Source organism: Mauremys reevesii, linkage group 3 (genome assembly GCF_016161935.1).
Source record: "Mauremys reevesii isolate NIE-2019 linkage group 3, ASM1616193v1, whole genome shotgun sequence".
Taxonomy (NCBI): domain Eukaryota; kingdom Metazoa; phylum Chordata; order Testudines; family Geoemydidae; genus Mauremys; species Mauremys reevesii.
Genome location: NC_052625.1, coordinates 162,856,010 through 163,144,367, shown reverse-complemented (window position 1 = coordinate 163,144,367; position 288,358 = coordinate 162,856,010). Strand labels below are relative to the sequence as shown.

At 41.7% G+C, this 288,358-nt stretch overlaps 1 protein-coding gene across 6 annotated transcripts; it reads right to left on the bottom strand.

Annotated features, from left to right (window-relative positions):
- Positions 1 to 69,584: 69,584 nt before the first annotated feature.
- COL21A1 (collagen type XXI alpha 1 chain) lies at positions 69,585 to 251,429 on the bottom strand. 6 transcript variants are annotated; one of them, XM_039528333.1, is made up of 30 exons: positions 251,299 to 251,429; positions 206,813 to 206,938; positions 204,149 to 204,700; positions 201,268 to 201,436; positions 200,943 to 201,159; positions 198,445 to 198,618; positions 187,513 to 187,590; positions 185,057 to 185,065; positions 181,670 to 181,753; positions 178,043 to 178,105; positions 158,717 to 158,770; positions 158,485 to 158,538; positions 152,442 to 152,495; positions 150,462 to 150,515; positions 149,513 to 149,566; positions 149,379 to 149,432; positions 144,676 to 144,729; positions 111,230 to 111,274; positions 110,344 to 110,397; positions 97,213 to 97,266; positions 95,661 to 95,714; positions 93,401 to 93,472; positions 89,656 to 89,691; positions 88,938 to 88,982; positions 86,536 to 86,568; positions 82,068 to 82,214; positions 81,925 to 81,979; positions 81,348 to 81,548; positions 72,449 to 72,526; positions 69,585 to 71,505 (listed from the first exon to the last, which is right to left on the bottom strand). In XM_039528333.1, the coding sequence occupies exons 2-30, from the start codon at positions 206,898 to 206,900 to the stop codon at positions 71,318 to 71,320; spliced, it is 2,874 nt and encodes a 957-aa protein (XP_039384267.1). In that variant the 5' UTR covers positions 206,901 to 206,938; positions 251,299 to 251,429; the 3' UTR covers positions 69,585 to 71,317. The 6 variants fall into 6 exon arrangements, with proteins under 6 accessions (XP_039384267.1, XP_039384268.1, XP_039384270.1 ...); XM_039528334.1 differs by lacking the exon at positions 89,656 to 89,691; XM_039528336.1 differs by lacking the exon at positions 204,149 to 204,700.
- Between the last annotated feature and the right edge of the window lie 36,929 nt (positions 251,430 to 288,358).

The following is a 288,358-nucleotide window of genomic DNA, read 5'->3' as shown; positions in this document are numbered from 1 at the left end:
AGAGATATCAAAATGGAGGATTTAGACTAAATTGACCAATATCAGACAGGAGATTAGGGTGAAATAAAGTTCAGCAGAGTGGGGCTGAGCTTACTACAAAACACCTGAAGGAAACGGTGAGGAGGAGATCCTCAGCTAGATCCAACTTAAATGACAGGTACATCTGATTGGCTAAGCCGGTATCGCCCCACTGGGGATCTATGCAATAACTGGAATTGAGAAAGCAACCAATCAAAGAAGGCCAAAAATCACATATAAGGCATAGAACTGGCAGGCTTGGGCGTGGGTGTGTGAATGGAGGAGAGCAAGCAGGAGCAAGGTGAGAAGACAGCAGGAGAAGAGCAAGTGCGAGCAGTGGAGGAGGTGGCAGCAGCAGTGCAGAAATTCCTGACAGAACAGAAGCACTCTTAAGATGGTACGGAGAGACTATAAAGAAGAAAAATAAGTATATAATTCCTCTTTAATTATAAGGAATGCATGAGTATGATTGTAAGTAAAGCTGGAAGCCAATGTTTGAATGGACTTGTACCCTACCAACTCTATGACTGATTAAGCATCATTCATAGAATGTTAGTGCTTAATATTCCTTAAGACAGGAGTTCTCAACCTCTCTCTCTCTCTCTCTGAGGCCCTCCTCGACATGCTGTAAAAACTCCAGGTCCAGTGGGGCCTTGGGAATAGGCATAGTTTGACTTCTATTTGGGGGGGCAGGGGCCAGTGGGGCTCGAGCCACCTCTGCATGGCAGGGTCCAAGGAGGGAGTGCCACCTGCCCCTCCCCCGCAACTCACCTCAGCAGGCCACCCAGCCTGTTGTGGGGGGAATAACTGAAACTTATAACTCAAAGGTGCGGGGCTTAGCTCAAAAAGTTTGAAGCCAGGTTAGGGTGTAGGGAGAGGGTAGCTAGAGGCTGTGTGGAGACAGGGGGTAGCTCAAGGTGCAGGCAGGGGTAGCTGGGGCTGTGTGCACACGGGGTGATTGTGAGTGCAGGGGTGGGGTAGCTGAGGCTGTGTGCAGCCAGGGGGTAGCTCAGGGTGCAGGGAGAGGAGTATTAGGGGCTGTGCTGGGAAGACTCCCCTGCAGTCTATGTTCCCAGAGGGGTCTGCCAGCCATAGAGCTGGGTCCAAATTTTGGGGTAACAATGGCACAGGTCTAAAATGGGTCGACCACCTCTGGCTTTCAGAATTAGGAAGTAATGGGAATAGAACCCCTTTCCTCTCACATGAAACAGAACTTTTGCCATGGCTGCCACCCGAAGGAGGGACTGAACTTCTTGTTCCAATAGATGATCATGAGAAGGGTCCATCTGGATCTGATACAGGGGGGATTGCAATGCCAACCTCAAGCGTCTCATGAAAACGAGTGCTTCAATGATCCCAAGCGTCTGTGCCCAGGTTAAGCGGGACCTGACGAGGAGGATGTGGGAGGAGGTCTGTGCCTGAATCTCCTGTTCTTTGTCATGTCTTTGTCTTACCTAGAAGAAGTAGCTGAGAGAAGTAGCAGTCTGTCTGCTGTGGACTGTACTGATTCCTTGACCCTGCTGGTATACAAAGTCCCAGGGATTTCAAGGTTGCTTTCAAGTCCTTGAGAACATGCAGATTAGTGTCTGTTTGCTCTGAGAAGAGTGAAGATCCCTCAAAACAGGATGCCTTGAATAGTCTATTGCACCTTGTGAGGGAGCCCAGAGGACTGCAAGCAAGAGCTCCGGCACATTGATACCACTGTAGCCATTGATCTGGCTGAAGACTTAGCTGCATCTAGGGCAGCCTGAAAGGAGGCAGGAGTTATGATTTTCACCTCCATGATCAGGGAGGAAAACTCCTGTCTGGACTCTTCAGGGAGTAGGTCCTTGGATTTTAACTCCCACATATTAAAATCCTAATGACCCAGCATGGCTTGCAGGTTCGCTATGTGGAGCTGAAGGGCCCCTGTAGAATAAGCTTTCCCATCCAAATAGGTCCAATTTCTTTGTTTCCTTTGCCTTGGGCACAGGAGCTGTCTGTTCCTGGTGATCTCTTTCAATTGCTGCCACTAGAACCAGGGATCCCGGGGGAGGGTGAGAAAAGAGGAATTTGTACACTTTGGCCAGTATGAAATATTTGCACTCTGTGCACTTTGCTGTCAGAGGGAGGGAGGCAGGAGTCTGCCACAAGACCTTTATTGGGTTCATGATGGCTTCACTTAGTGGTAGAGCCACCCTCAAGGGGTCCACTGGTGACAAAATATCCAGGAGACCACGTGCTGCCTCTTTGACCACCTCTGCTTGGACTCCCAAGTTCAAGGCCATCCTTTTTTTACAAGTCCTGGCAATCCTTGTAGGCATCCTGTGGTGGGGAGATCCCTGGTGTTATTAGTGCTTTGTCCAGAGATGAGGATGAGGAAGCTAAAATACAGGCTGAGGAGTCTCTGCTGGTTCCTAAATGTCCGCAGGAGTCTGCTAGGCTTCCTCCCAAGTCTTGGTGACATATTTTGTACCGGAGTCCAGATACATAGCCTCTCTGCACGGTGCCAGGGTGCCTTGACCTCCTAGACAACAGAGTATGAGCATCTGGAGGGGGTGCCCTATATTGGGGTAAACCATCAAAGGTTCCAAAACAGCCATTGAATAGCTGGCAGTCCCCATGGACCCAGTGACCAAATGCCTGAAGGCATCGTGTAAGTCAGGGTCATGGTGGAATATGAATGGTGTGGAGAGCAACAAGATTGGCTGTGCTGAGAAGGGGAATACAAGCTCACCTCAGAGTCCAATGAAGATGGAAAGCTGTGGTGAAGAGACCAGGGTGGTGCTGGACCACTGGGTGCTGGAGAGGGTCACCGAGGTAATAATGGGAGGTATTCCTCTGGACATTGGGCATGGCACCAGGTGAGGTTCTGGTGCTGGCTCCCTGCTACTCGGTGGCACCAAGTCTCGACCCTCCAAGGACCCTGGTACCAATAGGATAAGAAAGTCGCTGGCAGATGCAAAAGCCTCAGGAGTTGACAGCTGGTGCATTTACTCTGAGGCTTCTCCCTTTTGTAGGTGTATGAGGGGCTTGCTGCAGCACTGGAGTTGCAGGCACCTGATGATGTGGTGCCGGGGAGGAAGAGCAGCCTGACGCAGATCTCGCTCTCTCCCCATCTTCTTTCACCCTTGGTACTGGTACTGCTTGTCTTGATGTTTGCAGTGCTTCTTCCTGAGCACCAGAGAAGATGTCCAGTGCCGAGAGTCCTGGGTCAATGGAGAAGCACTCTGCACCAATGTTGAGGTACTTGGTGCCAAGTTCGACAGTGGCTCTGAGGTAGGTCTGTAAGGCTGCCTTCATGAGAGGACCTTCAGTCAAGTGTCTTGGTCCTTCTTGGTCCATGGTTTACATTAAAGACTGGAGAAAAAAAACATCAAGACAAGGATTGCCTGAGCACTGAGGGGTTCCAGCAACCATTACTGGTGGTAAGAAGGAACTGAAGGGGAGTGGGGTCGGCAGGGCCCTTTATAGTGGCGCTATCAGTGTGTGGAACCAGATGGCGCTAGAGCCAACCTGACAGATACTGCTAAGGGAAAAAATAACAACTGTGCTTGATGCATACACACACCTACATTGGCATGGACATGTGCAAGCACTCGAAGAACAACAATTATCTTCTGAGCCAATGTGTCCATATATTATTCCTGACAGAATTCTGTGCCAATTGTTAATAATTCTATTGTTAGTTAACTGTTCCCATTCTCAGTCAATTCCCCCAGGAGCATAAAAACCTGTAGAAGTTTTAAGGCCCCTACATTGCCAGAGTGATGTAAAGCCTTATAAATGACAGTAGGGGAATCAGCTAGGAAGATCTATGCACTTTGGCACAGGGAAAAAAGTGAGAAAGTGGCACAATGGGGTTAGATATTTACTTATCCATTTACCAAAAAAAAAAAAAAAAAGACTTTTGAGGGCAAATAAAACATTTATCAAGCAGTAAATAAAATGTCAGGACAATCAGAACCAAGCACTTCTCAAAGTAGCCAGCTAGGTCCAAGACAATGATTAGCAAAAACTAATGTGTGTGAAAGTCTGAGCAATTTAAAATGACAGTCTACTTTTTTTTTTTTTTTTTTTGGTGTTCTGTAATGTAATTTAAATGAAAATCCAGGATTCTAACTTGATTTCAGGGTATTAGTTACCAAGTATTTGTAACTTATCGTTCATGTGTTTAGGAAATGCTGAACAGTTATTGTGACTTTTTTGTATTGTAGTTTAAATAACTTACTAAAACAATTGAAACTGGTGTGATTATATTGAATTATTTTGACAAATAAAATGTGCAAAATTTTGCATAATTTTTAATTTTTTGGTGCAGAATCCCCCCAGGAGTAATATATAAGAATAATTGATATATGTGGGAGAGGGACTAATAGTGGGTAAAAAAAAGAAAAAATCTGTCAAATATTTCATTGAAATATATTCATGAAATTCATTGAATAAATTTGCTAAATACTTTAATTAATTATTCAGCCAGCTGTGTACTTTGGGTGAAAGATAGGGAAAATATTCAAATAATGTATTTGAAAACTATCATAAAATTGGTTAAATAAACTATTATTCAGCCAGCTCTAACAGATTATTTTTAACAAAGTTTTTCTCAGTTCATTCCAGAAAAATATGTTTTAAAGAGGGACTTTGAAACACAGAGGCTTTTCTTGATGTTTGGCTTTGAGTGACAACAAAGTCCAACAGCTTAGAGAAATGCTGGTCGACAGCCGTATGACAATCTTATTTGAGATGCTGATCATATTATGGGCAAATTTAATAAAAAAAATAAAGTGTTAAGATAATTCTCTAAGGAAACTTACTTCATTTGGGCAGAAAATAGTTTCACCAGTAACCATAGTGAGTTCATATTATTACCATTGTTTTTATAAGTAGTTGCCATGACTTTTTTGATTTTTGGGCTAGAATGGACTTAAAACACAACAGATGGCTACAATTATGCATCTGTAACTTTTTTTCCCCCTAGAATAACTAAACAGAGTACAATAAAATAAACAGATATATTCCAAAAAGACTCTTGCCATTTAGGAGAACCATACATGGTTATTAAAAAAACCCAAACCCTGCCCCTCAATAAGATATGAATGAAGCATAAAAAAAAGATATTAGTTTTGAAAATATAACATAGCCATTCAGTAAGTGATGTGTTCATAAAATTTTATTTTTGGATTAACAGTCTTACAAGCTCTCATTACAATGAAAGTATATTTTATAATTTGGGGCCTGGTACTGCATACCTTTAATCAGGCAAGACTCCCCCACTGCAGTCGATGAGAGTTTTGCCTGAACATGAAATGCTAGCTCAGGCCCTTGATTTTAATTGGTTATCTTTAAGAAAGACAGATTGCATTGTTACATTTATTATTTAGTATAATTAGTGTCAGCTTTAAAGCAGACTTGGAGCAATAGCTCTTCTTTACAAAAAAAAAAAAAACACCAACCAAACAAAAAAACCACACTCAATTATTCAATAACCGCACAGGTCAATTTCTGTGTCAGACAGCCAGATAATTTAGTAGGCAGAAAGGGGGGAGAAAAAGGCAGGGACTAAGCAACAATCAAAGCAATTTCCTACTAACTTATATACAACTTGTATTGACATCAGGTCTACTGGCAAAATCTACTAAAATGCTAAGTACGGTGTGACTCACCTATGTCCTGAATCCATCTTCTTGTATCTAATAATGAATGCAGAGATTACCTTAACAGAGGGTAATTTTAGGGATCTGAATGGTAGCAGTTGTTACAGTAAGAAAAACAGGATGGATCTGATTGGAAATTTCGACTTGGACTTTGAACTTTCTGGTTATGGTATTTTTAAAATACTGTTAGACATGATTTTTAATGTATTTCTTCTATTTAACTTCCCATGCCCTGAAACCATATTTAAAAAACAAAATTTAAAAGACATTCAAAAGTTTCTCAAGGCTGTGTGCAATACGTGCCAAATCCTCATGCCAGTGCTCAGAGAGGATCTGAACTGGACATATGCAGCCTTTATCCCTCCCCTCCTAGGGGTGGAGTCTGCAGGATGATGGGTCCTTAATGACGATATTAGGGAAGGCAATCCCTTAGTTTTTGCGGGTTGGTTTGTTTTTAAAAGACCTCTCACCCTCCATAAAATTCTGTGCACTACAAACAGGTTAAATTGGAGGAAATGAGCTTCTGACATGATGCCTAGTTAACAGTATGTTGGAGAAAGCAAAGCTAGTCTGAAGTAAACAGCTTCTTTACTCCACAGAGCATAAAAGCAGCTCCATCACTTCAGTCCTTCCACACACACAGCTGTTCCAGTCAATCCCTGCACATCTTACTTCTTGGCAATGCTGTAATATGGTTTTCACAGGACAACCACCTTCTTACCTTGCAGTGCCACACTTCCCACCCAACGCAAAGTACTTTCAGAGATCAGAAACCGTGTGAAGCTGTGAGAGGAACAAAGGTGACAAGCACAAGAAATCGGTTACAAAGTGTGATAGAAACCATGTACAAATCACACACCTATTGAAGGACAAGACACAAAACCAACAGAGTAAATAGTGTCCCTAATCAGCAAAGTACTGAAGCACCTGAAGTCCTGTGACTCCAGGCCCAGCTGGGGAAACCAGTAAGTCACAAAAAAGCCAAAAGGGCACTATGAACTTGGGTGGTTTGTTTTGGTGGAGGGAGGTTGTTGGTTGGTTGTTTTAATTAAACTTAGGTATGTGCAATTATTAAGATTGCAAACACAAAGCAAGTTATTGTGAATGCACAGAGGCCAGAACACCCAGCTTTTTACAAAAGGGTACCATGTTTGCTGTAGCATTATAATGAAATCTACAGGAAAATACATGGTAAATTTGAACATACAATAAGTGTTTGTCAGCGTGGCTAATTTGTGTATCACTGACAATTACTTCTCAATAATTATGAAAACTGCAAAATAATATAAAGAAAGGAGAAAGCCAAATATAGCACCAATTTAAAACCAAAAATGCAGATAGTTGTTAAGACTGAGCAAGCTTAATTATGAATAAATATTTAGACTTATGATTTGAAAGTATTACAGTGATTTTTGTGTGTGAGACTATTGCTTGTAGAATGTGGAATCTCATGTACTTCCAAAGGTCATTGTCCATAATCCCTACCCTAACCATTTTCAATCAGGTGGGGTTTTTGTTTGTTTTGTTTTTGAAGTTTGGTTGTTTTTTAAAACTTAATATTCACTTGTTATTTGTTGAACATCTATGGTTGCTGACTCCATTCTGGGAGGTAGTTTTCTCCATTGTCACTGCCATATTGTAACTGGCCAGTCAGATGTTGTACAATCTCTCTGAGCAGTTGAGGACGCCATTTCTGTGGCTCAACAATAAATGGAGGACACCACCAAGTGAGGATGAAAGATTTAACACCACCTCTTTTACACTGTAGCAATGATTTGAACACAATTCAGTGGCACTGCACATCTTCCTCAGCAAAAATATAGATGACATACCTGAAGCCATATACCCTTCAAATGACTGATTTTTTTATATGGATTTGAAACAGGCAGGTCTTGCATTATTCTAACATATAGGAAAATGCCCTTACCAAACTAACGGGGAATGGCCAGATTTCAGAGTTATGTGCACAGAATTTGTGTTTTGACTGCTTGCATCCGAAGAAGTGGGTATTCACCCACGAAAGCTCATGCTGCAAAACATCTGTTAGTCTATAAGGTGCCACAGGATTCTTTGCTGCTTCTACAGAACCAGACTAACACGGCTACCCCTCTGATACCTGTTTTGACTGACTAAAGTATAATACCTGAGCTTCTCTCTCCTACAAGAGTCCTAATGGAGGAGTTTTATGCAACTTGCATAAAACACATTATGGAAAGATTAGTTCGGTTTTAATTTAGCCAACTAAATTGAGTGTTGTTAATGGAAGCAACTCTAAGCTTTACAATTCCCCTAATGAGGTCCAAATTTCTACAAATGCTACCACCTGAGACTACTGTAATGTTTTATTTGGATTTAAATCTTTAAATTGGCAGCATTGCTGTGTCTCCGTGGACATCTATCATTTTAGTTTTATATTCTCCCAGGTGGCTGATCACTAACCCCAGTAACAAGATTCCATTTCACATGGAATAGGGTTCTGTTCTCTACTCCAGGAATATATTGAAATTTGAGCAGACGTGGATGGGATGGTGTTTTTGTTTTGTTCTATCTATCAAGACCAAAGCAACCAGTATGCATTTGATTTATTTGATATGATTTTTGCTAAGCTTCTTTCATTCTTCAGGACAGTTGGAACTAATATCTTTTGCTAACAAAAGAGCAAATTGAGAGTCAAGACTTTTATGGGAGCAGGAAACATTTTTAAGGAAGGGCTGTATTATCTTGAACAGTGACAAAAAGACTATAGGCAAATAGCAACAAAGAATCCTGTGGCACCTTATAGACTAACAGATGTTTTGCAGCATGAGCTTTCGTGGTGAAATACCTTCTTCTTTGATGAGTGTGGGTGAAATTTCCAGACAGGTATATATATAAGAGCAAGAGCAGAGAGAGAGAGGACGAGGTTTAGTTCAAGGGAGGAGGAGAGGATGGTTGTTTGCAGTGGAGGTTGAAAAACCAAAAGGAGAAACTGGTTCTGTAATTGGCAAGCCATTCACAGTCTTTGTTTAATCCTGAGCTGATGGTGTCAAATTTGCAGATGAACTGGAGCTCAGCAGTTTCTCTTTGAAGTCTGGTCCTGAAGTTTTTTTGCTGCAGGATGGCCACCTTAAGATCTGCAACAAACCTCGATGCCAACTCTGCCCACATATCTACACCAGCAACACCATCACAGGACCTAACCAGATCAGCCACACCATCACCGGTTCATTCACCTGCACGTCCACCAATGTAATATATGCCATCATATGCCAGCAATGCCCCTCTGCTATGTACATCGGCCAAACTGGACAGTCTCTAAGGAAAAGGATAAATGGACACAAATCAGATATTAGGAATGGCAATATACAAAAACCTGTAGGAGAACACTTCAACCTCCCTGGCCACACAATAGCAGATCTTAAGGTGGCCATCCTGCAGCAAAAAAACTTCAGGACCAGACTTCAAAGAGAAACTGCTGAGCTCCAGTTCATCTGCAAACTTGACACCATCAGCTCAGGATTAATCAAAGACTGTGAATGGCTTGCCAATTACAGAACCAGTTTCTCCTCCCTTGGTTTTCACACCTCAACTGCTAGAACAGGGCCTCATCCTCCCTGATTGAACTAACCTCGTTATCTCTAGCTTGCTTCTTGCTTGCTTATATATACCTGTCCCTGGAAATTTCCACCACTTGCATCCGAAGAAGTGGGTATTCACCCACGAAAGCTCATGCTGCAAAACGTCTGTTAGTTTATAAGGTGCCACAGGATTCTTTGTTGCTTTTACAGATCCAGACTAACACGGCTACCCCTCTGATATAGGCAAATAAAGCCCCAGTTGACCAAGCTGAATTTTTTTTCCACTGGTTTCTAGCTCAAGTCTTCTCAGGCTGTTTATGTGGTGTGAAAGGCACCAAAATCTGCTTACAACTATATCACTGTCAAAGAGTCTTCCAATGCCCTTATCTTCAGTCATAGAGGAGTCAGTTCTGTAGCCCCCCCATGCATGGAACACCAACTGATCTCAAATGAAATAAAAATCTCATGAGAAGAAACTCTCATAAGAGGTCCATGAACATCCTGAAAACTTTCCTGTGATGGTCAGGGATAGAAGAAATACCATTAGTCGATTTCATCCAGATAATTACTCTCAATTAATTTGTAAATGAAAAAAAAAATCTTTAGGTCCAATACTGTAACCTCTTTCACAGAAAGGAATTCTACTGAAGCCACATGCAACACCTTCAATATCTACATGTATCTCTCAATCCAGTCTGTCTACTTGGATGAAAGACCTATTGTTGATCAGGGTACTGGAGAATTAGATGCATGTTCATGGATCAACTAATCATATTTAGTTCAATTAATCTTTCTCTATAGCCCTCAACTTACATTTTTGTTGCTTTATCTGAGTATCTTCTAATTCATCTCAGAATGTCTGGTACTGCCATGACCAAAAATGTACACAGCAACTCACATCTTTGTATAGAGTAATGATGAAACCAGAATACATCACCTCCAGGATCATGGACATGATGCCTTGCCCAACCAGACAAAATCCCAGTTTCCCTCCCCGCTTCCAGGGGCACTGGAACAATCTGTAGAGTGGGGGTGCTGAGAGCCATTGAACCAAACTGTAAACTCTGTATGTGATGGATACCTAGTTCCAGAACCTATGGACCCACTCTCACTAGATTCCTTGTTACAGTCAACTACTTTTAGGATGACCAGATAGCAAGTGTGAAAAATTGGGACAGGGGTGTGGTAAATAGGTGCCTATATAAGAAAAAGCCCCAAATATCAGGACTGTCCATATAAAAATCAGGACATCTAGTTACCCTAACTCCTTTCCCTCCACCTTGGTTTGACATTTGTCCCCTCTGCATTTGAATTGGATGGCTTCCTCCTGCATGCTGCCCAGGTGCTAGGAGGGGGTCACTGAGAGCAGAGGAGACAGGCCTTGCTTTCAGTTCCAGTGCTCAGAGCCACCCCAGCCCAGAGCAGCTGGGAGTAGCGTCTGAAGGGAAAGTCCAGCTGTGCCCCTGTAGTCCTGGGCTGGACCATGCTCAGGTACTCTGTGGGGATAGCATATGCACAACCTTGTCTCATGGAGCTGTTAGGGGATGCAGCAAGCTTAGTCACTCAGTGGGGATAACACATGTGCTCTGGTCAGCAGTGGGAGCTGTAAACAGATGGAGCACGCTCAGTTGCTCTGTGGGGAATGGTGCATACAGTCTGGGAAGCACTAGACATTGCAAAAGGCAGGAGCATGTTCAGTCAGGATGTAATCTTCAGATATTTTAGCTGCTAGAAGTTTCTACTGAGCATGTGCAAACTGGAATTTTTCAAATGCTTATAATTTGGCCAAATTTGGGTGGATTCTCATAGGGATATCAAAAAGGCACATCCCTAACACAAAGACTACCACATGACAAATCTCATGTCCCTGCTTCAAAGTATGGGGACACTAAAATTGTTCAAAGAAAAGTTTGTTTTAAAACACACACACACACACACACACGGGTGACCAGATGTCCCGATTTTACAGGGACACTCCCGATTTTTGGGTCTTTTGGTTCTCAGAAATGGCTGAACCATTCCAGCTGAAAACTTTCAGAAAAATAATTCAGTCTGACACAGACACCCACAATGTCAAATTTCAGCTCAAATGGTTAAAGTTTGGCAAAAAGTGATAAGCAACTGTAAGCAGGGTCTAAGAATGGGAAGTGTTGGACAACCTTTATAACAGGCCCTGCCCCTAATATGCAATACATACAATAGCCAGGTGGTGGAGTGGGAGTCTAATTACCCAAAAGCACTAAAGTAACTAATGGCTGAAATACTTTTACTACATGAATTCTTTGGAATTGTGGGAGTGAAAACAGCATCTAAATCAAAAAATGCTTGTCATTTTCATAAAGCTCTTCTTTGTAATTAGGCTTGGAAGGATTACATTTTTTAAAATCAGTAAGTCAGTTTCCCTGTACACATACAAACCAACCAACAAACATTTCCATCCATGATTATCACAATGTATAGATAGCATTTTTCTTAATTTGCCTGTTTGAGAACTTATTTGAGTTTAAGGATATTTACTCTGCATATTTTGACGTGATATTGACAGTTTATGTTTTAATGGTTATCAAATTTTAACTTTTGAATCTCCATGTCTGTCATTAAATAATTATTGTCAGACCCTCGCATAGTTACTCACAACTATTAAAGTATAGATTATAAATTTAAAAAAAACTTTAAAAATCATAATTTTGTTCAACTGTGAAAATCTGAATCAATAAAAATTAAAAAGGACTTAAAACAAAACATTGTTACTTGTCAAAATTATTTTAAAAAGAACAACCGTAATTCTGCCAAGCCTCATTATGAGTTATCTTCTTGCCCAAAGTGTCTTCTGCCACCTAGTGGACAGTCTTTTAATATGCGTATTTTTTGCAGCTTTGATAGGTACAATATAAAAAAGGATGCAGGCTGATCTGTATATATTTGAAAGCAGTCTAAATTTCTCCAGAGTCAGTAACAAAAGAGATTCTCTTCTGAAATCCAAATATTTCTGTGGGTAAATTTGTGGGGAGGGAGTTGAAAGCGTGGGGAGATAATAAGGGGAGCTACTTAGTCTCAGAGGTGGATGGGTGTCCCCGGTATTCCCGTCCTCCCAGTGGCTAATGTCCTGTGCTCTCTCCCACTATACCTCACCATACCCCACCCCTGGCAGGTAGCACCCTGCATGCCAATGTCCCCCTGCTCCTCACCCAGGTGTTAGAGTCTCAGAAGTTATTTCTCAGAAATACATGGACACAGAGTACTAAGTACATTTTTAATCATTTCATGCTTGACTAGGTCTCATGCAGAAGTGCATTTTTCATGTGCTGTATCCTCAGACTGACATAATGAAATTCAAGTATTTTGAGATCTGGATGTTCTTTATTAAGTGAAAAATTCTGTACAGCATTTTTACATTCATGCTTCTAATTTGAAAGCTGTCAATACATTTCTAATGTATAAAAGCATAGAAATGTAGGGCAGGAAGGGACCTTGAGAAGTTGTCAAGTCCAGCCCCCTGCTCTGAGACAGAACCAAGTAAACACAGACCATTCCTGCAGGGATCTGTCAAACCTGTTCTTAAAAACCTCCAACAATAGGGATTTCACAACCTCTCTTGGAAGCCTATTACAGAGCTGAACTACCCTTATAGTTAGGAAGTTTTTTGTAATATCTTACCTAAATCTCACTTGCTGCAGATTAAGCCCACTATTTCTTATCCTCTTGACATTTTCCATTAGCTCCTAAAATTGTGTGCTTCTGTTTTCAAAGTGCTGAACTGCATTAAGCAGTAAGTTTACTTCAGATAATATTTACAAGGATCTGGGTTCTGTTTCCATTTCTGCTACAAGTTACCTGTGACACCACAAGCAAGTCACTTAATTTCTCTGCCTCAGTGACTCTGTTTGTAACATTAAGTTGTGATATTACTGCCTTCTAGCATGCTGCAAAAGTGAACTACATAACAGTTGCAAAGTGCATGAGGATTAAAACTAGTCAGCAAAGAGGTGGAAACAGAACTGAAGACATCATAGCTTTTAGCCATGGGCACACTCCTAAGTAAGGAGGCATTTTGGTGAGAGGAAAAAAATGCCTTTTCATTCACTCCTCATGTGCCTTACAAGGATGTAGCGGGGAGGGAAATTATGACTTGCTGTATTTATGATCATGTAATTAAAAACTGTTGTAATTCATACAGACAAGGAAGCAAAGTTAAAGTTGGGTGCTCAATCTGAACTTTCGCAGTCACCTTAACTGTTTCTTAATGTAGGTTTTTAAGCTGAATTTCCTAACCGGGTGGTTTTTGTTTCTTCTGCTTTTCTTGCTGCGTCCCACACAAAGGTGAACATCAGAGTATGTAATAGCCAAAGCTGATGCAGCCTTAAGGAGCCAGAGTTCTATGGAATTATGCCTCATTTAATGTGCACTTTAGAAAAGGCACTAATATGCACGCACTGAGATGCAGCAGAGCCTATCTTCCCCTGGACGTGTTAACCAATCATTCCCAAAATACTGTACATCAACAGAGTCTGACTTTCAAATGCTCAGTTCAATTTTGATTACGTTATAATTTTCTCCAAGACATGCCAAGTCATTTCTCTTTATTGAAGACTATTTTGCTTCCCAATTTCAACTTTCTATTAGTCATTTAATGACTAGAGCTGTTCAAAACATGTCACAAGTTTCACCAATCAGCAGTGACAAGAAACAGAAGTATTCCCCAAGAATTGTAGATACCTAAACTGATGGTGACCACTGCTTTAACTCTAGATTGTAAACTCTTTGAGAAATTGACTGTTTGTACAGCACCTAGCACACAGGGGTCCTGGTCCATGACGAGGGGCCCTCGGTACCAAAGCAATGCATATAATTAATAGTAATATATATGGAGTCTTAAGGCTCCAAGAGAGTCATACTGATCTATGGGAAGATAAAGAATTGGGGTTTAAGGATGAAATTTTGTTAAGTTGTTTTCAATACTTTTAATTAGTATTTAATCACACAAATATATTTTATAATACAGCCCACACCAGATTAAAGCATACGCTCATCACGAATGAGAGTTGTGAACCTTACTTTTTGTGACCATTTTTGTAACCCATTAAGTCACCACAGATAAACATAGAAGTAAGTTTGTAAAACCAAACAAATCTGATGGATAAATGAAACAAATCAATGTTTGTTGTTAGAAGGACCAGAGCCTAACTCAGTAACCCTATGTGTTTGTTCAGACTCCCAAAGAAGAAAAAAGGAGCAGCCTGCTCCTCCAGCATTTGTCTCTCCAGCAGGGGGCAGGACCCAACCCCTGCTGGCGGCCTTGGAGGAGGGGCTACTGTACTTCCCCTCCCCCCATCACTGCCCAGGAGGCTCTGGCTGCAAGGAAAGCCCCCTAATGGCCACATGCAGCCACAGTGGCCCTATTTGAGAAACACTGTTAGAGATGCAGGGCATTCAGCAATAAGAAAAGAAAAATAAATAAAAATAAACCACACACACACACACACACACACACACACACACACACACACACAGGAATCATTGTTTAAAACACAATATAGTTAAATTCTTTTCACCTTATGAGGACAGTTAAATAGGATTCTACATCCTAGAAGTTAGAGATGGTCCAGTTCTGGACCTGGAACTGGTATTCTGGGTTGGGCCTCTCTGCTGAAAGCAGATCCAATCTGGGCTTTTCAGCCAGTTCACATTTTCATTTCAAAACCACTTTAACAGGCATTATGCAGCTCTTCCATTGTATCTAATTAGTACATATTCTTAGCAGGATAAGCTCTAGATGGCCATCAATAAAACATTCCAACAACTACGTTTCATTTACCCAACTCTCTCTTTACTGCAATCATTTATTACTGATACAGCATAATTTGACTGATATCTTACACTGGACAGTCATTTTAATTCAACATCTTGTAACTTCACAATTGCTGACATTCACAAGGGTTCCCTACACCATATCTGACTTTATGGGCTTAAGCCAGTTTACTCTGAGGATCTGTCCCCATATTTTTAAGTGTCACTGTCCAGGATGTGGAGGGACTTGGTTATACTGAAACCCAATTCAATTCCAACCATATCATGCTCTGGCCAATCTAAGCTTCCTAGAAACATGGATCAGGGCATTTACACCAGGCAGGATTCCTTACATTGTCCTCTCAAATCATAGATAACCAAGAGATAGCTACAAAAAAGTTACTTTTTAGCCAAGTAGTTCAGTCACACAGGGATGCTGTTTAGTTTATTATTTAGACTCACAAGTCTTTAGTGTACCCTGATGACAAGACAAACACCGCGAGCTACAAAAGATGTTGGTAAGAGGGTCAAATGGTGGAAGAGACTCTCCTCAGAGACAGTACCCTTCGAATAGTAAAAACAAGAAAAGTTCAACATTTTGTACACCAGGGGGCAATGTATTCTTTAAAATGGCCAACTGAGTTGCATTTTATATGAAAACCTTGTGTTTTGTCTGGAGAAGCTGGCTAACTTTTCAGACAACAGTATGTGCTAAGGTAACTTTGGAAACATTAAAAGCAGCAAAGAGTCTTGTGGCACCTTATAGACTAACAGACGTTTTGGAGCATGAGCTTTCGTGGGTGAATACCCACTTGCATCCGACGAAGTGGGTATTCACCCACGAAAGCTCATGCTCCAAAACGTCTGTTAGTCTATAAGGTGCCACAAGACTCTTTGCTTCTTTTACAGATCCAGACTAACACGGCTACCCCTCTGATATTTGGAAACATTGCCGCTTATTCTTAAATCTAGATCAACCCACAGATATATACTGTAATAGTTACTTAAAGAAGTCAAAGCATTTACTAGAACAGTGCCAGTAACAACTTGAAAACACACAGGCAGGACTGAACTTTTTACAAACCCCTCCTCTATCCCCCCCCACCCGCTGAACCAAGACAAACATCATAATATCAATAGAAGACAACAACTTAACAATAAGTTCCACCTACTGGTGGAAATGCTGCCTGCACTGATCATTACTATATGATAGGAAATGAGGCCAAACCAGAACACCTGATCCATACAGCCTCGACCTTTGGGAAGATCTAGTTTTAGATCTGAACTTCTCAGCACAAGTCCATCTCAGTAGGAGGGATCCTAATATCCCATCAAGCTCTGGAGATCCCGCTCTTAATCTGGATCCATCTCTAGATAGAATATAAAATTCTAGTTGGTTAACTTGCGAACTCTGACTTGTATGGTCTGGCTAAAACGAATCTCCAGACATAGGAATGGTCTAAAACAGAAGTAACATCTCAGCAGAAGGTGAATTAGTCCAATGAGCTTCACTTGGCAGTGATGAATTTAAGGCTTCTCTTTACAGTCAAAATCCTTGTTGCTCAGTTTTCATTTGTACTGATATTTAGTCATAATTTATCAAATCATTTCCCTAATGGCTGATGTTGAAAGCTCTAGTCTCTCTATGAATGTTTCCTTAAGAACCATGTTGATGGTTTGATAGGGCCACATTACCCCCTTTCATGAAAGGGGTAATATTAATCCCTGGAAAATCTTTGCTTTTCCACTGCATATCCACCTGCCAGAGAAAGATGTGCAGCAATGTGTGCAAGGGGAAGGTGGCAAGGCATGCAATGGCATGTGGAAGCCTCCAGCCACACATGTGGAACTTATATCTCTATAAGCATTTCTTAGCCCTTCCTCCGCCAGTGGCAGTACAGCTGAACCATACTGACATTGACAATACAGAACCAGTTACTTGTCTAAAGAACAGGAGTACTTGTGGCACCTTAAAGACTAACAAATTTATTTTAGCATGAGCTTTCATGCATCCGAAGAAGTGAGCTATAGCTCACGAAAGCTCATGCTAAAATAAATTTGTTAGTCTTTAAGGTGCCACAAGTACTCCTGTTCTTTTTGCGGATACAGACTAACACGGTTGCTACTCTGAAACCAGTTACTTGTCTGTCGTCCCTTCGCTTACTAGAAAGCTACAGATGGAAGCCTAGTGCTGAAAGCCAATGTAGTAATGTACGTAAGGTGACCAGAGACCAAGTGTGAAAAATCGGGATGAAGGGGGGGTGTAATAGGAGCTTATATAAGAAAAAGCCCCAAATATCGGGACTGTCCCTATAAAATCGGGACATCTTGACACCCTAAATGTATGTAGTACACTGCCGCATTAGTTAGGCCTATTTCTCACAGAACTCTTATTTTATCCCCAAATAGTGCCTCAGTTTCTCTTAGTCTCAGTCATCTTTAGCTTGGTAAGCGTGACCACAAGAACCACTTCAATGCCAATTGGAAGAGGTTTCAGTCTTCTAGAACACCAACTCTTATCAGGCTTGCCAAATTCACTACACGTAGCACGCAGCTTTCACAATCTTTATCTATAAAGAATGTCTTATAAGTTCTTAAATGAAAACCAGGATCTCACAGATCATTAATATAATTGTGAAATATACATATTGACATTATTTAAGGAGTTAAGTGTATATATAAACTGGAATATATGTTTTAAAGTCAGAATCAAAGTGCTATTGACAAACAGATTTTTGCCGGACAAAAGGATGTATATTCACCTGTCTGCCTCAGTTCAAATGTAAATTAAGCATTGCAAGCCAACATAATGGAAGTCATGTTTGTATACAAAGTCAACACGAGTACATGAAGGCTTCATGGAGTCAGAACACCAGGAAATAAACAACAACAGAGTCATCCTGACTCTGGAGACAAAACAATGAATTTTGGGGGAAATAAGGAAAAGGCAAAAGGACATCTCTTGATCCTTCACTAAGGAAGCAAAAAGAATAGGACTTTCTGCACTCATGAAAGAGGAATCCCAGGCATGTTGGCTGGAGATGTTGGAAGATTGCATTAGGTGAGATTAACAGGCTAAAATCCTCGTATAAAATAGTTTAAGTTTATACTCTAGGAAGCATGTTGTACTTTTTGTTCCCATCGTTATCCTTCTTACTCTCTCTTAAATCTCAGCCTTTGATAACAAACTTATGATTGTTTTCACTATAAATATATCTCAGTGCTGTGATATAGGAGTTGATCCTCAGCTGAATCAAACAAGCAAGTGTGTACACTATCCCTTTTGTGATAGCACACCTGGTAATTTCTGCAAGCATCCAGTGGTTAAGGGCTGGACACTGCCAGGAGAGCTCCAAGGACTTGGTGTGTGCCCATCGGTAATGTGCATAGAGAAAATGAGATCTGCAGAGGACTGGACGGCAATGCTTGTGTTGCCACAGGCTGTTGGTTTCAGGGAGCTGAGCCACAGCAGGCACAAACAAAACTGCTTCATGCTAAAGGCAGGTAGTGGTGAGATTGGAAGGCATCAATGAGTTCACTCCAGATCCCAATGCACATCTGTCCATATCACATGACATCTGTATGACAGCTGAAGACTAGAATAATAGGGTTGCTGCAGGTTAGAAATTAGGTATAAACTGACAATTATATTTATTTTTAATGGGGAAAGCTTACAGAGTGCCTTTACAATGGCAGCTTAAATAAGGATCCTGTCCTCCATATTCAAGAGACTTCCTTTGTTTTTGTTTTTTTCTGCCACTTTTCCACATATCAGCAAACTGAGATCTTCTGCTTCCAGTTCTTTTGCCCCAATAACTTAATATTAAAACTTGAAAAAAAATTGTGCTTATGAACCTAGTTCCAGTGAATTCTGTTCTCCTATTTTACTACTATGGTAGCTAATGCTAATCATTTAGTTGAGCCAATAAACTAAGAGCTTTGGACTTCTTTGTAAAACATAAATGCACTAAACATCAGAAAAATGCATTTTAATACAACAGCCTTATATGTCAGGACAATGGAAACACCATCTCTAAGCCAGTGTACACATACATTCACCATATGGATGGGAGGTTTGGATTGCCCTGAACACTTAGAAATATTTTCCAATAAATTCCCTGTTGTACCATAGTTCTTCATTTTATTTGAAGACTAAATATAAATTTTATTGTGCCTTTCCCTCTGTGCAGCAATTAATAATAATAAAAAAAAGATTTGACCCAATTTTGCCTTCAGTTATGCAATCAAGAACTCCCACTGAAATCAGCTGGAGTTAGCTCTTTTGATGGCAGAGCTAGCCCTATTGTTCATAGATTTTATTATAAATGTGCTAAATATGCATTGTAATGTTTGCATATTTTGCTTTCTGTGTCGTTTCCCATAGCGGGAAAATAACCCCTCATTTTCATTAAATAGCTGTTAAAATATGCATTGAATGTCCTCTAGTGACACCACCAGAGGACCCAAGCACATCAGCCACACCATCAAGGGCTCATTCACCTGCATGTCTACTAATGTTATATGCGCCATCATGTGCCAGCAATGCCCCTCTGCCAGGTACATTGGCCAAACCGGACAGTCCCTACGTAAAAGAATAAATGGACACAAATCAGACATCAGGAATGGTAACATACAAAAGCCAGTAAGTGAACGCTTCAACCTCCCTGGACATTCTATAACAGATTTAAAAGTAACTTCAGAAACAGACTTCAAAGAGAAACAGCAGAACTAAAATTCATTTGCAAATTTAACAACATTAATTTGGGCTTGAATAGGGACCAGGAGTGGCTGGCTCATTATAAAAGCAGCTTTGCCTCTCCTGGAATTGACGCCTCCTCATCTGTTATTGGGAGTGGACTACATCCACCCTGATCGAATTGGCCTGGTCAACACTGGTTCTCCTCCTGTGAGGTACTCCTTCTCTTCATGTGTCATTATATAATGCCTGCATCTTAACTTTCATTCCATGCATCTGAAGAAGTGAGGTTTTTTTACCCACGAAAGCTTATGCCCAAATAAATCTGTTAGTCTTTAAGGCGTCACTGGACTCCTCGTTGTTTTTGTGGATACAGACTAACATGGCTACCCCCTGATACTCTAAAGATTCCTTTGTCCTTAAAAACTTTTTTTCTGGCTCCTATCTCTACACTTTAGTGCAATAGTACCTCCTGAGAAGAAAACATGCAGAGTTTAGGTGAAGGATGTTAAGGAGTTAATAATTAATCCAATATAACACTGCCTTGCCTGTGGTTATTTATGTTTGTGCAAAGAGGATGTAAAATGCAGTGGTGTGGCGGAGTGGAAAATTCTGATTTTGGTAGTATTTGACACTCATTTGCAGAGGTGTGAGAGACTGCTCAGGGTGCAAGGCAGAGTAGAAGTATACCCTACATTGTGTCAGCTGTGCCTTCTAGACAAGGAATTGGTGCTGTCATGTCTTTTATGCTATATTATCCAAAAAAGGGCTGTTGTCTATAGTTACAGGAATTCAGCTGCACCATAAAAATCATGGTTAGATGTTACTATGTTTTGGGACACAACATTGTCAATCTTCTCTCAGCCTGGATATTCAGTATATTTAAAAAAAAAACACTTATGAGGATAATGGTAAGTATTCGGTATGGCAACTCTAACCGATTTCTAGTATTAAAAAAGCAAGTCACAACTGTTTCAGTTGTAAAAGAGTAATGAAAGGTATATTATTTAAGGCATAACATACAAAATATTAATCTCAAGGAAACACCCTGCACTTCCAGTGATGCTATAAATTGAGATACAAATTGAAGAAATTGATAGTTTTGTTAAGTCTACAGATTTTTCTGATGTGCAGAATATTCACTTACATAGATACCTTTCCCTCACCTAACTCACCCATTACCATAGTTAAACATATTAGCAAATGAACCCATAAACAGAAAAAAGTAACTGAACAACAACAAAAAAAGACAATATATGTTTGCAACTTGCAGAAGTTTTCACCCACATCCAGATCAGATCAGTCATCAAATAACCACAAAAGAAAAATGTCTCAGCATAAAGTTAAGTGAAGAAGTGTACTAAATTTACTTATATGGACCATGTAATAGCAGTTGATTGCATGTCTATCACTTGAATTCAGTTATCTCACACCATTCTGTTCAGTCCATACTGTAACATTACCTTACTTTTGCTCTAACTCAATAAAATTCCATCTTCTACTTCACTGCAACTTACAATAAAACAATCATATGTAATGCACTTTTCTTTAACGTATAATATCTAATTCTTATATAGCCGTGTCAGTATCTCAGCACTTCAGTCTTCAGTTTTTATAGTCAGAGGAATTATGAGACAAGTAGGGAAATATTAGCCCCCTTTTACAGACAGTGAACTGAGACACAGAGGGGCTACGTGACTTTCTCAAAGTCAGATAAATGACCATGGTGGTACCTGGGTCTCCCAAATTCTAGACTAGTCTCCTGACTGCTGAACCATCCTTCCTCTCCTTCTTGGGCTTGGCCTGCCTTGCTCTCTTTTCTAGCCTACTTACACTACCAGCACCAGCCACATCAGCAGTATATTGAACTAGCCCACTGATAGAGTAGCCAAGGACTGCTCTGTCCAACTCTTTGCAGCTGTCCCCCTGGACTTCTCCCAAGTCAGCCTCTCTAGGTTAAACCTGCTTTCAGGGCGAAACCTCAACAAAATCCCAACATCAAAGTATAAACTGAAACCCACTTCCACCCTCTTGGGGCTTGACCATTCATCTCTCTCTCTCGTTTCCCTTACTCTATTCCCACTTACAATACTTCCCAGGGCTCTCCCCCTGGAAATCCAGTTCCTGCTCTTTTATCCAGTTGCTTCATCTCTCTCCTGACCTCCTGCCAGACTTCTCTACTTAGGAGAGCATCCCAGGTCCTATTCTCACACCTGGGCTTGCTCCTTGATTCTCCTCTAAATTTTCTGAAGTTGGGTACCCAGAATTACTGGTCATGTTTGAAAATTCAGGCTGTGATAGAAACTGACCTGTGGAGACTCAAGAGAAGAGCTGTCCTTTTGGAATCTGCTTCTGTTTTTATTGTTAATAGATTAGATCTATCCCACCTTCCAAAACCTTCAGCCTCTGCTATAACTAGATAATACAGTTGAGCTTGTTGTCAGAAATATCCCTGTCACTAGTTAAGATCAGAAGTGGAGGATGTCTGACTAGTTAGGTATCAGAAGTGGAAAGTATCTAGACTATTTATTCATTAAACACGTTGGCAGGTGGTGTTCACAACATGGCATTTACCTAGAATAGCTCAACATTCACATCACTGTTATTTACCAAAGCTTTTTAGGATCAGATTCATTTTGTACAAAAAGAGCATCTGAAGAAAGAATGTTTTCTTTCATTTTAATCATAGAATTATGTTGTTTTCCACTCTGCATCATGGCAAAATGATGTAACCAGTGCTAATATTGGCACATGAAACCCGATGATTTGCTGTAAAAATAAATAAATAATACCAACTTTTCCTAATTCAAAAAAATACCAGAGTGTGATATAGTATTTATTTCAGAAATCACATGTTCAGCCATGATGAAGTCAAATATGTATCATTGGGGGAAAAATTGAAATGTGCATTTTTAGAAAAGGATTTGTGGCCTATAATGTTCCAAATAATGATTTCTTGTTTATACATTATAACCATTCTGACTGCTCTTATACTAGGAGCATTGAGGGTAAACTCCAGATCCTTCTCTACAAAGTTATCTGTAAACAATGGCTTTCCTTTCAGCTATCATATGGTAAGACCAACAGAATGATCACTACTCTTCTATAAAGGGAATAAGGAAAGCTGACCCTTGTGAATGGCTGTGTGAGATATTAAAGTTAAATAGCATTGACTGCAGTTTGTTGCACTCTGACCTTCTAGGTTGGTATCAATCATGGTAGTAGACGAAGTCTATAACATCTAAAATGTAATAAGATTTCTAGTTAAATCAAATCCAGTACAGTCCACAGGAATGCTACATCTTTCCTCCCGGTCTCCCCCACTCTACTTACAACATTCTAAATTCTCCATCACCTGCAGAAGAGTTCACAGTGGTTCCCTTAAACGTGGTACATTATGTGAGTGCACAAAAGAAGTCATTCACAAAGTGAGACTTTGGCCCAAAAGGTATCAATGGGAGTTAGGCACCTAAAAAATACATTAATACATCAGCACTGGCAAACACAATTGTAGCTAAAATAAAACATTTTTCTTCTATACATAAAATATGAAATATCTGTGGTAACTGGGTGCTATCTTTTCAGCAAAGATTGACTTTTTAACTAGTCAACAATGTAAAGGGAAGTGGCAAAAGCAGCTGATATGGTGGAGACAAACACTTGTCCACACAAATATTTCATTTAGTCTTCACAACCAGGTGAAAAGAAATGTCCTGATTTTTTGGCACAATAGAAATGATTATTGCTTCTTAAAAGCTGCCTTTGACAGAAAAATATATGACAAGTTTGGAAAATGTCAGCTTCATGTACAGATGCCTCAAGAAAGTCTTAAACTGACTTCATTTGATTGGAGAGATTACATATGAGCCTATATGTCTCCTTTGGGACCATGCTTATGGGAACATGGTCTTGTGTTTGGTCAAATAGCTTTGCTATCTGCTGGACACCAATTTCTTTTCCAAAAGTTTGGGCCAAGATTTTCAAAAATTGGATTCTAAGGCTAGGTTCCTATATCCATATTTTCGCATCAAAATAAGGGCCTGTTTTTTAGAAGTGCTGAGCAGCAGTCAGCAGATCCCATTTAAAAACCAATAGGTACTGCCTAATGCCAAAATATGATTCTCAGACCCCAGCTTGAGATTCCAATTTTTCAAAATCTGAGCTCTGATTACTTCAGACAAAACAATTGCAGGTTGGACTCCAGCTTACAAACAAAATGAAAATAATGAACCCAAAGCCTATATATTAAGGATAAAATATCATATTACAACTTAATTTGCATTATTTGGGTCAGACAGCAACATCAGGTGTAGTTTTGTTTTGTGTGTGGAAAATGTGCATTTGTTTAGACCCCTCTAGAGGTGTGATATATTTCAGTTTGTTTTCAAATAAAAGAGGAAGAGCCTGCAAAAGCCTAGTTCATTTTGTTAAAAACACTACCAATAAAATGATAAAACAATGAAAATCTGCAGTTATTATTTTGAATATATACAAAGTGCCTGATCCTGAGAACACTCTCCCATGCAGAGGTGGGCAAACTATGGCCCGCAGGCCACATCCGGCCTGAGGGACCATCCCGCCCGGCTCCCAAGCTCCTGGCTGGGGGGGCTAGCCCCCAGCCCCTCCCCTGCTGTCTCCCCTCCCCCGCAGCTTCAGCTTGGTCACTCTGCCACCGGCGCAATGCTCTGGGTGGCGGGGCTGTGAGATCCTGGGGCAGCACAGCTGCAAAGCCCAGCCTGACCCAGTGCTCTGTGCTGCGTGGTGGCAGCAGCATGGCCCACTCCAGCCAGGCGGCGTGGCTGTAGTGCCACCAGACACCAGTGCTCCAGGCAGCATGGTAAGAGGGCAGGGAGCAGTGGGGGTTGGATAGAGGGCAGGGGAGTTCGGGGTGGTGGTCGGGGGCAGGGGTATGGATAGCAGTTGGAGTAGTCAGGGGGTTGAATGGGGGCAGGGGTCCCTGGAGGGGGGTTGGATGGGGCGGCAGGGGGCAGTCAGGGGCAGAGGTTCCAGGGGCAGTCAGGGGACAGGGAGAAGGGGTGGTTGGATGGGGCAGGAGTCCCAGAGGGGCTGTCAGGAAAGGAGGGGTTGGCGGGAGTCCAGGGGCAGTCAGAGGACAGGGAGCGGGGGTGTGTAGATGGGGCAGAGGGCCCAAAGGGGCCATCAGGGAATGGGTGGGTTGGGTGGGGCAGGAGTCAGGGGGGGCAGATAGGAGGTGGGGGACTGGCCATGACCCCCTCCCCTAACTGGCCCTCCATACAATTTACAAAACCCGTTGCGGCCCTCAGGCCAAAAAGTTTGCCTGCCCCTGCAGTAGTGATTACCTCCTGGAATAGTTGCAAAAAAGTCAATGGGGCCACTCAAAGCGGAAAGCACTTCGCCCATAATAAGTATCTGCACAATTATAACCATCTCTGTCTCATTTTGACGTCTGATTCCTATACTCCGGTCTTTTCTCACTTTCTCAAACTGTGTTAAGTTTATTTTAAAATAGGCCATCTGGGCTTGTTTGGATTTTTTTCCCCCCATACCACATCTTCAGAAAGTGACTTGGGCCCAGATCCTCAGATATGTTTCAGCACCTAAGGCTCTAGGCTACTTCTGAAGTCTTCATGGGGTCCACCAGGGTAAATGCAATGTAAGTCTATCAGACACATATACATACTCTACAAATATCATCTGAGGTCTGGCTATCTGCCCATTTATTTTTTTCTGTGGTAGAGAGAGGCTCAGAAAGCTTCATTAGAAGGCAAAAAGAGGAACATAGCAAATTTACCATATGGCTCTTCATTATATAACATTTGTGATCTATCATAGCAAGTGATACATATCAGTACTACTACTTCATTGAGTAAACAATAAGTGGCAAAGCCTTCAGTTTCTCTTTTCACACCTTCCCAAGAATCACAGTTACAACGGTGTAAAGTGTCCATTCTGGGAGCAGCCACCTAGATTCAAGTTTCATTTTGAATTAAAAATCTCACCCAGGTTAATGGAAAGGCTTGGATGATCTTTGCTAAAGTTCTCAGAAAATTAGCCCTAGTTTTGAACAAACCAAGGTTGAGTTATGGATTCAAACTGAAGCCAGGTGAATCTCTGCAGTTTCCACTACGTTTCACTTTCTGAAATTTAAAGCAGATGGATTGTTGTGAAATCACCTGCATTAGAACAAAAAAGACAATATTCACACAAATCCCCATGAACAGAAACTATCCAGTTTCCAAAGAGATCTAGTCATAAACCCTACTACTTTATTAACACTAACCTTGGCTCATTGGGAGTTAAGTATACTCAGCATGTCAGAGGATAAGGCACAGTATTGATGTGCTAATTTGGTTGTAATTACCAAATATTACACCAAACATGAAACATTAGCTCAAATTATTTTAAAATGGATCCTGGGCAAACAAACTAACTAAACATCTGAATAATATTTTACATCCACTTTGGACTTAGAACCACATAACAAAATAAATAAACCAAAGCCAGAGTCAACTGAGCTGCATAAGTGCAGACAAGTCACACTCCATCATAAGGGAAAGAGAGAAAACACCACCAAAGAATAATAAAAACAAAGCTACTTATACTGGATAGTAAGACATTTATGTTGAATTTTACTTTCTATTCCCAATCACAGCATAAAATTATATATGTTTCAAAAGTCCTAATCTCTCTTTAAACTTGTTTGAAATATTTCTTTAGTCTTTTAATAGGAGTGTAAAAATGGATCCATTCAAGTAATTCAAGATCTGCCTTGTTTACTGCCAAGATTTCTTTCCATTTTATTAAGAGGGTCCAAAAATTTAGCTAGGCAAAATAAGTGTGTTAGGCAGAAATTAGTGGTCCGCTTGAATAAAATAAGTTTCTTGGCAATGAGAAAGGAAACCAATGGAAGATGAGAGAAACAGGTGAAATACCCCCTTTTAGAAATAGGAATGCATGAATGTTGACATCAGAATCTTTATATCCAGAACACACAACCTAAAACTGTATTAACTCCTTGTGTGTTGCCCAATGTATCTGAAAGTTGGAGCCCCACCATGAACAAGAAAGTCTCAGATAAGGAATCTCGAAAGAGCAAGTTAAATAATTAACCTAAAGCATTTAGTCCACCTTTCCACAAATAACTTATAAAAACTTTTCCATGAATCAGAGTTCATTAAAAGTTTACTAAAAATTGGAACAAAATCTGTCAGTTTTATTACTTTAATCATTTCCCTTTTATCCTGAAAAACATCTTGACAAGAATGCTGAGAAAGCTGGAGCGTCTACAAGAGTTGGAAACAGGAATCTGAACAATGTCAGACTTGTTAAAAGTTATTGTCCATTGGGGAAAATCCCAAGTTGAACTCAAAGCTCAAGTACAAAAGGATACAATGTCTGGACTGAAAATCAGCAAATAGATGGGACAACGTCAGAGGTTGAGAACTTCTAGAAACAGTGGCCAAAAAAAAACAAAAAACCTACACCCCACACACTTTCATCTTCCACTGTCAGCTCAGAAGTGTACTACAATCCTTCCACCATTTGTATTATTTTGTAAACAAATCAGCAAGACCAGAAGACAAGAGTTGCTATGAAGGGCTCACACAGTCCTCATTTTAGCGCCATTGAGTTTAATGGGCCAGTTTGTGTGTGTAAGAGCAAAGGCTCAGGACAGCCTTGAGAAGACTAAGAGGAGACAATTAGTTCTTCCATAACATTTGTGTTATGAGCTTTTCTCCCATGTCCATAGTGAAGGCAATACTAATTCACTCCTTCAGACAGCGACAGGTGGAAACTCTGGATACAAGTGTAACCGATATGCCTAATAGGGAGATATCTCTTTAAGAAGCCCATGGGTGAGGGTTGGGGAGGTAAGAGTCAGTTGTGTCTGGGTCATCGTTGCTAGGCAGATTTAGCACTCCACATCCCAAAGCTTCTGGAATTGGGCGTAGTAGTTTTGTGTATGCTCCAATAGGTTTCCAATAGGGTCAGACTCCATGAGGGCAAGCGGTCAGGGCAGCTGTTTTACAAAGGGCCAAGTGTCCTGTGCGAGCTGGGAGAAAGAAGGCTGTTGTCCCTAACTCTGAAGCAGGTCAGTGATATTGTTAATCCTCTAACAGGGAAGCAAGGGGAAATTGGGAAGGAAAATAACTTCTATTTTAATTGTATGCTTTGAATGTTGTTTTGATTTTAGCCAAACTGTTCTAGTTAAATGGTCTCAACTAGTTTGATTCACCAACTTTTATTTAAATGTAGTATTGGGAAAGAGTCATTTATATTTTGCTATTCTCAGTTTTGTATTTTCTTGTAACAGGGTTTTCTTTAAATCTGTACACTAAACTGAGTGGTTGGCTAGCAGTGATTTCAGCAGAGGAAGAGTCTGCATGGAGTCCAACAAGCAAGTGGAGGAAAGATGTTGTTTTAGACTCAGCAGACTGTATAGATTTGGTGATCAAAGACTGAGACTGAACTGAACCTAAGCTTTTGAGAACTCTGTTTCTTCTCACTGTGTTTTCTGTGGGGACTGAACTGTTCAGATTTTAATTAGTTTCTACATTTATGTATAACTCAAGATGCCTGGATTATAAAATAGCCATGTTATGCTGTAAAAAATAATTATTTGTTTATCATAAGATTTTATAAAGTTTTTTAATTAAATTCATTTCTTCAGTTCCTTTTGGGATTTGTATGTGGGGACGTTGACCCTGTGCAATCCTTGCTGAAAATCCTTAGAGACTGAACTCTGGGTCTCCAGCTCCTTTCTATGGAAGTTGGGCTTTTTAGGCACTGAAGAAGTGCAATGAAGTGAACTCTAGCCCCCACAAGGTTACACAAGCATAGCACAAAGTTCAGTGTGTGATGGGGATCTATCACAAATCTGACTCTGCTGTTAAATTGCTCTATAACAAAATTAGGATAGTTTGCAATTGCCCACAATATTTTTAGTTAATAGAGTGCTCTGGAAGGGTCATCCTTAAAGAATTTTTTTTAGGGTACGTCTATACTACCCGCCAGATTGGTGGGTACTAATCAATCTATCAGGGATCGATTTATCGCGTCTCGTATAGACACGATAAATCGATCCGCAAATTGACGCCCGTACTCCACCTCGGCAGGAGGAGTAAGCAGTGTCGACAGGGGAGCCGCGGCAGTTGACTCGCCGCCGTGAGGATGGCCAGCTAAGTTGAACTAAGATACTTCAACTTCAGCTACGTGAATAGCGTATCTTAGATTGATCCCCACCCCCCAGTGTAGACCAGCCCTTAATTTTTCACCAAACAGATGGTACAATACAACCAGTGGCTTCCTCGCACTGCCATAGCAGTATGCCTCATCTCTGCCTGGAAGGGCTACCAGTAAAGATGAGGGAGTAGCTAAGGCCTTTTCTACACTACAGGTGAAATTCAAGCTAAGCTACACAAGTTGAGTCACGTGAATAGTGTAATTCAAATCGATGTAGCTTAGATCTACTTACCGCGGGGTCCACACTATGCGATGTCAACAGGAGACACTCTCCCGTCGACTCCCACTACTCTTCTCAATCCGGTGGAGTACAGGAGTGAATGGGAGAGCAACCTGCAGTCAATTTAGCGGGTCTGGTGAAGACCCACTAAATCGACCGCAGATGTGTCGATTGCTGCTCGTCGATCCCCCGGTAAGCATAGACAAGCCCTAAGTCATCTTCTCTCTTCACTTCTTGGGTACCAAGAAGAGACTTCCCAACAAATGTTACAGTTAGACTGTAGAAGTGATGGCTTTCAAAGTGGAAGTCTACTAGGAAGCAGGGCAGACACTACTATGTCATTTTATGTATGCTTCTCAAGAATCATGTGAGAATGTAGGTAGTCGCCAAACAGAGGCCCAACTTAAATGTATACCCCAAATTAAAAAACACAGTAAAAGAACTAAAGAAGAGCCATCATGGCTTAACAACCATGTAAAAGAAGCAGTGAGAGATAAAAAGGCATCTTTTAAAAAATGGAAGTTCAATCCTAGTGAGATAAATAGAAAAGAGCATAAAAACTGCCAAATTAAGTGTAAAAATGTAATAAGAAAAGCCAAAGAGGAGTTTGAAGAAAGGCTAGCCAAAAACTCAAAAGGTAATAACAAAATGTTTTTTAAGTACATCAGAAGCAGGAAGCCTGCTAAACAACCAGTGAGGCCCCTGGATGATCGAGATACAAAAGGAGCACTTAAAGACGACAAAGTCATTGTGGAGAAACTAAATGAATTCTTTGCTTCAGTCTTCACAGATGAGATGTTAGGGAGATTCCCAAACCTGAGCCATCCTTTGTAGGTGACAAATCTGAGGAATTGTCACAGATTGAAGTGTCATTAGAGGAGGTTTTGGAATTAATTGATAAACTTAACAGTAACAAGTCACCAAGACCAGATGGTATTCACCCAAGAGTTCTGAAAGAACTCAAATGTGAAATTGCGGAAGTATTAACTATGGTTTGTAACCTATCCTTTACATCAGCTTCTGTACCCAATGATTGGAAGATAGCTTAAAATATTGGCGTTATTAAAGGGCTCTAGAGGTGATCCTGGCAATTACAGACCGGTAAGTCTAACATCAGTACTGGGCAAATTAATTGAAACAATAGTAAAGAATAAAATTGTCAGACACATTGAACAACATAACTTGTTGGGCAAAAGTCAACATGGTTTCTGTAAAGGGAAATCATGTTTTACTAATCTATTAGAGTTCTTTGAAGGGATCAACAAACATGTGGACAAGGGAGATCCAGTGGACATAGTGTACTTAGATTTCCAGAAAGCCTTTGACAAGGTCCCTCACCAAAGGCTCTTATGTAAATTAAGTTGTCATGGGATAAGAGGGAAGATCCTTTCATGGATTGAGAAACCATTAAAAGACAGGGAACAAAGAGTAGGAATAAATTATGGATGGAGAAGGATAACTAGTGGTGTTCCCCAAGGGTCAGTCCTAGGACCAATCCTATTCAACTTATTCATAAATGATCTGGAGAAAGGGGTAAACAGTGAGGTGGTAAAGTTTGCAGATGATACTAAACTGCTCAAGACAGTTAAGACCAAAGCAGACTGTGAAGAACTTCAAAAAGACCTCACAAAACCAAGTGATTGGGCAACAAAATGGCAAATGAAATTTAATGTGGATAAATGTAAAGAAATGCACATTGGAAAAAAATAACCCCAACTATACATACAATATGATGGGAGCTAATTTAGCTACAACTAATCAGGAAAGAGATCTTGGAGTCATCGTGGATAGTTCTCTGAAGACGTCCATGCAGTGTGCAGCGGCAGTCAAAAAAGCAAACAGGATGTTAGGAATCATTATAAAAAGGATAGAGAATAAGACAGAGAATATCTTATTGCCCTTATATAAATCCATGGTATGCCCACATCTTGAATACTGCATACAGATGTAGTCTCATCTCGAAAAAGATATACTGGTATTAGAAAAGGTTCAGAGAAGGGCAAGTAAAATTATTAGGGGTCTGGAACAGTCCCATATGTGGAGAGATTAAAGAAACTAGGACTTTTCAGCTTGGAAAAGAGGAGACTAAGGGGGGGGATATGATAGAGGTATATAAAATAATGGAGTGATGTTGAGAAAGTGAATAAGGAAAAGTTATTTACTTGTTCCCATAATATAAGAACTAGAGGCTACCAAATGAAATTAACGGGCAGCAGGTTTAAAACAAATAAAAGGAAGTTGTTCTTCACACAGCACAGTGTCAACCTGTGGAACTCCTAGGCTTCACAAACTCCTCAGGCAAGGACTATAACAGCGTTTAAAAGAGAACTAGTTAAATTCATGGAGGTTAAGTCCATTCATGGCTATTAGCCAGGATGGGTAAGGAAAGGTGTCCCTGGCCTCTGTTTGTCACAGGGTGGAGATGGATGGCAGGAGAGAACACTTGATAATTACCTGTTAGGTTCATTCCCTCTGGGGCACCTGGCATTGGCCACTGTCAGTAGACAGGATACTGGGCTGGATGGACCTTTGGTCTGACCCAGTATGGCCATTCTTATGTTAAGTGCCACATTCCACACCAAATACCCTCGGTTATGCAATCTTTCAGCCATTGTATTAGGCCCTGATCAAAGCCCATGGAGTTTTTCCTATGCCTTCAGTATGCTCTGGGGCCTGAGCCAATTTTGTCAACAGAATTGAGAAGGAGCTCATACTAGAGCAGATTGCCTAACAATCCAGATGAGCTGCTCTTTAATTCTCCATGTTTTTTTCTCTCTTTTTTCCTCCCAGAAAGGACCTCTCAAAATCAGAAAGAATCATGGAATCATAGGACTGGAAGGGACCTCGAGAGTACATCTATTCCAGTCCCCTGCACTCATGGCAGAACTAAGTATTATCTAGACCCCTGACAGGTGTTTGTCTAACCTGCTCTTAAAAATTCCCAATGATGGAGATTCCACAAGCTCCCTAGGCAATTTATTCCAGTGCTTAACCACCCTGACAGTTAGGAAGTTTTTCCCTAATGTCCAACCTAAACTGCCCTTGCTGCAATTTAAGCCCATTTTTCTCCCTCCTCCTCGTAACAACCTTTTACGTACTTGACAACAGTTATCATGTGCACCCTCAGTCTTCTCTTTTCCAGACTAAACAAACCCAATTTTTTTTTCAATCTTCACTTGATTTTTTCTAGACCTTCAATCTTCACTGGTCGTGTTTTCTAGACCTTTAATCATTTTTGTCACTCTTCTCTTGATTTTCTCCAGTTTGTCCACAACCTTCCTGAAGTGTGGTGCCCAGAACTGGACACAATTCTCAAGTTGAGGCCTAATCAGCGCAGAGTAGTGCGGAAGAATTACTTCTTGTGTCTTGCTTAAAATATTCCTGCTAATACATCCCAGAATGATGTTCATTTTTTTGCAACAGCATTACACTTTTGACTCATATTTACCTTGTGGTCCACTATGACCCCCGGATCCCTTCCACAGTACTCCTTCCTAGACAGTCATTTCCCATTTTGTATGTGTGCAACTGATTGTTCCTTCCTAAGTGGAGTACTTTGCATTTATCCTTATTGAATTTCATCCTATTTACTTCAGACCATTCTCCAGTTTGCCCAGATCATTTTAATCCTATCCTCCAAAGCACCTGCAACCCCTCCCAGCTTGGTTTCCATCTGCAAACTTTATAAGTGTACTCTCTATACCATTATATCATTGAAGATATTGAACAGGACCGGACCCAGAACCAACCCCCGCAGGACCCCACTCATTACATCCTTCCAGCATGACTAAACCACTGATAACATCTCTCTGAGAATGGTTTTCCAACCAGTTTTGCACCCACCTTATAGTAGCTCCATCTAGGTTGCATTTCCCTAGTTTGTTTATGAGTATGTCTTGCAAGACAGTATCAAAAGCTTTACTAAAGTCAAGATATACCATGTCTACCACTTCCCCCCTATCCACAAGGCTTGTTACACTGTCAAAGAAAGTTATCGGCTTAGTTTGACATGATTTGTTCTTGACAAATCCACGCTGACTGTCACTTATCACTTTATTATCATCTAGATGTTTGCAAATTGATTGCTTAATTATTTGCTGCAATATCTTTCCGGGTACAGAAATTAATCTGACTGGTCTGTAATTCCCCAGATTGTCCTTATTTCCCTTTTTATAGAAATAGGCCTTCCCCTTTTTTATAACTTTGTATTGATTTGATGATTTGTTTAGAGGCTACTTCAAAAGATCCAACATGCCCTCAGCTTCTACTACAAGAATAGGCACCATTATTACCTCCAGAGAATAATTTTTAAAAAACTGCATACTGAAGAAAAGTACTGAATACACTGCTGAAAGTCTGCCTTCCAATGTTGAGTTCCAAAAACGTAGGCAACTGATGCTTAGTGAGGCAAATTTCACCACAAAGTTATAATAATTTAATAAGGATGTTCCCAGGAAATCCCCCTAGAGACCCAGCACACACTGAAGCATAAACCTCCTACACTTTCCAGCAGGTCACACTGTACATGAAAAAGAACTTCTGCTTTCCACAGTGGAAATGATTTTGCAAGGCATGATCTGGAAGTTGGAAACTCAATCTCACTGCTAGGCTTAATTGACCATGTCTCAGATTAGGTTTTACATCAAAAGCATCTGTGTCTGTATAAAGCCAGTGGGTGTGGGTGTGTGAAACCAAGCAGTGTCCCTAACCAAAGCAAGAGATTTGAATTCTGTCTCAGTGAAACTTTTGCAACCTTGGTTAAAGCATAATTAAGGGCAGAAGCGAAGCCAAAAATTGTAAGAAGGGGAAGAAAAAGAAAAAAAAGGATAGTTGGGTATAAGTGTAAGCAACAAGCCAAATTAATCTTCACTAATGCAGGGATTTGTAAATTACAGTATGGTGATTTCCTTCAGACAGCACCATCTGAATATTCATGTCTATCTGTAGTCTTAGGAGCCTACATATTTTAAAAATCTGACCCTAGAAGCCTAAGTTTTATTGAAACTCAGTGGGACTTGGCCTTCTAAGTGCTTAAGTCACTTTTGAAAATAGGTGTAGCAAAACTGCTGCAACAACATGGCCTCTGGCTGCATCAGCTTTGCTTCAATTTCTGCTGTGTTTGGCCTACGCCTGCCATAGGAGTGACCAGGCCCTCCTTCTAAACCACTTTGCAGTGGCCAGCCCCTTCTGGGGCCTCAGTCTTTTGACAACCAAAGCAGGAATAATTTTCCCCATACAGCAAATTTGAAGTATGTTACACAGAATATTAATAGAAAGTAAATTAAGAATTTGTAATCACATGCATCTGAAACCCTAACTGATTTTAAGAGTTACTCTCATCCAATAAGGAAATGGAAACAACCTAATGTTCATCTGTATCTAATTTAAACGTCTCAAACTTTTGATTATTAGACACTCACAACAGACTCATCGAGTACAAGCTACAGACCAAATATTATTTGCAGAAGTTACTTAGTACATAGTTCTGAATAATGAATCCATTTGAGAAAATGACAGCTTGTTTGCAGAGACAAGGTGGGTGAGGTAATATATTTAATTGGACCAACTTCTGTTGGTGAAAGACAAGCTTTCAAGCTTAGCCACAGCTTATTCTTTCACCCCCTTTGTCTCTCTAATATCCTGAGTCCAACACAGAAAACAACTTATTCACAGACAATTCATGAAATAAAGCAGGAGACAAAAAGTTTATTTAATAAAATATTTGTTCCAAAATCATTATCCTTTGCCTTGTTTTGTCTCTGTTTCTGAACCAGGCTACAACACTGCAGAGTCTAACACCTGATACTACAAATTGCTCTACACGTACGGAGGATTATTTAAACATCAGTGAAGTTCCCCATGGCTGCAGAGGTTTAGACTCAGGCAATAGCCCAGTTCTAGAACACAGTTGGGTTTTATCTATTCTGAACAGTAGACCATATTATAATGTTGTCATGAGACAAGTGTGGTATTATCAGTCCCTGGACACGGTGATTTTTATAGTGTAGGATGGAACAAAATTACTTTGCCTATTTCTGCTAAGGACAGAACGAGCCAAGTCAGCTGGCAGTTTTGGTTCATATACACTCCCCCCTCAGTTTTTCTCCACTTGGATTTATGCCCCTGAGTTTCAGAATCAAGTTAGTACATTCAAATGAACATAAAATTGCAAATGAAACTCCGTCAGAAACCACTAATTCTGCCTGGTTTCAGATCAAAACCAAGTTTTGAATAAGTCCTGCCTAAAACCATAGTTGCCCAAAGGTTTGATCAAAATCCAGCTCAGGCTTGTGTAATTTGGCCCAAACTTACTGAAACTTGACCCAGAAAGACACCAAAAAAACTGGCAATCCTCAGGAACCTGGCTTCAGTCCATAACAAAAGCCAAAACCAAGGGGTTTACCTAGCTGTAAATCTTTAGTTTCCTGAGGTGCCCTCATTGTTATGTATATTAAATGTCACTGCCATCTTCTCCACATATATACTGCCATTTAATTTATACTAGATTGTGGATTTTGAAGCCACTGCCCAGTTATAAGAGCAGTGGGCAAAGGCAGACAATAATTAAACAATACTACTTAGCTCTTATGTAGCACTTTTGATCTACAGGTCAAAAAGTGTTTCATAAAAGAGGATAAAACTATCCCAAGTGTTACAAACAGGGAGACTGAAGCAAAGAGAAGTTACATGACTTGCTCAAAGTCAAATCCACAGGGGAAGTAGAGCCAAGGTCTCCTGAGGAAGAATCTGTGCTGTAGCCACCAGACCACATTACTTGCCCTTCTCTGGAAATCATGGAGAAAACAGAAAGGGGCACCAATATCTACAACCTTTTAGAGTGGTCAGTACATGCTCCTCATGCCCAGGACAGCCAACTAGTACGGAAGGGGAGCTGGTGCCATGGATACACTTACCTGGCCTTACAGGGGTTATCTAGCGCCATTATGTGCTCTGTGGCCCCAACTAACTGTAAACTTGCACCTTTTATACATCATACTGCACATCATTTACATCAGTGCAAAGTGAATGCAAAGAGGGTGGAAAATACTGCCATTTTGATTTGGTAGTACACCATACAGCTGTATTGTACTGCAGTAAATAACTCCCGCTGGTGAGAGATAATGATACAATGGTCTAACTGAGCATTAACAGTGGAAGAGTCAAAGATTCTGGCTGCCCCACTTACTCATAATTGTAAAAGGTATAGTTCTTTTGCACTCCCTCAACAGCAGCCAGAATCAGGCCATGTCTTCAAATAACCCCTGGCAGTATTATTTTTTTCTTCCCAGACTAGTAGTAAGATTTTAACAGGCTATCTAAACCATTATGGATTCAAAGAATTTAGTTTAAAATCTTGGTTTCTCTAAAAGGTCATAATGGTATTTATAAAATCTAGTGTAATGGAGAAAGACAAAGAAGTAAAGCAAACGTTGCTGCTTGTTAGCCCTGTTACAAAGGTAGTTTCTAATTATAAACACATCAGTGCTAGAAAACTTAAAGCACATTTTGCTAATGTAGGCCCCCCGGCTATATCAGCTCTCAGCAAGGGAGTTTCCAGTTCTTCTTACCATGTTTACAGCATAAATTGTCATGTTTTAACATTAGGCAGAAGAGTAAATTTCCAAAAGCAATGACCATAACAACCAGATGCATTTTACTAGCCAACACATGTGGTAGTTCTATTAGCTCACAGGTTTCAAATGAGAATCTCCCAAGATCAGCTGCACACCGAAGCTCCTTAATTGTGTGTCAGCTGCATGTATTTTTTCCAATTCAACAAACTGTGCAAATAATTTGGCTAGATATTAGATGATTCCTGGCAATTTCAAGTGTTTGAAACAACATATGTTAAGTAACTTTCTAGCTTTTTGTCAATGTGTTTGAGCAGTTTAGAAAAAAAAGGGGAGGGGAGGGGCAGAAATATATTAAGAACAAATAATCCAGAAGGTGAAAGTTAATAAGAATCAAAAGATTTTGGTTATTTCTAAACCACTTGGAGAATTATATCAGGTGTTTAGAGATCAATTTTTAATTTTCAGTCGCCTTATAACATTTAATCATAAATTGATGTTTAAATATTAACTTATCTTCCTCTGCTTCACTTCACATAAATTCTCTACAATTAAGCTGGATTAGTTTGTCAATACTTAAGTGGGAAACCTCTAAAGGAAACCATATTGCTATGAATCCCTGTACCTAGTACAGTCCTCTCTATGCCAGTAGTGAACCAAGGCCCCAGCATGATGCTAGAGCAGGGGTTCCTAAACTTGGTTCGTGGCTTGTTCAGGGTGAGCCCCTGCAGGCCGCAAGACTCTTTGTTTTCCTGAGCATCCACAGGTATGGCCATTCGCAGCTCCCAGTGGCTGTGGTTTGCCATTCCCAGCCAATGGGAGCTGTGGGAAGCAGCACGGGCCGGGCCACTGCTTCCCGCAGCTCCCATTGGCCGGGAATGGTGAACTGTGGCCATTGGGAGCTGCAAGCGGCCACACCTGCGGACGCTCAGGTTAGGGTGACCAGACAGCAAATGGGAAAAATCGGGACCATGGGGGGGGGGGGTAATGTGTAATAGGAGCTTATATAAAACAGACTCAAAAAATTGGGATTGTCCCTATAAGAATCGGGACATCTGGTCACCCTAGCTCAGGTAAACAAAGCATCTCGCGGCCCACCAGGGGCGTACCCTGAACAAGCCGTGAACCAAGTTTGGGAACGCCTGTGCTAGAGGCACTGTGTCTTTGGCTGCTCTAAATTTTACCTTCAGACATGGAAATGGGGTCCTACTGGATATTTTTATTTGGGGCCAGATTCTGATTTTAGGTAAAATTGGAAATAACTGAGTCAATTGGAAATAACTGAGTGCAGAATCGGGTTAGCTAACATCAGAATCAATACATGCTTCCCAAGAAGTTTGTACAATCTCATGAAATACTGATGTTTGTAATAGGTCACCTGCTGACTGACCATTTACTTACTCCCTTCCTACCCCCCATGAATGTGGTACTCTGATTTATTATGCGTGTGCTGAGTACATAAAAAGAATCATAAATTTGAAGTCTGACCATTTTTCCATCAGAGATCATTACATAAAAATTTATTTTACTTTTCAGATGCCCTTACATGTGAAGTTAGAGGCAACAATTCACAAAACTAATATTAATTCCTTCTGTGAGGCAGGCATATTAGCTATAAGGCTACCAGTTTGGCAAAATGAAGGTCATCTTCAGATCAACAGTTCTATTTGTCAAATGTAAGTTACGTCCAAAGCAGACTGCAAAGAGCCACAAAAGGATCTCACAAAACTGGGTGACTTGGCAACAAAATGGCAGATGAAATTCAGTGTTCATAAATGCAGAGTAATGCACATTGGAAAAGATAATCCCAACTATACATATAAAATGATGGGGTCTAAATTAGCTGTTACCACTCAAGAAAGATCTTGGAATCATTGTGGATAGTTCTCTAAAAACATCCACTCGTCGTGCAGCAGCAATCAAAATAGCAAACAGAATGTTGGGAATCATTAAGAAAGGGATAGATCATATTTCCTCTATATAAATCCAATGTACCCCCCACATCCTGAGTACTGGGCAGATGTGGTCGCCGCTTCTCAAAAAAAGATATATTGGAATTGGAAAAGGTTCAGAAAAGGGCAACAAAAATTATTAGGACTGTGGAACGGCTGCCATATGAGAAGACGTGGACATTTCAGCTTGGTAAAGAGACGACTAAGGGGAGATATCATAGAGGTCTATAAAATCATGACTGGTGTGAAGAAAGTAAATAAGGAAGTGTTATTTACTCCTTCTCATAATACAAGAATTAGGGGTCACCAAATAAAATTAATAGGCAGCAGGTTTAAAACAAACAAAAGGAAGTATTTCTTCACACAACGTACAGTCAACCTGTGGAACTCCTTGCCAGCGGATGTTGTGAAGGCCAAGAATATAACAAGTTTCAAAAAGGAACTAGATAAGTTAATGCAGGATAGGTCCATTAATGGCTATTATGCAGGATGGGCAGGGATTGTGTCCCTAGCCTCTGTTTTCCAGATGCTGGGAATGGGTGACTTGATTGTTCTGTTCATTCCCTCTGGGGCACCTGGAACTGGCCACTGTTGGAAGACAGAATACTGGGCTAGATGGATCTTTGGTCTAACCCAGTATGGCCATTCTTATGTAACTTTAGTCAAGAAGTTCTCCATAAGTATTCTGGGTAACTGATTACATAGTTACATTAAAATTAAAAAGAAACACATTGCAGCAGAGCATATTTACTCATGGTTAGATATTAGAATGTTAGTAGCAAAATATTGGTGGAAGAAAAGAGACATTAAACACTGCCAATACTCACCACAATTCTTAAGCAGGCACATGCAACAGCATGTTCTTGTGGCACAGATTATCTTTATCAGTTTTATGTGAGTTTTAAGTTATGGTGAAATTACAAAATAAGCAGCATTATTTTGAGGCTTAAATCTGTCAGTCTATGAATAAAGGACCAATTATTATATGAGTATATGTTTTTATTAAAAATAATTACCGGTAAATAATTAACTAGTGTCTCAACATTTATAAAAATCAGAACTTGCCATGGGCAAGCAAATGTACCATAGGCAGCAACATTAGGAGCAGTCCATCCTTCTGGGGCATATGACCTATCAACCAGTATACAGTAAATCTAATTTTAGCAGCAATTTAAATTCAGAAGCTGTCACCAGAACTAGAAGTTTAGGAAAGGGAGGCAGGGGCGGGGGGCGGGGGGAAAGAAAGGAATATTTTAAAAGGAAAATATTAGATTATGTAGAAAATTTCAGTCCTCAGGAAACAGTCTCTTACAGCTAAATTGAAAACCACCCATCTAAAACCAATGCATGTATTATAAAATAATGGTTTTCCTTCCAAGCCACAATCATTATTATACATTAAGGATCTTCCTATTTAATAGCCTCTGCATTTATTGCTTTTTAATAGATAAAGTTAACTACTGCAATACAATTGCAGAATTTTTCATGATTATTGGAGTATTAGTTCAACATGTCAGTTTCAAAATAAGAGACAGATACTTGAGTTCTTATCTTAATCAGAAAAAAATAGGCAGACCATTTATAACATCGCTAAATACCCACACAGTGTCAATGCTAGAGGAGTCCTTAAAGGAACTGATTTCCCCTCCTGCCCACCTCCCACCCATCTCCATTTGACAAAGGACATACTCTTAGTGAAGTGCGGGATAGGGGGACTGCTTAGAATTTGTCCATATGGTTTGACATGTGAATGCCCATCAGGAGACCATCATATCTATTTCTTTCTCAAGGGGAGCTTAAGTTATTCATAGAGTATCAGGGCTGGAAGGGAACTCAGGAGGTCATCTAGTCCAACCCCCTGCTCAAAGCAGGACCAATCCCCAACTAAATCATCCCAGCCAGGGCTTTGTCAAGCCTGACCTTAAAAACCTCTAAAGAAGGAGATTCCACCACCTCCCCAGGTAACCCATTCCAGTGCTTCACCACCCTCCTAGTGAAAAAGTTTTTCCTAATTTCCAACCTAAACCTCCCCCCACTGCAACTTGAGACCATTACTCCTTGTTCTGTCATCTGCTACCACTGAGAACAGTCTAGATCCATCCTCTTTGGAACCCCCTTTCAGGTAGTCGAAAGCAGCTATCAAATCCCACCTCGTTCTTCTCTTCTGCAGACTAAACAATCCTAGTTGCTTCAGCGTCTCCTCATAAGTCATGTGCTCCAGCCCCCTAATCATTTTTGTTGCCCTCCACTGGATTCTTTCCAATTTTTCCACATCCTTCTTGTAGTTTGGGGCCCAAAACTGGACACAGTACTTCAGATGAGGCCTCACCAATGTTGAATAGGGGAGAATGATCACATCCCTCGATCTGCTGGCAATGCCCCTACTTATACAGCCCAAAATGCAACAAGGGCACACTGTCAACTCATATCCAGCTTCTCATCCACTGTAACCCCTGGGTCCTTTTCTGCAGAACTGCTGCCTAGCCATTCGGTCCCTAGTCTGTAGCAGTGCATAGGATCCTGTTACACATACCGCCCCATGGTCCGATTCTTCCGTCCTAAGTGCAGGACTCTGCACTTGTCCTTGTTGAACCTCATTCTCTACTTTGTCTAGGTACCTCTGTATCCTATCCCTACCCTCCAGCGTATCTACCACTCCTCCCAGTTTAGTGTCATCTGCAAATTTCCTGAGGGTGCAGTCCATGCCATCCTCCAGATCATTAATGAAGATATTGAACAAAACCGGCCCCAGGACCAGCCCTTGGGGCACTCCGCTTGAGACCAGCTGTCAACTAGACATGGAGCCATTGATCACTACCTCTTGAGCCCGACGATCTAGGCAGCTTTCTATCCACCTTATAGTCCATTCATCCAGCCCATACTTCTTTGACTTGCTGGCAAGAATACTGTGGGAGACCGTATCAAAAGCTTTGCTAAAATCAAGGAATAACACATCCACTGCTTTCCCCTCATCCACAGAGCCAGTTATCGCATCATAGAGGGCAATTAGGTTAGTCAGGCATGACTTGCCCTTGGTGAATCCATGCTGACTGTTCCTGATCACTTTCCTTTCCTCTAAGTGCTTCAGAATTGATTCCTTGAGGACCTGCTCCATGATTTTTCCAGGGACTGAGGTGAAGCTGACTGGCCTGTAGTTCTCCGAATCCTCCTCCTTCCCTTTTTTAAAGATGGGCACTACATCAGCCTTTTTCCAGTCATCCGGGACCTCCCCCGATCACCATGAGTTTTCAAAGATAATGGCCAATGGCTTTGCAATCACATCTGCCAACTCCTTTAGCACCCTCAGATGCAGCGCATCTGGCCCCATGGGCTTGTGTTCATCCAGCTTTTCTAAATAGTCTCGAACCACGTCTTTCTCCACAGAGGGCTGGTCATCTCCTCCCCATGCTGTGCTGCCCAGTGCAGCAGTCTGGGAGCTGACCTTGTTCATGAAGACAGGCAAAAAAAGCATATTCAAATCAACCCCTTTACCACAATTAAATCTGCATCTAATACACCACAGATTCCTGGATCCAGTCACATTATTCAAGGGTTTTAATTTTAGAGAGACTTCTATCGGAAGACAAGCAATTCTGATTTTATTATACTCTAGATCCATAAGGGGAGTTAGATGTCAAACTGCCACTTTAGGTATCAAAATTTAGATCCTCAAAACCCCCATTCAGCTGCTACCTGAAGACAAAACTATCACATTTCGGTGTGTGAATATATTAGATACATCTTCCAATCACAGAGTAACCTAGCTGCAGTTAGAGATAAAACTGAATTATCTTAATACAAGACACCACTTGAGGTTTTCTATGGAAAACAAAATTGATGCTCTCCACTGAAATGAAGGGAAAATATTAAAGACTTATGGGTTTAAGATGTTCTGAGTCTCTTAATTGCCTTAAGTTGGATGATTCGTATTTTATACTTGAGGCAGTTTTGTGGGAACACTTGGAAACTTCTGTTTTCAGGGGACAAATATTGTTTACTATTTTCACACTAGGAGTTACAACAGTTCCAGCAGGGATAAGTAACATCAGTGGTGAGCTGCAGCCGGTTCGCACCGGTTCACGTGAACCGGTTGTTAAATTTAGACGCCCTGTTAGAACTGGTTGTCCCGCCTAGGACAACTTGTTCTAAAAGGGCATTTAAATGTAACAAGCGCTCGCTGCTGCGGCCCCAGCTTACCTCAGCTCTGCCTCCACCTCCTCCCATGAATGCTCCGCCCTGCTTCTCCTCCCGCCCCTGCTTCCCGTGAATGAGCTCTTTGCGCGGGAAGCCTCGGAGGGCTGAGAAGCAAGCCAACTTCCCGCTCACGCCCAGGAAGACGGAGCTCAGGTAGGGGTAGAGGGAACGAGGAGGGCCGTGCGCCCCAGCCGGTCTCCGGTCGCGGCCCTCCCTGGCCCCGGCAGCGTCCCTCCCCAGCCCTACGTCCCTCGCAGGCCGCCTGGCTCCGGCCCCGCGTCCCTCCCTGGCCGCGGCCCTCCTCCCGGCCGCTGGGCTCGGCTCGCCGCGCCCTGCCCGGCCCGCGTCCTTCCCGGCCGCCGGCTCGGCTCGCCGCGCCCTGCCCGCCCCGCCCTTCCCGGCCACCCGGCTCGGGCTCCGGCCGCGGCAGGGCGGCGGCCGTGACCCCACCTACCCAGATGCCGGGGTCTGGGCCCGGCGGCGGCCCCAGCTGCCCAGCTCCGGCTGCGTGACTCTGGCCGCGCCCTCCTGGCTCCGCCGGCCAGCCGCCTGGCTCCGGCCGCCCGGCTCCGCCATATCCTCCAGCTCTGGGCTCCAGCCGCGCAATTCCTGCCCCGGCCCCGCATCCCCGGGCTCCCAGCTCCAGCCGCGGCTGGACTGTAGCACCGCCAGCCACGTCCAGGCAGAGCGGTAAGGGGGCAGGGAGGGGGTGTGGGAGAGAGGGCAGGGGAGTTCGGGGGTGGGGAGTGGATAGGGGTTGGGGGGGTCAGAGGGTAGGGAACAGGGGGATTGAATAGGGGCAAGGGTCCTGATGGGGCAGTCAGAAAGGATCAGGGGTTGGATGGGGGCGGTGGGAGGCAGTCAGGGGCAAGGGTTCCAGGGGCTGTCAGGGTACAGGGAACGGGGGTGGATGGGGCAGGGGTCCCTGGGTGGTGGGGGCATGATCCCTCCTGGGGTGAGGAGGGAACCGGTTGTTATGATTTTGGCAGCTCATCACTGAGTAACATGAAACATCTTTACAGAGAACAATAAGAATAAATTGAATTACAAGCACAACAAACTTCACAACTTCACCACCGATAGCCATTATTGTTTGTATTGCAGTAGCGCCAGCCTAGACTAGGACTAGAGCTGTGCAGAGAAAGAACTCCATTTCATGGAGGACTTCACTTCCGCATTTGGTTTCTTTCCAGTTCAGAAAGAAAACCAAAACTTTTGAAATTCTTTGTGGAAGGGAAAGTCCCAGGGTCCCCAGCTCAGAGACAGTTTGCCAGCTGGGCTGCTCCCTGAGCCACAAACTCTGGAAGCCAGGAGTTCCCAGCTCTGTTCCTGGAAGTTTGAGCCCTCCAACAGCCTGCCAGTGGGATGCTGAGTAGGCAGGTTGGCAGAAAATCAGACAGGTTTCAAAAAGCTGTCTGGTTTCCAAGGAACTTCATCAAAATCAAACCAACTCCCCAAAGTGTTTTGATTTCAACAAATTAGCAAATTCAACAAAAAAATGTTCACTGGAACTTTTCCAACCAGATCTAACCAAGACCCCATTGTGATGGGCTGTACAGACACGTACCAAACCGCAAACATTTTACAATCTAAGTCATCCAAACTACATCTCCACACCTCCTTAGACATAATTTTTAATTGCTTACTTTTTCAGCCATCAAAACTGTATTCTTCAGTCAACTGAAAGCCTGGATTTGCTTCATGTTTCTTAGCCTTGAACAAAAAGTGTTGGTTTTTTTGTTTTGTTTCTTAAGTCTAGTGCTGAGATGCAAATACTGGGGAGTAAACTGCTAAAGAATAATGAGACTTATCACTTGATTTTTTTTATCCAGAGCTTTGTCTGATTTGTCAGGTGGATTAAACTAATATTTTTGCACTCAAATGTAAATTCGTAGAATGCCTTTTAAATAGGCTTTAATTCCTCTCCTCAGTGATTTTCCTTCACCTCTTGTCTGCTAGATTGCCACATGGAGGAGTCCTTTTACTCTATGCCACCATATTTCTAGCACTATTCACCAGAACTTACAGATTCCTTTGTGATGAAAGAGGAGCCTTGTAGCAAATGGAGACCCAGAAACAGATTAGAACTGCAAAGAGAGATCTTTTTTCCAGTACTGATTCACGTAGACCAGTGTTTCTCAATGACCCTGTCATAAACAGATAGTTAAGGGTTAATGCCTCTTTACCTGTAAAGGGTTAAGAAGTTCACCTAGCCTAGCTGACACCTGACCAGAGGAACCAATGGAGGAACAAGATGTTTCAAAAGGAAGGAGGGAAGTTTCCTTTGTTTAGTCACTTTCAGTTTCAGCCGGAGTGAAAAAGATCAAGGAACCAGCCTCTTATCAGAGTAGTAAGTTTTAGAAAGGAATAAATAGGTTTATGTTTATTTTCTTTTGTAACTTGTCTTTGTGCAATTAGGGGAATTATCAAATTGGGTATTCTTGTGTGTATTAAGGTTTTTGCCCAGGGGAACATCCTGTGTTTTAAATCTGTTGTCTGTGAGATTAGCTGGTATGCTGTCTCCCAGAGGTTTTTTTTTCCTTTTACCTTTCTTTTCTTTAATTAAAAGCCTTCTTTTTAAGAACCTGATTGATTTTTTCCCGGTTTTTGAGATCCAAGGAAATTGGATCTGGACTCACCAGGGATTGATGGGGGGAAAAAGGGAGGGGGAAGGAGTAATTCTTCCTTGTTTTTGAGATCCAAGGGAATTGGATCTAGACTCACCAGGGAATTGGTGGAGGTGTCTCTCAAGGCTACCCAGGGAGGGGAAAGTTTTGGGTGGGAAGAGAGTTTTCCAGGTACTCAGAAATCTGGATGGTGGCAGCGAGACCAGATCTAAGCTGGTAGTTAAGCTTAGAGGTGTTCATGCAGGTCCTCACATCTGTACCCTAAAGTTCAGAGTGGGGGTGAGACCTATGACAGACCCATCCATGGATTGGCACCAGTCCCTGAGATCTCCCTGACAGTTTAGGAAGGCAGCAAGCCAGTCCTTGGTATCAAAAAGGTTGAGAAACACTGACCTAGACCACTAAGCAGCCTCCATCTTAGAAAAAAATTCTCACACACTGTCTGGAGCAAGCTTATACCGCCTACGGCTTCTAATGGTAAATAGCTATTCTCACATTTGTTATGCTTTGGTGGCCAAAATACCTACAACATTAGAAGTCTCCTACCACAAACTACTTCATGTTTGAGCCAGGGTTTATGTCTGGTTGTTTCTCTGACAATGGATCTGTGAGGGAGGGCTTTACAGGGACTGTAGAATTAGGGACAGGCTTGTATTGTTAGACATCTGCTGTTGGGAGCTCCCACTCTAAGACAGCAATAAGGGACACTTCTTGCCATAGGTACACAAGATATCCCACTACCTTCCAGAGGGGATTTCCTCCTTATTCCTCTTCCTACGCAAACAATGTAAACTTGCCATTGTCTCCCCTTTGACAAGAGGATTGTAGAAAACTCCCATGCGCTAAAGTTAGCTCTCATGTTACTGCTGAATGTCAGATTATTCTTTTGGGATGCTTGCTAGAGGCATGGAAAAGAGATCAACAAGCCTAAGCCTGTTTCAGGCCTAATATAATGAAGAGAAAACCTTCTCTTAGAACTTCACTCATTCTACCGATACATGAATTCTCCAGCAAATGCAACTCTCAAGCTTATACTGCAGCATTTGATTAAAAAAAAAAATTAAGCCCAAAGGAGGGAGAGAAACAGTGGGAAGAAGCCATGGGAGTTGTCTGTCTGGAGACCTGTAGAGAATGAGCAGGACAGTTTAGCAACAAGGGCCCACAGAAATCTAGAGAAGGGGAGGAGTAGTTACTAGCCATGCTCAATAGTACAGAAAGTTTTCATTACAGGCAAGCACTTTTACAGGTTTCTTATATTCACCACCTGACAGCTGAGCCAATCAGCAGAAGGGATTTATAAATATGGAGACAGCACTGTGGGCTCAACTGCTGAGCAATGCAGAACCAAGAAATGTGCGTGCCATGAAGGCTGCATCCGAGTACCCTTAATTTGAATACAGGCTGCAGATTTCCTGTCTTGCTGAAAACCAGGGAGACAGTCACCTATTAGCTCAGGGATTGGAGTATGCTGCTGTCTGCAAGATTCTTTGGACCCTTGTTTTGCTGAAGATTGTGAAATTCTTGGTGTGGGAACTAAAAACCTTTTGCCATTCCCCTCCAGCTCTGGATAATCTAGGTGACACCCACAAACACTGTACCACCCTATAGAGACCTAGAAATCATTTCTTCAAGTGAAATGAAGTGTATATGCTCTGTTGAAACCTTGCATTGCTCAGGTACACTATTTCACAGATGTCTGGTCAGCTTTGATATAGCTCTCAGGTGACATTTTATTTGCTTGCTCTGCTGTCTTCTTGACTATTTCATCCTCTACACCTGGGGAAGTTTCATCTCTTGACTCCAGTTTGTCTGGCTTGTATTTCTTTCTTAAATTATTTACCCTTAACTGTATTTTAAGGTGGAAGGGGTGTGTAACCTCACTCATAGCATTGTTAACAGACTCTCTCACTCTGGACCTGTGTTATACCCTATTTTCAAGGGAGACCAACTTAATAGCTTAATCTGGAAAGGCTAGACACAGAATTCTACAAATAGCAAGTTTCATCACCAAGTGCCCACTGCTGAATCCTGGGAACAATCCCTGTAGATTTCATTCAGTCCCAAGTTTAAGGGGCATTTTAAGTTCTGTTGTTTATGAGTAGGTTTTAGAGTAGGTTTTGCATTTCCATCTCCTGGGTTTGTTTTTTATATGAAAGGGAACATACAACTATAAACTTTGTATCCCAGCAGGATTTTACTTAGTGGGAGTGAGACAAAGATCAAGAACCATTGAGTGGGAGGCTGTCACATTTCATCCATTTCACTTTTCAGGCAGATATCTGCAAGCAATTTAGTGTAAGATCAAATTCCATTTCAAATGAGAATTCAGGATCTATTATAAAGGGAAATAGAGCATCTGCATTGACAACTGCTTTACATACATGGAATATAATGTTATTGGAGCTGAGTGAATACTGCAAAATAAATTCTCAGAATATGTTTGTTTTAAATGCATGTGCTGTAACTGTGTTCGTTGCCCAGTGTGTTCATTTCTTGGTGAAATTCACAATTGTGTGAAAGTCCCATATACCTCTTAAGTCCCAGTCAAGTTCTCAGAAGAAATTCATCTCTCTGCTAAGCCTGTGCTTAGGGATGAATTTCACACTCCTTGAATATTAGGACAAGTGAATTTACTAACAATATTAAGTCACAGAAAGTGAATTTCCAGTTCATGACGTTGATTCTAGGACTCTCACCTTATCCAATCACAGAGCATACAATATGACCTGACTCCAATTTAAACAGCTCATATTTTGAATATAAAGTACTTGCAGATCATGAACATCTCTAATAAGTACATTCAAGAAAATTCACATATTTGTGAACACTTCATTAGGAGAAAGAGGCGACAGTCCAATCATTTTGACTAGTTGGCTCAAATCTAGCTGCCATTTACTCAACAGGCTATTCCAGGTGTTGTCAACACAGAGGGGAAGGGGACAAGACATTTGAGTAGACATCAAGGAGCAGTAGCTACTTTGCCCTTTTTGGATTGCTGGTTGGAGGTGTGCATGGGGTGGGGCGACAAGGATCCCAGCATACGAAATGTTGAGAATCCCTCTACTATTCAGACAAAATGATATAGTAGCCATCTCAGTGCATGAACTCTGCCACAGTTGTGAATGAGCAATGAGTCTGTTGACCCTACAGAGTGTTCCCAGAGTCTGCAATGCCAGGGACTCTTGCGAGCCATTAGATTGGTAACTCCATGAAGATTTGAGCACAAGAAGAACTGTTACTGTACCCTTGCCAATGTCTGCCCTGCTTAAGGGAGAAGGCAGTCTATATACTGCCCTCCTCCAAAGAGCTCCTCCCAATTGGCTAGAAGAAAGAGGAGTCTTCTCCACCCCACACTACAGGATTCCAATCCTGGGCCCTTAAAGGGTGTCCGCCCCCGCCCTCCACCCCACATCCAACTCCTAATTCCCTGGGACTGCTTTCTCTCTTTCACTACCAGGCTATTCCCTGGTTCTTTGTTCATTCCAACTCCCTGGAATGGGGTCGTCAGTCCTCCTCTACTTTTAACGTGCCAGTAGGCCCAATTACACAATCTAAATCAGGGATTGGCAAACTACGGCCCACAGGCCAGATCCTGCCCACCAGTCATTTTAAGCTGGCCCTTGAGCTCCCGCTGAGGAGCAGGGTATGGGGCTTGTCCCGCTCCAACACTCCAGCCGGGGGCTGCTCCACACAGCTCCTGGAAGCAGCCACATGGCCCTCCTCCGGTGCTCCAATGCAAGCTGTAGGGGTGGTGCCTATGGACGGGGCAGCATGCAGAGCCACCTGGCCATGCTGCCACTTAGGATCTGGAGAAGGGACATGCCACTACTTCCGGGAGCCACTTGAGGTAAGCACCACTTGGAGCCTGCACCCCTGAGCCTCTCCCCATTCCCCAACCTTCTACCCCAGCCCTGATCCCCCTCCTGCCCTCTGAACCCCTTGATCCCAGCCCAGAGCACTCTCCTGCATCCCCAACCCTCATCCCCAGCGTCCGCACCCCCAGCCAGAGCCTGCACCCCCCCATCAGACTCCCCCCACTCCAGCCCGAAGCCCCCTCCCGCACCCTGAACTCCTCATTTCTGGCCCCACCCCAGAGCACACAGCCCCAACCAGAACCCTCGCCCCCTCCCACACCCCAACCCCAATTCTATGAGCATTCGTGGACCACCATACAATTTCTATTCCCAGATGTGGCACTCAGGCCAAAAAGTTTGCCCACCCCTGATCTAAATACTTGCATTGACCAATCTCACTGACTTCCTCTGGAGTTGTATATGTTCATAACTATGTTTCTAGACTTGGACACCCAAAAGTAAAGGCCCCTGTGAACATCTGGTAACAAACCACAGAGGCAGATTAACCCTTTCTTGGCAAGATCTGACATTAAAATATGGCCCACTCCAACTGAGGGGAGGAAGTATACTCATTGCCCCTTGTAACTTGGTGCAGACAATCAGGAAACCATCCATAAACTCTAACAAAACACACAGCCAAGTCAAATAAAGAGGAGAACACAATTATTTGTGAAAGTAATATGTCTTTTCAGTATGTTAGTCTAAATTCAGCCACCACAAAATTAATCAGGGCACAGAAGAAGCCAGTGTCAGAAATACATTGCATAATCCATAGCCTATGTCCTCACGTTCCATTCATCTGCTCAAACACAATACAGCTCATTTTACCTAATAGGAATCTATTGCCTTGAGTGAAACTAGCCATAAATATGCTCACCTAGTGGTTTCATTTTTTGGTACTGTGCGCACGGTTACATCATAATCTCATCCAAACTCCTCTCAGAAAGTGATCAGAAAGGCTTAAAATGGTCTTAATTTCTATTTTCTTCCCCTATCCTCCAACCTTTAACTGTAGATTCCCTCTAGACTTCCACCCACTTATCGCCGTTTAATTTACACTTGCACACCCTCAACACATCAAATCTGAATTTCCACCACTGTAGTGTAAGAGAGCTTAATGGAGTCCAAGCTGATGTATGCAGAGGAGCTACAAAAAGGAGCAAACAAAGAAAAATCAAGTAAGAGGAAGTTTAGTAATGCAGATGTGAAAATAGGCAACCCCTTATTTCAGCTTGGAACTTCAATAAGTTCCAAGTTAGGGCCTCAAGACTGAGTCCTAAGAGCCACTGAATTAAAAACCAGTATAGGAAAATATGGACTTGTTATTTTCTCTTTTGATAAGTGTTTGATGAGAAAAAGGTCCTGTACAAGGGAAAAAGCAGATGAGTTTATTATTTGAATCTGGGGTGCAGAAGCAGGTAGCTTTTCTTTGATAATACTGCACTACAAAGCAGGTCACTGATCATCACTGGCATGCTGGAACATCAACCACAGCCATAAAATAATTCCCATGATCAAATTATGCAAAACACATTTTAATTTCTGAACACTTTAAATCTGGGCATTTTATCTGTTAAAGTGTTTAAACATTTGTTTTAAACATTTATATGCAGGAACATTTTGTTATGTGTATATATGAAATTGTACATAATCCAAATATTTTTTCTGGAAATTGAAGTTTAACTTCTTCCAAGCTCTGTTTCTTTACTTGACATACTGGCACAACAGCTGGAGTAAAACTGAGACATGTTGATAAAAAAGCTTTTTATAGCATTCTGGGAATAATTAAAACAAAATTTATACTTCTTTTGCCAGTCAGAGGTTGGTGGCATTTGAAGTAACCGCACACACTGTATGACATATTGCATAAACTACGTGGGACAGATACTTACACCATCCTAAACCATATATAGGGTATATGAGATATCACTTGGGTCATTGTTAAAGGATGATCATAAAACTTCTCTCCTACAGGCTTTTAGTATTTGATTTAACTAACTGTCCTGTGTTGTTTTACTCAGGGTAGTCTACCAATTTCAAAGCCAGGACTTACACACTTGGTGCAACTTTATAAATTAATCTTTTAATGTTGAGAATAAAGATGAGGCACCAGATGCGCCAGCGATAGAGTTAATCAATACAATATTAGAGAATGTATTATCCAGAGATCAATGCTTCTTAGGACTAGATTGCCAAAGACTTCTTAAAAACAAGTTTGCACCCCCAAAATATTAGAAGTTCTACACTTAACATTTTTTTAAAAGTTAAAAGGTCCAGAGAGAATTAGTTAAGGGATCCAGATGCCTTCTTCCCCCATACCCTGAACCCCTTATTTTTGGCCCCACCCCAGAGCCTGCACCCCCAGCCGGAGCCCTCACCACCCCCACATCCCAACCTCCTGTCCCAGACTCGAGCCCCCTCCCACAACCCAAACCCCTCACCCCAGGCTTGCCCTAGAGACTGCATCCCCAGCTAGAACCCTCACCCCAAACCCCTGTCCCAGGGCGGGGTGTTCGGTTTTCTGCAATCAGAAAGTTGGCAACCCTATCCTCAAATGTTATGAGGCCCACCAATGTGAGGCTACCCCCTCTTGCAGTTAACTAGTCCACAGGAGGTGCATACATTGGGACTGACCTGTACACAGGGCTTCTGGACTTTGGAGGAGAATGGACAGGAGTTGGGAGATGCTTTCGTCCACAGTAACACCTTTAAGGGCTAAAAGTTTTGTGGGTGATATTTTGGTCCCTTTGAAGTCTATGGCAAAACTCTCATTGATTTCGATGGAGCCAGACTTTCAACTTGCATTTAGAAAATGTAAAGTTTTAAAGATTTTGATGTTAATAAAAGGCATCGCCATTCTGTGTTCTTTTCTGCGGTTTCTTTAATCTGCTGTGCCCCCTCTCCATGCCCTATGATTCCCTGCATCTCTTCCTTTAATGGCCTCCAGTTTCCTGACCAGAGCTTCTACCCCAGGGGTCGGCAACCTATGGCACGCGTGCCAAAGACGGCACGCGAGCCAATTTTTAATGGCACACTGCGGCCTGCCGGGACTCCAGTGTGCCATTAAAAATCCTCCCGGCGCGGCAAGCCGCAGGGTCCGCACTCCTGGGCCGGAGCGTCCGGCCAAGTGCAGCAAGCCGCCGGCCCCTCCCCTGCCTTCCCCCACTTCCCCTGGAGCCCTGCCACCACACGCGCAGCGCTCTGGGGGCCAGGGCTGTGTGCTCCCGCTGGGCAGTGTTTGGCTCCGTGGGGAGGGGAAGATGCTCCCCGCTCATCCAGAGCCCTGCCACCACATGCACAGTGCTCTGAGGGGCAGGGCTGCGTGCTCCCATGGGGCAGCATATCTGGCTCTGCTTGGTAAGGGGTCTGGGGCCTGGTGGGGTTGGATAAGGGGTGGGGCAGTCAGGGGACAGGGAGCAGAGTGGGTTGGATAGGGGGTGGGATCCCAAGGGGGTGGCTAGGGGCGGTGTCTCTGGAGAGGGCAGTCAGGGAGCAGGGGGGGTGGATGGGGCATGGGAGTCCCGGCGTCTGTTAGGGGGTGGAAGGGTGGATAGGGGTCAGGGCAGTCAGGGGACAAGGAGCAAGGAGGGTCCTGGGGGGCAGTTAGGGTGGCGGGGTCTTTGGAGGGGGTGGTCAAGGGACAAGGAGCTGGGGGGGTTGGATGAGTTGGGAGTTCTGGGGGAGCTGTCAGGAGGCAGGAGTGTGGAGACGGGTTGGGGCAGGCAGGGAGTGGGGGGGGTTGTATGGGTCCAGAATTCTGGGGGTCCTGTCAGGGGGCGGGGAGCGGTTGGATAGGCTTGGGAGTCCAGGGAGTCTGTCTGGGGGCAGGGGTGTGGATAAGGGTCGGAGCAGTCAGGGGACAGGTAGGGTCCTAGGGGGACAGTCAGGGGACAAGGAGCAGGGAGGCTTAGATAGGAGATAGGGTTCTGGGGGGCAGTTAGGGGCAGGGGTCCCAGGAGGGGGTAGTCAGGGAACAAGGAGCAGGGGAGTTGGGGGTTCTGAAGGGGGCAGTCATCCAGCCCTCTGCCCCGAGCCCTGACCCCACCCACACACACACCCAGCCCTCTGCCCTGAGCCCTGCACCCCCCCCAGGCATCTGCCCTGAGCCCTGTACCTTCCTCATACGCACCCAGCCCTCTGTTGACTCCTTCACCACCACCCCACGACCCCAGCCCTGACTCTGGCACCCCCACACATACCCAGCCCCCCCTGCCCTGATATCTGCACCCCCTCAATGCCCCCAGCCCTCTGCCCTGACTCTTGCATACCCCCACATCCCCAGCCCCCCCCGACATCCCATGCACCCCGCACATCCCCACCCCGAGCACCAAATGGGAGCTCCTGCACCCCCTGTCACATTCCCACCTGCACCCCTCACACCAAATGGGAGCTACCCAGGTAAGTGCCCCCACACACCAACCCTGAGCCCCCTCCCTCATTCTAGCTCCTGACCAGACCCTTCACCCCCAGCCCTGTGCTCGGTCCACTCCCACCCTCAGCTCAGTGCAGAGAGAGGAAGAGAATGGGCCAGAACCAGGGAGAAGGTAGGTACCCACTGTATGTGGGCAGGGCCAGGACCCCAGACCGGCAGCAGGCTGAGAGGGTCTGGCAGCTGGGATCCCGGCTGGCAGGAACCGGCGGATGGAACCCCTGAGCAGCAATGGGCTGAGCCGCTCAGCCCATGGCCAGTCTGGGGTCCCGGCTACCGGCCCCGCACAGCCCACTGCTGGTCTGGGGTTCTGGCTGCCGGACCCTTCCCAGCTGGGGTCCCGGCCGCAGGCCCCACTCAGCCCACTGCCGGCCTAGGTTAACAGAACCCCAGACCAGCAGCGGGCTGAGCGGGCTGGCGGTGTAAGATCAACATTTTAATTTAATTTTAAATGAAGCTTCTTAAACATTTTGAAAACCTTGTTATTTTACAATACAACACTAGTTTAGTTATACAATACCGTATATAGACTTGGAGAGAGAGACGTTCTAAAAAACATTAAAATGTATTACCAGCATGCGAAACCTTAAATTAGAGTGAATAAATGAAGACTCAGCACACCACTTCTGAAAGGTTGCCGACTCCTGTTCTATCCTCTCTCACAGAACCTACTTCCCACAGAACCACACTATTGCTCTGCAGAAAATAAAGTCTCCAAATCGTCCCTTCACATGCCCCCAAATCCATGTCTCTTTTAGTACACTACACACATGGACACACCTCTGTATCTGTGTGACCTGGATCATACATGCACGACAGGAGAGGAGCAAAAGAGACAAAAATCAAAACTACTGTACCCTTCCACTTTTATACACACCCACATTTTTGGTCATTATTTATGCACCCTGGCCAACATGTCAGGTTTTCTGCAACCTTATTTTCCTTTTCCTCTCCCCACACCCAAAAAAGAGCAAGACAGCAGTCAAAGGCTAGGTTACTGTGGTTGTAGGGCAAAAGTCCCAAGCGGTGTTAATTCAGAAAGTCCCTGGTAACCAATAGGGTCCACTTGCCATTTCCTTTGTTCTTCTGGGCGTAGGCAATTCCTGACTAGACAGAAGGAGAAAGAGTACACACTTCCTTTTCTAGTGTCTCCTTATTATATCCCGGCTCTGATGAATCCTGAATTAGCCCTTCCCCGGCCAGCTTTACTACTGAGAATGTACCTCCATTCATGATCTCTATCATTCCTCCACTGAACCATCTGGTAAATCCAAGGCACCTCTAGTCAAGAGTAGCAAAACAAATATAGTGTTTTATCCAAGCCATTTTGAATATTTGATACAAAAACACAGCTAAGATTCTCAAAGAGGCAGAGACACAGAAACTCCTAGCTGCTGCAAGTCAGTGTCATGCCACTGAAGCAAATGGAGCCCGCTAGTGGCTGTCTACTCCCACTCCCATTACCCATTGACTCCCAGCTCTCCTTTATGATATGCTGAATGGTGACATATGTAGAGACCAGGAGACAGGAAGTGAAGAAGAGAGAGCACATGATGTTGAAAGCAAGGATGGTCCAGTGGTTATAATACTAGCCTGGGACTCAGAAAATCCAGGTTGAACTTCTTGTGTGATTTAGGATTAATCACTCTGTACTTCCATTCCCCCTCTGTAATATGGGGACAGTGGTAATAATACTTCCCTGCTTGCCAGCTCTGAAGAGAGGTTCTCAGATAGTATGCTGATGGGCATTATATAAATACATGAAATACTGAATTGGAAGGAGGAATACAGAAAGGAAAAGAGTGAGGGAGAAATGCAGGACACAGAAGCTTAAAAAAAGAGAAGAGAAGAAAATTAGGATGTAAAAAATAAGTAATGGGGAAAGATCTTAATGAGGCAGAATTAAAACAAAAAAGTAGTATCTTTGTGATATGAAGAGAGAGAAAAATAAAAGTAGTGTTTATTTTAGTAAAAAAACAAAACAAAAAATGGACAGTTTCTGACAAGATGCAAAGCCTTGAGGAAAAAGATGTTCACTGAATAAACTTCTATGGCCTGTTTTATACAAAAGACTAGATGTTACATCAGGCCTTGAAGTCTATTGCAAAAAAAGAAGATGTAAGCTTTGTTTATATTTGCTTACAAGATGGTTTTTAAATCTTTATCATGTCAGACTAACATCCCCAGTGCTGCCTGGAAACTGAAAGAAACAGACAGTCCACCCAGCAGAGACATAGGAAACACCCGCTCTTTTCCCCACCACACAGAAATACCACCACCACTTCCCTCTCAAGCAAGAAAATCTTTCCTTCACTCTTCTGTGTTACATACCCAAATCTATCTCATGCTGCTACAGGAGGGTTGGTGGTAACATAACAATGCCAGAGAATGAAGGTCATTTACCTTATTGATAACAGCCCAAAGCTGGATTTGGATGAAAGAGAAATACAATTGTGTTTTATGTCTACGGGTGAAAAAATTATTTTACTTTGGGAGGGAAGGCAGGAGACAGAATTGAAGGACAGAGCAGTAAAGACAAAAAAACATTGGCATACATTAGCCCCTGAGATAGAGCACACAGTTTCCCTACCAGGATTGCTGCTGGCAACACTGGGTTGAGAATAGAGATGGTTAAGAATTTTTTTGATGACTCTTTTTCATTGAAAAATGCCATTTTGTTGAAACTGATGTTTGTTTGAGGAAAGGGTCAGTTTTGACTAAACTTCTATTGGGAAATATTCAGGTCCAGAATGGAATTATTGGTCAAAAAAGGGACCAGGGATTTGAATCTAAGTTGCTCACATCCTGGGTGAGTGCCTTAACCTTATGGCTATTGGCTATTCTTGCAGTCTTTTTCTCTCAAGATCTTTGAAAGGTCTCAGGTTTTTCCTGATGCCAAATAGGATAGTTTTTTTTAAATCACTATTAATTTTGCAGGGCAGGAAAAACAATGAGAATGGGGTGGAATCCCCAGCCCTAGTTGAGAATGGGGTGGAATCCTTTTTGGCATTTAATGCATTGATTGGGGCTAGCTTATTGTCATCAACTAAACATTTAATACTGAGCCAGCAGGGATAGGTGAGAACAGACAAAGTAACAGGATACAATGAAAGTCGAAAGAATTTACATATCTATTCATTTTCAAAGAGTTGAAGCCAAGTGAAGGAGAGGATTGGTACACTGTTACAAAGCGAATGGCAGCCTAAGCCTTGTAGCATGTCTAAAATAAAATAAATTTCACAATTAGTCCTACAGTGAAACAATCAGACTGAAGTCAAGTCTAAGCCCTGGGTTGTTCTTGGCTAAGTTTTAGACAAATTTCTATTTAAACTAAAATGGCTGTAACGTCAACTTGATTTCATTTGTTTGGACTATCTTGATTTATCTTTGAGAGACAAGGTGTGTGAGGTAATATGTTTTACTGGACCAACTTCTGCTGGTGAGAGAGACAAGCTTTTGAGTTAGGCTAAGCTCTTCAAGGCTGGGTTGACTTATCTTTGGCAGATTAGTTGATTCTTGAAATAGCAGTCTACCTAGTTTCAGTTTTAAATATTGATAGGGCAAAGAAGTTGCTGTATCAGAACTGCTAACGTAAAAAAGGAAAGTTCATGGATACAAAGCTGGTAAGAAAATTATAAGCTTATGAGCGGTCTAATAGAAAATACTGAATTTCTTTAAATAGTGAATAATGTGGGTCTTACTTCTTAATTTTTCTCATTATTTCCTGGTCCCATAAGAGCTCAAATACCTCTGTAGGATAACTGTTGGCAATGCTGCTTGTTTAATGGCAACCACTTTTCTAGTAAAGGATCTGCATGAGTTACCTGAAGGCTGAACATAAATACCCCTTGTAACTTCAAGTATTCTAGATACCAAAATATTCTGCTTCTTTCAATTATATTAATAAACACTTTTGTTGAAGTCTCTTTACTGACCAGCATCAAGATATATACGACTGCTCCCAGGAACACTTATCTATAAAGGGACGTACCTATGTTACAGTTTAACTCTGAAAGTGTCAGACCTGCTTAGCTTTCTCATCTAAAAAACTGAGCTGACCAAAGAATTCATAGCAAAAATAAATTGTTCATGAATAGAAAGAATCTAAGTTCACAGAATTCCACGTGAGCAGCTTACTTTATTTGTTGACTAACAAATAATTTCTTACAGTATATCATGTAATATACCACATGGAAGAGCCCATAGAGCTATGACTTTTGCCTAATCTCATATTACAAGGGGCTATAGTCACCTGGCAAGTGTTTCAACACTTACATGACTCTTTCATGGGAAGTTAGCACTGTATTTTAGGAGTCTTTTTAAGTCCTTTGCAGAAGCCTTAAATTTATAATTATAAAAACATTTCATGCATGTTTCCCCCTAATGCATTCCAAGTACTACAGAGTCAAAGCAAGAGGCAGATCTTAATGGTAATTTGAAATATGCTTAATAAAAGCCCTAACTAACAAAATCAAACATTTTTTACATATGGTAACTAAAGGTTTCTTTTATACACTAGCATCAACGCCACCAACATTATTATAACCCATTGTAGTCTCATATGCTGGTATGTTTTGCTCCTGATAGCATATAGAAAAAACACTACAACCAGATATTCATTTTTCCACATGTTCAGATGATATAAGGATTGCCAAGAGGCAACAACAAAGAGGAAAGTTCACCACAGGCTCATGATTGAACATAAAACCACTGTCTCCACATTCCATAGTGTTTTATTGGAGAGTTTCTGTTACTAAATCAGAACACTAAATATAAATTTGGCAACAGTCTCTAGGTTTATTCTTCCCATGTAGTTGCCTTAATAGAAAAGGGGAAAAAAACCCAAACTCACCTGTTACTACAGAGGTCCTTACTCTAGTATCTAATCAGCACAACACACTAGCCTCCACCTCTCTTCTCTGACTGCATAATACCCTTCTAAATTGGCTCAAGTGTGCTAAATCAGCTCCCAGCTGGCAGTGCATTCTTGATCTGCCACAGAACCCTGGCTGGAAATTAACCCCTCAGGCTTCATGGCATTTGCAGGGTTGGCAGGAGCTCCTCTTAGGGATACCACCACGGTGAGCATGGTAAAGCCTGCAGTGTCACCTCCAGGAGCCATCAAAAGCCCCTATCATCATTATCAAATTTGTCTCCAAACGTGCTGCCTGATCATCAAATGTCTGTTTAGCATTTGTCCACCCACCCTAAAATCAGGCCATTATAAAAGTGAGTTGTGATTCAACATGGGATAATGTAGTTCTATCAATGTCCTAACCAGTCCTATATTAAAGTTACCCAGTGTGTCATTAGCCCAGAGAGGGCAAAGGAAAGTTTCTTGTAAACGTCAGTTCAGCCCCTTCCTCTTAAAACATGAAAAGCAAATTAAAAGAGTTCCCCAGTTCAGTGGATTTTATATGTATTTAAAGCAAGTTCTAGGGGATCATAATCACAGAACCAGGACTATTTTTTGTCTTAGTTTTTTGTTGTTTTTTTCTGATAAATATTATGAAAGGACTTACTGAATATATAAAATTTCTTTTTCAACTTTTATAAAACAAACCCCATTTGGGAGCTAGTATTTTCTTGCCAGTTTCCAATGTAGAAATTAGATAATACTAGGCTGGGACAGTTGTTCTGATTTCTTGCACTGTAGTCCAGACCTTACTCCTAGATGCCAGGATTTCCCAACACAGCTCTGAGACAGTTTCCATTTGCAGTTGCCATTTGGGAGGCCCAACTCCTGGTGCCAAGGGGTTAATTATTACCTTCACAAATGTATGACTTTGCATTTATGGACCAAAACATGATATAAAATGTGTGTCACATTAGAGTTGATATACAAACTGAAGAGCTATGACCATCTTTTCTTCCTTTACAGTATATACAGGTCACCTTATATCTTCTTATATTTTTTCTTCAGTATCTTTCTCTTTCATCTTTGAAGCTTCATGAAGAAATCCCACAGAGGTCAATTCCACCACTTGTGGTGGTTTGAGGAATCAAGCCCCTAACTGTAGCAGGGCCTTCTAGTTGCTTAATCTCCTCAGCTGGCATGGTATTTTTCTAATCATTTTCCATTTTTGTATGATATACAATATGCAATTTTGATGTATCACTGAGATGCCACAGATTCTCTTCATGCTTCACAAAGGACAAACTGAAAAAACAAAACAAATGGAACACAAAATGGAATTTATGAGGTTCTAAAGTTAAGGCAAATATTTTTGACAAACAATATGGATAGATTATGCCATGAAAGTCTCAAGGTTAAATCGTACGAAGGAGTCTAAACTATCATTCTTCAGCTGGAAGCAGAGTATGTACTTTCATTGGTTGAGAAAGGAGATGTCAAAAACTGTGAGACAACCAACTCTGAGTACACAGAGAGTTCGATAATCACATTGATTAACAAAGCTGCCTACATAACCATCTGAGAGTTTGCCAAGCAACCAATTTCTGTGAAAATATCTTCTGACATTTGGCATTTTTTGCCATCCAAAAAGAAAAAAAGGAAGAAAGTAAAAAAGAAAAAAAAGTTGGAGTGTTACAATATACTGGCACATCACAAAAATGTGGGTTTTTTTTGTGTTTTTGTTTTTAATAAAAAGCATTAAATACAAATACAGTAAATATCCGGGGAAAAAAACTTGAAAGAAAAGAGAAGATGAAGAATTGCATAACAGCAGTTCAGCAACTGGTATATGGGTTTAAGCCCTCCAATTTGCATGGAACAACTAGTTAACTTTTATCCTGTGTCTGTTGACAGAGGAAAATCCCATTTCTAATGGGTTTTTCCTGTTAATTCATGTTGTTATTAATTCATCCACACCCATATGTATTGTAATAGTATTTGTGAAACTATTTCAGTTACATCTTATAACATGTCAAATGATTGAAAGAATGCCATAGAAGCAGCATTCCAGTACATAGTAAAATGGGCAGTAAATATTTTTTAAAGTTAATCTTTTCTAGAGTATATTTCACTTTTTCTGTCTGGGGAACAGCTAGATAGATTGAAAATGCAATACAAGGTGTTACTGAAAGAGCATTATGAAATTAAGGAAGTCCTTTTCGTGTCTGATGCTAGGTTCTGATCCAGCAAAGCACTGAAGCTCATGTTTAACTTTAAGCACAAGCAGTCCATTTGAAGTCATCATGTGCGTAAGTGTTTTGCTGGATCAGGGCCCTCCTGTGGACTTTGTTAAATAAAGGCCTGATGATTCAAAGCCCATTTAAGTCAATGGGAGTCTTTCCATTGATTTCAGTGGATTTTGATCAGGCCCTAACTCTCCTCCCCAGCAACAGCTTCTTATCTGGATTATTGTGCTCACCAAATATAAATTCTTGACATGAATTCAGGTTCATCCTTCATGTTTTCTACACTGGATATAAAGATCCTCTCTGCTTCTTGGGGTTTACTTAAAAGTTGTGTCTAAGTACACGGTATAAAAATGAAACTAGCAAAGGATACAGCCAAACCTGTTAGACAGGTGGTCACACTGGTTGAAAGTTTTATCCTATTGCATCCGGGAGGTAGGTAGTGAAATCTCTCATCATATGCCACTCACTAGGAGTCCAATCAGCGCTGAGCTGAGGGAGTTCAATCCCTCCTGTGAGCAACTGCTCACCCTCCCCTCATTTTCTGGAGTGGAATGATAATCAACCTTTCACAAGGTGAAGTCCAATGGTAGCAGGGTGATGCTATCTTGACAGTTAGTGCAAGATCCATACTCTGACTTTTTTTTTTTTTACTGGGAGACTGGTGTCTGCCAATTAAGCAATTTGAGATTTGTGAACTACATATATGCCAAGTAAATACTTCACATGTGGAAGCCAACTGTGACATCTGGCCTTTTACTTATGACACCAGCCCATATGTATCTACTCCAAACTTTCCTAGAATGACTTCTCAGAGGCACAGAGGAAATAGAGAGGGCTAAGCTCAGCACAGCATTATGCTTTCAATAATAAATAACATAGCTATAATACTTTTCACTTCTCCATCCTTATATTTGAATAGTTCAAACTATTAATGAATTAATCCTCCCAACACCCTAGTCAGGTCTCTATGTTTTATCATCCCCATTTTACAGGCAGAGAAACTGAGTCAGAAAGAGTTGAAAGGCCTGATCCAAAATCTATTGAAGTCAACTGTAGTCTTTCTACTCACCTCAATGGACATTGGATCAAACCCTCAATTTTTGGCCATGATCACACAGCCAGTTAGTGGCAGGGCTAAGAATAGAAGTGAGACATTCTTAACTTCTTGTCCTGTGCTTAAATACTAGCCCATGCTCCATGTTTAAAGATGATCAGGATAAGAAGGAAGTGCCAGTTACACTGGGAAAATCAAAATGTTTTATTTTGTTTCAGATCTGGTCGAACTAAATTGCAAGATTTTGTTTTAGGTCAGTTCAACATTAATTTATGTTCACTTGAGCTACCATGGTGCCTCATTTTCCTGTACGGACTGGACTTCTTGGCTAGACTATAGCTTCTATGATGCACTATAATCTCCCCTCTGATTGAACCATCACAATGCATCATGGAAGTAAAATTATCACAGTGCATCATGAAAGATATTATTTGGCTAGGGAGCCCGGTCCTTAGAGGGGAATGGGGGCATGAGGCACCTGAACTATATGTCCCACGAAGTATCATAGCGGCTCTGGGAGATACAGATTAATACTTAATCAAATTGAAATGAAGCATATTGATTGACAAAACAAAATGAAACAATATGATTCAGAAATGTCATTTCATTTAGATAAAAAATGAAACATTTCAGTATTTCAGCATTTAACTTCCTTGAGCTTTCCAATGTGCCAAAAATTTTAATATTTTGATTTTTGGTCAAGACAAGAGAAAATTTCAGAAGATCAGAATTTTCTGATAGAGTGATAGAGACTGTGACTTTTGACCAGCTCTAGTCATAACTACTGGACTCGGATAGAATTCTACCTAACATCCTTTTGTTTCCCCTTAGTGTCTTTTGGCCCTTTCAGGCCCCACGCTACAGGCGTGGATCACTAGGCGCAGTATGATATGAGACAGGTGACATCCAAGAGATCAGATTAGTTTTGGACACAATGTAGATGACTTGGGAAGATTCTAGGAATTCTGATTCTTGATAGATCTGAGAAATAACCATTTAATGGTGCCAGGTGAATAATGGATTTTCCAGTTTACTGGCAATTCCCTTCTGAAAAAAATCACTTTGGGTCAAACAAAACATTTAGTTTGACCTGAAATGAAATGTTTCATTTAGATTTTGAGCATTTTTTTAAAACAAAAAAACCATTTAATTAAAAAAATAAAACTACAGGAAAGTTATTTTGAATAAAAAGGTTTTGTTTGGAGAGCACCAAAACCAAACATTTTGATTTTGTTCATATTTTATGTGTGTGCGCTTTTTTATCAAAGCCATTTGGAAAAATCAAAACAAATTCAGGAAATTGTTCAGAGTTGCCAAATCTAGCTCTTTATTATTATTATTATTATTATTTATTATTTTGCAAAAAAAGTTTTCTCTGAAAAATTTCACCCATCTCTATTATTTGGCAATGATTTTAACAGAGTGGGAAGATGATTCCCACTCTGTTAAAATCGATGGGATTGGATAGACCTGTGAGATGTGCATGTAATGCTCTGACCAGCTCTTGTGCCTACAATCAGGTGCCAAAAATACAGTGGTGGGCTGCTGAGTGTTGGGGTGTGTGCACAATAAATTAAGTCACTAATGTGGCTCTTCTGGGAAGAGATGCTCATACATGAAGGACAGCCCAGGTCTATTTCAGCCAGTATATGTGCATCTTTCTGCGATCAGTTTGGAGATTTTCCTATTGCTCTTAAATTCATATTTGCAATCCAGTTTACTTCCCGTTACAAAGGGGGATGCCATTTAAGCAAGTTATTAGCGGCAGCTGTAGCAAGAAGTCCTTTCATGGGGATTATAGTTTTAGTAATCCTGTTTATGGTTGAATCTAGCAATGCTCTACCCTGCAGCTGATTAGGATGAATGTGTGCAGTTTGAGTAGAATTAGTGCAGTACGATTTTGCTTTAGTGCCATCTGCTGGATGTAAAGTAGAGATTAATAGGTACAATAGTGGAGATGTCTTCCACAGTATATATCTATTTTTATGTGGCGTTAGGAAATCGTAGTTTTATTTTTGTTTGTTCATATGAGTTTTAATTCAGTTAAAGAAAATGTGTGTATGTGTTTTTTTTTTTAAAATGGTCCTCTTGATGCAACAGATTGGGTGACAAAGGGAAATAGTAAAGTAACATGGGTGGAAGAGAAAATCTTGAAACTATTTCTACTAGGTATTATCTATCCAGATATCCTATGTTCTGCAGCTGCTGCCATTAATACTGGATAACCTGTTTTGGGGTCTTCAGAACGTCCTGCTGGTACAAAATAGAGAATCAGTGTTAAGGCTGTAATTCTGGACTGATAGTCCATAACTTACCGTTACACTGTACAATACAGAGTAACATCATAAACTGCCCTGAGAACCTGCAAAAGTGGGTGAGTGTGGGCAACCTGAAGTTCCAGCTTTGACTTCAAATGTATTTACTTTCATGGTCGTAAACCAAATTTGCATTTCTCTGGTTCCTATATGTTTGCTTTTTTGACTGCCGCTGCACATTGAGTGGATGTTTTTAGACAACTATCCACAATGACTCCAAGATCTCTTTCTTGAGTGGTAACAGCTAATTTAGACCCCATCATTTTATATGTATGGTTGGGATTATGTGCATTCCAATGTGCAGTACTTTGCATTTATCAATATTGAACGTCATCTGCCCTTTTGTTGCCCAGTCACCTAGTTCTGAGAGATCCTTTTGTAGCTCTTCGCAGTCTGCCTGGGACTCAACTATCTTGAATAGTTTTGTATCATCTGCAAATTTTGCCACCTCACTGTTTATCCCTTTTCCAGATCATTTATAAATATGTTAAATAGGATTGGGCCCAGTACAGACCTCTCTCTCTCCATTCTGAAAACTGACCATTTGTTCCAACCCTTTGTTTCCTATATTTTATCCAGTTACCAGTCCATGAGAGGTTTCAGAGTAGCAACCTTGTTAGTCTGTATCCACAAAAAGGACAGGAGTACTTGTGGCACCTTAAAGACTAACAAATTTATTTGAGCATAAGTTTTCATGGGCTGCAGCCCACTTCATCGGATGCATAGAATGGAACATATAGTAAGGAGATATATATACATACAGAGAACATGAAAAGGTGGGAGTTGCCCAACCAACTGTAAGAAGCTAATTATTTAAGATGAACTGTTGTCAGCAGGAGAAAAAAAACTTTTGTAGTGATAATCAAGATAGCCCATTTAAAACAGTTTGACAACATACTTAACATGGGGGAAATAGATTAAATGTGTGTAATCGCTCAGCCATTCCCAGTCTCTATTTAAGCCTAAATTGATAGTATCTAGTTTGCATATTAATTCAAGTTCAGCAGTTTCTCCTTGGAGTCTGTTTTTGAAGCTTTTCTGTTGCAAAATTGCCACCTTTAAATCTGTTACTGAGTGGCCAGAGAGGTTGAAGTGTTCTCCTACTGGTTTTTGAATGTTATGATTCCTGATGTCAGATTTGTGTCCATTTATTCTTTTGCATAGAGACTGTCCAGTTTGGCAATGTACATGGCAGAGGGGCATTGCTGGCACATGATGGCATATATCACATTGGTAGATGTGCAGCTGAATGAGACCCTGATGGTGTGTCTGATGTGATTAGGTCCTATGATGGTGTCACTTGAATAAATATGTGGACAGAGTTGGCATCGGGCTTTGCTGCAAGGATAGGTTCCTGGGTTAGTGTTTTTGTTCTGTGGTGTGTGGTTACTGGTGAGTATTTGCTTCAGGTTGGGGGGCTGTCTGTAAGTGAGGACAGGTCTGTCTCCCAAGATCTGTGAGAGTGAAGGATCATCTTTCAGGATTGGTTGTAGATCTCTGATGATGCGCTGGAGAGGTTTTAGTTGGGGGCTGAAGGTAACGGCTAGTGGCGCTCTATTATTTTCTTTGTTGGGCCTGTCTTGTAGCAGGTGACTTCTGGGTACTCTTCTGGCTCTGTCAATCTGTTTTTTTCACTTCAGCAGGTGGGTATTGTAGTTTTAAGAATGCTTGATAGAAATCTTGTAGGTGTTTGTCTCTGTCTGAGGGATTGGAGCAAATGCGGTTGTATTTTAGAGCTTGGCTGTAGACAATGGATCGTGTGGTGTGTCCTGGATGGAAGCTGGAGGCATGTAGGTAAGTATAGCAGTCAGTAGGTTTCCGGTATAGGGTGGTGTTTATGTGACCATCACTTATTAGCACAGTAGTGTCAAGGAAACGGACTGCTTGTGTGGATTGGTCTAGGCTGAGGTTGATGGTGGGATGGAAATTGTTGAAATCATGGTGGAATTCCTCAAGGGCTTCTTTTCCATGGGTCCAGATGATGAAGATGTCATCAATGTAGCGCAAGTAGAGTAGGGGCATTAGGGGACGAGAGCTAAGGAAACGTTGTTCTAAGTCAGCCACAAAAATGTTGGCATACTGTGGGGCCATGCGGGTACCCATAGCAGTGCCACTGACTTGACGGTATATATTGACGGTGAAATAGTTGTGGGTGAGGACAAAGTCGCAAAGTTCAGCCACCAGGTTAGCCGTGACATTATCGGGGCTACTGTTCCTGACGGCTTGTAGTCCATCTTTGTGTGGAATGTTGGTGTAGAGGGCTTCTACATCCATAGTGTCCAGGAAGGTGTTTTCTGGAAGATCACCGATGGATTATAGTTTCCTCAGGAAGTCAGTGGTGTCTCGAAGATAGCTGGGAGTGCTGGTAGCATAGGGCCTGAAGAGAGAGTCCACATAGTCAGGCAGTCCTGCTGTTAGGGTGCCAATGCCTGAGATGATGGGACATCCAGGATTTCCAGGTTTATGGATCTTAGGTAGCAAATAGAATACCTCTGGTCAGGGTTCTAGGCATATGTCTGTACGGATCTGTTCCTGTGCTTTTTCAGGGAGTTTCTTGAGCAGATGGTGTAGTTTATTTTGGTAATCCTCAGTGGGATCAGAGGATAATGGCCTGTAGAATGTGGTGTTAGAGAGCTGCCTAGTGGCCTCTTGTTCATATTCCAACTTATTCATGATGACGACAGCACCTCCTTTGTCAGCCTTTTTTATTATGATGTCAGAGTTGTTCCTGAGGCTGTTGATGGCATTGTGTTCAGCACAGCTGAGGTTATGGGGCAAGTGATGCTGCTTTTCCACAATTTCAGCCCATGCATGTCAATGGAAGCAAGCTATGTAGAAGTCCAGTCTGTTGTTTCGACCTTCAGGAGGACTCATAACATTCTTTTTGCAGTCCATGAGAGAACCTTCCCTCTTACCCCATGACTACTTACTTTTCTTAAGAGCCTTTGGTGAGGGACCTTGTCAAAGGCTTTCTGAAAATCTAAATACACTAATATCCACTGGATCCCCCTTGTCCACATGCTTGTTGACCCCCCTCAAAGAATTCTAGTAGATTGGTGAGGCATGATTTCCCCTTACAAAAACCATGTTGACTATTCCCCAACAAATTATGTTCATCTATGTGTCTGACAATTTTGTTCTTTACTATAGTTTCAACAAATTTGCCTGGTAGTGAAGTCAGGCTTAATTGCTGGGGTTACCTCTGGAGCCCTTTTTAAAAATTGGCATCACATTAGCTATCCTCCAGTCATTTGGTACAGAAGCTGATATAAATGATAGATTACAGAGTACAGTTAGTAGTTCTGCAATTTCACATTTGAGTTCCTTCAGAACTCTTGCGTGAATACCATCTGGTCCTGGTGACTTGTTACTGTTTAGTTTATAAATTTGTTCCAAAACCTCCTGTAATGACACCTCAATCTGGGACAGTTCCTCACCTAAAAAGAATGGCTCAGGTTTGGGAAAATCCCTCACATCCTCAACCTAATCTTTTCAATCTCTCATCATAAGAATGTCTTGCTATGCCTCTAATCATTTTCATCATCCACCTCTAAATTCTCTGAGTTTCTGCTATGATCTTTTTGAAATACACAATATTTAGACTGAGTGTGTTCCATTAATTTATATGATGTAATATTTTAAATATGGTTCTGTCTCATTCTTTTAAAATCCTAACATTTTGTTTCTTTTATTGAATGTCCTTTAATACTGAGTTGAAGTTTTCTTGGAGCTCTCTACAATGGCATCAAGGTCTTTGTCCTCAGTGGTTACAGCTTGTTTAGGTCCAGCAACATACATGAGTAGGCTTAGCAGGAGATTTTAATTTTTATGGATAACATTTATGTATATTTAAGCAATTTTATTATTTAAATGTTCATAGTTGTTCATAATTATGGGTCAAACAATTATATAAATACAAAAGACACTGAGATTCAAAAAGTTAGTTTTATAATCATTAAAACACAAATTGTCAACATCACATGTCAGAAAATACTAAGTAAATATCCTTAAATTAAACTCTAGTAAGCAGCGTTTTTCTTACTTTGCCTTTGATCATTGACAGAAATATTTTTGTTGGTTTGAGTGTAGTGAAATTGACATTTACCGATATATACGTATACAAATTAATCCTTCCAAGGCTATGTATAAGTAGTTCAAATATTCCTTCCAACATGCATTACTTTATATTTGTCAATAATGATTTTGCCTGCCATCTTGCTGTCTACTCATCTGATTTTGTTGAGTCCCACTGTAATTCCTCACAGCTTTCTCTATTCTTGACTAATCTAAATAAACTTTGTCACCTGAAAATTTGACCATCTTACTGTTCACTCCACTTTCTGGATCATTAATAAATGTACTACAAACTGTTCATAGTATGGAACCTAGGGGCACTGCATTTACTTTTTTCCTATCTTGAATACAGACAATTTCTTCATGGTTTATCTTCTCTATTTCTTAGCCAGTTTCTAAATATTACATACTTTCTCTCTCACTCCACATCTATTTTGTTTGCTTGATATAGTGTTGTGAGAGACGTGAAGGCTTTTTGGAAGTCCATATAAATTATATTAACTAGTTCTCTTTTCCCCCTATTTTGTTGGCACACTCAAAGTATTCTAATATAATTCAAGAAGATTACTAGAATGGGCTTTGTTTATTCTGCTGCAAAAGATGGATCCTGATATGTGGGGACTACTTAATATACAATAGGAACATTTAATTATTGGCAGGGAGATAGAGAGGATATAATCTACCAAGACTTTTCCTTCTGGCTTCAGTGATTCGATTTCCTTTTTAATCAGGTGACTGAAAATCTCAAATTGAAGTGAGCTCAACTGAAAAAGCAGTGACAGGTTTCAGACAGGTAGCCGTGTTAGTCTGTATCAGTAAAAACAATGAGGAGTCCTTGTAGCACCTTAGAGACTAACAAATTTATTTGGGCATAAGCTTTCCTGGGATATAACCCACTTCATCAGATGCGTGGAGTGGAAAATACAGTAAGCAGGTATAAATACACAGCACATGAAAAGATGGGAGTTGCCTGACCAAGTGGGGGGTCAGTGCTAATGAGGCCACTTCAATTAGGGTGGAAGTGGCCAATTCCCAACAGTTGACAAGAAGGGGCGAATATCAACAGAGGGAAAATTACTTTAGCACTGACCCCCCACTTGGTAAGGCAACTCCCATCTTTTCATGTGCTGAATATTTATATCTGCTTACTATATTTCCCACTCCATGCATCTGAAGAAGTGGGTTATATCCCGGGAAAGCTTATGCCCAAATACATTTGTTAGTCTCTATGGTGCCACAAGGACTCCTCATTGTTTTTACAGAAAAAACATAACGTTTGAGGATATTAATATAAAAAACCTGAAAGTCGACAAATTAAATGGGCACTTAAATACTAAAAATTAGGGTTTTAATAACATATGGAATTATGCCATTTCTATGGGACAGATTCTGGTACCCTTACTGACAATGAATAGTACCTAATTCCATAGTTGGTCTTACTGAAGTCAGTGTGACTGCTCAGGGAGTAATCAGTGTATGACATTCAGGTTCTACATGGTTAGATGGATTTGGGGATTTCAAGGGTGGGAGGGGGGAGTGAGAGATTTGTTCTTGTTTTTAGAGGGTTTTCTGTTTTGGTTTTTGTTTAGAAAAGATGGAAGAATACCAAATAGGAGAGCAGCTCTCAGGTATAAATACCTACTCTAGGAGAATAATATATATTCTGTTGTGCTATCACAGAGCACAGCCAATTAAAAAACCCTTGCATTTATTCATCACATCACCACCAAGTCTCTACAAAATTTTATTTTACCTTGAATGTCAAGCTTTCTACCAAATTTTTGTAGCACGACAACAGAAAAACAACACATCAAAAAAGTCATATAAAGCTTTGGTTAAGTGCAATACAAAGATTCTCTGAATTAATTTTAAAATGTACTCAAATTCTAATGGGAACTGTGCACTTGTTTTTTTTTTACTTAGAATGCAAGAAATACTTCTTGCTAGCATTGCATACAATGAAAATGAGCATACAAATGTCTTGCTTAAAATGGAAAACAAAGCAACATAACAAACATTGCAATTAGTTAGCAAGCACAAAGACCTTTCTTCTTGTAATCCTGTTTTTTACATTTGACATCTACAATCCTTGTGGAGCACAGCAAAGAAGATGGAGCAAGTCTGTAATTTTAATGAATGTATTAAAATTGTTAAACTTCATTTTCAAAAACTGATTTTCAACCTTGGCAGACTGTAGTTGCAAACAAATTAAAGTTTATTTTTAAAATAATGCAATTTTTAATATCAGTTAATGTATAACTCCTTTTGTTTCTTTAGTTAGAATGTGTCATTCTGGGGTGAAATCTCAGCTGCATTCCATTTCACCCTGGTCCTTAGATAAATTACGATTCCATTTCACACTGATCTTTAGATAAATTAATTGAAGATAGATTGGGTGAAATTACTGGCCAAAAGCTAAAAAAGCCAAACATTTCTCTCAATGTTGTAAAAATCAGACACATGCTTTTGCTAATGGAAAGCCTGGAGCTATAAAATATTAAATGTACACAAACCAATGAAATTCACACACATATGAAGTAACAGCTAGACACTTTCTTTCAAAATCAATTACTGTATATGTAGCCTAAATGTGAAACATTTCACAGTGATTTACACCTGATCCATAAACATTTAGCGCCCAATCCTGCTCCCATTACAGTCAACAGAAGTTGTCTAGCAATGTTAACAGACTTCAATGGAAGCAGGAGTATGAGTGGGCACTTAAATACTAAAAATCAAATGTCATGGTTAATTTTATTCATGATAAAATTGACTGTCTCTCTGAAAACCCTTGATATTTAATCAAGGCTAATTATGCATCTAAAGGCCCAATATGAATGGAGATTCTTTTAAAATGGAATGTATAACCTTTGTAATCTTTATTGCTTTACCAAACCAGAGGTACTTTTGTTTCTGTTTAAGGGATTATTTCTGGTCATCTTCCTGAGACTTGAAAGACCATAAAAGACAAGCACCATACCTATTTCATGGACTAACTCATTGCAAATTAGTAGTTTGGGCCCTTTCTAAATGGATCTCTTCCTACAATTACACTAAAACATAATGATGGATCACAAATTCCCGGGGGGCCAGGTTGTCCTTGAATTCCAGGATTTCCACGATCTCCATCTTTACCAGGCTGCCCAGGTTCTCCAGGACGTCCCTCTTTACTCATTCCAGGTGGACCTTCAGGACCTTGATGACATATATACAACAAGCAGTTAGACTATGCTGTATAATACTGTTAGAGATGGGTCTAAGATGAATACTGGATTCAAACACTCCAGAACTTTGGGTCCTGTTTCTGTACTAAGCTGAACAAAACTTCACTTTCAGAAGAAGGGACTTCTTTGGCATTAGAGTTTATATACCGTGAATTAAATGTTGGTTACAAATAATCAAGTTACCTATATCATCTACTGAACTTGAATCAAGATTTACAAATAATCAAGGTGAATAGCAGAATAGATTGAAAATCAAATCAAAATTAAAAGCGATTTAAAAAGGAACTTTTAAAAATTGGCTTTGATGTATTGTTACTTTATCATATAGTCCAGCTCACTGTGGGCCAGAACCAAAGTCCATAGGCACCTTTCCATTGACTTAACTGGATATGGATCAGGCCCTATCGTCTCTTCCAAAGGATCAATTTTATATTTTGACAGAGCATGCTATTGTTTAAAAAAAAATGTTTTCCTTTCAAAAGAAATTGCAGTGTGATTTCATGAATATATCAACTTGGATTTTCAGAGCCCCTGCAGCTGCTATAGGTGGGAATTAGGTTTGCAGGTTCTTAACATTTCTGAAAATCTGACCTGTTGAGTTTTATTTCTTCTTCTATTACACAAGGGAATTTTGCTAATTTTAAATCTCAGTCTGCCATGAAATAGGAATTTGAGTCACTTATATCTATAAATACCTACCCTATAGTAAATAATATATTCTGCTGCAAATGAAAAGCAATAAAACCACACATACCTACAGTGTTTTCCTATCTAGCAACCAGCATAAAAGGGATTATATTTTACACAGTTTAAATAGTACTACTTAAGATTAATCCAATCATGATAAATTTAGTCACCAACATTTTCAAAATAATGTACATGCAATGAAATCTACATGGCTAACCCATGCTTACCTGGAGGGCCAGGGGGGCCTTGTATTCCAGGAACCCCAGTTCCCTGGCTGCCCTTTTCTCCATTTTTTCCTGGTAGCCCTGTAGGATACCAAACACACACACATGCACAGTAAGCATTGTTTTCATTTGAGAAATTGAAAAGGGGACGGGTGGTGGGGCTGGATGAGTGATTGTTCAATGCTATGCAGTGTAATTGCCTTATTTATCAGCCTAATTTCAACTAAAGAACTAATGGTAAGTAATTTCTGTTGAAGGGGTGCGTGTGTGTGTAGATAATAGGCAGGATTGATGGTGAAGGCTAATTCTGGCTTGCCTTTCACTGGTGGCATTTTGATTAGGTCACATGAAAAAATGAATTTGATGCTTTGAACATGGTCTCTAGTTGAATCAGAAAATATATGGGTGATCTTTCAAAATGTACATCTGAAATTAAATTCTCTCTCAAACAAGAGATATCAAGCCAAATTCAGTGCTTACACTTGTCAAGCTATGGCCTAATATGGTCAGTTTCTTTGGTGAAAAAGATTACCAGCTTTTTTCACCCTTTGCTGAGTAGCCAAGAAGATTAATCGGTATTAATGGAAATAAAAGTATCTAACTGCTGAAGACAAAACTTCAATGTGCTCCGAAATTCATTTGGTTTTCTGCGTCAGAGACAAAAATGTCACAGAGGATTTTCAAAATGTGCATTGAGCTACAGCTGGCATCTTGCTAGTTGGTTTTACTTTACGTACCTTTCTCAGAGATTCTTTTGATGCTGTAGAAACATAATAGTTGCTGAGACCGAAGTTGACATATTTTGGACATTACCCTGATCCAATTTGACTATGCACTTAACATTAAGCATGTAAGTAGACCCACTGAAATCAGTGGGACTAGTCACAGGCTTACATGATTTGCTGGATTGTGGCTGATATTACAAAAAGGGGACGGAAACTAGAAAAGCTACAGAAGAGGGTAACAAGGGTAGTAAAAGCTATTAGGTTGTAACTGCAGTAAAAATTTAGGAAAATTAGGCTAATGTTCATAAGAAATTATGAGAAAATATATAAATTCAAAAGAGTATGCCACAAAATTATTCAAGAGTGAAATAGGCTCAAAACAAATAGCAAGTAATGGAGTCTGTGGTCTGGGATGGGGTGTTAGATGGGATGGGATCTGAGTTACTACAGAGAATTCTTTCCTGGGTGCTGGCTGGTGAGTCTTGCCCACATGCTCAGGGTTTAACTGATCACCATATTTGGGGTCGGGAAGGAATTTTCCTCCAGGGCAGATTGGCAGAGGCCCTGAAGGTTTTTCGTCTTCCTCTGCAGCATGGGGTACAGGTCAGTTGCTGGAGGATTCTCTGTGGCTTGAGGTCTTCAAACCACAATTTGAGGACTTCAATAACTCAGACATAGGTTAGGGGTTTGTTACAGGAGTGGATGGGTGAGATTCTGTGGCTTGCATTGTGCAGGAGGTCAGACTAGATGATCATAGTGGTCCCTTCTGACCTTAAAGTCTATGAGTCTACGAGTCTAAGAAAATACTAGATAGTGAAGAAGTTTAGAAAACCAAATTCACCAAATTCAGCCCTGCAGTAAAAAGGGATACAAGTCTAAATGAAATGCACATGTATTGAATGTATTTAGTCAGAGAAATTATTATTTCAAATACAACAAAAGATAATTAGACACTGAAACTATGTCTACACTACGGGATTATTCTGATTTTACATAAACCGGTTTTGTAAAACAGATTGTATAAAGTCGAGTGCACGCGACCACACTAAGCACATTAATTCGGCGGTGTGCATCCATGTACCGAGGCTAGTGTAGATTTCCAGAGCGTTGCACTGTGGGTAGCTATCCCGTAGCTATCCCATAGTTCCCACAGTCTCCCCTGCCCATTGGGATTCTGGGTTGAGATCCCAATGCAAAAACAGTGTCGCGGGTGATTCTGGGTAAATGTCGTCACTCAATCCTTCCCCCGTGAAAGCAATGGTAGACAATCATTTTGCGCCCTTTTCCCCTGGATTGCCCTGGCAGACGCCATAGCATGGCAATCATGGAGCCCGTTTTGCCTTTTGTCACTGTCACCATATGTGTACTGGATGCTGCTGACAGACGCGGTACTGCACTGCTACACAGCAGCATTCATTTGCCTTTGCAAGATAGCAGAGACTGTTACCAGTCATATTGCACCATCTGCCATGCCATTGTAAATTGGCGATGAGATGACAGTTATCAGTCGTTCTGTACCGTCTGCTGCTATCATGGGTGCTCCTGGCTGGCCTCGCTGAGGTCGGCCGGGGGTGCATAGGCAAAAATGGGAATGACTCCCTGGGTCATTTCCTTTCTATGTTTTGTCTAAAAATAGAGTCAGTCCAGCCTAGAATATGGGGCAAGTGTACTAGAGAACCAGAGAGCACAGCCGCTCCGTGTCAGAGCCCCAGAGATCTCACAGAAATGATGAGCTACATGCCATTCTAGGGGGTGCCCCTGCAACAGCCCCACCCATTGCTTCCCTCCTCCCCCAACCCTCCTGGGCTACCGTGGCAGTGTCCCCCCATTTGTGTGATGAAGTAATAAAGAATGCAGGAATAAGAAACAGACTTTTTAGTGAGATAAAATGAGGGGGAGGAAGCCTCCAGCTGCTATGATAGTCCAGGCAGTACAGAATCTTTTCTTTAGACATGACGGTGGGGGGGGGCTGATGGAGCTCAGCCCCCAGTTGCTATGATGAGGACGGTTACCAGCCATTCTGTACCATCTGAGCTCAAATTTTGGACAGCAAAAGATTCCAAGGAAGCTGCAGTTTGTATTGTATTCCTACAATATGTACTGAAGTGATTTAGTTACCTTGTATCCCTAAGGGTATGTCTACACTACAAGAGTAGTTCGATTCAACTTAATTCGAATTTGTGGAATCGACCTTACGAAGTCGAATTTGTGTATCCACACTAAGGACAGTAATTCGACTTTGTGATTCCACAGTAACAGGGCCAGCGTCGACTTTGGAAGCGGTGCACTGTGGGAAGCTATCCCACAGTTCCCCCACTCCCCGCTGCCCATTGGAATGCTGGGTAGAGCCCCCAATGCCTGCTGGGGGGAAAAATGTGTCGAGGGTGGTTTTGGGTAACTGTCAGCATTGAACCGTCAATCACGCCCTCTCTCCCTCCCCAAAAGTGCCTGCGGGCAATCTGTTCGTGCACTTTTCTGGTCAGTGACAGTGCGGATGCCACAGCACTGCGAGCATGGAGCCCGCTGCAGTTATGGCCGTTTTCACCTCCTCGCACCTTATCGTCCACCTCTTCCACAGTCAGCTGCTGAGAAATCGGGCTACTTTTCAATGGTGCTGCAAGCACTGGTGGACCATAGGGGACGTTTTACCAACATCAACGTCGGGTGGCCAGGCAAGGTTCATGACACGCGTGTTTTCAGGAACTGTGGTCTGTTTAGACACCTGCAGGAAGGTAGTTTCTTCCCGGACCACAAAATAACTGTTGGGGATGTGCAGATGCCTATAGTGATCCTCGGGGACCCAGCCTAACCGCTAATGCCCTGGCTCATGAAGCCCTATACAGGCGCCTTGGACAGCGACAAGGAACTCTTCAAGTACCAGCGAGCAGCGTGACCTGTGACTCTTCAGTTTCTTTACAGAGAAGCTGAACCTACCCGTTTCTTTACCCAGTTACTGTTGACTATCCTCTGCAGTTACATACCCCGTTCACCCCGTTTCCCCCACTTCCAACACATGTGTAAAAATAAAATACATGTTCCATTGTTACTTAAGAAAGGTTTCTTTATTAATGACTTTGCGTTAAAGGGTTGAAACTGGGACGCAGACTGTGCTGGGTAGGGTGTGCGGTGATGTAAAGACTGCCTCTGAACTCGAGGAATGACAGGCTCCTGCTCCTAGAGCGGTCCGCAGTGCCGGACTGCTTGTTTCAACGGAGCCTGCCATCCCTCCTTTTTGGGATTCTGTGTGCGGGGGCTATGTGACCTTGTGGCGGAGGAGGACGGATACAGATTCCTCTGCTGCGTGACTCAGCGGTCCAGGACAAGGACCGCTGCATAAGATCTGTAACCGCCCTCCCCCGCTACAAAGTCACATCCCCCCCACCCACACAGAACCTGGAAACCACCTCCAAAAACCGACCAGGGTGCCTACTGACTGCACTGTGTGTGTGACCTGCTGCTGATCCTGCCCCCGTGTCTGTACCTTGGTAAAGGTGACTGTCCTGTCCAATTACCAACCCCCTTCCCCCGCTTCAAACACAGTCTCCTCTAAAAGAACATGATGGAAACAGTAATTAACAGAAAAGTATTTTTTATTATCAACTAGCCAGTTAGGGGATGAAACTGGGACGGGGTGAGGCGGGAAGGAAAGAACTTCTCAAAATTTAAGGTATGAGAGCTTTTGGGTACTTGAGCACTCTGCTGGGGTGCAGTGACAGTTTTAACGCCCCCTGGCGCCCCTCCTTCTGGTTATTTTGGGTGAGGGGGGTATGGGACTTTGTGGCGGGGGAGGGCGGTTGCAGATACACTGCAGGGGGGCTCTGTCCTCCTGCCTGCGGTCCTGCAGAACATGCACAAGGCGCCGGAGCATGTCCATTTGCTCCCTCATTAGTCCAAGCAGCGTTTGAGTCGCCTGCTTGCCTTCCTCACGCCACCTCTCCTCCCGTTCGCTGTGTGAGCGCTGGTACAGAGAGAGGGTCTCCCTCCACTGGCTCTGTTGGCTGATCAGAACATCCAAACTTGGACTGCTGTCCAGAGCGTCAACAGAGTGGTGCAGTGTGGGATAGCTCCCGGAGCTACTAAGGTCAATTTCCGTCCACACCTAGCCTAATTCGACATGGCCATGTCGAATTTAGCGCTACTCCCCTCGTGGGGGAGGAGTACAGAATTCGAACTAAAGAGCCCTCTATGTCGATTTAAATGGCTTCCTGGTGTGGACGGGTGCACGGTTAATTCGAATTAATGCTGCTAAATTAGAATTAAAGTCCTAGTGTGGACCAGGCCTTAGACTTCACCCTGATACTCTGAAATACTCTATTGCACACAGTTAGTGGAAGATTACTCAAGAACATGTTCCTACTTTTACCCAGGCGCCCCCGGCCGACCTCACCGAGGCCAGCCAGGAGCACTCACGGGCTGATGACGAGAACGGATACCAGTCCTTCTGTACTGTGCCGTCTGCCACCGGGGAGGGGAGGGGAGAGGATGCTGCTGTTTAGCGCTCCAGCACCCCGTCTACCAGCAGCATGCAGTAGACATAGGGTGACATTAAAAAAAGGCGAGAAACGATTTTTTCCCTTTTCTTTCGGGGGGCGGGGAAGGGTGTAAATTGACGACTACACCCTGAAACACCCAGGAAAATGTTTTTGACCCTTCAGGCACTTGGAGCCCAGCCAAGAATGCAAATGCTTTTCGGAGACTGCGGGGACTGTGGGATAGCTGGAGTCCTCAGTCCCCCCCTCCCTCTCTCCCTCCCTCCCTGAGCGTCATTTGATTATTTGGCTTTCCGTTATGCTTCTCACGCAGCACTGTGCTAAGTCCCTGCTGTGGCCTCTGTCTATCATAGCCTGGAGATTTTTTCAAATGCTTTGTCATTTCGTCTTCTGTAACAGAGCTCTGATAGAACAGATTTGTCTCCCCATACAGCGATCAGATCCAGTATCTCCTGTATGGTCCATGCTGGAGCTCTTTTTGGATTTGGGACTGCATCGCCACCTGTGCTGATCAGAGCTCCAGGCTGGGCAAACAGGAAATGAAATTCAAAAGTTCACGGGGATTTTCCTGTCTACCTGGCCAGTGCATCCGAGTTCAGATGGCTTTCCAGAGTGGTCACAATGGTGCACTGTGGGATACCACCCGGAGGCCAATACCGTCGATTTGCCACCACACTAACCCTAATCTGACATGGCAATACCGATTTCAGCGCTACTCCTCTCGTCGGGGAGGAGTACAGAAACTGGTTTAAAGAGCCCTTTATATCAATATAAAAGGCCTCATTGTGTGGATGGGTGCAGGGTTAAATCGGTATAACGCTGCTAAATTCGGTTTAAACGCGTAGTGTAGACCAGGCCTGAGAAAAACAATACACCAGAGGAAAAAAAATAGACATAGAAGTTGATTTTATTGGAAAAGTCACACTGTCTCCTTATATCTTCAAATGTTAGTATGGCACTTCTTATAAGAAGTGAAACACCTTAGTCTCAAATGATAATCATGTTCTTGAGTAATCTTCCACTAACTATGTGCAATAAAGTATTTCAGAGTATCAGGGTGAAGTCTAAGGGATACAAGGTAACTAAATCACTTCAGTACATATTGTAGGAATACAATACAAACTGCAGCTTCCTTGGAATCTTTTGCTGTCCAAAATTTGAGCTCAGAGGTTTATAAAATGTTCTTTACAAGATTAAAAATACATTTTCTAGAGGTTCCTCCTTTTCCAAGATCATTCATTTTTTCCACATAATGAAACATTGTATCTTGGCTCTCATGCATTCGGCTGATAATGGCAATTTGCCCAGACTTTCCGAGTTAAAGAATCCCTAAGCCCAGCCACTCAAATAAGTGGAATAGTGGAGGAAAATATCAATCTACTACAGAGATTTTAAAAAGTTCCCCTAAGAAATTGTGTGTATGGAAACTAAGTAAGAAGCAAAGATGGAGAATGACTCAGCATTTTTAAGAGGCCAAAAGAGACTGCAAGCCTTTTAATAAGGGAGAAAAGACCAAAGATCACAAAGAAGGACCCAGATTGTGAAAAAACAAAACAAAAAACCTCCTTTGATAGTGGTTCAGATTCCTTCCCCCCCCCCCCCATTGGAGGATTCATAAAGGTTAGGCCTAACTTATTTAAGTATCTGAGATTTGACAAGATCACAAGCCTAGCTGATACGATTACTGAATAGTGATTTTTATTGCAGAATTTACTGAAACTGGTTTGATTACTGAAGTGAGAAATGGCAAGAAGAGCATGAATCAAACCCAAGTGTCCCAATTAAAAGTAGAGAGCATAACCACCAGACAAGATGTAAAGGACAGTTCAACCTTCCCAAGAATATAGGTGAATTAGGCAACTATTTTCTTAAGACCATTCAAAAGTAACCCCACAATAGTAGAACTGTGACCTGACATACCCCCAGTGCTACCACCTTGAGTGCAGTAAGGTGACATAAGGTATAAATCAAATCAGAATGTAGCCCACTGGAGTACACTTCTGATCCACCTGTATTAGAAGATCTCTAGTGAGGAACCAATTTGTATTGTTCCTTGGAGTGATCAATTAAAGCTGGTTTCATTGAATATAAAATCTTTAAGAGTAGTCATTACTCTCATAGAGGAAGAAAACTAGAATGACAGATATTCTCAGATACCCCAGAACCAAAAGGGCTTCATTTTTATATTCGGAGGTAATTTAGAAGGAAATGGCTATATGTGGTTGGGAATTTTCTGTCAAAATGTTATTTCCAATGGTAAACGTGATTCTTGTCACACTGAAATTTGCCACAGGAAATTTTAATATTGCAGATTTTTTTTTCTGTTAGGAAAATTGAAACAAAATATTTACTTTCACTTTGGGTCTTCCCAACTCAGAGTTTGATTTGCTGAATAGAATCAAAACATTTTGGGCCAGTTCATTATTAATATGTGGCTGCCTAACCTCCACAGTGCTTCATGCCCCTGGTTCTCAATTCTCTGTCGAGTGAGCAGAAATGAAGTGTTTTGACACTTACAAATCAAATTTTTCTGAACTTTTTATTCTGTGAAAAATTTCAATACTTTGACTTTTCATCCTGAGTCAGGACAAAAAGTAAACACCATAGCAGAATTTCCCCACAGGCCAGAACTTCTAATTTTTGACCAGCTCTAGCCAGAGGTGGATTATGCTTTTGGGGGACCCTGGGCCAGAGCAAGTGGGGGACCCTCCTCACCCCTTCCACTTCCAGTCTCCCCCTGCTCCCTACCCCGGTGCTCCTGGTGGGGAGTGGGGTGCAGGGGCTTCCCCCGCTCCACAGCAGGAGTGCCAGGTGGGTGCGAGGAGCGAGGCAAGCCGCTGTGCCCCAACCCCACTCCCTGGCAGGAGTGCCGGGCAGAGCGGGTCAGAGCGCTCATTTTTCCAGGGCCCCTCAATTGGTCAGGGCTCCTGAGCACTGCCCCATTGGCCCAGTAGCTAATCCGCCACTGGTTCTAGCAATGGCCCATTGTGCAGGTGAGCACTTTCCTTGCTGACAGGTCTATCTCTGAGGTCAGCCAAAGAAAAACATCTTTAAACTATTGCAAAGTGCTCACCACGCACGCACCAGGCACAAGTGCAGCTGTCAAATCTAGAAAGGCCATATGAGTGCATCTGGGTGCAAGGACTATGCAAGACTAGGTCATAGTTCCACACACACACCCCCCTTAAGGTGTGGTGCAGTAGATGAACTCCGCTATATGCCAGGGAATTCTGTGAGGCACTTTCCCTCACAGAAGTGCTATTCTATACCACCCCCTGATGTAAGACTGTGCCTGTAAGGCATGACTGAGCCCTTAAAGAGACAAACTGTGGGGGATTGTAGGCACAGGTCAAATTCCATATAGTGCTAAGTTGGGAGAAAGCCACAATTTTTTACTTCACCAAAAAATTTGGACCCAAATACTGGTTCTGAAACCACTAATCAAAAACCTGCTGACCCAGATCCAGATTTCAATTCTGTAGCCTCTCTCTAAAGTGGTCGGAAACAAAAAAATTAAACCAAACATCTCTCAACTTTTGGAAATGAATTCTGTATCCTGAACTAGACTACGTGGTGTGGACCTCTCTTGACCCTCTACTGCTACCCACTCAAGTACCATTCAGAACTGAACATGTAATAAAGTAAAAGCTATATGTTATTTGCTTCGTGAGATACCCATGCAGTTACCTTTTGCCCCACGGGCACCAGGACTCCCAGGAGCTCCTGGAAGACCTGGAACACCATCATTTCCTGGTAAGCCAGAAAAACCTCTCGGACCTTCTGGGCCTATTGGACCCGGTGGACCAGGAAGTCCTGGAGAAGCACTTTGGGATTGACAATGGTTGCAGTTTTGTAGCCTTCCACTCCGAAGGATAACAGGCAACTGGGCTAGGAGAATTCAAATGAAAATGCTTTAGACTATTCTGAGAATGACATTGAGATAACATTACTATGCAAGATAAAAATAACCAAATGCCAAACTACATTAATAAGGATTTAAGATAAATCATTTGTTATATAAATCACCAAAAACAAAATATCTGGCTTTTTGTGGAGGAGAAGGGGATGGTGATGGTGATGTATTAAGGCCTACAGACTGGTAAGATTTGGAGACATCATCACTATGGTGTGTAATTATATCGTACTAAGTCCACTGTGTTAGTAGTTTTGATTTTTCTTAGAACAGGACATCTTTATAATTATCATGAAAGTAGCCAGAGCATTTTAAATAAAGAAAGAATACATTGCAATCTTTGGGACTTACTTCTCAGTACATCTGCGCAAACCTGCCGAATAAATTCTTCTGAAAATTCCCTTCCCTGAATTGAATATAGAAGAGTTATAAAAAATGCATAGAAAGTTTTTTTAAAAGTGCATGAAAACTGCAATGTCAGATTCTGTACGTACAGGTTTTCCATCTGCTCCAGGTGGCCCTGGTTGCCCTCTGTCTCCCTGTTGTCCTCTCGGACCAGAAGGTCCAACCAAACCATTAACACCAGATTCTCCTTTTTGTCCATTGAGGCCTCTAATGCCAGGATCTCCTTTCTCACCTTTCTGAAATCAAAGGAAACAAAAACTGTAACTAGATTTTTCAAAAGTAATTTTCAAAATTAATCTTCATTGTGAGGGGCTGACAGCACCTTCACTAAGAAGCGTTCATAAAAATCAGTCTGAATTAATTAATCTGTAGGGATAATCTTGACAGGGGATGTTGATTAACAAGTCCACCTCTACAAAAAATTCATTGAATTCTTTGGATTTTTATAAATAATATTTTAATTCAAGCATGCTTACTAGAAAAAGGTTAATTTGAAATAAATTACCATTACAGATAACAGTTTTACTTTTCTTTGTGAAGACCAAACTTTTAATCCTAGGCAGAACTATTTTATATAACAGTTAAATGAAAAGAAAAATATTAAATTACTCTCTCCTCTTTTTGATGATATCACAGTTATATTAATACAGGACATTAAAAATCTTTTTTGGAAGATTATAGGCCTCGTCTACACTAATGGAGAAATATAGAGTATATGTAGCAACACACTGCAGTAGGCTGCATCCAAACTATGACGTGCAGCTACACATGGCAGGGAAAGGCTCCAGCTCCGGAGAGACAATGGGACACTACACTAATAAAAACAGCATATGTTTGGGCATGTGGAGAGCCGTGTATTTACCTGAAAGTTTTGGCATGTCTTTACTCACTTAACCCATGCCTCATATTTACACTGCTATTTATCCCATGCTAGGGGAGCTTATATTATGTACTCTGCATGCAACCACATGGGTAGACACAGCCTAAGGGTGAAATTCTGGTTCCACTTAAGTAAATTGCAAAACTTCCATTGACTACAATGGAGACATAATTTTACCCTACATCTTTACCATCCAGGATGGAGGACGGGAGGGGGGAGGAAGTTGAGTTTGAATTGTGCTAGTTCTTTTTCCAGACCTCAGTTATTCTCAAATTAATTGACAATAACAGTAGACAATCTGCTAAGTAAGGTTAAGCCAATACTGGGAAACATTTTGAAATAAGAAACTTAATTAAAGCAGTGATTCTTCTACATTTGACTACCTACCGCATTAGTTAATTTGGACTACTTTCCAAACTTGGAGCCAACAAACCTCTATTGCAGTGGAATATGGTACACTCCCAGATTTAAAATTAGTATAATCTTTGTTCCCTTATGAATTTTTCCGTTCAGTTTTTATATGACTTGTGTATATTTTCAATAGCAGCTTTATAAATCTATTTCACTCTTTCCAAATATGCTATATGGAAGTGCAGAAACAAAGCAACAGACTATATATTACTAAATAAATAATATTCCTTTGGGAAAAGGAAGAAGGTTTAAGAGGTCCTTAGTCAAACATTTTTTATAAAGCAGACAAAGGTTTTATATTCTATTTCATTGTACAGTAAGTATATTATTAGATCACCCTACAACAGAATTTTAGGGCTCACTCAAACCAGTTTGGCACAGGCCCATGTAGAAACAGTGCAGTTCTTCACCACCGTAGAAAAGGGTAAACCTCCCAGAGCTTTCCTGCATGCTGAAAGAGCATGGCCATTGCACCTTCATTTACAACATTGCTTCTTACTCTGTACCTAGCCAGCTCTGCTGGCCGGTGTAGAGCAGGTTGGTGGACAGAATCATGCCCCTGCTGCCTTTGGGTGGTGTGCATCCCAGGGGCTCTAAAGGGGATTGTGATTATGCTTGACCTCTGTGGGTGGAATGCAAAAAGGATGAGGGGAAAGGCTCCTGAAGCCCTGTTCCCTACAGTGACACATGAGCCAGTCACAATCTGTCCCTTAACATTTTTAGGGCTAGTAAGCACTAGCGTTCAGTGAACCCAAAGAAAGTCATTTAGCTCAGATTTTTCTGCAAATGGCAAGCCAAAGGCTTTTTCATCTCACTCATACATTTATTTGATAGTTCTATCTAGAAATGTAATTGTATAAAAACACTTTCCTACTCAGCAGAGTATCACTCCGTGTATATTTGAAATGAAATTTTGACTTATTTTCGAAATTATGACTCTTTACTTGTTAGTTCTATGCAGCTAACAGAGTAAAGAGACAGAGTGTTGGTACTTTTCTTATGCAGCATCAACAAATGAATTGTTGACTAAGTTCCAGTCAGCTATACAGCAGGCTTTGACAAGCATTCCACAGAATTCTACTCCCTGTTCTCAATTCAAAAATTGGTTTACAGAAAACAGTGCTCTTAGTTAAGACTGTTTAAATTTGTATTCCCTTTTGTATGATACAGTTATAAATCTTTACTTAACAGACACTTTAACATATCTTAATGGGATTGTTCAGGATTAGAGATTGCTAAAGTGTGGAGACTTACAACTGCTTTTGACTACAACAGGAGCTGCGTATGCTGACAACTGAAAATTAGACCACTTTTTTAGGTATCTAACAATGTCTATAGGAGACTAATTCTAGAAACTCATTTTTGGAAATATGATACAAGAAAATACTTATGGTACCTGGGAGTAATTTATTATTATTTTAATTACTTTATAAGCTATAAAGCATGTTTAGATACTTATAAATTACTTGTAAGTTGATTTATTTTGAAATAAGTTTTAAAAGGGCTGTGAAATGTTAAAAAACAATGCAACCCTAGAGAAAATGGCATCTACTATAGAACGAAACAGCAGGCAGCAAGCCAACCTAAGAAACCAAGACAAAATACTGGAATCATCAGCACAACTGCCTGTAGAACCTGCCAAGAAATAAGATGAAACTGCTGAAAGAAGGTTTGCTGCAGCAAATTTTGGTCTTGTAATGGCCAGCCACATCCAGTGTGTGGCCTTGTTTGTTGACCCTTGCTATTGGCAGAGACAATCAAGAAAAAGAGAGGAGCTTAAGAAATGCTGAAACAGACTGGTTGGAGAGATTTTATATTAAAAACATTCCTTTAAAACAAGTACTAAAATAAAAATATTTTGTAAAACCCCAAAACCCTAAAATAAGCATATATTGTAAATTGTACAGCTCTTATAAGTACACAAAATGAAATCATATTTATTTGGAAAAATGTATTACAGAGAGTATTAGAAAAATGTAAATAATGTCCATATCCCATGAAAGTATACCCCAGTATTATGGTGATTTAGAAAATGCAGGAGGAACAGATGAGGAAAGCTGGATGGTTCTATGACAATCTTTTTACTGAGCTTGGCCATGATTAAGCAAGATACTTAAGCACATGTGTAATCTTAAGGATGGTTATAGTTCCATCAAAGCCTATAGTATTATTCAGTTGTTTACAGTTGCACACTTGCTTAAGTACTCAGCTCAAGTGGGGCCCTAAAGAACAAGTTCAGCTACTGAAATACAACAAACCTCCTTTAAGCGGAACCCAACAAGAGATTGCCAAAACCTGATTGAGTAAAAGAATTTCCTAATAAAGGTGAAACTGAGTTATACTGAATGGATCCATGTACACTGATTTCATTTACCCTAGAGTCAGAACCATGAGCAACTACAATGAAGCCGATTCATTGGATTTTTTTTTCTTTTTTAGTTTTTATAACCAGAACTATAGGCACCCATCCAGTGCTCTGGGCAGATGTCCCATAAATTAAAAAGCACATCATGAACTTAAAAAAGGACTGCCCATAAATATATCCACTTCAACCCATGTTCTCCTCTGCAGCCCAAGAGAAGAAGGAAAAAAGATTGGTCTTACAGTATACCCAGAAAGCAAAAAAATCTGAGCTCTAGCAGACCAAGAAAGGGGTCGAGTTCCAAAATTCAGGACCCCACAACAGAGAATGTCTGAGCTCCAGATTGACCTGACTGCGTCATACTAGTGTAAAACCAATGGAAGGGAGTTCAAAATCATGCCTATTGGATTTGGGGATCGTTTGGGTCAGTGTCATAAGACAGGCTGTCACCGAATAAGGGTGTCTCTTGTTCTGTTTTACTGAACTATAACATTTTTTTAAAATGAAGAGCTGGGGATTGAGTCTCCAGAAAAACAAATTGTTTTTTTCTTTTTTAAAAGTCCCTTGCTTACTTGTTTGTTTTTCTCTAATTAACCCCTTCTTTTGTCTTCAGATTCTGTTTTAACTGGAGTTCTGTAGAAAATCTATATTCCTTGCTCTCTTTTTAAACAATATTTCTTTGTCTTTTCAGTCACTGATTTCCCTAAACAGTGACTTTCTACTCTGTTGTTAAATCTTTCTTTCTCATGCCTCCTCCTACCTGACTTTGCATCTAATCATCCCCTTTCACTTGTGTGCCAATGAGGACAAAAGCAAGCCCTTTAGCACACAGTTTACATAGTCACTATTCACACAATTGGCAAAGAGAATTAGAAAATGGTGCTTGTGATTTGAAAACACGTACCTCTCCATTTGCTCCATTCAATCCATTTGCTCCCTTTAGAAATCAAATGTGGAAAAAAGTATAAATCAAACTGAGACACCGTTATGATGCATCACTCTTACTAAATCCGGGATCAAACAAACCAGAATATGTTCGATATGCAAATTAATTAAGATTTCAAAATATATCTGAATACTTATACTTACATATGAGGCATATGAGGCACAGTAAACAAACATTAATTATCTTCTTAAAAATTAGTATATCTGAACAATGTACTAGAACAGGGGTAGGCAACCTATGGCACGTGTGCAGGGCCAGCTCTACAGTTTTCGCCGCCCCAAGCAGCGTGCCGAATTGCCGCCGCGGGCGGGGGGGGGGGCAGTCCCTGTGCCCTTAGGGCGGCAGGCGCGTTTCCGCGGTGGCGGCAATTCGGCGGCAGCTTCTATGTTTAGCTGAAGCTGCTCCGGACAGCTAAACGTAGAAGCTGCCGCCAAATTGCCGCCGCCGCGGAAATGCGCCTGCCGCCCTAAGGGCACACGGACTGCCACCCCCGCCCGTGGCTGCAATTCAGCGCGCTGCCTGGGGACAAAACAACAGGGACTGCCGCCCCTTGCAGATTGCTGCCCCAACCACCAGCTTGGAATGCTGGTGCCTGGAGCCGGCCCTGCACGTGTGCCAAAGGCAGCACGTGAACTGATTTTCAGTGGCACTCACACTGCCCGGGTCCTAGCCACCAGTCTTGGGGGCTCTGCATTTTAATTTAATTTTAAATTAAGCTTCTTAAACATTTTAAAAACCTTATTTACTTTACATACAACAATAGTTTAGTTATATATTATAGACTTATACAAAGAGACCTTCTAAAAACATTAAAATGTATTACTGGCATGCAAAACCTTCAATTAGAGTGAATAAATGAAGACTTGGCACACCACTTCTGAAAGGTTGCCGACCCCTGTACTAGAAGATCATTAGGTAAATTATCATACGCATTGTATGATATGCACTTGCATTAGTTTTCTTACAAGAAACACTTATTGATAAGTATTGCCTCAATAAAAAGCTAAAGAAATAACAGGTTAATTGTGTAACCAAATGGCCCAGAGACATTACACACTGACATCCAGATTCAATCTGTGTTTAAATTGGCTTTGGCTGCCAGAAACCTAGGCATAGGGCCCTTGAGTTATAAAGTCAGTTTTGGAGGAGGATGTTGCAGTGGTGGAAAATGGCTAACAACCTCCTGTCTGCCAAAAGGCACACACCGATGTCGCTGGCTGTGAAGCGGCATGGCAAGAGGGCACACAACCTCAGCTGTGTCCACTGATGGGACTCGTATGGAGCCTTGCTACAAAGTGAAGCTGCATCTCAACTATCAGCTAGAAACCCTGAGAAAGGGGATAGAAGGCAGCACCGCCTGGCCTCCTTTTGGTTAAATCCTCCTGAGGTTTTGGGGGTCAGTCTGGGGTGTATAATTCCGTATCCCAGCTTCACTGAATGTGGCTACTTGTTTTTCCAACCAGGCAGCTTGTGATAGTACCACTGCACTGATTGTGAGAACAATCTTCACTGCTATTTTCTTCACAATCTAGCTTTAGCTTTGTACTGCTGGTAAATACTTTGCAATTTAGACATGACATAGAACTCGTTAACTACATGCTTTTACACTTACAACTAACAATTATTTCCTATGGTATGTTAATACAGCCAAATATAACATAATCAAAATATACTGGAACAAGGTTAAAGAAAAGAGAAAATTAGCTGATTTGCTCCTGAAACAGGAAACATCTGTAATTTACAAGTACAAAAAATACTAACACTCTGACTTGATTTACAGTATGACAGTAATTGAATCTTTAAATGCAATACTTTACGAAAATGTTGCATGATAAATACAAAAGTGAATGGAAGGCTTGTATAGTCTTGGGCTTGACTTTCAGAGCAATATCATAGAAGCTTGAATCCATGTTTCCACTACTACATTATCTGGAGTTTATGTTATTGTTTTATCAATAATATTGCAAAATAAATTGTTTTAAATAAAAACTTTGAAAAATTGAAGCAGTTTTTCCTACTATTGCAATGGTATAACTAGATTTTACTATCTCATAGCTCTTTACCTTTTCAGAACTCTTCCCTCAGCCTTTTTGGCCTCGTATGTAAACAATCCTGTTCTTTTTCTCTGCTTTCTATTCTATTTTTCAACATACAGTTTATTTACCATTTCATTGGGTTAACTATTTTAAACTTTAAAATATATTTTAATGACACTAAATAATCAATATAATCCTATTTACAGGTAAATATATCTAATGTATTTCTTTAGATTCAAAGAACTACCATTGTAAATGGCATTTATCTTCTGAAGAAACAAAATGAATGTAGTTTTCTTAAACTGTGTTTTCTTTTAATGGTACCTGTTGGCCTGGAGTCCCTGGTCTTCCTCCTTCTCCCTTTTGTCCCTTCAGAAAAGAAAAAGACTTTATTGAACAGTACATATTTCTTTAGGTGAACAAATTAAGTAGTCAAAATAATGTAAAGAGATAAGCCCTAACCAAAGGCCCATCTTTATAATGGTTCAGTCAAAAACCTGGATCCAACCGTCACTTAGCTTGTTGATAGGAGGCAGACATAGAGGTGTTTCAAGATTCAGTTCCAAACCATGTAGCTTGGACACACATTTCTACTGTAGACATAATGGAGCAAGCCTATCATCTGAACATACAGAGACAAATGCTGATCTCCCTTGTTCCTGCCTATTTCAGTTGCTTTATCACCTCAGTACATTGAGGAAAGTTCTCATTTTTATGACATTACAGATTTAGAGATCTATGGTGGATTTTCAAAAGCACTCATCATTAGCCTAACTCTGCCCCCTACAGTTAGTGGGAACAGCTAAGCCATTTTAGAGCACTTTTGAAAATCCCATTATTTCTCTCAAACTAACTTTCGTAATATTGTGTTGGTGAGTTCATATTCTGCAGTGATTTACTGAGTTAAGACTGTATCCTGAAGTCCTTAGTCAAGCAAAGCTCCCGTTTATTTTAATTCAAATTGAATTAATTTTTAACATTTGACTATTAGTAAACACATGGCATGCCAAATGATATTTAATGAAAAACTAAGTTAATATACCTGGATACCTCTTTCACCTTGGTTTCCTTTTTCCCCCTGTAAAATATTTTAAGGTATTGTAAAATTTCCATTATAATCCATTTACAAACATTAGTTTGTGTTTTAATTTATTTCAGTAACTACAAGAGAAGTAGCTAATGAAGTGCATTGATGGTGATTGAAAACTAAATAGTCTATCCACATGTTCATAATTCCTAATCTAGCAAAGCCCTTAAACACATGCTTAACAGCTTTGCAGGAACAGGACCATAATAAGTAGGGAATTTGCTGTGCAGATAACTATCATAAGCAACAGTAATATTTACATGTCAAATTAAAATTAGGAGATTGCTGGGAATCCTGCTGAAGTCAGTGGGAGTTCAATCACTGATTTAATAGAAGTTAAATTGGGCCTTGCTTTTACCAGAGGACCAAATTGATTGCAGATGTAAGCAGGTGCAACTCTTATAGTAAATAGATATTCACCTGCTTTCATTCATGGTGAGCAAAGCCCAAATAATTTCTGTAAAAATGACAGCTAACCCAATACAATGCATAACACATGCGCTTGATATTCTATGGTAACCAACAGAGAATTAATCAAAGTGTTTTTATATATGAATTTGAATCCCATAATTTATATACAAAGCCAGATTTTATTTGCATTTAACCTGGTTCAATTTAGAGTTTGTCTAATCTATATGGGGGAGATTTTCAAAGGCATAAAAATTCTCCCCCTATATCTATATACTATAGTTTGCATCCGAAGAAGTGGGTATTCACCCACGAAAGCTCATGCTGCAAAACGTCTGTTAGTCTATAAGGTGCCACAGGATTCTTTGTTGCTTTTACAGATCCAGACTAACACGGCTACCCCTCTGATACTTGATACTATAGTTTGTTTTTTTTAATATAGTGCCTGGCACCTTAAAATCTCAACACCTTTCAGTTTACCTTGATGTAAATAAAATAAGAATTAGTCCCACAGTGTTAACTCAACTGCAAAAACCCTGAAGTAATACAACAGCCACATGGCATATCTGACATCTTATATATAATACTATGTGTTAATTATTATCATTTATGCAGCACCATAGGTATAAATAGTGCTTTACAGACATACAATGACAAGTCTCTGCCTTAGGGCATTTAGAATCTAAGCCCTGATCTTGAAATTCAATGGGGCTTCACCTAAGTGTGGAGGTTTGAGCTAGCAGATTTGACCAAAGAACTGAGGACTAAAATGGACACAATATGGTGAGTGATGACAACATACAAAGGGAGGAACTGTGGGGGAAGTGGAAGGAAAGGGCCAAATTGCAATTTTTTAAGAGGGCGGGGAGTATTTCTTTTTATTCTTTTTTATGTATCTAGCTGGATCCAAGTATTTGTTTCCAGAAAAATAATTGTAATTGTAATGAATAAACAGTATTAATGAGATCTTGGCTAAACAAAATATTTTCCAGGTCAAAAACCCTAAAAGGTCTGAGCACACTTTTGTCAGATCCAACAATACATAAGTTATTTGGTTTAGTTTTAGTTTAGTATTTATTTTAACATAAACTATGATAAAACTGAAGCTCATCTATTTTCCTGTCACAAACCCAAACTACACCTTTCTCTGAGTTATTTTCTTTTCAGATGGAAAAGATACTGTTTTAGTCAATACTAAGTTATAACCTTATGGCTTGTCTATACAAATAGTTAGTTGCTGACAACCTAGGGGCATAAATCTATCTCACATTAGCCTGCTGCACACTCCCAGAATGTCTACACAGCATGGCAATGGGAGTGTGATTTCTAGAGTCTCCCCAAAGGGAAGCTTCATCTGCCACCCATGCCAGGCAGAGTGATTTGCTGCAATGCTTAGGACTGGGAGACACATCTGATTCGCAGACTTGTGCCCAGCCCAGTAGACCCTAGTTGCTATCAGTGCTCTTGCAGCATTTTGCACCATTACTGCAGAATTCTGCCATGGGAAATGCCAGGTATTAATTATGGCTATTATTTGGGTGTCACTGTTTCCACTAGCACTTCCTATCCTGCGCTTTTGCTGACAGACAATCATGTCTTGCTCTTTTGACAATTGGACACTATTCATTTGCTTTGGGACATGGCTTTATCATTTCACCAAAAAAACTAAACAGTTCAAAGCCATTTCTTTTTGTTTTCCTCCCCCGCCCCAGATCCTATCCTCCTCTTGATTTGCAGGTAAAACACCAGTGGCTTAGATGGGGGTGTGGAGCTTTAAAATATGTACTTCAGACAATACAATGAGGAAAATAAGAGAAGCCGTGAAAGAGGAAGATACCTGCTTTATTTGAGACATGTTTTAAAAGGGCTGTGTGTGTGATGCAAGCTGGATTAGCCATAGCCTGCTGTAGAGAATCACATTTCACTTCAATTCCTCAGGATGAAAAGGTGATGCTGGCTAATTTGAACCTAATCATTAAGACCGCATTTCAAAACTCAGTCAATTAAGCTCTGTTCTCTTCTCCAGTCTGTGGGCCTTGGTTTGTTGTTGTTAATCAGGACACAGGGAAATTACTTTCACCACAAAGCTTGCAGTTTCTTTGCTGGAAGCAAAACACTGATCTGATTTTGCCTGATGGAAGAGGTTTTTATGCCTGCTGGATATCAGTTCAGGAATGCCTCCCAGAAGAGAGGAGTTTAGCACAGCTCCTAAGGGCTAGGGTGGGACAGGCAGATTACTAACAGAATAAGAGGGGCCCAGCTGGGGTCCAGCTACAGTGATGGATCCCATTCACTCCTGGGACATGTGTTAGCAGGCAAGGATTCTCTCTTGGGGAGCCACACATGGGCATAGATTTTTTTTTTTGCAGGGAGGGGGGAAGGATTAAGTTCCAAAGAGACATATTTGAAATCTTTATAAAATAGATACTACATCACTGGTCCCAAATGCTGTAGTGACTGACTCCATTGTAAAGCCTAGCCTTAGAGATCATTATTGCAGAGCACTGCAATATTGCTCTCTGTAAGGGTTCCTTACTCGTGATCTCTGATTTACGGGGAAAGCTTACCTTTTTTCTCCATGTACACGTTCTGCAGAGATGAACTACTCTAGTTTGCACTCTTATAATGCCTTTCACTTCACCAGTGAATTATACCTCCTACCATCCCTCTGTAAGTATCACTATCCCTCTTTTGTATAAGGGAAAACTGGGGCAACAAAACACAAGATTTGCCCAAGATCACAAAGGAGGAAAGTGTCAGAGTTGGGATGAGAGGACGCAAAGTCGTGGGGAGGTGTGTGTGGAAAAATGGGGCAAAAAATGGGCCAGAAAAACGGTAGGGGGCACAAATATGCTTGTTCGTCCCAGGCAGTAAAATCCCTAGTTATGGCTCTGGCTGCATCCACATAGGAGAGTGCTTAAGTGACACATCCCCCTTAATGGCTGATTAGGTGTGGTTGCTCCTACAATCCTTATGGACTCCTTTATGAAAGGAGATATATATATATATATATATATATATATATATATATATATATATATATTACATATACATAAAACCTTTTATATGAGAGAATTTCACATCAAGCACTTATAACAATAATACATTATACACATTTTATTACCACCTTTTATATCAATAAAGCTGTGCCATCACAGCTTTATTGATAATACTAGAAGTCAACACTGACCCACATATTCTCTAAGCATATTGCCTAAAAAAACCATTTACCATTTATGGAAAAAGCATAATGAAAGTTGTAATGGATATTAAAGCCATAGAAACTACTTACCTTTACACCCTGTGTCCCAGGCATGCCTGGGTACCCTGGTTCACCTGGAGTACCTGGTCCTCCTTGTTCTCCCTGAGTAATACAATAGCTCCATAAGTATCATTGATGTGCTGTGTGTAAAAACACAGATTGCATGTTTTTTCAAGATCTCTTCAGGTTTGGCTATGATACTCTGAGATTTCTATACTATGATGGTGATTGAGCTGAAACCTCGGTTGTTTTTTGTATGCTGAATACAGCCATACTGACTAAAAGCCACAGCAATGCTCTCACTCTTGATTTCTCAACTCATTCATCCAACGTGCAAAAGACTTATCCTGACTTTTACCTAGGTGGGATTTTTTTTCTTTGTAATATTACACAAATGATACTGTTCCTAGTAATGGCAATGTCAAGCAATTTAGTTTTCAACAACTTAATTTTAAGAATTAGAGTAAATACATCTTATCACATGCATTTGACTATATTCATTATGTACCATTCCAGAATATTTGGCCTGATTTTCATCTTAACATATATCCTCGTTCATAAGCCAAATATTTTAGGTTAAAAAGTGACACAAAGAGCGGGGGTTGGCTTATAAACAGGTCTACACCAAAATTTGATGATTTTAAACCAGGGTAAGCACCCTGGCGGGCTGGGCCGGTTTGTTTAGCTGCTGCGTCCGCAGGTTCAGCCAATCGCAACTCCCACTGGCCATGTTTCGCTGCTCCTTTCCCTGATCTAATACATTGTAGTTTTGTTTACCTGGAGCGTCTGCAGGCATGGAGGCCCTCAGCTCCCTCTGGCCGCGGTTCACTGTTGCCAGCCAATGGGAGCTGCGGGAAGTGGTGCGCCATTTCCCGCAGTTCCCATAGGCTGGGAACGGTGAACTCCAGCCACTGGGAATGGTGAACCGTGGCCACAGGGAGCTGAGGGGCTCCATGCCTGCAGATGCTCCAAGTAAACAGAATGTCCTGACCCACCAGTGGCTTACCCTGATGGGCCGAGAGCCAAAGTTTTCCAACCACTGAAATATAGGGTCGGCTTATGAAAGGATCATACAGTTTTTGCCACTGTTACCTATCCATTTTGGGGGGTTGGCTTATAAACGAATGAGCTAATGACACTGGTTTAACATTGCCGTAACTTCACTGACTTCTCTGAATTTACTTCAGATTTATACCAGTATGACTGAAGGCCAGGCTCCATTCAGCTATAGGCTGAAACCTATAGCTGTGTAAAAGAGTTTACCCAAAATGTACCTCAGAAACTATTGCACTTTTGACTCTCCCCGTTTTACTGTGAATCTTCAATAATCTGCACAAGTTCCATTTGATTTCTTCCTAGACAGGGCGTTGTGGGCTCAACATTCAGCTGAAGATAAGAGTCTAAGACACTAATTTTTTGACAAGCCAGTTTCTCCCCTTTGATCCTTCCCTTCCCTTTGCTCTTCTTGACAAGGCACTGTCCTCCCAAAGGACTGTATTACACGAAGACCACAAAGTCATCCTTAGACCAAGAGATAAACTAGGCTACTCTGGAGTGCTGCTTTCCAATCAGATCAAGTATTTTGGATCTTCCCTCTGACATCATAATTTGGTACCATTAGGTCACTGATTAGTATCTGCATTGTTATTTGCTAACTTTTTGGATTCTTTAACTAAAAATATAAGAAAGCACCAGCAAATACTGATAATGTATTATCTAAATCTTTGGTACACACAAGTAGCAAGAAACAATTTCCACCAGGGGTTCTCAAACTGGGGGTCGGGACCCCTCAGGGGGTCGCAAGGTTATTACATGGGGGGTCATGAGCTGTCAGCCTCCACCCCAAACCCTGCTTTGCATCCAGCATTTATAATGGTGTAAAATATATAAAAAAGTGTTTTTAATTTATATGGGGGGGTCGCACTCAGAGGCTTGCTGTTTGAAAGGGGTCACCAGGACAAAAGTTTGAGAACCACTCATTTACACTATATGTATGCCTGTATGTAAAGTTCCATAGTACAGATCAGAACAAACTATCTGTGTAGATGCAATGTAAACAATGGCCCAGACACTAAGATGTTGTCAAATGGCATAGATTCGCTGATTTCACTCCAGGATCTGGTCATGTATTTGTAAGAATCATCCATTAAATCCAATCTGGAGTAAATTTGTTAATTATTGTTTCCATTTTGAACCAAAACTACCTTGTAACCAACAAGTAAATCATGGAACATTGTAATCATAATATCCTTGACTGGAATATTTCTAGATGAAGGTAAACCATATTTACCTTGACTCCTGATGATCCTGGTTTCCCTTGTATTCCAGGTTCACCCTTATAGCCCTATTAATAAAACATAATTGTGTGGTTGAGAATATCAAATATAAAGAGATCCTGTTTGAAAACCTTCTGTCACAAAAGGGCACTTAACATGTGTGTGACAGTAACATTCCTGCCCTCCGAAACTTGGGGGATTCTAAATGGTCAGTACTCCTATTTTAACCATGCACCTGTAACCCCTCCCACCTGCTGGCCCACCTTAAAACCCCCATTAATCATAATGTCCTTGAGATTTAAACCCTCCCACAGTGACAAGTGCACTGAAAACCCCTCCTGGATACCAAAAATGTATGACTGCCTCTATCCCCAGGTGGCAATGACTGACCTTCCCTTCCCCAGCAGCAAACCTTCCCTCACCAAATATACTATGATATTTGCATATATCGGCTTGATGTTCCCATACATCTTACTTAGCAAAGGGCCTTGCAAATCCTAGGACTTCTCTGAGTCAAAAATATTTTGGTCCTATAGAACAACTCACATTTTCAGCTTTTCAGATCTTCATTAAAATTATAGAGGAGTTAGTGATTAACCTGATCTTGGCTGTGTATAAATATCAATACAAGTTTTTTCCTGTGGAAGCACTGCAGGATCCAGCTCCATATATAGAGCATAAGAGACTAATCAAACTGTTTTCTCAGAACAGCCACATCTATCACATTTTAAAATCAAATGTATTTATTTTTGGCTGTGCTCATTCTTGGCCTAACTGTGCTCCCGCTGAAGTCAATGGGAGCAGAGTCAAGCCAACGTTGAGCACTTTTGAAAATCCACCTGCAACATAAGACTTAAAATAATATTTGTATGCTTCTAAGCATGATTTATACAACTGAAAACATGTATATATGGATAGAGAAACAAAGACTAGAAGAATTAAGACTCATCTTCTAAAAGTTTTGAGGACCATATCATATAGTGCTCACTCAGCCAAAACTCCACTCATGTTAAATCTGAAGGTTATCCTAACAGTCAGATCTGGATTTATATAGCAACCATTTTAGTTACATAAGTACCTGGGTCTAATTCATTCCTGCTATAACTCTAACGCAATCAATAAAGTTACATCTGAAATAAATTGGGCTCTATGTTAAAGGGAAAGAGCAGCACATCACTTTAACATGATTAAAATATAAATAATTGGAAAACAGGCTGAAAGTCCTGGTTTATACAAGTATTAATTGGCCCCTAGTATTGAGGAACATTTTTCAAGATACCAAGGCTCAAAAAAGGTACCCAAACTGTTTCTGAAGAAGTTCCAATGCCTCATAACATGACAGGCAATGGTTGCTACATCTTACCAAGACTTTCTTGTACTTAGAAATTGGACTATCACATACAAGTTATATATGGGAAATTAGAGTTATATTTTCAGTGTTTTTATATTAAAATAAACAAGCACACGACACAGAGTACTATAACTTTGTTATAATGATCCATAGGGCAATGAATACTCTTGATGTCATTTGTCCCATTCAAAGTAAAATAGAGTAAATGACCTTACCTTAGGCCCAGATGATCCAGGTCGGCCAGATGATCCCACAGGTCCCATCACTCCCTATTTATTTAAAAAGAAAAAATGACATTTCTAAAATTAGCTAAGGGAGAGACAGTTGGCCCAGTTTTATTGCTTATTACATTTATCACATAGTCGTATATAAATACGGCTGGAAGAGACCTCAAGAAGTTATCTAATCCATCCCTCTATGCTAAGACAGAACCAAGTATACCTAGACTATCCTAGACAAGTGTTAGTCTAACCTGTTCGTAAAAATCTCTAATGATGGGGATTTCACAACCTCTCTTGGTAATGATTCCAGTACTTAACTATCCTTATCAATTTATCCTTATCCTTTTTAGTTAGGTAGTAGGAAAATCTAATATCTCTCTTGCTGCAGATCAAACCCATTACTTCTTGTCCTACCTTCAGTAGAGGAAGCAATAGTGGATGGGAACCTGGGAGGCAGTGACCATGAGATGGTCGAGCTCAGGATCCTGACACAAGAAAGAAAGGAGAGCAGTAGAACAGAGACCCTGGACTTCAGAAAAGCAAACTTCGACTCCCTCAGGGAACTGATGGGCAAGGTCCCCTGGGAGAATAACATGACGGAGAAAAGAGTCAAGGGAAGCTGGCTGTATTTTAAAGAAACCTTATTGAGGTTGCAGGAACAAGCCATCCCAATGTGTAGGAAGAAAAGTAAATATGGCAGGCGACCAGCTTGGCTCAACAGTGAAATCCTTGCTCGTCTTAAACACAAAAAAACAGCTTACAAGAAGTGGAAGATTGGACAACTAACCAGGGAGGAGTATAAAAGTATTGCTCAGGCATGCAGGAGTGAAATTAGGAAGGCCAAATCATGTTTGGAGTTGCAGCTAGCTGGAGATGTTAGGAGTAACAAGAAGGGTTTCTTCAGATATGTTAGCAACAAGAAGAAAGTCAAGGGAAGTGTGGGCCCCTTGCTGAATGAGGGAGGGAACCTAGTGACAGAGGATGTGGAGAAAGCTAGTGTACTCAATGCTTTTTTTGCCTCTGTCTTCACAGACAAGGTCAGCTCCCAGACAGCTGCACTCTGCAGCACGGTATGGGGAGGAGGTGACCAGCTCTCTGTGGGGAAAGAAGTAGTTCGGGACTATTTAGAAAAGCTGGACGAGCACAAGTCCATGGGGCCGGATGCGCTGCATCCGAGGGTGCTAAAAGAGTTGGCCAATGAGATTGCAGAGCCATTGGCCATTATCTTTGAAAAATCATGGCGATCGGGGAAGGTCCCGGATGACTGGAAAAATGCTAATGTAGTGCCCATCTTTAAAAAAGGGAAGAAGGAAGATCCAGGGAACTACAGGCCAGTCAGTCTCACCTCAGTCCCTGGAAAAATCATGGAACAGGTCCTCAAGGAATCAATTCTGAACCACTTAAAGGAGGGGAAAGTGATCAGGAACAGTCAGCATGGATTCACCAAGGGCAAGTCATGCCTGACTAACCTAATTGCCTTCTATGATGAGATAACCAGCTCTGTGGATGAGGGGAAAGCAGTGGATGTGCTATTTCTGGACTTTAGCAAAGCTTTTGATACAGTCTCCCACAGTATTCTTGCCAGCAAGTTAAAGAAGTATGGGCTGGATGAATGGACGGTAAGGTGGATAGAAAACTGGCTAGATGGTCGGGCTCAACGGGTAGTGATCAATGGTTCCATGTCTAGTTGGCAGCCGGTATCAAGTGGGGTGCCCCAAGGGTCGGTGCTGGGGCCGGTTTTATTCAATATCTTCATTAACGATCTGGAGGATGGTGTGGACTGCACCCTTAGCAAGTTTGCAGATGACACTAAACTGGGAGGAGTGGTTGATACGCTGGAGGGTAGGGATAGGATACAGAGGGACTAGACAAATTAGAGGATTGGGCCAAAAGAAATATGATGAGGTTCAACAAGGACAAGTGCAGAGTCCTGCACTTAGGACGGAAGAATCCCATGCACTGTTACAGACTAGGGACCGAATGGCTGGGCAGCAGTTCTGCAGAAAAGGACCTAGGGGTTACGGTGGACGAAAAGCTGAATATGAGTCAACAGTGTGCCCTTGTTGCCAAGAAGGCTAATGGCATTTTGGGTTGTATAAGTAGGGGCATTTCCAGCAGATCGAGGGAAGTGATCATTCCCCTCTATTCAGCACTGGTGAGGCCTCATCTGGAGTAGTGTGTCCAATTTTGGGCCCCACACTACAAGAAGGATGTGGATAAATTGGAGAGAGTCCAGCGGAGGGCAACAAAAATGATTAGGGGGCTGGAACACATGACTTATGAGGAGAGGCTGAGGGAACTGGGATTGTTTAGCCTGCAGACGAGACGACTGAGGGGGGATTTGATAGCTGCTTTCAACTACCTGAAAGGGGGTTCCAAAGAGGATGGATCTAGACTGTTCTCAGTGGTAGATGACGACAGAACAAGGAGTAATGGTCTCAAGTTGCAGAGGGGGAGGTTTAGGTTGGATATTAGGAAAAACTTTTTCACTAGTAGGGTGGTGAAGAACTGGAATGGGTTACCTAGGGAGGTGGTGGAATCTCCTTCCTTAGAGGTTTTTAAGGTCAGGCTTGACAAAGCCCTGGCTGGGATGATTTAGTTGGGTTTGGTCCTGCTTTGAGCAGGGGGTTGGACTAGATGACCTCCTGAGGTCCCTTCCAACCCTGAGATTCTATGACATGGAAAATAACAGATCACTGTCTTAACATATCTGAAGACTTATCAGGTCCCTGACCCTCACTCTTATTTGCTGAAGACTAAACATACCTATCCTCTTAGGTCAGGTTTTATCAGTTCTGTTGTTCTCTGGACTCTCTCCAATTTGTCCCCATCTTAAAGTTTGGCAGCCAAAACTGGACACAATACTCTAGGTGAGGCCTCATCAGTCCTGAGTAGAGTGTAGCAATTACCTCCCTTAAATAACACTCTTGTTAATATATCTAGAAATGTTAGCCTTTTCAGCAACTGCATCACACTATTGGCTCATATTCAATTTGAGACTACTATAACCCACAGATCCTCTTCTGCAGAGCTACTGTCTAGCCAGTTATTCCCTATTTTATAGTTCTGCATTTGATTTTTCCTTCTTAAGTATAGTCCTTATTAGATTTCATCTTGTTGGTTTCAGACCAATTCTCTAGTTTGTCAAGGTCCTTTTGAATTCTAATCTTCCAAAGTGCTTGCAACTTCTCACAGCTTGGTGTCATCTGCAAATTTTATAAGCATGATCTCCACTCCCTTGTCCAAGTCATTAATGGAAATATTTAACAGTATCAGACCCCACTAACTACATCCTCTAAGTTAGTCAGAAAACCATTTATAATTACACTTTGAGTGTGGATTTTCATGTGTGTGCCCATTTTATAGTAATTTCATCTAGCCCACATTTCCCTAATTTGCTTCTGAGAATGTCATGTGGGACTGTAGACGGGTCGGACTCACCCCTGCAGCACCTCCTGCTGGTGACTCCAGGAATTAGCTCTGTTCCAGCCCGGGATTGCCCTCTGCAGGCTGGTGATCTGCCTGTCCTCTGGCCCCCGTGTCCTTTTATATGGGGTGCTGCCCCCGGCCTCCTCAGGGAACCCCCACACTCTATCCCCACCTTGCCTCAGTATTGGCTACTGCCAGTCATTGTCTAGCCCCACACTCTGGGGCAGACTGCAGTATCAGCCTACTCATCACAGGCAAAGGGGTTTGGACCTGTTGCTTTGGCCTACCCCTGGGCTGCCCTCTGCAACCCCTAGTACCTGTTGGCCCTTCGCTAGGCCGCAGCCTGGGGCTTTCTAGGCTGGAGCTCCCCAGCAAATCAGCCTTTCTACAGCCCTGCTTCACCCTAGGTACCTTGCCTATAACCCCTGCAGCCAAGCCCTTCTTCCTCTTCAGGCAGAGGAAGACTGTCTGTTTCTGGCTTCCCTGGCCTTTTATAGGGGCCAGCTGTGGCTCAGTTTGGGGCGTGGCTTCACCTGCAGCCACTTTCTCACTCAGCCCAGCCTTGAGAGCAGCAGCTCTCAAGCCCTGCCAGGCCACTTTTAAACCCCTCACAGCAGGAGCAGGGTTTTACCCTGCTACAGACTGTATCAAAAGCCGTTCTAAAATCAAGATATACATCACATCTACTTCTTCCACAACAGCCACTAGGCTAGCAACCCTGTCAAATAAGGAAATCAGGTTGGTCTGGTCTGATTTGTTCTTGACAAATCCATGCTAGCTATTCCTTATCAGTCTATTATTCTGTAGGTGCTTACAAGTTATTTAATAGTTTGTTCCAGTATCTTTCCAGCTATCAAAGTTAGGCTGATAGGTATATAATTCCCTGGCTCCTCTTTGTTCCCCTTTTTAAAGAAAAGTACTATGTTTGCCCTTCTCCCATCCTCTGGGTCCTCACTCATCCTCCATGAGTTCTTGAAAATAATGGCTAATGATTCCAAGATTGCTTCAGCTAGGTCCTTAAGTACCCTAAGATGAATTCACCATATGATTATGACGCAATACAGAGAGAGAGAATGTTATCTTTTATAACTCACTAAAGTCCTGATCCAAACACAATACACCCAGGGCCTTCTAGGATGTGGAATAACCTATTCAGGGGAAAGGTGCGTCTGCCATGGAAGTCTCAATAAAAAAAGAATTGTGATGATAAAATTCTAAATTTGCTCGTGGGAGGACACTTCATGAAATCAGCAGCCTACATCCTGTGGTCTGATTTAATAAGGCTTAATTGTCCAGCGAGAGGAGTAATCATAGAATCATAGGACTGGAAGGGACCTCGAGAGGTCATCTAGTCTACAACTGCAGATAATGAGGTGGAAGATTTTGCTCAGCCTCCGATACAAGTTTTTAAAAACCCAAACAGAACTGGGATTGGAGGGTGTTCCTCCCACTTCCTGATCATCAGAAAACAGGATGTGGCCTTCCCCAGTTGCCACCATAAATGTGTCTACCCTCCTCTCCCAGTAACTGGGGGATTTGGGGAGGGAAAAGTTAATCACTGGGCCATATAACCACTGGCAGACTTCAGGATTGGAGCATTCACTAACAACACAACAGCTTCAAACATTTTAAAATACAGCACGTTCAGCATACAAGCTCAAGTAGAGCCTGTAAAAGAATTCCCCCCTTTTTTGCCAGATACCAGTGACAGAGATGCGTGAATAACAAAATCCACAACTACTTTTGTTCCACTGAAACCTAAAAATTAATAGTTGCTAAGCTCCTGCCTGGGCTTCTCTTTTTTCTATATAAAGTTATTCCCAGGTAATTCCCAGGGGGCTAATTTAGCTACAACGAGTCAGGAAAAAGATCTTGGAGTTATCGTGGATAGTTCTCTGAAGATGTCCACGCAGTGTGCAGAGGCGGTCAAAAAAGCAAACAGGATGTTAGGAATCATTAAAAAGGGGATAGAGAATAAGACTGAGAATATATTATTGCCCTTATATAAATCCATGGTACGCCCACATCTCGAATACTGTGTACAGATGTGGTCTCCTCACCTCAAAAAAGATATTCTAGCACTAGAAAAGGTTCAGAAAAGAGCAACTAAAATGATTAGGGGTTTAGAGAGGGTCCCATATGAGGAAAGATTAAAGAGGCTAGGACTCTTCAGTTTGGAAAAGAGAAGACTAAGGGGGGACATGATAGAGGTATATAAAATCATGAGTGATGTTGAGAAAGTGGATAAGGAAAAGTTATTTACTTATTCCCATAATACAAGAACTAGGGGTCACCAAATGAAATTAATAGGCAGCAGGTTTAAAACAAATAAAAGGAAGTTCTTCTTCACGCAGCGCACAGTCAACTTGTGGAACTCCTTACCTGAGGAGGTTGTGAAGGCTAGGACTATAACAATGTTTAAAAGGGGACTGGATAAATTCATGGTGGCTAAGTCCATAAATGGCTATTAGCCAGGATGGGTAAGAATGGTGTCCCTAGCCTCTGTTCATCAGAGGATGGAGATGGATGGCAGGAGAGAGATCACTTGATCACTGCCTGTTAGGTTCACTCCCTCAGGGGCACCTGGCATTGGCCACTGTCGGTAGACAGATACTGGGCTAGATGGACCTTTGGTCTGACCCGGTACGGCCTTTCTTATGTTCTTATATTCAGGTGTATTTTGGAAAAGATAAATCTTATTTTTAAATCATGTTTTCCAAGAGGGAATTCCAATTTACAGTACTTTACACATCAATGTTAATATATGTTTTTCTCACAACTTCTCACTTTCATTTTGACTCCAGAACTGCAGGTATCAATAAAAATTGTGTGTGTGTGTGTGTATACACACACACACACTTGGAAATAAGAGTTAATAAAGGAAAGTCTCTTTAATGAGATAATTTTTATCATCTAAGCATATCAATCCATGGAAATGGTCAAATAGCTGGAAAATATATTTTCATATTCATGAAATCTTATTCCCATTTTTTTCCAGTCTTTCCAATGCCTCTTTTTGTTACTCTTATTTCCAGGAACATTCAGACAAACATTTTCTGTTCATAAGAACATTGTGGATGGTCTATAATTCAAACGACTATCTACTTCATATATGTACAAGCAATCACTTCCATACAGAAGTGAACATTAGAACCTAATTTTATTCAGAGGATATTGGACAATGAAACTACCTCTATTCTTTTTCTAAAATTCCATGGGGTTTAAAACTTTCATTTAGCGATTTACTAGAGATGAACGGAGAGGATTTTAGTCTAAAGGACAGCAACCATTATATGGCACCCCTTCCGTTAGTGCTTCGCTGCATTATGTATGAGGCCAAGATCATATGTAGCATTCCAGTCTGCATCCCTGCAATTTAAATATGATAGTGCTACCTTTGAGTCAAACATTATAATGCATTTTCAGTAAAATGTAAACTAAGCTGTCACTGTTATCAATTAAAGGCAAATTAGACTTGTGGCAAAATTTAGAAACCTATTCAGAATGGACCTACATGTGACATTTAAACTAATTTCTGCATAATTTATAGCAACAATACTTTGTGCTTAACAGTGGTCACCATGAGGAAGTCAATATTTATCAACAGGTCCCACAGATTTTTAACTGAAATCCCACATTTTCCCCATAGTTAGACTAGGAGTTATGGTGTGGTTACTGCACAATAGTGACTAATCATTACTGACTTGATAGTGTTCTCTAATGTATGTAGCACTTTCAATTTGAGGAGCTTAAAGTGCTTTACCAACATTAATAAATTAATCCTCTGAGCAATCCTGTGATATATAATACCTGCCTATATCACAGGGCTATTCAGAGGGTTAATTTGTTAACGTTGCTAAAGCACTTTGAGCTCCTCAGATTGAAAGTGGTTCATTTTCTTTCTCATCCATTTCTCAGTCTGGAAATTGTGTATGCAATGTAATGTTTTGGTAGGATTCTTTAATATATATATATTAATATCTATACACTGCTTTAGAGATGGCAAGGTTGAAGTGAGGTTATTCAAGGTTACAGAGAAAGTCTGCAGCAGAGAGAGGAATAAATCCCAGGTGTCCTGACTTCCAGTCTTGTGATTTAATTCAAGACACCAAGTTTTATCTATGTCATGCACAAAAATTACAAGAACATGGTCTTACATAGAACTGATATTCTGCAAATAAAACAATTTTCTGATGCAATGTGAGGAAAATTTAACTGAACAAATCCAAAGATTATGGCATATAAAATTTAAAGAGGAGACTGTGTCCTAAAATTTTATTGTTACTTCCCTCTTTTTCCAGGGCTGACTATATTTATATGGCAGATAAATTAATAAATTGTTGATGTTGGCAGCGTAATTGGGATAATTGTTACTTAAGAAGAACTTGTTACTGAATAGTTTCCCTGGTGTATTAAGTATAAACTATCAACTAGCTTTCCATCTGTTTTTCTCCCCCTCTGGAACAAACATATTTAGTGTGACTAATACAAGGAAAAGTCCACTCTACTTTTTTGTTGAATTTCCCTATGTTACTCAAAACATTCAAATCTTCCATGCATCGATGACTTTTTTTTAATCACGTGATAGGAGATATGATAAATCAAATTGATTGAAGACCTCAGGAAATTATATTCCAGCAGATAACCAGGACCAGATGGCATTCATCTATGTGTTCCAAAGAAAATATGAACAAAGTATGGTAGGTGAGTTACTGAATAAATAAACTCTTCAATTCTGCAGACCTAGAAGCTGTGACAATGTCATTACAAAGGAACCCACCCAGAAACTCCAAAACGGAACAAAGTGATGCAAACTCAGAAACCAAGAACACAAACCAAGTAGACTGGGTTTATATACAAACATAAGGAAATCCAGTGTAGCACATGCTCCTTCACATCCCCCCTGCATCCTGTAGTCATATAACCCACTCACACCTATACCAATGGTAAATAACCTGCAGTGTGAGACAGCATGTGGGTGGCAAAGTTTCACAAAGGGCAGGCACAAGAGTCAGGACCCCTGATCTGGTGTGGCCTTGCTGCCTGGTCACCCCTCAAACTAGGGCATGGCTAGAGTGGGGCGAATTTTTTTGGATGAATAGTTTATTCTCTGAAAAATGTTGTTTTAGTTAACCCAAAACTATTAATAATAGTTAATAATTAATTAATAAATTTGATGCAGTTCATTTTGGCCAGTTTCAGAAAAGTACATGTGTCCTTATAATCTTTAGCCCAGAGGTTGTTACGGATGCAGCAAACCCATTGGAGGGATTTGAATCTGCAACTCCGGCTAGCTCTCTAGTGATTGCTTTAATTACCAGGCTATAGAGTTATTCTCTTGCTCACATTCTTTCTTTGACTCAGTGACTCGTTAAGTAATGATTGAGAACAATCTATACCAGAATCATCTATAATCTGGTGGTGAGAGTGGTCTAGGGTGACCAGATGTCCCGATTTTAGAGGGACAGTCCCAATATTTGGGGCTTTGTCTTATATAGGCTCCTATTACCCCCCACCCCCTGTCCCGATTTGTCACACTTGCTGTCTGGTCACCTTAGAGTGGTCAGATTTGAGGGGAAGATCTGAGTTTAAGTCCCTGGCCCAGAAAGAGGATTCCAACATGGGTCTCCACATTGCAGGCAGATGCCCTAATCACTGCTAAAGGTTATAAAGGTTAGACTTTCATACAAAGTGGATTTTCCTGATTTGCTGACAAGTTCCAAACATTTCTGGAGCCAATCCAAATATTTTTTCTGATTGCTCAGTTTTCTGAGTGAATTAAAAAAGCAATCACCCGCCCAGCTGGTAACATCACTGCCATGGCTCCACACCCTTTCCCTTAAAGCCAAACATGCTTGCAAGCAAGCTGATTTCCACAAGGGCCACTCAGGGCTGTGCTACCCTGCTATCCATCAACTCAAGCGAAACATGGCTAAAACAGCACTCCTAATTCCCTCTCTTTGATCCCTGCCGAAAAGCGATCCTGCTATCTCTTTTCTCAGCCACTGTGAACACCACCACCATCCTGCCTGTCATTCAGGCCCATACCTTGGGTATCACCTTTGACTCAGACCTCTCTCTAGGTCCTCACATCCAGGCTATATGGTTGATTCTTTCTGCATACCATCTCTAAGATGTGGCCTTTCCTATCCATCCCCACAGCTAAATATCTCGTCCATGCTCTCATCATCTTGTGTCTCAATTACTGCCTCACACGTCCTTATGGCTTTAACTAATGCAATCTTGATCTGTTTGTATCCATTGAGAATGCTGCTGCAAAAATGTTTTTTCTAGCCCATCACTTTGAAAATATATTCCCTATCTGTTTGCATCCCTCTGCTGGCTTCCCCTTCTCCACTGCATCAAACATAAACTACTTGTCTTCACTTTTAAGGCCCTTCATGATCTATCCCACTCTACATATCATCTCTTCTTTGCTATTGAGATATTGATTTTCTCTGATTAGCCCATGATACCAGCCTGCACTGCCACTTGTTAAATCTTCTTCTCCTGTACTCCCCCTCACCAGTGCTTAGGAGGAGCTCTCAAACACCCACAAAGCTACCTCATTATCCTCCTTCAAAACCCTCCTCAAAATTCTCATTTGCTGTGATACCTACAAAAGAGCTTGACAAATGTTGAATTGCTCATGTGCAGAGACCACAGCCTATCACACAGACCAATATGGCCGCATTGTTTCCTTGTAGTCCTCTGTCTATCTATCTGTGTTTATGTGTTGTCTCACCTTATGCTTAGATTGAAAGCTCTTTTGTTTTGCGTTTGTATAGAGGCTAGTGCCATGTGGTCCTGATCCATGACTGTGGCTCCCAGGCAATATGGTAATACCAATAATTAGACCTGTGCAGTTTAAACTACTCAATACCATTTATACTCATTGATGAGTTCTATGATCTAGATGTCATAGTAGGCAGCTTATTAGTGAGCAATGGCAGACAAAAAGCAATACAATATTATGTTGAAATAACAAGGAAATGAGGAATCACGCAAACACATACCTCTATTAAAATTGTTGATAAAGCCTTCCCCCCTTGAACAATTGTTCAATTTTGGTCACCTCATCTCAGAAAGAAAGAGATGGTAGAAATGTTCTATTTCTACTAATGGGCAATGAAAGAATATTAGAGACACTGGTGGGAAGGAGAGTATGCAGGTACTACCTTGGAATAGATTATGCTTGTACTAAGAACTTGGTAGAAAGGTAAAGTGAAAATGTTTTGAATGCCTGAGACCACTCTGTTCCTACTCAGATAACATTTCTTTCAACTGGGATCTAAACACCTGACAAGAAATAACTGGAAATACTTTGGGAGATACTCTTCTTCCCCCCACAATGCAAAAGAGCTGTAAAAGTTCCTTATCTGGCCATAGGTGAATTCCTCCAGTGCAGGTATTGTACACACAGGGCCCCTTACAAGCTCTAGTGAAAGGATTGTGCCAGTGGTGGAATTGCATGTACTGAATAGGTATGGCACAAAGGTGGCTTAAATCTCCCTTATCCTTCCTACCTCATGGCCTGTGAATTTCTGTGCTGCACTTCTGAGAGGCAGAGAACAGAATCTCAATGATTCATTTTAACCAATAACATATTTTAATCAAGAAATCCCAAGCATAAAAATAGACAGTTTGTTTGAGGGATTACTACATGTGGGACCAAAAACTGAAGTTTGTGCTGATTCTACAAATACAAATCTGTAACAATTAAAAAGTTCAGTATTGGCTAGGATGGAACCACGGAGGCTGCTTTCACATTAAACTCTTGACTTCTATAGTTCTGATCTAACTTAATCACTGCCTAATACAAGTAATAAAGTAAACTCCTGCATAAAAAGCCAATATATTTCAGAATAAAAATAGGCCTAGAAACCCAAGTTGTTTTTATTATAAAATTGAAATATTTCTATTTTCAGTAAAAACCATTTAAAAGCAGTATTATATGATGCTCACATGTATAAGAAGAAAGCATCCACAGATCAGGGAATTTATATTTAGTAAGACCATCTGATCTCAATTTCCAGAGTCTTACAGAAAATAAGTTAAATGAACAAAAGCCATAAAACAAATCAAAGCTTTAATTCAAAGAGAAAGAATTCTCCAAAGTACCCAGGCTTGTTTCCACTAAAAACGAAAGAAGCAACATTTTTATTTCTTGCAGTAAACTGAGATTTCCATCAGTGAAAGCTACCATCTGTTAAAAATTATTCCCATATACTCTGGAAAAAGGAATCATTTGTAGGAGTCACTAATAGGATTACTACATGATTTTAAAGATCTCAGATAAATGGGTTACATAGCATTAAATGTAAGGAAATACAAAAGATGTAGATCTTTCTTGAATAAGCGTCTTGCCTATATGCATTTTATATGGGTATAACAGAGGCTAAAAGGTTGAGCCAGTGGTTAGGGAACTAGCCTGGATATGGGAGATAGAGGTTCAAGTTTCTCCCATGCCACAGAGTTTCTACGTGACCTGGTGCAAGGCTGTTAGTCTCTGTCCCTGTTCCTTATTTATCGATTAGGATAATAATATTTTCCTACCTCTCAAGGATATTGTGAGGATAAATACACTGGGCAATTTTTTCAGATGCACCTACATTACTTAAAAGCCTACATCCCATATTTAGGCATCAGTGGCATTCACAAAAATCCTGCTCAGTTGCTGCCTAACCTCATCATCAACTAAAGTCACTAGGTGATATAAATAATACCTAGCTCTTAGATAACACTTTTCATCCATAGTTCATTTTACAAAGGATTTCAATACCATTACCCCATTTCACAGATGGAAACTGAGGCACAGAGGAGGGAAATGACTTGACTAAGGTCACCCAGCAGGCCAATGGTAGAGTCAAAAATAGAATGCAGGTCTCCTGAAACCTAGCCCAAAGAGGCCACACTGCCTGTCTTATAAAATAAAGCTGGGTGTGTGCCCCAAGGATCTTATAATGTACTTATAGGGGAAGAGGTAGAGGTTACTGGGTTGCCTAAAATTTTCCATTATAAAAATTTCTCACACTGTTATTTTCAATGAGCTCTAGCACTTTTTTATCTGCAGCAAGAACCTGACATTGGCAGAGAGAGTCTCCTGGGATCAGAGAGATGCAAAATTGGCTGAGTTATGAGCTCCAGAAAATTGTCGTTTCCCATCAGTGTCTTGCTCACTACAGTATGGTCTTGGCATTCTGCCTAAAAAACTCTGAACATTCTATTAGCACAGCACATGCATCACCCTATTTAAGTGTGATACATACAAAGAACCTTCAGTCAGGACAGACAAAATGGATGAACCTCCTTCTGTTGTCACCCATCAAAATACCCTGAGAGATAACATAAACTGGGAACAGAACTCAGATTTCTTAGGTGGCAGATTTAGCGCTCAGCTCCTTAATCTCCATGGTATCTCGGCAAAACACTGACAAACCTAAGTACTCAGTTATAGACTCACAGACTAAGGTCAGAAGAGACCATCCTGATCATCTTGTCTGACCTCCTACACATCGCAACCCATTGAATCTCACCCACCCACTCCTGTGATAGACATATAACTTCTGGTAGAGGTCTGTGCTGCAGTGCTGAATGTCCAGGGCCAAACCTTGCTAAGGATGGCAGTTACACTTACACATAACATAATTTGATTTTTCTTTTTAAATAACCTAGGAATTGCATGAAAAAACATACAGCGGCCCCTGGTGATCCTTTTGCTCCTGGTTGCCCTGCAGGTCCGATTTCACCCTATAATTGAAAACATCTCACATAAATATAATATTGGTGTAAAAAAGTAATTTGGTTACAAAACTCTACTTCTACAGATTAGTTTCGCCAGGATTGATTTCAAAGTGTTAGAAGATCCAATTAATTGCATGTTAGCCTTTTACATCCCATACCCTAATCACACGATGAAAAAAATAGAGCAAAAGATTTGCAGTGTGCATAAAAGATTTAGAAGCATGAGTCCCTGTACAGAATCCAAGACAGGGAAGGCCAAAACCAAACTAAGAAAAAAATATATCCCCTTTAGGAAGGTCTCCAAACCAACCATGGCAAGCAGAGTTCCTTGTTATTGGTCTAGGAGGCAAACAGGCTTTCTCCCTTACCCTTTGGAGTCAGGTGAGGTCAGATCAAGGGCAAGTTAACCCAGTTCATAAGGCTCTTATTTCAGATCAAACAAACTTGGAGTCTGAAAAATATCTCTAAGGCCCAGGTCAGGGTAGTATCTTGGAGACTGAAGGGTCCCTGCAATCTGTAACACCCAGCATAACATCCAGTCCTTTCTCTCTCTGAGGGTATGTCTACATGGCAATAAAATACCCACGTCTGGCCTGTGTCAGCTGGCTTGAGATTGTGGAGCTTGGCCTGCGGGTTATAAACTTGCAGTGTAGATATTCAGGCTCAGGCTACAGCCTGGGCTCTGGGACCCTCCCGACTCGTCCCCATTGCTTTTCAATGGAATTTGTACTCCTGAATCCCTTACGACTCTTTTGAAAATTTCCCCTCAAATCCTTATTCAGGCCAAAAAAACTAAATTTGCACTGATTTTAATCGTATCTTAAATTATTATGAATACCTTTTGTCCTTTTGTTCCATGACTTCCAGGGATTCCAGGAATTCCCTAAGAGAAAAAACAAGAAGTTTTAAAATATATAAAATGGCTATTCCAAAAAAAAGTTGTAAACATTTTTTTGTAAAAAAGGTTTAACATGTCTCTTGTAATTTGGGTAAGAAACATAGCCAGGAAATAAGATACAACCTGGAAACATGCAAGCTAATGCTTCTGGCAGATATAGACTAAAACAAAGAATTCAGTGCCTCCCCCTCTATTTTCCTGCCAGTACTTGCAAATGTGCAGGTGGGCAGGGTCATGTCCCCACCTTTGCCCCACCGAGGGTGGAATGGGAGAGTGAAAATCCTGACGATGCAGAGAAGGAAATACCCATAAGATTTCCTATTACAGAATGTACAGGCCAGCTTTGGCATGATCACAGTTTCAAATAAACCAGCTGTTTTTTAGATCTATCATGACATGTTTACATGGCTAGCACTTTGCGGTAACAAAAATTGTAATTTCATGCAAAATATTTTCTTTTACAATTCTATCATTTGTAGTTATGCTTGCTAAAAACAGAGTAAATGTAACCTCATGCTTCAGGACTTAAAATATTTGCTAGAGAGCTAAATACTATGCAGCCTTAGTGGACCAAATCCTGTTCTCAGTTACACCAGTGAAAATCCAGAGTAAGTCCATTGTGAATTTGGCTCACTGACTTCATTATTTTGTCCAATAGTTAATGTAATATGCTGCAATGGAACTAAGTAGAGAGATGTCCTGGACATAACAGACATATATAGGTAAAACCTCTTCCAGTCAAACACATTCACATAAGTTCCTAAATTGTTATTAATGAAGACCTACTGATTCTAAGAATATTAAGCTCTTCCCTTAGCATTATGTTGTTGTCACTGGAAACCAAAAATAATGATGGGAAGCCTAGGGGGAAGTGATAAAGCAAAGGAAATCCAGATTTTATGAAATACCTAACACAGCATCAGGGTAGTGCATTCTGCTCAACACTATGAGCATGATTCTGATCTTCCCTTCACTAATGTAAATCAGGAATAATTCCATAGTAATCAGTAAAATTACACCTGTGTAATATCAGCATGTGAACAGGGGATAGGCCAATAAACTTTAGAACTGTAAATGTTCTATGATTTTACACTATAGTTAAACTCTAGTTTAGTTTTAGCTAATATAGATTCCATCTAACAGAGTTATCTTCATGATATATTTAATGACACATTGTGGGTTTTGACTAGTCATCAAGGTTCTAATTTTTGTACCAATTACAGGAGAAAGCAATGGCAATATTATAGAAAGCTACACTAGAAAGCTGACTAGATAATAAAGGCCTGATTCTACCACCTTTACTCATGTTGAGTAATATAAGTCTTCTCTGCAAACTATTGCTCTCTCAAGATATTTCAGTATTCCAAAAGCATATTAGACCTGCTGGATCTGGGCTGTAAAAGTTCCATAACCAGACATGGTTTTAAATAAATGTAGGTGAGATTAGTCCTGTCCATGAATTCTAAATAGCTGTACTTTATTAACACAATATATTCCTTATACTTGACTACCCATCAGAAGATTTTTTCAGAAACAAGATAATATTGATAATATTATTGAAAAGATGTACAGAAACTCATGTTAGCTAATTTCCTTTTGGCTACACATCTACCCAATCTTCAGGGCAGGGATAGTATCCTTGTGTGTGTTTGTACAACACCTAACACGATGCTGACCCAATCCTGATTGGGGCCTCTGGGAGCTACTACAATATACAAATAAACAAAAAAATGTTGGTAATGTAAGGAGGGTCAGAGCAGGAGTTAATTATTCCAGGATCATATGTACAGTAATATACACTCACTAAAATGGCTCTTCGCATTTTGTTGCTGTTATTATTTGTTTTGTTTTTTCCTCCCAAAAGGAGTCAATTTTTATGCAAAATACACAACCCTTTTGTAATATGCCAGCACAAACAGAGAGGCTCGGGGGCTAGCAAAATATTGATGTTACCCCTTCAAACAAAAAACTTATTCCAAAATTCAGAAAAGCATTATATGGATCTGAGAAGAAAATTTGGCTCTTTTTCCACTAACGAGGAACAAAAATTTATGAAGACAGTAATAATACGTTCTAACCACTGATTTGGTTAAAATGATGTGCATGTGGATTTAATTTAACCCTGAGAAGAAAAAGAATGGAATATAAAATAAAAAGTAAAACCCATTAAACCTTGAGAACGGGATTAATGTGTAAATACATTTCGTGGGAAGGTTTCTCATTCAAATTCACACCTAATTGCTAAAACAATAAGACTTTCAGAGTCACTCATTTGTTTTTTTTTTCAGTTTACAATTCATTTGATGAGATTAAATCTAAGTAACATCCAGAATATATATTTCAAAGAAAAGAGTGAAAGTAAATGTATCAATTGCCAAACAGAAGTAGAAAAACATTAGATATACCATATATTGACATTGATTAAATAGTATGATATGTGCAAGGGATGGGAATGAAGTAATCAACTGAGGTGACAAACAATCCCATCCTCACCTGACATCCTTGCACAACAATGCTGAACAATTTAATCAGGGAAGCCAGGGCCCCAAATTTAAGCAGCTGGCCCTTGACCATGTGTTTACACTCATGCTGGAACCAAATTCACAACAACTACATTTGGACATAGTTCTTGCTAGCAAGATGGTAATAGTGTTTAGGGATGAGTTGTGCTATACTAGTAAACTGTCTCACCGGACTACCGTAGTTGTAAAATGATGTAGATGGGGCCAAATGCCTGTAAGGAGAGGATACCTGTTGTGAAATTTTAGACTGAGAGAGATAGTGTGGTTTTGTCAACTGAGAATGAGGTGGATCCAGGAATTCCTAAATCCTAATCCTGGCTAAGATCCTGACTTGCTGTGTGGCCTTGGACAAGTTGCATATTCTCTGTGTCTGTTACCCAATTTATAAATTAATACTTATTTAACACATAGGAGAGTTACAAGTATTGTCATAACACTTTGAAAACGTAAGTGACCCTCTCAAACCCACAAATCAATGTGTGAGAATAATTGTTAACACCCCTGTAGTCATAGGACAAAAAAGGGGGGCGGGGTTCGTGGGTTACAGATTGTTGTGACAAGCCATGAATCCAGTGTCTTCATTAAGACCATGTTTTTGTCCTATGACTACAGGATTGTTACCAGGCCACTTCACTTTGAATGGTCCCTTAGAATATGTGATAACAACTTATGCTAAATGTCTGTTGCATCTTGTATTTAGCTGTGGCACTCTGACTACCTTTCCCAGACCCAAAGAACAGCTCTATGTAGCAAAGCTTGTCTTTCTCAGCAACAGAAGTTGGTCCAATAAAAGATATTATCTCATCTACCTTGTCTCACTAATAGTCTGGGACCGACATGGCTACAACTACACTGCATACATTTGTAACTACATGGCAGGTTGAGAAGGGGTAAACGCAAAAGATTTATGCGGAGGCTAGCACAAATAATTTATGCATTGAATTTCCTCACCACTTCCCAAAACTCTGATATTTCTGTGGAAGTAGCAGAGGAATGTCTGGAGGTAATAATTGGAGATATGCCAATCTCCTCAAACTGGATGGGACCTTGAAAGGTCATCGAGTCCAGCCCCCTGCCTTCACTAGCAGGACCAATTTTTGCCCTAGATCCTTAAGTGGCCTCCTCAAGGATTAAACTCACAACCCTGGGTTTAGCAGGCCAATGCTTCGGCCTCACTGCCCCACAGAATTTTGGAGGGAAACAGACCGCAGCGTTCTGATGTGTTTGGTAGGGGCCTCTCCATTCAACATCTTGCCACGGGATTTGAAACTGCCAAAATATTCTGAGCAAGGAAGCAGCACTCTAAACTGTTCCAGGTTGTATTCATTCAGATTAAATAATCTTTCTCTCTCTCACACACACATGCACACATACATGAACATTTCAACAATAGAAAAACCCTTAATGCCCCACTTAGCTCCTTTTTAAAAACTTTCTTGGCTGAAGAGATCCATTTATACCATTCTTTTGCTTTTACCTCCACATCAATAGCAATGAAGGATTGTAAGAAAATAAACTTTGTCCAGCCATAGCTCCTGTAGGATTGATTCTGTATCCCTGAAGTCAATGAGATTTTTGCCACTGACCTCAGTGGGAGCAGGACCAGATCCTTAATGTCCTTATTTGGCTCACTGACATTTATTCAGCTGAGAATGAATCTGCCTCTCACATTAGTCTGCCTCAGGGATTCCCTGAGCAAACTAAGTGGAGTTCTTCAAAGTCATTCACCACATATTGATTGGCACATAAGGAGCAGTATGAAATGGCTAATCTGGCATGTAATAACTGGTGAAGAAAGAGGCTTTCCCCACAATAATTATTTTCCTGTATAACTTCCATGGTCCAGCAGCTGCAATGGCTAATTTCTGTAGGACTGGGTCCAGAAGGCCTAAAAAATTTAATTTAATCTCTATTTCCTTATCTATTCTCACTCTATTTCCCTATTCATGCATAACCTGTGTCCATGCCAATCAAAATTACTGGAACCTACCCAGAGGAGAGTGTTTTAAAAGCCTCTCAGACATCCTATATTTTCTTTTTAACTTTTAGATTAAAAGCCAAACCAAGGAAATTCACTCCTAAGCAGATACTTCATATGAAACACAAAGCTTCAGAACCTGAATTCTTTTATTTATTTATTTTTAACAACGTGAGTAATAAACCACTTTATAACAGGAAGTTATATTTGAGAGAGTGACATAATGTTAAGTAAACTATCACAGTAACCTTACTGTCATGATCAAAAGATGTAATACTACTTTAAAGTGTGAGTTGACAAATCTAGTTTAATTCAACTTTTCCTGTAAAGGCTGCATAAACTAGAACTATAATGAATTCCTGTCTTTAATCATAAGTTAATATAAAACAGATGCATCATGCAATTTTTCACTAAGGGAAACACAATGTTTGGAATCACTACAAATGGGAAAATTGCCACCCACTGGGAGTGATAGAATGAATGCTATGGAATCATTTGTGAGTCACTGGCCTAGAAAATATGGCCTTTGGGGATGTCCTTTGCACAATTAACTGTATCAAGCAACTTTTTGTCAGTAATACATGAGAAATTTTCTATTTTAATTTTCCTTTTTCTTCCTCTGGTCAGAAACCTTTTTTTTTTTTTTACTGTCTGAATTTAACAGTGCATTTTTACGGTCACTATCCCAATAAAATTTAGCGCTGTATTTCTATCCACTATAACTAAAACTCAAAGCCTTATTGAGCTTTAAAAAGTGGTCACTTTGATCTTACCCCCTTTTCGCATCCCTCTACTCGCTCCTCCTTTTCCTCTGCATCAAGCACAAGCTTCTTGTCTTCTTTTGTCGTCCCTTCCACATTTAGCTATCCCTTTTCTATCAAATGTATTGCAAGGCTGACCCCTGTCTTCACTCTTCCAGAGACATTAGCCTTGTCTGCTTTTCCTACGTGTATCTTCCTGCTTTCCTTCAGGTCATCCTTTTTACATCGGAAGAACTCCCCATCAAAATTGTAAAGCCACTTCCTTATCGCCTCTTAGATCTTGATCTAGCAAGGGACTTAAGCACATGTGTAATTTTAACCATGTAAGCAGTCACTGACTTCAACAAATTATTTATGTGCTTCAAGTTATGCATGTGTTTAAGAACCGTACTGAATTTGGGATTTATATCTATCCTTACCATCTATCTTTGCCATGGTGCCTAGACTGTCATCAGACACTAGGTAGATTGGCAGCCACCTGTGACTAAAAAGATTGAGACTACTAGTTTGTGTAAATGTTGCAGTCCTTCCCATCTGTTTCCATCTTGGTATAATCCTACACTGTTAGTTCTCTGGAGCAGGAATTGTCTTGGTTTCACTTGTTGGCATGGTACTTAGCACAACAGGTCTTTGACTGAGGTCTCTAAAAGCTAATGCAATATATAAAATTAATAAATAATAAGTAATAATATTTGAACCATTACCAAATTGTTTCTAAATGAGTGATCCACCATTTACAGAGGTTGTACAGTAGTAGATAGCACATTAGCTAATGGTCCAGCAGCAACCTGTTAAAAGAGCAATTGGAAAACTAAGTGCCAAATCCTGATCTCATTAAAATTAATGGGAGTTTTGCCCCTGACTACACTGGAATTGGTATTTCGGCTCTGTCAGGGTTCCCTCCCCACTCTGAATTCTGAGGTACAGATGTGGGGACCCGCATGAAAGACCCTCTACGCTTATTTCTACCCGCATAGGTTAAAAACTTCCCCAAGGCACAAATTCTTCCTTGCCCTTGGATGGCATGCTGCCACCACCAAGTGAGTTAGACAAAGATTCAGGAAAAGGACCACTTGGAGTTCCTGTTTCCCCAAAATATCCCCCAAGCCCTTTAACTCCCTTTCCTGGGGAGGCTTGAGAGTAACCAAGGTGAGCACAGACCAGACCCTTGGGTTTTTAGGACACTAAATACCCAATCAGATTCTTAAAAACAGAACTTTATTAAAAAGAAAAGTAAAAGAAGTACTTCTATAAAATCAGGATGGAAGGTAATTTACAGGGTAATCAGATTAAAAAAAACAGAGGATTTCCCCTCTAGGCAAAACTTTCAAGTTACAAAAACAGGGATAAATCTCCCTCTTAGCACAGGGAAAATTCACAAGCTAAAACAGATAAACTAATGCATTTTCTTACTAATTACTTACAATTTGTAATCTTAGAGGCTTAGTTCAGGTATGGCTTTGGAAGATGTATTTTCCCTGCCCTGATTCATCGCTTTCCCGGAGAGAACAAAGGAACACAAAACAAAAACCTTCCCCCACAGATTTGAAAGTATCTTCTCCCCTTATTGGTCCTTTTGGTCAGGTGCCAACCAGGTTATCTGAGCTTCTTAAACCTTTACAGGTAAAGGAGGGATTTTTATGCTACTCTGAGCTGTATGTTTATGACAGGCTCTAAGTGAAAACTGGACTAGGCACAGAATCCCTACTCAGTAGTCTAGAAATACATAACCTTTTACAAAATATGAGTCTGATTGGCATGGGTGGTCCCCTGGGAACTGTGGGGAACCCCATGGGCTTCATGGGACTCAATGTGAGCATGGGTCCAACCAAGCCCACTGATGGGAACCGGGGGGAGGAGGCAAAGGGGGCAATTGCCCAGGACCCTGGGCGATTTAAAAGACCCGGGGGCCTAAGTTCCCTGTAAGCTGTGTGGCCTTGTGGCAGCCTATTTAGCACCGCCCAGGCCCTCAGGGAACCTGCCCAGGACCTGCCATGGCCAGGGTAGAGGTGCCCTGGCCCCAATCTAGCCTGGCACAGAACCTGCTACAGCTGGGGCACCCCTCTCCTGGCCCCAACTCTGCTGCAGCCTGGACCTGCCACGGCTGGGGCGACTGGACCCAGGGGTGGCCGGGGTGGCGTGGCTCAGCTCAGCCCAGACCCAGATGCAACTGGGGCTCCCCTCCCCCTGCCCCAGTCCTGACCTTCAGGGGCCAGGGGAGGGGCTTATCCTGCAGCCTCAGCCCCGGAGCTGCCGCAGCAGGGAAAAGCACCTCTCTTCCTCAGCACAGGTGCTGCTGTGGGGAGAGAGAGCTGGGGGGAGTCCTGGAGCACCCTCCTGCACCCCAAACCCCTCACTCCCACCCTAGAGCCCACACTCCCAGCAAGAGCCTCACCCCCTGCACCCAACCCTCTGCCACAGCGCTGAGCCCCTCATCCCTGGCCCCACCCCAGAGCCCTCACTCTCCTACAACCCAACCCTCTGCCCTAGTCCTGAGCCTCCTCCCACATGCCAAACCTCTCGCCCCCCCCCCACCACATGAATTTTGTTATGTGCACCAATATGGAGGTAATGTGTCACACATCATCTCCATATTGGTGCACATGACAAAATTCATTCTGCAAATGGGTGGGGAAATTAGAGGGAACACTGCTGGCCCTTTTAAATCGCCCAGTCAGGCCGCAGGGCTCCTTGGCACGCATAGGATGGTACCAACAGTGGCGAAGGCAGCCGCATGGGCACGTGGAAGCCCTGGCTGTGCTGGAAGAGCACACCCAGCAAGGCAGCTGGCAGCTCGCTGGGCACCAGCCAGCGCAGGCGCAAAAATGCCTAAATGTCAGGCAGACCTTTCTAGGGGGCCCATTGACTGTTCTGCCCTGAGGCCCAGAATTGCTGTCAGCAGGCCTGGGTCCAATCTGCATAAACCCAGTTGCAGGGTCAAGGGCCTAAGCCCTTAACTGAGAAAGTTGTCAGTTGTTTTATTGTTGCCATATTTTCCTGAGGATTAATTCCAAAAATATTGTGATTAGTATATTGGTACTTTCTGCCTGTCAACTAGCAGGAAAATGTTACACCTGGAAAGAGAAAATATATCAAAATATTAAGGCTTACATTCTTTTAATGGAAGCATTTTGTTTTTCAACAAAATGTTAGGCATGTAAAGAGATTCTTGGTAGGCTGTATATTCTCTCTTAATTAAAACATTTGTAACAAATTTGTATGCACCAAATTATGTGATTTCTTATGTGAGTTATGTACTGAACCATCAGCTTGGTTTCCATTATCATAATGAGCTTCAATTCTCATGTAATTTTACTTAAATGTACCATTTTATCCCAGTTATCTGCCAATTTAAATGACTTTCATCCTTTGATAATATCTGGCAAATTTAATGGATATAGCTGCAAAAAAAACCACATGGTTTCCCTGTCCTTCAAAAAATCCATTTGTAGCTTTTTATTAATCACAAATTCCCTATTTTTGGTTTTGGATCATACCACACAGTTAGTATGTTAGTTTTCCATGCAACTCTGCAGTATGCCCCCATTAAGGGAGTTGCTTGCTATCTTATGTATTCAAATGAAGTAGGTCAAAGCTAATTTGCTTAGAACAAGAGCCTCATTTAAAATTAAATATTTTTTCCACTTTGTATAACCAGTAGTATAACCACATTTATGTCTCACTATGCCAAACTCTATGCTTCTGGATAACAGGAGAGAATATACCTTCTCTCAGAGAAAGTACTCTATTTCTAATTATCCTTTTCTACTCATGTGTCTCTCCATCTTCTGTTACTAGTCATTTAACATCCTCAGTCTTATAGGTAATACATTAAGTCTCCATGAAACTCTTACTGCTGGAGGAAGGAAACATTTCATGGAAAAGTCTCCAAAGATAACGATGCTTCTCCACTATGGGCAAACACTTTACAACCAGACTCCTCCAGCAGACAATGCTAAAACTGAAAATACTGAAGGGGGTTGTGACGAAGTGCTGGAGGCTAACAAATAAACCAGCCCTATAATCATTTAGGCACCAATTAGTTCCCCTGGAGCAGGCTGACTGGAGGATATGCACCTAATTAACTGATCTGTCTAGGGGAGCAGAGGGACTAATTAGCCATCAGTTGAGAGCTATAAAAGACAACACAGGAAGGAAGTAAAGGGGTGAGAGAGTGGGTTAGCTGAGCCCAGTATGTGTTGAGATCCCAAGGGAGGGATATCTCTGTTCTTCTCTGGGCCTATGGGACAGGACAAGAAACCAATGTAAATACTTTGCTGTATTGTGGTTGGTGGTGGGAACATAAATATGAAATGTGGAGATGCCACTCACTGGAGAGCCTGAATGGCTTCTAACCATCAGAGGACATGGATGGAGCTCACCATGTTATAGGGTGCCAGACTGATGTTGAGGCAAAGTCTGTTCAAGGAGATCACATCTCTGTGCTATACTGGCACACAGCCTTAAACAGACTTCCTTTTATATCCTATGTACCTACAATTTATGAATGTGTCACACATTTAATAAATATTGTCCAAGACAATCCACAAAGGAATAATTTTTCAAACTATCCAGTCTCTCAATAAAAACACAAATGTTTGAAATAAACCCATTTCCAGATTGAAAGAGGATCATTGTGCTTTCAAGCAAAAATTTTACAGGAGACCATTACTGTTTGATCCATAATGAGAACTCTTGAATGAAGAAAATGCTTGAAGGCCAGCTAACTATGGAGCTATCTAGTAGTTTAACATTGCACCATGTATTTCTGAAAAAGTTCTCTGGAAAAATCAAAGAGCAAAATCTGGCAGATGCTCCACTGCCATTAGAGAATATTGCCAACAATACTGACCAATGCAATTTTTTTGCTGCCAAAGATAGAATATGGCCCAAGAATTTCCTTTCATAACTGACTTTTTCTGATGAGACTGTGTCAAAGTTATTTTGATAATTCTGCTTAACTTTGTTTTCAACCACATCTATTTTAAAGGTTTTCCAACAAAAATCCAGAAAATATTTACCTGGAGATTTCTGTTGAAGGATGGTAACATTGTGTCAGTCACAGAATCATAGACTATTACAGTTGGAAGAGACCTCAGGAGGTCATCTAGTCCAATCCCTGGCTCAAAGCAGGACCAACACCAACTAAATCATCCCAGCCAGGGCTTTGTCAAGCCAGGCCTTAAAAACCTCTAAGGATGGAGATTCCCTCAATTACAAAACTAATCTGTTCTCTCCTTAGTACACCTACAGTATGTGTGGTAGCAATGTAAGCTTTGCTATAATCTCCCACCAATACACTAAGGAATTCTTTACTCCTTGGGGATTCTGCATGACTGCGTGCCCACAGAAAACACCTCCCCCCTGCGCAGAGTTCCTGTTCTTCCCTGCAGAAAATGGCAGGGAAGCAAAGGGAAGCTGCGGGGGTGAGGAGGCAACCAGGAGTGCAGTTTTTTGGGGAGGACTGCCCCCCTCCATACAGAGGTGAGGCATGGGGGGCACACTGATCCCCAACCAGCTGCACCTGGACCCCCATCCCATCAAGCCCCACCCCCCCAGGCACCGGACCCCCACCACCACCAACCCCCGCCCCCACGTCCCATCTCCCCATACTCAGAGCCCCCCTGCTGAGCCCCAACCATCTTCACCTGGATCCCCTGCAGAGTCCCATTGCCCTTGCACCCAGAACCCCACAATGAGCCCCTGTGCAGCCAGATCTCCCACTGAGCCACCTGCACCCAGATTGCCCCACACAGAAACCTTTCACCCCACACCTGGATCCCCCCCACACTAAGCCTCTCCACACTTGGATCCTGCTGGGTTGAGCCTGCTCACCCACATCTGGTGCACCTGGTGCAGAGGGGCAGGGCCCTGGGGTGTTTCTGGGGTCAAGTGTCAGCCCTATGTCAGGGTCAGGTGCAGCCTCATTACCGAGTCCCTGTACCGGGGGGGGGGGGAGCTTCAGGGTGATCTCCCACCTCAATGAAGCCAGTGTCCTGTGCTCCCCGCTGCCATGCTGGAGCCATATTTATTTACTGACAATAAAATTTGCAGAATTTTACAGAATTTTTAAATATTGTGTGCATATTTTTTAGTTTTTGGCACATAATTTTTAATTTTTTGGTGCAGCATTCCCTCAGGAGTACCTAGTGAGCAGTTCGGTCTCAGCAGGCATCTCTGTTGAGATAGTCACAATTAGCAGCATTGATGGCAATCTTAATCATTCCGTTTATATTTATCATTAAATATGGTGAAATGTTAGGCTAAGCCACACAAAAAATAACTGTTGTTAAAGGATTTATTTACTGCAGGTGATTTCACAGACCTGTTTCAATTAAGTTGTTCAGTGAATGTTGAGAATTGCAACCAAAGCAGTTTACAGACAGAAAGGCAAACACATAAATTAGAACAACAAAATAGACTCTCATAAGATGGCTTGAACAGTAGCATCTAAGCACCTGTGAAACGTGATTCTTTATGTATAACTCCTCTTTACTTTCCCAGAAATCCTTGATGATGCATTTGAGAATTACTGGGAATGTGGAAAAAGGTCAAGTGAACTCCGATTTTGGATAAGAATACAGACTGGATAAAACAAATGATTACAGAAAAATCTGGATTATCCAAATGGAATCAGGCATCTGAAATTAATTTGGATAAAAGATCTGGAACAGTAATAGGAGAGGGTTTTTTTTGTACATTGGGAACAGCAGAAGAAATATATGTTAAAAAAATCTGATGTGGTGCCTTCAGTTGATACTGAGTAGTTGATATGTTTTCAGGTAGGGGAATCAATAAAGGAAAAAATATATGGGAAAAATACATTAAGTATTCTCACAAACATGCCACTTCAAAGTAAGAAGCAAGAGAGTGGGAGGCACCCTGACAGTTACAAAGCCTTTTGAAACACTATCGTTGGCAGATGGACTTTATAAATATAATCACAAAGCTCTCCTAATGCAACACGGTGGCTAGTATTTCCTTGCAAACTACATAAGGCTTGATGACTGAGAGTTGAAGATATTAATCGGACATGAGAACTACATTATTGTACTATTAGATGGTCAAGTTGCTGTCACAATTTATCATAGCTATCCTTGAAACCAACACAAATAATAACTGGGCTCTGATGCATGCATCTGATGAAGTGGGCTGTGGCCCATGAAAGTTTATGCTCAAATAAATTTGTTAGTCTCTAAGGTGCCACAAGTACTCCTGGGTTTTTCTGGGCTCTGACAGTGAAACTGAAAAAAGAAGAAAACAATTGGCGTTGTACACACTAAAGAAGAGACAGAAAAATATTACTTCAGTTTTCAAGGTTCTCTAGTGGACAAAAGGTTTTTATAATAAACAAACAGGACTTGTAACAAGGTAATAGTTTCTAACACTCTGGCTCCTTTCCAGACATCCATCCATAGCTCAAGCACTAGAACGCTAACAGAAGTAATTTCTGCTGCTTCTTGCTGACAGAGCTTGTTGGCTTCACCCAGGACAGGGGAGAAACTGGAGCATTTCTCAAGAGAAGAAGAAATGAAGGAATGGGAAAGGGAACAATATCAGGAACACCCAAGTCTGGAAAGAAAGTTTAAGATGAGTTTTATGCTTTGATATGGTTTTTTAATTTGCTAATAAAACCAAAGTCCACAGAGAGTTCATTTTGATAGTGAGCTAGATCCACAGCTGCTGTAAATTGTTGAAAAGTTTCCGCATCTCCTAGTAGTAACTAAATCCATTATATATGAATAATGGGGGAAGAACATGGCTGTTCATTTTTTGATGCCTCAGTGAAATTCCATCTTGACTGAAGGGCAGTCAGCCTACAAGCACTATGTGCTTCTTCAATCCTGAGGAAAATTTGGTTTGTAAAGTGTTATATCTTTGCAGCCATAGTCAGGCATTAGCTGTTGATATTAAAAACTCAGCTCTCTGAAAATAAACAAATCTTGATCCCAGAATGCTTCCCAATGAAGCTATCCAATCCAGTGATATACACTGGAAATACAAAATGCAGACTTACTTTTGTTAGCAAATTTCACAGCTGTAGTGGTGCTATACCAGCAAAGTATTTATAGCCTTACCAGAAGCTTTTAATTAAACCAGATTTTAGATAGCACAGACAAAAAAGGAGCTGGAGTTTTGCCAGACATAAGGTCTACAGAACTGAAGAACTAACTACAGAAAGCGGGCATTTACTCTGCAAAAAATTGCTAATACACTAGCTATACTTTTGTTTTTAACACTGAAAATAACATATGTAACCCCCTGAGGAAGTCTGTTCTAGATAGCAGGAGCTACTAGGGAAAAGGCTTTAGCACCAACAGTAGCCAGACTGTCTGGAGAGGCCTATAGGAAGCCAGTACTAGAGAAGAGGAGGAAACAGGGATGTTGACACAGGGAAACAAAGCAGTGACAAGCCAATGCTCCAAAGGGAGTCATAGAAAGAAACAATCTCTCTATTTCAGCTTGTAAGCAGGCACTATCTTTAGTTCATGTCTTGTACAGTGTTAACTAAATTATCACCACTGAACAAATAAATAACAGTAATAATAATACCCCCTCTCCTGTGCAATTTCACTTCCTCTGGCCCAAGGAGCAGAAATATGCAATACATGGAGCTTTTATATATGCCTCTCCCTCCCAAAGAAATTCTGTCATCAATCCTACCACATTCCAGAATTTCTAAAAATTATTAGCATATTTATAAGTGATTTATACCAGCAAAACTGAGATAAGCATTGGACCATTGCTATTGCATGGGATGCAAGTCAGGGTACAATTTGGACCTTGCTGTTATTTAACTTCACAGAATCTTTCCTGATTCATATAAAATGTTTGTACACTGCCATTTACCTTGTGCAATTCAAATGTTCCTAATGGAAATTCCAGTAGATGTTAGAATCCTTTAAAAGGTTTTGGTTGGTTTCTACTGATGGACACTTTGAACCAATATAACGAGAAATCCGCTGCTTTGTCCAAAACCTGGTTGCCAGTTGGAACCAGTTGCAATTTTCAACTGGAATTTCCACTAGTGGCAGCAAAGACACACAATCAATCAGATTTCTGAGCTTGCCTAACAAAACACTCTTACAGGACCTGACATAACAGGGGTAACTGCCAGCAGTGTTGTGCTGTTATGTCCAAACCTTAGACTTAGATGGATACTAATGAGTACACGAGCAAGAGGATTCCTTGTGTTCACAACAACACAATCTTTTCTGCAACACACACTTCTTTCTAATTTCTTACTCCTGCCTCATTTTTATGTCATTTTAGAGATTACAGACAGCGGGATAGCTGCACTGGTGATCCTGAGAAGGGCAGAGGTGGTTTTATATCAGTTTTCTCCCCCACAATCCTTAAGACAGCTGTGACTTGAAATGGTAGATGAGGGCTTTTGTGGAGCCACATTGTTGGCCAGGATTTTGGCAGCACGTTGCGTGCCCAACATGCCCATCTGTTGGTTGAGGAAGAGTTAGTGGCACAGGGCTGACTATGCCATTCCTTCCCTTTCTGACATTGCACTGAAGCTGCCTTAAAGCAGCCAAGTCCCCTTTGTATCATGGGACTCAGTATCTGACCCTAAAACTATTGTACAGGTTAAGAAATACAGAACAGAACTATAAAAGGCAGACATAACCAGCTAGAATATCAAATATTTAAATATCACTCCATGTAATGATTGCGACTGACTCACCTGGTCACACCTTAACTGGGCTTTCGCTGTTGGAACGGCATCATGGACTTAGCCCCCAGTTCTTCTGTACTGATTCAGGTCATAGCTAGTCTGCAGTGGGGAAGTCTACACTGGATTAAATAGCTCCATCCTCCTAAACCAACAGCCATAACCCTATTCTTTGGCACAGGTAGTGTGCTGGGGGATGAAAGTAGCATATTGGGGATGGGAAGAGTACATGGTTCCTCTGATCCGCCAACCCTCCAATGGTATATGGAAACTCATGCCAGGGAGCTATAACTAGCATCCTGACACCTCACCGTCACTACAGTCCAATGTATTGAGCAGACCATGGATGCAGGGGGGGACTCTGACCCCTAATAAGCACTACTATTTGGGTCCAATTCATACTACTTTGGATGTTTGTGGTATCACAAACAGAAGACAATTACATAATCTGATGGTGATCTCTAGTTCAGATGTATCTTGAAAAGTTCTTTTGATACAGTTAAGTGACCCTGCACATATATACAGGCATTAGCGAGGGAGAGAGAGAGAAAGAGATTTATTTAAAGGCTCAGTTGTGCCTTGCAGGGGCAACATTGGGCTGCACCATCCTAAGGGAAGCACAGGGAGGTATTCTGCCCCATGAAGGCAAAGTACATCCTGGATGTTACAGATGTGCACAGGCTGTGTGCCTATCATTGCACCCTTTTACAGCGTATAGCTGTGTGGGCCAGGGAGAGTGGGTGACCAATGGAAACATCTCCTCTCCACTCTGCTTGGGGCACTGTTCACGCAAAGTGGCATATGGGCAGAACAGCCCATGACTATGCAGGGCCTACAGATCTATTTGGTCCTTGGTGTTCTCCCCCAACCCCGCACTGCATTCCTATGCTGAATTTGGCCCTAATTTGAAAAAAACTACAGCTCAATGTCAGCAATTCATTAATAAGGAATAGCAAGTAAAATGTCCTTATCAGTCTATGATTTCTTCTCTCCCTATGATTCTGATCCTTCCTCTATTCCTCTCTGTGATTTCTTACTTAGGGAAGGTCTGCACTACAGGGAAAAGTCGATCTAAGCTATGCAATTTGAGTTATGTTAGTAGCATAACTCAAGTCGACGTAGCTTGGATCTACTCACCGGAGTCAACGGGAGAGCAATCGGTGGTCGATTTAGCGGGTCTTCACTACACCCACTAAATCGACCCCCAGTGGCTTGATCACTGCAGCGTCCATCCCACCTATAGTAGAGACAAGCCCTTAGATTTTAATTGTCCTCAGTTATAGACAGATTTCTTATCTGCTTGTAAAACAGCATGAATGCCTATCACACCCAATTAATAATAAAAATAGTCTTATGGCTGCATGACCATGTTCGAGTTTGAATACAAATAAAAAAATACTTTGCTTCTTTGAAAATCTGGTCATGTCTCTGATGCAGGTACACAACTTTGCACAAACAAATCACTTGTAGGTCATAGTGTCGGTGCCCTTTTATACCTGAAAACAAATGGTGCATTTTATACACAGAAAACCCACTCATGTTTGATTTGTATATGTAATTTATTTATGTGCACACAAAAGTGAAAATATTTGAAAATTATACACTAAAATAGAAGTCATGTTTTTAAAAGTTGGCTTTTGAAGTGTTAGTCTGAGATGGAACAAAATTATCAGTGACATAATTGAAAAAAATTCAGCTTTATTATCAAACATGATTTACAGACTGTAAGGAGGGGGAACTAACCAAAATAGGGTTACAGGATGAATAAATACATTTATCTCTAAAATTCTTTATGATATAGAAAATTTAATTTAATTTTCTGACAAATATTTCAAGTTTCACAGTTATCACTTTACAAGGCAAAGGAAGGAAATATCAAAGCATCCAGATCTATCCTGATCTTCTAGGGTTCATCCTCTAACCCCTAACAAAGAGAAAAGGCCAAAATTAGCACAATATTTACTTACTTGCCAGCTAGAGCACATTAATCCACAAGGCATTAGATGCATCTGTGCATGTGACTATATAAAAAAAACAATGTGGCTTAATGTAGTCCATACACATCATACTGCTATCCTGAACTGCTGTTAGTTTTGATGTGCATAGTTGCTGTGCGTTCCAGAAGTGGCTGCATTACAGTGACAGAGGGAGTAATTCTTGGTTTATCTACTTTATAGTGAGATTATGAATTTGTTGAGTGTGCTGGGATTTTTGGATGAGAGGTTCTTTGTAAATGCCAGTTAATTTATTATTAATTATTTTTATTCCCCCAGCACATGTTAAAATGGAGATGCACCATACTCTATATTTGAAACATGCTTGCAAAGAGAAGCTTTGTTTACACAAATGATAGAGATGGTTTTACTTGCTGTGAAATATCTGAATACAAAACATAGATTTCTGGAATCTCACTCACCCATAGCTCCTCAGCCACAATCCAGTCATGTGATTACTTAGTCCAATAGAAGCTAAGTAAAGTTGCTATATTATTTACACATTAAAGTGAGACACCGTGGAGGGGGACTTCCTCACCTAATGTTAGCCTCCATAATCCCACCATGAATTCCTGCTGTGAAAGGAAGACGACACAGTTGACTGATGAGTTACAAAGAGAGAGCCAGACCAAATAAAGCAACTACTACTCCATCCTATTTTTGTAGCTGTGTCATCTCTGTTTATGGCTTTGTATGAGTTCCAAATGTACAGGAAAGGGACGCAAGGACATGTTACATTTTCTCTATCATGATTTCATAAATGAGTAGTTGTCCGGATTAGTGTACGAGTTATCAGAATATTTCATTAGAAAACACACCCAATATTTAAGGAACATTCACTTACCTCCACAACCCATGTGGCCCTTTCTTTTTTCAGGCAGAGTCCTCACTGATCAACCCACAGCTGGCCTGGAAGTGTCAAGAGCTTCCTCATGGACCTCAAGAATGCTGCTTCATTGCCTTCTTACATGTTATGTATTTTAGTTGAGAAAAGGTACATTATGACTAAGTGAGGCCAAAAACTATCTGATGGTATTGCACTCTGACAGGGTTTGTGGGATGCTTTGGTGGTCAGCAGTTTCGGTCACATTCACAGGCATTTCATGCACAGAGCTATACATTTATGTTCTGCTACCCGTGGCACTGCCAGACTGTTTTTGTTATTCTGGTGCAAGGCATAATGTTTGTGTTGAGGAACACAGTCTCGCATGATCGTCTCATAAATAAACTAGGAAAATGCAACCTAGATGGAGCTACTATAAGGAGGGTGCAAAACTGGTTGGAAAACCATTCCCAGAGAGTAGGTTCACAATCATGCTGGAAGGGCATAATGAGTGGGGTCCCGCAGTGATCAATTCTGGGTCCAGTTCTGTTCTATACCTTCATCAATGATTTAGATAATGGCATGCAGAGTACACTTATAACATTTGTGGATGATACCAAGCTGGGACGGGTTGAAAGTCCTTTGGAGGATAGGATTAAAATTCAGAATAATCTGGACAAACTGGACAAATGGTCTGAAGTAAATAGGATGACATTCAATAAGTAAAAATGCAATGTACTCCATTTAGGAAGGAACAATCAGTTGCACACATACAAAATGGGAAATGACTGCCGAGGAAGGAGTAGGGATCTGAGGGTCATAGTGGCCTGCAAGCTAAATATGAGTCAATAGTGTAACACTGTTGCAAAAAAAGCAAACATTATTCTGGGATGTGTTAAGAGTGTTGTAAGCAATACAGGAGAAGTAATTCTTCTACTCTACTCTGCTCTGATTAAGCCTCAGCTGGAGTATTGTATCCAGTTCTGGGTGCCACATATCAGGAAGGATGTGGACAATTTAGAGAGAGTCCAGAGAACAGCAACAAAAATTATTAAAAGTCTAGAAAACATGACCTATGAGGGAAGATTGAAAAAACTGGTTGTTTAGTCTGGAAAAGAGAAGGCTGAGAGGGGACATGATAACAGTTTTCAAGTATGTAAAACATTGTTACAAAGATGAGGAAGAAAAATTGTTTTTCTTAACCTCTGAAGATAGGACAAGAAGCAATGGGCTTAAATTGCAGCAAGGGAGGTTTAGGTTGGACATTAGGAAAAACTTCCTAACTGTCAGGGTGGTTAAGAACTGGAATAAATTGCCTAGGGCTGTTGTGGAATCTCCATCATTGGAGATTTTTAAGAGCAGATTAGACAAACACCTGTCAGGAATGGTCTAGATAATTAGTTCTACCATGAGTGCAGGGGACTGGACTAGATGACCTCTTGAGGTTCCTTCCAGTTCTGTGATTCTATGAATCCATTTTGTTTAGCAAACCATTTCTAACGTAGCAGTGGTTTTCAACCTGTGGTCCACAGTCCCCAGAGAAGGAGTCGGGGAGGGGGATCCACAGACTGTCTAAGGGGTCCAGGAAAGGTTGTCATTACCACAGAACCGCAGATTATGTCTAACATTTCCAAAAGGGGGCTGCATCTCCATTCAAAATTTTTTAGGGTCCACAAATTAAAAAAAGTTGAAAACCACTGTAACAGAGTATTCAAATATTATTGGTGGATTTGCAAACTGAGATAGTTAATGAGTAAGTTGCAAGGTCTGAATAATAGATAGATGTTTCTATGTTACTAGATTAATCAGCAGATGTCAAACATTGTTTACTGGCAATATAGATATTGATTTTCCTGGCACAAAAATGGTGGATGTCAGCACAATACAATACAAGGCAGATAGCAGTCCAAGCACTTCAAGTGTCCCCAACTGGAGGAACAGTTTGGACTTCATGAGTGGGATTTTCTGAAGTGCTCAGCATTGATCTAATTTTGTTACTACTGATATCAATGAAAGCGAATTCAGTCCAATGCTGAGCATTTTTACAAATCAAATACCATAGATAGTATAGTATAGTACGCTGTGGATTTGATTATTTTCTCACTTACTGTACACTGATTTTATACCAGTGTAACTATGACTTCAATTTAGTATTGTAAAGGGGGAAACAAAGAGTAATTTAAGCACTCCTTGGTCCATTCTGCATTTTCAACTTGAGTCCTAGATACCTGTTCATAGCAGAATCTGACTTATAAAAAATATACATATATAATTTTGTAAATCTTAAAACATTCTATATGCAGTGTTGTTATAGCCATGTAGATCCCAAAATATTAGAAAGACAAGGTGGGTGAGATAATATCTTTTATTGGACCAGCTTCTGTTGGGGAGAGCTCTGTGTGGCTCAAAAACTTGTCTCTCTCACCAACATTAGTTGGGCCAATAAAAGATATTACCTCACCCCCCCTTGTCTCTCTAAAATGTTCTATATTCGTTTACATTTCAAGTTGAGATGCAGGATTTCAGAAAATTCTGATAAAAGTATGTATAGCTATGTGTGTATGTGGATGAACCCCTCAGCTCCCACAGTCATGTGGGTAATCAGTTTCAGTAATTTTTCAGAGCCTTTTTTGCAACCTAAGCAGTATTACATTGGCTGACATATTACAAAGCCTCTCTGTTTATCAAAATCTTAAAATATCCTGAACTAATAAATCAAAAATACTTCAAAATTATTATCTGTTGTGGTGAGTGGAACATTTACCTGTATTTTTTTAAATAATTTGTGCAACATAGATCAGTTACAAAGAGAAACTGCTGAGCTTCAGTTCATTTGCAAATTTGACACCATCAGATCAGTCTTAAACAAAGACTGTGAATGGCTTGCCAACTACAAAAGCAGTTTCTCCTCCCTTGGTTCACACCTCAACTGCTAGCAGAGGACCTCACCCTCCCTGATTGAACTAACCTCGTTATCTCCAGACTGATTCTTGCCTGCATATTTATAACTGTCTCTGGAAATTTCCATTACATGCGTCTGATGAAGTGGGTATTCAACCACGAAAGCTTATGCTCCACTACATCTGTTAGTCTTAAAGGTGCCACAGGACTCTCTGTTGCTTTTTAAAGTGTGTTCAAATAACAGATGTAATACCTGTACAACAAGATACTGTAATTTACGCTGGGTGGGAAACAGTTCTCCCATCCTGTGAACATTTCAGATTTTAAAATATTTTCTTGTTCTGCACAGGGATGAAAGTGAGACCTTTCAAATGTTTTCACCAGTGTGTGTATATGTGTGTGCGAGAATATCCTAGTGGTTAGGGTGCTCACGTGAGATCTGGGAGAGAAGGTTTAAGTCCCTACTCCAAATCAGACAGAGCAGGTACTTGAACCTGAGTCTCCCACATCCCTGGTGAATACCATAACCATTGGGCCTTGGCTATTCTGAAGGCCTTTGTCTCTCCCCAGAAATGCGATCCTGGATCTCAGAAACCAACCCTTTCCTATGAAAAGTTTCAGTTTTGATGAACTGCCATTTTCCGATGAAAAATGATTTCAGCAAAAAATTCCCAACCATCTCCAACTGCAATGCTATTATTAACCAAATCCCATTACTGATGAGAACAAAGTAGTGATATTTGTGAGACTAGTCTAGACAGCTGATAAAGAGGTCTCCTTGGGCCCAATGCAGCAAACACTTAAGCATAGTGTCATAAGGTGGCTCTTGCCCTTTAAGAGGGAAGAAGCCAGCACATCTGTGACTGGTGAGCTAAGCCCAGTTGCATTTAAGAGAAGGCACTTGGCACTAGAGGGAAGAAGAAGATTTGCTGAGTGAGAAAAGGGGCAGAGAGAGCAGGCATGGTGCTCTCAGTGACTAAGAGAGAGTGCAGAGAGCCAAAAGTTCTGCAGGAGCTCCCTGGGAATGGGGTGATGAGCCAGAAGACAAGAGACCTGGGTAGTGAGTGGGGGAAGGAGACTCTGGAGCAGGAGGAAGGCCCAGAGAACACCCCGTCCAGTACAAAGGGAAGAGAACTGGCGTAAGTTTCTCCCTTCACACTTAAAATGTTTTCCATGGCTGGAATATCCTGTGGTTTGATAAACTAGTTACTGGTAATCATTGGAATAAACTTTTCACAGCAAGGACTTATTTTGTGTGTCGGCAGGGCCTAGCAGATTGGATACAAATAAATAAATAAAAGGAAACACCCATAACTTGGTGTATGGAAGTACTGGTACTGCATATTCTAACAAAAGATGTGCTTTTTATTGTTTGTTGAAGAGCTTTTAAACATTTATTTCTTGGGAATTATAAAACCAAACCCTTGCATGACTGCAATGATCACACTTTATACTATAAACCATTTATAAATGTTCCCTCAAATAATTATTAATATACTTTTATGATTAATTCTTACTGATTTTCATAAAGAAGAAGAGAGTGGTAAGTACAAAAAGGTAAGAAATTAGAAAAAAAATGTTTTAATAAATGGTTATGAATTGTAATAGAATCCTAGAGGTTAGTAGGTAGATTTTAACCACTTATAGCACTTTCTACGGATGTGCTCCTACTAAAGTGCTTATTACGGGGTGGGCAAACTTTTTGGTCCGAGGGCCACATCTGGGAATAGAAATTGTATGGCGGGCCATGAATGCTGATAAAAATTGGGGTTGGGGTGCGGGAGGGGGCAAGGGCTCTGGTTGGGGGTGCGGGCCAGAAATGAGGAGTTCAAGGTACGGGAGGGGGCTCCAGGCTGGGCTGGAAGGTGGGGTGCGGTGGGGGGAGGACGAGGGTTCTGGCTGGGGGTGTGGGCTCTGGGGTGAGGCTGGGGATGAGGAGTTTAGGATGTAGGAGTGTGCTCCGGGCTGGGACTGAGGGGTTTGGAGGGCAGGAGGGGAATCAGTACTGGGGCAGGAGGTTGGTGTGCGGGAATGGATCTTAATGGATCTAGACTGTTCTCAGTGGTAGCAGATGACAGAACAAGGAGTAATGGTCTCAAGTTGCAGTGGGGGAGGTTTAGGTTGGATATTAGGAAACACTATTTCACTAGGAGGGTGGTGAAGCTCTGGAATGGGTTACCTAGGGAGGTGGTGGAATCTCCTTTCTTAGAGGTTTTTAAGGTCAGGCTTGACAAAGCCCTGGCTGGGATGATTTAGTTGGGGATTGGTCCTGCTTTGAGCAGGGGGTTGGACTAGATGACCTCCTGAGGTCCCTTCCAACCCTGATATTCTATGATTCTATGAAGGGGTTCAGGCTCCATCTGGGGGTGCAGGCTCTGGGGTGGGGCTGTGGATGAGGGGTTTGGGGTGCAGGAGGGTGCTCTGGGCTGGGCCTGAAGGGTTCAGAGGACAGGAGGGGGATCAGGGATGAGGAAGTGGTTGGGGCGCTTACCTCAAGCAGCTCCCGGAAGAAGCAGCATGGCCCTTCTCCGGCTCCTACATGCAGGTACGGTCAGGCGGCTCTGCATGCTGCTCCGTCCACGGGCAATGCCCCTGCAGCTCCCATTGGCTGCGGTTCCCATAGAAGCCAGGGGGGCCATGCTGCTGCTTCCGGGAGTCGCGTGGAGCGGCCCTTCACCCTGTTCTCCAGCTGGAGCGCCAGAGCAGGGCAAGCCCCAGACCTCGCTTCCCAGGGGCTTCTTGAGGGTCAGATTAAAATGGTTGGTGGGCCGTATGTTGCCCACCCCTGGCTTATAACCAACTATAATGCATGATATTCATGTTTGTCAGATACTTGTAGCATCTGCTAATCATTTATTAACCTTTTATAAGGTATTAATGAATGTACCCTTAATGTAAGTGTGACCAGTGTATATGTCAACTAGTCTCTGCTAAATCCCAGATCAGGACAGCTTCTTTTCTTCACATTATACTATTCTGTTTGTTTTAGAAGTCCCTAATTCCGCTGGAAATAAATGCACCCTGCTCCCAACCCCCAGCCCTGAGGCCCTTGCCACATTCTGCACCCCTCCTGCACCCCAACCCCTTGCCCTGAGCCCCTTCCTGCTCACTGTACCCCCTCCTACACTCCACACTCCCTCCCTCACCCCAACCCCCTGCCCCAGCCCTACATTCATAGCCCTGCATACAATTTCTCCACCCAGATGTGGCCCTCGGGACAAAAAGTTTGCCCACCCCTGCCCTACAGGATCCTTCCCAATAAAATCTGATAAAAATAGATTATGGAATGGATTACATTATTTATCAGATAGATTGAAGATTACAAGACATACTGAAATGAAACTATTTGAACAATTGTTTAAAATAACCAACTATAAGGAAACAAAAAGAAAATTCAAATGAAAGTGACCAGAAATTGTATAAGACATTTAAAGACTATGGGGGAAGGACACATATTCTGCCCAGTCTTACAACACTCCAACGTGTAAATGATGGAAGAATTTGACCGTACTCCCAAAACTTCATTGACTTCTATGGTGCAGGACGAGGGCTCAATAGTCTATCACACTACCTTACTCAAGCTTGAACTCTTATCCTTCTCTGCTCACTTTCTCCACTGAGCACTTCCCAGGGTCTCTCTTCAAATCCTGCCCTTTTATCAGAGCTTTTCATTGGAGCCTGCTCTAGTCCCAGTGGCTGCTCTGTTTTTTTCCTGGAAATATCCAATGACACTGGCACTAAAGACTTGGTCTTCAGTCTGTCTTCATGTGATGCCAAGAGAATTGCAAGGTTTAAACCATTTATTGAGAGAGAAAATTTGAAAATCCATATAAGTGACCTCAAGAGATGCAACAATTATATTGATAAAATTATTATAACTTTTTTGGTTGCTGCAAACTTGTCTGCAGCTTTACTGTATATTAAGATATGTTAATATCTGAACATACAAGTATGTGATAGCCAGGAGGCTTAAACATAAAATAATACTCCTCTATGTTCAGTTAGTTGATCATAAAATGTTCAGGCTGATTACAGAAATTTCAGGTTTCTGTTCTGTCTCCCAAGGACAAGCAAACCGCAAGAAGGTCACCTCCTTGGCCATACATCATGTTTGTAACTCCTAGACATTTTATATGGACTCAGACATATGCATTTTAAACTTTACCTTGCTTTTACCTTATACTATTTTCTTTTACGCTATGGTTAAAATATGTATTGGTTACTGAAATTTGTACTTTATACTAAATAACAAACAATTGTAACTCTAAAGAGTGGGAAGTCAAGAAACAACAACCATGTAAAACAATCATGATTTAGGAAAAGGAATGCAGGGTTTTGTTTTCAGAGCAATAAATATATAGGTAAGTAGACCTATACTCTCTCTCTCCTCCTTCCCCTCTCTCCCCCCCCCCCCCCGCTTTTCTTTTCAAAGGAAAACCTGAGTTTAAACCCATACTAAGAATTGGAGAAATATTCTTTTTTAAATTGATTTCCTTTGTAAAAACATTAAAAGTCTCCACTCTTTAAATCTGGAGAACATTTATGGTGGAAAAAGGTTACAGAAGATATTGGTTACTTCCAACTCATGTTTCTATTGAAGGTTAAAACCTTTGTGTTTCTCAAATTCTTAGGATGACAAGCTTCTTTTGAGATGTATATTTGGAAATATTTTGTATGTGAATGCAAACCTTCACAAAACAATAGCCTGATATCATTGTTATATCAACAGTAAGATGTTTGATGTATCATTATAGCAACACCAGTCGATATTAAACTAATTACTAATGTAAGAAGCTATATAAATAAAGAATATTTATATTAATAGGGAATTAATTAATTATTCAAACTACTCAACCAAACCTCTCCAATGACCGGGAAAAAGAAGAGATGATACATTTTTTATGACCATTTAAGCTTAAAGACTCTCTTAGATAGTTTAAATTAAAAAAAGACTACTTTGAGAGTTAACTTTTATAAAGAGAGCAGGAATGTGTTTGGACGCATCGGAAACAGAATTTCAACTCCTATTAAACCCTGATGGTATATCTCAGAAAACTTAAAGATGTTCTCCTACCACAAAAACAAAGGAAATATAACTGTGAAGAAAGAATTACAACCCTAATGTTAATAAACTACACATTCATAAGACGAAGACAGTACCCATGAAGACATGGAAACAATGAAAGGGTAACAACTACCAGCTTTGAATATAAACAATTGTAATTTCATGGAACTAGGAAGAAGAGGAGTATAAAATTGAGAAGTGAGCACCCCTCACAAACAGACCTTCTGATACCCAGCTTAGACCGTAAGCACTCCACAACTCATCCTGTCCATCTCCATAAGCAAGCTGCCACAGACAGCTAAGAACAATAAAGAACACTCAAGAAGAAACCAACCCCAAGTTCTCCCCAAGACTTCAACACAGAATCACAGTGGATTGGTGAGAGAAAGTTAACTAAAATACTGCCATGGGATTAGATTTAAACTCTTGTAATGGTTTTATAGGGATATGAAACTGCTGTTGTAACTTACAATATTAACAGTTTCTCCTGTTAATCACAGATGGTTAGACCATGTATTTCTGGAGAGGAGACAGTAGCTAAATATTGGTAAACATAGAAACATTGGAGATGTTGGATGTAAGATTCTTAATATTGGTTAACTGGCCTGTCTCATGACAGCTCCTTAAATGGCTTTGTCTAAGTAACTGATTTAAATATTTTTTTAGCTTCATCGTATAGTTATAAACTAGCTGGTTATTTATGAATAACCAACAGGTTCCTCTTCCCTGAAACACAATTACTTTGCCCATCTATAAACATTCTTAGTTATCTACGGATATACTAAAGAACAGATTCACAATAATTTTAGGAAACAATATATTTTGGTCTTAATTTACTAAGAGAAAGGCACCTACCCAAGAAGTTGTCATTCTCAAGGGTGTAATCCAGGGGTCGGCAACCTTTGGCACGCAGTCCATCAGGGTAATCTGCTGGCGGGCCATGAGACATTTTGTTTACATTGACCATCTGCAGGCACGCCCACCCCCCACCCCAGCTCCCAGTGGGTGCGGTTCAATGGGAGCTGCAGGACGTGCTGGCTGCCACTTCCTGCAGCTCCCATTGGCCAGGAACAGCAAACCGCCACTGGGAGCTGGGGGCGGGCAGTACCTGCAGATGGTCAACATAAACAATTGTCTCGCGGCCCGCCAGTGGATTACCATGATGGACCGCGTGCCGAAGGTTGCCAACCCCTGGTGTAATCTATGTTAAAAGCTCTCCACAGAAAGAGAGACATATAGAAGAGACTGTAACAGAAAAAAAACATTTTATCTTTTGTGGTTGGTTACTAGTGTTCTTTTGTATAATGTTCCCTTTTTAACTTTCTTTAATAATGAAATAGCCATGGTTGTTAATTGTGATGATTTTGCTTGGCTTTAATCATGTTGTTTTCTAAAGTATGTAAAAGACTAAATAGTGAGAGACATACCCATAAGGTGGCTGTAAGAGAAACAATTAGTAAGAGCTGGCCTACCCATTTCTTGTTTCAGTAAACTAAATACTTTTAATAATTTTAAAATAAATATTTGGTGTCCAACAATTCCAAATTACCCCTTTCTGTCCCACATCCAGCCACAACCAGAATTAAGTCAATGTTATAACTCAAACAACACTTCCATCAGTTTAGCAGAATAACCCAAACCATATACTTTCTAGATAAGGTCTTTGTCAGAAAGAGCATTATATAGATATACTTCTTTTAGCTTTGTCAGGTTTTATTCCATCTGCATTGTCATGACATCTTCTGAGTAACTAGTAAGTATTTCAGAATTAATATTGGATAGAGGTAGACATAAGATACTAGTATTGGACAAATGCTTTCCAATGAAATTATATCAGTAAGATAAATGATCCTTTTTTATGCTAGTGTTAGTTTATTCAGGAGAAACTATCACCATAACAACTCAAGAGCAGCTTTATGCACTTGAAAGTTTCAGTTTCCATTATCTGACTCCTTTATTAACCATTTACATTCAGCATTAGAGCTGAATTCAATAATTCATAACAACTAATGTATTCAGTAATTTTTGCTTCTTTTTCTGATTGTGAATTATCCAAAAATGATATGCAACTTTCTCAAATTCATTTAGTATTAGAAGTTATTCACCGAATAATTTTGTTAAGTAATCTCTAGTGTTTATTTTGACTATTCAGTATAGAACATTTGAGCTGTTTTGGTTTTCCAGAATAGATAAATGTAGCTGTTGCAAAAAATCTTCATTATGAATTTTAAAATTTGCTTCTCATGAATATTCTTCAATATTCACTTAATATTCATCAAGCATTTCTGTCAGCAAATTTGTTCACTGGAAAGAAGCACAAAGTGGTTGCAACTGCAGTCAAAGTAATCTGTCTAAATATGAACTAATATCTGCAGAATTTATTTTGAGTATTCACTCAGCCCTGTTTAGAACATCTGCTGACTTGTGCGTAGGTCAGTACTGGAAGTGACGTACAGTAACATGACTTCTGGATAAGGAGAAGGTTGATCACGGGAAATATCAAAGTCTATTTTTTCAACAATCAAAAATTGTCTATAAACTTTCCTTTGTGTTTAGTGTCCCCTGGCAAATGTCCTGAAAGCAAGGAATTTTGTGAAGGCCACTAGCATACCTATGATGTGGACTGCTAATGGTTTTTCATTAATGGGCATATAAGCAAGCAGGTTTTTTTTTTTATTTGCTATCTAAAGTAGAGCTTAGTTTTAGGGCAACATTAGACATAAGCAAGCTTTGTGGCTAGCTTGGCACTACACTTCAAGGCAGCACAGTGGCTCAAGGAGATGTTCCACTGTAGGAAAAAAAGGCTCCATGCTCTGAGACTCCATCACTTGCAGCACAGGATATGGAAGAAGCCTTGATGGCCAAAATACAAGTACCCTACACAGAAGGGTCCTGAGATAGTAAGAGCACTGAGGAAACTTGAGAGGCATAGCAGAGATGGGGATATCTGAACATGATATGGGGGAAAACATTCTACTTGGAAGGTGGGAGGTGGAAATACCAAAATATTCTCTGTACAAGGCACCATCATATACCGGTAATTACCAACCCTGCATGAAGTCAGGGTTTTTCCACTTTTTGCCTGCTTTTTCTCTAGCAAGTGGATTAAAGGGATATCGATTTCAAGATATGAAAGTTGAGTTTCCTTCTTGAATGATATATATGGCAGTTCCTACAGACTGAAATCATTATACATGATGCAGCCAATGGCTTCTACTTTCTGATGATGAATACATTCATTCCTGCAGTATACATAATTCCCTATTGTTTGTATATTCTGAGTGAGCTTTTCAAGCAAAAGATTTTTTACTTAGTAGGATTCCAGTAAAACACTCACAAACTTTTGTAGAATGATTAAAACTGGGCACACACTTGTCATACCTAGCACATTTATCAGCTGACATTCAATGTCAAGACAATGGGTCAAACAGTGGGATTAACCAGAATTTGAGTGCTTTGTTATATTGCTACCATCGTACACAAGGAAAAATCCATATCTGAGATGCTGTGTTGTGACCCAAATATTAAGCACACTCCACCAGTTTTTGAATGTTTTCAGCTGTGTATGTGTTTATAAGAAATAGGCAACTTGTAGGATCTACTGCAGCTACTCCCACTGCTTAGACATGGTGCTGGTGACAGCACTACATATGCCAGGCCCAAAACAGTGCTAAAAATATCCTGACAGCATCACCCATGAGCCTCAAAACTAACCTAATTAAGAGTTTTCATGCGTGGGTTTATTATGCTCTAGGAATTATTGTGGGAAAGTTCTCTAGTCTTTGTTATGCAGGAAGTCAGACTAGATGATCACAATGGTCCCTTCGGGCCTTGGAATCTATGAATCTAAACACAAGGAGAAAAGCAAAAGAGTGATCCTGCTCCCACTGAAATCAGTGACAAAACTCGCATTACCTACAACAGAAGGGTGATCAAGACCCCGTTCAGCCAAATTATATCTTGATTGACTATCATTTAAACATCTTGCTATGTTCTAATGTGGCTGCTTTTATATATATCATATTTATAGGGCTGTACTGTGTTTAAATAAAGTAAAGTTAGAAGAAAAACATCTGGCAAGATCTTGATCAGAGAGATACTATTCCATTGTATTCTAGCCACAACACTACATAGCTTTCTATGTATACATATTTCAATCACAGCACATAGAAAAACCTCAAATTAGCATATTCACCCTTACAACATAATTTGAATTTGTTCAAATTCACAGTTAATAAAGATACATATACCAGTTCAATTCTTACAATGAAAAAAACATTTGCAGAATGGAACATTGTCTATCTTTATAATTATTAACTGTGTTTGATTACTTACAGAAATGAGGGAATGGAAGGGACCTTGATAGGTCATCTAGTGCAGTTCCATGTACTGAGGCAGAACTAAGTATTATCTAGACCATCCCTTACTGGGGTATGTCTAATCTGTTCTCAAAAACCTCCATTGACAGAGATTCCACAACCTCCCTAGGTAAATTGTTCCAGAGATTAACTACCCTTACAGGTAGAAAGTCTTTCCTAAAGGCTAACCTAAATCCTTGTTGCTGCAATTTAAGCCCATTACTTCTTGTCCTGTCCTGAGTAGATAAAGAGAATAAGTTGTCACCCTCCTCTTTATAACAACCTATTACATACTTGAAGCCTATTATCATGTCCCCCTGCCCAGTGTTCTCTTCTCCAGATTAAGCATGTTTTCTAGACCTTTAACCACTTTTGTTACTCCCTAATTTGTCCACACTGACTTGAAGACAACTAACTTGTGTAATTCTTAGCTTGTTCTTTCCTTATTTGCCTCAGGTCATAACCCTTTTACACTGATGTTCACTATGTTAGTTACCTGATCACTGCTAATCTTTTTGGTGAAAACTGAAAGAAAAAAGGCATTTAACATTATGACCATTGCTGTGTTTTTGTTATCGTCTTTCCCTCCTCACTCAGTAATGGGCCTACCCTATCCTTGATGTTCCTCTTGAGTCTCATGTATTTATAAAATGTTTTCTTGTTACCCTGTATTTTGTCCCTACATGCTTGTGTTTATATATATATTTCATCCTTCATAATCTGACATAGTTTCCACCCTGTGGATGACTCTGTTTTTGAGTTTCAAGTTACTGAAGACCTCCTGATCTCTTACCATCCTTCTTTGCCCTTAATAGAGTGTCTCTAAAAACTGCCAACTCTCCTGAACTCTTTTTTTCCTTAGACTTGCTTCCCATTGGATTTTACCTACCCATTCTAAAGTTTGCTAAAGTCTGGCTTCCTGAAGTCCATTGTCTTCATTCAGCTGTTTTGCCTCCTACCCTCCCTCCTACCATTCCTTAGAATCCTCTATCATTTCATGATCACTTTTACCCACTCTGCCTTCCACCTACTCTTGAGAAAGGAGGCTGACGTGATAAATCTATACATTCTGGAGGCTTCTTTTCTTTCATAAAAATGGGCAGGACCAGGAGACAGCATATCTGGCTAGCTTAAGGCCCTACTAGTATTATTATGAGAAAACAAACACATCACTTGGAAATACATACTTAGCTTTACAAACTACTTTTTCCTACTAAAAAATTCAGTGATTAATAAGAGCAATAATACTCCAGTGTGTGTGGTATATAGAGGATAACCACACCTCTCAGATGCTGGAGACAGTTGGCTGTCAGCTCAGCCTCGCTTCGCAACCAAGACATGTAGCTGTAACAACTGCACCCCCTGGAAAGTGTTTATCTTGTAGCTATGCGCTGCGGTAATTTCCAAGAGCAGAAGAGAATGGTGAGATTGTACTTGTCAAAAAGCAAAGGGCTAGACTCTATCTGGCAGTGACAAGGTGGAACAGAATGAATAGGAAGGAGTAAGGGTCCTATCCCCACACCCACCTTAGGGTGGCTGCACAAGGGTCAGTTATAACTGCAGCTGGCTGGAACCTGAGTGGAGAATGAGCAGACTAGCAGATGGAGCCATAGCTCTGGCCTCCTCACCCACATGTGTTTACCTGTGGCATTCACTGGCTGAGTGGGGGTGAGGGACTATTTGACATCTTTTAAATGAGTGTTGGCAAATTATCCCTCCACCAGTACAACTGAAGAGTCCAGGAGGGATTGTGCCTCTCTGAGGAAGTGTGCTCCCTCTGGGGTCTTATACACCATCCATTTCTGTAAGCTGCATGCACAAAGCACAATTGTACCCAAAGAAATGTTTACAGCACATGACAGTACTGAAGTGTCAATGCCCTGAACTTTTGGGGACATGCTAATCAGCTGCCTCATTCCCATCTCTCCTATTCCACTGGACATTCCCCATCTGCTGGTGGCTGGCAGCTCCATGTCCCTGAGGGTGGCTCCTATTTCCTCTCTTGTGCTTCATGTAGCAGCTGTCCATAGAGACAGCTAGGCTGGCTCCTCCTTGTTTCCAGCTGTTTTCCAGGCCACCAGGCTGGGCTTTGCAATGATGAGCCAAGATATCTGTAGAGGCAGCTGAGAGCACGGAAAAGAGAAAAAGCCAGCTCTCTGTAAACTACCAGAAAGTGCTCTGCAGACCATGAGTGGACAATGTTTGAGAACACTGCTTTACAGATAGATTGTATTCTACATAAAAACTAAAAAAACACAACTTTGCAATTTTAGAAACTTTTGTAGTACTACAGCTAGCATCCTGAGAGATGACTTATGTTATATAGTACTGTGAACTGGTGGACAGTTTCATCAGTCAGGGAATGGAAATAAGTTTCAAGCCTATGTCGCTTTAAGGTCCTTTAATTGGACTTACTAATTTCCACTAAACAATCCTAAAAACACAGTAAGTCAACTGAAAAATACTGGGCAGCAACTCCCCAGAGGCTTTCTCCACTTGATTCAGCTAGAAGGGGAGAAAACACATCCTTCCTGATTTGTTCCACTTTCTCCATCCTTTTATGCTCTACCTTGAGCAGCCTACGGTCAGCTTGGACCAGTTAACAAGCTGCAGCACCTTTACTTTGTCAGAGGTACTGATTATGATAGCAACCGAAAGTCAATGTTAACTACAAATAATGGAATACAAAGGAAGATTTCTTGGGATTATAATGGCATTAGTAGAAGCTCCAGTGTTCAGACTGTAAAAAGGCTTCTGTTATACTCCGAGAATTTTTATTTACTTAAGAAATGTTGAGGAAAGAATTTTTGAGTTAGGACTTACTACAAATTTAAGACTTTAACTGTTTTTTTTCAAACGTGTCTAATGCTTATTTGAAAATAATTTTAAAACAGCCAGGTTTAACTATAAACTTTATCTCTACAACATGAATGTACTTTTATTTTAAAGTAATATATGCAATTATATCATTTAAACAAAAATGTTAACTAGAACCTCAATTGTGCCTCACTATGCCTTTGTTCTGACAGAAAAGAAGTGGTGTTTTTGTGTGTAAAATTATTGCAGTCTTCAAAATTATATCTAATCTATATCGAGAAAGAGAGAGAGAGAGAGAGACTACAGAGCTGTCAAATGAAATTTGATATATATGAATGGAGACTCCACTGTCTATATATTAAAGGTAGATCTTCCTGCTCCTACTTCAGAATACAACAAACTGTTCAAACTTGGAACGGCTGACACATGAACTAAATCATTCACTAATAAAACATGCCCAATATTTCAGCAGTTAAAACACTCACAGGGTCTCCCCGACGTCCTTCTGGTCCTGTAGAACCAGGCTTCCCAACTTCTCCCTTTAAAATGAAAAGTGTTAAATAGGAAATGTAGCCAAGACAAAAAAAAAAAAAACCTTTCTGTGCAAAAAGAATAGTGAATTCAAATGGTAACACATTTTTAGATGTAAAATAATGAGACACCTATCTAGGCTCTTTTAACATCATTAATACAATCTCATCTGCATTAAAGTAACCATTTCAACAGGAACTCAGTCAGCCTGACTCCTAACAAATGCCTGTTCATCCCATTCATCATTGTATGAAGCTCACCATTTCCAAATCCCCTATGAAACAGATGCCTTTTAAAGATACATTGAAACACAGAATTAAATGTCAATTCAGAAATTTATTCTTTACTTCATGAAGGTAATGTACTTTACTCAACATATGTACCATTGAAATATACAATCTGTCATTCAAACATGTAAACACATTACTTAATAACAACATTATAATGTACATTTAATTGTGTAAAACTATCCCCAATAGAAGTACATTGTTAATTTTTGTGGAAAAAACACTACTATGAAAAGTATTCCTGTTCCATCACATAACTTAAAAACGTATGACACTTGTTAAAAATATTATCCCATAGCTGGTTATATGCACATGCATACTGAAGTTCAGCCTGAAATATATTTTACTGCCAAAAACCTGTTAAACATGGCATTTCTTAATTAGAGGAATTATTAAGTGTCATTATTAGCTGCTTGTTACAACATGTAGTGTGACGGGTGTTCGTATTACTGATGATGAAACTCACATGCTCTATTAATAGTAAAACTAGCTCTTAGGTGTTTTTTCCTTCAACTGAGGAAGTGGTCTCTGTTTGCACTTAACATTACAATGTTGAGGAAGTGTTTGATTAATGAATGTTGTACCCAAATAAAATAAATAAGATAATTCAAGGACTCCCAGCATCAAATAATTGAAAGATAAAATAATCCAAGATCCTGCATATGGGGAGGAGTCCAAATGCTAATCCATAGACCAGTGCACTGGTGTGGAGCTCCACTAAATTCGGTAAGGCTAGAGCTAAAACTGAAAAGTGAATGGTTAGAGAGTAAGATTCAAAGCAGATGAAAGTTGGACACATCAGCTTCAGTATTTTCTGAAGTCTCAAAAGATTATAGATTGAACGATCCTACCAAGAGCCACACTGAGATCAAATGAGATAAGCGGAGAGGGGGGAGGGAGATCCCAGGTCAGAAACTAGGCTAGATCCAGAGAAGTGAAGTTTCATGACTGTGAAAGGATGCAAATAAAACAAAGCTGCCAAGAGTTCCATGAGAACTCCAAAGTTTGCTGAGGAAATGAAGTTTGAAGGACAAGGGATGATAATATAGTGTCATGACTGAGAAAAAATGTGGCAGTTGTGCAAGACAAACTATAGGATTTTAAAAGTACTGTGGAACTAACCAAACCAATGGCCATTTTGAGTTTGCATCTCTGAAATGATTATAAAAGGCTACAGAACATTTTTGACTCTTGAATTTAGGCATTTTGCTCAAATATGCATCTACAATTAAAACAAAAGCATTAAAAACCTCAAAAGTCAGATTTGCTGCTCAGAGAAAGCAAGTCGCTGGTCTTTGTGCTTAAAAGTGTTTTAACAGGGCTGCAGCAAAACCACTTCATAGCAGTCTGGCCAGCCTGTGTGGTTTGGGAATAAACTGTGATTTTAACGCATGTTTAAAATCTGGGTTCAATGACAATTCCAGGCAATTCTTGAACTTTTTTTTTTTTTAAACAAAAGTGTAGCCTAACCACATCGCCCAGCTGAATCACATTATAAACTGTGAGGGAGAGTCCTGTGGTATTGTGTGGAAGTGACAATCCACACACCTGTTACTTCACAGCAGATCCCATAAAGCCTATGGAAAACACTGTGATTTTCTCTGGGAGAACTGATCTTCAGCCTTATACCAATCTCATGATCACGGTATTTTGGTGCCTAATCTATACAGCTATGTATTGAAAAAATCCTCTTAATTTACTAGATAGAGTGCATGCTGTCTTCTGTGTCTGTCTTTTAAACGGTCTTTTAAACTGGGATAGGGACTATCTTTATTTCTGTGCTTTGTTTTGTGCCAAGCACCATGTTAGTGTTAAATATATATATATTATAATTGCAGGTATGATTCCAGCTACCATTGTTACTAAGAGTAGTCCTCTGAAAATTATTTCAAGGCACTTCTGAACTATTGCACTACCAAGCTATGACCAAATAATTATGTTCTGATTCAAAACACGCATGTTATTCCTTACTAAAAACTCAGAGAAATAGAAAAAAATAATTCCAGAAATGAGTGTGCATAAATAAAATATTTATTCAAGTTAAGGTATAATAAGTTGCTGTCAATTTAAATTACAAAACCTGGGTATGCAGCAACAATTTCTTTCACATTCTTTCCCAGAACAAATATGTTAAAGAAATTTTGTAAGAAAACAGAAAAGCTCCAACAAAGACAGATATTTTTTAAATCCTCTGATTTTGATTACCATGGATCCAGAATGAAATACTGCAGATGGTAAAGGGAAGCTGATAAAATGTTTGAATGAAGCAGAAATAAAAGACTTCTGTTAACTATTATATTCTGAAGCAATTATGGCGCAACCTCTTTCTCACACTCAATAATAAATTAACTTTGTGAGTGACAGGAGTAAATGAGACTTCCCGCACACATATTTCAGGAATATTCTACAAAAGGAGATGAAAAAAATGGTGACTTTTTGGGTCTGTCATACACCTATACTAGAATAGTTAATTGAAGGAAATAAAGATAAATGTATTTTAGTCTGAATGTATACATTTACATTTTTTTAATCATATGGTTTACTGTAAGAGTGAAGGCAGATTATATACTCTCAAAATTCACGTTTTTCAAAGACATACATTTCTTGAGCAGGCCATAAACACATATGAATTTGTTAGAAATTTTGTGGAAAACTCTGCATCAAACAAAGTGATTAACTGGAATCCAACCCATCTTGTCATATACCAGGGATGAGAGAAAATTATGAGACTGAGTTTCATTTGATTCTGATAAAATGAGAGTTCTGGGATGCTGCATATTTGATTTTATCACCTGGGTAGTCTCAGAAGCAGGGAAACAGCTACTTTCCATACTACAATATTCAGTGTCGATTTTCAAATGGGATTCCATAGTCTAGTATGCACTCGGTTTGGATACCAAATCCAAATCTCTCTGTGCATTTATACGAGGCAGAGCTGGGTGATTTCTCAGATGTGTGTGAATAATCATGACTTGCATGCATCAAGGAGATTCAGATCAAAGTCAGGTGAATAGAAAAATGCTGAAAACTACATTGAATGGTGAATAAAAATATGAAATGTTTAAATACTAGAGAAATCCAAAACACTATCAGTTGCTGAAGCATGAAGTAATTTCTTAATAAACTATCATCAGAATCTTTACTAACTTTACCCAGGTTGTTCTGCTAGTGCATTTCTGAAAGGTGCAGACAAATCAGAAAATATGGACTAAACCAAGTAAGCTCATTATAGTTATGGCCCCAAAAACTTGCCAGTCTGACCTAAGATTAAGTAGATAAACTGAGTATCTTCATTATTCCCTTGTACTTCCTCCCTATAACATCTAAAGGAAATACTTCAAACAGTGAGATTATCTAACTGAAAATATTTAATTATTAAAGGCAAGTTTCAAATTTTCAAGGCCACCACTGTACATGTATTCTCCTTGCCAAATATATTCTAAAAATAGTATGACCACCGGTACTGTTGTAGATGATCACTTACATTCAATGAACTTGTCAATACTGAAAGGATTATTTTATAGAACTGAAATATTAAATAGTTTATTTGACACAAACAAACTTCATTATTATCAGACACTGAAAGCCAGTTGCATATTGCATTAAAATTGAAATGCTTAGCATCTTTCTTATTTCATCTCAGAGTAATGGGAAAACCAATAATCTAATAGGCTCGTGAACCACAGTCCCCAGTATGAAGATCAGGCTGTGTTCCTTGTACCCTCTACTATTAGGAGGCAGATATACATTTAGCTAAGTATGTGAAGAATTGGGAGCTCAACATAATAAGATGTGCTGAAGTAGTTCTCTCTGTTTCCCATGAAACCTGCTAATTCCCATGCGCTACCAACTGATGGAGGGGGATTCTTGGTGTTAAATTACTTAAACATGAGGCATATTTCAGGTTTAGGGCTAGATTGTGCCCTCAAGTGTGTACACAGTGTTGTGGGCCATTTCCCCCCTTTCAATAGCCATCATAATAATCAACTCTATCATTTACCTGTATAGGAAAGAATGCTGTGAAGAATATATAAGGATATCTGATGTTTTACATTATTCACAGAGTTAGAGGAATACGTATGGAAATGGAAAGAACAAGATTAGTCCTAAGCAGTCTTTGATAATAACTAATAATAAATTCCCAAAATAGCTCTTCAGCAATTGGGCCCTAATCCAAAGCCCACTGAAACCACAATGGCTTTGACTAACATCTACAGCAGTAGACACAATTTTTATTTCCAGTTACTACCCACATAACGCATGCTAGAAATAACTAGACCTATAACAACGTTATGTAAGGCTTTGGCAAGTTACTGACAGTTCAAAAATAAAACACCTAAATACAATTTATTGAATGAATATGTAAATACCTTAAAGCCAGGGCTTCCAGGTAATCCATCTTTCCCATTTCTCCCAGGTTCCCCCTGTGGCAACAGGTAACATGACACTATTAGTAGTATTAACCAAGTAAATTTAAAGGCAAAACAGTCCTTATAGAACTTACAGATCGTCCTGGCATTCCTGGAAAACCTGGATCACCTTTTTCCCCTTTAGCACCCTGGAAAAATATAAGAAACAAAAAGGAAGGAAAATGATGTTCAAATAGTATCCCCAAACTCAGTTACACAATTCCAGCACAACTAATCTGAAAATCTCACACTGTTGTTTGCTTTCTATGAACATTTGTAATGGAATTTCCTACATATAAAAGACTATAGACCCTATGCTGTAATCTTTACTCAGGCAAAAGGCCATTATTATTATTATTGAAGTATTAAATGGGAAACACAGAAATCAAGCAACGACCCTGCTTCAAATAGCTGAGAATTTAGACAGACAAAGATCTGAAAAAAAAGATTGTAATTTAGAATGTTTTTGCTTGTTTTAGACATGTATGCATATGTGTGGTGACTGTGTTATATTGACAGACTAGAATTTGTTAGCAAAAAAAAGAGAGTTTTCAGGAGGTATCTGAATGAAGAGATCATACTGGGGCAGAGATATTGTTCTAAACCAGGGGCAGGCAACCTATGGCACATGTGCCAAAGGTGGCCTGCGAGCTGATTTTAAGTGGCACTCACACTATCTGGCCACCGGTCTGGGGGGCTCTGCATTTTAATTTAATTTTAAATGAAGCTTCTTAAACATTTTAAAAACCTTATTTACTTTACGTACAACAATAGTTTCGTTATATATTATACATTTGTAGAAAGAGACCTTCTAAAAACGTTAAAATGTATTACTGGCACACAAAACCTTAGAGTGAATAAATGAAGACTCAGCACACCACTTCTGAAAGATTGCCAACCCCTGTTCTAAACATTGACTTCAATGGAAGTATGCCTGAGAATGCACTGTAGGATTCAACCCCATGTAAATAAAAGGCATTTTACAAAGTGAACAAATCAGAAAAATGCTGGCACTTCCCTTTATGATATTCAATTCACACTTGCCTTTTTTCCGTAAATTCCTGGTGGTCCTTGATCTCCCTTAGGACCCCTTTCACCCTACAATAAAATAAGCATAAAGGGATTATTTTGCTTTTAGAATTTGAGCTAATTATATACGGCCACAAACATGATGTATTACAACTCACTGTTTGCTTAACACAGAGCTGGCTGAAAAGAGGGAATCCCTTCCCATTCATTTTGTTTGCATTTTTAAGGAAAATCTCTCTTAATGGGACGAAACACCAAAAACAAACATTTTCACAGAAAGGGATTTTAAGAAATGCATCCGACGAAGTGGGTATTCACCCACGAAAGCTCATGCTCCAAAATGTCTGTTAGTCTATAAGGTGCCACAGGACTCTGCTGCTTTTAAAGAAAAATTCTGTTTCAGGAGAACTGAAACAGAACTTTTTTTGGCTTCCCAGCTGCCCTCAGGAAAAGCTCTTGTCAATTCCACAGTTCCACTCTTCCTCCCTGCTAACTACTCGCTCCAGGAGCCCGAGAGGCAATGTGCATCTTAGTTCCCTGGAGCTAGCGGGGGAAGGTGAGTAGGCAGAGTGGCCCATGCTTTGCTGTGTTTTGAAAAAGTCTAGTCAACTCTGTAATAGATTCAGCAAAACATTTTGTTCTACCAAAGTGACATTTTCTGACAAAACTAAGAAATACATATTTCCAGGGATTTTCTCCTTTATCTGAGTATAAATTATAAAAGCAGTGATCTTGGAAATATAAAATTTGTTTTTATGACTCTTATTACATACTATCTATTATTTATCTTATAAATCTATCATACTATCTATTATTTATCTTTACAGCATTTTATTACATTACATTACGAATCTCACTTTCGTATCTTGTATCACTTTGAATAAGCCTGTGTTAAGACAAGGCTCCTATGTTTCATCAAGGAGTATCAGATGTGAAACAGCATGAAGGTATTTAAGAAGCCAACTCAAAGAGTTCCTCTTACACAAGCATTCAGGTCTTGAGCAGTCCAGGCAAACAACGCATGTTAAAACAAAGCTTAAACTTGTTCTTCATAATCATTTTAAAAACAATATTAGCTGCCTATTTAATTTTAAAAGCAACAAAAAATATCCACCTCCCTTTCCATTGCTTATAAGGAGTCTTAAAGTTTTAATCTCCTCAGTGTGACAGATACGCTTGTTTTGATCTGCTTAGCTCTTGGAAGTCCAGGGGCTCCATGTTGCTGGCCCCATGCTGCCCAGCATCCCTAGGGACAGCTCTCTCCGCCACTAGGGAATTTTTTCCCGAGAATCCCCTGTAACATTTTGCGAACCCCCAGGAGTTCACAAACCCCAGTTTGGGAACCACTGCTCTGGGGAGATGTTCAACAACTAATAGGTTTAATGCCTGTGTTTCCAATGGGAGCTGCTGGGCACTGAGCGCTTTTGGAAATCTGGTCACTTCAATGAGATCCTAAATGGAAGTTGAAAATCTTTGAAAAGTTGAAAATCTTTGAACAATTGTGTGTGCGCCACTCTTTTGAAATCTGTCCTGAAAAGTTTAAAATAGACATTAGGAGGAGCTCTAAGGAGTAAGATCAATTGGGCAGTTGAACACACTAGCAAGAGATGTAGTTAAGAGAACTTCATTATAGAACATGTTAAATAAGAATTTTAAGGAATTAGTGCAAGAAAGTTCTTCAAAATGCTGGGGGTCAAACTGAATGACTTGAGGAACTTGAATATAATCAATTATTCCATCATTTTGACACTATTTGCAGAGAAGAGGGCTCTAAGTTTTATTAAAATCAAAATTTAAAGCAATTCATATACAACATGATCTATAGCCCATAGAAATAAAACATTATCAGTATTAGTCTCACCTCTTATCTGTGTTTATAGATAAACTTAAACTTTACACATATAGGTAACTAAAATCACTTTTAAAAGCTATGAAAAGAAGTTATGGAATAATCCAAGATGGATGGATATTTTACAAGAAGCTTTCGATTTCAACCTTTGATGCTGGCATCCCATGTAATCCAGGAAAACCAGGAAATCCACGCTCACCCTATAACAACAAATATATTAAAATATGTATATATATAAAAATAATATTTTCATAACCCAACTGATTATCAAACCAGGAAAAGACTTAAAACGAAATGGCCTGATACAAACCACTGAAGTAAATGGAGCAATTCCCACTGACTTCCCGACGCTTTGGAGAAGACCCAGTCTGAACAACATGAGCTAGTGGTGCCAATGTTGCCGGTATTGGATAATTATTTTTAATGCTACATTAGTTCTCTTCTCAAGGCCCACTTGTACCACAATGCCTATATCGGCTCAAATAGTTAACAGTTCACATTTCTTTATGCAATTACAAAACTAAAGTTATATATTGTACATGTGAATACAAGTATGTGCATATAACCAACAGACATATGTTTACAACAATTGTATACTGCCATCACCCTTTGTATGTTGCTCATCAGCAGTTTACAAATCCACATAGGCCAATCTTAGCCCCTAGGAATGGTCAGAGCCCTGCCCTCAATTCTGTTCATTGCTGCGCCATGGGGAGCAAGTGGCATGTAGGAGGGATGCTTTCATACACATAGACCCCACTTGACACTATCAAGGATCCTGGCTGTTCATTTCCCTGCTGATCTCATAGAAATTCCACCCTAATGAAAAGGGTGAGCATATGTGAGCAGGTACAACATTAGAGACATTTTAAAAAAAAACAATAAACATATAGGCAGTTCAAATAAGCAGTTCCCTTTTTATGGAAAGAAAAACTTGATAAAAGCACAAGTTGTCCACATTTCTGTGGGAAAGCATCATGAGCTTAGCTTTGTTTATGAGTTTGGTCTTCCTGTTGTCATTGCAACTGCCAGATGTCAGGATTCTCAATACTTTTGCTATTGATACTGGAGATATTTATTTGATTATTATTTTCAAGCTCACTTGAACTATTCCAACAGAGGCTAAATTGTATCTCGCTGCCACCTGAACTTAAAAAGCTAGAGAAAGATACTTTAGTAGACAGATTTTATTTTAATCAGGCAACAGAGCATTTGAACATTTACTTTCATTGCCAGTTTCCATGGCTTGTCTCAACTTAAATATACAGACTTTAAATTTAACAACACATTTACATTAGTTTCAGACAACAGAGGAGAAAATTAGAATAAATTATGCTGCCCACTTAGTGATTTTATGTAATATTTCAGGTATAAGAGAAGAAGGTATGAACAATGGAAGACACTGTCAGGAGGAGGGGGAGAGAGCTGGAGGATTCCCAACAGCTGCACTACCCAGCATGCCCTAAAGGAAGAAGGCAGATTGCAGGAAACATTGTACAAGCCTGGGACCCAGCATCAGGCTGTTTCTCCTTCTGGATCCTAGTCTCTGGTGGGGAGGGGATGTGGGTGTCTGGGCTGGGGGGTGCACCACAAGTAGGCTCTGGGAGGGTAGGGGGTGTGGGTGTCTGGCCCCCATGCTGGGCTCTTGGGAGAACGGGGACAGAGAAACAGGAACTGGGTTGTTGTTGTAGGAGTTTCCTTAATTCCCTACTGCTAGGGGAATTTTTTTGTGTCTGTACTGTTACAGACATAGTTGCTGATAGGTATTTTGAAGTAAATTACAAAATAATTGAAACTGGCATGATTACAGAGTGTTATTTTGACAAATAAAATACGCAACGATTTTCAGAATATTAAAATACCGTGCACAGAATTTATATTTTTTTGGCACAGAATTCCCTCAGGTGTAATTTAATAACTGCTGTCAGCCGTGTTCCTGTAAAATGCACACCTGAGCGGCCACGCAGGAGAGATTTAAGTGCCGCCCGCCAGATTAGGAGAGCACGCACAGCCAGCAGCATGTGTTCAGATGCCACTCGCCCACATTGCTCCATCCTGCAGCTGCTCCTGGGACCTTCCTGCTGGCCGTGAGAGCATGGGGGGGACGGTGCTGGTGTGCCCCTTCCCCCCACTCCTGTACCCCATCTCCACAGAGCAGGGGCAAGGCAGGGGACACAGCCTGGCTCAGGACTCAGAGCTGCTGCGGGGAAGGGTGAGTGTCTTTCTTAAAGAGATAGTGCACTGTTTCTGAGATTTTCCCAGCAGTCTGCTCACACAGTCTCTCTCTCTCTCTCTCTCTCCCCTCTTCCCCATGTATCCCATCTCCACAGAGATGGGGAGGGGAGACAACAGGGCTCAGGACAGAGCAGGAGAGCTTTCAGTGTGTGTCTTAAAGAGACAGGGCATCTCTCAGAAACTTTCCCAGCAGCTAGCGCACACAGTCTCTGTGACACACAGTCTCTGTGTCACACACACACACAGTGTCTGTCACACTGTCGCACACCATCTGTGTCACATGCACACACTGAGTCTCACACACATAGTATCTGTGTCACACACAGTGTCAAACACACACACAGTCACACACACACACACACACAAACACTGTCTCTGTCTCACACACAATCTTTTTCTCACACTCACCTCCCAACACATATTTGTATTGTTGTTGTTACTTCTTGGTACTTCCTGCAATGCATATATATTCTCTGTAATTTTATTCTTTCAAAGTGTGTTATTTTAGTGTTTTGACTGGTCTATGCATTTCATATTTTTTATTTCTCTTACACTTAAATTTAATTCTTTAAGTAGTGAGTTCTAAAATACCTAACTTGTCCTTGCTGGAGTAATTATCCCTACTTAACCTTTTAAAAATATATTATATCTAGGCTTTTTGTTTCTACTGGTGGCGCACATCCACACATTATCTTGGTGCACATAACAAAATTTATTCCACACATGGATGGAAAAAATTAGAGGGAACATTGGCTGTCAGTGATTTTTTGCAAACTAGCCATTTGTAACAAAGTGCTTCCCTTAGAATCTCTTAAACTATATGTTATTGTAGTTTGAATGCTCTTTAAACTTGTAATAAGGGATTTATGTTAAGAGATTTTGTGCCTTGTTTAGGATTTTTAGGACATACTCTATTAGGGATCATTAGCTACATTCATAAAAAATAAACTTTGATTTGGAAAAGAATAGTGCCTGTGACAATTACTTTATCGGAAGGTTGTACCCATGTCCTTTAATGTTTTTCCTTAACAATCCCAGAAATGTATACCTCAGGAACAGGGGCGGCTCTACCTTTTGGGCCGCCCCAAGCAGTCATGCGCGGGAGGCGCCCCGGAGCCGTGGGACCAGCGAACCGTCCGCAGTCTTGCCTGCGGCAGGTCCGGTCCTCCCGGGGCTCCGGTGGACCTCCCGCAGGCATGACTGCGGCAGGTCCGCCGGCCCAATCTGCCGCCCCCCCCCAGGAAAGGGCCGCCCCACGCGCGTGCTTGCCGCGCTGGGGTCTGGAGCCGGCCCTGCTCAGGAAGGACAACTTAAGGGGGCAATACACAGGTTATTCCAGGAATGCCCAAAATTTTGGTGGGTAACACCATGAGGGCTTGGATGTTGCTGACTCTGTGCCAATGTGATGACAACAAAGAAGATAAGGTGATACAATGAACATTTTGAAAAGAAGCTCCATGAGATACAAGAGAACCCGTGTAAGAATCAGGTCTCTAACCAAAGGACAGGCATGAAGGAGGCCCTTGATGAATCTCAATACTGTAGGTTGTGAAAAACAGAATGTGACTAAACTGGCGTATGAAGCACTGTCAAGTGCACTTTGAAAGAGCTAAATGCCAATCCCGACTGTTTCAGAAGCAGCATATAGTCCAGAATCATTGTTCTGAGCTGCCCCTATAGAAAACCTTTTTTCATTTTGCAAAAAAGATCCTGCTAATGGAAGCTTTACTGCTTTGCATAAGAATTTCTTGCACCTATCTTGATCACTCTTTTAGTGATGCACATCCAGGCAGCGTCCAGGCCATCAGCTGCAGTGACCTGGTCTGGATTTAGACCTGCAAGCCCATTCGAGAGCTTGGCAGCTACCATATCCAAGATTGCCTGGCCAGAGCCATTCTGCCACCCGTGGGGAAGGTTGCCGTAAACTCCTCCATCCCTGGAATCGATGGCCAACTGTGACTGGACATCGTCATCATCAACAAGGACCGGAAGAAGATCATCATGGTGGACGTCACAGTGCCGTTCAAGAACAGGACCCCAGCCTTTCACGATGCCTGAGTATGGAGTTTTTGAACCTAGATCTTCTGAGTCCAATGCCATTCTCATAGATTGTTCTAAGAGATGGAACTTGAGTCTGGCATATTGTGACTTTCTGGTTTGAGTGAAGAACAAAAAAGCATCTGCTTTGGATATGGGATTTACCCAGGCAGAAGAGGCACTTGCTCTGCTAGTCTTTAAGAAAAGTGAGTCCAACACAGGACAAGCAAGACTTGAAGGCCACAGGTTCTGAGTCCACCATCTTAAAGTCATTGTACAGAGAGGTCTGTATGGCCAACGTATATTACAGAGGGCTCTGTTCAAAATTGCCATCCAGAAGAGGATTATTCTGTCCAAGAAACTGTAAGAAGAGAAGTCTGTTCTGAAATGTTTCAGAAGTTTAGAAAAAAGATCGCTCACGCTAGAGATTTCAGCAGATAAGGACATTGCCAGGTTCCATCTTGCTGTCATGGGTAGTAAGAGGGAAGCAAGGAAGGATCATGGTCACCCCACCTTTTATGCTCTCATGTGGGTGCACCAGATGGCTCAGGTTGCATGCAGAGTCCTTATGGACGCTGCTAGTGAAAAGAATCCAGTCTCACGTGCAGGGGCAACTACAATGGGATCCACACTGACACACAATCAAAAAAAGAATGGACACATACTTTACTAAAAAGCAATAAAATACAGAAAAACACAAGAAAAGGGACCTTCTTCATGAAGAAGTTGACTTAAATGTCAAGATTCATGCAGGCAGTAACTTAGGCCTGTGCAGAGTCCAGGGGGCCTCTACACTGGTGCACAGATCAACCCACACATTCACACATGACAGGATGCTGGCCCTAGTAATAACAATTTATAAGATAGTACTATCAGGCATGTCTTCCTACATGTAATTAAGTGTTTAAAACAGGCAGTTTTAAATACAGTCTAACTGTACATATTTAAGAATAAAATACCTGCAGATCTTGTAAAAACAATCTTCATACTTCCATTGCCCTTGATTAAAAGTGAATGTAGCCATAATTTATGTTCATTTAATTATGGATTAACAAAAACAGTCTGCAACGGAAACACCTAGCTTTAAATTAGCCAATGTGGAAACGCCTAGAAGTAATGGGATGAAATTAAGAAATGAAAATGTAGGCTGAATATCAGGAAAACATTCCTCATGGTGAGAACTACTCTACAGTGGAAAAAATGTCTAAGGAAAGTGGTGGAAGCCCCATGTCTTGGCACATTTCAAGCTAGGCTGGACAAAGCATGAGCACAGTCCTCCAGTGGCAGGGGAATAGACTAGATGACCTAAGAAGTCTTTTTCATCTTTAATGTCTAACTCTCTGAAATGCGAAAAAATGTCAAGAAGTGAAAGAAAGGAATACAATCATTACTGAATATTACCCATTACTGACTGAACAGTTTTGTTTAACATGAGAGACCCAATGAAGCAAAGCACATAAGCACATATTTAACTGGAAGCATATGATTAAGTGCTTTGCTGAACAGGGGCCTTAATAAGATTTAACAACCTGCTTTGCTGAATTAGGGCTCTAATAATAAGGAAATCCTGGGGGCTATCTTTGGGCCTGAAGAGAGAAAAGAGATGGAAAAGAACAATTTCATTAATCATAGATAACCTGCTATTTAGGCATTTGTCAATATCACTTTCCATCTACTATACTTTTTAAAAATGAAATTAGCAGTCACATTAAAGGTCTTAACTGATAGTATTATTGTATATACAATATTTTAAAGATGATACATCTTATTAAAAATGGAAATACTATCCTAAGCACAAAATTTCAGTTCTGACTTTATTGTCTTGGTAGTAAACCACTTTTAAACAAGTTTCATATGGAAATACCAAGGCCGTTACTTGTACTAAGCAAGATTGTAAATATTAAAGTAACTTTTTACCTTTGCACCATCTCTCCCTGCCTCTCCTTTGATACCCTGTAAGCCATGGGGCCCCTAAGAGAGAAAAAAATACACACATTTAAATTTTTTTACTCATTTCTTTTACAGAAAAGGACCAGATCCTGCAAGTGCTCCACACTCTGGACTCTCAATGAAATAAATGGAAATAGTATGAGTACTTACAGGATTTGGCTTAGATTTCCACATTGTAGAAAAGACAAAAGGAACTTACTTGAATCCCTGGGGATCCTGGAACACCTGGAGTTCCTGCTATTCCTTGATATCCCTAAGAAAAAAACCAAGACATTATAGCTAACTATATGCAGAAATTTGCAAACAATTATTTAAAATATCTTAGTTACAGCAACTGAGTTGGTCACACGGACTAAGGTTAAGGCTGCAAAACTACAACAGTTTCCATTAGAATCTCATGTTTGAGACTCATATTTCAACTTTGCGGAACTTTTACTTTTGGGGCTGAAATTTGCCATTCTGTCTTCAGTGAAGGTGAATTTTTCTAATGAGTAAGCAAAACCCCTTCACTTGCTTTAGAATTCTTGACAAGCAAGAGAATGGAGGGGAATGTATCACACATTTTTATTTTTCCGTTGTAAAAAGACAAAAAAAACCATATACACGGGTCTTTTATATGAAGCTAATCAAAAACTGGCTGAACTTTGAAACTCAAATTTGGTTATAGAAAATAAGCCTTATGGAAGAGACCCTGCTTTGCTATGTTTAAAGTAACTGCTTTTAAATAACAATTAATAATAATAATGCTGCATTAAGCATGTGCAGTTTGAAAATTCTGTTAAGCTGTCGACTATACACTTAAAGATAAGTGACAGGGCATGCTGGCCCTTTAAGAGCAGGAGCAGGCACTGTTTCAGGGAACAAGTGACACGAGGGAAGAGGATTAGGAATAGGAATGAGAATTTAAGACAGTTTCAGTGATGGTAATCTCTGGCATCCCTCACTAGCAACTGGCACTGGAGGAAGAAGAGATTACTGAAAAAATGCCCTCATGGTACTTGAGCATACTTAACAGAAAAGGGAGTTGCCCCATTAATTGGCCAGCATTTAAGTCCATGCCCCCCTCCACACATGCACACACAGAGGAAGGGTTACCTGCTCCACCTAAGAAGCACTTAAGAGTAACTACTACAGTCGCTGGACCATGCCTTGCACAAAGCTTTGCAATGGGAGCAGACCTCCTGTTTAAAAGTGGCAGGGCTTTACAGGCAGCCTTTAAACATAAGCAGGGAAGGAGGAGAAGGTGAGCTTTCATTTGACTCAGTTGAAGTAACATATGCTTCCAACATACAAAATAAGGCCATGTCTACACAAGCACTTTTGTCGGTATAACTTATGTGAAAAAACCCACCCCTCTGAGTGACATAAGTTACACTGACAGACGCGCCGATGTGGACAGTGCTACCGCCGCTCGTTGGAGGTGGTTTAATTGATGGGAGAGTTCTCTCCCATTGTCAATAGTGTCTATACAAACAATCTTACAGCAGCACAGTTACACCGGTACAGTTGTGCCACTGTAAGTTCACCAGTATAGATATGGCCTAAGATAGAAGGAGGAGTTGTCCTCTGACAGAATAGGAAGAAAAATAAGTGGAATTTTTTCTAACTGTAAAATGACTACTTCTACTGTAAAATTCTGGGGCTACTGGGTTTAACCCCTCCAGTTATCAGTTGAAGCAGCCAAAACTGAATCCAAGATCATATATTCTTTTGTTTAATTTAAATGGATGAATCCCATAACAATCAATCCTCCAATTTTGAGAAACTAAAAATGCTGAGAAGACAGACAAAGCCAAATTCACTAAAACAAAGTTCTAGTACGGAATCTCTGTACGGGTAAAGAACTACTAACGGAACCATTTCAGAAGTCTTACTTGTTTTCTATACAAGTCATGTAGCTAATAAACCAAGCCAAAATTACTGGCTGGGACAATGCTTGCCATACTCTTTTCCAGAAAGAAATTTGAGAAGATGCCCTAAAATCCAAACTGGTAATGTTTAACAAAGCAGGGAACAGAACTCTAGGGCTCTGTCACACATCTATCCTATAGCAAGTCTTTCCCTTTTAGTGCCCAGAGATAGTTCTAGCAGAATAGGCTTTAACTGAAAATGGAGAAGCATTCCCAGCTTGCCTATAAGCCTCAAAAGTAGCTGAAACAATTCAACTAGCCAAGGATGCCTTAAAAACTCTGTCCCTTTATTTCTTATCCAAGAAAAACAAAAAGTTTGTCTGACTTTCTGTAAGAAATAGTCATATATAAATAAAATGTTAGTGCACTTTTCAGATCTAAGAAATGCAATTTCCTCTCCTCCTTTTTCTTATTGGGAAGGATCATAAGGAGAGAAGAATAATTTCCTGGCTGAATTTGATTTCAGAATACAGTATGTGAATGGAAGATAGAAGAGGAGTCCTCACACCAACTTGGCCTTCTGAAATGGCAAATTTAGCTCAGAAATAGACCTTGTAACATGATCTCACTGCCAACAGAACAAATGGCTCTGAAAAAGGTTGACCTAATGGAAAGATGGAACAGGGAAACTACAAGTAAAAAAAACTCAAATGGAGGTTCACACAAAGCTAAGACGACAAGAATTAACCTCCAGAGCAGAACTAACCTAAAGTTGGTTTGATTGACTACAGACACATTGGAAACTGGAATTACCAAGATCAGCTTTAATACACAGGCACTCTTTTTGTAATAGCATCTGTTAGTTAAATTATCCTGCAGGAAGGGAGTACTTTATTGAAATATTTGACTACCATCAAACCACATAACCTACACACAGAGAAAGAGGCCAACACACAGAGAATGGATTAAAAAACCAAGAACAAAGAGAAATGACAAGTGATCATAATCTAGTTGGTGTAAATGAAACATGCTAGGGTAATTCTCCTAATTAGGGCCCTACCAAATTCATGGTCAATTTTGGTCAATTTCACAGTCATAGGATTTTTAAAATTGTAAATTTCATGATTTCAGATATTTAAATTTGAAATTTCACAGTGTTATAATTTTAGAGGTCCTGACCCAAAAAGGAGTTGTGGGAGGGTTGCAAGGTTATTGTTGGGGGGAGTTGTGTTACAGCTACCCTTACTTTTGCAGTGCTGCTGTCAGCGGTGCTGCCTTCAGCGCTGGGTAGCTGGAGAGCGGCGGCTGCTGGCCTGGATCCCAGCTCTGAAGGCAGAGCCGCTGCCAGCAGTAGCGCAGAAGTAAGAATGGCATGGTATGGTATTGCCACCCTTACTTCTGCGCTGCTGCTGGCAGAATGCTGCCTTCAGAGCTAGGTGCCTGGCCAACAGCTGCTGCCCTCTGGCCACCCAGCTCTGAAAGCAGCGCAGAAAAGAGTGGCAATACCATGACCCCCCTAAAATAACCTTGCAACCACCTTTTGGGTCAGGACAGCCAGTTTAAGAAACGCTGGTCTCCCCTGTGAAATCTGTATAGTATAGGGTAAAAGCACACAAAAGACCAGATTTCATGGTCCGTGACGCATTTTTCATGGCTATGAATTTGGTAGGGACCTACTCATAATTCATAGAGCTGGGCAATCAATGCAGCAACCCTTTTACTTTCTACACAGGTGGCCATTAGCATGACTCCTCAAACTTCAACCTCTGCACTGGTTCCCAGTTGAATACAGAGTTCAAATCAATGTCTCTTTCCTGATATTCAAAGCCCTCAATGAGAGTGTACCTAGCTACTTGAAAGATCGCTTTGCCCTCTATGACCATGGCCTATTGTGACAATCACATTCCACTCAAAGCACAAAAGTATTAAATACAAGGGGCACCTCATGAACACAGGAGAGAACTTCCACAGGAGCTGGGCCTGGGCTATGGAACTCACTTCCAGAGGAGCTAAAATGATCACTAAACTTCCCACATTCAGAATTAAATGCAAAACCCACCTCTAAGACTTAGTTTTCCCACAATCCATGACTTATTTACTTTTACACACACACACACACACACAACTCTGCTGCACTGGAGTACATCTGGAATAAGTCAGATAAATAGACATTTATACATTTATCTGATTTATTCCAGATGTACACCAGTGCAACTCAGACAGACATGTTTCATGAAAACTTATTTTCAAATTGTCCTTGATAGGAACTGTGACACCCTAGCACCTCCTTATTCACCACTGTCATGTAATTAGGATATGTTTTGCACAAAGTATGCCTTGTGAGGTATCATTCTAAAAGTCTTGATCTGCTAGACATTAATACCACGTTGGCTTGTATGTGCTATCACTGTATGTGAAGTTATGAAGTTTGGCTATGTATGTGTCACTGAAACATGTTGTGAGGTTGAAAACACCCACAAGCAGCCTTTCAGGTACCAGGGTAAAAAGGCCAAACATTGTTAATGGCTTAGTGAGGAAATGGACACAAACACAAGGAACTGTGTACAATAGAAACCTCTCAGAGACAGCACTACACAATGTGAACTGTTTGACCCAAGTCTCAGCAAAAGAGCTTTCCAGTAAATGGGAAGATATCCCATGATATCATCATCATGATGGTACCTCACTCTCCCTACAACACCACACCTGGAAACATCTGAGGAACAAAGACTGAATTGGGGGAAGTGATGGTCCCAGGCTAAAGGGATTTCTGGGAAACCCAAGTTGCAAAGCACAGGCAGCTTGTGCCTTAAGAATCTGCCAGCTTGTTTATCTCAGGGTGAGAATTTGCTAATTCATCTCCTACCTATCTTATATGTTAAGTTCAGTTTGCAGTTTTGTTTATTTAATATGTAATCTGCTTTGATCTGTTTGTTTTCACTTATAATCACTTAAAATCTATATCCTTTTGTAGTTAATAAACTTATTTTATTTTTTAATCCAAATCAGTGTGCGTTTGACTAAAGTATCTGGGGAAAATCTTAGTTTGGTTGCCACAAGTGTGCATGGTCCTCTTCACATTGAGGGAGAGGCGGACTGGGTATTAAACCCATATACTGGCCAGATTTGACCAGGGCAGGACGGTACTGCTCTGGGGTCTTAGGCTGGTGGTTAGAGAGCCTGCCTGTGACTTCAACATGGTGTGTCCCTACCTGTGTGAATGCTGGTGAAAGAGCAAGCTTGGAGGGCTTTGCAACTTGTCACAGCAGCACAGTGTGAGAGGAAGCCCAGGCTGGTGGGCCAGAAGGCTCAGTGGTACCCCAGTCCCAGGTGGCACTCAGGGAGAACCCATCCCAGGAACAACATGGCATGAAAAGAAAAAGGGTGGAAGAACTGTAATGAAAGAAAGAATCAGGATAAGCAACAATGTTCTGAGATGTGAGGAGGTACTTAGTTTTGGCTGTAGATCCAGTTTTATTTAACAGCTTTAATAGCAAATCTGGAAAAGTAAATAGCATGTTGATAAATTTGCAAATTCCAGATTGAGAGGAACTGCAGTCACAAGTGAGGACAGAGAAATGACATAAAAAGTGATCAAGAGAAATTAGAAATATGGCCATAGAAAGAAAGGAGATGGAAAACTGAAAGCTAATCCATCTTCTGAAGAAAAAAAAAACAGTCATTCAATCAGAAGGAGAAACACGGAAAGCAATATTTCAAAAGGAATTTTAGGACAAATTTGCAATGCAATAGGGCAGCAAAAGGACAATCCGGGTTTACACTGCACAAACAGGGGCATCACATCAGAGGAAAGGGAAATAAAAAATGTAAGGCTCTGATGAGTGTGCTGGGAATACTGCATCAATTCTTGGGACCTTATTATTCACAAAATGCTGCTGTGGTCAATAGGTTCTGAGAACAGTAATACAATTATTAGGAGCTGAAAAAAACAAGACGAGACAAAACATTGCAAGAGAAGATCTCAAACTTTTTCATAAGGTAGTCTGTCCATTAAGATGTGGTCTATCTTGTGGACTACCACACCTCCCATTTACATCCGCACTTGCAATCATAAGGATGACCTCCCTTCTCACTTACAGAATTCCCATGGTGACGAAAGTAATTGCTTCAGCAAAAAATATTAGGAAAGCATTCGATGCATTTTGTTGAATGTGATAGCTGTTTTGGCCATTTATTTTTTTTTAAATTGCTGTTCTTTTAATCTCTGCCTCCTATTGGTTATGTTCTCTCTTCCCTGAATCTCTGCACATGTTCTTCTGTTGCCTTGTCTCCCTTCTCCTTTCCTCCCTGTTGCCTGCTCCTTCTCTATCAATGCACCTGCTTGTCTACTACTTGTTTCCCTTTTTCCTTGCTCTTCTTGACATGTTGCCCAGCTACCTGGTCTTCTCCCCTCGACCTACTTGATCAACTGCCTTGCTCATTTCTCCCTTGCTGCCTTGCACATTCTTCTTCCACTAGTGACCCAAACTGGCAAAAGAACCTTCCATTTCCTCTTCTTCTCTCATTGTATAGCAGTAGGTCTGAGTAAAATCTAGGGCCTACTGTAAGAGCGCTCGTGTAGTTGTGTTATGAAAATGAGAGAGAGCTCTCCATCAACATAATAAAACCAGCTCAAAGAGCGGAGGTAGCTATGTCGATTGGAGAGAGTCTGCTGCTAACATAGCACTGTGCACACAAGCATTTATGTCAGCAAAACTTATGTCAGTCATGGGGGGTGTTCTTTTACTGCCCTGAAAGACAAAAGTTTAGCTGACATAAGTGCTAGTGTAGACCTGGTCTAAGTTGGCTCCACATTTCCAGCTACTTTTACAGGCCTCCAGGTATGCCAGTGTAGTGAAGATCCTGAACATTTATTGAAAGAGGTGGAAACAAGGAGCAGACTCAACATCATTCACAGACCACAACCAAGTGCTTTGCAGACCACCAATCACGCTGGTAACCACTATGCTAGAGAATACATGGAAAGAAATAACTATGTATTTCTAAAATTGTATGCTTATGTGAGGGTTTCAGCTATATGACTGCCAATAGGAGGAACATACCTAAACTCCTGATTTAGTTGTTGTTCTTGCCTACACATAATTTAGCTCTTGAAAATGTAAAAAGTGACAGATAAGGACATATGCCGCATAAGCAAGACGGGAATTTTGTGTTACTTTCATGAAAGGTTAAGCTATACAGATCAGAAAGTTTCTATAAAAAAGGCCATGTTAATTAAAAGAATCCAGAAATGAATTTAAAATAATAATCTAGAATGGTAATGAACTATCCAGATGTGGAGTGGCCCTCTCTGCCTTCAACGTAAATGTTTGGTGTTTAAGAAGCCTAATTTACAGTACGAATTTCCTAATATGAAGGAAATTTCAGAACATTAGTGGATGGTGCTTGACACTTAGGCCTAGTCTACACTACTTTGTTATTTCGGAATTAGCTGATTTAATGTGGAAAAAAAATGATTCTGTTCACACGACCAAACCGGTTTTTTTTCGATTGAAAGGGCTCTTTAATCTGATTTTTGTATTCCACCTCGGCAAGTGGAGTAGTGCTTAAATCGAGATCGCAATCCCGTGTTAAAGGCATTGTGGATGCAATTCAACGTTATTGGCCTCCTGGAGCTATCCCAGAATGCTCCCTTGTGACCGCTCTGGAGAACACTCTCAACTCCGATGCACTAGCCAGGTGGGCAGGAAAAACCCTGGGAACTTTTGAATTTCATTTCCTGTTTGGTCACCATCAGCACAGTCCACCATCACAGGCGACCATGCAGATTCAACCATCACAAGAGATCACGCAGTCCCGGATTTGCAGACGAGCTCCAGAATGGTCCAAACGGGAGGTATTGGATCTCATCGCATGTTGGGGAGACAAGTCTGTTATGGCAGAATGACATTCCAAAAAAAGGAACACAAATACGTATGCTAAAGTCTCCAGGGCCATGACGGAAAGAGGCTACTCCAGGGACACAGAGCAGTGTCGTACAAAAATCAAGGAGCTCAGGCAAGCGTACCAAAAAACCAGGGAGGCGAATGGGCGTTCTGCGTCACAGCCCATACATTCTGCTTCTATCATGAGCTGCATGCAATTATGGGGGGGGGGTGGCGGGGTGACGCCACCACTACCCCACCACTGTCTGTGGACATCTGCAAGGGGAGAGTTGCACGGAGTGAGGAGGAAGAGTCAATGGAGGATGAAGAAGAGGAGGAGGAGGAGGACAGTGCACAGGTGGCAAGTCGGGAATCCGTTTCCCCTCCCAGCCAGGAACTATTCTTAATGCTGGAGCCAATAGCCTCCCCCAACTCCCAAGGTGGGCTCCCAGACCACGACCCTTCTGGTACTTCTGGTGAGTGAGAGCCTGATTGGAGCCACGTGGTGGGAGGAGGGGGGAAAACCCAGCTGCGCTGGGCTGTTCGTGTTTAGTTTAAAGGGTTCATCCCTGCTCAGAGCCTCATCGGAGCCACGCGGTGGTTGCGGGGGGGGGTGGGGCAGGCGGGGCAAAGGGTGTTGTGTGAAGCGATCATCCCAGAGTGCCCGCAGGCCCTCCTTTTATATGGCAAACCCACCAGGGATTGCTTGCTATGGGAAAGGGGGTCCAGCAGTTTGAAAGCATTGAAATGAATGTAGAAGAAGCAGAACCCCACGTGCCCCTAGGCTGCCTGCAAGCTGAATTCTGTTGCCCGGCTGTGTGTGATGGCTTACTCATACCAAAGTGTCTCCTTTGTTCTCTGAAATGTATCTTTTAAAATACTACCCTCCCTTTTTCTCCTCCCGCAGGTGCAAATGTTTCAACGCGTCCTTTATCTACTCCATCCCAGAGGCTGGTCCAGATTAGAAGGTGGAAAAAACGAAGTCGGGATGACATGTTCACTGAGCTCATGCAGTCCTCCTGCACTGATAGGGCTCAGCTGAATGCGTGGAGGCAAACAATTGCAGAGTCCCGTAAAGCATTATAGGAACACAAAGAGAGGAGGGATGCATGCGATGAGAGCAGGCAGGATGCTATGGTCAAGCTCACGAGGGAGCAAACTGACATGCTCCACTGCATGGTGGATCTAATGCGGGAAAGGCAGCATGACCACTGCATGACAGACTGCCGCTGCAGCCCCTGTATAACTGCCCCCCTCCTCCCCAAGTTCCATAGCCTCCTCACCCAGATGCCTAAGAACACAAGCGGGGAGGCTACGGGGACCCACACACTCAACCCCAGAGGATTGCCCAAGCAGCAGAAAGCCGGCATATGCAAACTTTTGATTTGATTTCTGGACCTGTCCTTCCCTCCTCCTCCACCCCCCTAACCCAATACCCTCCTCTCCCCCGGTCTACCTTCTGATTTCTCTTAATGTGTTGTGCAACAAATAATAAAGAACAGTTTTTAAATAATTTTGACTTTATTTCCTTTCATATATATAGGGGGTGGGTAACTTCAAGAGAAACAAACACAACTGTCACACTGTGCCCTGGCCAGTCATGAAACTGGCTTTCAAAACTTCTCTGATGCACAGCACACACTGCTGCGCTCTTCTATTCGCTCTGGTGTCAGGCTGTGCGAAACTGGCTGTCAGGCGAGTTGCCTCAATCTCCCACCCCACCATAAACGTCTCCCCCTTACTCTCACAGATATTGTGGAGCACACAACAAGCAGCAATTACAATTGGAATATTGGTGGTGCTGAGATCTAACCAAGTCAGTAAGCTACACCAGCACCCTTTCAAATGTCCAAATGCACATTCTACCATCATTCTGCACTTGCTCAGCCTATAGTTGAACTGCTCCTTACTACTGTCCAGGGTGCCTGTGTACAACTTCATGTACGGCATTAAGGTGTAGGCTGGATCCCCGCGGATAACTATAGGCATTTCAACATCCCCAACAGTAATTTTCTGGTCTGGGAAGTAAGTCCCTTCCTACAGCTGTTCAAACAGACCAGAGCTCCTGAAGATGTGAGCGTCATGCACCTTTCCCGGCATCCCACATTGATGTCAGTGAAACGTCCCTTGTGATCCACCAGTGCTTGCAGCACCATGGAAAAATACCCCTTGCGGTTTATGTACTGGCTGCCCCAGTGTGCTGGGGCCAAGATAGGGATATACGAAAGTTTTGCAGCCACTGGGTATCATCCCAGGCCTGCAACACTATGCGGTCCCACCAGTCTGTGCTTGTTTCCGGGCCTAGAATTGGCATTGCACGGCATGAACCTGGCCCAATGCCACCATGATCTCCCAATCGCATGATCTGAGTGGGCTCTATGCTTGCCGTGCTATGGCGTCTGCATAGGTAATCCTGGAAAAAAGGCGCGAAACGTAGGAGAGCTGTTCAGTTCAGGATGGCTGATAAAAGGAGGTAAATGGTTGTCTTCTGTAGCTTTCACGGAGTCAGAAAGCTCGCTAGAGCTGCAAGAGTGGGAGAGCAGAGTTTGTGGCGGAAGCTGTGCGGCTCAGTTCACGATGGCCGAAAAATGGCAGGGAATTGTTGCCTTCTGTAGCTTGCACGCAAGCCCAGGACAGACAACAAGGAAAAATTAGCTAGTGATGCAAGAGCAGGAGAGCAGAGTTTGCGGCGGAAGCTGTGCTGCTCGGTTCATGGTAGCCAAAAAAAGGTGGGAAATGGTTAGAAAAAAGAGTAGATAGAAAGACAAGAGGACATGCGAGGAGGATTCAGGTACCAGGAGACAGGTGGTGCACCGTACTGCGCCATCTGCTGACAGTATGGCATCTGCTGTATCTTTCATGGAGGGAGGAGTGAGTGACAGCGCACACCCAGAAACACCTGTGAGAATGTTTTTGCCCCATCATGCACTGGGAGCTTAACCCACAATTCCAATGGGCGGAAGGGACTGCGGGAACTGTGGGATAGCTTCCCACAGTGCACCACTCCGACATTCGATGCTAGCCTCGGTACTGTGGACGCACTCCGCTGAAATCATGTGCTTTAGTGGAGACACACAACACTGAATGTATAAAATCACTTCCGAAAATTCGAATAAAATAAGTTCGAATTAATTTCGTATTGTAGATGTACCCTTAGGGACATTTTAGCTACTATATTTCCTGTGGGAAGAGGTAGGTCACATGAGGCCATATACTACCAAGTAATTATTTCTTGGAATCAAGGGCAGCATTTGCAGCTACACAGCCATTAAGGATTGTGGAGCTTTCATAGGACAGAAGCTGTAGAGGCTGGAGGGAGCCCGAAGTGTAAATTCAAGCCCACCACATGCCCACAGGTGGGTGGCAAGAGGGGTCCTAAGTACATAAGAAAGTAATGCTCAGAGCCTCAAAGATATTTAGGCACCTAACTCTCACTGATTACTATTAACTTTTTTTCTTTTTAAAATGCTGTTGCTGTATCTGGCTACTACACAAAGCTCATTGTGTAAGTATTAAACCATCACAAATATTAGTGACATTTGGATAGTAAGCATGTAACAAAATCCTGCAGCTCAATGTAAAAGGAAAGACTAGAACCTTCAAAAGGTACTTTATTAGGTGAGACTCTGGGTAGCTTTAAGAATGTCAAGAACAGTAATCTGAATACTGAGTTTGCAGCTGGATATCTCAGTAAACTCAACCTTGCCAGGTTTAAAGTTCTTCATCACTTACTGAACACTATAAAAAGACAATAAAAGCTTTTAAAATTCCATGAATGAAGCTAAATAGGAGACTGGAAAATAGCCCAAAGTTGTCAACCATCTGTTCAGAGTTCAAATGTTATGAATTAGTGTTTTCGTGCATTCTTTTCAACAAGCAGGTCAATAACCTATCTTCTTTATTGCCCTTAAGTATCCTTTGCGTAAGAGCAGAAGATGCTGTTTTATCATGGTAATATTTTGAGTTCTTCCCTGACACATATAAAGAATCCCTTGGAACAGAGAACAGCCTTTGGGACTGCATAGTCAGGGAGGCCCTTTAATGTTCTGTCGGCCAGCTACTCCAGCCTGCTTTCCCAGCTGGATAAGGGCCCATTAGAATTACTACTTAGATTAAAATAAAATTTTAGACTCATTTACAGAAGCTATTTCTACTGATACTGGTCTGTGATAATTTAGGTCAAGAAACTTTGAGTGAGGAGAAATATTTTTCTCTTTTTATTATGGTACTACAGGTTCTCATTTCTGTGCTTTTGAAGTCAATATGACTACTCATGTGAGTAAAGACTGTATAATTGGGCCCAGCCATGCTCATTCTAGTTACTTCAACAAACTTTAAGCTATAGAAATGGGTACATTAAGTAGAGCTGGTGATTACAGCAAAAACAAACAAAACAAAACAGAGAACTTCAGCGACTATTTTTTCACATTTAACAAATGCACTTTGATCCCACTTACATTCATTTTCCATGAATATTCTAGGAAACAAGTTTACTACAGAAATATTCAGGGAAACAGCTAATTTTAGAATAATGTTTGAGAATATTCATGAAAAGCAAATTTTGAATTTGTCTAGCACAAGAAACCTAATTCTAAGAGATACACACATCTACTCAGAAGATATACACATACAACATGATTTCTATATCCAACCAAATACTAAATAACATAGTTAAATTGTGAATGTTGAACACTTGCAATGAACTGCTCATGAATGATCTTTAAACCACAGACAATTAATTGTAATTATTTGAAACTAAGCTATTTTTTTAAATGAAAAAAATAAATTAATTAAATACATTCTTTATGTACTATCTGTAAACAAAGAAACAAGCAACACTTGTTGCCCCACCATACAGTTCAGAGACAATGAATTCCAGAAAGAGAGAGGCAAACTGGAGGGAATTTAGAGAAGAGCATCAAAACTGAGCTGGGGTCTGGAAGTACTCACTTCCCGGGAAAGATTATAAAATACTACATCATAACCTCAAGTTTTTCATACACACATAATTTGATTAAACAAATAACATGAACATGATAACCATCTGCAAGCATATTACGGGGTAATAGCCAAAAAAGCCTTAGGGTGCCTCAAGGGGATATAATCAGGAATAACAAGATTAAAATGAGCAAAGGAAAAGGTATCCTAAACAAGACACATTTCCTAACACTAAGGTCCTAGATACTATGGCGAGGGACACTACTGAAAAAATGAAGATAAACAGATACAGAGGTCTATTAGACTGCACAAAGGTCTCCTGCACGGACGGGTAAAAGTCCCATCGTTCAAGTCTAAAAAACTAGACTGGAAAGCACTCAAGAATCTACTGTAAGAAACAATAATGCACTGGCTAGAGTTGGAGATGACCTAATAGGTCTGCGATTTGTTCTTACAAAGAACAAGTGCAAATAGCGACAGCTGAATATTCGCAAAATAAGTCAGTTCAGAAAACTGAAGTATTTAATCAAAATTACTTCAACTAATATGTTTCAATTAAAAAATTGCTGCAATTTGTAATCTCTCACTTTCTGTATTATCAGAGGTTCACAATTCTCCTCTACTGTTTTGAGATGGAAAAGATTTACAAAACTATGTTCACAGAATGTCCATCTTTGTAAATCATGACTCACTAGTAGGAAAAAAAAATCATGATTGCCAAATTCCAAGGTTACAGAAAGACTATAGAATCAAGTTATTTTTCCTCCATAATTTGTTATATTACAAGTTATGATGTTCGTGGGAAGATGAATAGTATTGAAACAGAAACCAAGAAACATGAAAGGATATGCAAAAATGAGAACAATTGTTTCCCAAAATTGCTTTGAGTACGTCTTAACAAAGCCTACAGCAGTAAGCCTTGTTTCTTCAATAAGAAACAGTCAGGAAATGTATACCCTTGTACAAATATCTGTTTTCTGGAAATCTTAAACCGCAATAAAAAGAATAAATAAAATACAGTCAAATTCTGGCTGACATTGGACAGAGACACATGTTAGAAAACCTGCGGTCAGCAGCTAAAAGCAAAAGAGTGCCGGAACGTTGTCTATAATCCATCTGTCCATCACTAGGTCTCCTAACTACCTATGGCACATATATTTGTCAAGGATTTCTAAGAACATCCTTCTGATCAGATTATTCCTACTCTTAGAAGGAACTAAATACACAGGGTTGTGCACATAAGGATGGTTGTGGCCAAAATAAATGTACAAATTGCTAATGATTTTGCAGAGAAAATGCACATTCAAGGAAAAGAGTGGAATTATACTTAATTCCTGAGTGATTGAGGAATGGGCAAAGCCTTGACTTAGCCCACTGGCCAGCCCTCAGGATGTGAAAATTTGCAGCTTGTATAGGACAGCAGACTACCCCCCTCAAACAATGAGGGAATTTTGCCTCAGGGAGGTGTCTAAGTCACAATGCCTCAAGGGGCTATTACTAGGATGAGGTAGCTTAGGGCTGTGCCTAAAAGCACAACTGGATACTTAAGTGATATCCATGTCTTAAAACCAGATTATTCTGATTACTGATTTGCATTGTTTCACTCCACATACATCTATTCCAATGTTAGCCAATATTTTCATTAACATCTTGGGTTAGAAATTAATACTTTAGACCAGGGGTGAGCAAACTTTTTGACCCAAGGGCCACATCTGGGTATGGAAATTGTATGGTGGGCCATGAATGTTCAAGAAATTGGGGGTTGGGGTGAAGGAGGGCATGAGGGCTCCAGCTGGGGATGCGGGCTCTGGGGAGGGGCTGGGGATGAGGAGTTGGGGGTGCAGGAGGGTGCTCCAGGCTAGGACTGAGGGGTTCGGAGGGCAGGAGGGGGATCAGAGCTGGGGCAGGGGGTTGGAGCACGGGAAAGGGTCAAGGGTCATCCTCTGGGTGGCACAGCTCCCAGAAACAGCAACATGTCCCCCCTCTGGCTCCTATGTGGAGGCACAGCCAGGCGGCTCTGCGCGCTGCCCTGTGCGCAGGCACCACCCCTACAGCTCCCATTGGCTGTGGTTCCCAACCAATGGGAGCTACGGGGGCAGCACTTGGGGTGGAGGCAGCATGCAGAGCCCCCTGGCTGCCCCTACGCATAGGAGCTGGAATAGGAAAGTGCCGCTGCTTCCGGGAGCTGTGCAGAGTGGGGCAAGACTCTGACCTCATTCCCCAGCTGGAGCGCCGGAGCCAGGCAAGCCCCAGACCCCACTTCCTGGCAAGAGTGTGAGGGCCAGCTTAAAATATCTGGAGAGTCGGATGTGGCCCCCAGGCTGTAGTTTGCCCACCTCTGCTTTAGACCATTTGAAAGCTAGGATTCTCACCTTTCAAAGAGTGTAAATATTAATTCTAGCTCTAACAGCTTTCAGAATAATGGCCATTGCAATCTGGTGGTAATTGAGGCAAGGGGGATATATATACACACACACAACAATGTAACCAGAATTCTGAGAGTCAGGAAGAGATATCCAACATATCACATGGCTAGAATTACAGAACATATGAAAGATGAGAATCTCAGCTTTTGAAGATACTGAAAATTTGTCAGTGGTCCCTTGGGTCATCAGTACTATTTTAACATTCCTCCAGGACTTAATATACCAAGTCCTGGACTTCAGATCAGTGTAATTTTCAGTTCCTGGAAATAAGTACATTTCTTGAACTGTTGCTCTTCACAGTAATACTGTATCCAAAGGAATCACTATAATTATAATCAACCATCTGTCATCCTCAAGTACATGGCCAAAATGTAACTAAGCAACCAAACAGAAGAAATTTGGACATTTTATAAAGTGCAGCATAGAGGTTTCTCTATGTAACTTGCAAAATTAATAAGCTTTACGGCACATAGTTCCAAACAAGTATTAATCTCATTCTTTCAACACACAGAAACTAAATCAGGGGGTAGTTGTGTTAGTCTGTACCCACAAAAACAAGGAGGAGTCCGGGGGCATCTTAAAGACGAACAGATTTATTTGGGCATAAGCTTTCGTGGGTAAAAAACCTCACTTCTTCAGATGCATGACTATATGCATCTGAAGAAGTGAGGTTTTTTTACCCACGAAAGCTTATGCCCAAATAAATCTGTTCATCTTTAAGGTGCCCCCGGACTCCTCCTTGTTTTTACAGAAACTAAATGTATTACTATCGGTATTTAAAGTTCTTACTGAACGCAGAATTTTAAATGTTTTAATTAAGTTGTAAAAATGGCAGGTAATATCCTTATGAAAAGTAATAAAGATCAAGGCCACATCACTTAATGAGAGCCCAGGAAACTTGTAGGAAATATACCAAAATCTGTGGAAATGTTTTAAGAATCTGCAGAACATTTTTAAAGCAAATTGATCAAAATATAGATGAAAAAAATAAGAAGAGCTGCAAAGTTTGGACCCAAATACAGACTTTGCCAAAATCGGAGTTATTCTTATCAGAATTCTGATTTCGGCCCATCTCTAGTTACCTGGTACATAACACCATAAGAACAGCGATACTAGATCAGCCCAATGGTCCATCTAGCCCAGTATCCTGTCTCTGACAGTGGCCAGTGCCAGATGCTTCAGAGACAATGAACACAACAGGGCAATTTTGAGTGATCCATCCCGTTGTCCAATCTCCGCTCTGGACGGTTGAAGGTTTAGGGAGCCCCAGCACATGGGGAGGCATCCCTGACTATCTTAGCTTATAGCCATTAATGAATCTATCCTCCATGAACTTGCCTACTTTTTTTTACTCCAGTTTTACTTTTTGCCTTCGCAACATCCCCTGGCAATGAGTTCTACCAAGCTTACCATGTGTGAAGAAGTACTTCCTTATGTTTGTTTTAAACCTGCTGCTAATTTAATTGGATGACCCATAGTTCTTGTGTCTGTGAAAAAGTAAATAACACTTCCCTATTTACTTTCTCCATACCACTCATGATTTTATAGACCTCTATCATATCCCTCCCTTAGTCATCTCTTTTCTAAGCTAGACAGTCCCAGACTTTTTAATTTCTCCTCATATGGAAGCTGTTCCATACCCCAAATAATTTTTGTTGACTTTCCCTGCACTACTTTCAATTCTTATATATCATTTTTGAGATGGGAGGACCAGAACTGCACACAGTATTCAAGGTATGGTCATACCATGGATTTATATAGTAGCATTATGATATTTTCTGACTTATTATCCATCACTTTCCTAATGGTTCTTAACATTGTTAGCTTTTTTGACTGCTGCTACACATTAAGCAAATATTTTCAGAGAACTATCCACAAAGACTCCAAGATATATTTCTTGAGGGGTAAGAGCTAATTTAGACCTCATCATTTTGTCTGTTTAGTTGGGATTATGTTTTCCATTCCAATGTGCATTACTTTGCATTTATCAATATTGAATTTCATCTCCCATTTTGTCACCCCATCATTCAGTTTTGTGAAATCCCTTTGTAACTCTTCTCAGTCAGCTTTGAACTTAACAATCTTGAGTAATTTTGTACTATCTGCAAACTTTGCCACCTCACTTTTCACCCCCTTTTCCCAATCATTTATGGTAAATTATTTGAACCTTAAGGACTCAACTGTATCGCCCTTAAACACAACTAGGACTCTCACTTTTAAAGGATTTTTTGCAATTTTACTTGCCCTTCACCTTCCCAGAACAAGAGGGAAATTTGGAGAGGAGTTGTGACTCTGAATCACAGGTTCTTCCTGGTTCTTCTCCTGGGGTGGCACAGCTACATAGTACCCAATATACAGAGCTGAGCTGAAAGGTTCAGTCTAGTTCTTCACTGCTCATCTCTTCTCTCCAGTTTGTCCATTTCTGATAATACAGTGGAAATTTAACACAATATTCCTGCTGCAGTCTCACCAAAACTGTAGAACATTATCTCCATGACATGATGCCGCTGCTTAAACTGTATTAGCCTTCTCCACAGTCAACTTTCCCCATCCCCTTTTTTGCCCATCTTTCTAAAGTCCCCTTTTTATCTTCATCCTTAATGATATTTGCAACTCCTTCCAATTTGTACCACCTGAAAATGCTATGAACATGATATTTCCTCCTCTATCACATCAACAAGGAAAATTTTAAAACAAGACTGGATCTGTGGTACCCCCACTAGACATTTTCTGCAAACTCAATACATTGCAGTATAGCTTTATCCTTATATTCTTCATCAGTTTTCATCTTACAATGCCAGTTTCCAAAGGACAACCCATTTATACTGAAAACTGAAGGCTTATTCCAGTTAACGTCTACCCTTCACCATCTTCTTCCATGTCCTGTTTGAGTGTTTGCACTTCCAGTTTGATCGTTATTCATATTATTTAAGATATGTATGTTGCTAGTGATGTGCATCAACAAGTCTTTCCTAATGTCCAAGGAACCATTTAGAGCTGATCATTTACTCCTCCCCAGTAAAAAACTAAAGACCAAACTGACCATCACCAAATTTGCCATTTTCTTTATAGGAACACCTGTCATTCGCCCACTGTTTTCATAAAACATACATTCATAAACCAACAATAGAAAGTTAATAAACAAACTACAATGTGTGGGAATATACAGTATTTTTCTGTCATATGTATTTCAAAGCAGGGTACTGTTTTTAATTCTAATTCTGGGATACTCTTGTACAAGAAATCCCAAACATTTTTGAGCACAATATAAGGGCCATATTAACACTGAGAAAAAGTAAACTGCTTATTGGGTTGTTGCTTTAAGCCATTGTATCCGCGCATGTCACATAACGAGATCAGTTCAAGATTTGAGCTTTGGATTCAAATCTCTCACAAATTTAGGGATGTTCATATCCTGGGTTTTCAGTCAGGCAAGCCTCTAGTTTCATGCTATCATTTCGATGGCTTTTAATCTAACATAATCAAAATGTTCATAGAATTGTTAAATTCTGATGCAGCTTAGTGTATAATTCACAATGCTGTAGAACAGTGGTCCCCAACCTTTTTGTGGCCAGTAGCACATTCATGTTTTCAGAAGAGAGTGGTGGGCACCAACAATTTTTCAAGGCTTATTTTGTATTTGTACATCATATTTAATATTCTTCCCACTCTGGGTTGAAATAATACGTACATTGTCTCTTATTTGAACCATTCATTTTGGAGCAAAATGTTAAAAAAACAATAAATTGCAAAGCACAAGAAAACAGCAGTATCAGTACAGGAAGAATACTCACATACAGGGCCAGCTCCAGGCACCAGTGGAGCAAGCAGGTGCCTGTGTCAGCACATGCTACGGGGCAGCATTCGGTTCATTCTGCAGAGGCGGAGCGTTGTTGGGGGGAATGGGTTGGCAGCAGTTCTGGGCAGTGCACCGAGAAGCCTGAGAGAAGCTGCGCAGCCTGCAACCCCAGAGTACTCTGTCCCCAGCAGGCGGGGGGGCCTGGCATCTCTTCCCTGCTGGGCACTAGGTGGGCCCTGCGCTTGCCGGGGACAAAGAACACCGGCGCCTGCAGCCCCGGAGTTCTCTGTGCCTGGCAGGTGCGGGGCTGTGCTTCTCTCCGGCTAAGCTGTGGCCCCGGCCTGCCAGGGACAGAGAGCACGGGCGCCCGCAGCCCTGGAGTTCTCTGTCCCCAGCAGGCGTGGGGCCAGAAGCCGCCACAGCCCCGGGCCTGCTGGGGACAGAGAGCACCGGCGCCCGCAGCCCTTTCCCCTGCTGAGCAGGCAGGCACACATAAATGCACTACGCGGGCGCCATGGCGCCCGCAGGCACCGCATTGGGGATCACTGCTGTAGAACATGACATTTTTTCCTTTGCCATTAGTTTTGCATTTACAGTACTTTATATGACTAAGTTTTTAGTACTCACAGGCTTACCATCTGGACCAGGCTGTCCAGGATAACCATGATTCCCAGGTTGTCCAGGGTCTCCCTGTAGAGAAGAAGTTACACATCAGAGCACAAAGAAATATGAAAGAGAAGTTTACAATTAGTTGAAAGTAACTTTTATCCAAGTATATTTCTGAGCTTTAGGAATTCAGGCCTTCAAGGAATATTGTTCCATAGAACATTGGCTGTAAGCCCAGATAATTTTTTTGGAAGAGTAATTGCTATAATACAAAGAGCCTGATCCTATAATTCCTCTATGGGGAAATTCCCACTGACTTCTTATGTAAGCCTTGGAAGATTAGGCTCTAAGGATAGCACATAATATCCCATATTTAGGATGTTATAGAACATGACAAAGAAAACAGTAGAACTAAGAACAAATTAAAAAAAAACTCTATAAAATATATTAGTCAATACCACCCTGAACCAAACTTCATCTGTTTGTAGGTCTCTACTAAGGATTATCCTTATGCCAGATTTTTATTGAGTTTGGCTCTAATTAAAGTGAAACAGCTAAGATGGACATACTTAAAACCTTTTAATCAACAGCTACTGCCTCAAGGTGCTTATCCTTCGTAACCCCTCTTAGAGCTTTAGCCAATGCATACAGAAGTCAGTGGGAGTCTTTCCAACTATTTCAATGTGGTTTGGATCAGGCCCATAAAAAAGCAAAAGAAAACTGGAGTTTCCCAAAGATAACTAGACCGTCCTTATGATCAGAAAGCAAAACCACCAAAAATACTCTTACTCAATATATTAGCTCACTGTATTTGAACGCTCTCTGTTTCATTTACCAACAAAGGATCTGATCCTGGTCTTTTGTCTCAAACATCAATGGCAAAATTCCCATTGACTTTAAAGGAACAAAGATTGGTTCCAAACAGTTTACTACTGTAAGAAGTGCAGAGCACATGCAGTTCTGGAATAGTAAACCAGATTGTGTTCAGCCTTACACATTGTCAGCAAAATTACCGAGTAAATTCCTGATGATAGAGGAAGAGGAAAATCACAGATTGAGTCTTAAAGCCTAGTTTGAATTGGAAATGTGAGAAGTCATTTAACATGTAAATTGAGCGAGTTTAATATTGAATTCAGCGACAAAGAATATAGAATCCCACAATAATGTCATTTATACAAAGTCACAGAATGTAAGCACACCTTTGAAAAATATTTTAAAACTGAGGTTCTGAAGTTAGTCAACTAAATCTACATTTAGGGACCTAAATAAAAGTGGTCTGACACTGAGAGGTGCTGAGCTAAGGGTAACAGACTCCACTGGGAATTCCAGATCATCAGCTGCTTCAAAAATTAGGCCACTTTCATTTAGGGGCCTAATGCAGATTTAAATGACTAACTTGAGACACCTACCTTTAAAAATTTTGGTCTTAGTAGTTATACCACCAAAAATATTATTTTTTTTTGTAAAGAGCATCTAATGTTATTAGGTAACATAACAGACAATGGATTGAAAACAAGTGGATTTAGAAACAGCCATATAAAAATTCAGAGGCTTGCAAAAAGTGTCTTAAATAACAAGCCACTAATTATTTGGTACTCCTGCATATTCAGATTACAAGTAAAAAAAATATTAAAATAATGGTAAGGTTGTAAAGTCCAGCACTCAAAAGTTAGGACATGCTATAATTAGCACCCTACCAAATTCACAGCCATTTAAAACACATCATGGACCGTGAAAACTGGTCTCTCCCCATGAAATCTGGTCTTTTGTGTGCTTTTACCCTATACTATACAGATTTTGAGGGGAGACCAGCATTTCTCAAACTGGGGGGTCCTAACCCAAAAGGGAGTTGCAGGGGGGTCACACGGTTATTTTAGGGGGTCATGGTATTGTCACCCTTATTTCTGTGCTGACTTCAGAGCTGGGCAGCCAGAGAGCAGTGGTTGTTGGCCAGGCACTCAGCTCTGAAGGCAGCGCCCCACCAGCAGCAGCATAGAAGAAAAGGACAATACCATACCATGCCACCCTTACCTCTGCGCTGCTGCCTTCAGAGTTGGGCAGCCAGAGAGTGGCAGCTGCTAACTGAGGGCCCAGGTCTGCAGGCAATAGCACAGAAGCAAGGATGGCAATACCGTACCATGCCATCCTTCTGTGCTGCTGCTGGCGACGGCTCTGCCTTCAGAGCTAGGCTCTCGGACAGCAGCTGCCACACTCCAGCTGCTCAGCTCTGAAGGCAGCGCCACCGCCAGCAGCAGCACAGCCCTAGGGTGCCGCAAGCACCCCCTACAATAACCTTGCGACCCCCCCCCCCACAACTCCTTTTTGAGTCAGGACCCCACAATTATAACACTGTGAAATTTCAGATGTAAAAAGCTGAAATCATGAAATTTACCATTTTTAAAATCCTACGACTGTGAAATTGACCAAAATGGACCATGAATTTGGTAGGGCCCTAGCTATAATTAAGGTTGCCAGTGCAATCTTAGTTCAGCTTCCTTGTGTCCAAACATAAGATAATCTTGGCCATGGGAAATCTGTGACACAGCCAAGAACAAAATCTCACTGTACTGGGTCCTAATGCAGAGCCTTAAACACAAGAAAAATTCCTCTCTTCTTGCAGTCCTCTACCTCATTCAATATCCAGTTGTGAACTGAATGAAGCAGGGTTTCTGTTAGAACAATTAGTATACGGTCGTGCAATTCAAGCTTGCATATGCACCAGGGGGCCTAATTAAGATTGCCTGAGCCACCTAATTCTGTCAATTCCTAACTTTTGAGTGTTTTACTGTTCTTGTAAGTATTTACCTAGGTTTTGTTTAAAAATGCAAAGAAAAAAAACATGAAATTCTATCTTGTGAAATGATAATAACTGCTGAAATGGATCATCAGCTGAAATGCCTATACACTTGAGGTAATGGAATAACTGGTAGCTGTTATCCTCAACGTGGACCAGCCACTAGTGGGTGATGCAACACACACTAGCAAAGGGAGTCTTGGATTCTATTCCCAGCCTTTGAGAAGAAGGCTGTTGTTAGCAGACAGCACCGCCAAGCACATTTATTCTAAAAGACAGATTTGCTATCAACTGATGTTTGGATCTGTCGTATTAGAGACCTGAGGCCAGATTCTAACTATCACCATGGCCCCTTAATGCTGCTTCACCACTGGACAGAGGCTATAAAGGTCAACTAAACCCAAAGCAGCCCCCAGTAGATTTTTAAATATTAATTGTAAATTAAGAAAAGTTGAGAAATTGTCATTTCTCCATGATCAGATTATTCCATGTCAAACCATGTTAGGATTTCATTATTAGACAATGATCATAAGGGAGGTGAAATTATTTACTGGACAGTAACTATGAAATTTGTATGTAAATGAACATCTAATTTTCTTAAAAAATTAAAATGACATTTAGCTTATCAGGAGTTATTGAACCAGTAGCTGACTAGTTGCATCTGTCAGAGTCTGATCTTGCAAGATGGCAACTCCCATTGGCTTCAATGGGAGCAGAATTGGGCTTCCTTACACAATGACCTTATAACATAGAAGGTAAAAACACCACCGAAATGTGGGTGGTGTTTTTACCTTCTATGTTATAAAGATTTTAAAGATTTTAAAAATAAGAAAATTAAAGAAAACTCTACTCACTTTTGGGCCTGGAAGCCCTTGTTTTCCTGGAGGACATATACAAGGAGAAGGCGTGGAGCCTACATCACTAGGGCCATTCATACACTACCAAAAATAAAAATGATCATCAAAATACATGGAAAACCATAAATCAATACATTACAATAAACTGCATTAACATGATCAAATATAGGACTGGCTTTATTTTTATTTCGTATACAGCACAGCCCTGGGTTATGTAACATTTGTTTAATCAGAACTCCTGCCCTAAATGAATACAGTCATGTCCCTGAGCAACTTTGCAGCCATGAATTCCTGTCCCACCTCTCCAAAACCCTGATAGCTCTTAGACCATTCAGAAAAAAACAGATTTCTACTGTAATTAAAGTGTTTTCTTTTTTTGAAGAAATTACAGCTACAAAAAGAGTTGGTCAAATTATTCTTGGGGAATAACTTAGTTAATGAATTAAGTCTCTTTTTCATTTTTGAATCATTCAGAAAGATCACAATTTCTGAAAATGAATTTGTTATTCATAAATATTCACCAAATAGTTTGGATGAAAAATTTTCAGAGGATAGATTTTTTAAAAAAATTCTTTTAAACTATACAATCTTTCTCACATGTAAATGATCACTAATTCACATAGAACTATTTCTGAAACTTTTTAAAGAGGACACAACAAATGACGTATAGCAAATCGCGTACTGCGAATGCTATATTGTTAGCATGTGACTATGGGTATTCAGAACAAGAAAGGCAATTCCAAAAATATTCCTGAAAACAAAAACTCATTAACAAGGATGTTCAAAAGGGGCCTGACCATGAACCAAACATCCATATAAGAGGTAAATGAATTTTAAAAAATAGTTTTTACAGAATTCATCCAGCACCAGTTATACAAATCATTAAAGACTAGTAAAAAATCTGTTAAAGAATTTTACATGTCACCACTGTGGCTTTCATTTATGATACATCAAAGTACTTCATCTGGAACATCTAATAATTGTTCAGATATCAGCCAAGTTTATGTTATGAACTAGTGATGGCTTCACTCCAGAGATCCCTGATGATATTTTTATTCTTTTCCATTTATAGACAAGACTATTCATGTCTACATCCTCTTAAAATTTAAGAACAATCTCATAGTGATCTTTAGAGTATTTTCAGTAATCAACATTCAAAATATGCATCACATTGACTAGAATTTGTGATGTATGAACTATGGTGACTGCATTAGTGCACACAAGTAATCATGGGTGCATGAATATGGGTTATAGAAAATACCCCCAACGTATAAAACATGCTTTTTACCTACAAATATTGGGCCTGAGTCTCCCCAGATGTCTACCGATAAAAATCAGAAGTAACCCCAAAGAAGTAAGCTGATTTACAACATTTAAAATTGGTTTCAGTTGAATGAAAAATACGCTCATTATTCCTCACCCAAAAAACAAATTCATTAAAAAAAATACACAACATATCTGGTTTCCCATAGAGTAAATGCTCAAACAATGCTACATAAAACCTGAGGATTTAGATTGTCCGTGTCATAAACAGATAGTTAAGGGTTAATGCCTCTCTTACCTGTAAAGGGTTAAGAAGTTCACCTAGCCTAGCTGACACCTGACCAGAGGAACCAATGGGGGGGACAAGATGTTTCAAAAGGACGGAGGGAAGTTTCCTTTGTCTAGTTAGTTTTTCAGTTTCAGCCGGAGTGAAAAAGATCAAAGAACCAGCCTCTTATCAGAGTAGTAAGTTTTAGAAAGGAATAAATAGGTTTATGTTTATTTTCTTTGTAACTTGTCTTGGTACCATTAAGGGAATTATCAAATTTGGGTATTCTTGTGTGTATTAAAGTTTTTGCCCAGGGGAACATCCTCTGTGTTTTGAATCTGTTGTCTGTGAGAGTAGCTGGTATGCTAATCTCTCCCAGAGGGTTTTCTTTACCTTTCTTTTCTTTAATTAAAAGCCTTTTTCTTAATATCTGATTGATTTTTCCTTGTTTTTTAGATCCAAGGGGGGTTGGATCTGGATCCACCAGGAGTTGGTGGGAGAAAGGAGGGGGGATGGTTAATTTCTCCTTGTTTTAAGATCCAAGGGGTTTGGATCTGTGTTCACCAGGAAATTGGTGAAGTTTCTCAAGGCAATCCAAGGAAGGGAGTGCTTGTGAATGGTGGCAGCAATACCAGATCTAAGCTGGTAACTAAGCTTAGAAGTGTCCATGCAGGTCCCCACATCTGTACCCTAAAGTTCAGAGTGGGGAAGGAACCTTGACAGTCCCATACATACGGGAAGAAAGACATGATGCAAGAGATGTGATTTAATTAGACAACAACTTTATTGACTTAACATATCTGGGAACTATCTGGCAAAAACACGAACAATGCAGATCATGATTCCTTTCTTAACCATTTCAACCTGGTGGAGCGCTGCCATTAGCCCTCATCCCTTCACAGCTGGTTTCTGGCCATTGCTGGGACCTCTCCACCCTCCCCTTGCATGAAGGTCAAGGAGCTGTGGAGAAGCGGTTGCCTCTTCACTGTACCAGACATTAGGTGCCCCATTCCCTACATTCTTTAGGGGAGTCCTTCCCCTAAGCCCATTTCCAACCCCTGTTTATGAGAGAACTGAACCCCTTATGGGATAAGTATGTGTACTGGATGCCTGCCACCTGCTGTGTCATAACAATTTGAACCTGAACTACCCCTGAGCTGCTTGGGCATGAGAGGGGGCTCAAGCTGGAGGTCAAACCCAGTCCCCAGATCAGGTGATGCCTTTCCCTCTCCTCCTGGCTAGCCTCTTCCCAGCCCCTGCGGGATGGGGCAAAGGGAGCCAATACACTTTCTTCTGCCAGTCCAGACAAAGCTCCCTCTCAACCTTGAGGTTGTGGGGTTTGCATTCTGAGCTGTGGAAGAGTAGGTTTTGTATTGAATTGAACACTTATTATTTACACAATAATACAAATAATATATTGCACCTTAATTTGTAAGGTGTTGTGTAACACATACTTTTAAAAGAGGGTTCCTAGTAGAATATTCCCCTCAGGGTGAAATTGATATATTTCATTTATGAAATATAAGTCTAGTTTGTGTCAAAAACAACTGCAATTGAACTGAAGCCAATAGGAGCCACTGGTTCTCAGAACCTCCAAAAATCAGGCCACTTATTCCAGTGCCCATCTCTGGATTTAGAACTAGATGTTTTACTTTAGACACCCAAATTGAAAATGTTTGCCCATTGACAATACAGTTTTGATTAGCAGGATTCCATTGCTTTTAGTTTTTTTGCAAACCACTTTCCATCTCTCAAAACCAACTGCACATTACCAGCTGATGGCATAATACTGAGTTTATAAAAAAGTAAATACTACCTTAAATTGAGTTTGAGTGGCTTATGACTGAGCTTACCTCTCCATTCTGAAATGAAAAGAAACAGTTTAAGAATGTAGCAATATTTGTAAAGGAAAAAATATATATTTTTATAACCAGTTCCCAAATAGCAGGTGTGAAGTCCCTGCCGTTTTCATGTCCTAACTCAAGACCTGGGTAGATCCTATGTGGCCATGCAAGGGTGAGGAGAGGATTGGCTTGATTTTCTCTTCCCTCCCTTTATGCCTATGTAGGATGCAGCCACATACTAGTCTATGGGTTGTATAATTGCAATGAGGTTTCTTGTATCTGTAATAGCACAGAATGATACATCCTGAAATCTCCTAGCACATCAGAAATTATGGGGTAGTCTCCTTTAGTGAATTACCAAACCATTACCTTTAGTAGGATCCTCACGCAAGTGCTGACCAAGCACAACCATGCTTAGCTTACAAACTCTGGCACAATCAGAATCCAAAGTGATATGGCCACAGTGCTATGCATCCTTTGACACATCACTGCACCTTCAGATTTTCACAGTGACATGTGAATTTCATTTATGACAAAAACAAGTGAAACTAAACTGGCAAAAAGGGATCTTTTTGTCTGGATATGATCACGCAGAATGTGGTGGGGTGCATTTGTTTATTTTCTGAATCCCATTAGCAATTTATAAATATCAAGATGATGCAATCCTGCAATTAAGTTGACAAAGCTTTATAGAAAGAATCATATCCAGTAAGTTTAAATTTATTGTAGACTTTGAAGCTCGCCTCCCATGTAAGAACCTAAACAGGAGCTGGATGTACAAAAGTGCTCAGTACCTATGGCCAGGCTTGCCAAACTGCTCAGTATCCAATAAGCTGAGCTCTTTTGAAAATCTAACTACTTATTTGGTGTCTAAGCAGGAGTTGAGCTCTTTCAAAAAAACCAACTATAAGCATCACAATGGCAGCTGCTAGACACAGAACAGTTCTGTAAATCTAGCTGTTACTTAGGTTCTGAACAGGGCCGCCCGGGGGTGGTGGGCAAGTGGGGCAATTTGCAAGCCCTGGCCCGGCGGTCCGGGTCTTCGGCCGGCTTTCAGTGGCGGGGGGCCCTTCAGTGCTGCCGAAGACGCGGAGCAACTGAAGGGCTCCCTGCCGCTGAAATGCCCCACGAGCCCTGGCCCAGCAGCTGTCCATGCCTTTGGCCGGCATTTTGGTGGCAGGGGGCCCTTCAGTGCTGCCGAAGATGCGGAGCAACTGAAGGGCTACCCACCGCCGAAATGCCCCGCAAGCCCTAGCCTGGCAGCTGGGGGCCCTTCAGTTGCTCCAGGTCTTCGGTGGCATTTCGGCAGCTGGGGGCCCTTCAGTGCTGCCGAAGACGCGGAGCAACTGAAGGGCTCCCTGCCGCTGAAATGCCCCACGAGCCCTGGCCCAGCAGCTGTCCATGCCTTTGGCCGGCATTTTGGTGGCAGGGGGCCCTTCAGTGCTGCCGAAGATGCGGAGCAACTGAAGGGCTACCCACCGCCGAAATGCCCCGCAAGCCCTAGCCTGGCAGCTGGGGGCCCTTCAGTTGCTCCAGGTCTTCGGTGGCATTTCGGCAGCTGGGGGCCCTTCAGTGCTGCCGAAATGCCGCCGAAGACCCGGACCGCCGCCAGGTGAGTACAAGCGCCGCAGCTCCTCCACTTTGCCCCAGGCCCCCTGAATTCTCTGGGTGGCCCTGGTTCTGAAAAAGGAGCTGAACTCTTTACAACATTTAGCCCCACATGGTTTAGACTTCACTGCACCATTCTACAAACAACTAACATTTCAATATAGAATGAACTCTAACCAACTAAGTAAGGACAAGGCCACTTTTAGGTCACTCTTCAGCTCCATGAACCTGGACATGAACTGATTAGGACTTCAGTTTTGTCTCATCCAAAACACACTGGATGAAATCCAGGCCTCACTGAAGTCAATTGTAGTTTTGCCACCAACTTCAGTGGGGATACTTTTGACAGGAAATTCTAATTTAAAAACTTAGAAACACAGTTCTGTTGACTAGATAATAGATTTTAGAGATTAGGGGATTTACTGATGATTGTAGTACTAAAAATACATTGCACTTAAAGTAGATAGCTCTTTTCATCAATACAACTCCAGGCACTTAGTATCTCAAAGCATTTGTCACACAAGATTTAGAGTTCACTTCGTACTGATTTCACATTTGCACCTTCAAATAAGTAATAATATTTTAAGACCTCTTGAGGGATGTCTTTCTAGGAAAATACAAAAGTCTTATAAAATACGTTTGTTCTAAAACTAGGTTGATAGATGACAGATACATGTAGCTGTTACCTGTTTAAACATTATAGAATGAGTTCCTCAAATTCCAGAAATAATTTGTTTACAGTAGTTGAATAAATGCAGAAATGTTTATTTAAAAAGCTCATTATTAAGATAGCCCCTGTGTTTAGTTATTTGGATAAAATGTCAAACAATCCTGGAAAGTTCATCAATCATACTCACAAATCCTGGGATTTCACAAGCTGTTTCTCGGTTGTTTTGTTCTGGGTCACAGTAGATTCTTAGTTTCTGGACATCAAACTATAAGTCAAAGCCAAATACATTGTTCAGGAGAAGTTAAATGTTAAATCATTTAAGATTACATCAATGAATTTAAAATACAGTCTCCCTTAAATGGTCTGAGTTGATAATATAAACAAACAAAAAAATCTTTAAACCCATTTGAAGTCATACATGTCACGTAAGGTTGTCCGACAATTTCAGAATGTAGTTAGTTATAGCATTTTAGCCACACTGCTCCCACTGACTGATGTGTACATTACTTTGACATTTCATGGGTAAAAGCAACAGGACTGCTTATGGAAAAAATAATCTCTTTTTTTCTTTTTTTTTCAAAACAGTAGAAATCATTGTCCCCAGTCTTTGGCTGTGGATGAGGACTTCACAGCACAATATACTAAACTGTTTATCGTAAATCTTTCCTTTATTCTACCTCTGTACAGTACCGCTATCCATAATATCTATATTATTGTGAAATCAGCCTCCCTTCCCATACTTCTGATTCAGATCCAATAGGTTTCATTCAGTAGAGGCTTTCAGAATACGTTGTCAATAAAAACGAAATGCACAATTTAGTCTTTCATAATAGACGTTAATATAGCAATGTTCCACCAAACTGACTATTACTGTAGAACAAGATGTGTCAAAATAATTGGGGATTGGTCCTGCCTTGAGCAGGGGGTTGGACTAGATGACCTCCTGAGGTCCCTTCCAACCCTAATAGTCTATGATTCTATGATGTTGAGAAACAGAATCTCAGTAATTACAGACAGGAAACAAAAAACATTTAGGTCATAAAGACCATCTTTTTGGCAGTGCAAAATTGTTCCCTACTGTATATTCTAGTGCTTCTTCCAGGCACTTTTAAATATCTCAGGCAGTGGGTCTTACACAATTCCACATTCCTAAACCTTTTCTTAATTTCAGGAAAAATTTCCTGGCAGTGACATTTATTAACTAAGGAACAGCCTTCTTAAGAAAGTGGGTGAAGTCCCATTCCTCAAGCTATTTTAAAAACTAGATTGCACAAGACTATACAAATGTAATGTAGGGAATAATGCTGATTTGGCAAGAAGGATGGATTAGATGACCTTTTATATCTCTTCCATCTCTAATTCCAGTAAAAATAAATGTCTGAGATTCTACAAGAAATCTGCAACACAATCCAGTCTTTCTTGCAGAGAACCATTTTACAGCACGAACAAAATCTCATTGAGAACACTGACTCACAGACAGATCATGCAGTTGCCTAAAATTTGTTTAAGAGATTATAAAAAGAGGTCTCAAGCATTTCTGAAAATAAGTAAAATGCAGGATACCCAGACAGAGTCCTGCTGAAGGTCTAAAAACAAGACAATTTATTTGTGATGGAGTATGGCCCCACACCAGCCTCAACAGGGTTAATGAGGGCTTGAGAGGCCAAATAGGTCAGCTGGTGTCACCTCAGAGAAGGAGGGCCAGGGTGAAGTGAAAGTGAAGCACTATAAAGCCACCTATGAAAGGGCTGGGCCAACATAAAGCCAAGAAACTGAGAGTAGAATGGGGCTGCAGGGGAAAGAGTCTTCAGTAACTCCCTTGTATGAGGGAGGTTATCAGGGACAAGGAGGAGAGTAAGGCCTCAGAGCCTGTCCTGGAGTAAGGAGTCTAGCAAGAGGCTAGGAGGGGTGACGTAGTCATGAGGAATAGAGTAAGCTCCAGTGGAAACCCAGAACCAGGAAACAGAAGACAGGGAGATTTTGTCAGAAGAAGCCCAAGGAAACAGCAACAGGGGCAGGGACTGAGGACCTGGATTGCTGGTTATAGTGTCCTGGGCTGGAACCTGGTGTAGCGGATGGGCCCGGGTTCCCCTGCCACCCAGTGCTATTGTAGCACAGAGCCCAAGGAGGGGCTGAACACCTTTCCAGTGATGGCATTTGGATAGATGTCCTCCTGGACTTCGTAATCCTTAAAGGGGTGGACTAAATGGGAACCTGGCCAGAAGGCCAAGTTATCAGAAGAGAGACTGTTACAGTGTGAGCAATGAGCAGCAAGGAGGTACCCAATGCAGCAAGAGATACAGTCCCAGACCTAGATGTAAGGAGGCACACTAGCAGTGAGTAGGAACCCTGTAACATTCTGTAAGAAGGCCTTGCTTTAATCTCTGTGCATGTTCAAGCACCCAGAGGATGAAAAACACAATATATCTTTTAAAAGTCTGATTGTTTATATGAAAAGATTTAAGAAATTAAACAGATGAGAGAAAACAAAAGAAAATATATCTTTCAAAGAAACCAAAAAAATTAATCTAATTTAAGTAACTCAATATTTCCCAGAGTTGCCACTAATATTCTCAGTCTAATTAGTAATGTCTCGTACCACACTGTTATAAATGAAGAAATCATAAGAAATTAACAACTGGATTTAATTTATTTAGCAAACATCTTGAACGCTTTATGTATGGTAGTTTTATATCTACCAATTACTTATAATGCCAAAATTTTGCTTACTTTTTTGTGGTAGCACATAGCTATTAAAAAATGGTGTTTTACACTCCTTAAATAGATCAAAAATACTTACAGGCTTTTCCCCTATTTTATTTTGGCAGACTAGAATCAAACATTAACAATTTGCAAGCATGATAAAGGCAGCACAGCAGGGACACAACTTCATATATTATGTGCTTTCTGCTTCCTGTAAACCAATGATGGGACAGTAGCTGCTTGCAACTTTTATTCTCTCCTCAATATGCACAAGTAATTCCTCTGACATCAATGGAAATTATATGAAAGTATCAAGAAGAGATCAGGTACCCTTTCTTTAGATAAATGGTTCCCAATTTTGAAGGGCAACTGTCATTTCTCTAATTTAACATCTCAGCTGTTTCAACTAGCAACCACCTTCCCCTTCAGTCAGTTGGTCTACTCAGCACGAGGAAGGGTGCAGCTATCAAGTTTATTGTTATTATTATCTGCATTGCCATGGCATCTAGGAGTCCCAGTCATGAACCAGAACCAGAATTGTGGAAGCCTAGATGGTTGTTAGGAAATCTCTGCTCCCTTGCTTGCAGCCCAGCTACATTTGTGAGATCATAGCTAGAAAGTAGGTAGGCATGTTAGGGCTTTCCCATGATATTTATGACATTTGGCAGCACTGTAAGGGTGGCAGAAACAAGCCTTTACCAATACAGCCAAGGTCCATTTTCTGCATTGGGTCCCAATGTACTGCCATTGCCCATCTCTCATTCAACAGGTTTTAAGGCAATCCAAATTTTGCACCGTCAGTTTATGCAAGACTGGGATTGGAACACACCCAATTTGAATGGAGACTAAAATGTTCACAAACAAATGGGTGCCAAGCAACAGCTAAGCTTTAAGTTTGTATACGGGGGAAATGTAGTGGGGGCAGCAAGCAAAGTGTGATGAGTGTTCTGAGTCTCATGAGTCATCCCTGAGTCTGAGGGTTTCTCTACATTGCAATAAAACATGTGACTGGCCCATGGCTGCTGACTCAGGCTATGGGGCTATAATACTGCAATGTAGACATTCGGGCTCAGGCATTGGGACACTCCTCCCTCACTGGGTCCCAGAACCTGGGCTCCAATCCGAGCCCAAACACCTACCCTTCAATTTTATAGCCCAACAGCCCAAACCCCGCAAGCCCGAGTCACCTGACACAGGCCAGCTGTGGATTTTTAACTGCAATAAAGACATACCCTGGGTGTTCTGAGCCTGAGTCATCCCTGAGCCTGAGCCACCCCATTCTGCTCAACATGGCTACCTTTTGGGGATACTCCCAGCTTTTGGGGATACTCCCAGCAGTGCTGAGAGACTGCCCCGGCTCCTGCTGCTCAAGCAATGGCTGGTCACCTGGCATGGTTGGCCCACCATCTTCAGGATCAACTTGCCCAGCTGGAACTGGAGAATGGCTCTCTCTGCTCATAAACCCCAGTATCTCCAGTACCTCCAGTACTACCAGCTATGTTCCCTATGAAACATGGCCCAAAGGTCCCACTGCCAGAAAGATTTCATGGGAATTGCCAGATGTTCCATGGTTTTCTTAACCAGTTCCTCCTTTTGTTCTGGATGTGTCCCACAACGTATCCTAACGACCAGACCAAAGTTGGGCTTATCATCCATTTATTGACTGATGAAACCTTAGACTGAGAATCACTGCTTCTGGAGCAGATGGGCACTACTGAATCTGCCTTGCAGTTTCTCAGACAAGGCCATCAGCCTATCTCGGCATATGCTGCTCACTTTCAGCATCTGGTTGCCAACACGGCATGGAGAGGGTCAGCCCAGATCTACCATTTCCACCAGCGTCTGAATGACAACATAAAAGATTAATTGGTCCAGGTCAAATCCCCTACAATTCTGAACTCGTATTGAATTGTGCATCTGGATCGACAGTCATCTGTCTAAGCGATGCCAAGAAAAGAAGAGGACATAGCCACAACTCCAGCTTAGACCTGCTCCATTCCAGCCATCCCCAAGCATTATTCCATAACAGGAGCCTATGAAGACAGATGTGATGCAAAGGCACCTCATGGATCAGGAGAAGGAGTATTGGGGATAGAACAACCTTTCCCTATTTTATGGTGGACTTAGTTACTGAGTACCCCCTTAAATCTAGACCCTTGGAAAACAACCACGTCCAGCCCTGTTACAGAGGTTGCTGCTCAATGTAACCAAGAAATTGAGTCCTCCACAAAACCTCCCTCTTCTGTCATCATGTATCTTGGTAGCCACGAACAGTCACCCTCCACAATGCAGGTCTTTCTCCACCTCTTAATCCCGATTAGAAGTGAGCTGCACTCAGCTTTTGCTCATGGATTTCAGTGCTTCTAGTAATTTTATGGATGATGGGCTCACTAAAGCTACTCAACTTCCAGTGCAGAAGATGCTCACCCCAAACCAAGTGAAGCTAATTGATGGTAGCATGAAACTGTGCCCCTCCAAGTCAAAAATCCAAGACCATCAGGAAACTCAGCAATTAAACCCTGGTCTACACTGTGTGGGGGGGGAGGGAAAATCGATTTAAGTTACTCAATACTTACTGTGATACTTAGATTGACTTACTGTGGTGTCTTCACCACGGTGAGTCAACTGCTGCTGCTCCCCATCGACTCTGCCTTCGCCTCTCGTGGTACTAGAATACAGGAGTCTACGGGAGAGCGCTCAGGGGTCGATTTATCATGTTTAGACTAGATGTGATAAATCGATCCCCGCTGGATCAATCACTGCTCACCAATCCGGCGGGCAGTGAAGACATATCCTCAATATAATCAGCTTGCCACACTTCTTGATTATGTTCAGCATTTCTTTGCTCTCAGTGCATAATCCAAACATCTCTTGGAGGATGGAAGATATACAATTCAAGGCAAGCTATTGCCAACAACTGCATCTAGCCGAGTCAGATGCCCAGAAAACAAGAAGAGGAATGGAAAAGGCCACTACCTTCTGTGTTCAGCAGATTCAAGGAGACAACAGTACCAAAATACCAAAATTTTGCTGATGTATTTGATAAAAGAAATGCTGATATCTTACTCCCACATAGACCCTACATCGGCCCCCTCAACCTCCAGCCAGGCACCAGAATTGTATTCGGATGGATTTATTCTGTGTCAAAATCAGAACTCAAGGCCTTACAAGAACACGTTGATGAGAATCTTCCAAAAAAATTCATTTCTCCATCCACGTCTCCCACTGGAGCCCTGTAGATCAGTTCATGGTGATCTACCTTCTCAGAAAATCAAGTCCTTCATGACCAACGCATCCACATTGTGCACAAGCATGTCTGAGCAAATGGCCTATTCAGGAAACCCCAGAAGTGTGAGTTTGATCGCCTTTTTGTTGACTTCTTCAAACCCTGAAGATTGTCCACAGTCATGGAATGGACAACCCAAAGAATGTCCATGACGTCCAGTGTTTCCTGGAGTCTTCCAACTTTTACTGGCAGTTCATCAGGGAGTGTTTGAAGGTGGTGACCCCAACTGCCCAGCTGCTCCGGAAGAATACTATACTTGCTTGGATACCAGAGGCCCAGTCCACCTTTGATTGTTAAAGGAAGTACTTACATAAGCACCTATTTTTTATTTATAATTTCTTATTAATTTTTTCCAAATACAATACACCAAAATACCAGATTAATCAAAATATATAAAGTAAGTAAATAGAGTTAGGATAAATGGAAGGGAAGGGAAGCAACATAACTATCTTCAGGATCTACATTAATCATAGACCTCTGAAAAAACAGTCCAAATGCCTTTGAATTTTTCATGCTTTCCCTTTCTATGGAATGCCAATCATTAGTTAGCTGCAAGGTCAACCATATCATTGAGCCAGGCATCAATATTTGGTGGGAATTGACTTTTCCATTTTTGTAGGATTAAATTTTTAGTGACCAAAGCTGCATGTTGTTACCAGGTAATTTTCAGGAATACATCCAAGAATGAAACCTAAGGGGTAGAGCTCCAATTTAACATTCTGTATCCAACTGGTGCTTTGACCCACCTCATACCAGAAATTCTTAATACAGAGACACTTCCAAAACATGAGAGCTAATGTAGCATTCAGGGACTTACATTTCCAACAGCAGTCAGCATTTATGAGGCCCACTACCATTAGCCTATGTGAGAACCAGCATATTAAAGTGGTTTTTGGCGAATAAGCCATAATCATTTAGGTCTATAGTTACCTTTTTAACATTAGTTACAATTGTATTTCATTAGGATCAGCATCCATCTTGTTATATCCAGACCTGGCAAAAGCCTTTGTTGTCAAAGAAGTTGCTTCCAATTATGTGACTGGGACAGTTTCAATACAGTGGCATAAGCTTCAAGGAGTTTTCCATCCTTGCGCATTCTATCCCCGTAAACTGATGCCTCCGGAGCAAAACTGTGAAGTCTGTGACAAAGAACTGCTGGCCACCAAGGCCACTTTTAAAGAATAGCACCATCACCTGAAAGGTGCAAGTTTCCCAGTCCAGGTATATATGGATCACAAGTACTCAGAGTACCTGTGACTGTAAATCTCTCAATCAACACCGTATATGTCAGTCCATTTGTTCCAGGTTCAATTACACTGTAATCTATTGCCCGATGCCAGGAATGGCAAACCTGCCATTTTGCCAATGTCTCTATGAACATCTTGCTGTCTCTCATGAAGTCCCTCCTATCCCTCGATCCATTAGCAGTGAAAATTATGGCAACTGGTACAGATCTAGCTTCTGACTCGATATTTTCAGTCCTAAAAGGGATCCTCTTATTAAAATTCTGGATTTATACCTCAAACAGTCAGCCACATCTAGCAATACTCTGGCTATGTTATGATTCACTCCAGTTGGTCATTTCGGCCCCCCGGAAAACACTGAGGCTCTTGAAATTTCAGATGGCCAAAAATACATTTTTTCATGTAGTACTACATTCAAGTGCATGTGTCACAGGAGTTGATGAAGACTCCCTGCACCAAACCCCTGGGCATTTTGATTGCACTGCCAATTCCATCTCAATCGTGGTCGTCCATCTCCGTGGACTTTATCATTTACCCAATTACCAGGGCCACACAACTGTGCTAGTTTTTGTCAACCTACTTACAAAAATGTCCCATTTTCTGCCAGGCATTCAGATTTCCACTGCAGCGGTCGCAGCCCAACTGTTTTTCAACCATGTATTCAAACTCCCTGGTCTACCATCTAACATTACATCTGATCAAGGACTGCAGTTAATTTCACATTTCTGGAGAGAGCTGTTCATAAGAACATAAGAAAGGCGTGCAGTCAGAGACCAAGTCCATCTCTAGCCCAGTCTCTCTGCCGACAGTGGCCAATGCCAGGTGCCCCTGAGGGAGTGAACCTAACAGGCAATGATCAAGTGATCTCTCTCCTGCCATCCATCTCCATCCTTCAAGTTCTTATATGTGGATCTACATGTCTCCTTGGCTTATCAACCCCAGGCTGATGGATAGATGGAATGAATTATTAGAATTCTTGAGCAATACCTCTGTTGCTTTATCATTACCATTAGAATGACTGGGTTTCACTCCTCCCTTCTGCCAAATTTGCATATAACAACTCTGACCAGAGATCAAACCACCACCATCCTTTTTATGCCAACAAGGTTTCCACTCCCAGTTCCACCCACCCATGCCACAAGTCTCACATGTACCCCCAGAGCCTTCAATCTAGTCAAACATGTGCACCATGACAAGAAGTTGAAAGCCCACCTAGAATTGGTCATAGGGGATTACAAACAAGGAAACCCCTCATATCATAGTTGGAGATAAAGAATGGCTCTTCACATAGCACATTGGCTCTCCCCAGCCTTCACAAAAGTTAGATTACCGATACTTGGCCCATTTTGGGTCATCCAGCAGATCAATCCTGTAGCCTTTAAACTCCAACTGCCCAAGATGATGAAAACATAGTCAATGTCCCATCACCCCTTCTGAAAAACCATATCAACAACTCCTTTCCCAGCAACCACCTCCACCCATCCAGGGACATGAGGAGTACCTGGTGAAGTAGATCCAAAGTTCACCAGGGGAAGCTCATGAATCTTGTTGTTTGGGAGTGTAACGGGGTGGCTTATCGTTGGTGGAACAACCAACAACATACACACACACACACACACACACCGTACTTTGAGAATTACATCAGTCACACCATGATAAATCAGGTTGAAGGACGCCTAGCAGGCATCTTTTTCAGGGGGGTACTGTGAAGGATGTTCTGAGCCTCATGAGTCATCTGAGGTAATTCCCTGAGAGTCTTAAGGGACCACCAAATCCACAAGCAAGGGTCTAACAGGGTGATACCAAAGCAGGTGTATAGCCTCCTAATGAAAGCAGCTGTTCCATTGTGCTCAACATCACTACCTCGTCGAAGATACTACCAGCTGCCTGCTCCAGGCTCTGCCTGCTCCTGCCACAGCAAGTCCCTTGGATGTCCTGACTCAAAGTGGAATACCAGTGGATTAAGTTTCGGTAGCACTACATTTGGGAACACCTTTGTGATGCCGTGCCCCATAATGCTTTATGGAAATATGCTTATGAATATATATGACATAACTGGAATATGTGCTGTGCTACATATGCCATGTAACATATCTATGTAAAGGTTATGATCTACTGAATCTATTAATTCTATCTGTATGCATGTATCATTTGAATATTGGCTGTATACTGGCTTGATTTCTAAATATCCTTAGTAGAGCATTTGGTCAGTTCCCGGAGAAAGGAATGTTGAAATTAAGTACCTAATCAAGAAACACTTAAAGGACAATGAATCTTGGAATGCACCAATCCACATAAGAAGTCTACTTGAGGACGTTCAAGGTAGCATGTGACCCATGGCTGCTACCTGGTAAGAAACTGTGAGTCATGCATGGACATGTGACTTGCCCAGTCAAGAACTCCATCTTGGAGCTGGACTTTGCATAGGAGAGAGGAGGGGTCTCCACCCACAAGAGAAAGTCTATTTAAGCCCATCGGAGACCCCTCCATTTGGCCTTAAGCTGGCTAAAGAGAGAGCCTCTCCACCCCCAAGGATACCTGAGAGAAACTGGAACAAAGGGCAGTGACTGCAAGGGGTGTGAGTGATTGCTGGACCCAGGCTAAAAGGAGATTAGTCTGTAAAAGGGAGCATTCTGGAACTGGTGAGGATCTTTTCTGTATTCAGTTTGATTAGACATAGTTTTGCATGTTTTATTTTATTTTGCTTGGTGACTTACTTTGTTCTGACTGTTACTACTTGGAACCACTTAAATCCTACTTTCTGTATTTAATAAAATCACTTTTTACTTATTAATTAACTCAGAGTATATGTTAATACCTGGGTGGGCAAACAGCTATGCATCTCTCTCTATCAGTGTTATAGAGAGCAAACAATTTATGAGTTTACCTTGTATATGCTTTATACAGGGTAAAATGGATTGATTTAGGTTTATACCCCATTTGGAGTTGGGCATCTGAGTGTTAAAGACAAGAACACTTCTGTAAGCTGCTTTCAGGTAAACCTACAGCTGTTAGGGGACGTGTTTCAGACCTGGGAATGGGTTTGCAGCAGTCTAGCGAGTCTGGCTCAAACCAAGCCAGGCACTGAAGTCCTAAGCTGACAGGGCAGGAAAGCAGAGGCAGAAGTAGTCTTGGCACATCGGGTGGCAGCTCCCAAGGAGGTTTCTGTGATCCAATCCGTCACAACCTTAATTACAGAATAAGCATTTCAGAGCCCTCCAAACCATGATGAAGTGAAAGAGAAGCACTATATACTGCTGTATGAATAGCATATACAGAACTTTCATTTCTGTTATTTCATTTGTTTATTAGTGCATCAAAAAAGATTCTTCCCCTGCCCTTAGAGTCCAGTAGTTTTAAATAATGTTTATTGCCAAGACATAGCTTTAACAAACTGTTCATTTTACTGCAATATAATTCTTCTTGGGTACTCAAGAATGCCATTATGGCAAGAATGATTTTCTCTACGTTGTTGCTGGGTGAAAGACCTGAACAAACATCAGGGACAACTGCCAATACAGAGGGAAAAGTGAAACTGACTATATACACATATATTGTCAAACATGAAAATTAAGCAACCTGAAGAAAGAGACAAATATTTTCCCCTAATCTCTTTCACTTACTGCAATCTTAGGCATTACTTGCAATAGCTGTGGTGAAAAAGAAATTCAGACCAAAATGTGACTTTTTTTAATGTTGACTATATCTCTTTAATTACTAGCTAAAATGTATCTCAAATGGCAGCCCAGAAGGAATTATATTAGAAAGTATAACCCCATGGAAATAGAAGGCTGCAATGAAATACTAGGTGAAAGATTAAGGATTGCAGTACTATGAACTGGTATAGTATCAAACTATGTTACATCTGACAATATTCTAGACTCACCTGTACAGTTTCCTCTTTCCCAGGGTATTTCCCTATTTGGGTTAGTCCACTGATGTAGATACCTAAAACAGGATGTAATGGCTTCATTTCAGTTTCTTGATCATCTATATACAAAGTTACATGTACTTCTGTTACCAACAGACGAATTTGATGCCAGCCTTCGTCAAACAATATCTAAGAAAATGGAGAAAATAAGAGGACTTTAAAATATAATTTCCTAAATTTAAAGAATTATGAAATTTGATCTCAACTATTTATCCACTTGTTTTTATCCATTAATAAGGCTGGTTGTTTGTGATGGCAAAATACAGCAAAGGTCATGGCTGTGTCAGAGCAAAAAAAAAATGCAAAAGACATATATGATAGGAAAAAAAAAGTCACAAGATGACCTTTATTTTACAATCAAGATTCTGCTAAGCCATTTAAAAATAACTAATAGTTTAAAATCTTTTTTTTTAAAGTCACTTTCCCATACTCCACTTTGCTGGATATAAATAAAGAGAGAGAGAGAGAGCGCCTCACATTTGCAAAAATTCGTAGAGGAATCCTGTTAAGCAGTGAGCTAGCCAAGATGATAAAGACCGTGGGTAAAATATTCATAAAAGCTTAAATCCCAATTCATTAATGAGATTTAGGACCCTAAATCTCATTAAAGGACAATAGGACTTAGTAGCCTAAGGGCTAGATTCCCAAAGGGATTTAGGTGCCTGACTGCAAATTTAGGTAACTAAATCCAACATTTAGGCATTCACAAACTACTGCTCTGCTGGAGTTTGAATATGTAAAGCACTATATAAGTACTACTACTGTTCAGCTTCAGGATACTAAGCTGAAAAAACAAATGTAAAGAAAATAAATGACTATTTGTTAGGGCTGTAAAGCAATTAAAAATTAATCACGATTAATTGCGCTGCTAAACAGTAGTAGAATACCATTTATTTAAATATTTTTGATGTTATCTATGTGTTCAAATATATTGATTTCAATTACAATACAGAATACAAAGTGTACAGTGCTCACTTTATTTTTATTACAAATATTTGCACTGTAAAAATGATAAACAAAAGAAATAGTATTTTTCAATTCACAGAGTTAAATGCAATCAATCAACAGTTCTACTTTTTTTCAAAACTCAGAATTGCTTTTCACTTGTGGTTTTTAAAATTGATCAGAAAAGATATCCAATGAACACACAACCTCGTTATCTCTAGCCTGATTCTTGCTTGCATATTTATACCCGCCTCTGGAAATTTCCACTACATGCATCCAACGAAGTGGGTATTCACCCACAAAAGCTCATGCTCCAATACATTAGTCTATAAGGTGCCACAGGACTCTTTGCTGCTTTTACAGATCCGGACTAACACGGCTACCCCTCTGATACTTAACATTTTTAAGCAAATTTAATTGTAAAAGAAAAATGTTGGATTAACCGCCCTGAAGCCAACTATTCACCTACAGAACTGTTACAACTCTGGCATGGCAACGCTGTCTTCCCCACCTCTAAAGTAAGAAGGTTCTTTAATATGAAAAGTTTAATGCTATCTCTGCTGCCTAAGACTCCAGTTGGCACCTTTGTTTACATGATGTTCCTTATCATGTGCTATTTGTCTTCCAAGAAGTGGAATGAGTAAACAATTTCAAATAATGATGGCCAAGAATTAAACTTCATTTTGCCATGGGGGAAATCACAGAAATGGTTACTCTCTCTGGAGAGTCTGAGAAGATCTGCAAAGACTATTTCATATTTATTCTTATGAGCCTTCATATCCAATCCAATATTTTAGATACCAGTAAAGTACAACTTTGTTTATGTAAAATGTTTCTGGGACTCCAAAGTCCTTGGAGGGTTCTAATAAATTTAGTGCAGATTGTCTATTATTCAAATTTTTTAAAAAATAGATGAGGATGTTTTCATTGGACACAGAATTGGATAAACCAGGTTGCACTGAAATTTACTACTAGAAAACAATTATTTTAATAAAAAAATAAAATAAATAAATGGAAAATAATTAATGAATTTGAAACCTCTACCACGGTGGTTTTGATCCTGTGGTCCATGGACTCCTGTGGGTCTGCGAACAATGTCGAAGGGGTCCACAAAAGGTTGTTGCTACCATAAAACCGTGGTTTTCAACCTATGGTCTGCAGATCCCTGGGGATCTGCAGTTTATATCTAAGATTTCCAAAGGGGCCCGCAAATGAAAAAAGGTTGAAAACCATTGCTCTACACACACAGTAGCAAAATCCATCTATAAAACTAGATTATTTTTATTAAAATACATTTACTATTACAAGTGACAGAGATGCTATCTTTGTAACAAATACAAAATAACTTTTCAACTAACACCAGCATGTAGTATGAGGCATCATCCAGCTATTTTCAAATATTTACAAATTCAGGAGCTAGTATATCTTAACAAAGGTAAAGATCCAAGGAAATAAACCTGTATTCTCATGAATATTCCAATACAAGATCAACTGTAAATATAAATTACCTTTACACGAGGTGCAGTGAAAGTGACAACCTGAGTTCCATTTACTAAGCTTGTTGTAGTAAAGGATAATGTTTTATCTTCCCCATTTACAGTAACTGTTATTTGCGGCCTCCCGTCCAGGCTTAGAATTCTCCACAAATCCCATGTCTTTCTGACCTTAAACCTCTGAGTGGAGACGAACACATATGATGGAGGAAGACCTTCTGGAAACACATTCCTGGGGAAAAAAAAATACATTCTAAATGGGAAATTCTGAAACAAATCCCATACATTTTAATAAACCACATTTTTATCCCAAACTGTATAACTTTCTACAATGAAGTACCTTGTAAATTCTGACAAGTCGATGTTTGATGTTATTTCATAAGCTTTTGCATTAGAAGATGGGATTTGAATTCTCTTTTTAACCTTTTTCTTCACACCTAATCCTAGAAGAATATCAAATCCTTTTTCATCTCGAGCTGCCACTGGAATTCTTGTTGGACAAACAGATTCTATAAAGCAATAGATAGAATAGTTGACAGCAATCAATTCTGAAAACACTAAAACTGCTATTTGATACTGCATCTGTTCAACAAACTGAAGGATTTTAGGCTAAAGTATGAAGTTCTCAACTTCTTTGTTTCAATACCAAAACAAGACTATGGAAGAAACACAAACTCTTTGGGTCAAATATTTCTCCATGCTACAGGATTCAGAAGAGATGAATGAATGAAAAATGGAGTAGAAAAGCCCCAAAATACAAGGGCCTGGAAGCAGAACCTCAGTCACATGTTCCCCTCTTTGCCAGGTGGCCTCCAAATCCCCTCCACACAGCACTAAACTTTTGGATCTCTGTGAGTTTGTGGGTGGAAATAGCTGCTGTGCACAACTTGTTCTCCTGGGGACCTGATGGATATTGTGGCAGGAACAAGGGGTATGTCCACACCACAATTGTGAGTGAGACTCCCAGCCCAGGTAGACAGACTTGTGCTAGCAGGGCTCAAGCTAGCATACTAAAAATAGCAGTGTGAACATTGTGGCTTGGGTGGCAGCTTGGGCTCTCAAGCCCACCTGACCCTCTGGGTTTGAATTCAGGTGGCTAGCCCGAGTCTCCACTGGAGCCACAACAACCATAGTGCTATTTTTACCAAACTAGCTTGAGCCCTGCTAGCACAAGCCTGTCTATCCTGGCTGGGAAGCTTGCTTCCAGCTGCAACGTACACATACCTAGTGTGGAAGACATACCCACTGTCACTAATACAGTTTGAGCTCCTCAGATGAAAGGCAGTACAGACATGTAAAACATTATTATAGCTCCATTTCTGTAAAGCTTTTTATTAAGGATAGACTATCTCAGCCATTACTACACATGGGCACCCCAGACATCCAGCTACAGAAGCTGCTTCCTATTTCAAGAGGGTAGATGCATAGCTCATTGCTGGTTTAGTCAGGGCATAGATGGCTGAGACTGGTCCCTTCCCAATGATCAGATTCATGAGAATGAGATCCCCTAATTGCCTATTGATACTAGTACGTGTGTGTGTGTTATAGAAATAAAGAGAGAAGGATTCATCCCTGGATAATAGTTCTGGTACAGGACATAGATAGAAGACAGATGTCCATTAGGCAAAGAGTCTTGTGGCTCCTTCCAAATGTGGGGACTGAGGGAGCCTGCCCCCATAATGTACATGGAGCCATTTCCCCACAACAGGGATGGTGAAGGTAGTCAGATGCAATGTGTAGTTAGCATATAGAATTTGCTGCCATGGGAGTTGAGAGAGAGAAATACAGCAACTAGTTTTTTAAAAGGCGCTGGGTAATTTTATGGCCATTAGTAACACACATATTCTAAAGCAGGTAACTAAATCACATACTTCAGGACAGTCATTGATTAACCCAGGGTTCAGGAAGGGAGTCCTGTATATACACCACTGCACAACTGGCCAGATTGTTTATGGGGAAGGTTGACCCTCTTCTGAAGAATCAGATTTAGGCAGTGGTATCCTTCATAAGATACCTGAGTTGATAGACCATAGGTCTACCTTGGGAAATTGTATGTAATAAAAATAATCTACAAGTCTTTACTCTGGGAAGCTTCTCCCTATATCAATTTTTTATTAAAGAATCTCTATGTTTAAGCGGACTTCAGTCATTTTTTAGATTGGCTTCCCCCAATTTAAGTTACAGTATATCAACTACAGCACATTGGATGATTGTGATTTTCATTTATGTATGAAGAGAATAACCATTGTACCTCAATATAAACAAACAATTACCACATTTTTTTCAATGAAGTCTATACTTCAAGATAAAAACAAAGGAAAATATTTTTATTTTGCTCCTGCTAAATGCAGAAACATTGTACCACTGAAGTATGTCTTACATCAACTCTTAATAGTATAACAAACACAACAAACATGCTGCTGACGCATGCTACATTCATTTTAAACAAAGTATAACAAAGTCCTTCTGTGTGATGGATTTTGGAAGCATTATGCTAACCTTTAAGAGGAATGTCAGTGTTTCATGAAGTTGTTATAAAAAAATCAATTAGCTGTTATTTTTCTAACATTTGAAGTTTAAAAGGTCACTTTAAAGTGTTATTTTTGGCTAATTCTTCTACAAAAAATGCTGTTTAAAAATTATGCAGAACATTTTGGCAAAATCCACTGGAATTGTAACAAAAGCCTTTAAATCTCTCCTGGGCTTCTCAGCACATGCTAGCAGAAGCACTCCTATTATTAATTTGAACCTCTCTTCCCATTTGTTAAGAAGAGGTGATAAACAGTGTTACGGACTTAAACCAAATGCAACTGGAAATAGAGAACTAGTATTAACACTTTTCTTTTTCATCCCTGAAAGTTTAACTCAACACGCATTAAAATTAACCTCAATATTTTCAGCACTAATGCAAAGAGCTTGAGTGATTTGTGTTTGCAAATTCTGGTAAAGCAAAGGGAAAATTTTCATATAAAAACAACACACACTGAGATGAAAATATACAACATATCACTCCTCAAAAATGCTTCCTTTTTTAATAGAAAAAATAATACTGCATCAAAATCAGGAGAAGCTCATACAATAGCTAACAAAACTTGTTATTATTCATTAGTGCCTGAGCTATATACTTACCAAAAGGACACCACTGAAATACTACAATATGCACACAGCAGTACATATCACAAGATTTTAAGACTATGTTCCAAAGATATATTAAGGTTTACCTTCACAGAGTTTCTGCTTTATTACTTCTCTTATTCTGGATATTGCAATATAATCTTCAACGTAAAATACGTAAGTTGATGAGGGCTTGTTGGCAATAGCTCTAAGTTCATCCTCCTCAATTTCTGAGCCAACACCAATAGCAAACAAAGTGATTTTGTTTTTTCTTGCTTCTGCTGCTGCATCTTTGACTTCATCTTGGGACTTGCCATCAGTGAGAACAACAGCTATTTTAGTTAGAAATCTTGAGGATTTAGCAAAAAGGTGGTCAATCGAAAACTGAATAGCTCTTCCTGTTCTCGTATTTCCACCTAAATATTGTATGGATTCCATTTCTCTGATTAGATTTTCAGTGGAATCATAAGTTCCTAGTGGGATTTCAAGTATAGGGTAATCACTGTACTGGACTACTCCAACTTGAATAAACTTTGGCCCTATGTCAAAATTTCTTGTAATATTGACGAGCCATCTTTTGATAATTTCAAAGTTTTCTGGGCCAACACTGTAGGAGCCATCTAAGATGAAAACTAAATCCGCTGGAGCAGTTCTGCAACCTAAAAACAAAAATCAAAGCAATACTTTTATGGGCATCTCTCTACTGCAAGCAATCCTTTTTTCATTTATCAGTGATCGGTTATATTGTAGTCAGCTGGTCAAATATTTTGTAAATTCTTCATTTATAATTGCCATATAAAAAAATCTACTAAATTTATCCGAAGACAAGATATTTTCAGTCAGACCTGCAGACTTGACATGGCACCTGAAAAAATCAAGTTGTGCTCCGTTGTGCACATTATCTCCAGCCATAATCAACAAGAAAAACAATAGAACTTCAGCTGGCAACTGCATTTGATGCCTGAGATAAAAAAGAATGCAGCTTTCTCTTCCATACTTGTATTTGTCCTCAATGATAACAGCAGTAAGAAAAAAAAAAGCAGATCTGACACAAAACACACACAGCCAGTGAACAGCTAATTTCAGCAGCAAGGTATTTTTCCTGAATCATTTTCTGATCACAATCCCACTGTAAAATTTATCTGACACTGCTACCATGCATCTACAATAACAATTATAGAGCATTTAACTCTGTTGAATGGCACTGGTAGCCCATTATATTTTAAGGAGATGTCATTGAATCACTTGAGCTCAATAACAGAAGAGCGGAACATGAGTTTATGGGCATAGTAGTTAGAAGATGCACTATTTTTATTACAAAGTGTAATGCAATTGCATAATGACAGCTGCATGGGTTTCAATATTACTGTCTTACTGTTACTATACAAACAGCTATCTGAATCACATGACTTCTGGAGGAGAGGCAGTACAAAGGACAATTTTGGAATAAGCAAGCCATATGCATCTAATAAAGAGTGGTCATGGTCTTGGAGCCTTATTAGAGTTCAATTTGCCCCTTAGGAATTTTCCATTAAATAAAAATCAGTTCCCACTTTTTAAAAATAGAGACAAACCCTTCCTGCAGGAAATGTAAAATATTATGGCTACAGGTTCATACATCAGGAACCTTTCATCAGTGACAATTCATAGAATCATAGAACTAGAAGGGACCTCGAGAGGTCATCTACTCTAGTTCCCATCTACTCCAGGCACCTGCACAGCCTCTCCCCTGGTAGCTTTCACCACCTTCTGAAATAAAAAATTGTCTCCAATACATTCCAAGACCTTATTGAATAATCTGTGCCATGCTCTTGTTATTTTCCCAACAGATGATGTGGGACTTCAACTACCCAGACATCACCAAGTCCTGTGCTTTGGATGATTTTGTTAGCTGTTTAAAAAAAGCCTCATCCACATCTTCTACCTGGTTAGCTGGTCTGTAGTAGACCCCTACCATGACATTACCCTTGTTTTGTACCCCTTTTATCCTTATCCAGAGACTTTCAACAAGTGTGTCTTCTATTTCCATCTCAGTCTCAGTCCAAATGTATACATTTTTAATATATAAGGCAACACCTCCTCCCTTTTTTTCCCCTGCCAGTCCTTCCTGAGCAAGCTATACCCTTCTATACCAATATTCCAGTTGTCTATTATCTTACCAGGTCTCTGTGATGCCAACTATATCCCAGTTGTGTTTATTTCCTAGCATTTGGAGTTCTTCCTGCTTATTCCCCCTACTTCTTGCATTAGTATACAGACATCTAAGAAACTCATTTGATTCCCCCTTCCCCCAGTTCTGTCTTGTCTCTCCTTTATCCCTTCTCTAACAGCCCATGCTCCCCGCAAATTCCAGACCTTCTCATACATCTCCTTGTTCTTGACTTACCTGTGGCCTTTGTCACCTGCCCCCTTCGAACCTAATTTAAAGCCCGCCTCATTAGGTTAGCCAGTTTGTATCCAAATATGCTCTTCCCCTTCCTCAATTCACCATTGACATTTCATCCTAGTAAGTACTATATGTGGACCTGGATACAGATATCATAATCCAGTCCTCTGAATACGCTTCACTTGTTTTTAACTAGCCAGGACAGGTTAGCCAGTTTGTATCCAAATATGCTCTTCCCCTTCCTCAATTCACCATTGACATTTCATCCTAGTAAGTACTATATGTGGACCTGGATACAGATATCATAATCCAGTCCTCTGAATACGCTTCACTTGTTTTTAACTAGCCAGGACAGGTAAATAAAAATTAAATAAATATATCTTACTTGCTCTTATTTCACCATTTTCAGCCGAGATGTAATCCTGAAGTAGCAGAATTAAAATTGTCTGAAGAACCTTTAAGTTCTGTGCCATGTATATTTTATTTCCAAAATTTTGAGTCCTAAATTAAACTGTAAAAAAAGAAAATATATTACAGTTCTATCAAACGAAAATACAACTGAACAGTTATGCTTTGCCAATTGTGCATAAAATTGGCACCTTGCTCTCCTGAATAGTCCTACTGACTATGTTCCATAACTTCAGGTGTACTACCCATGTAAGCAATGTGAGGAAGATTTGACCCTTATTCTAGAATTATAACCATCTCCTAGGTATTCTCTGAAACAACTATCATTTGCTATAGGATATTATATAAAAGTAACAAGTACATTATGTCCAAAAGTCACAAATTTGACATTAATCCATGAAATATAATTCATTTGGAATGCACAGCTGCTTCATTCCTCTGAAGAGGGGACAAAGTGCCTGAGCCACAGAGCACAATATGGGTATTTGCATGATTGTAGTCCCCTTCACCATACCTAGCTATTAGAATTGCACTTTCCCTGTCCAAAATAATGTTGGTTTATGTGATTTACACTATTTCATATACTATTATGAAACTCAAAGAAAGAGGGTCAGATTCTGATCTCAAAGATTATGGTGCAGACCTGGGAGTGAGACCCCTGATTTCAGTGGCATTACTGCAGATTTAATCTCCTGTCACTGAGGCCTGATCTACACTGGGGGGGGGGGAAATCGATCTAAGATATGCAACTTCAGCTACGAGAATATCATAGCTGAAGTCAACGTATCTTAGATCAACTTAGAATCACTTACTTCACATCCCCGCGGCATGGGATTGATGGCCGCTGCTCCCCCGCAGGGGCGGCTCTAGGCACCAGCGCGCCAAGCAGGCGCTTGGGGCGGCCGTTTCCCGGGGGGGCGGCATTTGGCTCCGGTGGAGCTCCCGCCGGCATGCCTGCGGCAGGTCCACCGGAGCCCGGGACGAGCGGACCTGCCGCAGGCATGACTGCGGCGGGTCCCGTCTGCCCGCAGCTCCGGATGCGCTCCCGCCGGCAGGCCTGCGGCAGGTCCGCTCGTCCCGGGCTCCGGTGGAGCTCCCGCCGGCATGCCTGCGGCAGGAGCTCAACCGGAGCCGCGGGAAGAGGGGACCCGCCGCGGGACCGGGGAAGGGCGGCGCAGCGCTCCGCGCTGCTTGGGGCAGCCCGATTTCTAGAGCCGCCCCTGCTCCCCCGTCGACTTTGCTTTCACCTCTCACCGAGCTGGAGTTCAGCAGTCGACGGGAGAGTGATCAGGGATCGATTTATCGTAGCTACACTACAAGTGATAAATCGAGCCCCGATAGAGCGATCACTACCCGCCGATCTGGCAGGTAGTGTAGACGTACCCAGAATCTTGTCCCAAATGTGTTACAGTAGAGCTGTGCATTAGAGGGGGAATAAGATGAGCACAATGCCATGCATTACTGCAAGTTATCAGTAAATTGCTTCCACCAATATTAGCAGATGCAACATGCCATGACAAATTTCATATTTTCTTTTCTCCATTCCACTTTTTACTCTGGATACTCTCTCCCATCTGCTGTTTGCTCCAACCCCTGATTTGCACCTCTTTGTTTACATAATAAATTTTATTTTAACTATACTCCTTGCTTAATTCTATGCCTGTTAGGTATTAAAATAGGACTCTAATAAATAAAAATGAAATAGGGCTACTTTGGAATATTATACTTTACTCTTAATTAATTTTAAACTAATTTCAAGACACAGAGGAGACAATTACTTCACATCTTTACTTTGTGTATTTTCATCTTCTAGAACACAAGCATATCTTTAATGGTCATATTCTGTTCTCAGTTACAAAATGCAAACTTCAAGTCAGTGGGGAAAATGCACTGTTGGCACAAGCAAGTGAATTTGGTCAAGTGTGGTTGCACAAATGTAATGCAGACCAGAATTTGATCCTCACTTACTTATCTGTGTGAACATTTTTAATAAATCTGCAGGCTGTTTTTTTCTGCTTAATACGCTGTCAGCATCTCTTGTGTGTCATGACAGTGGCAATATCCACTGAATTCCTTGGTTTTGATATAAAACATAGTCCTCTGTCTAGTAGCTGCTCAGACAACTTTTTTTAATCTCTTTAGCAAGAAAACCAATAACTAAACAGATGCTAAACACCCTTAACTCCCATTGAACTTAGAACTTTACAGAATAAGACCAGACTAATTCAGACACTGCCCTCCGCCCTGCATCCTTCTCCTCTGTCAACCATGTTGGTCTTGACCATCCACTTGTTCATTTGTCTAAAAAACATCTTTGCACCTTTTTGCCATAAACATGGAATCGTCTACCTAAGCTGACCTGCAGGGTCACTAACATATCCTCCTTCAAATCCCTAGTCAAGTCCCATGTGTTCAATGATTCACACATTAAATGGGCCTACAAATAATACATAGGTGGAGGCGCCACTGGATGTAAATGAAATATATTTCTTAATAACAAAAGAAAATTTCAATGAACTTTATTTAAATGTATAACACCTGTACATATATGTATAGTGTCCTTCTCCCTCATCGTTCGTATGTTCCTTGTCTCCTTTGATTGAAATCATTTCAGTGCAAAAAAAAGGTCTTCCTATATGTATGGACAGCATCTCCCACCCTGGTAATAATTAGAAACCAATTAGATGTGGTGAAACTTCTAAGTACTACAGAACACCCACTCTGGATACAGGCATGCAGCATTTTGTTTTGACATGAGAAGTGCCACAATGAGCAGCTAAATGGAAACAAATAATCATTTCCTTTACCAAAGGTAGCCAAAGGAGTACAATGAAAAGAATGCTACTAATGTGCCATAATGTACTAGGCATCCAGAAGAGAATCAGTAGAATCTACATTCTGTAACAGTTTAATAGAGCTTTGGTCCCACAAATACCAACATACCAGATGCAAACTTTTTATTAGGTTTGTGATGGGAGGAGGGAGAGTTTTACTGAGATTTAGGGACAAGGGAAACACGATTGGAAAGGTAAGAATTTCAAATTCAAGTTTATTCTCTGTGGATTCATGATGGGTATGTACTAAATGACAGACGTGCAACTTGAACAAGTTCCCCAGTCAAACACAGAATTTTTCCATTATTCTGGGGAATTTTTCTTACTGTAGCATGTGAGCCAAAAGGAGTTTGGCTTCTAAGTCAGCTTCTTGCATTTTCTATTACTTACAAGGCATTCATCTCAGTCCAACTTTTTTTTTTTAATTTCCTCCATACACAACCTCTGTGAAATCTAACTTCTGACCTGAGCTGAGGCTAAATCCTAGGGACTTAAAAACAAAGCACAAAAGAAACATCAGCTTCCAAAAATGCTAGTTAACTTATAACAAGCAAAGAAGAGGCAATGTTAACACTTACAAGAAATCTATTTTATTTTATCTCTTTCAAATTATTATGGTGTACGTAAGTCAATAAGACAAGGTGACACTACCATCTTCTTTTTCAAATAAACCTACTTTTCTGCAACATGTTTTATTTATTTACTATTTGTATTGTGGTAGAATGTAGGAGCTCCAATCAGGGACCAGGACATATTCTGGAAGATGCTGTACAACACAGAACGTTCCTTCCCAACAGTGTTTGTGCACACTTTATTATGAACACAAGTTAGTTTGCCCTCTGCCCCCACCATTACTGCCATAGTCCCAAAGAATTCTATAATCCGACTGTCGAGGAACCAACTCAAGAACTCTGGTGTTCTTTAATTATTTTTTTTTTACTACATTTACTTACAAAGTACAAACAGAACTTAAGGAACAAAAGACAGCATACCTGTTATACGTGAATAAAAGTCTGTATGCATTAATATATATTGCCTATTACGTTTGCATTTGTTAGGTATGCTAGGATAGGAATTTTCTCTCAAACTGATCTAGTAGTAGAAAAGTTTACTTACCCTCTTTTGTACTGGAAGACCAGAGAATTTCTAGCTCTGGCAAATAATAACACTGCTGATTTTAAATTTAAATAATCCTTTCTGACTACCATCTTGCCTCTCCCCACTCCCACTTCAATTCTTACCTTATTTTATCTGCTGATATCACATGTACTGCTCAAACTAAAGATTATTGTTTGATTCCATTTGAATGCCGGGATGCCAGTCTTATTTCAAACAGATTTAAGTGATAATTTCTAGCAATTTGAAATAGAGGCCATTTAAAACCATTAACTGTGTGTAAAAAAACAAAAGCTGAAAGGGAATCAAAACACTGTGAATTTAAGATTCAATAATCTAGAAAGCTGAAAGGACCAGAAACAAAATGTATACCATTGGAACCCTGTTAATCCCAGTCTGGGATTCCCAGACCTGATGTTTTGAGATACATAACCTTAGAATCACCATGCCAAAATGTCATCTTGGCAAGATTAAAAGCTATCCTTCAAGAAGTGAAAACTAAGGCCAAGTGATACCAAAAGAAACAGAAGATTTAAGAGGGAATTTGAATAGCAAATAAGCAAAGAAACAAAAAACTCTAGAAATACATTATTTGAAAATATCAGAAAAATCAATTGTGAGAATATCAGAATGATGGCACTAGGCCTTCAGTGTGTAAAGGGGAGCAATTATTATTATTTCATTGCACTCAAATGTGAGTTGGGATCATTACAGAAAACCATCCCAAAGACGACAAAATCTAAACTTTACACAAGAAAGAACAAAGGAAGGTGACAAGCAACTGAGAGGGGCTGGGATAAGCAAGGAGAAGGACTATTGAATACTCACTTTAGGTATGTGCACATCCTGCTGATTCTCTTAAGGGTTTGTTTATTAAGGAGGATAAATATATTGCAGAGAAGAGATACTACTTCTCTGCATCAGTCTTTCCCACAGTCTTTATAGTACTAAATTTAAGTCACTGTCGGAGATGGAGGCATAAAAAGAGGAGGTGGACTACACCGATAATTTTAATATTGGATGAAGTCATAATAACTAGATAGTATTCATCCATGGGTTCTGGAGATGGAGGACTTTAAGAATGAAATGGCTAAAGAAAATATTTTTGTTTCTTTAGAATTTGTGCTTCCTTTGCACTTATAAAAATTAAAATCAGCAATTCATAAAATACAAGTAAAAAATTAACACAGTACACCTAGAAACCACTCAGGAAGTAATTACACACATCCACTAACTATCCTAAAACTGTCCTCTTCCTAAAAACCCTGCAAAAAGATGGCTTTGGGAAAATAATTATTTCAAACCACAAAGGAGAAAAGACGAGAGCAAATTAAAATGTCAAAAAAATTCAGAAAGTACATTCATATAGAAGCACTAGCCTGTTTAAACTGAGAGAACACCAGCTCAATGTCTCTGCTCAGCACAATTGCAACACTATGTTACAGGGAGAAAAAGAACCAGTTCATAAACCACTCGTGGCTCGACTGCTTAACACCAACACCTTAAATTCCATCTGAAAGCTAATAGATGGCCAGTGGGCATCACTGAGCATGGATATAATATGCAAACAATAGGAAACTACATAAGTGGACATTACATTATGCACTAGCTTCAGCTTTCAAATGGCCTTACAGTGTAGTCCCATGTACAGCATGTTACAGCTGGTAAAAATCCTTACTCTTTATGATTCCCCAAATTGTTTTCTGTCACGCCCCCCACACCCATAACAGAAACGGTCCATCCCACACACACCCCTCAGCACTCGCAGTTGGGGGCAGGGCCAGAGCCATGGTCGGGAGCCTGGGACAGAAGCTGAGCCAATTGCCACAGCCAGAGCTGTGGCTGGAGTCGTGGCCAGGAGCAGAGCTGCAGCTGGGGCCAAGAGCCAGGGCTGTGGCTGTGTCTGCAGCTGGGAGCAGAACCGCCGCCGGGGCCAGGAGTGGGTCCACGGCCAGGGCGCAAGCTGGGACTGGGGCTGGGACAGAGCTGGGGGCAGAGCACGGCTGGGTGGCACTCTCTCCCTGCTCCCAGTGAGGGCTGGCGTGGGTCCCGCCCCACCCCACCCTGAACATTGGGACTAGTGCTTTATGAAATGTCACTAGATGGGATTGTGGGAATTACAGATAAATGAGCCTTACTGCAATACTAGGTAAAATTACTTCTAAAATTACTGAATACCTAGATAAATCACAATAAAACAGGGGAAGGGCTTCTGTAAACGAAAACCATACTTTTCCAACATAAAAGAGTTTTTTAAGACAGTCAACAAAATAGTGGGCAAAGGAAGACTAGTTTTAAATCAGATTTGTCCGGTAACAAAAAGGCTTTAATAGTAGGTCTAAATGTATTTTGGTTTGGTGAATAAAAGTATATTCTCGCAACAAAGCTATTTCTCCAAATACAATTTTTCCTCTGTATTTCCTTTACAACTCTCAAAAAGAACATCTGGTTCCTGTAAGATAGAAGAAATCAGGGGACTTAAAAATCTCATTTATAAGGCTAAAGCTAAAAAGCTTTTCAATACTCCAAATTGGATTTGTTACCAGAAACCAAAATTCAAAAAAAATTACCCAAAACTTAAGTGGCTTCCCCAGCAGGCAGATTCCAGGAATTACACAGCCACTACATTTATTTTAAATGTAAAGAAAATAATAATATGGAATTGAATTTTTAGTGGTCATGATAGGTGCCAACCAACAGCACTAGATACCAAAGTTCTCTTTATCATCTACATAAAAGATACAGCACAGGCAATAGAAGTGTAAGTTTCCTGAAAAGACCTGCCAAAATACAGCATTACTACTTCAAACCATGTCTATACTACAAACTTTGGTCGAAGAAGGTTACATTGGCATAATCCAGCCCCAGTTAGTATATTCTCTGTGTGTGTGTACTTGGTTCCTTGTATCGGTGCTGCATGTACTCACTAAGGGTGAGTGTGTCACTACAGTGCGGTGCACCCTGGGTAGGTATCCCAGTGTGCGATTCACCATCATCCAGCACACTGTATTTTGGGGAATTTTGGCAATGTACCTGGTGGGGCAGAAACAAGTTACAGAGAGATGCCTGGGAGAAAGGGGTCAAGTTCCCATCATGCAGCTTCTTCCATTCCATAATACCATCCATAACCCATATGGGGGCCAGAGCTGCCGGGCCCCACCCGAGGCTAGCACCTCCAGCCCTGGAGCGCTGGGAGGGACGGTGGGTGCCAGGGCCCATCATGTCCTGGTGCATCTCTCTCCCCTTTTCCCGCTGGGCTCTCTCCTGTCTACCCTTTCCTTCTCCATAGTGTCTGAAATATTCACCCTCCTTGCCCTCTGTTCACAGCCTGATGCAACACTGGCTTGCAGAATCTCTGAGAACATGTCCTGCTGACTCCTCTTCTTTCTCCTCCTTATCATGGCCAGACATTCTGCGGGTGTGAGGGGCAAGCCCCTCAATGCCACAATGGCAGCAGTTGCAGATAAAGACAACATATGTCACTGTATTTACATTCACAACAGAAAGCGAAAGAGTAAGTTCCAGAACTCCCTTCCCTTCCCTTGCTCTCCAGAAGTTCCGGGCAAAACATGGTTATTGACACTTCAGCTCTGGAGCACCTCTCTGCACAGTACTGATCTCCAGTTCCAGCCATGGTGAGTATGGCCCACCCAAGGGGTGGGCAGGGAGAAATTAATAGGGAATTGTTCAGCTGCATGAAACAACATAATTTGACGCTACTTCCATGGGTATGAGTACAGGGCAATGGCACTGAGTACTGGCACTATTTTCCATAGACTGTCGTGATTTTAGCTGATATCCTGCTCCTAGAGTAACAAAGGCAGAGAGCACAGCTGCTGCTGGCATGCCAAAGTCACCCAGGCCCATTTGCCACTAGTCTGCTTGCTTACTGCAATGGTCCCTGCTGAAGTCATCATAGAATATCAGGGTTGGAAGGGAACTCAGGAGGTCATCTAGTCCAACCCCCTGCTCAAAGCAGGACCAATCCCCAACTAAATCATCCCAGCCAGAGCTTTGTCAAGCCTGACCTTAAAAACATCTAAGGAAGGCGATTCCACCACCTCCCTAGGTAACCCATTCCAGTGCACCACCACCCTCCTAGTGAAAAAGTGTTTCCTAATATCCAGCGACTTGAGACTATCACTGCTTGTTCTGTCATCTGCTACCATTGAGAATAGTCTAGATCCATCCTCTTTGGAACCCCCTTTCAGGTAGTTGAAAGAGGCTATCAAATCTCCCCTCATTCTTCTCTTCTGCAGACTGAACAAATCTCAGTTCCCTCAGCCTCTCCTCATAAGTCCTCTGTATGCTCCAGCCCCCTAATCATTTTTGTTGCCCTCCGCTGGACTCTTTCCTTTTTTTCCACATTCTTCTTGTAGTGTAGGGCCCAAAACCGGACACAGTACTCCAGATGAGGCCTCACAAGTGCCAAATAGAGGAGAATAATCACTTCCCTTGATCTGCTGGCAATGCTCCTACTAATGCAGTCCAATATGTCATTAGCCTTCTTGGCAACAAGGAGCACTCCGCTTGATACCGGCTGCCAACTAAACATGGAGACATTGATCACTACCTGTTGAGCTTGACGATCTAGCCAGCTTTTTATCCACCTTAAAGAAGTATGGGCTGGATTAATGGACTATAATTTACCAACAAAAGTACTGTGGGAATATCATGGACTGGCATGGGAAGTGTCCTAGCATGGTATGACGAAATAAGACTGTCATCCTGAGAAACCTTCAGGAGAGGATTACAGAGTACCTCCATGAAAGTTTTATTGAGATCTTTGAGAAAATTTCAAGGGACATCCCTGTGTAAGTACTAAGTATTTCAAAAATATGCAAGGTTTTTAAAGTGTGTGGAGGGGGGTGTGGGGGTTCTGGTCTCCATGACCCCTGGGCAGTCGAGTTCACAATTGTGACCAAAGCAGTCAGTGTTGGTCATTGTGGGCAGGGCCGCCCAGAGGGGGGGGCAAAGGGGGCAATTTGCCCCGGGCCCCGGGCTCCGCAGGGGCCCCCAAGAGAACAGCGGGGGCTCCCGCCTCCGTCCCTCTCCTGGAGCCTTAGCACATCAAGCGCTGTCCTCAGACAGCGCCGCAGCGTGTCTCCGCCGGGGCCCCTGAGCCCCGCACCGCTCAGAGCTGCGTCGTCAGGGGGCGGGGCTGGGAGCTCTGGGCTGAGCTCGGCTCCCTCCGCTCGGCGTGGAGCTCCCAGCCCCGCCCCCTCCCCACGCAGCTCTGAGCGGGACGGAGCTCAGGCCCCGCCGGCCACATGCTGCGGCTGTTCCGGCGAGGCGCTGAGGCTCCGGGTGAGGAGGGAGCCGGGGGTAAGAGGTTGGGGGCGGGGCGGGGCGGAAGCGGGACCCGCCGCCGAAGCGCAGCCCGGTCTTCGGCGGCAATTCGGCGGCGGGGGGCCCCTTCCGTTCCGGGACCCGCCGCCGAAGTGCCCCGAAGACCCGCGGTGGGGGCCCCCTGCTGCCGAAGACCCGGGGCCCCCGGAATCCTCTGGGCGGCCCTGATTGTGGGACAGCTGCTGGAGGACTGCTAGGGTCGACCTGAGTCACACAGACTCTCAACTTGCACTGTGTCAATCACAGTACATCAACCATGACATAACATCATTCAAGGAGGTGATGTTACTGTGTCACTGTAAAGGGGCCCTTTCATTGGCAGGGAACAAATCTGAGTACAGACACATGCACAACTATGTTGACACAAGGTGGCTTATGTCGACCTAACTTTGTAGTGCCAACCAGGAGAGGCCACTATAAACTCTGAATTCTAGGCCTCTCACTGAGATTGCTGATATGAACAATATTAATAATTACTGGTAGTGTTCACTGCATCTAAGTGCCTAGAACTTTATACAAGGAGCATGTCTACTGCACTATCCCTTACTATGTGCACAATCGCTCCTATCTCTATGCCCAGCAAGCTCTGTTGACTAGTAGGAGGAGTCAGATTCTTACCCCCACCTCCTTTCTACTTCTTCCCATTCCCTTTGCATTGAATCGTGTTCCCAGGTATGTTAGGAGAGAGGAATCCCTGCTTTGGGGGAATAGAGGGACTGAAACTATGCCCAGTCACTACACTGGGATGCAAAGGAACACAGTTCATTTTATGACCCCCCAACACTCCTTCCCTGTCGTCATGGATTCATGCAGTGGTCAGGCCCATTTTGCTCTAATTGTACCAAAGGAATAGAGCTCTGTAAAAAGTAGAAGAGAATAATCTAAACATATTTAGCTTCTTTTTCTCTTCACAAATTAATGGTCAGTGAGTAGTATACTGTCTTCTCAGGTGTATTAGTTATTAAAAATGATTTGCCAGATTTGGGTCCCAATTCTCAGTTATACTATAGCCACTTTACCCCACTCTGTGAGTACCAGGGGGCCACAAAGCGGGTGAAAATGACTCTCACAGAGTATCTCCCACTGAGGGTCTCCCCACCAATGTTGAGTTGGTTGGGTTTTTGCCTGAAAATTTTTTCCTGTTCCCAAAGGCAGAATTTTTAGAAGATTTTGATACATGTGTTTCAGTGACTGTTTATAGTCTCCCTCCATACAGAGCCAGCTTTTTGCCCCAGAAAACCCTCACTTAGGACTCATGTTAATTTAGGGAACTAATTTCTTGCTAAAGCAGCAAAGAATCCTGTGGCACCTTATAGACTAACAGACGTTTTGGAGCATGAGCTTGTGAAGAGAATCTAGAAAACAAATTCATATATGCCAATATGAATGGATTGCTACGGGGAAAGCAGAGCATTCAAGTTTTGAGAAGCACCGATGTTTGTCATAGGAGCAAGTTTTTGTTGAGAGGCCAAGATTTGGTTTGGTTTACTTTATTTTGCCCACACACACACACACAATCCTCTTCAATCCCCATTGCTACCTATTGTTTGTTAGGATATAGATATGCAGGCCTGCCCATAAAGGCCTATACGTTAAGAATTTAGGTATATGTTTATCATTTAGCTAGTTATAGAGGTATAAAAAGAAAGAATATGTGTAAGGGCCTTCTTTCACTGTAAAAGCAGCAAAGAATCCTGTGGCACCTTATAGACTAACAGACGTTTTGGAGCATGAGCTTTCGTGGGTGAATTCCCACTTCGTCAGATGCATTCACCCACGAAAGCTCATGCTCCAAAACATCTGTTAGTCTATAAGGTGCCACAGAATTCTTTGCTGCTTTTACAGATCCAGACTAACACAGCTACCCCTCTGATACTTCTTTCACTGTGACAGTCTGAGGCCCTGTTCTTAAGCTAAGGCCTTTGGCTAAGCAGCAGAGGCAGCCATAAGCTGAGAAGCGTATGGTCATATCCTCACATTTCAAACTAGTCACATTGAAATAAGGTGGTATTGAGCTGTTAGGAATACAATCCTGTCCTGATAGCGTCTATCACCACCAGATAAAGATGGTTAAAGAAAACTTAGTTTGATATCATCCTATCTGACAAGAAATCACTTCTCAATAGCTGTGGTTGTGAAACCCTCATTTCTGTATATTTTATTTTTATGGCCCCCCTTTTTCTATTGTTAATCTGTCTGGTTCTCTAATTGTTTCTGTCTGCTGTATAATTTTGCTAGGTGTAAGTTAATTAGGGTAGTGGGATATAAATTGGTTAGAGCAGAGGTCGGCAACCTTTCAGAAGTGGTGTGCCAAGTCTTCATTTATTCACTCTAATTTAAGGTTTTGTGTGCCAGTAATACATTTTAATATTTTTAGAAGATCTCTTTCTATAAGTCTATAATATATAACTAAACTATTGTTGTACGTAAAGTAAATAAGGTTTTTAACATGTTTAAGAAGTTTCATTTAAAATTAAATTAAAATGCAGAGCCTCCCGGACCGGTGGCCAGGACCCGGGCAATGTGAGTGCCACTGAAAATCAGCTCACATGCCGTCTTCAGCACGCGTGCCATAGGTTGCCTACTCCTGGGTTAGAGAATTATGATATAATATATTATATTATATTATAATATAATTATGTTATAATATATAATATATATATAATATTATGTTATAATATATTATATAATATAATATATATGTTATATATAATATAAATATAAAATATGTTAGGATTGCTTAGATAGATTTCAGTAAAATGATTGGTTAAGGTATAGCTAAAAATATTATTGTATAAATTAGAGGCAAACAGGAAGTAAGCTGGGATTCGAAAATAAGGAAAAAGGAACTTGGATTTATACTTGCTGGAAGTTCACCCCAATAAACATTGAATTGTTTGCACCTTCAGACTTCGGGTATTGTTGCTCTCTGTTCATGCGAGAAGGACCCGGGAAGTGGGAGAGTGAAGGAATAAGCTCTCTAACGTTCCCCCAAATTTATCCTGCACCATATAAGAATCTATATAGCATAGATTTTCCACCAGTTTGTTCCTGCAACTTCCCTCTGGTATGGGGTGATGGTGTGTGCAAGGGAGGTGGTGGAGTGGCCTGAGGGTGAGTGATTGGGTGCCTGGGGTAACTGTGTGGGTACTTGGGAACAGCTAAGGAGTGATGGTGGGTTAGGTGGGAGCTTGGGACAGCTGGGTAGTGGAGTGATTGGGTGTCTGGAGATGCTAGAGTAGATAGTGGCTAGTATAGCAGAGGGGTTCTGATGGAGGGACCAACTACGATCAGCAATGGGCCTGTCTCCTTGTGCTACCTTCAAACAGCTACTCCTTACTAGCTCAATCCATCACAGAAGCACCAAGACACTAAACAGAGAGACTGCTCCTAGCTACTGGCTGTCCAGATACCATAGTGGCCACCAGTGGACTGGAGGAACAACTAACTGCTAATACGTTCTGCATGCCCACAGCTAATCTGGATATGTGAGAATACACCTGAGATGTAGGCCAACCTGACCAGGTGCTGCAAGAGTGAGACACTTGGCAGACCTGTGAAAGCCCCCTTCTATCCAATAAAACCCAACTAACAACAAAAAGAGGAAATTAATAAGATTCAAGAAAAAGCCAAAACAAACTCCAAGTTTTTACCCCAAAATGAGAGAAGTGCCAGAGATTGTGTGAAATCCTGTAGGGACCATTTTGCTATTGATTTTACATGGAAGGTGTTCAGATAATATGAGTGCCAGCAGAAAAGACAAAATGAGCGATTAAATTACATTTACACACACACACACGGCTTTTTGAGGGGATATACCTTAACATCTTCCTCAGGCTGGTCATGTGTATAGTGCTGCAAGAAGGTGGAATGTATTCAATTTTGGGGTATGTGGTGTGCGTGGGTGCGCAGGGCCGGGGCAAGGATATTTTGCGCCCTGGGCGAAACTTCCACCTTGCACCCTCCCCTGATGTCCAGCCCCCACCTTCCTACGGCCAAGTTCCCCCCAGGGCCCAAATGTTCACAGAGTGCAGGGCGGGGGGCTGCAAAGAGGTGGCCAAGAGGTGGAGGGGGTGGGGTTGTAGTGGTAGGGAAGAGATTGCACAGAGGCAAAAGGGGCTCGTGCAGGGGGTGCAGTGGCAGGGAGGGAGTGGCACAAGTGAGAAGTGGGCAGGAGGGGGTTGTTGCAAGGGGCTGGCAGGCAGGGGGGGTGTCTGTGCCCGGAGTTGTTGCAGGGGTGCAAAGGTGGCAGGGAGGGGTTAGCACAAGGGAGGAGTGGGCAGGAGGGAGATGGCGGGAGGAGGAGGGGTGTCGAGGTTGATGGAGGGGTGAAGGTGATTGTGGCTGGCTAGGGGGGTTGCTGGGTAGAGGTTTCCCAGAGGCAAAAGTGGCAGGACAGGGTGGGTTGCTGGGGCAGGGGGTATGCAGGGGAGAAGGTAGCTGGTCGGTGGGTGTTGAAGGGGGTGTCGCTGGCTAGGGGAGGGGTGCCTGTGTTGCTCCCACATACACCATTCCCCAGGCAAGGGACTGGACCTGCCCACCCCCCGGTGCTCGGCGGGCCCGTGCGGCTCCCTGTGGCCCACATAGGTACCTTGCAGGTGGAGTACACACCCAAAGAGTCATACTTCTCCCCAAAAAGCAGAGCGCAGCTGCGCCTTCTTCCCCGCACCACTGGCCGAGCCGGGCTCCCTGCTGCCCCCAGGGCTCTCAGCGGCGGCACAGGCAGCCAGCCCCACCCCCGCGCCCAAGCCTGCCACCGCCGCTGAGAGCCCTGGGGGCGGCAGGGAGCCCAGCTCAGCCTGCAGCCGCGAGGAAGAAGGCGCAGCTGCTAGCGCTAGACCCTCCCCTTCCCCACTCCGCAATTGGCTGCTCCTCTGGGTGGAGAGACTGGCCACGCCTCAGGTGGCCTATCTGGAGACCGGAGGCAAGGAGCAGCAGCAGCAGCAGCCTTGTGCTCCGCTGTTTAAAAAAAAAATTGGGGGGCACCGCTTTTTGGCACCCCCAACCACTTGGCACCCTAGGCAGCTGCCTAGTCCGCCTAGTGGTGCACCGCCCTGTGTGTGCGCAAAAACTGATTTGCACTCCTACCTAAAAATGTTAAGGACAGACCTGCCACCAGCAATCTGATAGCAGCAGACCCTGTGCCTGCCACAGAATAGAGTGAATGTGCAGTTGCCCCAGCTCCATGTGGGTGGTCACAAAAAGAGGTAGGTCTTCATTAAACTTGGTTGAAACTTTTAGGTTTAAAGTGAGCATGCATCACTCATAACTTTACTAAATTTGGAAGAGAAAAAATTAAAATAAAGGCACTAGTCCACATTACGGACTATTTCACATGCAACATTTCACATTTCAGTCATCTGTGCTGTAGCCACGACCTACTTACAAGTATTCTTTTCAACCTCAATGAACTAAAAAATGGCTGGCTGAAACATCAAAAACAACATTTAATTATTGGTCAAGACTTACTACAGAAATTTTCATCCCAAAATGACAATTTGCAGATAGTTAAGAAAATATGGAATTTTACTGGAAATGTTTTTTGTAAAATTAATTATAGCTTTCACTACTCCCAAAGTATAATACATACATGTTATATGCATGAAAACTAACGCTGTGTGACAAGTTTAAAACCTGGATCGATAGAATTGCAACATAATATTTAAAAAAAAAAGTCATGATCAAATGTCGGTGAGAAGGCAGAAAAAAAAGGCTTAATGCCAACAGGCTCTTAAGCACCAAGAATTAGTTATGTAAAGATGGGTCTGAAAATAGCAAATGAACAGAGATTGGTTTTCAATGAGAAACCATATAACTGGCTCATCCAATGTCAAACATCAAAGAAAAATCTAAGCCGTTAAAATACACTAACACGTACACAAAAATCTCTGATATTAAAAGTAATGACTTGGAAAGGATGGACTGACAGATTATTTTTGATACGATTCAGTAAAGGCTAACAAACCCACAGACTCCTCTAGTCTACAACAGAGGAAGTTTGTGTTCAGGCTCCAACGTTTGAAGAATCACAGAATGCCTGCATTTTTAAATCCAGTTTATTCTGGCACCTCACACAGTTTGTTGGATCTGTCCCCACTTCAAGATGATATTGTGCCAGGTGACGCTGGTAATTAGTTATTAAAGACTGAAGGGGAGGCAGCCTTACCACAGCATTTGAGATCCTGGATGATATGCATGAATGCTTGGGAAAACAATATACAGTATAGGATGGGCAAGTTATGTAACCTGTCACAGTTGCCAGTTCAAGATTCTGGCTGCAACAAGCAAATTTGAGGTCTCCCTGGAAACCATGATTCAGCCAGTGTATGAAAAGCCCATGCTGTTATTTCTCTCTTTATCAAGGAATTTGATATTTCACAGTGTTTTCCCTTCATGGACTGATCCAAGGAAAACAAAACAGCTAATCAATAGGACTAAATCCGACACTCGGCATAGATCCAAGTTAACTAATGTCTCCTGATATGATTCCAAGTAACAAATGTTTAAAGTGACTCCTTCTACTAAAATCTAAAAAGTTCTAATTTTCAGATTTGTTTCTAGTAAATATAAAAGTGGAAGGTTAAACTACTGTTCCACATAATCATTTGCATTAGAATAAGAGACCACTTTGTCTACACTCAGTAGTGCTGGGCCTGGATTGGGCCCTTAGTATTTATTAGTAAATGTAAGAAGGAAAATGGTGATTCAGGGAGGCTTTAGACAAGCCTGGCAAAAGCATCACATTTGAGTAGCTCAGCATAAAATGTACAAATTGTTTACTTTGATGATGATGATGATGATGATGATGATGATGATGATGATGATGATGATGATACTGAAACTGTGTACTTGCCTGCAAGCAAAAATACAAAACAAACAAACAAACGTTACTCACCCCAGCCAAATGGATGAATGGGATTTTGCAATGTTGGTTTAAACAACAGGATACTACAAAGCCTAAGTTTTTATTTCTGTGTCTTATCCTTATTGAAAAACAATGATCGACTGATCAAAAGGGCTTGTGATGGTTGGGGGAGTGGAAATGGTAGTAACCCTTCTTTAAGAATTTAGGAACTTCAGTCCCTAGTGAAATCAATGAAAGGACTCCCACTCTCTTCAATGGAGCTGGATTAGGCCCTTAAACTTTCTTACACTGTTTTCCTTTTGGGTGGGGGGAAGAGGAGAGTGGAGAAGTGGACAGGGGAGTTGAAAACAAGGAAATTAGCACATTCATGCTCACAGGAGAAAACATGTTTACAGCAAGAACAGTGCATTCATTGTTTTAAATACATCCAAAATGTGGAGCTTTGAGATACTTTGGCAGTTTCTGATTCAGTACAATCCAGACTAAGATGATTTAAAGACTGAGTTGACTTCCAAGCCCCTACAGAAAGGATAGTTCTTTCAATCAATATTTGAGCTCATTTTCTCAAAATATATGATGTAGGATGCATGATTTTTATCCAAAGAGAATTATTTGTATTGATTTTCTAAAATATTACTCTTCCCAGATTCCCCAAAATATAGCTGTTTCCTTTAGCCCATCAAACAACAATTGGTGCTCTATAACTAGCAAATGTAGCTTACAATTAATACTGGGAAGGATCTACAGATTCAGAAGGAAAAAAAGAGGATCTTGCCCTTCAGTACACAATCAATATTTTGGTACCCTAGTTTCAGGAAAGTCCTGCATACTTTGCTTTGCTTTGACAAAGATCTTTTTTAGACACAGTGTTAAGCAAACTATTGTGCAAGTTGGTAACATACCATACACAACCCACCACAGATGCAGTAGCAGTAGATGCAAATGCACCTGCTGACATAGTAGCCACACCAACATTCCCTCACTTGGCAGGAAAGAGGAGCCTATTGTAGCAGACAGTAGCAGGACTGCCAACTCTCATGATTTTATCACAACTCTGGCAACTTGGGTTTTTGTTTTTTTTTAAAACCTACTTCAAGACAACATGATGAAAGACTGCCAGTTCACAAATTCTCCCTTATTTAAACAGTCACTATCTCCTATTACTGTCAAAGGGACTGAACTGAAGCCAGCACAATGGCCATCGTTTCCCTATAGTCTATCTGCATGTAGAAGTGAGGCTTCCCTTAATAAAGTTGGCTACCACCTCATGCTGGTTTTGGTGAGGTTGTAGTCATGCCAGCAGATCAAATGGCTGCCATAGTATGGTTCAGGAGGCCAGGTAGGATAAAGGGACTATAAGAAGAAACTGAGAAAGGTGAATGGAGAGGTGCAAGAAGCAGATTTAGGGGCTGCATGGAATGGGATGCAGAGGGAGGCAGAGTGGGGGGGTAGTGAGTGCTGCCCTGTCTCAAGCAGAGTCATTTGGGGTGGGAAGTCAGAAAGGTTGCTACTGGGAAAAGGCTAAACCACGCCCATGTTGTTTTTACTTTGACATTATTTCTTATGAATGATAGGTATCAGTTTAAAGTTCTTTAATATGTATATTTGTAACTTCCCAACCCTGAGAAATAGTAGGAGTTCTATGTGTGGCTGTGAATTATGATTAAGGCTATGTTTGTGTCACGGAGATCACAGAAGTCACGGAACCCGTGACTTCCAGAGATTTTCATGACTTCAGCGCGTGGTGGCTGGGAGATGCAGAGTTCCACCACCAGTGGCCAGGAGCTGCAGGGTATCTCCGCCGCTGGAAGCTCCCGGCTGCCGTGAGGGGAACGGGGCTCCAAGCCGAGCAGCTCCTGGCCACTGTGGGACGGGGGGAGAACCTGGAGCTCTGAGCCCCCACAGGTGGTGGGGGGCCTGGAGCTGCTAGCAGGGGCCCCCACAGCTGCCCATCAGCCACAGGCGGTGTGGGGACTCTGCAGGTCCCCATTTTGTCACAGATATTTTTACTAAAAGTCATGGACAGGTTACAGACTTCTGTGAATTTTTCTTTATTGTCCGCGATATGTCACTGACTTTTATTAAAAATGTCCATGACAAAATCTTAGGCTTAATCACGATGCATTTACTTAAGCCAGTGGTTCTCAACTATTTACCATCCAGCCCTTCTTTTAATCAAAGGAAATAAACAAGGAGGGGTGAGATTCAAGACAGTAAGAAGAACTGCCATCTACTCCCTATATCGCAAGGACAAGGAAAGGGTAAGTCAAGCTTCCATCTGAGCAGCCAGGGAGAGGTGGCATTTAAGATTGATTTTTCACCCTGATATTATCTCACACACATTGCAGAGGAGTAGAGGGAAGTCAAAAAAATATGATTTGATGGGCTTTCACATCTCATGATTTTGAGGGGAGGGAAAAGTATTTAACTCAAGCTTTTTTAATCATTGAAGTTGGCAATACTTCAGTAGTGTCAAGCACTTGAACAATACATTTTAAAATAATTTAGTAATACACACACACACACACTCGAGAGGAAGGATGATTCAGCAGTTAGGGATTCAGAAGAACTGTATTCAAGTCCTCACAAGCCAATTAAGCCAAAAACAAGCCCAATTTTTGTGGGTTTTTTTTGCAGGTTTGGCAAGTCTGGTCACAGGTGTAGGGAGCACACACTTCTTTTCAGAGCAGCAGTTGAAAGCACAGCTAACCACACAGGCCATCCTGAGGCATTCTGCTCTACGCAGGTAGAATACATGGCTGAGGAACAACCAATTCCACAGCTATCAATCCACTCCCTCTGCCCGCATTCAGTTCAGAAGAGCAAGAGATTAATTTTGTTCTAGGCTTTTCTTTGACACTAAATAAGGAGTTGATTGAAGTTATATTTTGTACGCATAACTCACATTTAACAATACTTTTGAGTCTCCCGGTTCCTTCAAGTTGCTGCCTGACACCATAACTGTGATCAGAATGGCTTGGATCATCCATTACTTTTGGGAAATATGGAAGTGTAAAAACCATCAAATGAAGTGGCTGTTATGGTTTTAAGTAGTTTCTATAGTGAATCCCTTCAGTGTTTTCCTGGAGAGGGTTCTTGGGGATTCCTATGGCCTTCTGGGAACCCCTTGCTAAAATTCCAAGTAGCAGATGGGAAGTTTGCGATTGTTGCCAAGTTTCTGCAAGAACTAAATGCTTCTCTGGCAAGGGTGTATCCACAGAAGATTTATCCATGGAGCTAAAAAAAAATGCTCCTGAACTGCAATCTTTAGCCTTTGGAATGAAGCAGGTTGCACCAAATAGCTGCTAAAATTAACAATATTTCCTAGTAGAGATTATTTTCCTCCCTGCCCTTGACTTCATATTACACAAACTGAACAAACTCCATTTATTTTGCTGGAGCAAAATACAAACATTTCTATCAAAGTGTGGCTTTGTCATAGTGTTGTCTCATTTTTGCTTGTGATTCTGGGACAGCTTTGTTATCTATAGTATTGCAAACCTCAAACATATGGGTCAGGCCCCAAAAAACATGAGTGGCCTAAAAATCATGAGCTAAACAAATAATACATTTGTGGTTCTTTTTATTTGCATTCTCATTTCGGAGACCTTTGGAGCGTTTGAGTCGTGTGTTCAAGCTTTTCTGTGCAACTATGAGGGCTAAAAACTTCCTTTTAAAAATATATATATAACTGAGACTCATATCACCACAAGATTGTAGGAACTGCAGTTTTACGAAAAACAAAAAATATCACAGCAATTGCACTAAAATTCTGAGAGTTGGCAACACTGAGTCTTTTTGCAACATTTTCCCCTCACCTATTAAATCTGGAGTGTAGGTTTGAGCATCTTTGTGCAAACTGCTTTGAAGCAGAGGTTTCTAATGTTGGCAACACATAATGTGTTTGCTTTACTGGCATGGGTATAACCTTTAAGCAGTATCTCTATACCTAAAAACAGTTTTAGGCTCAAGCAGAATAAAACTTTTACTTAAGCATGCAATAGCATCTAAAGAGACCTGTCTCATAAAGCTACTACTAGCATTTCTCCAAGATCCAGCTGCATATCCATTCAATCAAGCAGAACTTGTAGGACTATCTGCAATATTTCCATCTGGCCACCCCCAAAATCTTGCAGGATTAGCTTCCTGCTCTACCTAATTTTTTTTCTCCCCTCGAAGGATGACAAGAATATTTGTGAAAATAATTTGTCTAGTCCTGGCTGGGAACTGCAACCTTCTGCTTTAGTGACAGAAATCAGCTCACGATAGCCAAGTTATGTCAGAGTTGAAGTAGATTACTTGTCAGATTTTTCTTAAAACAAAGAAAGTTATCCAGATAAACTAAAGTCTATTATGAAATTTGCAAACCTTTTTAAATGTTCAGTTTGATCTTGATCTGCTTTGAACAGTCTTTTGCAATCTTATGTTCTATAAATCAAACACTCTGAATAGGCAGAAAAATGGTGTATGGAACTTCTCACCCCAAACTTTAGAAATCCGAAGAGGAAACACCACAGAAGACTCAAGTATATATGATGCAGGAATAAAATAAACTCTAGCCACTGCAACAACACACTGCAAAAGCAGCATTAAGATGAAGTCAAATTCTGACAGCAATGACCAGAAACACAGACCACTGCATAGTTTATCTAAGCAGGAAGAGGGTATTCACAGTGGCCACTGCCAGAACAGGTGGCATATGAATTTAATGTGTGGACCACATCTAGGATACATAGGTTCCACCTCTGATTGTGCCTCCAGTTCACATCACAGAAGGCCTGTGGAACAGCCTCTCTACACATTTTGGAGGAGCCAAAATTGGGGCAAAAATTTTCTGCCGATAGGTTTCTAGCATATTCCTATGCATACCAAGCAGCCAGAATTAGGTGTCATCAAGTTAAAATTACAAAATGCCTGAAACTATAAGGTTCTCATAACAAACATTTTGAGTGTGGCCACAAACTCTTGCTGCTCTGACAAATTTTCCTAAAATATTTAATTAACTTTAGGAAAAACGAATAAATATACACATATACTCAATGAAGGGGGGGAACAATAACAGAAATTGTGGAAATGGCAGAGGTGCTTAATGACTTCTTTGTTTTGGTTTTCACCAAGAAGGTTGGCGATGATTGGACTTTTAACATAATACCAGTGAAAATGAGGTAGGATCAGAAGAGGATAAAATAAAGAACAAGTTAAAAATTATTTTGACAAGTTAGATGTCTTCAAGTCACCAGGGCCTGATGAAACGCGTCCTAGAATACTCAAGGATCTGACTGAGGAGCTACCTGAGCCATTAGCTATTATCTTTGAAAAGTCATGGAAGAGGGAGAGATTCCAGAGGACTGGAAAAGGGCAAATATAGTGCCCATCTATAAAAAGGGAAATAAGGACAACCCAGGGAACTACAGACAAGTCAGCTTAACTTCTGTACCCAGAAAGATAATGAAGCAAATAATAAAGTAATCAATTTGCAAACATCTAGAAGATAATAATAAGGTGATAAGTAACAGTCAGCATGGATTGGTCAAGAAGAAATCGTGTCAAATCAATCTCATAGCTTTCTTTGACAGGGTAACAAGCCTTGTGGATACAGGGGAAGCAGTAGATGTAGTATATCTTCGCTTTAGTAATGTTTTTGAAACTGTCTTGCATGACTTTCTCATAAACAAACTAGGGAAATGTAACCTAGATGGACCTACTATAAGGTGGGTGCAAAACTGGTTGGAAAACAGTTCACAGAGAGTAGTTATCAGTGGTTCACAGTCATGCTGGAAGGACATAACGAGTGAGGTCCCACAGGTATCAATTCTGGGTCCGGTTCCGTTCAATATCTTCATCAATTATTTAAATAACGGCTGGGAGAGGTTGCAAGTGTTTTGGAGGATAGGATTAAAATTAAAAATGATCTGGAGAAATGGTCTGAAGTAAATAGGATGAAATTCAATAAGGATAAATGCAAAGTACTCCATTTAGGAAGGAACAATCAGTTGCACACATACAAAATGGGAAATGACTGCCTAGGAAGGAGTACTGCGGAAAGGGATCTGGGGGTCATAGTAGACCACAAGCTAAATATGAGTTAACTGTGTAACGCTGTTGCAAAAAAAGCAAACATCATTCTGGGATGTATTAGCAGGAGTGTTGCAAGCAAGACACAAGAAGCAATTCTTCTGCTCTACTCTGTGCTGATTAGGCCTCAACTGGAGTATTGTGTCCAGTTCTGGGTGTCAAATTTCAGGAAGGATGTGGACAAATTGGAGAGAGTCCAAAGAAGTGATTAAAGGTCTAGAAAACATGACCTATGAGGGAAGATTGAAAAAATTAGGTTTGTTTAGTCTGGAGAAGAGAAGACTGAGAGGGGACACAACAGTTTTCAAGTATGTAAAAGGTTGTTACAAGGAGGAAGGAGAAAAAAATTATTCTTAATCTCTGAGGATAGGACAAGAAGCAATGGGCTAAAATTGCAGCAAGGGAGGTTTAGGTTGGACATTAGGAAAAACTTCCTAACTGTCAGGGTGGTTAAGCACTGGCATAAATTGCCTAGGGAGGTTGTGGAATCTCCATCATTGGAGATTTTTAAGAGCAGGTTAGACAAACACCTGTCAGGAATGGTCTAGATAATTAGTCCTGCCATGAGTGCAGAGGACTGGACTAGATGACCTCTCAAGGTCCCTTCCAGTCTTATGATTCTATACACATCCAGATCATTGTAACTGATTTATCTAGGGCACCTTTTGCAAACTCAGTAATAAAAATCATGTACAATTGTATTTTGGTGCATCTGGCCTCTGCTACCTCCCCCCGCTCCCAACCATCACCTCTAGCCCATGCTGCCTTCCCCAGCCCCCCACCATCCATGGGTTCCCACAGACCCCGCTGCTCCCCCCCCCCATATTGCTCTAAGCTCCCTTCTGCGGCCTCGCACCCCAGGATCATCCTGCTTCTTGCCTCTTGACCACAGCGCCTAGTAAGGCCAGCCCTCCTGAAGCCCCACCGCCCTGAACTGAAGCCCATCCCCAGAGTCCAGCTGCTGAAGCCGGGTGCAGGGGACTGCAGGGAAGGGCTGCTGCTTTGTCACCTCCCCATCTCTGCCCAGGGGGCTATCGTGGCCACAGGAAAACCCTTTGGTGGCCACATGCAGCCACAGTGGCCACATTTGAGAAACGCTTCCTTCTACTTCAGTTGCACAGTCATGCTACAAATAGCATGTTTGGCTCATTTGGCAAGGCATCTCCTTTGTCTCATCAGGCCCAGCATTTCTCCCTCTGGCAGAGAGGGCCTGAAGAAAGTTAATCCTACTCCAGAGGTTTTCAATTCCTCACTCTGGTTCATTTTTCAGTATTTACAAAGTGGGCCTCAGGGTAGACCCAAGTGCCTATGGTGTGTTCAGTGCTGTAAAAAAATTAAAAGAGTACATGGTATTTATCTCAAGAATCTTATAGCTAGTATCTGCAGGGTCATACCCAACCAGGCATTGTACTTACCACATAAAGTCCCAATCCTTCAAATTATAATGCCTGGCTGAACTGCTACACCCACACCAAGCCCACTGAATCAGTGGGGCACTAAACAAACACAGCAGTCTGCACATGTATTGCAATTTGCAGTAGTGCAGCCTAAGTATTCTTATTGACTTTGATGGGACTATTTCTAGCAACGGTACCCAATTGTAAGAGTCTGCAAGATTGAGCCTCCAGATAAAACGATACAAACAGTAACAAAAGCATGCGCACAAAAATAACCTGAAATAAAAGTTTAAATAATGGCTGTTCCACATTACAGAATGCTATGTTAGGGCCATTGCTCCCCTTCCACCTCTCAAAAAAATGGAATGGTACTGGGAAGATGTGACCAAAAAACGTCTTAATGCTAACTGGCAAGGGGATGCACAGCAGTTACAAGAATCTCCCAAGTCTGTTATGCACATTCTAGTCACCAAAGATTGTCATATGAAGTCCCAAATAAAGGCTGGTGTCACACTGGTCATCAATATCATTGTGAAATGTGTTTGGATGTTGCATATGGCATTATGTGTACATATGTTGAAAATGCTCTTAAAGTCCGTGTCTGGGGGGTTGGTCACCAGCAAAGGTGAAAAACAGATTTTCTGTCAGACAAGAGATGTTTCTTCATTATCTGTTTACATATAAATTAAATATCCTCTTGCTCACAATTTGTCTCTTATTACCCATCTGAACTGAATACAAATGAAGGATTATCAGAAGATAAGAAGAAAACTAAGAGGAAGAGAAAAACAGTGGGGGAAGAGAACCTTTACTTTATTTGGGGGACAGAGAAAACACCCCAGCATCCTTCACCCAGAAGTAAAAGCAGATATGCTTCATGAAAGTGGGAGCTCAGCCAGGCTTGGTTGAAAATACCAAAGACAACACTGGGTGAGATACATTTCTGTAGACAGGAGGTTAACCTGTTGGTTAAGTTTAGTGTCTAGAAAGCATGTTATGTTTGTTTTATATGTAACTGTGATGCTGGCAGACCAGACACCAGCTCTTGGCCAGGCTGCAGGCATAAGCTGAGAACCAACAAATTTATAGCTGGAGACCAGACCTGTTCATCCGTATGTTAGTTTTGCTCAAAAAAGGCATTAGTCTTATAAGAATGTATTTAGGGTTTAGACTTTATGAAATCCTTGTAAGTAGCTGCATGCATTAATCTCACTTGCAGTATCTGTATTCCGTGTTATAAGAAAATATGTAAGTTTTGCTTTGTAACTTTGAAAACGTTTGCTCTGAATTTGTGAACTCAGGCATGGGAATCATCACATTCACATCCCTTTCCCTCCCCTCCTCATGCCCATCCAGAAGAACTATCAAAATCAGATGGGCCATGAAGCTCATCCTGAGGACTTGGAAACTGAATGAAGGGAATAAAACAAAGTCACAGGAAAATTTTCCATCTTTTTGGCTGTTTTAACTTTGACAGGGCCAGAGACTCTACACCAGTGGTTCTCAACCTGCGGCCCCTGGGCTGCTTGCGGCCCAATCAGCACACAGCTGCTGCGGCTCATGTGACATCCTCAGGGCCATAAACACAGTTATAATATATAATATATATATTATATATATAATGTGGATGCGACCACATAACACACAGAAAGTTGCATATGTGTCCCCCAATGGTAAATAGGTTGAGAACCACTGTTCTTCACTGAACTCAGAGATCCCCAGGGGCTGCCTCCTGGGGCTGCCCTGAAAGACACTTTGAATTGACAGATCACTACAATTCTACCACTCTTAGGATTCAGATGGTAACTCATAAATTGTTCATGTGCTCTAGCTATTCTACACAAAGAACTAGTTTACTTGTATAATTTCCATGAATCAAATCAAAATTATTTTGTATAGTGTCAAAGAATTAACTCATCCTCTGATAAAAAACAACAAGGAGTCCGGTGGCACCTTAAAGACTAACAGATTGATAAGCATAAGCTTTCATGGGTAAAAAAAACCTCACTTCTTCAGATGCATCATCCTCTGATGCATAACACCTAAAATCCAGAACATAGTATATGGCCTGCTGTGCACTCTACTATTCCTTTGGTAGTGCCACAGGAAATTGAACCTCACATGACTGAAGTTGTTTGTCATTTTTAGCCTTATATTAACACCTGTTATCTTCTCTATTCATGCCATATGTAAACCATACAAAGAAAAGTACAACACGGTGTGATTCACAATTAACTCATTTGAGTATGATGAAATTTAGACATTTAGCAATTATACCACAACCCAAAGGGATTATTTTATATTTTCAATCTTTAAAGTAAAACAAAAACAAATTAAAATTAACTTTTAGAAAGTATTCTTTGAAGCTAAACAAAAAGTTAATACCTTAAACATGTGTTAAAAAAAAATCAAGTTGTCAGGTCTTCAGCTCTCAGAGTATAACAACAGAAACAACACTATTACAGCATTAGAGTTACAGAATCATTGCCCTCTGGACAGAATAAATGTATCTGAAGCCAATCTGCTATGTTATAAACGAAATAAAAAGCAAAATCAATATTCCTATTATGCAAGAGTACCTTCTTAAAACATATATATTTTGTTGGCAGAATTGCCTATTTACTGTCTAATAGAAGAATAGTTGCTATTTTAAATATCCTAGTTTATAAAAGTTGTAATCCAGACACCAATACTCAACACCCAATGACTTATGATCTTCCTATTCAGTAAAGAAATATTTCTAATAATTCACATTGTCTTGCTATAAAATCCTTTAATATTAGCTAAGACCAAACAAATGTCAAATATGCCTACTTAAAAAATGAAAATCCTTTCACAACACACATCAAAGAAAAATTACAAATAAAATAATACTTAAAACACATCAATCTTCCTTGGAAAAAGAGCATAACATCTATATCACAAAAGACGTGACTATTTCATCGTTGAAATGACTGGCACGATCTTCAAGGATAATTAAGAAGGTTTTCAAACAGCTATAAAAATATACACAACTGAATTATCTATTTCTGGGTCTATTCATTTCCAGAGTAGAAGAGATCTCTCCCGCACCTTACCATTAATTTTAAAAATCAGAAGAGATGTTTCAAGATAGTAATAGTAATGGAGGATTTGATCATTAGACATACAGATAGCTCGGTTTGTGATGTCAGGGAGAATCCACATGGTGAATTGCCTGTCAGGTGTGAAGGTTATGGATCTCTCGAGACATCTAGACTGACTTATGAACATTGCTGGGAAGGAGCTAGTGGCCATGGTAAAAGGAGGTACCAGTGACACAGGAAAAGTAGGAGAGAGGTCCTGGAGGCCATATTTAGGCTGGTAGGTAAGAGATTAAAGTTCAGGACCTCCATGGTAGCATTCTCTGAAATGCTTCCAGTTCCACAAGCAGGGCAAGTTACATAGGCAGAACTGAGGGTTTCGATGCGTAGATGAGATGATGGTCTAGAGAGGACGGTTTTAACTTTATTAGGAACTGTGGAACCTTTTGTGAAAGGAGGAGACTATAAAGGAAGGATGGCCTCCACCTAAACCAAAACACAACCAGATTGCAGGCATGTAAAATTAAATAGGTTGTAGAGGAGTTTTTAAACCAAGGGCAGGTATGAACGAGCATGTGGTTTGGACAGAGATATCCCAAGGCGAGGAATCTATTAAACAGGATTCTCTATCTTATTAAAGAGGAGAGGATAGAAATTGACAAAGTACAGGTAGAAACTGAAGAGAAATAGTCAAATGGAAAAGAGTCCCATTCAATTACGGGACAAATTTTATAAGTGCTTGTACAAAAATGCTAGAAGTCTAAATGCCAAGACAGATGAACTTGAGTGCCTGGTATTAAATGAGGATATTGATATAACAGGCATCACAGAAACTTGGTGGAATGATGACAATCAATGAGACACTGTAAGACCAGAGTATAAAATATATAGGAATGACAAAATAGGTCGTGCAAGTGGGGGAATGGACCTATATGTGAAAGAAAGCATAGAATCAAATATAGTAAACATCTTAAATGAATCAAACTGTATCATAGAATCTCTGTGGATAGAAATTCCATGCCTGAATAATAAGGATATAGCAGCAGAAATATAATACCAACCACCTGACCATGATGATGATGGTGACTGTGAAATGCTCAGGGAGATTAGAAAGGCTACAAAAATAGAAAACTCAATAATAATGGGGGATTTCACAACTATCTTCATAAATGTCCCCTGAGGATGGGATGCAGAAAGAAAAGTTTCTAGACATCATCACTGACCGTTCTTGGAGCAGCTACTCCTGCAACCCATAAGGGGAGAAGCAATTCTTAATTTAGTCCTAAGTACAGCACAGGATCTGGTCCAAAAGATGAATATAGCTGAACTGCTCGGTATCAGATCCTACTGAGGAAAATACAAAGGAGCATGAACTCTAGCAAGTCAAGTGTAAAAGTACATTTAGACAGGCCAAAAAGGAATTTGAAGATTAACTACCAAAAGAAACAAAACAAGCCTGCCAAACAATCACTGGGGCCACGTGATGATTGAGGTGCTAAAGAATTCTGACAGAATGCAAATATAAAGTTGCAGAACTACTAACTGTGGTGTAACCTATCACTTAAATCAACCTGTGTACCAGATGACTGGAGAATAATTAACATGATGTCAATTTTTTAAAAAGGCCCAAAGGGTGATCCTGGCAATTACAGGTCAGTAAGGGTATGTCTAAACTACCCGCCGAATCGGCGGGTAGTGAGAAATCTATTGGGGATTGATTTATCGCGTCTAGTGTAGACATGATAAAATCGATCCCTGATAGCTATGCCGTCGACTCCGGAACTCCACCGTGGTTAGAGGCAGAAGCAGAGTCGACGGGGGAGCAGCAGCAGTCAACTCGCCGCCGTCCTCATGGCCAGGTAAATTGACCTAAGATATGCCGACTTCAGCTATGCTATTCGTGTAGCTGAAGTTGCGTATCTTAGGTCGACACCCTCCCCCCCACCAGTGTAGACCTAGCCTAAGCCTAACTTCAAGCAAAGTTACCAGGCAAATTAGTTGAAACTATAGTAAAAAACAAAATTATCAGACACATAGATGAACACGATTTGTTGGGGAAGAGTAAACACAGCTTTTCTAAAGAGAGATTATGTCTCACCAATCTATTAGAATTCTTTGAGGGAGTCAGCAAACATGTGGACAAGGATGATCCAATGGATATAGCATACTTGGACCTTCAGAAAGCTTTTCACAAGGTCCCTCATCACAGGCTCTTAAGCAAACTAAGTAGTCATAGGATGAGAAGGAAGGTCCTCTCATGAAACATGGTTAAAGGACAGGAAACAAAGGGTAGGAATAAATGGTCATTTTTCAGAATGGAGAGAGGTAAACAGTAGTGTCCCCCAGGTAGCTGTACTGGGACCAGTGCTGTTCAACGTATTCATAAATGATCTGGAAAAAAGGGTAAACAGTGAAGTGGCAAAATTTGCAGATGATACAAAACTACTCAAGATAGTTAAGTCCAAAGCAGACTGCAAGGAGTTACAAAGTGATCTCCACTAAACTGGGTGACTGGGCAACAAAACAGCAGAGGAAATTCAATATTAATAAATGCAAAGTAATGCACATTGGAAAACATAATTCCAACTATATATTGAAAATGATGGGATCTAAATTAGCTATTACCATTCAAGAAAGAGATCTTGGAGTCATTGTGGACAGTTCTCTGAAAATATTCACTCAATCTGCACCAGCAGTCAAAAAAGTGAACAGAATGTTAGGAACCATTAGGAAATGGATAGATAATAAAACAGTAAGTGTAATAACAACAATACATTAATTCATGGTACACCCACACCTTAAATACTGCATGCAGTTCTTGTCACCCCATCTCAAAAATGCTATATTAGAATTGGACAAGGTACAGAGAAGAGCAACAAAAACGATTAAGGGTCTGGATCAGCTTCCGTATGAGGAGAGATTAAAAAGACAGACTAGTCATCTTAGACAAGAGACTAATGAAGGGGGATATGATTGAGGTCTATAAAATCATAACTGGTGTGGAGAAAGTGAACAAGGAAGTGTTATTTATACCTTCACATAAAACAAGAACCATCAGTCACTCAATGAAATTAATAGGCATCAGGTTTAAAACAAAGGGAAGCATTTCTTCACACAACACACAGTCAACCTGTGGAACTCGTTGCCAGGGGATGTTGTGACGGCCAAAACTATAATTGGATGCAAAAAAGAATTAGATAAATTCATGGAAAATAGGTTCACCAATGGTATTAGCCAAGATTATCAGGGATGCAATCCCATGCTCTAGGTGTCCTTAAGCCTCTGACTGCCAGATGCTGGATCTGGACAAGTGATAGACCACTTGATGATTGCCCTGTTCTGTCTATTCCCTTTGAAGCATCTGGCATTGGCCACTGTTGGAAGACAGGATACTGGGCTAGATGGACCATTGGTCTGACCCAGTATGCCATTCTTATATTAAGTTCTTATTTAAGATCGGTGACTTAAAATAGCTATACATTTTCTTAAAAGGGCAATTTTCTTTTCAGCACTGATATTTGAACGGTATTTCATTGTTACTTAGTGGGACATGACACTATTTCCCTACAAACTCCAGTCCATAGTTTCCAACCCTTTTTATTTTCTGGGCAGGGTTTCAGGATGAGGAGAATATTTGTAAATATTTGATGGGGAGAGATCCAACTTTTCAAAAGAATCTTACATCTATGTACAGTGCAGCTTGTACGTGCCTACTCTTCTGTGGGAGCAAAAAATGTCTCTTTTCAAAGATTTATCTGCCCACCTAGACACGCTGCAAAATAAGTCCAGAACTGTGCATGGTTGAAGTTTTGAGGGGTACTCAGACTCTGGTTGCATGCATAGCACTGGGATTTTTTAAAGGAACTATATGTCATCCAGCTCTCTTTACTCCTAAGGGAATTCTGTGTGTCTGCAGAATTCATGGCCCCCGCAGATTTCTTTGCTTACCTGCAGAAAAATGACTTCTGATGGGAAAGCAGCAAGAGCAGTCATGCGCCCACTTCCTGGCAGTGCCGACAGGTTGGTTTGGGCACCCAGAGGAGGGGGTGAGGGACAGAGAGAGATAGAGAGAGACTCTGTCCCTCTCACTTGCTATTGAAGCACGCTCAGAGTGGAGGGGCAGGACTGTGGGGTATTTCTGAAGAGATAGATGTAGTAAGTGCAGGCCCTGATAAAGGCCTGGTATGAGGCCTGAGGCCTAAACTAAAGTAATGGTCAAGACTTTGCTAACATAAAGCAAAGTTAAGCTGTGAGCCAGAGGCAGGCCCTGCTCACAGAAGCAAGGAAAGGGCTGATGCTGCAAGAAGATACGTACCTAAAAGGTACTGAACACTAGATATCAGAACATTCACATACTTGCACAGTCCACACAGATAACAAAGAACAGGCTGGCCCATCCCAATGACAGGGGCAAAAGGGTAATATGATGGATAGAGTTGTTTTAATCAAACCAACATGTACAAGGTAAGAGGTGGCACCTTAATACGTAGAGGGGTTGTACCGTGCTAGGTAGAAAGGTTGCACCTCAATACGTCAGGTGTGATGTGTAACTTGTTTGTATCTGTGTATAAGAATGCATCCCTGGGGCGGTGTCTTTGTCCAGCCGAGGGGGCAGTGGAAAGTCCCGCCACTGACTGAGCTGAGTCCATTGCCAAGAGGCATTTTGTCGCAGTACGCCCGGTAGACTAAGTAATCTACGGGGACCCTGCCAGGGTGTCCGAGGTCGCAATAAACCTAGCCGACGTGGCTTTGCATCTTACTGGACTCTGTGGTTATTGGGGGTTCTCGTCGGGTCTGCTGTGTCAGCTATCTGCGTAGAGCTGGGGCAGCACACAGAGGGAACTCACGCACGGAGCCGAGTGATATCAACAAGGAGAAAGCAGAGCACCATACCGGTACAACTCTGACAACAATAGACATAGGGCGGGCTCTGTTCTGTCTGGCATAGGAGAATGTAGCAACCTGCCTACTTAGTGAATTGTTCCCATTGTTCTTAGTGAATTCCCCCAGGTGTAAAACAGGTGTAAAACTTTTAAGGCTCCTTTACATTGCCAGAGTGGTGTAAAGGAGCCTTATTGTAAAGGACAGTGTGGCCTTATTAATGCTTATGTTGCATTAGTGATTAGAACTGGTCTAAATTTTTGGACTGAAAAAAATCCCTATCAAAATGTGCTCCATGAACTGTTTGCTACTGACCTACTTCAAGATGGTCAGTAGCCAGTATAAATTCTGAGTTTGAGTCCCCAACCCTTATGTGCTCTTCAGTTGCCTATGATGTAGTGCTGAGCATATGGCTGCACATATTTGTTAATTAATAATTAAAAGTAAAGGGCCGATACTAGCTACATTACTATTAGACAGAGGGGGTTTGATGATTTCCTCTAATGCTCCCCACTCCCATTCTCTATCCACTGTATTGTAGTTTAAATAAATTACCAAAATAATTGAAACTAGCTGCATTGTATTGTATTATTTTCACAAAAATGCAGAATTTTGCAGAATTTTAAAATATAGTGTGCAGAATTTTTAATTTTTTGGACCAGAATTCCCCCAGAGTATCTATTGGACAGCTACAGGGCAGAGTGGCACCTTTTTTCTGGCTACAGCCAGGTGCACTGAAATGAAACATGGACAACTCATCACTATACTGCTTCATCAAAGATAAATCCATGCACACACACAGGTACAGGTTGCTATTTATTTATCTGCACCAGTAGCCTGCAGCTTTCTCTAACAGCATTTGCACTAATACCTGGCCCCAGCTCCAAAAGTTCTCCTCGCAAACAGAAGATTTTACTTAATTATAGAGGAAAACTCCTCTTTTGAGGAAAGATGCCTTACATATTTAGAGACCAACCCAAAGTAAACAGAGGCCTCCAATTCCTCTGGGCTGCCTATTTAGCCAAGGTCAAAATATAAAAACATGCTAACAAAAGATGTGTATATATTTGCAGTAATTTCTCAGGAAATAGAGAGTAGGTGTTTTCTTAGTACAAGAAGCCTTCCTAGGACACAGCCCTGTGATTCTGAAAATTAGGTGCAGCTGTCCCTTCCCCCTGTTTTGACTCCATTAAGGAAATGTGGGTCTTAGCTTCCCACTCTCCCAGAAGATGTCGCTAACCTTCATTTCAGAAGGAGAGTCATACGTACTCCATAACCATAGGACCCCCTCTTCACAGTAAGTGGATTCACAATAAAGGTGACAGGCAGCAAAGAGAAACACAATTGCATTCCTCTATCTATTCTTTACAAACGCACCATGGACTAAAACATAAAACTATCGTTTTATAAGAACCAAAGTATATTAGCAAAATTTTTTCAAACGTTTTTCCTTGCAATAGTCAAAAGCAAGAGGCTCCTTATCCACTCATCTTAAATTATTATACAGGGATCTGGTTTTCATAGGTTATTAGTAGTGCCCTACCAAATTCAGAGTCCACTTTGGACAATTTCACTGCCAGAGGGTTTTTTAATTGGTCAGTTTCACTATTTCAGCTGTTTACATCTAAAATTTCAAGGTGTTGTGGTGTTATAAGCTAAGTTCCCCCCAAGTAAGCTAAGTTCCCTCTATTAAGCGCCGCACAGGCACTCAGGGCTGCAGTGCGGAGAAATGCCTCTTCCCCAGCCCCAGACCTGCCATAGCCTGGACCTGCCGTGGCCGGGGGGAGAGGTGCCACTCTCCTGGCCCCAACCCAGACCTGCTGCAGCTGGGGGGAGAGGCAATCCTCCCCCAGCCCCAACCCAAGCCAACCCAGCCCCAGACCTGCCACAGCCGGGGGGAGAGGTGTTCCACACCCGGCCCCAACCCAGCCCCGGCCAAGACCTGCCACGGCTGGGGGAGAGGTGCCTATCCTGTGGCCCCAGCCCTGGAGCTGCTACGGTGGGGAGAGACACCTCTCCTCCCCAGCCCAGGTGCTGCTGCAGGGAAAGAGAGCTGGGGGGACTCCTCTCTCCCTGCTATAGCCCCGGGGCAGCCTGCACCTCAAACCCCTCATCCCTGGCCCCACTCCAGAGCCCGCATCCCCAGCCGGAGCCCTTACCCCCCCACTCCCATCATCCCAATCCTCTGCCCCATCCCTGAGCCCCCTCCGACACTCCCCACCAGGGGAAGAGAGGTTGGAAGCCCCAAGCCCGGGCAGGAGCCACCGGGAGTGGGGGCAGAAGCCTTGAGCCCAAGTGCACCTGCCCTGCCAGAAGCCATGGGGTAGAAGCCCTAAGCTCCGTCAGGAGCTGCTGAAGGGGGCAGAAGCCCGGACCCCAGGCAGGAGCCACAGGGGGTGGAAGCCCCGAGCCTGCATCCCCCAAGCCCAGGCAAGAGGCCACCAGGGGTGGGGGGGCGGGAGAAGCCCCAAGTCTGGGCAGAAGCCACCGGGGAGCAGGGAGGGCAGAAGCCTCAAGCCCAGCTCTAGGGCTGCTGCAGCACAGAAGGGAGGGCGTACCACCCTCACTGCTGTTCTGCCTGTAGAGTTGGGTCTGATCTCCCCCCATAACGGCCATGCAGGGGAAGGACAAGTCTTTCCCCTCCCCACCCTGGCTGAACTAGATTTTGGTGACAGCAGATTTCACAGGGAAGGGATTATTTCATGGTCCATGACACGTTTTTCATGGCTGTGAAATTAGTAGGGTCCTAGTTATTAGAGGATTGCAGTGATTTGAAGACATTTTACTATCAACAGATTTCTATGATTTCTGGTGGTTTGAGCAACTTTATCCCATGAAGAATGGGGTTGGATTTTTGTTTGTTTGTTTGTTTCCCCTGGTGTCTTTAAGTGACCCTGAACCAGGATGTTTTCTTCTTCCTGGTTCTGCCTATTCTCTGTTGTACTGTCAACCCACAGACCGTGCTTCCCCAACAGCTGTTTTAATTTTTTTCTGTGTCCATTTTTGCCACTGGGTCTTTACTTGTTCTCAAAGGGAAGAATTTTAAAGACACAAATATGAGTTAGGTGCCCAACTCCCACTGAAAGACAAGGAGAACTCCCTTTCAGTTAGGTTGAGCACTTCACTCGCAGGTCTCTACATACATAACTTTTATTTTTCTCTTCTGGAAATCCATCAAATGTTTCCTGTATCTTATTGAGTCTTTTTAAGCACTCTTTTTATTCTTCCGCTTCTTGGTCTCTGGATTTGCTATGTATCAGCATCTTCAACCTTCTTCACTTTGGACAAAAAGTCATACTGGAAGCCATTCTTCTTTCATACAAATTCCAAATGAGTCTTCTGGCGTATCTCGCTTTCTCTCTTCAAGTTCTGCTTTCAAGTAAGTACCTTAGTTCCTCAAGACACCTTTTTTTTTCTTTTCTTTTTTTTTTTTAAAAGATTAGGTGATATATAAGTAGCTCCTATTTCACTTGGTGCAGAACTACATACCTTTTGTTTTCTGAATCATGGAATCATAGAAATGTCTGGCTAGCAGGGACCTCAAGAAGTCATCAAGTCGAGCCCTCTGCATGGAGGCAAGGCCATGTAAACCTAGACCATCCCTGAGAGGTATTTGTCCAACCTGTCTTTAAAACCTCCAATGATGGGGCTTTCACAGCCTTCCCTGGAAGCCTATCCAATGCTTAAATGCCTTTATAGTTAGAAAGATTTTCCTAATATGTAACCTAAATCTCCTTTGCTTCAAATTAAGCCCATTATTTCTTGTCCTACCTTTAGAGAACATGGAGAACAATTGATCACAGTCCTCTTTATAACAGCCATTAACTTATTTGAATACTGTTACCAGGTCCCCTCTAAGTCTTCTTTTCTCAAGACTAAACATACCCTTTTTTAATCCTTTCCGTGTATCTCAGGGTTTCTAAACATTTTATCATTTTTGTTGCTTTCCTCTGGACTTTACTCCAATTTGTTCATATCATTCCTAAAGTGTGGCACCCAGAATTGGACATAGTACTCCAGCTAAGGCCTCACCAGTGCTGTGCAGAGTGGGACAATTACCTCCCATGTCTTATGTACAACACTCCTATTAATACACCCCAGAATGATACTAGCCATTTTTGCAATTGCATATTGTTGACTCATATGCAATTTGTGATCCACTCTAACCCCTAAACACTTTTCATTAGTACCCAGCCACTTATTCCCAATTTTGTAGTTGTGTAATAATGAAGCCTACTTTTTTCCAATGACATTCTGTCAGCAATAGGGTGACCAGACAGCAAGTGAGAAAAATCAGGACTGGGAGTGGGGGGGGGGTAATAGGAGCCAATATAAGAAAAAGCCCCAAATATCAGGTCTGTCCCTATAGAATTGGGACATCTGGTCACCCAAGTCAGCAAGCAATCTGTCTCTGTTACTCTCTATCTCACTGAAATTAAGGCCAACATTTTTAAAAAAATCAGAAGCCTAACTTTAGACCCAAATCTATCTCCTGTAGCTACTGCCTGAACAAATGGGAGTTCTGGTTTATCTATAGCAGATGGATTTCACTTTTCCTGTCTTGGGTTTAAATTCTGTCATCTGGAAATGATATTTGCCATTAAGTGCTTTTTTCTTGCAATATTTGAAAGTCTGTAGGTAGCTGAGCTGGAAAATAAACCCATCTCTCTGAAATTCAAACCTAGGGCTCTGTCCACTCTGCCAGCTTTCATCCCTTAAATTTTATTTTATCTTTGTTTAATTCAAGTGTTGTACATGTTACCCACCTATTATTTGGGTTACCATACAGATGTATAACTCTTTGATTTCAAATATTACAATGTGCTTATATTTTAAATTCCATTTTCTTCTTTCTCTCCCTTTTTTTACTGAAGTTATAATTCTGTTTTCTCTACTTCTGATGGGAAAGGGGAAATTTCAGGTTCTTCTCTTGAGTGCAAGTAAGATGGAACTGTTGAGCTGTGGTTGTAATTAGTAAGAGGGTTGTCATTATCCAAACAGCTCCACTTAGAACTTTATGAAACAGAATCAGAGTTCAGGCCAGAGGCTACAGGAAAATGATCCAGAAGATTCCAGGGAATTTGGCATAAAAGGACTGTGTGGAAAGAAAATTACTAGAGAAGTTGCTAGATTTGCTGTGTATATGAACATTTATATAAACTTTTTTTAAAAAATTGGTTGGTTTAAAACAAAGCAAACACTTGCTGCATCTTATCCAAAGTGTGTGTGTCATTGTTATACTAGGCACCTGTAGGGCTTGTCTAAGGAATCCTGGTAATGTGTGGTCAAGATCCCTGCCATCTTTCCTAGTATGGTAAAACTGTATGCAGTTTTTCTGTGCAGTTCAACTAGGCAGAGGGCTATACATGCAAAACTTAAAGCTGGTCCGGACTATTTTACATTTTAACAAATCCTACTGTCTATTTTTCATAAATATGAAGTGAAGTCCTGATCTCTCTTCATCAGAAATTGCAGACGGTATGGAACTTGGAAATTAATCATAGGAAGTGCTGAGCATGGAGGAGTTGGGGAGGGGCATGGGAGGACATTGTCCCCCAGACTGCAAGCCTCAGGCAGGCAGCCTAAGTGTGCAATGCAATATGTTCTGCAGAGGAGACAGGAGACATGCTGCTTCCAGCTTGTGCCCCTGAGGCAGAGAGTCAGAATTTTGTTTATAAACAGAGTGATTAACAGGTGATTAAGATAAGAAATGGCTGTTAGGATGTTTCCTAACGTTAAATGATCTGTTCCAAGCTTAGTGAACTTCAAAAAGTAAGTAGTAAATGACAAAAAGTAATTGTAGATTTTTCTACAGATGTTTCAATTGTTGTATTCAAGAGGTGGTAACAAAGTTACCAATATCTTTCTTTGAGGAGATAACTTATTTTTTAGACAAAGAATGCAGTAGATTTCAAAAAGGCATTTGACACAGTTCCACATGAGAAATTATTAGTTAAATTGTAGAAGATGGGGATTAATATCAGAACTGAAAGGTGGATAAGGAACTGGTTAAAGGAAGACTACAAAAGGTCATACTGAAAGGTGAGCTATCAGGCTAGAGGGAGGTTACTACTGGAGTTCCTCAGGGATCACTCTTGGGACCAATCCATTTAACATTTTTACTACTGATCTTGGCACCAAAAAATGGAGTGTGCTAATAAAATTTGCAGATTACACAAAGTTGGGAGGTATTGCTAATACCGGGGACTGGAATACCAGACAAGAAGATCTGGATGACCCTGTAAACTGGAGTAATAGAAATGGGATGATATTTAATAGTGCAAAGTCATGCATTTAGGGACTAACAAGAATTTCTGGTATAAAATAGGGACATATCAGTTGCAAGTGAAAGTGGAGGAGAAAAGACCTGGGTGTGTTGGTTGATCACAGGATGACTGTGAGCCATCAATGTGATGCGGCTGTGAAAAAGGCTAATGCAGTCCTAGGATGTATCAGGCGAGGTATTTCCGGTAGACAGGGAAGTGTTAATACTATTATACAAAGCACTGGTGAGCCCTCATCTGGAACAGTGTGAGCAATTCTGGTCTCCCATGTTTAAGAAAGATTAATTCAAACTGGAACAGGTGCAGAGAAGGGCTACTAGGATGATCTGAGGAATGGAAAATCTATCTTATGAGAAGAGACTCAAAGAGTTTGGCTTGTTTAGTCTAACCAATAGAAGGCTGAGGGGAGATGACTGTACTCTATAAATACATCAGAGGGATAAATACCAGGGAGGGAGAGCAGTTATTTAAGTTCAGCATCAATGTGGACCCCAGAATAAATGGATGTAAACTGGCCATCAACAAGTTTAGGCTTGAAATTAGGCAAAGGTTTCTAACCAGCGGAGGAGTAAAGTTCTGGAATAGCCTTCCAGGGGGAGCAGTGGGAGGCAAAAAACCTAACTGGCTTCAAGATTGAGTTTGATAAGTTTATGGAGAGGATAGTATGACAGGACTGCCTACAGTGGCATGTGGCCCATTGACAACTGCCAGTAGCAAAAATCCCCCAACAGCTGGAGATGGGACACTAGATGGGGTGGACTCTGAGTTACTACAGCAAATTATTTCCCAATTATCTGGCTGGTGGGTCTTTCCCACAAGCTCAGGGTCTAATTGATCGCTATATTTGGGGTCAGGAAGGAATTTTTCCCCAGGTCAGAATGGCTGAAACCTGGGGAGCAGGGGATTCACCTTCCTCTGCAGTATGGGGCCACTTACAGGTTTAAACTAGTGTAAATGATGAATTCTCCAAAACTTCCAGTCTTTAAGCCATGATTTGAGGACTTCAGTAACTTAACCAGAGGCTAGGGGTCTATTACAGGAGTGAGTGGGTTCTGTGGCCTGCAATGTACAGGAGGACAGATTAGATGATCATGATGGTCCCTTCTGACTTTAGTAAGAGTATCTGAGTAAGAATATACGTTACAATTTTAAACCTAACCAGTGTCCCATAAGTGACTTGCCACAAGATGTCAGAACATCTTGTTCCTGTATTAACATGTCTTGTATTAGAGCTATTATTTATTTATTTTTCTTTCTTGATATAGAAATTAGATACAATACTCCTGTCAGATAGTTCTAAGTTATTACATGCAAAAACACTAGAGTTTTCAGTTGCCTAAGTAGCCCCTGGAATCACAATTAATGCCCCCCCCACCACCACCCCATCTGAAATGGGGACAGGCACAGAATTCCCCCACAATGGGAAATTTCCCCCACAAAGTTGGCCTCACTGGAACTGCCCCACCTGCTCCTCCCAAATATAGAAGTCTTACTAAGCCTATGGTGCTGAGGTTTTGCAACTTCTACTGAGGTCAACAGGAGATGTGGTTCCTTTGCACCACCTAGGAACAGGCCTTATGTACTCTGGTCTGGTTGTTATGAAGACATATCAGCTGTCCACCAACAAATTGATAAGTCTGTGTTTTGCACGTAATAGCCACAGAAACAGTATTTATCTCCTCTGTCAACCCACTTTCATATATACATTTGAAAAGTACAGAGCAAAAATGCTGCAATCGTGGACACCAGAGATTAAATTTTTGGAAATCATTGACTCTGCTTCATGAAGAAAAGTACAGATTGTTATAAAGATATTTTGGAAAACACATAAAGGTATGCTTTAAAAATTGTTGGTTTATTCTCAAGCTGGAGTTCAAATTTTTTAAGCTATTGTTGATGTAGGGTATAACTGTGGTCAAGCAAGAAAGAACATGTTTTATCATCACCACAACTCTAAAAGGTTATTATACAAAAGGAAGAGAAGAAAAAAAGTATACAAAGATAGTTTGCAAAACAAACATTTTATGTATTTATTTCAACTAATAAAATGTACTTAGCCTGTGATCTGGGTCTTGTAGTATTTGTATATGTTTTAAAGATTATTTACAAATTTACCAAATATCAACACTAAAGCAAAATCCACCCACAAAAACTGGGACTCTGCCCACTCCAACAATTCAACCTTCCCCCTCCAAATTAACCTGCATTATGTTCTGAAAGTTGATAAACTTAGATTTTGGCAGCCCATGGAATATGTATTATATTGCAGAGTCCCAGACCCTCTAATGAGAATGTCCTGTCCTCAGACAAAACACATCTCAACTGCCAGATTAAAACATGGAAAGAGAAGCAAGGACTATCCCTTTGTTATGTTTACAGTGTCTAGTGCAATGGGACCCTAACCTCCAGGCACTGCCACTACCAAATAATAATCTCAGGGATAGTCAGGACCTCAAGTATAAAGGACTTTCTAACCAAACAAAATACTGATGTAATGCAGAAATATAAATTTTCTAGACAGTAATGTGACGCTCACTTAAAAGGGTTTACTTTGAACTGATAATGAATTCAAAGTAATCCTCTAAAATAAGTCTCATTAATATGAGTTAAAAGTTTTACTTTTCATGAGACCACAGAGATAATTTCAAAACAAGTTTCCCTGCATTCTATGTCTGTTGTAAATTATAGTGGATTTATGTTTTCATGCCAGTCAACTCCAATGCCAAAATGTTTTTTATTTTTTACACCACCATTTAAGAACTCGTTTCATTACAGCATAACACACATTGAAAAAAGAGATGAATTATCTTATCCTTCATTGGAATGATTTACACTGCATAAAATACTAGAAAGTTGACATCTATTTGCTTTATAATGCTTTATTTCTATTCAATTCACTACTCAGTACCATCAACACTCCTCACCTCCCTGCTTTCTATCTGCTTGCAACAACCCGGGAAAACTAAACCAAGCAGCATTACTTTAAGCCAATTGCTATACAGATTAATGGAAGAAAAGTTTCCTTTGTACATCTCACAAAACTCCAGTATCACAGAAATTAGAGGTCTTTTCCATCTATTAGGTCATTTTGTCCATGCCTCTGGCAATGCAATTTTGCTCTCTACAGTATATTGCTCAGTGCTATGACCAGTCCAGTTCTATGCAGTATCATTTAGAAGTCAGCCAGGATTCAGTCTATTCTCCCACTCATGGACGAGGGTTGCAAATAAACTCCAAAACTTGGACTTTCCATTTGACACAGCAACATGCTACTGTCACAGCACAGTAATCTACTTAAATGATCTTTTTTTCACATCCAGGCTTTACTTTGAATGAGTAGCAATGACGACTTACAACCACATCTGACTCAAAGAGAGAAATTCATCTGTGGTACAGATGGCCATGCAAGTGCATCTACGCCACTTAAGCCCCATTTGGGCTGCACAGCAGGCTGCCCTGTAACTCTGACCCTGGGCTAGGTGGTGGATTTCACCTCCCCGGTTCTCTGCACTCCACCCTCATAGAGCCCAAATACTGGAACTTTATCCAAGTCAAAGGAATGTCATCCTTAATCCATAAAATTAATCTTTCTGTTTAAAACTATGAGGTGCTTCGGCAAAAATTAAAACAAGATGAATGGGTAATATAATGGCAGATTAAAATCAATGTGGCCAAATGCAAGGCAATGAACTTTAGGAGGAGTAATTTGAACTGCTCATATACCTTAGTGGGCTCTAAATTAACTGGGTTCTAAATTAACAGCTCAGGAAAAACATGTGGGCATCACTGTGGACAGCTCAGTGAAGATTTATAGACTAACAGGCCAGAAGGGGCCACTGTGATTATCTAGTCCTACCTTATTAACCAAATGTGTAAGCTCATAAAAAATCAAGTTAGTTTGGCAGGATTTATTTTCCATAAATCCATGTTGATTGGCATTAATTATATTACCATCCTTTAATTATTTATTAATCAAGTCCCGTATCAGCCATTCCATTATTTTGCGCAAGATGGATGTCAGACTGACAGACCTATATTTACCCAGGTTGTTCTGTTTACCCTTTTTAAATATTCCTAGAGTTCCAGAAAATCAATATTCCTGGTCCAGCGAGTTCCTCCATTAGCTCTTTTAGAACTCTTAGATGCAAGTTACCCAGACCTGTCAATTTTAAAATGTCTAACAACAGTAACTACGGTTTAACATCCTCCCAACTTACTATTGGAATGGGAACGGTTGTTTTCCTCCCAAATATAGAACAGAAATATTTACTGAACACTTCTACCTTTCCTGCATTATTGACAATTCAACCATTTCCATCTAGTAATAGACCAATACTGTTGTTAGGATTCCTTTTGTTCCTAACATATTTTTTAAATTCTTTACTGTCCTTAACTCATCTGATTGTGTTGTTTTGCTTCCCTTACCAATTTTCTACAATTCCTAGCTTCTGATTTATATTCTATTGCTGTCAACATTCATTTTTTCCATGTATCAGAGGGGTAGCCGTGTTAGTCTGGTTCTGTAGAAGCAGCAAAGAATCCTGTGGCATCTTATAGACTAACAGACGTTTTGCAGCATGAGCTTTCGTGGGTGAAAAGCTCATGCTGCATCCGAAGAAGTGGGTATTCACCCACGAAAGCTCATGCTGCAAAACGTCTGTTAGTCTATAAGGTGCCACATTTTTTCCATGTGTTTATATCTATATTATAAAAATTATTTTTTATAGATGCCTTCACTTCCACTGTAACCAAGAAGTTGTTTTTTAATCAGTGCACCCTCGTTTCTCCAGTGTGGGATTGCAACTTTTTCTGAGTCTAGTAAAATGTTCTTAAACAATTCCCAATTATCATTCACATTTTTCTGTTTAACTTCTTTTACCCAACTGATTTGGCTCATAATTGTTTTCAGCTTTGTGAAGCTGACCCTTCTAAAGCACCACATATATGTATCACTGGTTTGTAGAGAGAAGACTTATTCTCAATCTACAGCCATGGTTAAAAAAAATGTCCCTATTAGTATGTTATTCTATAATTGTTTATTGAAGGCTTTATTACACCTTCTTCTGAAGAATCCATTATTTGCCACTGTTTGAAATAGATTACTGGACTGAACAAACTACTCATCTGATCCAGCATGGTAAGTCTTATGTTTACTTAGAACGTGTCTTCACTTGCACATCACCGCAAAAGCATCACCAGTAAGCGCTGTACGCCTCTCATGGAGGTGGCTTTCTTTTTGCAAGGGAACTTCTGAGTTTCACTGCAAAAAGTCATTGGCAAGTGTAAACGCTCCCAAGTTTTTTGCGCAAAAAAGGGACTTTTTCAACTTTAAATGGCAAGTGTAGACATGCCCTTAGAAACATTTCCTTTGAACTGTTGGTATCAGTACTAGCACATTACAATAGGTATGGTTCTAGCTGTGGTAGTTGTATATATAATTTTAGAGAAGAGGAGAAATCACATCACAGAAACTGGCATAAAAAATGAAGTAACTGAAGGCTAGAATTTGATAACCTTTCTTACACTGAATATATATAACCATATAAATAATAATAACTATTAGAGATGGCCCACAGAGTGGAATTGTCATACCAAGTGATTTGCAGAATTATAAAACTAAAATAACCTGTGCTATAAATATATTGCACAATGCTTTGAGAATGTGAATTGCTAATTAAACTATAACTATATTATTTATTATTAAAATTCCAATATTCCTGTACTAAGAAGCTAGCTACCAAACAAGTTTGAATTGTAAATTTGCACAAAAGGGGTGGCTTGTTTTTCCAACTATAACACAAGAAAAAATAACTATGAGACTAAAGGGTTATGATGCTATATCGATCATATAATCTTGTGCAAATAAACTGAGCCATAAAGTCATGCTTGTACAATCTAGTGCACATGCAAACACTGTGGCTAGTGAGAAATCCATCAGTAACACATTCCAGTCCCATTTCTGTTTTGTTAAATGCATAGATTATATAAGATTTGCACTTGTAATTTGCCAAGGTTATTGCACTCCCCCACTCCTCTAGGCAGGCTCTTCACTAGAGGAAAACTGGCTGCATGTTTTAAAAGTTTGTAATAATTCACAGATTTTAGGCCAGTCCTGAAATCTACACCTGCCATTCAAAGACAAGCTCCCCCCACTTACTTTCTCCTCTGAATGAAACTAAAGGATACACAGGGAGGTCTCTGCTCCCCTGTGCTTCAAGTATCACCCCAGTTCATGTCATCAGTTCATAATCAGAATTGCTTCCATCCCTACTGACTGAACAAGGGCAACAGGGCTGGTCCGTATGTGGTGTAGGAGCACTGAGGCGGTGAAAGACAGCTCCCTACCTCACCCAATACCTCAGCATGTGCCCAGTCTGTGAGAGCGGAGTTTCAGCAAAGGCCACCGCGGAGCCCGTACCCAACCAGCCAGCTCCCTTCCCATGCGATCACTGCCGCTGGTGCCCCCGCCGCCTGGAAGGAGCAGCGAGCAATGCACGAACAGAAAGCAAACCCAGGGGCTGCTGTGACACTGTGTCTGCAGCTCCTCACTAACTACCTGCGAAATCGCTTTTGCCAGCTGGAGCCAGCCTGGGCGCGTACCTGGTTTGCGCGGCAGAGGCGGACGGCGGGGGCTTGCTGAGCACGGACAGGCAGATCCTACCAAGAGGGGCAGTGGGCAGCAATGAAGCAGCCTGACCCGAAGTGCTCTCAGCGTGAGCCTGCCTCCCACGTCCCCGCCCCGTCTCATGCAGCAGCAGCAGCAGCCCGTCCTATGGGTCTCATCCTCCCCAGCCCAGCGGCTGTTTTACTCAGCCCCAGGGCGAGGGGCGGAGCGTGGGAGATCAGATCCCCCCGTGTGCCCCCAGCCCAAGGAGGTGATTGGTTAGAGGCAGGGCGGGGGGGGTTCTTATCGCCCATGCTCCCGCCCCCCGCAGTGCCCGAGAGGCGAGAGCCCCCTCGCAGTGGGGCTGGAGGGGGAGGATGCGTCCCGGGGCTTTGGGCGGCCGCGCCGCTTGGGGCTGCGTGTGCCGCGCACTAAATCAAGCCGCGTCGGAGCCGGCTCTAGCGACCCGTGATCGGCGGGACCCCGGCCCTGGGGTACTGCAGCCCTTCCCCCCGCCCAGCCGAGCTGCAGCTCGCTGGGCTGCCCCGGCCCCCAGCCCCGGTCTCGCAGCCAGAACCGCAAATAGCCGCGGGCTGAGCCGCTGTCCAGGCACCAGCAGGCCCCAGAAGCCCCCCACCTTCCGGGGATGGACTTGGCCCCAGGAGGCGACAGGCTGGTTGCTGTAGCCGCAGTGGGCTCTGCTTAGGAGACCAGCGGCCGCCCGGCATGTGGCTCACACCGCATCCGCTCAGCCAGGTGCAGGGCTGGGGGGAGGAGGTTGCTCTGGGCAAGGTAGAGGAGGAGTCCCCCTTCCAGGAAGCAGAGCCTGAGCCTCCAGCTAGGGGTCTGGCGAGCCCCTGTGCTCTCAACCCTGTCATAGAAGATTAGGGTTGGAAGGGACCTCAGGAGGTCATCTAGTCCAACCTGCTCAAAGCAGGACCAACACCAACTAAATCATCCCAGCCAGGGCTTTGTCAAGCTGGGCCTTAAAAATCATTAAGGATGAAGATTCCACCACCTCCCTAGGTAACCCATTCCAGTGCTTCACCACCCTCCTAGTGAAATAGTGTTTCCTAATATCCAACCTAGACCTCCCCCACTGCAACTTGAGACCATTGATCCTTGTTCTATCATCTGCCACCACTGAGAACAGCTGAGCTTCATCCTCTTTGGGACCCCCCCCCCCAGGTAGTTTAGGCTGCTATCAAATCCTCCCTCACTCTTCTCTTCTGCAAACTAAACAATCCCAGTTCCCTCAGCCTCTCCTTGTAAATCATGTGCCCCAGCCCCCTAATCATTTTCGTTGCCCTCCGCTAGACTATCTCCAATTTGTCCAAATCCCTTCTATAGTGGGGGGGCCAAAACTGCACACAATACTCCAGGTGTGGCTTCACCAGTCTTGAATAGAGGGGAATAATCACTTCTCTCAATCTCCTGGCAGTGCTCCTACTAATACAGCCCAATATTCTGTTGGCCTTCTTGGCAACAAGGGCACACTGCTGACTCATATCCAGCTTCTCGTCCACTGTAATCCCCAGGTCCTTTTCTGCAGAGCTGCTGCTTAGCCAGTTGGTCCCCAGCCTGTAGCAGTGCATGGGATTCTTCCAGATTGCACCCACCAGGGAGAGGCAGTTTCCCCTCAGGAAGGGTGGCTAGAGGTAGGGAGGGAAAAGGAGGGGGGGTTGAATGGAGGAGGGTGGAGTGGGAATTTAGCCCAGTGTTTCAAAAGCAGGTGTGCCCCAAAAGCTGAGCAGTTAAAGGTGGGTGACTCCTCCAAGTCCCCTGGTGACTGGGTGCTGTATGTGGTGGGGGGGGGGGCTGTAGGATTTTCAGAAGCACCTGGAGACCCCTACCTGCTCAGGAAAGTTAGGAGCTAGTCATACATAATTAGCACTGCAGATCTCTCAGCATTAATATAATCATAAAAATGAAGGACTGGTGGGGACCTTCCAAAGTCCGTATGTCCAGCCCCCTGCACTAAGGGAGATCCTAGTAAACCTAATTTCTGACAGGTATTTGTCCAACCTGTTCTGAAAACTTCCAGTGATGGAGATTCCACAACCTCCTTTTGAAGCCTATTCCAGAACTCAACTACCCCTATAGTTAGAAGGTTTCCTAATATCTAACCTAAATATCCCTTGCTGTAGATTCAGCCCATTATTGCTTGGCCTACCTTCAGTGGACATGGAGAACAATTGATCACCATCCTCTTTATAACAGTGTCACATTCTGGGATGCAATCCAGCGAGACGGGTTCTGTTACTGCCTGCCCTGTAACTCTGAGTGCCTCAAAATTTTCTGCTACTGTGGTTCTCAGCCTGGACACCAGCAGACAATCATGCAGGTCATGCACTCAGGGTGTGTGTGCTGTGCAGTCCTGAACGAGCAATTTTGACTCCAGGATCCTGCCAGCAACATGCCACTCACACTTTCTGGTTTCTACCAGCCTGGGTTAACAACTTGGCAACACATTCCTAGTCCCAAATTTTTCCAAAACAATGTGCCCAGAAGTGTCCAAGCGCATATTCGAGCACATAATACATAACTCTTTGTATACATTCTGTGCATACATCATGCAAGAATATTAATGATCTGTGAGTTACTGTTTTTCCAGTGATGTCTTACATGTCAGGCCTGACAAGAGCTGCTGACACAGAGTAGTGAACTAGAAATGGGACTCTGTATCACAAACAGTCCTTAAAATATCTGAAGACTGTTACCACATCCTGCCCCTTTCCTTCCCCTAGTCTTTTTTTCTCATAGTTTATTTTAACCTTTCCTCATAGGTCAGGTTTTCTAAACTTTTTTTCATTTTTGTTGCTCTCCTCTGGACTCACTCCAATTTGTTCACATCTTTCCTAAAGCATGGGCCCCCAGAATTGGACACAGTATTCCAGCTGAGACCTCCCAGTGCCAAGTAGAGTGGGACAATTACTTCCTGCATTTTATATGCAATACTTCTGTTAATACACTCCAGAATATTAGCCTTGTTCACAACTCCATCATATTGTTGACTCACATTCAATTTGTGCCACTATAATGCCCAAATCCCTTTCTGTAGTACTACTGCCTAGCTAGTTAGTCCCCATTTTGTAGCTGAACATTTAAGTCTTCTGTTCTAAGTATAGTACTTTACACTTGTCTTTACTGAATTTCAGACCAATTCTCTAATTTGTGAAGGTCATTCTGAATTCTAACCCTGTCCTCCAAAGTGCTTGCCACCTCTTCCAGCTTGTTGTCATCCACAAATTTTATAAGCATACTCTCCTACTCCCTTATCCAAGTCATTAATGAAAATGTTGGTAGTGGATGTGGATAGTGAATGTGGATCCCCATTGGATACACCCTCACCGTTTCACAATGAACCATTGATAACTACTCTTTACGATAACTACTGATAACGGTCTTTCAACCAGTTGTGCCCCTGCCTTGCAGTAATTTCATCAAGATCACATTTCCATAGTTTGCTTATGAGAATGATAAGTGGGACATAGTTCAAGGCATTACTAATATCAAGATATATCACGTCTATGGCTTCTTCTCATCAGGGGCGGCTCTAGAAAGTAGGCTGCCCCAAGCAGCGCGGAGCGCTGCGCCGCCCTTCCCCGGTCCCGCGGCGGGTCCCCTCTTCCCACGGCTCCGGTTGAGCTGCCGCCGGCATGCCAGCGGCAGGTCCACCGGAGCCCGGGACCAGCGGACCTGCCGCAGTCATGCCTGCGGGAGCTCAACCGGAGCCGCGGGAAGACGGGACCCGCCGCAGTCATGCCTGCGGCAGGTCCGCTCGTTCCGGGCTCCGGTGGACCTGCCGCAGGCATGCCGGCGGGAGCTCAACCGGAGCCAAATGCCGCCCCCCCGGGAAACGGCCGCCCCAAGCGCCTGCTTGGCGCGCTGGGGTCTAGAGCCGCCCCTGCTTCTCATCCACTAAGCCACAAACCCCATCAAAGAAGGCAATTAGGTTGGTTTGACATGATTTGTGTCACAATTCAGGGCAACTGAACCTGTATTCCCCCTCTTTGGTCCCGCAAGGGCACCCACTGTTGGGTTTCCAGCTCCCAAGCTTTTGCTTCTCTTTGGCAGAGACATGCATCCCTCTCCTCCTTACCAGAGTATTTCCAGGCTGCACTGTTACCTGCCTATACTGGATTCCCCAGTAAAGTCAAACCCACCTATGCAGGACTGCTTTACTTTTCCCCTCAGGCACGGTAAACAGTGTAATTGCCATAGTCAAGTTACACTATAGTTCTTTCTAAGGCCTGGTCCACACTAGGACTTTAATTCGAATTTAGCAGCGTTAATTCGAATTAACCGTGCACCCGTCCACATCACGAAGCTATTTAATTCAACATGGAGGGCTCTTTAGTTCGACTTCTGTACTCCTCCCCGACGAGGGGAGTAGCGCTAAATTCGACATGGCTATGTCGAATTAGGCTAGGTGTGGATGCAAATCGACCTTAGTAGCTCCGGGAGCTATCCCACAGAGCACCATTCTGTTGACGCTCTGGACAGCAGTCCGAGCTTGGATGCTCTGACCAGCCACACAGGAAAAGCCCCGGGGAAATTTGAATTCCTTTTCCTGTCTGGCCAGTTTGAATCTCATTTCCTGTGTGGACGTCGTGGCGAGCTCAGCAGCACTGGCAACGATCGCAGAGCTCTCCAGCAGAGGAGTCCAGGGAATCTCAGACGAGAAAGAGGGCCCCAGCTTGGACTGACCAGGAAGTCTTGGATCTCATTGCTGTGTGGGGCGATGAGTCTGTGCTTTCGGAGCTGCACTCCAACAAACAGAATGCAAAGACCTATGAGAAGGTCTCCAAAGCCATGGCACTCAGAGGATACAGCCGGGATACAACGCAGTGCCGCGTGAAAGTCAAGGAGCTGAGACAAGGCTACCAAAAAATGTGAGCGGCAAACGGACGCTCCGGAGCCCAGCCCCAGACATGCCGGTTCTACGAGGCACTTTATGCCATTCTCGGTGGGTCTGCCACCACTGCCCCACCAGTGTGCGTGGACTCTGAGGATGGGATACTGTCGACGGACTGTTCCTCGGAGATGTTCGCGGACGGGGAAGATGAGGAGGACGAGGCAGTCGACAGCGCTTACAACGCTGATTTCCCCGACAGCCAGGATCTCTTCATCACCCTCACTGAGATCCCCTACCAACCCTCCCCAGCAGTTACCCCGGACCCTGAATCAGGGGAAGGATCAGTCTGTAAGTGCTTTAAACATGTTAATATTTATTTTTAATGGAGCAGGAATAGTTACTAGTTGAAAAGAAGGTCAATATATATGGGGATGGAACAGAAATCCTCTTGGGAGATTTCCGAGAAGCTCTCCTGCAGGTAATCGAAAAGCCTCTGCATGAGGTTCCTGGGGAGAGCTGCCTTATTGGGTGCTCCGTGGTAGCACACTTTTCTGCGCCAGGCTATCATCAGGTACTCCGGGAGCATTGCCTCCACGAGCATGGCAGCATAGGCCCCTGGTTTGTGCTGGCTTTCACGCAGCATCTGCCTCAGTGACCCTCCTCAGGGTGATCTCGCTCGGAGACTCCTGCATTTAATTACAGTAATTTGTGTACTATTAGTATTGGGAGTGCTTCACTGTTCCTTTGCATAACAATGAGCGTCACTTTACAGCCACGTGGTGGAGGCTGCAGAGTGGCAGCATACAGGGATCTTTCCCAGGGAACAGACACGAGGGGGTGCAACAGGGGCAGAGTTTATGCTTTCAGGATTGCCTGTAGCAAGAGGACAGTGGTATACACTGACTTTTAAGCAGCCAAAAGTTTTTGGCTTACCATGCCTGGCTGCTCCACGGATTCTGCTGTCCTGCCCCGCTTGTCTGGTCTGCAGTGCAATCCCCCAGGCAATGGAAGCGAATTCCGAAAATTCGAACTTTCCCTGAGTGAGTGCTGTGCATGGTCTTGTTCACAGAGACTGACTAGACTATGTTTCTTCTTTTCAAAACTGTATCTTTATAAGGAAGTCAATCCCTTTTTCCCATCACACAGCTGCAACTGTATCCTGACCTGCTCCAGCATGCCCCTCACAGAGGCTGGCGCAGATTAGGCGGCGCAAGAAAAAGACACGGGACGAGATGTTCGCAGAACTTATGGGCTGCTCCTGAGCCGAGGCGGCCCAGCAGAGCCAGTGGAGGGAGAACCTCTCTCAGCAGCAGCGCTCACACAGTGAACAGGAGGACAGATGGCGTCTGGAGGACCTGCAGGCGATTCAAACGCTGCTTGGACTAATGAGGGAGCAAACGGACACGCTCAGGCGCCTTGTGGATGTTCTGCAGGACCACAGGCAGGAGGACAGAGCCCCCCTGCACTGTATCTGCAACCGCCCTCCCCCGCCACAAAGTCCAATACCCCCCTCACCCAAAATAACAAGAAGGAGGTGCGCCAGGGGCCATGAAAACTGTCACTCCACCCCAGCAGAGTGCTCAAGTACCAAAAAGCTCTCATTCGCTAAATTTTGAGAAGTCCTTCCCTTCCTGGATCACCCAAGCCCAAATCCCAGTTTCGTCCCCTCACTGTGTAGTTGATTATTAAAAATAGTTTGCTGTTCATTACTGTTTCAGTCATGTTTCTTTACAGAAGACTTTGTGTGAAGGGGGAGGGAGGGGTTTGGTAATTGCATAGGACGGTCACCATTACTTGGGTACAGACACGGGGGCAGGATCTACAGCAGGTCACACACACAGTGCAGTCACTAGGCACCCTGTTTTTCATGTTCTGTGCATAGGCGGCAGGTGCCCTGCTCCAGCTATATTTGGAGCTGGGTCTCTCCCCCGGCAATGCCTGGATCGGGCCCTGGCCCCCACAGGTCTCCCCCCGCCCCGCCGCACTGCGTACCTGCCTGACAGTAGAGCGGCTCCCCGCAGAAATGCTGTCTGGTGCCCCAGGGTCCTAGTGCCTGCCATACACAAATGGCAAGGCAGGCTGCCCTTACCCTGCCCTTCCACCATAGCCCTGAGCCTCTCCAATGCCCCAAGCCCTCAGCCCCAGCCAGAGCCCTCATCCCCCTACACCTCCTCCCCCTTCCCACACACCCCTCACCCCTTCCTACACCCCCACCCCAGCCCAGAGCCTGCACCCCTCACCCCTTCCTTCACACCCACCTGTAAACGTCCTCCCCCCAGTCCTCCCCCACCACAAGGCCACCTAGCCCCCGCACACAGAGTCCTGAAAAGGAGGGATGGCAGGCTTCGTTGAAACAACCAGTCCGGAAGTGCAGACCGCTCTAGGGGCAGGAGCCTGTCATTCCTCGAGTGTAGAAGCGGTCTGTACATCACTGCACACCCTACCCACCACAGTCTGTGTCCCTGTTTCAACCCTTTAACGCGAATTCATTAGTAAAGAAAACGTTGTTAATTAACAATATTCCATTAACTTTATTTTTAAACGTGTGTTGGAAGGGGGGAAACGTGGTGAACGGGCTATGTAACTGCAAAAGAAAGTCAACAGTAACTGAAAGAGGGGCAGGTTCAGCTTCTCTGTAAAGAAACTGAACAGTCACAGGTTACCCTGCAACCTGAGGAATCTATCTTTCAAAGCCTCCCGGATGCACAGCGCTTCCCGCTGGGCTCTTCTAATTGCACGGGTGTCTGGCTGAGCATAATCAGCAGCCAGGCGATTTGCCTCAACCTCCCATCCCGCCATAAAGGTCTCCCCCTTGCTCTCACAGAGATTGTGGAGCACACAGCAAGCAGCAATAACAATGGGGATATTGGTTTCACTGAGATCCGAGCGAGTCAGTAAGCTTCGCCATCTCCCCTTGAGACGTCCAAAAGCACACTCCACCACCATTCTGCACTTGCTCAGCCGGTAGTTGAAGAGTTCCTTGTCGCTGTTCAAGGCGCCAGTATAGGGCTTCATGAGCCAGGGCATTAGCGGGTAGGCTGGGTCCCCGAGGATCACTATAGGCATCTCCACATCCCCAACAGTTATTTTGTGGTCCAGGAAGAAACTACCTTCCTGCAGGCATCTAAACAGAGCAGAGTTCCTGAAAACACGCGTGTCATGAACCTTGCCCGCCCACCCGACGTTGATGTTGGTAAAGCGTCCCCTATGGTCCACCAGTGCTTGCAGCACCATTGAAAAGTAGCCCTTTCGGTTAATATACTGGCTGGCCTGGTGGGCTGGTGCCAGGATAGGGATGTGAGTCCCATCTATAGCCCCACCGCAGTTTGGGAATCCCATTGTGGCGAAGCCATCTATGATGACCTGGACGTTTCCCAGGGTCACTACCTTTGAGAGCAGTAGCTCAACGATTGCGTTGGCTACTTGCATCACAGCAACCCCCACGGTAGATTTGCCCACGCCAAAGTGGTTCGCTACTGGCGTGGCAAGTTTCCGGAGGGCTATGGCCACTCGCTTCTGCACACTCAGGGCTGCTCGCATGCGGGTGTCCTTGAGCTTCAGGGCAGGGGACAGCAAGTCACACAGTTCAAGGAAAGTGCCCTTACACATCCTGAAGTTTCGCAGCCACTGTGATTCATCCCAGACCTGCAGCACTATGCGGTCCCACCAGTCCGTGCTTGTTTCCCGGGCCCAGAATCGCCGTCCCATAGCATGAACATGACCCATTGCCACCATGATCTCCACTGCGCGGCGTACCATGCTTTCTGAGAGGTCTGTGCCACTCTGAGACTTCATGTCCTCACCGCGCTGCCGGAGCCTCCTCGCCCAATTTCTCAGCATCTGACTGTTGAAGAAGTGTACGATAAGGTGCGAGGAGTTGACAACGGCCATAAGTGCAGCGATGATCGCAGTGGGCTCCATGATCGCAGTGGAGTGCTGTGGCGTCCGCACTGTCACTAACAGAAAAAGTGCGCGAACTGATTTCCCGCCGGCGGGAATGACAGTGGAATGCTGACAGTTACCCAAGACCACCCTCGACACAGTTTTCCCCCCAGCATGCATTGGGGGGAAATCCCAGAATTCCAATGGGCAGCGGGGAGTGCGGGAACTGTGGGATAGCTTTCCACAGTGCACCGCTTCCAATGTCGACGCTTGCCCCGTTAGTGTGGACTCACAAAGTCGAATTAGTGTCCTTACTGTGGACACACAAATTCGACTTTGTAAGGTCGATTCTACAAATTTGACTTAAGTTGATTCGAACTACTCTTGTAGTGTAGACATACCCTAAGCAAACATATTTATTCTTAAGGTAAAAGCATTAACAACAAAACACATTAAAAACAATAAGAGAACTTACACACATGCTAATAAGCATACCAGAGGTCACCTCCTGACTCCAACAAGGTCTCTGGCTGGTGAACAGTCCTTCAAACCCCACCAATGGGCTTTTCTGTGGTTATAGGTTCATCACAGCTGTTAGTTCAGAACAAGAATACTTATGAAACTGTTAGTTTTTTCTTTATATAGTTTTTTTGAGGGGGAAAGTTCTATTCTGTCATCAAGGAACAGGAGATCAGCCAACAAAAGGTGTCCTCCTCAGGACGAAGCTTCAAAAGGCTGAGTTCTTGTATAACCAAAATAGGTGTACTTGCATATCCCTCCTCTTTGGGCTGGTCCACACTAAGAAGCGGGGTCGAACTAGGGTACGCAAATTCAGCTACGTGAATAGCGTAGCTGAATTCGAAGTACCCTAGTTCGAACTACTCACCCGTCCAGACGCCGCGGAATTGAAGTCCGCGGCTCCAAGGTCGACTCTGCCACCGCCGTTTGCAGTGGTGGAGTACCGGAGTCGACCGCGGCGCTTCTGGAGTTCGAACTATCGCGTCCAGATTAGACGCGATAGTTCGAACTCCGAGAAGTCGAACTCACTGCGTCGACCCGGCTGGTAAGTGTAGACTAGCCCCTAGAGATTTTCTGGGAAACCTACTTAACTTTAAAAGTTCATTCTTGTCTTAACCCATTGTTTAAAATAGTCCTTTGAAGCTCATAACACTTCCTAGGATTCTAAACATTACATAAAATCCCACAATAAGGCATAAACATTTGCATTTTTAATACAATGAACTCCTAAGATATTCAAATTTAACTCAATAAGGTTTAATTTAATTCAATAAGGTTTGTTCAGTATACTGCAGGAAATTGCCATCTCTGTAATAATTTGTTCTTGACAAATCCATGCTGGCTATTCCTTATTACTTTATTTCCTATAGGTGCTTACAAATTGATTGTTTAATAATTTGTTCCAACATCTTCCCAGGTATTGAATTTAATCTGACTAGTCTGTAATTCACTTGGACCTCTTTGTTCCCCTTTTTAAAGTTAGGTACTATGTTTTCCCTTCTCGTCCTCCATGAGTTGTCAAAGATAATCACTAATGGTTCCAAGTTTGTTTTGGCTAGTTCCTTAAGTACCCTAGGATGAATTTCATCAGAACCTGATGACTTGAATACATCTAATTTATCTAAATATTCTTTAACCTGTTCTCTCTCTAGTCTGGTATGTGTTCCTTCCCCCTATTTGTTAATATCAATTGTGTTGCGTATCTGTCACAATTAGTCTTTTTAGTGAAGATTGAAGCAAAATAGGCATTAATCATTGTCTTCTTGAGGACATGAGTTATTAACTCTCCTTCCTGCCTAAGCAGAGGACCTACACTTTCTTTTGTCTTTCTCTTGCTCCATATGTATCTTTAGAAACTCTTCTTATTCCCTGAAAACAGCCCTGGGAGAGGGCTATGGCAGGGAAAGCAGCTACTAGGCTGATTGGGGAAGCAACCACAGCTGGGCCATGCCCCAATCAGGCCTCAGATGGCCCTATATAAAAGGCTGGGAGCCAAGAGCTCAATAATCTCTCTCTGAATGCAGAGAGAGAAGGGCCTGGCTGCAGGGAGGTTAACCAGGTATCTGGAGTGGAGCAGGACTGGGGAAAGACCAAGGGAGCTGGGGAGCTCCAGCCTAGGAAAGCCCCAGGCTGCAGGCCTGGTAAGTCCTATTAGGTACTGGGTTGCAAGGACAGCCCATGGGTAGCCAGAAGCAGCAAGTCCAAACCCCTTTGCCTGTGATGAGTGGCTTATACTGCAGTCTGCCCCAGCCAACAGGGGCTAGACGGAGATTGGGCAGTAGCCAAGACTGAGGTGAAGTAGCGATAGTGGGTGGGGATTCCCAGACTGAAGGGTATTGCCAGGGGGCAGCACCCAGTTAAAGGGGCATCGGGGTCCTGGGAGGGACACGGGGGGCCAAGCGGCAGCGGGACACTGGCTGACAAAGGGTGCTTTGGAGGCTGGCTGAGCTAATTTCCTGAGAGACCAGCAGGAGGCACTGCAGGGGTGAGTCCCGCACTGTCACATTGAGCCTTTCCAAGTTTGTCCCTATATGTTTGTGCTATTATTTTGTACTACTCCTTAGCAATTTGTCCATGTTTCCATCATTTGTAAGATTTTTTTGATTTTCAGGTCATTAAGAAGCTCTTGATGGAGCCATATTGGCCTCTTACTATTCTTCCTATCTTTCCTTCACGTCGGGATAGTTTGCAATTGTGCATTTAATATCGGCTGCTTGAGAAACTGCCAGTTATCCTTAACTCCTTCTCTTAGATTTTCTTCCAATAGGACTTTACCTATCAGTTCTTTTAGCTGGTTAAAGTCTGCGTTTTTTAAGTCCGTTGTCCTTATTCTGCTGCTCTCACTTCTTCCTATCCTTAGAATAATGAAATTATCATTTCATGATCACTTTCACCCAAATTGCATTCCATCTTCAGATTCACTACCAATTCATCTCTCTTGGTCAGAATGAAGTCTAAAATGGCTGTCTCCCTGGTTACTTCCTCCATTTTCTGAAACAAGTAGTAGTCCCTAGTACATTCCAATAACTTATTTTTGTGTATTTTGTTTTTTTTCCTTATTTTTCCAACTGATGGCTGGGTAGTTAAAGCCCCCTATTACTACCAGATCTTGGGTTTTGGATATTTGTGGTGTTCTAGAAATGCCTCATCCACCTTGTCTTCCTGATTTGCTCGTGTCAAGGTTCCTTCCCCACTCTGAACTATAGGGGGACCTGCATGAGAAGCTCTAAGCTCAATTAACAGCTTAGATCTGGTCTGGCTACCACCACCCCCAAGCACTCCCTTCCCTGGGTAGCCTTGAGAGACTTCATCAATTTCCTGGTGAACACAGATCCAAACTCCTTGGATCTAAAAACAAGGAGAAATTAGCCATCCCCCCTCCTTTCTCCCACCAACTCCTGGTGGATCCAGATCCAACCCCCTTGGATCTAAAAACAAGGAAAATTCAAGCAGGTTATTTTTTTTAAAAGGCTTTTAATTAAAGAAAAGAAAGGTAAAAGAAAACCCTCTGGGAGAGATTAGCATACCAGCTACTCTCACAGACAACAGATTCAAAACACAGAGGATGTTCCCCTGGGCAAAAACTTAATTACACCAATGAAAATACCCAAATACCCAATTTGATTCTTCCTCTAATTGCACAAGACAGGTTACAAAGAAATAAACATAAACCTATTTATTCCTTTCTAAAACTTACTACTCTGATAAGAGGCTGTTTCCTTGATCTTTTTCACTCTGGCTGAAACTGAAAAAAAACTGATTAAACAAAGGAAACTTCCCTCCTTCCCTTTGAAACATCTTGCTCCCCCATTAGTTCCTCTGGTCAGGTGTCAGCTAGGCTAGGTGAACTTCTTAACCCTTTACAGGTAAAAGAGGCATTAACCCTTAACTATCTGTTTATGACAGCTGGTCTGTAGTGGACACCTAACATAATGTCACCCTTATTTTCCCCCTTTTAACTTTACCCAAAGATTTTCAACTGGCCTGTCTTTTACCTCCTTCTGGACCTCAAAACAAGTGTATATACTCTTGATGTATAATGCAACATCTCCCTTTTTCCCTGCCTGTCCTTCCTGAACAAGATATACTCTTCTATACCAATATTTCCTGAGATTTATCCCCTTATCTATGATGCCAATTAAGTCATAATTGAGCTTATGTGCTAATACTTCCAGTTCTTTCTCTTTATTCCCCATATTCCTTGCATTGGTGACAGACATCTAAGATGTTGAGCATATTCCCTCACTGATTTCCCTCTTGTGCTCCTATGACCCTATTGTAATTTTCCATACCCCCTCCCCATATCTAGCCTTCTATTCAGGTCATCTCTTTATGCTTACCTGTGGGCTTTTGTCACCTTCTCCTTTTGAACCTAGTTTAAAGCCCTTGTCACTAGGTTGGCAAGTTGGAACCCAAAAATGCTCTTCCTCTTCTTGGTCAGATGGATCCAATCTCTTCCCAGCAGTCCTCATACTCAGAGCAGCATCCCACAGGTGAGTGTGGCCACAAATAATCACATTTTGGCTGAAAAAATAACACATGTTGAGTTTTCATTTGCCATCGGTTTTTTTAGACTCTAGGATGCACTTGGGTTACGTTTTCAAGCTTTTCTCCACAGTCATGATGGCTAGAAACTTACATTTTTTGTAAATAAATGCAGAGTCTTACTTAATCAGGAACACAGGAACATCCAGGAACACAGACTAAGAAAACACCAAATATCCCAAGAACCACAATAATATTGTCAGAGTTGGCAACATGACATAAGGCACAAGTCAGGAGGAGCAAGTTAACACACTGTTTTTCACATTTCCCAATACAGAGCTGAACTTACACACACTGGAGGGAAACAATCCACAGCAAGATTGTTCTTCTTCTCTTGTCCCTTCTTGGGAGTTCTCATCCTCATTGCAATGTCCAGGATCCTGTTCAGCATCACTTGGGGATACATAGGTTCAGCCTTTCTTACCCCCTATCCATACCAAAACTCCATGCATCCACCAAGAACAAAGAAATCATATAAAATAGGCCAAACTGCTTTTAAATTACTGGGGCCTGTCCAAATGGTCCAACCCCCAGTCAAAGAGCATAAGAACAGTCCTACTGTGTCAGAACAAGGGTCCATCTAGCCTAGTATCCTGTCTTCCAACAATGGCCAGTGCCAGATGCCCCAGAGGGAATGAACAGAACAGGTAATCATCAAATGATCCATCCCCTGTTGCTCATTCCTAGTTTCTGACAAACAGAGGCTAGGGACATCATTCCTGTCTATCCTGGCTAATAGCCATTGATGGACCTATCCTCTATGAATTTATCTAGTTCTTTCTTGAACCCTGTTATGGTCTTGGCCTTCACAGCATCCTCTGGCAAGGAGTTCCACAGGTTGACTGTGCATTGTGTGAAGAAATACTTCCTTTTATTTGTTTGTTTTAAAGAAACAGTTTCACCTGTATTTGTAGGCTTAACTAGAGAACTCAGAACAGGGATGACACACAGTATTACCTCCAGTCAACCCCGCCCTAAACATCACAAAAGAAATCTACTCACTACCCCATTAACCCCCCTCTTCTTCCCCCTCCCCTCACCTGAAAGGGAGCAACATAACTCCAGAGAACATTATTGGAAGGGAATGAAAGATTATGAGGTGGGATGCAGAGGCTGATTGAGCAATCTTTGTGTAGGAGCAGGGTCTTTATCACTGACAAGGATGGCACCTAAGAAGGAAGCACAAAAGGAGAAAACCATTAGTCCAGTAGCAACACACAACACTAAGAAGAAAATTAGAAATGGATTACAAATATGACAGTGCCTTTTTAAATTTAAAAAAGTTATGAAAGACAATGATCTGTGGACTCTTATTTACACTGCTCATTAAAGTAGATTTCCTGGGCACCACGCCCAGATGTGGACAAGCTAAGACTTGGGTGGTACTCCTGGCTTGCTGCCATGATGTCCTTATATGTGAGGTGTATAGCAGGGAGGGGTAGGGCATACCCACTATCTCTGAAGGCTTATTCAAGGCAGGAAATGGAAGAAACAAACTATGTGAAGAGGAGAACATATATTCTCCAGACCATACACAGTTTGCACCTGAACTAGGGGGCATTGAGGGAAACAATCCACAGCAAGATTGTTCTTCTTCTCTTGTCCCTTCTTGGGGGTTCTCATCCTCATTGCAATGTCCAGGATCCTGTTCAGCATCACTTGTGCCTGCTGCATTAGACATGCAGGTGTGTGTGTTTGGGGACAATGAACACCTAACTGAAGGCAAATTCCAAATCTGAGGGGCCTTAACTGAGAAAATCCAGGATCCAGATGGGGACTATTAGCTTGAGGATCCCAGTTGATCTCAACTGCCGGGGGGAAAAACACAAAGAGGCAATCTCTCAGAAACCCATGACCCAAGCTATAAAGACCTAACAGATTAAAATCAACATATGCGTACTCTGAAACAAACTGAGAGCCAGTGAAACGTCTGGAGCCCAGCAGTTACATGCTCCAACCACAAAACTCTGCATCAGCAGAAGTGTCTAAACAGTCTTCAAGTGTAGTCTCAAGAGCATATAGTAGTAATCCAATCTTTGATAACTGTGGTGAAATCCATTTCTTAAAGAAAGAATTGCTACCTTCCAGCCAAGTGCAAATGGGGAAGGAAAAAAAAAAACCAAACACTCTTTGCCCTGCTACCTGGCTATCCAGACAAACTTAAAGAGAGACTTAGACTGTAAATCTCATTACAGAAGGATAGTCACTTAACTTTCAACTGAAGAACCTGATATCACTACCAGTTGCTTCCTGTCCTGATCTTGGTCAGAAACTTGAAAAACTGAGACCAATGAAACAGAAATGTAGAGCTGCGCTGGTGACACTGTAAATCAGTCCAAGTCACTACTTTAGTGGCTTCATATACATATTGAAAAGGAGGAACATATGAATAGAAATTTGTGGTACTTCACATGAGAAAGCCCTTGGGGAGGACAAGTCTGTGATGGGGTGTCTACACCACACGGGATTGGAAGGAGTTAAGGTGACCATGGAGGCCAATTAACCCCATAGGCCACACCTGGAGGAGGAGCCAGGGAGCAAGCAACTAATTGGAAGCAGACTGAGCTGGGGCCTGTATAAAGCCCAGAAGTGATGAGCAGTCAGAGGGATGCTGCAGTCACTCCCTGAGAGGAGGGAATTGTAAGTCTGGCAGAGGGCCAAGCCACAGACTGGAAGCTGCCACTCTGAGAGTGAGAGACTGCAGACTGAGAGAAGACCCTGCATAGAGAGACTGCTGAGGAGGGCGCAGCATCTGGCAGAGCTAATCCCCAGGATGGCTAGGAGGATGTGCCATGAACATTGAGGGAACCCCATCATAAAGTCCAAGACTACCCTATAGTTTTCTCAGAAAGAAAAGAATCAGTCAAGTGCCATTAACCCTGCCAAGGACTGCAAACATGACAGCGGCATTAAAATAAGTTGTCAGATCTAATAGAGTCAGTATAGACACCTGGTCTATGTGCATCACTAAGAGGATATTGCTGACCACCAAGATTACCAGTGCAGCCTCCTCACTATACCTAATCCTCAAAAAACCAGACTGACAGGCATCAATCAATGCTGATGACTCCAAATATTGCAAGATCTGCTTTGCCAGAACCTTCTCAGTAAATTTCTCCCCAGAATGGAGGTTAGAGACAAGGCAGTAATTGAGTGGTGATGTATGCCCTATGAATTAATTTGAAATATCAGGTTATATGTTGCACTGGTGGTTTTGTTATGTCACTATTCACCATATTTTGTTTCTATCTCTTTGCTCACATCTTCCCCTCTTAGAAGAGATTCATCCCTTCAGCACAGTTAGATTAGGGATACATTTGGTCCACTATATTTAGCAAGAGTGGCCCTTCCTTACTGGAACATATTCTACAGTTTAGGACATTTGGTATACCTAATTTCCTGTTACTAATACTCAGAACCTCCGGGTCATTATTCCAATGGAGAAAATGTATCTTTACATCTTTTAGCAGCATCAAATTATTTCCACCCTATCCTCAAGCATAATGAAGTTGCATCATGTAAAGATCTGTACATTAATCATTTACAAGAAGTATGATGATGCTTCTATTCCAACAGCTGTGTGTTACATAAAAGATAATGATGCCTACACTGAAGGATCTACTTTAAAACATTACAACGTTTGAGATAATTGGCAAAATGCTTGGAGAGGGAAATCCTGGCTTCAGCAACATCTGTAAATGCAGTCCTTCGGGAAAGGATAACCAGGGGTCCTAATCCCAAGTAGTCTTTATATGAATAGACCCACTGAAGGTCAACAAGACTTCAGTAGGGCTATTACCTAGTCAGATGGATTAGTCCCAATGAAGCCTTCTGGTCCACCCCCCTGCATTTATGGCAGGACTAAATATTCCCCAGAACTCATGCCAGTACTATACGTAATAAAGGTAATAATTGGAGATATACCAATCTTCTAGAACTGGAAGGGACCTTGAAAGGTCATCAAGTCCAGGCCCCTGCCTTCACTAGCAGGACCAATTTTTGCCCCAGATCCCTAAGTGGCCTCCTCAAGAATTGAACTCACAACCCTGGGTTTAGCAGGCCAATGCTCAAACCACTGAGCTATCCATGAGTAAGAGATTTCTGTTTCTAGGCTCAAGTAAGTTATGTTGCCCTCACGCTGCTCAAAGGTCCATGAAAACATCTCTCACAATTAGATCTTCAACATGGCAGATTTTGGCCTTTAACTTTAATATTTTTTCACCCAGGTGCTGAATGTTAAAGGAGGGGGAGGGGAGCTAGTGTAAAGGTATATCTGTGAGATATCAAACGAAGTGTGGTGTCCAGTGGAGAACATCTATATGAAATGAAATGGAGATCTGGAGAATCAAATATATGAGTGCAGGAGATGAAAAACTAGATACTGTTGGAAAATCATAGTGCTAATGAAGCCTTTCCGTATTAGGCCTGAGTAAACCAAAGTTATGTTATGCTTGTCCAAACTGTGTTGGAAAGCTTACAGAACTCATTAGACTGAAGGCCGTGTATCTACCTAAGTCAGCTATTTCGCTTATCAGTTTTGTTTGGCTCCCCAAGTATATGTTGGCTCCCCAAGTGTATGCAGCTGCGTTCACATGTATGCATCCAAAGTATCTAGTACAAAGGGTCAACGGATGTATCTTGTGTCCCCTTCAGAATGACAAATGTATCCTCAACAGCTGTATGTCTCTTGTAGCCCCCACAAAATGATATATGTATCCTGCGTACCCAATTATCCCCTAATAGATACATGTACAGGGTCTATAGGTCAACCAAATGACGTAGACAAACGTAGGCTAAGTTGTTTGTTACCGGCTATAAAGGTAGGCCGCTTGGCCATGAAAGGTGTGTCTCTTTCTCTGGCACTAGCCGAGAGGAACACCCGCTCAGCTGACCGATCAATAAAGGGTGTGGTACTTGTCTTCCTGTCTCCGTGCCTCCTTGGTGTAATTAGGTAAGCTCCGGGGGGGAAACGAGCCCTTTTGGCTAACAAATGGCGACTCCACGCCGGGACTTCTCTCCCTGTTGGGGGCGCTGACCGGCGGCCGAGGACGGCTCAGGAGAGTGGCCACCTTGAGCTATTGGTTTGCTCGAGCTCCGAGTCGCCGCAATCGACCGGGACGGCTGCGCCCCCTCCATAGAGAACTCCAAACGACACGGAGGCAAGACAGTACCAGAAGAGGGGAGTCCACCTGCCAGACGTGGCCACTCCGGGCGTGGTAAGTGCGTTACCTCCTGGGTTTTGAGGATTAACGCCCCCGAAGTGCGGGTTGGACCTTTGGCCCCTAACAGGTTTTTGGTTAAGATACCTAGGTACAGACACGGCTAATAAATAATTCTGTTAACTCCACTAGTTCGGGGGCCGTGCCGAACGACTATGGGAATGTGACTACTACGCTGTTGTTTCTATTCCTGGTAGGGGTACTTTTGTTTTTCGTTATATTAATGTACTGGAAGCCGAAACTGTGATAACCGGGTCTAGGAGTGTGTGAAGATCCATCTAAACAATGCCCATTAAAAGGTACCTTTAATCTAGATAAGATCATATATCTCAGAGGAGCTTTTAATCACCAAAGAAAAGCCTCTGACACAGTGTGAGCAATTTGTCTAGAAACGGGTTAATTTAAAACTCAGCTTCGCCCAGAGATAAAAAGAGAAAGTTGTTTTATGCTCAAGGTCAAGCAAACCAAAGGCAGTACAAGTTACAGAACTGAGATTACATTTGCAAAGCTTAACTGTTTGGTGAGATCCAACAGTCTGACTTTGTGACGGATGCCGGTGCTGGTGTGGCTTGGTGACACTGGAGAAGCCAGAGGTAGCTGACCTGGACTAGAATCTCTGAAAGAGACACCGCAGGAGATTCCAGGGTGTAAAAGAACAGCCTTCCCAAGAGCGGAAGCATGTTGGAAATTCTGAACAAGCTGTATACAGGATAATCTTCCGTCCACCTATTCCCCTTCTCTGAATGTTATATACAGACGTGGCCAGTCTGGATATGTGTAAGTATGGGGCATTCGTATTTTTTATGAGTGATGTGGAAGCGTTCCCAACGCTCTCCATTGTTGTTTTATCATTTTAATGAAGCTTTAAAATTTGGTTATATGGTGTATTTTCTCTATCCTCCCCCACCGTCCTGAAGTGTCAGTTTGATCACCTGACATGAGGGATAATTGGTAACAGAAATTTGTCACAGTTTGGTGAGCAATAGAGAATGGGGGAACCCTGTAGAATTTACACCATCTATTTGTTTTACCCTTGTTGTTTTATGTTTGTTTTATTTGGTTCTGTTGGTGTTATATGTTGAGGATTGCATAATTAAAGGTGTGCCCATTCTCAGCTGCAGTAAGTCTGAGACCTGGAGAAGGGTTTAGCATTCCTCTCTCCACCCTGGTTGACCAGGAAGGGTGGCAGGTGAAAGGATCTACCCCCAGTCGTAGCAGGACTGGGCAATAGAGTAGTTGGAGAAAAGGAAGCCCTGGCTAAGCAAGTACCAGTCCTTCAGGGACTTGTTAAAATTTAACCATTTGTGCTCAGCAGTGTGTTTGCTACAAGAGGCAATTAAATAGTTAACGCCAGTGGGCCATGCGTTTTGCCCAGGTGGCAAGCCTCACGAGGGAGGACTCGGGTCGTCTTGTGAATAAAATGTTTTAGGAAAAAAACCAGAAGGGTGGGGGCAGAAGCCCATGAAAGAAACGGTTCAGCGCAAAAAAAAAAAAAAAAAAAAAAAGGGATCGGGCCCAGGCGGGCAGGCAACAGACAGAGAGCTTGGAGAACAGGTTGGAAACTTTTGAGGGTCTCGTGGAAGGAAGAAGTAAGTGAGTATAAGCATGGGGATTTCAAATACTCAGGAGGATATTTGGAATGGCGATTTGAATTGGTAAGTGGCTGTTGAAAGACAAAGCAAGTGATATAAGGAAAGAGCAAGTGATTTGAAGGAGAGTGAAGAGTTAACTCTGTAGTTGCTGGAGGGAATAGTAGTTGAACTTTGTAAAAATGCTAAAGAGAAAAGTTCTTGGTGTTTTTTTTTAAATGTTTGTAAATAAATTCAGGCAAAGAAATTATTAGATTGCAATCATTTGGCTATGAACAATTTTGTTGAATTAGCTAAAGAATGTATACAATGCTATGTAAATGAAAATTTATTAGGCTCTAAGGCACTATAAGTGGTGATGTTTTCTTTCAGTGTTTAAAAGCACGAGTTAAAAGTAAAAAGCAAACCAGAAAGCATCTGTATTAATGCAAATTATCTAACTGATAAGGTAGAGGCCACTGAAATCTGGGCTGTCTATGAAACACATATAAGACAATATGGGGTAATTCCCTTGTTTTGCCTGAAATCAACAAGGGTATTTGTATATTTTAAGCAATAATTGACTGCCCAGAAGGGGGAGACCTCTGTTTTGGTCTTTCAGATAATCAAAGAAAACTAATGCCAGTTGAACAGCATTCAACGTGTCGTGATTTACTGGCACAGTAAAAATTAAGTTTTGTGTTCTATGTTCTGTCTTGTGGTGTTTGTCTTGTAGCCAAATTGTTGTGATTAATATTTTCATGGGATGGTCTGGTTTGAAATAAAGCAGAAGGCTTGAATTGAAATGCAGATATTTGTTTTGTTCAACTTAAAATACAAAGTGTTTGGATACATCAGAAAAATGTGATCTATTAAAGTCTAATATATTTTCTTAAGTAAGAGAAAGAAACTACATTGGCCAAATCTTTTAATTGAAAATTGTTGTTAAAATTTGCATACTAACAGTCTTTGGAAGCGAGGACATGAAAAGTTAACCCACTCCCCATATTGTGCATGGCATCCTTCTGGCTCCCTCAAACTTCTAGCCAGAGGGCTGGGGATGGTGGGAAGCTATTGAACTAGAGGTTGTATTAAATAAACTCATCAAAGTGGGTGTGCTTGTCCTGGCTTGTTGTTCCAAAGCTCTGTAATAAGGTTATGTTAGTAGAAGGGTATATGTGGCATACATTAAATAATAAGACTAATGTACTGTATAACAGCAATGTGTATGTGTTCATTGTTAACAAAAGGTGTATAAGTAAAAAAGTAAAAGTTTCCTTTGTAGGTTAAAAAAAAAAGAAGAAGCCAAAAAGGGGAAAAGGAAAAAACGAGTTAACTGAGAAAAACTTTAATTAGCAAGCTCAGTCCAAAAAAAAAAAAAAAAAAATACACTGACTTCGTTCAAGGACACTTGGCTAACAACCAGAAAAGGGGGGCTTGAATATACCCAAGCAGATGTAAAATCTGCACAGACACTAATGCAATGTGTTAGGTTTCTTTTCTCACAGGTAAAGAAACACTATCCGAAGACCCTAGCAGCCCCGCTACTCCATGGAACCTGGAGACCGGATCAATGTACAGGTCCACCAACGAAAGACTGCTTTGGCTCCACACTGGAAAGGCCCTTATTGAGTCCTGCTGATTACCAACACCGCTGTGAAGTGCCAAAGACTGATTGCTTGGACCCATGATTCTCACTGCAAAAAGACCCGTCCACATCAGGAGAACTCTCCTATATGATTAGCCTATTCCTTCTTCTAGCTCCACTGTGCCTTCTGGACAGCAGGGAAAAAGGACAAGGTGACGTGCTAGCTAACCTCTCCCTTGTCCGCTGACAGACCTACTGTGCCTTTGAACTTTTCTAGAAGAATCAAAAACCATTACAGGGTGATGTGCTGATAATCTCTCCCCTGTAGAATGCTAAACTACAATTGTTTTGGGAAAGGAGAAGGAACGCTCACTCCACTGACATTGCCAAAGTCCAGGAATTCCTGACTAAAAGGACATTGAGAACTGACCCTGGTAAAGAAACAAAAATTCTACACTGGCAGGAAGAAACTTGTGGGATCCTGTTTGGAAATGTGGTATTAATTGAATTTTGGGGTTTATTCTACAGGCTGCGCCCTGTGTTTTGGATAAATCCTTTAGTATGTATTGCCCTCCCTAATTGGATTTTAAATGACATTGCCTTTATCCAGTTTTCAGATCACTTTTACATACCCAGATTGCTCACAGGGGACTGCCATTAGATTAGCACAACAAAGAGCCTGGGTTATTTCCTCTGGAAAAAGAAGAAATTGGGCAGATCCCTGTGGGCTGGGGCCAATAGTGTAGCAGCCATTTGGAATATTCTTAAAGGCCATGAACATAATAAGAAATTGGGCCGACTAGAAAGGGCCACTAGCCTTATTTCTGAAGTTCAGCTAACCCAAGTATAGGCTGAAGTTGGTGAGTTACATGTCATTTCCACCCTTAGTTCTATAACCCAGAAGTTACTGACAAAGATGGTATTGAATATCACTGAGGCTGGGAAGGCATTGCAGTGGGATCTAGTATGTTTAAAATTTCAGGATTTCCTCGATGACCAGCTGATGGCCATTTGAAGTGATCTTGAGCACCAGACTTGACCCACTGCCCTTACAGACATATCAGGAACCATCTGATCTGTGGTCATGAAGACATACTTGGACACTTTCTGGGTGGAAGTGTGAACATTTACAGTGCTCCTTCCAAGCATATGGACCGGTTGGGGTGGGTGTGGCTCCCACATACCGAATCGTGCCGGGTCCATGGGGAGGATGCATATGGGATTAAATTATTCACTGAGACATCTGGGAAATTAAACCACTGGGTATACCTACCTGAGTTATAGTCAGTGCCCCGATCCCTTAGTTGTTAAATGAACAAGGTTCCACTCTTTTGTCCATGCATTCATTCCTGGGTTGGGGGTGACTAAGCTTAAAAGAGCAGTTGTAAATATTTCTGCAGAGCTTCATTGCTTTTTGGCCTCAAAGTGTGAGAAAACTCAGCCAAAAGGTTTGGTGAGTATTCTCAAAGGGGGGAGTTGTTGGAAAATCATAGTGCTAATGAAGCCTTTCCGTATTAGGCCTGAGTAAACCAAAGTTATGTTATGCTTGTCCAAACTGTGTTGGAAAGCTTACAGAACTCATTAGACTGAAGGCCATGTATCTACCTAAGTCAGCTATTTCGCTTATCAGTTTTGTTTGGCTCCCCAAGTATATGTTGGCTCCCCAAGTGTATGCAGCTGCGTTCACATGTATGCATCCAAAGTATCTAGTACAAAGGGTCAACGGATGTATCTTGTGTCCCCTTCAGAATGACAAATGTATCCTCAACAGCTGTATGTCTCTTGTAGCCCCCACAAAATGATATATGTATCCTGCGTACCCAATTATCCCCTAATAGATACATGTACAGGGTCTATAGGTCAACCAAATGACGTAGACAAACGTAGGCTAAGTTGTTTGTTACCGGCTATAAAGGTAGGCCGCTTGGCCATGAAAGGTGTGTCTCTTTCTCTGGCACTAGCCGAGAGGAACACCCGCTCAGCTGACCGATCAATAAAGGGTGTGGTACTTGTCTTCCTGTCTCCGTGCCTCCTTGGTGTAATTAGGTAAGCTCCGGGGGGAAAACGAGCCCTTTTGGCTAACAATACTAGATCACTTAGAATCAGTCTCAGCTACATTGCTACACTCATTAAATCATATATAAAATACATGTTTTTTTTTCTAAATTCTGAATTTTGTGGTTTCATCTGAAGTCTCTGGTTATCCCACAAATGGATTATACTAGCCAAGCCTATGTGAATAGACAACTCCCCTGTGGAAACTTTTAGGAATTGGCATATCAAATTAAATCAGTGTTAGATATATTGCTGGATTTTGGTTTACTCACTGATATTTAAAATGTTAAATTTAAAATCTCCTCTCTTATGTCTGTTCTTTCTGAAACAGATGGTAAGATTTGTAGTCATCATCGTCCCTTACTTGAGCAAAACTTACGTTAACTTCAGTGGCACTTATTTCCTCAGTAAGGATTGAAGAACCTTGCCATCAGAAAGACAGAGACAGGCAGGGAGACAGTTGCTATTATATGTAGATAAAGCTGTTTTCAAGTTGTACAGAAAATAATTTAAAAAGTATATTTTAATGTCTTCATAATACAGACACTGTATTGAAATACTCCTTTCAAAAATCTTGAACCTGTTGGTAGTGCATATAACTTTTTCTAATTGTAATAATTGCATACAGCATCAGGTGGCGTTATTAAAAATGTACACAAATATTTGAATCTGAAGTGGGGTTAATTTTCTGGACTGTGGTGTACTTCTATAGTTTTTTAAAATATAAATAAAAGACTGAGTAGTCCCATGTAAACCGGTAGGCCTTCTTGAGGAGTATGATACTCAGTGTAAGAGTGTCAGAATCTGGCCCTAAGTATTTTCCTTTCATATGGTGGAGGCTTCAGGCAGTCCCTCAGCTGGTGATTCAGACTGTCTCTTTTTAAGGTTTACCCAAAAAAAAAAAGAAAAAGAAAAACCACTTTATTGCAGTTAGAAGCCTACATGCAGAGAAAGTTCCAGCATTCAGCTGCATGAGGTAATGGGTGGGGAATTTATATCAAAGCTCCCTTTTCAAACAATTTATCCATAACTAATTATGCAGCCTGACTACCTTGCTGCACTTCATCTGGCAATAAGTTACCTTCTTCCATCCCTTGGTGGATCACTACAATGTGCATTACTGAATATAAACTCTGAGAGCTAAATTCAGACCTGGGATAAGCAGACAACTCCACTGACATCAATATATTTACACTAACTTATACTAGTGACTCAGTAACTCCCTCAGATAGAAAACCAGGACATGCTGTATCGCAAATGTTCAAGGCCCAGGTCTGAATTTAATTTTTCCAATTAGTGACAACTGAAAAAAGTCTGTTATTAATTCAGCCTTGCTTATGGAGTCCCCTCATAACTGATTAGTGCTTCTCTTACTCTGCCTAATTCAAACACAAGGTCACACAAAGCAAAAATACTCCTCCCCATCTCTCTCAGAAATTAAGAAGTCTACATGAGGGAAGTGGGGGGTGGTGATTGAGGAAGATTGGGCAGAAGAAGGAAAGAGTAGTTAATGCTGAACAGAGTCACAGAGAGCTACAGAATAATCCTGAAATGACATCCTGACATTGTGGTACAATGTTTGCATCCTATAAGTTTCAGTATATAGACATCAATCCAGGATTATTTGTGATTCTCTGTGACTCCTTTGGAGGATTAAGTGATTGATCCCCAGAAGTCCTGAGAACAGGCTCTAAGTTTCTGTGCAGTTCTGCAACGTTGAGTGCTACTGCAGTAGGCACAATTAAGTCTTGCCAAATACAGTGCAAGGGAATATATTCATTAGGTGACTCAACTGAATTACTCCTCCAGCCCAGAAAGATTTTCAGCGTCAAACTTTGGGGCCTACAGTTCTGGGAACTTAAAAATGTAAATACAGGCAGTCCTTGACTTTACAACGTTCAACTTACGACAAATGGCACTTACGTTTCTTAATTGATTCCCTGGTTCGACTTGACAATTGGTTTTGACTTTACGACACTCAGTCCCGCAATGAAGTGTATTGCGGTTCCAAGCCAACATTTCGACTTATGACGTAATTTTCAGGAACCAATTGTGTCATAAGTCTGAGGACTGCCTGTAATAATGATACTTTCACCCAAAATCAAAGGTTATTAACATTCTCGCTATAGTCACTCAAGGCTATCTCTTTAGGATCGGGGAAATATGGCTGCAGATCTCTTTATATTCTGAAAGTGCACTGACCTTTTCTTTAGGGGGGATGTCTAACAGCACATGGCACATGTGTAGGGGTGTGATGACCATGGATAATAGTCAGATGTATCTTAAAAGGATGGGGATTTCTCAAAAATTGTTGTATAAACTTTTCAAAAACTGCTGAGGTGGCTTCAGCTGATCCTCACCTGTTTTCTCTCTCTCTCTTTTTTGGGAGGCTGGAGTTTTACATCACATCTCACTAAGATCAGTTCTAATTTAAGGAAAGAAGAGTAAGAGTTGTCTGTGTAGTCAGAAGAGACTGGTGAAATGCTGCAATAACAGCTGAATTGTGTTTGTGGTTGCTGCTTCCTGGCAACCATTTTGAGTGTAGCAAACTGAAGAAAAGGCACATTTTATTAAACTCTGAGAATCAAAATGAATTCTAGTTCTGAGTACAGGATGGGTATTCCTATGGAATATATATATTTTGCAAGTTCATATATGTGGGTTTGCACTTTATGTATTAGCACTCTCCCATAAGCCTTGTCTACCGTCAGTTCAAAATGATTAACCCATGATTTTTAAGGACTTGCATTGTTAGCACATGGGCATCTTTCACAAATAATGTGCACTTTGTGTAAACCAATGAAGCCCCAACATGGTTAATTGTCTTCAGTTGCTGTTTCAGTAAGTATTCAAAGGGAAATTTAAAGTAGTTACAGAACAGAAGAAATAAAAATATTTTCCTGTGTTCCCTGAATAAGAAGTTATTTTTTCCATCCCAATAATTGATTGTGGTTTGTCTTAAATTATATATTCCTCGCTACAAAGGACCATGGTGAAAACCATATTTGACCGTGGGATAGTACTTCTATCCTGCAGGGTATTCCACATGTTCTGAGTCCAAATAAATAATAAATCAGTCCCAGACCTCTCTCTTCTTTTATTGATATATTTAATGTCCTCTAGCTTTTTAAAGCATTTAATAACTTATAATTTCCTTTTACCTAAGGCAAGTGTTTCAATGAAACTTTTCTGCACTATCACGTAAGATTAAAAAATGTATTTTTGTTGTCGGTAGCAAAAATGTCTTGTCACTAAAGAAGCATATAATGGAATGTTTCTTATCTGCTTTGTGTGATTTTTATTGGGGCTTTTTGTTTAAAAATAATTCACTAGTCTTCATTCAAATTTTAAAAATAGGGATTATTTAAGTAGTATCCAAGAGATATGGTGATAACCTAAACTAACCTAGCCTGCATTTGTGGGAGTAAAGTATTCTCTACAGCTTTTTAATATGTTTTGCAGGATGAACAGACTTTTTGTTATCTTTGTGAAAATGGTCAAATTGGCAATTAAAAAGTCATTTGCCTTTGTTAATTTGATTACTTTTTCATAAAAAAATATGAAGAAACATTTTTTGGGAATAAATCAAAGACATTCTGTGTGTTAGGCCAAGACCCTTAGTGCTCTGGAGAATATTTAGGGTCATTTCTGCAGCAAATTTTGATGGATTCCTTAGCATGAACCTTTTAAGCCTGTGTTGAAAGAAAGAAAAAAGTCAGCCTCCTCCCTCGTGAATCTGCTGTCCCCACCTAAGAGAGGGATGGGGCAGCCTGCCTTCAGCCTTTTCCTCCTCCAGACACTGCAAATAGAATAGTTGGTATGGTGAGAGAAAAGCAGTTTACCAATAGCTTCCTTGTTCTCAATCTTCTACTGCTGCGTCCAAATCTACAAATGACCTGCAATTCCAGTGCATTTTCTGCAGCTGAAAAATCAAAGAGCACTATAATCCCTGATTAAATCTTATCCTCTCTCTCTCTCTCTCTTTTTCTTTTAATCAACTTCATTACCTCCAAAGTATTATATATGCCAACTGGGTTCTAAGCATTCTGCATAGATTATGCCTGCTCTGAGTACAAATCCTCCAGATACCTAAGAGTTTGTGTGCGCACAAAAATCTCTCTCACTTTAAGAGTCTGATATACTTTCCTATTGCCTATGTATTCTTACAATTTGTATAGTCTCTATAGCTCATTTAATTTAGGCCTGAGATTATTAATTTTGCAAGCAAGTACTTGCACTAACCACATTAACTGAAAACGGTTTTCAAAGAAACCTGAAAACAGGCACTATTTTCCTTGACCTCACTGCAGTGTATGATATGGTGTGGCACACGGGTCTACTTCTTAAAATATCAAGAGTGCTCCCACTGTGGCTTACTGATGCCATCAAACTGCTACTCCGAGACAGATGATTCAGGGTGCATGTGGGTGAGAAAACAAGTTCTTGGGGGAAAAAAACAGATGAATGGGTTACCTCAGGGTCTGTTCTAGCCCCAACCTTTTATTTTTCCTTGGGGGTACTCACCCCAGCTCCAGCCTGAGGCCCTGCTCTTGCTCCGCTCCCTCCCTGAGGCCCATGCCCACCGCTCACTGCTCTCCACCCTCCCCCAAGTCCCTCCCTGAGCTGCCAAATAGCTGTTTGGCTGCATGCACCCCTGATTAGCTGATCAGGGGCACCACCAAATAGCTGATCAGAGGCGCTGCTGAACAGCTGTGGCTGGTAGGTGCATCCACTATTTTTTTCCTGTGAGTGCTCCAGCCCAGCACTGGACGCTGCAAAGCTACCTGACTACTGCAAGACATGGTGCCTTCAGCCTAGCACCAGTAAGACAGTCTCTAGCACTCTCCACCTCCACCAAGCCAATGTGAAAAGGGAACTATATATCATAATGAATGGCCAGAGGCTGAAGCATACCCAGTTTACTTAGCTGTGACCCTTCAAATGAACTATGAGATACAAAAGCCCCCCCCGAGCAAGGTAGCAGCGAAGGTCAAGACACACAACAAACTTCTCAGCAAACTGGCAGGTTCTTCATGGGGAACCCCAAGGACCTCAGCCCTTGCCATCTCGTACTCAATAGCAGAGTACTGTATGCCAGTATGGAGTGGGTCAGCACACACCAAACTTGTTAATGTGCAACTCAACTCAACAATGTGCATCATCACACGAAGTCTCCAACTGACTCACCTTCCATGGCTTCCAGTTCTGAGCCACATTGCTCCCCCTTACATCATGAGGGAGATTGCAGCTGGCAAGCTGCTTGAGAATGTATGTGCCAACCCACATTTACCCTTGCTCAACAATCTTTTTAGCCCACCAGCCACACATCTTTCATCATAACACCCACTGTGGTCAAGGCTGCCATGCCAGGACATGACAGCAGAGTCCCTGTGGCAGAAGACTGGAGCCTAACACCAACCACCAATGAGTTCCTTGTCACAGACCCTACTGTTCACCCACCCAGCTTTGACCTGCCACATCATCAGTGGGCCCTTCTTAAGCAATTCTGCACTGAGAAGGCCTCTGTGCAGCTAACCCAGCACTGTTAGGGTCTTCAAGACAATCCAAGGTGTGGCACAGATCAAACAATGATACACATTGTTGAGTAGTACTCACTAATCAAATTCAGCAGTGGGCTCCAAGAGCTCCAGATGGCCAATAAGTACACTATTTCTTGGCTCAGCAAATATGCAAACGCTTAAGTAATTAATTATTGTCTATTGTTATTTAACATTGGTACATAGCACCACAGGTTTGCAGGCTGCTCACCTGTGCTATTGGGTCTCATACAGTGGCACATCATCAGTTATATGAATATTAAATAAGATATAGAATATTCAATTTAGCCACCATATTCGGGTTGCCAGGTGTCTGATTTTTGACCAGAAAGTCTGGTCAAAAGGGGACCTGTGCAGTGTCCAGTCAGTACTGCTGACCGGACACCAAAAGTCCAGTTACCACAGTAACTGCAATCGGCCTCTGTCACTGAGAGGGCAGGAAGAGCAGCTGCTGCTAGAGGAGCTCAGCTGATGGAGAGAAGCACACAGTGTTTGAGGAGTGGGAACAGCAGCTGGGCTCATCACCTGTGACAACCCATCCCGCCTTTGCAGCTTCCAGAGACCCTCACTCTTTCTGGTCCCTCACTCCAGGGACCAACCCCCCTCCCCCTTTGCTCCACTATGCCCCAGTTCAGCAGTCAGGCAGACTCCTGTGAGCCAAAGGGTTGCCAACCCTCCAGGATTGTCCTGGAGTCTCTAGGAATTAAAGATTAATCTTTCATTAAAGATAATGTCATGTGATTAAAACTCCAGGAATTCATTCAGCCAAAGTTGGCAACCCTATGTCAGCTCCTCCCAGCTCAGTTCTGCAGGTGGCAGGTGAGTCCCAGGAGAAGGAAGAGTGAGTGGCAGAGGGGCCTGTTTGAAAAATTGGAAAGTTGGCAACCCTAAACCATAAACAAGCTAAGGGAGTTTTCATTTTCACTGTTTTAATGTAATTTTGATTCAAGTTTAGATTAACTATAGCAATAATCTTTTAACAACTGGATACTCTGTGGTTCAGGAACTCTGACTGCAAAATTTTAATATTCAAAACATTATGGGTACCCTTGTTCCAAAATGGAATTATACTGCCTCATGCAACAGTAATTAAAAAAATACATTAAAAGCCACATCAAAACAAGATTCAACTGCTTAGGGCTTTTTTTTTTTTCTCCCCACATACAACACATGTTTCCAACGGCCCTGTCAAACAACTTAGGCCTGATATATGATCTAGCTCTAATTATTATCTGCTATGCTTTGTTCTCTGAAAACCAGATTCTGAATATATGTTTGGGAGATACCCTCAGATGTTATACATGTAACCTAAAGATATTTTAATAAAATTATTGAATTATAGAACTGGAAGGGACCTCGAGAGGTCATCTAGTCCAGTCCCCTGCACTCATGGCAGGACTAAAGATTATCTAGACCATCCCTGACAGGTGCTTGTCTAACCTGCTCTTTGAAATCTCCAATGATGGAGATTCCTCAACCTCCCTGGGCAATTTATTCCAGCGCTTAACCACCCTGACAGTTAGGAAATTTTTCCTAATGTCCAACCTAAACTGCCCTGGCTGGAATTTAAGCCCATTGCATCTTTTCCTATCCTCAGAGGTTAAGGAGAACAATTTTTCTCCCTTCTTCTTGTAACTTGAAAACTGTTATCATGTCCCCTCTCGGACTTCTTTTCTCTAGACTAAACAAACCGAATTTTTTCAATCTTCCCTCATAAGTCATGTTTTCTAGACCTTTAATCATTTTTGCGGCTTTTCTCTGATTAATTTTGAATTAATCAATCTACACGATATTTAGGGGATAATGCTGAGCATCATTTGTGAGGTCCTTAAACTCTGTCAGCTCTCATCACATTCTGCCGGGCTCTTAGATTCTGCTTCTGTAGCATATTCGTATTCCTCACAGGCACTGAAGCTAATGGCAAAAAGGGATGTGGGTTGAATCAGAGAACATAGAATCATAGGGTGAAAAGGGACCCACAGGGGTCCTCTAGTCCAGGGTTTCTGAACCCATGGGTCAGGACCCAAAATTGAGTTACCAGAATGTTTCAAAAAGTTGCATGGCAGCTCCTGTCACCTCCCTGCTCCAGGCATTGCAGCCTCTGGGGTCCCAGTGCCATTCAGATTTGGCCCAGTCATCATGATGACAAGAGTCTGGGTAGGTCAAATGTGAGTGAGTGGCACGTCAATCCCATAAGCTAAGTCACAACTCCACTCACACAAATTTGGTACAATTGCGAGGAGGGGCAAACCTGAATGGTGCTGCAACCCTGGAGGTTGCAATGTCCAGAGCCCAGAGCCAAGCCCAGCCAGTCCCACAGCACAGATGTTGCCACAGTGGGGTGAATGCCAGCAAGTCCCAACCCCTCTCCCCCTGTGGGGGGCAGGGGCGGCTCTAGCAATTTTGCCACCCCAAGCACGGTGGCACGCTGCAGGGGGCCCTCTGGCGGTCGCCAGTCCCGCGGCTCCGGTGGACCTCCCGCAGACGTGCCTGCGGAGGGTCTGCTGGTCCCGTGGCTCTCCACCGGAGCCGCGGGACCAGCGGACCCTCCGCAGGCACGCCTGCGAGAGGTCCACCGGAGCCGCCTGCTGCCCTCCCGGTGACCGGCAGAGCGCCCCACGCGGCTTGCCGCCCCAAGCACGCGCTTGGCGTGCTGGGGTCTGGAGCTGGCCCTGGTGGGGGGCAGGACCTGACCAAAACCAGCCCAGTCCCCCCGCCCCCCCAGACTATTTACTGGGTCGTGACGGCTGATAAACATTTACAAGTGAGTCCTGAGTGCAAAAATGCTGAGAATCACTGATCTAGTCAACCCCTTGCCAAGATGCAGGATTTGTTTTGTCTAAACCATCCAAGAGAGATGGCTATCCAGCCTCCTTTTGAAAATCTCCAGTGAAGGAGCTTCCACAACCTCCCTGGGCAGTCTGTTCCATTGTCCTACTGTTCTTACAGTTAGAAAGTTTTTCCTGAGATTCTAAGTCTGCTATGCTATAGTTTGAGCAAATTGTCTCTTGTCCTGCCCTCTGTGGCAAGAGAGAACACCTGTTCACCATCTTTTTTATGGCAGTCTTTCAAGTATATGAAGACAACTATAATGTCCTCCCCTAACTCTAACCCTTCTAATCTCTTTTCCAAACTAAACATTCCCAGTTCCTTTGCTCAAATGGCTTGTATTCCAACACTTTGATCATCTTTGTCACTCGCCTCTGGATCCTTTCTAGTTTCTCTACATACTTTCTATGCAGCAGTGATCAAAACTGGACACAGACTCTAACTGAGACCTAACCAGTGCTGAGTAGAGTGGTACTATTACCTCCTGTGACTTGCATGCTATGCCTCTGTTAATGCAACCCAAAATTGCATTTGCTTTTTCTTCATCACATTGTTGACTCATGTTGAAGTTGTGATCCACCACAACTCCCAGATCCTTCTCAGCAGTGCTACTGCCAAGCTAGTTATCCCCCATTCTGTATTTGTGCATTTGTTTTTTCTTCCCTAAGTGTAGCAGTGTCACAGGGCAGGACTCACCCCTGTGGCGCCTCCTGCTGGCCATCCAGGGAATTAGTATTTCCAACCTCCGGAGCACCCTCTGCAGGCCGATGTCCCGCTTCTTGCTGGGTTCCGAGTCCCTCCTGGACCCCGGTGCCCCTTTCAGGCTGGGGTGCTGCCCCCTGCAGTACCCCACAGTCTCGCTGGGTCTCCCCTTCCCAGGGAACCCCCAGAACCCTACCCCCACCTTGCCTCAGTCTTTGGCTACTGCCAATCACAATCTAGCACCCGCTCACTGGGGTGGACTGCAGTATAATTGCCACTCATCATCAGCAAGGAGGGTTTGGACCTGCTGCCTCTGCCTACCCTTGGGCTGCCTCTTTGCAACCCCAGTACCCTTTCTGGCCTTTAACAAGGCCTGCAGCCTGCGGGGGTTTCCAGGCTGCAGCTCCTCTAGCCTTCCCCCAGCCCTGCTCCACTTTAGGTACTCTTTCTCAGCTCCCAGGAAGCCAGGCCCTTCTCCCTCAAGAGCTCGAAGGAGAGTCCTCTCAGCTCCTGGCTTCTCTGGCTTTTATAGGGCCAGATGCAGTCTGATAGGGGTGTGGCCCAGCTGCAGCTGCTTCCCCGATCAGTGAGCCTTTAGCTCACAGCCCCAGCCCTCTCCCAGGGCTGGCTTCAAGCCCTTTCAGGGCAGCAGCAGGTGACTACCCCGCTACTAGCACCTTACGTCTCTTTGTTTTATTTAATTTTGTTGTCTATAGCCCAGTTCTCCAGCTTATCAAGATCCCTTTAAATTTTAGCTCTATCCTCCAAAATGTAAGCAACTTCCCTAGTTTTGTGTCATCTGGAAATTTGATTAGTGTGCTCTCTGTTCCTACATCCATGACTTCAGTGGAAGTAGGATTAGACCATTAAGCAGCAAAGTGCAGGTCCTTGAAATCACTGAGTGTTGTAGGCACTCAGGTCCGGATCCTCAAAGGCATTAGGAACCCATTGATTTCAGTGGGAGTTACACTCCTAAATATCTTTGAGGATCTGGGCCTCAGCATGTTGCTGATTCCTTGCTTCACTAAAGAACGAGGCCAACAAACAAGAAAACCACTTAGCCAGCAATGCTGTGCTGCCAAGGCTAATGACATCACCAGTAGTGGTGCTGACAACACCATACAGCCATGTTGGCAACATGCTTTTTAAAACACAAGTGGGGGAGGAGAAAATATTCGGTGGATGGAAAAATAGCCAGAATAAATAGGGGGGAAGAGTTATTTTCAAACATCTAAAAGAATGTTTAAAACAATGGACAGATAAACCACAAATTAAAAATTGATTCAGAAATGCTTTGGTGTCATTTTTCAGTAACGAGAGCAGATGTGGGTAGAATGCTTCCCATTGTTTTGAGAGCATACAAGCAATTGCAGGAATGCGTCGAGGCCAGCCCTTCCCCTTCCCAGACTACAGCCTCTCCCAGACAACGAGCCCCAACAATTGCCACCCATGTCACCAGTAGGGGGTGCTTCAAAAGCAGTTCTATAGAAGCCCTCCATTCCCAGAGCAGCATCCCAATCCTCAGTTTCATGGTATTATAAGAATGGGCATGTACACTTGGACTGTCAGACTTTGAACTCTGCTCTGATCACATACTTGATCCTCTGCCTGCTTTTTGCTTTCCCTTTCAATCCCCCTCCTTTCATAACACTTCCATACTTACTCTTTTCTACTTCCCTCTACTTCCCATCTGCTTTCCACTCTCACCCTCCACACAAATCCACTGAATTTAACAAAACATGCCAACCTGCACCCTTGCCAGTTACTTGTATATTATATCTATTTCCTCTCTTTGTTTTTTGTCTTTTCAGCTCTCAGGACAAGGATTGTTTCTTCCTCTGTGTTTGGAAAGTGCCATATAATGTGTGGTGCTGCAATACAAAATGATTACAAAACTAAGAACAAACTCGGTATTTTCAAACTGTTCTGGTGCAGCTCAATGTTTTTGTTACAGTTGAAAAGTGGCTGAATCTGGTGAAATAACTTTTAGGGTCAAATTTTCAAAGTTGCCTCAACCAGGACTCTGCATTTGTGCAAACAGCTGCCTTTGTGCATGTAAATCATTTTGGACTTCTCATTTACTTCTAGACTAATCCGGTCTGGGAGACTACCAAGGCTCTCATGAACAATACTAGGGATACTGAAATCTCCTCCCTAAGCGCTGACCAGCTGGGCTGACTCCTCTATTGAGGAAGCAACTCAATAAAGTAGCTGGTTCAAGCTGCAGGCACCCAGCACATGAGGAAAGGCAAAAAAAATCGATCTGAATCCTCCACCTGCAACAATGGCAGCACCGACCTCCCATGGATACGTCATCAGTGGAGGATAAAGCAAGATAGGACCTAGCCTACTCCCAAAAGCAGGAAGAAATGGGCAAATAGAGGCAGAGGTACAATCTCCTCTTCAACTTCAGAAGCAGCAATCACCTACCAAAATGTTGGGGGGAGCTCCCTTGCTCTCAAAGTCAGTATCAGCTTCCTCCTTCATCATGGCAGGCGGCAGGGAGAACAAGATAATCTGGTCTTCTATGATGAGATAACTAGCTTTGTGGATATGGGGAAAGCGGTGGACGTGATATACCTTGACTTTAGCAAAGCTTTTAATACGGTCTCCCACAGTATTCTTGCCAGCAAGTTAAAGAAGTATGGATTGGATGAATGGACTATAAGGTGGATAGAAAGCTGGCTAGATCGTCAGGCTCAACAGGTGGTAATCAACGGCTCAATGTCTAGTTGGCAGCCTGTATTAAGCAGAGTGCCTCAGGGTCAGTCCTGGGGCCAGTTTTGTTCAACATCTTCATAATGATCTGGGTGATGGGATGGACTGCACCTTCAGCAAGTTTGTGGGTGACACTAAGCTGGGGGGAGAGGTAGATACGCTGGAGGGTAGGGATAGGCTCCAGAGTGACCTACACAAATTGGAGGATTGGGCCAAAATAAATCTGATGAGATTCAGGAAGGGCAAGTGCAGAGTCCTGCTCTTAGGACAGAAGAATCCTATGCACTGCTACAGGCTGGGGACCAACTGGCTAAGTGGCAGTTCTGCAGAAAAGAACCTGGGGATTAGAGAGGACAAGAAGCTAGATATGAGTCAACAGTGTGCCCTTGTTGCCAAGAAGGCTAATGACATATTGGACTGCATTAATAGGAACATTGCCATCAGATCAAGGGAAGTGATTATTCCCCTCTGTTCGGCACTGATGAGGCCACATCTGGAATATTGCGTCCATTTTCCCCCTCCATCCCCCACTACAGGAAGGATGTGGACAAATTGTAGAGAGTCCAGTGGAGGGCAACGAAAATGATTAGGGAGCTGGGGCACATGATTTATGAGGAGAGGCTGAGGGAACTGCGCTTATTTAGTCTGCAGAAGAGAAGAGTGAGGGGGGATTTAATAGCAGCCTTCAACCACCTGAAGGGGGGTTCCAAAGAGGATGGAGCAAAGCTGTTCTCAGTGGTGACAGATGACAGAACAAGGATCAATGGTCTCAAGTTGCAGTTGCGGAGGTCAAGGTTAGATATTAGGAAATGCTTTTTCACTAGGAGGGTGGTGAAGCACTGGAATGGGTTACCTAGGGAGGTGGTGGAATCTCCATCCTTAGAGGTTTTTAAGGCCTGGCTTGGCAAAGCCCTGGCTGGTATGATTTAGTTGGGCTTTGAGCAGAGGGTTGGACTAGATGTCTCTTCCAACCCTAATCTTCTATGATTCTATGGTTGCCAAGGAGGTGGGCACCTGGCCTTTCACATCATTTCACTTTGGAGATGTGGGTAGATAGGATAGAGGAGGAGAGGAAAGGAGGTTTTATCATTTAGTATCTTACCTAAAGATATGTGTGTGTGAATCAATGATATTTTTGGAGAGTATCTGCCACCCAGTGGAAGACTTATGCAGAATCGTCATGAAACAGGGCTTAAATTACAGCAAGAATTATATGGTAAATTTACTTCTTCTTTTTTTAATGCATCTACTGTCTTTTTCTGGTCTGCTTCTGCCACCCAGTGGGGAACTCACATGAAAACCCACTTAATGTACTTTTCACATGTAACAACTGATTTACAGGTGGGATTTCCTTGGTGTTTTTTAGCATGTTCTGATACCATGTAGGAAAGTTTCTATCTCTGAAATATGCACTTATTTTTGTTTTAATTAACTACATTGATTGGTTAGGCACCTCTCAGAGGCAGGGGTGCCTACCATGCCATCAATTCACTGGTCCTTCTTCACCCTGGTAGCT

Bases quoted from the DNA above. Each gene is read 5' to 3' on its own strand.
- COL21A1 (XM_039528333.1), bottom strand. From the start codon at position 206,900: ATGGCACAGAACTTAAAGGTTCTTCAGACAATTTTAATTCTGCTACTT. The intron at 201,160-201,267 runs GTACTTCATTGT...TTTTTTCCCCAG, and splicing joins GACTTGTCAGAATTTACAAG to GAATGTGTTTCCAGAAGGTC. The intron at 158,539-158,716 runs GTAAGTTCCTTT...TTTCTCTCTTAG, and splicing joins CAGGATCCCCAGGGATTCAA to GGGCCCCATGGCTTACAGGG.